The 288,358-nt window shown below is 43.5% G+C and overlaps 5 protein-coding genes across 8 annotated transcripts; all 5 read right to left on the bottom strand.

Moving 5' to 3' along the window:
• Positions 1 to 13,862: 13,862 nt before the first annotated feature.
• On the bottom strand, positions 13,863 to 45,461 carry tet3 (tet methylcytosine dioxygenase 3). Of its 3 annotated transcripts, XM_069682330.1 has the most exons (12): positions 45,033 to 45,125; positions 44,281 to 44,340; positions 35,293 to 35,316; positions 29,161 to 32,110; positions 26,849 to 26,939; positions 24,850 to 24,943; positions 23,370 to 23,578; positions 22,502 to 22,652; positions 22,290 to 22,379; positions 21,859 to 21,996; positions 21,348 to 21,702; positions 13,863 to 21,110 (listed from the first exon to the last, which is right to left on the bottom strand). In XM_069682330.1, exons 4-12 carry the CDS (start codon positions 32,060 to 32,062, stop codon positions 19,294 to 19,296), a joined length of 5,847 nt encoding a protein of 1,948 aa, XP_069538431.1. In that variant the 5' UTR covers positions 32,063 to 32,110; positions 35,293 to 35,316; positions 44,281 to 44,340; positions 45,033 to 45,125; the 3' UTR covers positions 13,863 to 19,293. The 3 variants fall into 3 exon arrangements, with proteins under 3 accessions (XP_069538431.1, XP_069538432.1, XP_069538430.1); XM_069682331.1 differs by lacking the exon at positions 35,293 to 35,316; XM_069682329.1 differs by lacking the exons at positions 35,293 to 35,316; positions 44,281 to 44,340 and having other exon boundaries at positions 45,033 to 45,461.
• A 16,085-nt stretch (positions 45,462 to 61,546) lies between these two features.
• Positions 61,547 to 70,649, bottom strand: ap3m2 (adaptor related protein complex 3 subunit mu 2). The gene is made up of 9 exons (XM_069683773.1): positions 70,574 to 70,649; positions 68,658 to 68,950; positions 68,395 to 68,566; positions 67,093 to 67,230; positions 66,601 to 66,686; positions 66,115 to 66,248; positions 65,788 to 65,995; positions 65,494 to 65,638; positions 61,547 to 62,825 (listed from the first exon to the last, which is right to left on the bottom strand). Exons 2-9 carry the CDS (start codon positions 68,928 to 68,930, stop codon positions 62,725 to 62,727), a joined length of 1,257 nt encoding a protein of 418 aa, XP_069539874.1. The 5' UTR covers positions 68,931 to 68,950; positions 70,574 to 70,649; the 3' UTR covers positions 61,547 to 62,724.
• A 2,739-nt stretch (positions 70,650 to 73,388) lies between these two features.
• kat6a (K(lysine) acetyltransferase 6A) lies at positions 73,389 to 107,238 on the bottom strand. 2 transcript variants are annotated; one of them, XM_069682564.1, is made up of 16 exons: positions 106,219 to 107,238; positions 95,771 to 95,879; positions 93,122 to 93,237; positions 92,436 to 92,517; positions 92,007 to 92,121; positions 90,452 to 90,768; positions 88,025 to 88,137; positions 85,517 to 85,632; positions 84,910 to 85,051; positions 83,767 to 83,928; positions 82,674 to 82,767; positions 82,323 to 82,554; positions 80,485 to 80,683; positions 79,677 to 80,396; positions 79,158 to 79,419; positions 73,389 to 79,049 (listed from the first exon to the last, which is right to left on the bottom strand). In XM_069682564.1, the coding sequence occupies exons 1-16, from the start codon at positions 106,969 to 106,971 to the stop codon at positions 75,679 to 75,681; spliced, it is 6,903 nt and encodes a 2,300-aa protein (XP_069538665.1). In that variant the 5' UTR covers positions 106,972 to 107,238; the 3' UTR covers positions 73,389 to 75,678. The 2 variants fall into 2 exon arrangements, with proteins under 2 accessions (XP_069538665.1, XP_069538666.1); XM_069682565.1 differs by having other exon boundaries at positions 79,158 to 79,416.
• A 20,013-nt stretch (positions 107,239 to 127,251) lies between these two features.
• On the bottom strand, positions 127,252 to 143,758 carry cdca2 (cell division cycle associated 2). Its single transcript, XM_069683550.1, has 14 exons — positions 143,566 to 143,758; positions 142,795 to 142,931; positions 139,483 to 139,648; positions 139,003 to 139,151; positions 138,416 to 138,547; positions 137,297 to 137,426; positions 135,094 to 135,422; positions 134,753 to 134,804; positions 134,573 to 134,647; positions 132,617 to 132,756; positions 132,364 to 132,429; positions 132,050 to 132,121; positions 128,384 to 128,543; positions 127,252 to 128,206 (listed from the first exon to the last, which is right to left on the bottom strand). The coding sequence occupies exons 1-14, from the start codon at positions 143,756 to 143,758 to the stop codon at positions 127,275 to 127,277; spliced, it is 2,733 nt and encodes a 910-aa protein (XP_069539651.1). The 3' UTR covers positions 127,252 to 127,274.
• A 4,283-nt stretch (positions 143,759 to 148,041) lies between these two features.
• sema4c (sema domain, immunoglobulin domain (Ig), transmembrane domain (TM) and short cytoplasmic domain, (semaphorin) 4C) lies at positions 148,042 to 255,129 on the bottom strand. The gene is made up of 17 exons (XM_069682655.1): positions 254,803 to 255,129; positions 221,664 to 221,790; positions 201,465 to 201,673; positions 182,268 to 182,422; positions 175,469 to 175,531; positions 172,208 to 172,306; positions 171,766 to 171,862; positions 171,112 to 171,231; positions 168,468 to 168,619; positions 165,126 to 165,301; positions 162,867 to 163,011; positions 162,186 to 162,399; positions 158,788 to 158,903; positions 156,335 to 156,492; positions 155,751 to 155,842; positions 151,578 to 154,128; positions 148,042 to 149,266 (listed from the first exon to the last, which is right to left on the bottom strand). The coding sequence occupies exons 3-16, from the start codon at positions 201,574 to 201,576 to the stop codon at positions 153,233 to 153,235; spliced, it is 2,595 nt and encodes an 864-aa protein (XP_069538756.1). The 5' UTR covers positions 201,577 to 201,673; positions 221,664 to 221,790; positions 254,803 to 255,129; the 3' UTR covers positions 148,042 to 149,266; positions 151,578 to 153,232.
• Positions 255,130 to 288,358: the final 33,229 nt, after the last annotated feature.

Raw genomic sequence — 288,358 nt, 5'->3', positions numbered from 1 at the left:
TCCGAATCAAACAGTGATGGACGTGCTGAAAATAGACTGGATGATTGCTGATGATCAAAAGCTCCTGAGGCAGATTGAACTTGCTGGGCCTTTTTTTCCTCATGGTGTCTGTGTGGGAGGTCAGCTTCCGGTCTCGGGTGGATTTAGGATTCCAGAAAGCTGAAGGTAAACAGTGCTGTCCAGTACAGCGATTTGTTGGGAGTGTCGGAGGGCTTCTCCTGAAGTCTACTGTCATGAGCAGTGTGGGTGGTTCTGACAGCACCAAAGGACCATCTGTTCCATCCCCAGTCTGAATGCATACGTAAGATATCGGTACATTACTGTAGAAGGTTTGCAATACATCTTGTTCAGTTAAGTTTTTATTTCCAGTGTAAGGTATTTTTGTTAGTGCTGGGTGATAAGGTAATGTTAGCTGTGTTGATGTATACTTTCTGTGGTAATATTTGAATACAGCTGACTGACGTGTGTTTGGGTTCTGTATATATCAGGGGTCTCCAACCTTTTTTCATCTGAGAGCTACTTTGAAAAAATGAAAGTGGCCAACAGCTACTTGTTTTACATCACTGTAATTGCCGGTAGCGCCCCGTGATGATTCTATTGTTGATGAAACGTTATGTATTGGAGGCAGTGGGACATCTGTGAATTTGATTGACTTGAAGGGGGAAGAGGCTTTCAAGGTGCATTTATTGTCGTCTGATTTTTTGTACAGAGTCTGTGAACCTCTTGGTGAGCTACTAAAATCCATGCTGCGTGCTACCTGTTGGAGACCCCTAGGGCTGTCAATGAATATTCTAAATTCGAATATATCACCAAATTGTAATAAAAAACGGATATTCGGATATTAAAATTAATAGTCGTTGTGACAAAAAAATCAGCACTACCGCGGCTGTTTGCGAGCTCGCAAGTTCTCGTATGTCCTCACGCGCACTCTTGGTTATGGAGCATCATTGAATGCATCACAACGTCACTATGATACATTAATAATTAACTTTAAGCTAAAACAACAATCGTGTGGCGTGCGGTAATGATGTCGGAGAATTTAAATCCCGGCACGGCCAGACAGAGAGATTCGCCAGCATAACAGACAGGTGTAAGTATGTTGAGTTTTTTTTAAAGGCTATGTTTGAATAAATATTCCTGTCACAGCACAGCTCGCTTGGAACGCTGAATGTCCGTTTCACCGTAACCTAATGACTTAATTTGTTTATTTTGCAAGCTGTAGGATCTTTTAAAAGGCACGTTTCTGTTTAAATCGATATATATTTGCAAGTAAGTTTGTCTCTCATTGTGTTGGTATGTCCTCTTGTGGACATACTGTGCAAAAATAGATATTCGATTAGTTCGAACATTTGTGGGTTTTTTTGAAGGAATAATCGAACGTCATTTTTGGCCAATTTTGACAGCACTAGAGACCCCTGGTATATATTCAGCTGGAGAATTGTTTTCTTTGTATGTAGTTAAAGTAACTAAATGACCCCTGAGAAAAGTTTCTCTGTGCATCCTTTATTCGAAAGACTCACCCTTTCACTGGTGCTATGAGAAAACATGGCATTGAGAACACATTGAAAATATCTCCAGGTTTCCCTTGGAGAATCACTTCACCATATGGAGGTGGATTATTCGACCCTGAGCCTTCTCAGCCTCATTGTGTCTTTGTTCACAATGAGGTCTTTTCAGACATGACTGACATTTACTGATAAAGGGCAACCTGAAGCCACAAACACATCATTTCACTCACATGACACGCAAATGTTTACTGTCAATGTAAGCGATGACATCATGACCTCTGGTAATGTCACCAAGAGATATAACTAGTGAGGTCGGCTGAAAAAAACGCAATGCTGTCCAATAGTACGATCAGATATGATACGCACGTTAGGAGGGTGATGAGTTATGAAATTGCAAACAAAAAAGGTAAACAGGACGATGTTTAGGATCCCAATTGTCTTCATGGCTATTTGCAGAAGGCACATAATTATAACCATTCAATGCAAAGAATAAAAATACTGGCACTTGGACTTGTACTGCTCCTCTGCCATCTCATTCATAAGTGCCAGATCTAGGGGGAGATTATTTATATTTCATGGTGTTCATCTGAAAGTCACCTGGGAAAGCTGCTCCTGTGTATCTTAACTCCTTGATCCTCCTCGATCCTTGGAGCAGAAAGAAGAGCTTTAGTTTGGCCTGCAAGATGATAGACAAGAACAACTTTCAGTTCATGCAAGGAAATATAAAATTAGAGACTTAGGATGAACATATTCATAATAAAGTTCTGTTTGCTAAAACAACATTAAGTAAGTACCTGTAACTTTTCCCAACATACTTGTTAATGAATGACAGAAAACCAAAGTTTCATGGTACGAGAGAAGGAAAGCAAATTATCTGGATGAGTATGAATATAAACTCATCAGTGGTGGCTCCGTGGTAGTGTGTCCCCTCTCAGTTGGGAGGTTGGTGGTTCACTCCCAGGCTCCTGCAGTCTACAAATCGAAGTGTCCTTGAACCCTAAATTGCTCCCCAAGGCATAGCCATTGGCAGAGATGTGGACTTGAGACTTGGTGACTTGGACTTGAGTCTACTCGAGTCACTGTTTTGATGACTTGTGACTTGACTTTACAAAAAATAAATGACTTGATACTCGACTTGGACTTGAGGCATGATGACTTGGATGAATTAAGGGGGGTTCATGAGTTCGAATGTTAGCTGTTAAATATAAAATGATTTAATTCAAAGTTTCTGTCTAACTATCAAGTATGCAGCGCAAACTGGGAATCATGTTTGGACGATTCAAAAAGCTCCCCGGTTTGTGATTATCATGAGTGGAGGACTGGCTGTCAGTCAAACGCCGGGAACACACCGGACACCGAAGCGCCGCGAATAGCCGCGAAGCGCCGGGAAGCGGAGCCAGTTTCCTTTCGGCGCCCATGTTAACCGATTGTGTCGTTCACAGTGGCCGGCTCGCGCCCTGCAGCGATCGTTTCGGCGTCTGGTCTATTTTTGGCGCGAGCCGCGTGCTTTTATATATTTGTCAGTATCTAAACAGAGCGCGAGAGAGATGAAGATACACACAGACACAGACACACAGACATAGACACAAACACACACAGACATAGACACACACACGGACACAGACACAGACACACAGGCACACACAAGAAAGAGAGAGACACAAAGTGGACTGGCTATAGGGGGTGCGGGCGGGGTGTCAAAACACACACGCAAACAGAGACAGAGAGCATGATGAAAACAGCTCCAAATGTGAGTAAACGACAGCTGAGGAGCAGAGGCGCTTGTCGACCGGCGCGGAGAAATGCGCGTCTGGTGTGAACAGAAGTGCTCCGGCTCGCGCGCGATTTTCGTTGCGCGGCGCTTCGCAGCGTTTTGGCATCCGGTGTGTTCCCGGCGAAACTCCTCGCTATGGCAACATCAAAGCCCCCAAAGAGAAGCCTCATCAGTCGTACTCGTTACTACTCAATACTGTCTCAGACCAGACCATCATGGCTGCGTCTGTGCCAAGAGAATACAGATACAATTCACTGTCATACTTTTTGAACAGTTTATATAAATTTGCTAATAATACTATTATTAGACGGGCTGCTAACACCTTGTCTTTTCTCTTTATAAAGACCGGATACTACAGGTAAGAGTGCTGGATCTTGGGTCGTAAAAAAGACTTGACTTAACTACGGACTTGACTTGACTTGACTTGCCCAAGAAAAAAATGACTCCAGACTTGCTTGAGACTTGAGCAAAGATGACTTGGTCACAACACTATTGGTGTGAGTATGTGTGAAATCCTGGTGGGCAGATTGGCAATAGCAGCATCTGCCATCAGTGTGTGTGTGTGTGTGTGTGTGTGTGTGTGTGTGACATGTAGTGTAAAAGCGCTTTGGGTTGTGGAAGACTAGAAAAGCTCTAAAGTGCACTCCTTTTTTATATAGTGCTTTTCTCCTCTTCAGACCCTTCAAAGCTTTTGCACTACATGTCACATTCACCCATTCATACACTGATAGCAGAGGCTGCTTTGCAAAGTGCCAATCAGGACCCATACATGGCCTGATTCTGAACTCCTGATTAGCAAACACAATCAGGCCTTTGATGAATGAATGTTGTTGGGTCCTGATTGGCACTTTGCATAGCAGCCTCTGCTATCAGTGTATGAATGTGTGTTTGAATGGGTGAATGTGACATGTAGTGTAAAGCGCTTTGGGTTGTCGAAGACCACTCAGAGCTTTTACACTACATGCAGGCTTGGGGAGTAACAGAATACAAGTAACGGCGTTACGTAATTAGGATACAAAAAAGGCAACCGTATTCCCCTACAGTTGCAGAAAAGAAGATGGCATCCAAGATGGCGGCAGGTGCGACAGGTGCAATCACAGCTCTCTTAATAAACGGATACTGTTTGGAGTGTGTTGCCTACCTGGAGTGTCGCAGTTGGCGTGGAGGTCTCGGTAGCCGTTGGCGGACTGCTGAGAGCTTCCCGGCTCCGGGTGGACGGACCACGTCGGACAGCTATGAGGAACGAGGGAGATTCTGTTCTGGCACTGCAGAATATTCAGACCATTGCTGACTTCAGTACCAGTAATCCACATGTAGTTGGACTATAACGCACAATGTAACCAGGAAACTGGTAAACCCGGCGATCGCAAAGAACAGGAGGTGGGATGTCTTTCGGACTGTGAATCATTCTAGAACAGTTTGGGATCCTAAAGCTCAGCCAAAGGGTCTTTTAGGTGGACATTTGAACATATTCTACATCCATCATTTTTCACTGGACTCAAATCTAGACTTCCTTTGTTTATCTGAGACGTGGCTTCACGAATCCACCCCAGCAGCCTTTAAAGTGCCTGGTTTTAATATTTACAGGAGACATGGAGTGTCATGCCATGCACCTGCGCACACACGTTACAACACTTACCAACACACAAGTCGCACAACACCACCCCTCAGAGTTAAAAATTTCACCATCATTTTGTCTTCAAAGGAGAAAATGGAAGCAACAGTAAAGTGCAAGTTCTGCCTTCTGACTGTGTAAGTGCTGTCATCATCAAAGGGCTCGACATCTAATTGGAAGAAACATTTACAGGTGAGACCGACCGCTAACGTCAGCTGCACAGAATTCCAGTTAAAAATGTTTGCTAACCTGTCATCATCTATAACTACTACTCAAACAATAGTTTGTGACTGTGGTGATGGCCGCAGCCGGGATGGTGTGGGTAAAAACACAAGACTGTAATAAGCTGATGGCAGTTTACTTCAAGTTTGAGTGTGAAGTCGTGTGAATAGCATACTTAACAAAGTACATTTAAATGCACATAATTACAGCTATAAATTTAAACAGGCATTCGCGCAGTGTTGACATTTCTTTCTTCTTGTTTTTAAGGATTAGGCCATGTCTACACACACAGGTATTTTTCAAAATGTAGCTTTTTCTCTGCGTTTTGGACTTTCTTCCAAACATAAACACCGTTTTGGGTCACTGAAACTTTTGTAAAACTCCAGCCAGGATGAAGACTTTTAGAAACCCCGTTTCCACGGAGATGTGTAGATGGGGTAAACTGCACCTTTGGCTCGTGACGTCAGGCTATGCGCCGTAATCTCCTTTGTGCCGGTTGTGACAACAACAGTGATACTTCTAAGCTTGCTAACAGGACTCTTTACATGTTTACACATTAATGTACACTTACTCCTCCACTATATATTGAGGAACAGATTGCAGCCCGCCAGGTAGTCTGCCGGCAAGAGATTTTTGCAGACTTCTGATTGGCCGCGATTTTCTTTGTCTTCTTTGCATGACTGGGTGGCATTGTTTGGACATTTTTTTTTAAAACCGTGCTTGTGTGGACGGGGTTTTTTCACACACACATTCATGCACTGATAGCAGAGGCTGCTGTGCAACGTGGCAATCATGACACAACTACATTCATACATCGAAGGCCGGGCCAATTTGGGGTTCAGTGTCTCGCCCAAGAACACTTTAACATGTAGACTGTGGCGGCCAGGGATCGAGTCACCAACCATCTAATTAGGAGACGACCAACTCCACGACCGAGCCAGCGCCACCTTATTTATATAAGTGCAGTCCATTTATCACGTCTTGTTAGAGTGTGAAAAATCATCATGTTAATAACACACTGTGTTAACACACTCAACTACAAGACAAATCTCATCTGATCCGAAGGTGTGCGGTATAAAGAGTCCAAGCCATCCACCCCCAGTAGTATAAGATAGCATGAGATTTGCCCAAGCAATGAAAGTTCTTGGGAATTGTGCAGTAGTTATTAATTTCCCAACAAACAATGGAAGCTCACCACACACATAATTCTGCTGCCTTCTTTTGAATTTCTCTTTCTTTTCGCCTGGTTCATTCATGCTGCCGTGGGGCACACTGCTTATCTTTTTGCTGCAGCTGCTTTCGACTACAAATGCTGCTATATAGCAGGGGGGGGCACTATCACTCTCTGTGGCTCCTCCTGTGCAGCACGTGGGTTTAAGATAAGGCAATATTAAGTATAAAGAGCGACAAAGTCCAGTTCATGTGAAACAACAAACAATAAGGGGCCTTCGTCAAGGAGATCATCTTCAAGTAAATAGTGAAGTCCTCCTGGAGCCCTGACCGTCTGGTAATGCACATGGACCTTAAGGAAGCCCACCTCTGACTGACTAAAGAATCCCAGATGATCCCAAATGAGGTGGACCCTGGTCTGCACACAGAAAATGATCGCATATATTTGAGATATTTGCTTGAATCTCACAGGCATAGCATACCTTCACAGGCATAGCATCACCTTCACATAGGATACCTTTACACCGAGGGACACAGCAGTATGAGAGCAATATTAATATATTCCCTTAAATCTTTCAGGCATACCGTGCCTGCACACAGAGTAACACAGGAGAATAAGAGCCCTTCAGGACTAATATATTCACATAAATGTTAGACGCATGAGAACCAGCAGTGTTTGCTGCCTGCTGCACAGGTAGAATGCAGAGGCACACTCGTAAACACCTGCCATTCTCCTTCCTTTCTGTAAGATGCATAGAGCTATTAATAAAGATTTCACAGGTAATTATTGCGATCATAAAATTAACTAATTATTATCAGAATTTAGAGTGAATTATTAACTCATTAGATTTTTAGAAAAACACTCATTTTGCCTTTTAGGAGGAGAACTAAGGGAAGCTGACTCCTGGTGTCAGAGCTGGCCCCACCAACTCCCCGCTAAGATCGTCTCTGACTGATGCCAGACCTCCCTCTTCGCTCCTCTCCCGTCCTGCATGTCTCCGTTTGTCTCCGCTTGCATCCCCAGGGTTTGGACCGCCGTATTGTCAAGGTTTGGATTTTAAACAAGAAGTTGAGGACCCAGATGCAGACTTAGATATGGTTTAATAAACAAAAGGCAAAAAATTCAAAAACAAAATCTAAAATCCAAAAAAAGGAAAACCAAAAGGCAGAGCAAAAAACTTACAACAAAACCAGGGAACAGGTAGTCCAAGGGAACACGAGGAGTCAGGGTAAGCTCAAAGAATATCCAGGGTAGAAACACAAGGAACAAAGTACGGGTCACGGACGTAGACTAAACTCCACAGGAAGGATGACAATGAACTGGCACAGAAGGGTAGGAACACAGAGACTAAATACACACAGGGTAATCAGGGACAGGTGAGACTTATTAACGCAGGTGAACACAATCTGAAAGGCGGGAAACAGAACAAAGGAGGGAAGTAAAACAAGTCATGACATACAAGGGGCAAGAACTACAAAATAAAACAGGAAACACGAGGAACCAAACTCAGGACTGACAGGACTACAAAGTAAAACAGGAAATTCTCTAAATGAAAAGCAGAACTAAACCAAGACAGGAACACAATATACAAAACTAAACAACAAGAACTCAAGACAACAAGAGACAAAGTGACCGAGGAAAACAGGAAATAATATCTAAACACCAAAATACAAATCAACAACATAATTAAACTAAAATGACTCATGACGCGTATATCTCCTTGTAATTGTAACATTGATACGGAGCCCCAAAGGTCGAGATTTTCTTCTGTGGGAACCAGTACATAAATCATGAAAATGAAACTGCATGAACATCTGCAAAACACACAATTATAAGGGCATGAGTATGATGTATAATGTAATATACAGTATGTCTTATCAATAGGATCTAAGTATCCATTTAAGTTTACTTTCACTAGTTACATAATCATTCCTATATCAGGAAACTTCATGCCTAGTTCAAAGTAAAATTCAGAGAGTTGATCCTTGCTGGTGCATTGTGTTGGGAGCAGCTGGGCGGAAATAGATTTATCGCTCAGAAGAAGAGGGAGAAGAAGAAGAACATTATTGCGAGGTGTTGAAGGAATTTTGAAAAAAAAACATTCATCTTGACTGTGAAGTAAATCATGTAACCTGAGTGAAGATTATATACTGTGTTAAAAGCATGTATTCTGGTCACAGTCACCGCCGTTAAGTATGCCCCCGCAGCCCCTGCGAGGCGGGGGGCCCCTGCAGTCCATATGGGCCCTGCCCCCGCCTGTCAGCAACAAGGCTATCGGGGCTACTATTTACAGATGTGGGACGTGGATTTCCGGGACGGCAAGTGTTCTTGTTCCTGTTTGCAGTACGCTTGTAATCCGAGTAATATTGACCAATCACGTATCAGCAGGCTGCGCTGTATGCAGTCCATGTGGAGAGCAAAAGCAGGCGGAACGTAATGCGTGGTAATGACATCCCGGCTCCCATCGGCGGCTAACGATGATTTAGCTTCTTATTAATCTCTATAAACATCTGCATGCTAACAGCTAACAATCTGTTCTAGATCTAAAATTCAACTTGAGATACATTTCCTGACGCGGTGCGACAAAGCGCCAAAGACTTCTGACTATGATTCATTACCACATCATCAGTGTGTAATAAATATTTATCTTTACTACATTCACATGTCCCTCCTCATTGAAATTCATGAAGCAGGAAGTGTGGGACTAAAGTGTTGGCTGCAGGCATTCAGTAGACTACCTAATGCATCATGCAGCTGAGAAAGTGCACCAGCAGAAACATGTTGACAACAACGTGTCAGGATTTTTCCCTGTCTACAGTGTTTGTTTCGGTACATCAGGCGGGGAGTGTGTTTCTCCAGTCCGTGATGTTTACAAGGCCATTACGCGTTTGATTCTTCTTCAGCCTTTCCCCTGTTTACTAAAAAGATTAAAGTTCGGGGGTCCACCTTACAGGTGAACTCAATACAATGTAAAGATTTCTAATAGCCTTTGTTGTTCTAGATCAGGGGTCGACAGGGAAGTATAAGTTCTTCTTGCAATTCTCTTAATTAAGAGAAAATGTTACGATTGGTGGAGAGCACTTTTACCAAGATAAGAAAAAAAACCTCTGGTTCCTACAGTCCACAAATTGATTGTAAAATCAAGACTATAAAAACCCTTGGATGCTTGTGTGCTTTCTTGTTCTGTCAGCCTTGACCAGAATAATTTCTGTCAGCTTGACACAAAGATGGAGTTAGGCACACTGCTGACGTGGACCTGCTCTCTTTGGGCTCTTTAGTTCTGCCAACAAGGAAAAATTAAACTTTAAAGTCGAGCTGAAACGGCATTTCCAGAATATCCAGCTTCCGTATCGTGACGAATTTCCGAGTGAAACAGGACGTGCAGGCCACTGTATCTAACCCTCTCTTTGTTAGTAATCAGCTCAGCTGTACACCTCCTCTTTCTCTTCTGAGTCTCTCCTCATTGAGCTTTTCACTCAGGTTTGATTCTGCATCTTTGTCCTTCAGGAGATACAGCGTCCTCTTTTGTCTGTCTCTCCTTCTTTGGCCTGACTCAGACCACAGGAGGGTCGGGCATTTGTCAGTCCGGAGAGGAGTCTGGTTTGGGCCTATGATGTCTGGCCCAGATATCTGAACAACTCACAGACTCATCCAACCGCCCGGATCATTTCGAACATGATTTAAAATTTGCATGATTGCCTCGGGGGGGCTGCACTGCGGTGCAGAGGTCAGCACTGTTGCCTCACAGCTAGATGGTTCCTAGTTGAATCCCGTTTCGGACAAAGTGAACCTTCCTGTGTGGAGTTTGTATGTTGCATGCGTGGGTTCCCTCCAGCTTCCTCCCACAGGTGACTCTGTTGGTGGTTGTCTGTCTCTGTGTGTCAGCCCTGTGACTGACTGGCAGGTGTACCCCGCCTCTCGCCCAATGACAGCTGGGATTGGCTCGACCCTGAACAGGAAAGCAGTATAGATAATGGATGATTAAGGAACTATGAAGCTGGACCACAAGAGCCAATAAGAGAGAGAGAGAGAGACAGAGAGAGAGAGAGCAATGGTAAACCATCTAGCCCCTGAGGCTAATGTTAGCTGGTTTAATTAACAGATAACTAACAGATAAAATCTCACCTCCAGGTGTTGCTGAATAATAGACAACCCATGTAAACCGTGTATCCCCAATCGTTTTCCAGACTTGTTGAGCTTTCTCACTGCAGAGAATCACTACAGTTAGACTTCATCTTGATTTTACTTGATTGATCTGTGAAGTTTCTGTAGGTGTGTTTTATTTGGCGTGTCGTCCTTGTCTCTCTCCCTCTCTGATTCTTTTTCTTGGTTCGATACCAATTAATCTAGATTATGTGCTCAGAATGGGATGCAAGTTGAGACATATCCATTTCTTGGTATTGATCCCTCTGACGCTATAGTCAAAACAAGATCATACGGCTAATATTGATCCTTTAGATATTGATCCACCAACCCTACTGACTCTAAGGGGAATCCTATCTTTCTCTGTCTCTCTTGCGTACATCAATAAGAATAGTTGAACATTTGATCTCTTCATGTGAGACTAGTGTTAGAATGTTTGCTCTGGGTTTGTCATTTTAACCCAACATTTAAAGTGATAATCTCGAAGATTTTCATTTGCGACTTTCATGAAAAAAATCCCAAGCGGCGCCCAGTTAGTGACACGTTTTCCATCAGCCAGCAGTGGTTGGTCTGCCAGAGAGGGTAGGCGGAGCTAAGAGGCTGCTTTTCCGCTCTCTGCAAGTGTTGCGAGTAAACAGTAATCTACTATGGCTGAACAAACAAAGAAAAGATGGATGACTACAGATACAACTTCAAAAATAAGTGACAATACGAAGAAAAAGAAACAAACTCGACGCTCAGATGAAGGCAAACGAAAGGAAAGGAAAGAGACTGTCAGCCAGGAAAATCAAGAGTTACACAAGCGACACTGTTTGGATATCTGGGAAGTGTGCTCCTGCAATGACCGTTTATCACCATAGGTGCCGCCAAAGAGAACGAAACTGAGATCTTCGAGATTACCACTTTAATATTACGCCATTTTGGCTTATAGGTTTTATGCCATGTGGATTTTGATTAGCTGTTTACACCATCTTCAGTATTTATGCTAATATAACTTAGCTTCATGTTAACTTCAATCTTCTCCTCTGACTCAAAGACAAGCAAGCAAATAAAAGAATGTCCCGGAATGTCTATAGGCCCATATGTGTTGAAATTATGATCCATACGCTCATCTCTGTCGTCTGCAGTATCTTGTTCAGCGCCCCTACACCAAACCAGAAAACGTGGTCACGTGTCAGAGCACTGGTTCCCTGCACATGTCAGATCTGATTTTAGACGTGTTTCACCTTTAATGTTGGCTTTCAAAGCCCTTTCAGACCACACTAAACCATTGCTGCGCATGTGCACACAGAGAAGGTCTTTGAAGCCACTTAACAGTAACAGTCACTCTGTCTCTGTTCATGTGCTCAATAAAGGATGAACATAAAAACAACTTGTTGCAGCGACTTTTGCAAAAGCCTTTCCACCTGACCAAACCTCGTCTTGTCTTCATGTATGTTGAGACACGCTGATGGGATGATGCACCTGTTGTAAATATAGAGGGAGCACTCACTTAACAGAAAGCAGGCCTATCACAGCCTTACAACCCGTGACCCCAGCACTGCCCTAAGGTCACCACAGAGAGTTTTAGAATAATCTGCTGTACAATGTTCTCTTTAAAGCAAATGGCTTCTTCTTTCTCTTTCCACCAGACCTTTCCTCGTTCGCTTACGACGATTGGTGAAAGGTCTTATCTCATGGCCCTTACATATAGAGCAGGCCGAGCTCTTTATAAAGATAACCTTCCTTTTAACAGACGGAGACCTTGAGCAGAACCAGGCTCTGGGTAACTGATCATCGTGACGAGACTACGCTGACGTTATTGATCAGGGGAGAAACAATCAGTACAAATATGGAAGTTATTGGACATGACTTTACAGCACTGTGTTTAAAGACACATGTAAGCGACATACACGCACAGGGCCATCCACATGATGTCAAAGAAAACGTGATTCATCAGACCAGGCCGCCTTCTTACATCGCTCTGTGGTCCAGTTCTGATGCTCGAGTGCCCATTGTAGGCACTTTCAGCGGTGGACAGGGGTCAGCATGGGCACCCTGACCGGTCTGTGGCTACGCAGCCACACACACAACAAACTGCGATGCACTGTGTGTTCTGACTCCTTTCTATCAGAACCAGCATTACATTTTTCAGCAGTTTGAGCAGCAGTAGCTCCACACAGGCCCAGCCTTGCACCTTTCCTTGGACCACTTTTGGTAGGTACTGACCACTGCAGACTGAGCACCCCACATGAGCTGCAGTTTTGGAGATGCTCTGACCCAGTTGCCTAGCCATCACAGTTTGGCCCTTGTCAAAGTCGCTCTCATCCTTATGCTTGCCCATTTTTCCTGCTTCCAACACATCAACTTCGAGGACATAATGTGCACTTGCTTCATAATCTTATGGCTGTATTTTGTGTCGTATATTTGTATTGTATAAATCAGTGGTTCCCAACCTTTCCTTTCCCTGGAGCCCCCCCTGCTCTAAGAAAGGCTGAGCCCCCCGAGCCCGCACACACGTACACCAAAACAATTAGGTGATTCATTCCAAATCTTTATTGGCAAAAATTAACACCCATCAACCTATAGTTTTTTGTCATTTTAGTTTATCAGTTATCATTAGCTATCATAATAAACACCCTTTTTAGTTAAATTTAAATATGTGGATGCAGCGTTCAGTTTTTATGCTCCGTATATCTGGAACAAACTCCCAGAAACATGCAGGTCTGCTGAAACACTCACTTCTTTTAAATCAAGCCTGAGGACTCACATGTTCACGGCTACTTTTTATTAAACTATTTTAATACTTTTATTTTAATAACTATTCTAATTATTTATATCTGCACTGTAGCTTTTACCCTTATTTTTTATTTTTATTTTATTTTTATATTTTCGCTTCTATTTTAGCTGTTTTTATTTTATCTTCACTTTGCTTTTTAATGTCTTGTTTTATGATGTGTTTCTTTGCTTTTGTTGTTCTGTGTAAAGCACTTTGAATTGTCTTGTTGCTGAAATGTGCTATATAAATAAACTTGCCTTGCCTTGCCTAGGCATTTCTGCATACATGTATGAATGTATGTCAGAAATATATGTGTGTGTATACATGTATGGATGAATATATTTTTCTAATAGTTGAACAGACTTTTGATTATCAAGTAAGTGCTTTTTTAATTATTTTATTTAACATCTAATCTATCAATCTAATTTTCTCAGTGCAGACAAAACCTTGCACACCCCCAGCGATCTTTGGCGCCCCCCTGAGGGGGTCCTGGACCCCAGGTTGGGAACCACTGGTATAAATAATTCACATATTTCACAATTTCTTACTTCTATTTATATTTTCTATATTTCTTTTGTGTATGTGAGCAACTACAAGGCCTGAATTTCCCCTGGGAATAAATAAAGTATTTCTGAAAAAGTCACTTCACAAACCACATTTTCACTTCAATGTTTTTATTTATCGCGCAACATAAAACAATATTGTGGGGTCTTTACCACATACACTATGTATTCACATAATACACCATACAGCTACAAAGAGAGAGAGACTGAACAAAAACACTTTTTTTACATACTGCATCCTTGACATGAAATAAAGAACCAAGAACAATCCTAAAACTTAAAAAGGAATGTAGCTGCCAGTTGTGTAGGTTCATCTGTATTTTTTTGTATGGGCCAGGGTCCAAGTCTTCATCCCTAATTTAAAGAGTGTTAATTAAATGAGGTGTTATAAAAGTGGGCCATACACGGTGAGATGCAAATGTATATTCATGTGTGTGTGTGTGTTTGTGTGAGAAAGACAAAATATACAAGGTGATAAGAGAAAGAGAGGGGTTGAGTAAAGGAAGTGCATGACAAGGGAGAGGAAGAGGGAGGCAGTACACGATTGCTATTCCTGTATTGTTCAAATATCTTAGCATTCAGTTACCATGAACATGTACAACAAACTCAAACGATAGTTTTAATAGCCTTTGGTACTTGAGTTGTACCAAACTTGAAACCCAGATAACAGTCTTCATATAATATGATTCTCTATCTCACCCTAGTTTTAATGAGTTCAAGTACAGTATGGAATGAATATTAATAGGATGTAATGAACTGTTTGAGCGCCCCCTGCCCTCAAAAAGAGATGTCGATTTGTATTTAGCGTTGTAACAAAAGACTTTTCATAAAGTCAGCACCAAGGCAGCTTCCCGTCCTGTGAAGCTGCTGAAATCAAAAGTATAGATCTCTTGACATTCGAAGAGCTCAGAAAAATATTTGTGGTAATCATTTATCCCTCACATTTTTTTTTTTTTTTTACACAGTGAATTTAAGGTGTAGCTTCATAGCACCAGCTGACCGACCCCCCATCTCAGTACGTGCTTGGGAGGTGTCACCTCTCATGAGAACCATCCACCACACTCGTGAGACATTTAGAAATTTACAAAGTTATTAAGATATCACGTACACTGTATCCTCAGCACCCATTGTTAGGCATGTGTGTGTGTGTGTGTGTGTGTGTGTGTGTGTGTGTGCAATGTGGGCCGTGTGTTATAGTTAAAAAGCACCTCTTAAACTACTGTCGGTCGTGATGTGTTTCAAATGATTTTTACAAACTAAATGTCTTGTGTCTTCCACAGGGGCTAAATGATTTTTAAACCAAGTGCATACTTACTAGTATGAGAACTAGAGGAGATAATAATGATAGATACATCTAACAAGCAGGGAGGCAGTCTCTTACCTGATAGTCTAACACAACTGACAAGGATTGCTGGGCTATTACTTGCTAAAACATCACTGATTAACCTCAGACCGGCTCTGCAACAACAAGTGTGTTTCTTGACTAAACCCCGCCCACTTTGGATTTGGATCCTACTCGTGAACCGTGGGAAAATGAACAAGGGCAAATCTACTGATATTAAAGAACTGTTGTAAATGTGAAACTGAGCCAGCGTCCAGTTAGCTTAGCCTAGCAAAATGAGGGGGGGGAAGCTAGCCTAGCTGTGACCGAAGGCACAATGGTTGCCTACCAGCACCTCCAAAGCTAGTTTGTTTAATCGTACAATTTTACAGAAGTTTATCTGTAGTAACTTTCTGTTGTCTTTGCTGCTTGCTTAGTTACATGGAAGGATCAATGTGGCCACATGACCACAATAAAACTACAATTTTATGTGTTTAGTTCGTAAACGAATTAAACAAACAAGATGTGATATGATGGTGAGCTTTAAAGGTCCTGGTATAGCAAGGCTCACTGTTTTCCCCCTGTCTGTATGCTAGGCTACGCTAACAGCTGCTGGCTCCAGCTACATATTTCTAAGCATCACTTGAGAGGTAGCCATACTATTATTTTACTCTCAGTAAGAAAGCAAGAGAGCATCTCCAAAAGGTTTAACTCCCTTTGAACAACAAACAGCACATCAGGTTTAAGGCTGCCTTTTAGATGTGTCCTTCGCTTACTGGTAGTAGATCACTGTTGTTGACTCCCACATGAAAACAATTCTGGTAAATGTCAAGCAAAAACTCTTCCGTTGTTGAAACGGCTGTTAAATGTCGTGACAGCCATCGCTTTGAAGATGGCGTGTTTTTATTGAAACTCTAAAATTAATTCTTTTCGTAGGTTTGGGGTTTTGGTCTGAGAACTCTAACATGGGGGGATACTCATGACGGTTATGATTGAGTAAGTCAGGTGTCGTTTCATGTTACCTAACTGGGCAAAAGAATCTGTTTGTAAAAAGTGACAGGTCTCTGTCAGTTACATGCTGACAAGGGCTACAGTACTTACGAAAGCAAAACAGCAGTGTTGCTAAGCACACATGAACACACAACACATTGGAACCAAGTGTTGTTTACTGTTGTTGAGGGCTGTCAAAGACTTCAAAATACCCCATTGTCATTCATGGTTACTATCCTCACCAGTTAAATAATCTTACCTAAATATTTTAATATTTACATTTTTTAACTCTCTCTTGAGAAAATAATAAAAAAAAAAAACAATAAACAAAAACCTAAGCTTCAAGTTGTCAATAATCGGCTCTTTCTTTTTGTCATTAAAATCAAGATTAAAAGTGCTTTTATAAATCTTTTCTTCTCTATGTACAATTTGTATTAGCTATATAAAAAAAGATGAAAAAAATAACATCAAAGACAATCATCATCATCACCATGTAGTAATAAATAAGAGTAAAAAAAAAAAAGCAGGTTAAAATGAGTGTGGAGATCTAGAGCACACAAAGGGACATATGCATGATTCTCTGCCCTCAGTAGCAAGTTGTGATTGTGACCAGTGTCTCTACAACGTGAGGTAGAGAGCTGGAGACCCTCGGGAGAGGTAACAGGGTCTTTCACAGATGACCAGGGCCTTGACCCAAACAACCACCCAGTGTCCAGGAGTCGGCCTGCATCGAGTTCCAGTAGTTCTCTTTTCAACCCATGTTGCATGTAAGCATGTCACCATTTTGAAAACAGTCACATAGTCACATGGTCGATGGAGAGAAAGTTATAGTGATTCACTGTACTCGAAGCAGGCTATCAAGTAGTCTCTCTCTTTGGCTTTTCTCTTCCATGCACATACAGACAAACACACACACATACGCGCGCACGCACACACACACACAAAGTGAGAGATTTATTGATTGAATGCATTTGGTGCCAACTCCCAGAAGCAGTAATTTCCCAAGGTCTCCCTTTAACTCTCAGGACTATAGTTTTCTCTGTGTTCGGGTTGAAATGTACTGTATGACTGTGCTTTCTCTGCTCTGTACAGTGTACTTTGAGACAGTACCACTTTGTCACAAAAAAAAACAGCAAAAACACCTAAAATGGAACCAGTTCTTGAGTCAAAGAGCTTTAACCATAGGGCAACCACTTAGGTTGGCTGGCTCTGTGGTGACAAGGTGCCTGCAGAAGGACACACCCCGCTCTGCTTGAAGATGACAGCACCATGCAGAGGAAGGAGTGGGCCCTTAACAGTAAATCAAGTGTAATTGAACAGCACCAGAGTGTGTGTAAAAGCACCAAACGCACTGCTGTCCCAACACTGTTTCCTTCTGCTCTATCACAGGGACATGTTTCCCAAAAGCATCTCAAGACTTCATTCACATTTGAGCCACAATGAGCCAAAGATAAACTTTGCTTTGAGCTGCTTTGGTGAGGCCCGCCCATGCTCAGCAAACAGGGTCTGAGACTACCCTCTACTGGCCATGGATGGTTAAAGCAGCAAAGCAAGGCTCTGTGGTCTTCTGAATGCAGCTCAAGTGCTTGTAGGTTTGTTGGTACACTCCTCTGAAACAGCAGCCACTGCTGCCCTCTAGAGTTGACTCTGTGGAAGTGCTCACCCCTACTTGAATGTCAAAGGAAGATAACGGAAGATGTTCCATCTCTATGTGGTATTTGAAGAGCTGAGTCTAATGATATTTGCAACCTTATTTTAACCTCAGTGAAGTACCAGACCCAGAAGTGTTTTTTCCAATTAGGAAAACATGGCAGGAGCATTTGTAAGAAAAATTAATTAGACTTTTCTTTGCATGAGAAATTTCCTGCACTTGTGCCTTTTTTAAAGCACCAAATCCCATCAGCACCATAAGGTACTTCACCTCGGTCAAAATGCAGATATATACTTGCTAATACTAGCTGAGCCAAATTTGAGTCAGAGCACCTAAGTACAGCATCAAGTGCCATGAAGAGTAGCAGAATGAGAATCATTCAGGGCTGGAAGTTGAGCACCAGTTGAAAGCTGGAGGGGTGCAGGACAGGAGGAGGAGCATCATCATACGACAAGAAAAGCAGCAATGTTTTCCACCGATATTATTTAAAGGGTTTTTACCATTCGTTTTTTTTTTTATCTGGGCATTATCTTCCTGTGTTCTTGTGACTTTAGAGTCCTACTGACTTTGAAACAGTCACAAAAGCAGAAATCCAATCACTGCTCTTCAGCTGTACTCCCGTAATATCTCGTAAAGACTCTGCCTCCATCTGGAGTCCTTCTATGTGTTCTTCTTCTTATATTATATACTGTATACTGGCTCATGGGACAGATGACGAATATAAAAAGTATGGTAACATGTTCCAGTACAGCGTGACTGCTGTATCAGACAGGGGTGCTGCTGATGAACTAAATTACTGTCCACCTCAGCGATGACCATTTTAGCACAATTTTTATGAAAGCAAAAACTAGAAAATAGAGGCCCGTGTGAAAGATACTTTCCTATCCTAAACTATCCTTTATGTATCTTAGACACGCCTGATGGAAAGGCTCTTTGTATACACTGTACGTACGTATGATTACTGATTATAATAATATTGACTTGCTGTTTTGCCTGACAGACGATGGCTCCTCCTCTAAGTACAGCTGGAAGATTGACAAGAACAAATAAAATCAAACATAAAATAGGGTACACATTTTCCAAACATGGAAAAAGCAATTGTCTGAGTCTGACTGACGCAGACTGATTGATTTAAAAAAATATATAACCAAAAAACAATCACATCATTAATAATAACATTAATGAAAACAGCAATAATAAAAAAACAAACAAGTCTTCATTATAATAATACCTGTAATAACAACATTGACAGTAACAATAGCAATCATAATAATATTGATAATAATAGCAATAATTAGAATCATTAAAATTCTATAAACAAGAAAAAGCAATGGAGTTCCTCTCCAGGGAAGAGAGAGGAAGAGCACCACAGGCAGTGGGGCTGAAGCCCAAACCACTGCCTGACATGAGGTAAAAAACAATAAAAATGTCCCCTCCTCCAAGTGGACTGCGGAGGGGGCAGGATGGAGAGATGCCAGACTGCGGGATGGCTGAGAGACATTCATCCTGCTCATTGCTCTCTCCAGCCCTCCACTGCACCACTCTGTAGCTATCAGTCTGTTTGTATCTGTCTGACCTCAGACAAAGTGGCTGTAGGGCCCAGTGAGGCGGGTGAAGGCATAGGGAGACACAGTAACCATAGAGGTGGTGTGGAAAGTGGGGGCTAATCGCGTCACGGGCCCCTCCCTCTTGTCTTTAGATTGTCCAGGTCCTGGACTGGCACCTGCCACCGTAGCCCCCCACTTGCGTTTCTTCCCGAGGGCCTTGATGTCTTCCTGGGAGAGGCCAAGGAGAGCCGCTTCCTGCTGCCTCTGCAGCGCTCGCTCCGCCAGCAGCTTCATTTTGGCCTCCCACAGAGCCAGGCCGTGCAAGGGCTGGTTGAGGTTCTTGTGCTGGTAGAAGACCAGGGAAATGCGGGTGGGGTGGGAGCGGTCAGGCTTTTTGAGTGGAGTGGTAGCATGTAGTTCCCGACGGGCACATTCAATCAGGATGGAGCCGTGGGCGGGTGCTACTGCTACACCACCAATATTAGGATCAAGGAAGTTGTGCTCGCTGTCAGACCACACCTCATCATCATCTAATTCACGGGCCTTGGCGTTCTCAACGTGACTCTCAGCTCGGCTGGGGTTCCAGCAGGCCTGATCTGACTGCTGCAGGGCATCAGGGAAGAGGCGCCCTTCAGGGGCAGGGGATAGGGTACTGCCTGCCACTGAACCCCCACAAGATTTCCATGCCTTCTCTTGGAGCCCAAGAGGAGTGGAACACCGACTTTCCCCCGTCTTGGACCAGATCTTGTCAGGATAGGCTCCTGCAGGATGGCTGTGCTTCAAACCAGGGCTATATGCCACAGGCCCCATGGCCCAAGGATTCGGTTGAGGACTGGGAGCAGGGCTGGCCCAGTGCCTCGGGGTGCCCGGGCCTGGGGTACCTGGGCCAGGGGTGCCCGGCTGTGGTGTAACTGAGCCTGAGCGGGAGCAACCAGGCTGTGGTGTACCTGGGTGAGGGGTACTTGGGCGTGAGGTGGCAGGGTGCGGGGAGCCGTGGTGTAAGTTACCTGGGAGCATTGCGCTCAGGTGAGGGGACGGAGATGGAGAGGAAGGTACCTGTAGAGATGGTGATGGGGCAGGGGAAGCCATCAGGCCATTGGAGCCAGGGTAGGATGTCCACTGCTGGGGGTAAGGAGAGGGCTGCCTCTGTTGGGGATGCTGGTGAAACTGCTGCTTGTCCGGGTTCAACAATGAGGCTTCAGGACTTGGTTTAGGGTTCAGATGGCCTTCCCAGTTAGTGGGAACGATACTTCCATTAAGCTTGTGCCCTGGCCAGGGTGCAGGCTGGGGGGTGGTGCTAGCTGCGTTGGCACCTGCCTGGCTCGGCATTGTGCCTTCATAGACTGGCAAATCCAAAGGCTCCTGTTTGATGACTGGGGTGCCTCTGTTGGAGGGTTCAGAAGAGACAGAGGAAGGACGGGACTGGTTGTAGTCCGCAGGCTGGTTGTAAGCGCTGTGGTTAAGCTGGTTGGCTTGCTCTGGGTGACTGGGGTAGGACTGGGCCAGTCTGGCATGAAGACTCTGGATATCAGGCTTCATGTCCACCTGGTCAGCCTTACTGCCCGCTTTAGGCAAAGAGCCATTTCGACCCTCGTAGGTCCTCAGCTTAGGGGGGAAAAGTGCATTGGGGGGGTAGTTGTAGTAGCCATAGTGCAGATTGTGGTGGTAACCATTTACTGGGTCTGGTGCAGAGGGCTGGCCAGTTGGGGGGAGGCCTCCCCTTGCATAGTAGGCAGGGTGTGGATAGATGTTGTTGAATGGGTCTGCTGCCTGCACAGGGTATCCATCTACCGATCCGTTGAAGGGCTCTTTCTTGATGTTGGGCTTCACTTCTTGTTTTATAATTGCTGAAAGTTTGAAAAAAAGAAAGGTTAAATTAGAAACTAACTTCAAATCCATTTCAGCTTGTTTATATTGTGTGTTTTGTGCAGATCAAACTGTTTAGGATCTTGATAAATGCATTTCAGGTAATCAGACAAGGACCCAAGTTGAGACCTCAGTTATTTTAAAATAATTTGCCTAACAATATGGACATCTGTTAACTACAATCAAAGTATATCATTAAAGGAAGAGGGGAGTAGTACCTTTATTGCCTTGGGGTTGAGGGAAACCGGTAATGCAGGCTTCTGTCTTGACCACAGCTTTCTCTGGCGTCTCCCCTGCCTGCTGCAGGAGTTTGTTTTTCTTCTTCTCCGAGGTTGCCTTCTTGGCCTCCAGTCGGCGTTGTCTGCAGGACTTGGCAGGTTCGGGCAACTTGCGCACCTCACGGCGGAAAGCTTGAAGCATTTGGATGGCTCCCGTCTGCATCTTGAGGCGCTGGGCCTCCTCACTGCCAAACTCATCAGTCAAAGACACCTTGTACAGAGGCAACACGTGGAGTTGCTCATCCTCAGGTATCTCCTTCACTGCTCGGTTATCCTCCTTAGTTAAAGTGCACACCTAACAGAGGAAGGGAGGGAGAGGACGATGAAATTTAGACTGTTCTAGGACGAAACATATCAACAACTCATTCACCAAAAAGATGATACATTAATTGTTTATTCACATCAGAATACCCAAACAACACAAATGTAAGAGTATGGTGAGTCCTCTTACCACTGTGCAACCATTGTAGAGATTGTGTTGATCCTTATGAGCATGGGCACAGAAATCCATGCAAGCAGTGACTCCAGAGAAAGGCCTCCCTTCCTTCGAGCCAAGCCTGCACTCTGGAGCTTTCGACTCTGACTGGCACTGAGGAAGAGGAGAGATATATCTTTATTACCTTGCAAACATTTGAGATAAATACAAACAGCAGTGAAGACCCTTTAAGGTGGCACTTTGCAGGTACAATATGTTATATTGTAAACATAGTTTCCTTTGAAGAGTCTTCTCTGTTTCTCAGGTTTTTTTTGCAAAGAAGCAGGTAAGGTCTCAAAGTTCAGTGAAATGTAATGTTCACTGTGCTTCTGGAAGATGACAGGTGTAGTTGGAGCTGCATTAGTTTGGTACTGTATGAAGGGTTGTACAGTAAATGTATAACAAACCTGGTTACTGTAAGCCTGTGGGGCCAGCCGCTTGTACAAAGGAGCCACCTCAGTTGCCAGATGCTGAAAGTTATCCCTGAGTTTTTCCTCCTGACAAGCAAAAACATGGATCACAGGTCAGATCAAAACATTGTTGCCTTAAAATCAAACAGGTGAAACATATTTATCATCCTGTTTAACGCTTTAATTTGTCTCTTTGATGTGATGAGTACCTCTTCAGGGTGATCTCCTTGTAGTCTGAACTTGCGTGGCAATTTACTCCGGGCGTACTTGCACCCGTTGAAGTACATACTCCAGGAGCACCCAAAGGAGAAGGAAGCACCACAAGATTCAGGGTCCTTGCCTTGACACGCGCAGGTACGACTGCAGGGGGAGAGAGTGAGCAGACTCTGAGTGTCATGTATAAATAATGTGTAACCTGCTGATGTTTCACATCATGTGAACCTTAACGTAGCTGAGCGGGATATAACAATGTAGCAGAGAGAAAATTGTGCATTTCAATTTGTGCATTGTTAGACATTTCATAGAACAAATATCCTATTATTTGATGTTGCAGTTATACATATACAGTTTGAATAAACCAGACAAGGTATTTAGAAAAAGCTATTTCTGCTATCTATTTAACAAGTGAAAGAGCAGAGAGGCTGCTAGGATTGGGGTATCACTTCCATCTAAGCCAGAGATAGTGAATGGGTATATGTCTATACAAGGTTAAACAAGAGATCATAGCTGCATGTAACAACACAGACAATGTTTACTCATCAATTTGTACGTATCTGGAGACTAAATGAATTTTGTTTGCTTTTGTGCATGCACACATTATTCAGTTTAAATTAAGCCTGACGCCTCTGGAACATATGACCTTATTATGTTTCATTCATTAAAACAACCACATATTGAGAACACTTCTGGACATTATAAAGATGGTCTGCGATATAAAAGATGAGCTCTTGCTTTGAAAATAACTCAAAACACAGGAAACACAGGTGCAGTGAAAGCACAGTAATTTCTGACAACCTGCCTGTTAAACGTTCCTTCTTAAACGTGTTCATTAGATAACCAGTGTAAAACGGTACTCACTCATCATTGAGGCCACAGCGTCGGCTGGTGGGGTTGCCATATTTGGTGAGGGTGTCACTGAGCTCGCGGTACAGCTTGTCAGCCAGGCCCCTTGGGACACCTTCCCAGGCCATAATGAGGATGATGATGACAGCGTTGGCACAGTGGTGGCCGGCACGCTGGCGCACCAGACACAGCAGCTTCTCTGTCTCACTGCCACGACGGATCACCTGACAGGAAACCGAGCACATTGTTGTTTTAGCTTTTACTCATGCAGAGGAGTTTAGGTAAACAACCTAGCTCTTAACCTCCATTAAATCTCTGATTTTAATACTGAAATACAATGTCAGTTAACCAACATAATGCTGCAAAACCATTATTGTTTCATGCTATCCATCTGTCCATCCACTATCTATACCGCTTATCCTGTTCAGGGTCGCAGGGGAGCTGGAGTCTATCACAGCTGTCACTGGGCGAGAGGCGACGTACACCCTGGACTGACTGACAATTTTAGAGTTTAGAGTCACCAATGAACCTAACAAGCATGTCTGTGGACTGTGGGAGGAAGCCGGAGTACCCGAAGGGAACCCCCACATGCACGTGGAGAACATGCAAACTCCACACAGAAAGGCCCCCTATGTCCGAACTGGGATTCAAGGCCTTCTAGCTGTGAGGTGACAGCGCTAACCACTGCAACACCCTGCAGAATGTCTCATTGTATGGTAACAAAATTTGTTATTTGTGCCTGCAAAACAGTCAACTTGAGTTCCAGCACAACGCAAATGCAAAGAAGCAGTAGGTGACACTATATTTTGGAATGGTTTTCGATACATTACAGGCACCTGTATATTTTTTCTTGAATGAGACCATTCTTATACTAAACACTGACACAAGTGAACAACGTTTCTGCATCTCATAACTAAGTATCTGATGATTCCTCCCAGAAAAGATCAGTTAAATCTGATATGTGCAAGCCTGCTCTCTTTCACTTTTATTATCTTAACACTTCTTTCTCTGTCTCCAACACACACACACACACACACACCAACACCCACGCTAACTCTCCCTGAGTAGGATGGCCGTTTTGAATCCATAAAGTCATTAGCGGGATGTGTCAGGGGTGACATGGGAGGGGAGTCTGGGAAGTTGTTAAACAATGAGACCTCCTACTGATCTGCTCACTGTGGGTGACAAACTTGGCCAGGAGTCTCCCCAGGACCCCTCATTATACACACATACACACAAGTCCTGACGACACGTACACACACACTGCATAAACCTGTTGCTTATTGGCTGTCGTTTCTGACATGTGGGACACCTCTCTCTAATTTTAAAACAATCAGGCTTTGACTGACTGGTTGACATACTTTCAAAAATGTCTTTGAAGGCACAGCCTGTTTTCTGCTTTCTGCTACCTCACTCATATTGAAAGTTATGTTTTGTAAGACTCTTAAGGAACTTAAATCACATGGCAAATATGATTTAATGTGACACTACTTACCCACTTAGCGATAGGACATCCTCGTGAGCTCTTCCCCTCTTTGCCTGTATACACCACCTTCTCAATCCGAATGGCATCCCCTTTCTCTCCATACCTACACGGGGGGAGAAACAATTTGGATCTTTTATTTCCATCCACTTGAACAGTTCATGTATGGATCTAGAATGGCTTCTCTTTAGGATTGGTATTTGATTGACTTTAAGGCTCTGTCATACACTTAAAACTAAACACAGGAAAAGGAAACATTTCTTATCTACTAAACTGAACGATCTGACAGCTTGATTAAACACGCTCCCATAGCGAAATTGTTGCTAATAAAGGTCAACTTGTGCCAATGATTCCACACTGCCAACACATGGCCATTTAAAAACAGTCCAACAGCACCTGGAGCAGCTGATGGCTGCTAGCTTGGTGCATCAGAAATCTAACTGGAGACACAATCCTGCAGCTCAGCTTTTGGTTGTGATCACCAAGAGTGTTTTTTCCTTTTTAATACCAACTATTGCCTTTGCCAGTTTAGTCCTGAAACAGTTTTAACTGTTCGAGCTGTACGAGTCAGTAGTATTTTACTGTGTGGCTCTTTGGACAAAGAGAGACCCACATCAGCAGTAGTGGCTGCTGTGGAGTGTTCACAAGGATCTGCTGAGATTCACACATGCATGGCAGAGTAAACAAGAACCCACTACCCTCAACACAATGCCAGCAAAAAGGGCCTTCTCCTGGGAATATGTGCAGGTGTTTGTGTCCCCATGTGCACGTACAGGCTTTTTTTTGAGTACACACATTTTTATTTGTTTTGGGTCTCTGTGTGTATTTCTCTGGAAACACCTTATTAAACAAATAATGGACTGTTTGGAGATCATTTAGTAGTAGCCAGAATGGTTCACGTGTGTTTTTCTGCTGGTCTGATGGTAGAGTGACAGGTTCTATAAGAGAAGGAAGGGGTCAGAGGTTGGGTCGGGCTCGGGACAGGTCAGTGGAACCTGTCAGATGTCCGCTCACATCTCATATCAAGTCTCCTGCCTGCCTGATACCTGCCATTGTGAGTAGGTCAGCTCTGAGCAGATCCCGAGTGACAGTGAATACAAGGGGCTCCGGCTGAATGGGAATCACCCTGAGGTGGCTGAGAGATTGGGAAGGGAGTAGGCTCTATCACCACAGGGGTGGCCCGCTGGGGTCGGGGGTGGGTCGAAGGTCAGCTAGGGACATTGGGGCCTTAACTCTTATGTCATCTCTCAAACAACAAAGAGTGGTGGTCCAACATCCCCCCCTCACTCAGTCTGTTCTCTCCAGGGACTAATGACTCATTGTACCTTTTGAATCCAGCTTCTCGGGAAAAAGCAGCCAAATGTGCACCTCAGTTAAATGTTCAGTACTGCTAATATGAACCACAGCACAATGAAGCACCTGTTTTAAGAAGGTTACTACACAAGCACAATGTTTTTGCATTCATTGTCAGAATGTGTAAACTAAGCTGTAGAAAATATGGGATGTTGTTTGGGATGAATACAGTATAAATGGATTCGACTAGAGTCCCGGTAGCTGTTGCTATATACAGTATAATCATTTGTTGCCTCATTTATTTGTATGTTAAACGTGATCCAACACCAAATTCTTGCTGTAATCAATGCTACAATTATAACAGAGAAATACTTCATGATATAAATGACAGATCTGGATATTATTGCACTAAAATGCACCATTTCCATCACACTGTCTTATTTGTATTTTTCCTCCCTGCCTTGATTCCTTTCATTCTCAGCTATCATCTGCTGCTACTCCTGTGTCTTTTTTGCTCTGCCTCTGATATGCTGATGATGCTCATACTTCCTGTTCCTCCTACTGGATTCTGGGTCACAGATTCCCTAAGGACAAAATGTGAGGAGGAGGGAAGCTGGAGAGAGAGAGGAGGGAGAGGCAGAGGCAGAGAAAAAAAGCAAGAGCATGTAGGAGGAAGGGAAAAGAAGAGAGAGAGAGAAGAGAAGAGGGAAAGGCTCACCTCGTCTCCATTAGGTCTCGTATGGAGGCTACAGTAGGTCCAGATCCCAGGTGATTATAGTAGGGCCCTTCATCTTTCTCCAGGATTTGTTCTAGAAAGAGAGACAGGACAGGGTGAGAAAACGGGACATAAAAGTTCCACAGTTAAATATGCACAAGGATTAAGCATATTCAACAAATTACAATTGGTGATGATTTATTTTGTAGCTAAAGCTTTTGAGTGAATCCTTATAATGCTGGTTGTTCTACTTTTTAACTAATTCTAGTATTCATTCTTCATTTAAACTACTTTTAATATTTATCCTCAAATCTCTTCTCCATTTGGAGAACAATGACACCAAACACATAAAAGTTTGCTTCCACATCAACATTTTGTTTTTCTCCTACACCTCACAGCATCACTGGAATTCCTGCTCTTCTACTACCTAGGATTTCTAAATGTTATTTTTCACATCACATATATCAAATTAATAATTTCCCTTCCCTCCATCAGCGATGAGTGAGGGTTTGATTTTTGCGGCTAATCGCATCTCAGTTTCTGTAGCGATCTGTGAAAACTTAAAAGGGTTTGTTTTGATGTATTTTTGGACAAACTCAAAGACATTCTCTTTGAAGCTGACGCCAAGTCATTTTTGGAAAAGCGTGAGTGTGTTACTCATTGCAACCTCCAGTCCACACAAACACACGTGGACTAACGTGCCCTCTGGATGCACAAACAGTGGGCCGTGACTGTTGGGTGTGGTTCTTGTGTGGGACTTTGCAAAGCAGAAGCTTTTTGAGGTAGTGATGAATGATTCCGTTTATGTCAGCATTGAGAGGAAGTGTACGTGTTTCTGTGTGAGCTCTGTCTACCTCTATGTTTATTTTTTGGCTAAGTGTGTGTGTGTATAAGTATATGAGTGCATTTGATCTTTGTACTACACGCGCCTCTGGTCTACATTTAAGTCCCATGACAACAGTGCCTATTACAATCTAATGGACTTTGCATTGCCTGGCTCTATAACAGCTTGCTATGTGTTTTGTAACAGGATTGTGTGGCAAATAATGCTGTGTTGCTACTACTACTCTCTCATAGAGTAGCATAACAAAATTAGCTAAATGCTCTAAATGTTCAGGCTCTACTCTATCAGCTGATGACCTAAAATGTAGACACACACCCTGTGGTGTGTGTATCTCTGGATCAGAGGCAATATGAGGTCACATTCCCTGTTAATGCAGGGAGGCACCGAGGCGTGGCTCAAGGCAGGAAGTGGAGGAGTCCTACTAAATACTTGGGTGGAATCTGGTTTAGTGTGCATGTGTGTCACACTATGGTTTGTGTGTGTGTGTGTGAAGCCTTGTCGTCTGCCTGTTGTTACTGTTAGTAACAGCACACAGCTAACAAGTGTTTCTCTGCAGCTGCTCTCCCCCTGCTGTGCAATCTTTTCAATGTTAAGGGACAGTAAGGGTCGATTTTCCCAGACCTTAACCCTTCATAGCCTCATAGCCTCATACAGCTAACAGTGTAGGTTGTTCCTCTTGGAAAAAAACTCCTTATTCAGTTATTGCTGCAAGTAAATAAACTGTTTCACACAGTGGCTAAGGCCTTGATTCCTGATTGACATTTATACTATAATAATGTTGGTGTAAGAAGTGGTAAAACCTCTTTAAATAATTTATGTTGCTGTTATTATTTTTCTTTATTATTTGAAAGACAAAGTGTGTGACATATGAATGTCCATGGCTTCTAATGCGGGACCACCTGCTCTGTTGTTGACATATAACCTGAGCAGCGTAAGACCCAAACCATGGGACTGAAACCTTTCAACAAAGGCTCTGTCCTGCTTGCTTGCCTGCCAGACCCAAACTTACACAAAAGGCTCCTTCTGCCACCGCAGCTATTGTTCATGTCTGCTGCCTTCAGTGCCTCACACTGTTACAGTTTGGATGATCACAGCCACACACCCTGGCACACACACACATTCTTAGATGCATTTAACAGGCTTCCAGACACAGAAGCTGAAACTGAAGGGGACTGAAAATCTAATAGTGGACCTGCCTAGTTCAATGGGTTTAGTAAATAACATACCTTAACAACATTATGGGTTTTGCTCCTTAGGTAGAGAAATGAATGAACATCTTTAGATTGAAAAAAAAAGGAATCCCCAAAAAGTCCTCCCTGAAACATTTGCAAACTCTCTTGCTGCAAGAAGGCCCATCAGTGTTGTGTATTGAATACTTGTCCTAAAATTGCTAATACAGCATGTTGATGGAAAGTCACCTCATCCCCCTGCATGCACACAAGTAAAGACAGACACCAACACACTGACTTACCCACACAGGTGCAGACGGGGAACTCTGCCTGCAGATCCTTGGATGGAGTATCCAGCAATGTCTTGGTGGGGCTGTCCAGATAGCGCAGAGGAGACTCTAGGAAGCCTCTGAGAGACGGAGAAGAAGGCAGACTGTCCTTAGTGGGTGTGTCCTCCTCAGAATAGCATGTGGTTGAAAGTACTGCTATATCTCCCGAGGTTTCGATCTTCATGCGTTTGGGTAGCGGAGAACCTGGCATGCTGAACATATCCTCTAACACACAGGGCTGCTGCTGCTTCTCCATAATGGTATCCTTATTCTGAGAAACATGTTGGGGCCCCTCATGCTGCTTCTCCATTGGGCTTTCAGTGGATGCCTGGTTCAAGGTTGCTTCGACAGGAGTCCCTAACTCATCCTTACTAACTTCCATCTCCTGATCGTTTGGCCGAGGTGTGGAGCTGGCTTGATTGGTGAAAAATAAAGAAGTCGACTGGGATTTGGATGTTGATGTAGGACTTGGGTCCTGAGGACTGGTCTGGGGTCGATCCCCAAGCTGAGGGGCTGTAGCAGTGTCCTCCACAGGCTGACTGGCATGTGCGTCTGCGGCTGAGTCCCCAAATTCAGCCTCAAACTGGCGGATCAGTTCTTCATACTTCGGGGGTATGTTAATAAGACCCGGTAATTGTGATGTGCTGGATGAAGATGTGGAGGTCAGAGGTGTGGTGGTGCTGGTGTTACTTGATGCCAGGCTGCCTGTTTCTTCAGATTTTTCATGGGCTACAGGGGCCACTGGTGGGGGCAGAGGACCCATGAGGGCTGGAGTGTTTTCTGACAAAGTGGAAACAATGGAAGAGGGAGTTGAGGAGTTGGAAATAGATACCTGAGATTGGGCTGGGGCAGGGAGGCCTGCAGCAGCAGCCTGAGTGGAGTTACTGTGGATGGGCAGAGAGGGGAAAAAACCTGGTTGCAGGCTCGTCAGGGCCGGTGCTCTGTCCATCATGAGGACTGGTGGTTTTTGTACGGAAATCTGTGTCTGAGGCAGGAAGGTTGGCGTGGAGGCTTTCTGCTTGGTCTTTTTGATGATTATCTGTTTGGGTTTGGGCATGGGAGAGACAGAAAGCATCCCACTCATAGCTTTTATGACAGGAGATCCTTGGCTGCTTTTTCTTTTCTTGGGTTCCTTAGGTTCCTGTTTGATGGCCAGATGTGGCAAACCTTCTGCCTCCATCTGTGGCCACCACTTTTTCAAGTTTTGGCAAGCCAGAGGTGCACGAGGGCCTGGTGCTCCAAAGCCAGAGGAGTGGTTAGAGAAGAGGTTTCTCTTGTAGTGAAGGTGCTGTTGCAGAGCTGCCTGAGTGGAGTGGCTGATGGCTGCTTGGCCAGGAGACAGGGGAGTGCCAGGGTAGTGCTGACCCTGCTGCTGACAATTAGCCATGCCGTAATTTTCCATGGAGGCAGTGTGATGATAGTGCTCACCAAAATCCGGCTCTTGCTTTATCCTGGCCAATGCTGGGTTGTCCTGGACCTGGATACCTCCATTCTGAATCAATCTGAGCTGCTGTGTGACTGGAAGCTTAAAAGGAGCATTGCTGAATTTGCCACTGGTGTCACCAAGCAGCTGTTTGAGCTCTGACATGGGGTCTGAGCTACTGTGAGGTGCGGCAGCATAGTGAGACTGGGGCTCAGACTTCATACACATCCACGGGTTCTTCTGTTCAGACCCTCTGCCGGAGCCCTGCTGCCACTGCTGGGGACTGGGGTTGAAGCCTGGATGTTTTCCCTGACCTGGGAAGGGAGAGGTAGAAGATGGGAGAGGGGAAGCATGGGGTGGCTGGCCCTGGGACTGGGGCCTGTGGTGCTCACAGGACACTGAGGCCGGCTGGCTGGTGTGTAGTCCTGGAGGGACGGATTGAGAGCGTGAAGAGGATGAATGAGGGCCGGGGGAGGATGAGATCAAGCTAGTGCCATTGGGGGGCTGAGATTGTAGACTCTGGGTGTGTTGGTGGTGATGGAGGTTACTGTTGTATGGGGTGTGACTTGGAGAGCCGGCAGCTTGCGGACCAGTACCAGATAACTGTGTTAGAGCTTCTATGGCGATGGCTGTCTGCAGACTGATGTTCTTTTCCTTGGCTATGGAGAGCACCTGTGGAGAGCAGGGGATTGGGGGTTTGGAGTAGGGCGCTTGGTTTGTATGAGGGCCTTGAATTCCCTGTTGCTGTTGGGGGTATGAAGTGGACAAACGGTGGCCACCATTCACTTGGGGGTAGGGCTGAGGGTGGTGTTGCAAATGTTGTTTAATCGGATGAGGCTGTGAGCGTGAAGGAGCATCAACCATCTTGCAAGCATCTTGATCCTCGTTTGTTGCCAACTTAATCTTCTTCTCCAACCACTCAAGGTAGTCAGGACAGTCAGGCCCGTCACAGTTGCAGTTAGGGGGCTTGTGCCCATGTTTGGCTTGGCTCAGTGCTGTTTGTAGGGTGTTCAGGTCTTCTGGAGGTTGGCAGCTACCCTCAGGTGCCCCTGTAGAGACTCTGGTCTGAGCCCCCTCCGCACCCATCTCCTGTGTGAACTTCTCGTAAAGCTGGGCTGTATTACGCTGCACGAGGCAGGAGGAGGAGGAAGAAGGAGGCAAGGAGCCAGCAATAGCAGAAAACGCCACCAGATTGTGAGCATCCTCCATGTTTGCATGGTGGACAGGTTCATCAGGGGTTGTACTGCTGCTTCCATTCCAACACGGTTGCTGTTGTTGGGTGTCACTGACCTTGCCGTGTCCTGACATAAACTGTCTTGGGGGCAGGCCTCCAGCCCTCTGTTGCTCTGTTTCCATAGAATTCTCTTCATCGTTAGGGTAGGGATTCACCCCATTGGCCAGTTCCAGGCTCAGCGCGCCTTCCTGGAGGCGGTCATGTGACCCAATTTCCATCTGGCCTCCACTTCTGGGGCCATCCACTGAAGTGACTTCACGTACAGTCTAAAAAACAAACAGGGAGGTAGGTTAGTGAGGTTATAAGAATCCACTGCAAAACAGCATCACACACTGTACAGAGCACAAGACAAAAATGACCGAATGATGAATAATGATCATAATAAAAATACATATAAAGCTCGTTCCCTTCTCCTATTCAGGGTTTCCATCACACCTCTCACACATTTAGAATGCACACTGTGCGGTCACTAGGGCTGAGGAAAACCGAATTAGCTATTACATCAGTGGAGGGATTTCGCAACAACTTATTTTGTAAGGCAAGTCACAGGTCATGTGACAAAGTTTCACTGTTGTTTAAATGAACAGTCTGCTCTATATCAGTTGGGTTATGCAAAGTAGGCAGTTGGAAATAAAACATGTCGTCCATGGTGCTAGGAGACTGTGTGGCAGAGGTGATGACCTGTAATACCAACTGAGGGGTAAAGAAAACAAAATAGAATATATACAATGACTGTGAGATCAAAATTACTCATGTTATTTCATACCAAAGTTTTCCCTTCAGAGCTTCAAACTGCAAGTAAAGTAATTCTCTGAATGTGTGCACTGTAACTTTCATCCACTGGAGAGATTATCACAAACCCAAGAAACATTTCATGCAAAAGATACCTTAAAAGGCAAGTGTAAAATGAGTGTCTGAAGACTAGTGTGCACAAAAATAAGATTACCTGTTATAGTAAAAAAAAAAGATCATACTGCCATTGTTGTTAAAGCACACTCAAATGAGGCAGAAAGGACTGCTGGGAGGGTAGAGCTATAGATACTGCTATTCTTTGATGAAGAGTGAAGAAAATCGTATTATTATTATTATCATTATTACTGGTGTTTGATTATTACAGTTGTTTCAGGCAGAACACTCAAGTGTTTAACTGTTAATTTCAACAGTCCGCTTTGAAGTTTGGCCGTGTGGCTCTGCACATGTGATGCTCTCAAACTGTTTGAGCAAACCCCCAGCAAAGTCTAAGACACAACATTTGATGAACAGAACAAATATTTAACATTAAACATTTAATTTCAACTAAGTGCAAATAAAGGAGGGGGGTTGGAGCAGTGAAGACGATTGAGTTGGGTTAAATTGATAGCTTGAAAGCTGCAGCTGTCTGCTATCTTGATATCTTACAAGCCCCATTTCCTCTGCCCTGTGACTGAATGTAGTTGTTGCATCTGTAAGGTTTAAAGACCTTCTCCAACATTTGGCAACATTAATCAGGAGCTGATCAAAGCAACCACATATCTGACTTCCTTTCTCTATGTCGACATTAGGACAGTTACCAGATTAGGGGTTACACTGCAAACTGCAAACACATCATCTTGTTCCATTTATGTCAAATTACATTTTCAAAGCAGTTTAATTTCATGTGCTTGAAGCAGAAGAATATGAATATAGATTATAAAAAGGTAGTTCTGCTGACTACTAATACTACCAAACAAAGCCAACTATGTTGCTACAATAGACTTCAATGCTAAATGTTTGTTTCAGTACAGTTCTAAGCCCAGGTTGGCTTCCCTTATTTCATAATCAAATGAGTTCAGCGAGGAAAAGCAAACAAAGATAATCCAAGGGCAGGTTTAGAAATCATTGACAGAGTTCATGTTGTGACTACAGAGTGTATTCTAACAAACCTAATAGTCTCCTTTGAGAAGAAAACAATGGCTTCACTAAATGGATGCGTTATTATGTCAGGTCTATGAAATAAAGCCAACACACTTTACTAATAATATTTCAAGTGTCAAAGACTTCAGCCTCTGTGTTTACACTAAACAAGATAACCGAAACAAGCACCAACTGAATACTTCACACTGTACAGTAGTTTCACCTCTATAACAATTGACTAAAAGCACTACCCTTCCTGCCAGAAGACAGAACAAAAAACCAATATTGATTGACGGAGGGATAAATATTACCTTACCCACGAACCAAACTCAAGCTTTCAAATGTTTATGATTAACTTGAAGTTTCTAAAAACAAAAAGAAAATGGCCTCTGTTCGTAGATCCATCTGTGGATGATAGTAGACGAGAGCCTGGCGTCCAGCGTCCCGATCATTTGAATATTATTGAAATAAGCCTTTGAAGTGGCTAATTACTGGACAGGCAGTATGCTCGGGTCTTTTGAATCTACCTTCTGCGCCGGGTGTCTGTTGGGGGTCCCAGGGGGTGGCAGTGGTAAGATGTGATGTGGCGTTGGAGGGAAGGGAGTTGAAGGGGGGGGTGGCAGTGAACAGCCGGCATGCAATACGTGAGAGGCCCCATGTCTGCACTATCAGTGGCATCAGACGGGGAAGAGGAAGGAGGTGGGGTAGTTGTGCGCGGCAGTTATGAGAACTGCAGTGTGTTGAAACAGAGACTGCAACACTGCACAATCTGACAACCCACAATCACGCATTATCAGTAACCCTGACGCTCTCTTTTCAAGTCAAACAGCCACAGACAAAAGTCACATGGGTTTAAAGCCCCTCATGCTCTACACTTAGAACTTCACCGGCTCTGCCACTGCAGATAACAACTAACAATATAACAGCTCTTGAAATCCTTCTATGATCGGAGCTCGTAGGGTAGTTTTAAAGCACCTGAATGCTGTTGACCTTGACTGACTTTATTTCTGAGTCCATATGCCGGTCCAGGATGGATATTCTGCGCTCACACCTGCAGCGCTTTGCACCTATCCAGCTGCCTCAGACTGCTCAGACCACGTGCTTTGACAAATATTTACACCAGGACAGAACTTACTCTCTTGTCAGGAGCCTATTTCTGTGCCACTCTATTTCAGAGCCAAACACGTACAATTTGTACAATCTTGACACACAACAAAAGCGTTAACACACCTAACCGGATCAGATTGCCGCAGAACCTGATTGACTTGACACTTGAGTCTAGGAGCCCTTTAAACAGGAGGGCAAAGGAAGGGCTTTTTAACACTGTCACTGCTAAAAGACAAAATGTGTCAGGATAATAGGGTGAGAGGGTTCAGTTGTCTGCTCACAAGTTCAGCTTCTCAGTAGACAGCTGAACCTAAATCTCAGATACAACCCCCCTCCCCATCCTGCCCGTTGTCCTCCTCCTTCATCCCCCACCCCTTCCTTTGCCGCTGTGCCGAGCAGAAACATAAAGCAGATTCCCTGACAATATGAAGCCGGCTGAGAGCCCCGAGGAGCATGGACGCATACTTACGTGGTCCTGAATGTCCAGATGCGGCTGCCGGTGAGAGAGCAGAAAGCAGAAGACGAGACAGAGAGGAGCATGAGACTTGCTTGCCGGCAGAACGGCTCAAAAGCAATCCGGTCTCGTTGGGTTGTATTCCTTTTTATTTCTTTCGGTCTGTGCGGCGCACAGATGGAGCAAGCGGCGAAATACACATGCATGCATTCACACACGCACACACAGCCAGCCACACAAACACAACACACCTCCCCCCAGCGAAGCACACACGTTTCTCATTCTCTTGCCTCTTCTTATGGCCGACGCTTTCTGTTTTCTCCTTTTTCCTTTCTCATTATCTCTGTCTGCTCCTCCCTTCCCTTTTTCAATATCCTCTTTCTTTCTCTCGGCTACACATGCAGTCGGCTTCTCTTTGCAGCCCCCACCTTCCCCCTTCTCTCTCTCTCCCTCCCTCCCTCCCTCCATTCCCCTCCCTCTCGCGCAGCCTCTCCCTCCATCTCCTCTCTCTCTTCAGTGTGTGCAGAGCGAGAGGCCATTATCTGAGCCACAGCGGGCACGTACGATGGAATGGAGGAGTGTGCAGTGAGCAGAAACAGAGAGAGCTGTGGGGGATAGTCGCTAGCAGCAGCAGCCTAGGAAACAGCACAGCGCAGCAGAGCTCTTACCAATGAGAAACCCTCTCTCTGTCTCCACGCCCTTCAACATTGCTTGCTTTATTGCATTAGATTATCTTACATATAAGGCTATGCTGTGTTTGTTTATCCACAAATGCCCAGTGTAGGCAATTCCGTCTGTGACAGTGCTTCCCTGTTTGTGTGGAGGCGAACCAGCGGCTTCCAAGCGAAAACGCAGTCTCAACGCACAACGGCATCAACAGGAAAGAGAAAAAGGAGCAAAAAGAAGCAAAGTTACGTTGCATTTGCCTTCTGTAAATGGATCTGGTCCTCCTTAAGGAGATTTTGTTCCATGTTCGCGCATCTAGATTCTGCTCAGCCATGGGCCAAAGGAGACGGCATCGATGATGGTTTTCAATCTCTATTTTCTTTCCCATCCATATTCGCATCCATTTACCATTCTTCACTTAAAACAGAAAGCCTTCAGTCTTACACCTGTGTTCGATAATAGATCCTTTAGCAAGCCTGCATGCGAAAGAAAGAGAAAGATTGGGAATTGAAGAGGGAGCTGGCTTGTTGGTGCTCTTGCTGGCCCTTCCTCCAAGATGCAAAGGATGCAGACGAGATGGAAGGCTTCTGACTGAAGGGTCACTTGATACACGCTCGTTCCATCAACACATAACTCGCCTACAAGGGGTAGGAAATTGGAACAATGAAGACTATGTGATATCAACAGAGGTAAAAGAGCAAGGCAATGAAGAGGGAACAGCGGATGACACTTCGGCATCGGCAAGCGAGAGTAGCAGAAGTCAGGAGGAAGACATCGAAAAGAGGGAAGACAACAAGAGGGAGACAACAGCTCAACGAAGGACAGTCGCTCAGTTTTTCATTTGACTAATACTGTAAAGGGCGTGAAGATGATGTAGAAGAGAGTACAGAAACAGAAAGAGGATCGGCGGGTTGCTGCCAAACGAAGACAGCAACTGCAAGTAATCAACCCATTACAGTTCGCTGAGGACAAGACTACGATCCTCTCCTGTCTGCCAGCCTACGATAACGTCCTTTTGTTGTTCTCTCCTCACCACCGTTCTTCCTTGGCATCATTGCTATTATCATCATCACTGTCTTCGTGATCGCTGGATGTTCCCTCTCGCCGACTTGCAGGCTGACTGGCCTTGTGGCATCTCCTCTCTTCTCTCCAACATTGCTGGAGTTTTGTAGCAGATTTGAACAGGAGTAGGAGGAGGAGGGGGAAAAAACATGGCCGTCTCCCCCATGCAGATCGTTGTCAGCTCCTGCGTAGTATTTTTCTGTTATATTACTGAGCGAGTGGTGGCTACACAGCGCTGTGGCTGGATCAACTTCAGTAGCCTTCCCCTGCCTCTCTTACTTTGGCTTTCTCTGTTGCTCTTGCTCTCCCTTGATCTCTCATTTTCTCTGGCTTTCTTAAACTGCCTCTGCCTCCCTCTCTCGATTTGTCTCTCTGTTTTGTTTCCTAAGCTTTTTCCTCTTCTAGCATAGCTTATTGCATTACCGTTCCAACACTTTCTGACGCAGCCGCTCTCCGGCCCTGTAAAATGAACACTGTCTGTCTCTCTGTTGCCACACATATTCGTATACACACAGATAAGCGTCAATCCCAAAGAGAAACACGGCGCAGCATAAGCTGTCTAAGGGAAGGAGAGGAGAAGTGGAGCATTAGGTCACATGACCAGGGAGTGCCAATGAGCGAGAGGGAGAGCAGTGAGCAAGAGAGGTAGGAAACATGTGGCGGTGACGTAGCTGCATCGTCACCATCAACATCCCCATCATCAGTGTTTCCCACCGGGTTGCTTGCGTTCACCGATTGTTCAGATGACACATGTGCCCACTCTCAACTATCGCCAACACCACACACCAACGGACACTCGAAAAACATGCTCTTTCATTCACCCGACTCACTTGTGCTCGCTCACTCCCCCGGCTGCAATGACACAGCATTTCAAGCTCAAGCCCCGACTTAACCCCTGAATCACATGCTCTCCCCGCACACTTCCTCATTTTGAAGAACTACTGAGCACAACGGGCTTTTCTGTATGCTTTAATGCTCCGTTTGTCTGATCATTTAATTCTTTAAGTAACACCGGCTACGACACAGTGGCAATCATTTATCAAAGCTAAGAAGCTGTAGGGCTAAAAGAGACCTCAACAGACCAGCAGTCATCACAAATCTATAAAAAAGTGCATGAATAAATGACATCACATGGCTTCCACACTTTCGCTTTTAGATGAACAAATGGAACAGAAGCGTTCGCTGTCCTCGTGATCCAGCGTAGAGAACAGTAATTCAGCGGAGGACAATAACTCAGTGTCCCACGCTGTCAAAACACAAGCTACGTGTGTGTTTGTCACGTCCATGTACACCGCTGACTGGAACAAAGAAATATGATGTGACCAGAACTTAGCAGAAGGAACTTCCACAATCAGATGCAGAAGTTTACTGACTTTACAACGTACTGTTTGTAGGTACAGAGAAATACACGATAGTATTATGATTCAAACGCACGTGCTCACTCATGACTCAGGAGTCATTTCAAGTAAAACATTACCGCTGATTACATCAATTATGTTTCACTATCCTTCACAAAGAGAGATTTATTACAGAGAACAATAGAAGTGACTATAAAGTAAAAGTTTATATTAGTAAGCTGAACACAGAGGCAACACCACAATGCTGATTTGCTGTTATGCCCGAGAGAGCTGTCCTGAAATAACCTCCCGAGCACAATGGGTTACTTTTCAACTACAAAACAACGCAACAGGTTACACTATAACTGGAAGTCATCCAGCCTCCTGATTAACGTGTTCCACTCACATGACCCCAGAACCTCCAGACACTGGAAATGACAACATCAGTGACATTTTAGTGGAAATGAAATGGAAAACATGAACCAGTATGATGGCACACTTACGGTAAACCTGCTGTAACCCGGCATCGAGGGAGAGAGAAGGTACAACAGAGGCTCCGATTCTCACATTGATCGCTTCATCTCACAATCGCGTTAAATTATCGTCCAAATGAGTTGCTTCACGCCCTCGTCTCTCTCTCTCCATCCATCCCTCTCACTTTTCTGTCTCTCGCTCACTGTTTCTCAGCAGCACGGATGAAAGGTCTCGGTTGTAGGAGGTATGACTGACAACAAAAGTCCGTCCTCAGCGGTGTGTGTTGGGTTGGCTTGCATGACTAAGCCTGAGTCATCTTTCTCTCTTCTTTTCAACTAAGTCCTGACATGAAACCCTCACACACCAGAATGAGCTTTTTAAAGTTGCACCAGAACATTAGTAGGGGGAGGTTTTTGTGTGTTTGTGACACTCCAATAAAGTGGGACATGTGCTGTTTCAAGGGAACCACGGGGGAAAGGTCTTTCTAAGAAATCATTCAACTATTGCTTCACCCTCATCACCTCTCAGAAGGGGGGTGTGAGCCATTTAGGGTTAAAAAACCTCACATGAACATCGGGGCCATGACGTGCCGGTCCTTTCCCCTCCTCCCTTCTCTTCCTGTCAGCTGACTCCACCACTGCTCCCATCCTACCTCCATTACACCCCCCCCAACCCATATTGCCCTGCAGTCGAACAGCATCAAGGTCATCTGATCTGACACACTCTGTGACTCTCTCCTTCCCCCTCTCCTTCTCTTTTCTCTCCCCTGTCCCTTTATCTTTAACTGTCTTTCACTCTTACTGCCCACCCACCCCTCCTCACACACACACACACACACACACACCGACACACACGGCTGTTTCTCATCACATGCACACACCGGCAACAAATGCAGAGGCACGCTTTAATGATTTTTTTTCCCCCCACACATGCATGCTAGTGTGCATACAGTATTGGATTGTTCTCCGGGGTCACTGGGTTTATTGGTGGGCAGGACGAGAGGCTGCAGAGCCGCGCTGAGCACATATTTTACAGAGTGGAAGCAACACAAGTGGTTCAGCCTGGTTATACAAACAGGACTAATATCTGACTGGAATGCGTTTTATTTTTGTCTCGTAACGAACAAACCAGGCGCTAAATGTGTCTTATTTTTGACGTCACTCAGTTTAATGAAAGGATGCAGAATTCAAACTGCCTAATAGCTTGTGTATAAACTTACTGAAGCTTTCTGTCGGCCTGTGTGAAACACACTGTTAACATATTGCTCAATTTCAAGGCACCACCTTGTTATTTTATGCTTGCGTCTGTCTGTTTGGCTGGTTTTCTCTCTTTGTCTTTGTTTTCATTGCCATCTGCCCCCCACCCCCCACCACCCCCCGCATACCCAACACGCTCCCGGGCAGAATGGTGTTATGTTCAGGGTGTGTTAGGGTGTAGATCGTAGTACCGAGTGTAGGGTAACCAGCCTGAGTCATACCTCCTGACTTTCGGCACGTGCAGGTCGGCACGAATAGCCCAGCTGGGGAAGGCCTCCCCCCCCCCACCCCCACCCGCCCCAACCGCTCCTCACAAAGAGAAAGGGAGGAGAGGTTTTGGAGGGAGGAGAGAGAGAAAAAAGGAAAGGTGGTGATGGGTGGGGGGCTTTTGGGCAGGGTGGAGCCGCAAAAAAATAATGAGGAGGAGGAGAAAGAGGAGGGGGGCGCTGTTTTTAAGAGGCAGCTCTTTGTGCTTAAGGTTTCAGACATGAAAAGAAGGAAGGGAATTCAATCAATATACACAATACGTCCAATTTTGGTTGTAAGACAAAGGCAGAGGACGGATGACAGAAGGGGGATGAAATCAGGAGAGTTAGAAATGGTTAAAAAATAAATTTTATATCTGTCAGACTGATGGTGACAAGTCAGGAGAACGAGCTGAGCCTTCAGATCTCATAGGGCAGTGATGTAATTATAGCACTTGTTTTGAACACTAGAGCAATATTTTCATATCAAGCCAGAAATAATTATGCAATGAGTGTTAGTGGACAATATGAGGTAGTTAGAGCAGAAACTCAGATAAAGAGAAAGAAAGAGAAACCTTCCTTAGCTCTGCAAGGTGGCTGGTTGCCAGCGTTGTCTCTCTCAGGACTCGGGCTAAGATTAGCTTCCCATATGTTCAAGTCAGGCATGGCCGGGCTTAAAGGGCCAGTGCTCGACTCTGCACTGTGAAGCCATGAAGCCACTAAATCATCAAGATTTAAAATCAAGGCCAGACTGAATTTTTAATCATCCAAATGAAAGCTCAGGAGAAGATGATGGCGGGGTGATGTTTTTACATTCAATGTATTTCTGACTACTTCTAGTTTGATGTCTTGCCTTTCATTTCTAACAGTCCAAACATCCTTTTTCAGACAACAGCTTCCACTGATACATAAAAGCAATATAGCCATCGTTTCAGAAATCAATATTTTCATGTGCCCGTTTCAATTGTGATGAAAACTCCAACAGCTGTGGCGCTGCATTACGTAAAACCTGGCAGCGTCGGGCAGCAGTGGGATTCAGGATTGTATAAACTGCGCGCCCAGTGGGAGCAGCAGAGCAGCCGCCAGAGAGGTGAGAGTTAAAGAGCTCGAGCAACAGCTGAGGGCTCCTCCCCCTTCTCACTCCATTCATTTTTTATTAACTGCGGCACCAGGCGGCTGACAACCTCCCTCCGACATCAGACACAGATACCACCAACGATGCCAACCAGCCACTAACCACAGCTCCTCGTGCCATGCAGGGTATCGATCCAGCTCAGGACTCGGTGCAGGCTGAGTCCGGGCCATTTTCACTAGTACAAGCAGGACTATGAGCAGTGCAGCAGGACAGACAGACGCCTGATAACTGCCATTAATCACAGATTAGACATGATGTTGGCTCAGGGATTATGCAGTCCATATCTATTAATGATAGCATGTAACCCAGGTGATTGTTAGCGACTGTAAACATTAAAATAGCACCTGTCAGTGTACAGGACTTCTGGTATCTCTTCTATGTATCTCTCTTTCTATCACAATCACTGAAGGAAGCCTGAGTCACACTTGCGCTTCTACACATGATTCACTGTAGATACAAGAGTTTACATGAGTTCCTGGCAGCAGCCTGTTCCTTGGTTTGCATGCAGGGTTGTCGTCAACTTTTAACGGGTACAATGCAGTGAGTCACTATTTTAATAACAGACAATGGTTTACCTTGAACCTAATTCCTATAATGATTACTTTAAGGCTCATGGGAGATTCTGTAACACTCAGTTCAGAGCACAGGATACATGAAAGCTTTTCTAGCCTTTTAAATATGTATTTAATTATACTATTAGAGTTGTTTATAGAGGCACATGGGTAACAGAGCGCTATTTCTTTACTGACTGAGTGGAAACCTCGCCGAGCGGTAAATACATCGATGAATGGAAGAGGTGATGTCAAACCCTCCACTTCCTGACTCGGTGCTATACACCAAACCTCCTACTACACATATACACACACATTATGCAGGCTAGTTGGTCACGTGACCAACCTTGGATGCCGGACCTGAGCTAAAATTAAAGCAATGATGTCATCAGACATTCAGTGTTGCCACGGAAACTGGGTCAGTGTTAACCCTTTGCAAACGAGGCTGGGGATTCCATGCGGGGCTGAACGTATGATTAACTATGTCCCATCTGCTGTCACGTACTCAGCGGTTTGAGTTTTTTCTGTTCTGCTTTTGACTCTTTTCCCCCACGAGTGCTCTGTGTGAACCTCTTCTCTTTTATTCAGAGGAAATCCTGTGTATGGGTGTGGAAAAAAGTCACACGAGTGCAGCGTGTCTCTCATGTAACCTGTTGTGGTAAACTCTAGACTCAGCTCTGTTTCCTGAACAGCTAAGAAAACTACAAACACAGTGCTGTAAAACTGAGATATATCATTAAAAGTGCTGCCTGACTCTCTTTTAACTTTGTGTCTATTGTTACACGATGTCTTTCGGTTGTTGGTTGTGTGGGTCTTGAAAATACTTAATGATACTGTATAACTGCTTATTAAAACTGGCAAATATAGTGCCCTCAGCTTGTTGGCTGTAGACTGTTTGCCTTTGTGTTACCGGGGAAATGTTTGACAAGGAAACAAGATATTCTTGTGATAAACACTCCACCAAGGACACGCACAGTAACCATTACCCTTTACAAACAGGAGCTCAGGAAAGCCACAAAGGCGGAGAAGACAAACTTGTTAGACACAACCTACAGCTCTTCTCACGAGCGGACAGTTCAATGTTTTTCTCCCTGCAAACCAGATGGTCGTGTATACCTTGCAGATAAAGAGGCTGTCTACACATGGACGGGGATTACAGCAGGCTTAGTGTTAAGATAAACTATGTCAGTGGAGCCCTTTCATGACATTTGAAACTGATTGACTAACCTATATTTCAAATCACTGTACTGACGCAAGTCTTTGTATCCGCCTGAGTCATGTCTTGTCATGAATTTCTCATGGGGAGGCTGACAACATCGTGTTTCAGTATGAGTATGACGGCAGGTGAAATCAAAGAGCTCTTGTACTTTAAGAAGACATCACACATTTCTCTCTAATAACAGCTTGCTCGGTTCTCAATAAATCTGTTCTCTATGAAGCGTCTCCGCTCAAACTTCCTTTCCACATAAACACACGAGCGTGCCCCGACGCGGCACGCTGTAGAACAGCAGCTCTCAGCGGCCACACGCCACAGGTTACTACGCCGACAATCAAACACGTACGCATGCGTGACCCACTAACTTTTACTCCCTTTACCTCATTTGACTCCAGAACCTAGGAGAAGAAGGACGGCCCCCCTCTGGCTCCTGAGCCAGTGCGTAGGGTTCCTCCTCCCTTCTCCTCCCTCCTCCTCTCCTTGGTCTCTTGTATCTACACATGCCTGGCTCTGGCACCAATCAGCGGGCAGCGTGGGACGCTTTAAACTGAGGACGCCGCCACTTCATCACAGAGGCGCACAGCTCACCGCGGCTTGGAGAAAAACTAGTAGCGATTTAAAATAATCAGCTTCCGAGCAGGGACTCGGACGGGAAGACTGATAATAAAGGTGTCTAATACACCTTTATTCCAGCCGGCGATGATATCTGGGACAATGAAACATACGCAAGTGTTTGCCAGTGAGAGCAGCAAGTAGTCAAATGACATCAGAGCAACAAAGAACACCAACCCAAAGGCTTTTCCGTGTAACAGACAGGCACACAAAATCACACGTTTACATAAAAACTAAGAGCGTTTCAACATTTGTAAATAATAAGACACACATAATAAGAATGGAGGATCTGTCGCTGTGTTGAATAGCCACCATATTTACACCTCACAAGAGCCTCACAACACTGGTGAACCAACAGCTGCAACATGGACAGAGCTTACGCCCAGATGACAGAGATGACACACATACACACAACAGCAGGCAAACACAAACCCAATGCCCTCTCTTACCTCAGCTGCCAGTTCACTGTCTCCCAAGCAGCCTCGACTGCTGTCTTCAAAATATTCCACCTTTACAGCCATTCAACAGAACAAGAGCGGGGGGAGTGAGAAGGAGACAGAGAGGTGGGAGGGGGAGAGAATAACAATCAATAGAATAATGCGACAACGGCTCGCTCAGAAACACTTGTCATTAGGGACAGTAGGACTACGAGGTGCAGCGTTCGTGCCTTTTCACACACAATCTCTTTACGGTTCACTGTCATCCTCAGAAATCATCAAAAGGCAGACAAGCAGCACAAATCTCTTTTCTTTGATTTGTGCTCTTACAGCGAGCCGGCACTTCCCTCTACTGCTGGGACGGAGAATGAGAGACGCCAAGCGAGATTCAATTTCAATTATAGAATTATGTAATGTCTGTAGCCAAACCTGAGCAGCCTATCTAATATATATGCATTAGACAAGTCTGCATAATCCAGTTTTTAAAAGGGTAATTGGTGAAATGTGCACAAGTGTCAGTGTGCTGAGGATAAGATGGATTACACTGAAATGTTTCATCAAAGCAGGCTGATTATTGTAAAACAGCATCTTCTTATTTGGCACTACATGCCCCCCTTGTCTACATGGTGTTGCCTGTCTCAATGTTAAATGGTGTGTTTTGTCTCGAGCTGTTCCCCAGTCCCGCCAACCTCATCTCCCCCCTCTCCACCCACCAACCCACCCACCTATCAATTCTAAAATAGTCTGGAGTGATGAATATTTACCCTCCAAGCCTCTGGGCTGCCTCGGTTTGTACTCCTTCGTCCACTGGCCGAATCCCCATCAGAAGACTCGGGCTCCCTCTCGTCTTCACCTCTATCCCTCTATCCCTTTCTTCTCTCTCGCTCTCTCTTTCTCTCTCTCTACCTCTCCACTCTTCTTCTTTCTCGGTCTCTCTCTCTCTCGTCTGTGATCCAGCAGCCCATTCAGGAAGCCATCTTGTGTTTTTAATCTGGTTTTACATGAGCCCTCGTACGCACGCTCTCTCTCTCTCTCTCTCTCTCTCTCTCTCTCTCTGTCGCTTGTGCTCTTGCTCTACCCCCCTCCCTCTCCCTCTCTCTCCTGCTAGTATGCCAATAGGTTTACCGCACACACGCTCACACACACACACGCACACATACACGCGCGAGAGAGATTTTTTTGTCTCTATGATCGCTATCACTCCTTCTACACACTCGCTCCGTTTTTTTTTCTCTTCTCCTTCTGCACACACGATGTGAATACCCCCTCAAACACCCCTCCCCCTCTCTCTCTCCTTTCAAACATAAACACCCATGAACAAATGTACACACGCGCACAAAAACACACACACACACACACACACACAGCTTGCCGGAGAGACGTCACGCTAGAGATAGCACACAAAGGCAGTCCGTCCACCAATCAGAAGCCGGGCTGGGCTCTGCTGCTAGGGTGAAATTGAAGGAGAGCAAGTGAGGGCGGTGTGTGTGTGTGTGTGTGTGAGATAGAGAGAGAGAGAGAGAGAGAGAGAGAGCTAGTAAAAGAGGAGGTTAAAATAAAATGAGAAAGGGTCTGTGAATGTGTGTGTGTGCAGCACCATAAAAGAGAGGCTGACATAAAGAGACAGAGTGAAGGTGGATGGGAGGTGCATGTGTGTTAAGGGGGGGATGGGTCCTCTCTATGCCTGTCAATTATCTCCTCGAACTCGCCTTCCCTAAACAATGCCTCTGGTATGTGGTATCGCTGAGCACCATCTGTGTCAGGGCTGCCTGCAATAACTGGACTGGACTGCCTGCGCGTGCACACACACACACACACACACACACACACAAACACACAGGGACCTCCTCAAGCAGCTACACAACCCCCCGTCTGACAGGCAAAATGCACAATTACACAGCAAAGCCCAACATGCTGACTCAAAGCAAGTGAAGACTCAGTGCAGCTGATGCTGTGCGATTATATAAGCGCGGTACACTCTGACACTTCATAAGCAAAATGTGTAAAGTTGTCATGTTGATGACAAACCGTCTGCTGTTATGTTTCGGCAAAAGAATCAGTAACCTGCAGAGCACACGTGCAAACACTACCTAAACTGCATACACACGGTGAGTGCGAGTATGACATACCAGGCATATTTTGGAAGCCTGCACTCATAATGTTTACACTCTGAGTGTGAAAGATCATCTCCAGCTTGCACGTTTCTACACCAGACATCAGCGCACACTCTTGCCAAAGTGCTGAACATAACCACAGGAGCCAAGGGGAAATGGTTTTGTCCAAATCAGCAGACAGGTACCGCTTCCTTCATGTGTTTCTCTTTTTTAACAAAGCCGTGTGATCAGCTTTTGAAAAACAAGAAGTTAAACAAAACAGATAATGCGACAAAGTCTGCGGCAAAGCGCTTTGTTGAGATGTCAAAAAAACAGGTCCGAGGGCTGCTAAATAAGTAACCGCCGGGAGACGAGACAAAGTCAGCGAAAGTTCAGGCAGGCTGGCGAAGACGCAGCGGATCGAGGCGAAGGGGACAGACAGCGAGAGGCAGACGGAGACACAGAAACGGAGAGAGGATCGAGAAGGGAGAGGGAGCTGTGGCGTGGTGAGGCAGCCACACAGTGACACAGCATTTGTAGTGTCGGTCTGACGCTCTCATATGGCATGGGAAATCCCCTCTACTGACGTCACACAGGCCACGTGTGTGTCTGCGTGTGTGTGTGTGTGTTTGTGTGTGTGGAGAGGCGTGTTTGTGGTAAGCTGGACAGCGAGACCGGCTGCTTAGCGTCAGGGTGGTTCGTTACAGGTGACCGAGGTAAGTGTAGTACTCAAAGCAGTAGTACTCAAAGCGTAAGCGTTTCAGTAGCTGCAGTAATCAGAAGAGCAGCTGCGCTTCTGGATGTAGAATTAATAAGGACAGTTTGAATCGAAAACTTAGAGGGAGTAGTGTAACAAGTTAGTGGTATGAAAGCAGTGGGTTTTGTCGCACTATAAATCCTCTATGCATCTCTGATTGAAATGCCAGGCACCACCTGCCACAGGAGGCTTGTTCCCTCGCTCCTCTTTCAGACTTCAATGGACACCTAGTAATCACTGACAGAGCATAATCACACACAGACGCAAATCCTGTCTACTCCTAGACAGCGTCATAATCCTTACGTACACATGCTTCCATTCACAAACATTCTGTCTGTTGCTGTTATCTGCACGCATTTATGAAGACATTCATAACACCTGCAAACTCGTAACAACCAGACAAGCGATGCAGATACAGCGGAGGAAACTCATTACAGTATGTTCTGACAAACTGTGGATGAAATGTCCATTTGTTTGCTGGAGAGGGGACAGATGAGGATTAGGGGTCTTTCGCCTGAAATAAGACTAAGTAAGCTTATTAATGGTATTCATTAAGCTAGTCTATCCTGCTTTTTGTCTTTAAGAAAAGCACTGCATAATCTTCTGTTAGCCAAACTCTTTTTATACACACATAAACTAATAAAGTCAGCTGTTTGAAAGGGTTAAACTTATTATTGATTTTGATATCGGGGACAACATCAGCATTCATCTCCATGGATGGGCCTTAAACTGCAAGGACAGGCTGAACAACACCTTTTCAGATTGGCAGGTTTATGCATATCATTATGTGTAACCTACGGCAACCACTTCTGCGATGCTCGAGCCAGCTGTAACAGTCATCGTAATACTACTACTCACTACTGACTACTAACGTTACTACTACTAATTACTACATTTCAAGCTAGCTAAGTTTCAACAAGTTGCCGCTAAACAATGGCAGAGATGTGTTTTGTTTTCGCCTGTAATTTTAATTTTACTAAAGGAGAAACGTAGCACATAGTGGGCGGGGCCTATTGGGGAATTTTTAATGAGGGAGAAGGAGGAGATGCCTTGGGAGGATTTTTACAAGGTAATTAAACGTCTGCAGAAAAAACACATCAGACACAATTTATTATTTCAGGCTGAGCATTTTGTTTGTCTTACAACATGACTGGAGCTGCACTTTGAATAAGAAAAGGTTATATGAATGTAAAGGCTTATACATAAAACACATATTTTATAGTCATATTTGAATTGTACACTCAGCAAATGTTATGAAATTGTATCGTAGTGCTCACTTTGAACAGCCAGAGGTTAACGCTACAGCCCGTATTCTTATTGTACAACAGTGAGCTGCAGAGCATTTGTCATAGGAGAAGATGGAAGATGTGGTTGCCAGGCAATAAGAGACTCAGCTGCTGCATCCATACAGAGGTCAGAGGGTGGAGATGAAAGGATGTGGGGGAGGGATATTGATCGACGGATGGACAGTTGACTAAGAGCTGTTTATGGAGAAAAGCTTCAGCCTTTGTACGTGCTCTTGTGCACCATCTCACTACACTTTGCATTGACAGTAGAGACCACTACAGACCTTTGATGGCCGATTGCTGTATGTTGGAATGAAGCTAGTTATCATTCTGTAACAATGCTGAATATCTGTTTAATCAGGATTGACATTACCTAAGGCACCACACCACCACAAGACGGCACTAGCCTGAACTCCACAGGGCAAGGCCGCGTCCTATTTCAGCCACACGAGTGAGTGCTTTTGCTTCAACAGAATTGTATAAGTGTGTCCCAGAATGATTAATATACGTGGCTGCTGTGTTTTTGACAGAGCTGCGTCAAGCAACAAATGAGCCATGCAGGAGGTCAGACACCTGAACGGCAGAGTGAATCTGGTCAAAATAATACGCCCTGTGCACACTCCTGATCCTATATCACTAAAGTACATCCACGTTTAACAGTGTAACCCACAGTTCATTCTCAAATCTCAAACAAAAAAGGTCAAATCAGCATGATTTGGGCAACATAATAATTTACACAGGCTGGCAAGATTCTCCGGACGGAGCAAAATTCCCCCCTTTGCCAATGTTACACTTACATTTAGGTTCCTTATCTGACAACACAAACAACTTATAATGAGTGAAATAGTCAGCAGGTCTTGTGTTCCTCTAAAAATGCTTATTTGCATTCAAACAAGACCAACAGCTGTGTCTGTTTGAGGCTCTGCTTGAGGCTAAGTGTCAATGTCAGCATCAACATGATAACACTGACACTGCAGACATGCTGATCTTCAGCAGGTATAGTGTCCACTGTGTTAGCAATCTTAGTTTAGTAAAGTGGCTCCCAAACTTCTCTGCAGGGCCCCTCTTTGTAGATGAAAATATTTCCCCCCACCCCTCACCATACTCATCAGAAACGTGCTGCTCCTCAATATCTTTTGACATGTCATAAATGCACCTCACAATGGTATTGCTGACAGAGGGATAGCCTTAAGTCTGCTGGCTGTTGCTTCATCAATCGTAGGTGAAACCACAATAGCTGGGGGTAGTATTACTTCCTCAGCTATAGTGTGCAGCTTTTTACATGAAGCAGCTCTGTAAGCTACTTTGTAAGAGGCGAGTTGAGCATTTGATGGCACAGATGCAAATTTAGTAAAGCCACCCTGTTTGGCACGGCAGTTGGGTAATTGCCATGTGTGCAGGTGCGATAGTCACATCGCAGGGTGTGCGCTAGAGACGATGAAGCCGAGGGACAGATATGACTCTTTGTTTTAGTAGTTGTGACATTTGGTTTAGATTCATTGTCAGCCTCATGTTCACAAAATTGGCCAAGGTTTGCTAGCAGCGCAGAACTGTGTGCATTGTTTTTATTAAGGCTTACCAAAAAGTGGTCCTTGGTGTTCCTGTCATCCAGACAAAAACAACCACAATAAAATATTGAAATCAGACACAGACGGTAAAAGAAAGTTCATGGCAGACAGTGTGGATAGATGAGGAATGATGTGCAAAAGTATAGGTTGAGTAGGGGTAAAGTTCCCTCAGAGGTCAGGAGATTTTTGAAATATGGAGGCCGTAAACTTCTATTATCCCTCAACAACAAGAGCCCCTTTGAAAAGGACAATGGTTATAATTAGGAAACCTCTTGAAGCAAGCCGGTTTCCCTCCGAGCTGCAGTGATCACATGACACAGACATGATCCTATCAATCCATGTATATTGTTTGCAAACATGTACAAGAATATGTTTGTGTGGGTTTGATTTCATTCCCCGATAGCCTAAGAAATATGTAAGTCTTTCATGTCTCTCTTTTTATGCCTTAGTAACATTAGCCCACCTTTGTCCCCTCAATTAATAAGACAGTACTAACACAATGTCTTTTTCTTATTATTCTCCTTTACAGCAGACTCACACATGTTGTTGCTACCACATTAGAAACCTCTGGTTAGACAAGACAGGACGGGACGGGACAGGTCTCAACGTTGCTGATGGAGACCTGGATTTCCTGTTTGTGGCTAAACAAACCTTGTGACCTCCTTTTGATTTTACCTCCACTCTTCAACACCAACATGTCACACCCTCGTCTACAAAGCCATCGACCCCTCTGATCTACACAGGAGGAAACACTTAGATGTTGGTGTTTTGTACTTATTTGTTTAATTATATTTGATCCAAGCAATGCACTATTTGGCAAACAACAGTAATAACAAGTTGTAATTTGGAAAATGACCACAATGGTGAATCAGGCAGAACTGGCCTTTTATTACAGAGTTGGATATCAACAAGGCCAAACACTAATGGACCAGTAGTACTTCTTTGATGTTCTTAATCTGAATTGATTCTTCAAATAAAAATTCACTGAAGAACAAAAAAAATATTTTATCATTCCAATTTTTATTACAAACTATATTTTAGTGTCTTGTGATTCATATGCTGTTTCAAATACTTTCAAAACGTCTAAATTATTTGCTAGAGAGAAAATATTTTTACCAAGGTAAAAGCTGTCCTTTGAAATAGATTCAAATGAGAGCATTTAGGTTTGATTTAAAAAATATTAGTAATTATATTTGCTTGCCAAAAATCTGGTTCACCCTAATTAGTAAGGGTTAATGTACAGCCCCTTCAGGGTCTATACAGGGTCAGGGTTCCAGTCCGTGATAACAACCTGCTCACGATATCTGATTCCACTTATTACACAGCTTTTTACTTACAAAATCAATTATCTGACACAATATATTGATTTGGAAATGATGAATTATTACTTTAAAAATGATTATATTTCCATTTTCCGTTTAAAGATAGTTACACTGACAGTCAATCAATCAATCAATCAATCAAATTTTATTTGTATAGCGCCAAATCATAACCAGGGTTATCTCGAGACACTTTACAGAAAGAGCAGGTCTAGACCGACTCTTTGTTAAGTTATTTAAAGAGAGGCCCAACATGAATCACCATGAGTAGCACTTACCAATTCGGCACATTGGCAAGGAAAAACTTCCTTTTAACAGGCAGAAACCTCGAGCAGAACCAGACTCATGTTGAACAGCCATCTGCCTCGACTGGATGGGCCTGAGAGAGCTGCGTCCACAGCAACAGTTAACTCTAGCCTTCTTAAAATGAGCTAAGCAACATTTCCACTGATGGTGAAGTGAGAACCGTGAATCAGTGCAGCACCTGATTGAGACTTTTTCTTTTACATTCACTGTCTTTAAACACCGCCGTAGTCCCTAAGCTACTGTGTTCTGTTTAATGTTTACTTCATGTGCCGTCTTCAGTTTTGCAGAGCTCTCTGTCGTAGCTTACAGTTTATGCATCGTTTACCCTTTATTTTTGCCTCATTTGTTTTTTTGTTTCTCTCTGTTAGCCGACGTCAAATTTACCGGACTTCTTTTGGCGGATTGATATGATTACAGGTAGTCCTCCAGATTGTGCGATTAGAGCCACATCCCTAGCAACGGTCTGTTCTTCAAAACAACGGTCTGTGATCCAGAAATAGTAATTAACCAATCAGAATCAAGTATTTATAATAATATTATGTAACAATTCCAGCCCTGTCTTGTTTTTCACAAGTCATACCATAAAACATAAAACATTATTAGAAAAAGTAAGTGAATGTTGTTAACAGAAACAGCGGTTATGTGTGGCTGCTGTCCTTCTGGGGAGGCAGATCCATGCGGTGGAAAACAAGTTCACTCCTTGGTCAGGCTTTAGAAGCCCTGTCTGGTTTTTCCTGCTCTCCTAGTACAATACTGCTGACCGTTTACTGCATCTTCCTTCCACCTCCTGCTTGACTTTACGGCCCTCCCCCCCTTTAAGATGCTGATGCACGTACACAGAGCCACTCACACACAAACACGCTCTTCCATTAACAGAGAAGTGCACACTTTACAAACATCCACTCTTTCTCTTTCTTCACACACCCACCCACACACACACACACACAAACACTAAATGGCATAAGGTTAACCCCCACCCTCATTCGCAGCCTCAGAGGTCAGAGGACAAAGCCCAGGCAACTGCAGGAATTCTCCATTGCTGCTGCTTGGTAGCACTTGCAGTCTCTTAGCCTTGCAAACACACACATTGTCAACCCACAGTCTGCTAAAGGGCACATACAACAAGCATTTTCTCACACCTTCTCAGACATTTAAAACTCCTGTGGGGAACTTTCGGTTTGTGTCGACTGAGGCGACCCCTGTGGGTAAAGCCGTTCCTCTTATCTCTTTGCTGATTTTGTCCTGTACATGCTTAAGTGGTGGTTTTTAACAACAAATCTCATCCTGCTTTTTTAAACAGTCATATGTATCACTCAAATTAAAGTTCTGCCGTGGGAAAATGTAAACAAAGGCAGCCCGAAGTGAATCGCTTCGTCTGACACCTACCCCCGCCAGTGGTTTCAGGCATTAAAAATAACTATACAGAAATAGTCAATCTTGTAGCTGATGGTCTGGTTTGCTTTCGTAGGTCATATAGAGTCATCAGAAAACTGTTTCTGTTTCATAACCAGCGAAAAAAAGTTTTTTTCATTTTAAAAATGTAAGATCGGCAAGTGAAATACATTAATAATATGTCTACCTTTGTGGGGACAGACTCTCTTGCTGATTTATGATACAGCTTCAGCTATGTCTGGGACATGCTCAAAGGCTGGAGTATGTTTGAAAACCTGAAGATCAGATCTACAGTTCAGAGAGCAATCACAGAAAGACAGAATAAAGCTAGATAAAAGTAAGGTGCTAGAATCTGACTGAAAACAAAAAACGTTATCAGAGGCTGCATACATGTACATTTTTTGTCTGTACTTATATTACGCTTTTCTCGTCTTCCAATCTCTCAAGGGCCTAAGCACCAATCAGCAGCTCCAATCAGATCTATGCCCATTCATACCCGACGGCTTTACCAATTCGGTGTCAGTGTCTTGCCCAAGGACATGTGACTGTAGCAGTCAGGGATGGAACCCCCAACCTTCCGATTGAGAGACGACCGACTCTACCACTGAGCCACAGCCGCCCCATTAAGAGGTGCTTATAGTGGACTTAAGAAGCAGAGAAGAAACATGCCCCTCTTAATATCAACAGGTCCTCAGTGAAGAGGGTGGACATAAGTACCCTGCTTACCACATCGCAGAGGGCGTGATCTGGGTACTGCATACTGACTCAATAGTGAGAACAGCAAGGCACAGACAGGAAATCCCAGGTGTCCTATCAAATACTGAGGAGATCCTAATTCTGTACCCAATTACCATCATTACATAGTGATCTAAAAGCCCCCACCCCCCTTCCTTTTTTTTTCTTCACTTCAGCGCAACATTTATCTCCAACAATTTCTTAATGCCTCTTAAAAACAGTGATGTGAATCCTCAGATTTCCACAGTCAGAGAAAGTAAATGTAAGCGTTGTACTCATAATCAGTTATGATACATTTTTAATTCCCAGTGCACCAAAGCAGGTTGTAACGTAACAGTCATCAGCGGAGCAGAGAGAGTTGGAGCAGCCGAAAAAAACTAGGGCTGCACTGACTCATGCTTTCGGGCTGTTGCTCCTACATTGCCTCTTTACAGCATCACAATTTTACTCAGGAGTCTGTCAAATGCCAATTTGATATTTAGAAGACATTGCCCAACTAGATCTAAATGTTGAACAACAGCTACTTTTAGTCAAACTACTGCATCACACAAAATAAGGCAAAGTAGCTTCAAGCACAGTTTTAGTGCGATGCTACAAAGCACACCAACAGATGCTGCAGATGTTGCAGAGAATGGTGGTTACATTGCTGGGTGGATGCATGTCAGGGTCCAAGGTGTTGAATAAATTGTTCCCAAATTATTGCAACATAAAAAAAAGCACTCCACACTTTTGGTATGATGAAACCAAGCATACCAATCAAGAAACGGTAGTCGACCTGCTACAGTTCCCCTTTTATACATTTTGTTGTAGTTACTGTAGTATAGGCAGTAATCACAGAATTGCATAATTGTACAAAGTGTGCCCTATAAATATATTTGAGTTTGCAGGACAATCGCTTCCATCATTTCTGGCTCTGCTGAACAGTAGTTAATGTTCACAATCAGAAGCTGGCACACATGGTCGGTTGGAATGAGGAGAGTTAAATATTAAACTGCAAGTGCAAATTCCTAAATTTCAGTTTTTGGAATGAAATTCCTCCTACAAAAGTCACATCTGTTTACATCACAGTGTGAGACATTGGCCAGTTGAGTAAATGCTTTAAAGGCTATACACTCTGCATATATGGCACGTGCAACCAACTGGCCCTCTAAACACAGCCTGAGGAGACGCATGTCAAGGCTTGACAGAAAAGGAATTCCAGTAGCAGCACCAGCAGCTACAAAGCTCAGTGCTATTGGTCTGAATGGACGTCATAAACAAGATGTCTGTAAGGAAAGGAACAAGTGGATGAATGAATATTCACTGCTCTCTTCTAGTCTTCTTCACAACCCTAAAGAAGATTAATAGACGTCTCACATAAGCGTCTGTGACTGTGCATGTATCTGTGATAATCATTCAGACCGCAAAACCCACTTTCAGACAAGAAATATATTTGAATGTCACTCACCTCCCACTCATTCTGTCTCTTCTTCAGATGTTCACATTTGCGCAGCTTACAGATCTGCTTGCCTATCTTGCGGTTCAGACAGTTTGCACAGGTCCCGCAGTTCTGTTGGCGGAGGCAGGGAGTGCAGGCGCCACACTTCTTCCTCCTTTTTTTCTGGAGGTCTTGAGCAGCGTCTAGGGAGGCATCAAGGGGGGACAGGGAGAAGAGCCCTGCTTGCTGGTGCTCGGTGTCGATATATTTGCTCAGAGGGGACATGTTCTCTAAGGCTTTCCTGTGCGAGAGGACAGACTGGTCCTCCTCGGCATCCATGGAGAATTCATAAACGTCCTCTGGTGGCGGTCCAGGCCCTGCCCTTGGCCTGGGCATGGTGACTGTCCTGCCTTATGCCTGTTCTGTCACTTAATAAATGATAAACACAGTTAGCTGCAAGTTTGTCTGGTTTTAACAACACTTTTGTCTTGGATCAGATTTTACAATTTACTTTGTAAATCTAGATATCACAGCAGCTGGAGAAAGCTTCAAAAGCCTCGAAAACTCCTCAGAAACTCTGTGGGCTGGTGCAAAAAAAGTTGGCTTGACAATCATCTTGTCTTTTAGTCTAAGCCCTCCAGGAACAAGGTAATTATTGTATCGTATTGTTTGTCGCTGCGGCGGCCCTGGACAATCCGAGTAGTGAAGTCCAGTATGGAGACCATCTTTCCCAGCTACCCTGAGGGATGGTTGGCAATCCACCTGAGTCTGGGAAATAATGCTGCCGCCTCGACGGTCATGGCAGCGTCTTAGAAGCCTGGGCACAGTCTGGAAGTTTGCAGAGACAGCAAAGACAAAGAGAGAGAAAAATATGGTGTTATAAATATGAGAATGCAAAAAAAGGATTGAAACTCAATGTCTACAGAGTATCTCTCAACCAGTTGTTGGAAGCATCTGCCTGCATTTGAAAGGAATATGCCTCAAGATTTGCCACATAAAAACATGTTGTTAAAGCTGATCATAAATCATAACAATGCTTGTAGCCACATAGTTTCATAACACAAACACATATATCTGTAAACGGTCTGATGTATTTATTAAAATTATATTTTGTCAATGGATTTGCTCACAGAGTAAAGGTACATAACGCATGATGCTTTCGTAGAGTCCTTTCCCAAGCTTGTGCTGAGTAGTCGACAGGTCATGGGCCCATATACAGCGTGTTATAATTGAAAAGTAACTTTACCACACTGGCATCTAATCACACCAAAGTGAAACTTGCAGGTACATGTATGTGCTGTTTAATGTGCTGCAGCTGAGCAGCTAGCTACCTAGCCTGCTAACTGACTTTAAATGTGTGTTTGCTCGCTTGGCCGGAGCTAAAATGCAGGAAACTTGTGTGTTATTGTTTGTAGGTAAGCTAAGAAGAACACTTTAGCAGGAATGTCAACAACAGTGTCAGTTGTTGTTTACATTCTGTGGCTTTCCTGTTGGCTGCTGTCATGCTGTTAATTCAACGTTTGCTTGGCTATATAATACTAAAATATTGTCCCCATCTATGTATGGTATCAGAAGGGTATTCGTTTTGATTAATGCACATTAGCAAGCGCCGTTTTCCTCAAAGAATCACTGGAAAAGTTTTTAAAGAGCAGATAATTACGCTGCTGCAGACATAAAAGACTACTTAATCTCAGTTTGGCTGCTATTGCCGACACCTGGCTGTCCCAAATCTAGGAAGTTTTCATATAAGCCATGTCACCCTATACAATTGTACACGTCCCTAGCCTGCCAAATGAAAAGCAAGTACAGATCTTGTTTTGCCACAAACAAATCTCGCTAAAACCAACTAAATGAACTTAAAGTAGAGGCTATGTGTGGCTAGATTTCAGCACAACTCCTCTTCAGAGGACACGCATATAAATAATTATGTGCCACTTACTGATGTATCTCTGCACCAAGACTTTTATGTGTGTTTGTGGTAAAGTTGATATATGAGTCTTCCATGATGAATTTCCAGAACATCAGCAAATAGTCATATAAATATGGCTTGTTGATAAGATATGTAAATCTTACTCAACTGCCTCAGAGCCTCAGTGTTAAGTGTTCTGGCCGTTTCCTTACACTGTGTAACTAAGAAAGAGAGATAAGATAAAGTAGGAAGCAACTATAGTTAGAACCTCCAGGATCTCTGGACACCTACGCATAAAGGCTTTCAAGTCGAGTCAATTCAAGTCAAATCTATTTAAAATGCCAAATGACAAATCATGGTTGTCTCTCTCCATGTGTTAACCCTAAATATTGTATTGTCGGATGTCATTTCACAACTCTTCATGTACTGGTATAACAGGTCGTGTAGCGTTTGATAACACTTTACCCTATAATAGAGTTCAGTCTGACACCCCTGGTTGCTGTCTGGACACTGTCTGGTTTCCAAACCCAGCTGTCAGTGCTGTGAATCCAGTTGGCTCAGCCAAACAGGCCTACGTGAGCAGTTTAAGAAGATACTGTGGTTTAATAGCAGACCCAACATAGATGGGAGGGCTGGTGAGTCCCTGAATGAAAGCTGGGGGTTGAGAAGTTGATGCCAGGGACAGTCCCCTTTGTCTTGTGGTCACACGCTCCAGTCAACCGTCAATAAAGTGAATTGTGCTGAGAAAGCCTAATGTTGCTTTGCTATTATGGATTCACAGCTTACACTGAACCTGTTTTTTTTAAGTGTGAACAGAAACGCTGTCGTGGATAAACTAAAAAATAGCTATACAGGCTACTTACATACTTCTGATGTTGTCAAGTGGTTTATGTAATAAAATATAATTTAAATTAGGGCCTTATAAGGTGGAAACTTCACAAATTAGCTGTCTATAGAGTACAAATAACTGTTGCTAGCGTTTATGGTTGTTTTGCTTTCTGGCTGTTAGCACAACACCAACTGAAGCTCCAGAAATAAACAAGAGGAACTTGTTTACTTAGAAATAATCACATTCAAATTAGTTATTAGTTTAACAAGTAAACAATTTAAAGGTATACCCAAATGCTGAATTTTAACCTGAATTTAAATACATATCGTTTAGCTTACTCGCTAGATAACTTAGCTAACCACGGCTAAACGCTTTGACTTTAACCATAAGCAGAATACCACTGTTGCTGTATGACAAATTATTTTATAACAAGTGTTATATACTATCAAACTGTTACTCATTGACAACAAAAAGCTTACCAAATGAGAGTCCATGGTGTAGCTAATTATTTGAAGTACTGACCAGTAGATTACACAAGCAGAATGGACACTGCGAATTCGTAGGGTATAGCTAGGTGAGTTATAAATATCTTCAATGGAAATACAGGACTTAAAACAACATGGCACCATTTTTTTGTGACACATATGTGTGTCACAAGAGTATATTTCCCCCCAACTGTGAAACTACTTTGATATCAGCAGCTAGCACCCACTCCGCCAACTCTGCACGTGGTTTAATTAACGCTGGATTTCGCGGCATTTGCAGCTCTCAGTCGGCGCACGCTGTCAGTCCTTTAAATGATCTCCCCTTTGCTTCTGTTGTTACTGTTACTGTATCTCCACGTGGGTACTGACAGGGAACTATAAACATCCCTACAGGCACCCCAGGCAGCCCACAGCGATCAAAGCAATCAGATAAAAAAAGTAACAGATTTACTTTAAGATAATGCTCATTATCTACAGCAGAATACATTAAACACATTAGGGTAGTGAGAGGGGGCAATGGGATAATTGCTTTGGGTGACAAAACCAGCACTTTCAACTGGTGTGAACACACATTTTGATTTGCATCCACGCGACAGTCTCAGACTTTGTTGAAGAGGAGAATGGCCTTCCTGCTGTGGTTGATTATCCTATACGTCAAAAGGCCTCGAATAAAGGTATTATAATTTAGGTAAAAGCATAAATAATATCATCCATAAACACCACAACTTTTCACAACTTCCAGCCGTCTGCCTATAACTATATCAATTATAGATAGGTTTAAATGCTGCTCGTAAATTTGTGTTACTCACGGTCATGCAAACACATTAAAATGACTTTACCGACAAAAAGTAAAGTCAAAATTGGTTTGTACGAAAATATCGCAATATTCACAGTTAAGGGCCAACATACCTCCCGCGATGAATGGTTCTTTAAATGCCTCGATATTCCGCTTCCAGTCTTTAAAAAGCGTTTGCAAAATGAAAAGAAACTCGATAAAGTCTTACAAAAGTACAAATACCGAATAATAAAAGAGCATGATAACTTAAAATACGCCTCTAAAAACTTTTCCACGTAAAACAATACTCAGGCGCAAAAAGGGAGAGGGAGGGAAAAAGTTAAAGACTGATGACATAACTCTGACTTGAAGCTGCTGTCTGGTCAGTGATGCCGGAGGTGAAATCGAGAGAGAGAGAGAGAGAGAGAGAGAGGTTGCATCTTTAGGAAGGGTTAAAGTCATCAGTAAATTATGGAGTGGAGTCCTGCCAGCTGGAGCAAGAGGGGTGGGTTGACGTCACACAATGGGGGCTGTGAGGGTTAAAACTGGCCCCTGTGATGCTGAGGTAAATGTGTTAGTGTTAAGATCATAGAGTGTAAAACTGCCCTTTAATGGAAGCTATAACGGTAGCTTGGATGTCGAAGAGTGGGTAAAATAATCAGGTTCATGCGATGTCATGAGTGGGTTTACACCAGAAGCTGTGACATCATGAGGGGAATGAGGATCAGGACCTGGACTGAAGCCCTGCATGCCTCCTGGACAAATAGTGGCCTAGTCTGGTCAGCAGGTTCCCCAGCTGCCTTTTATCACAAGCAAGGGCCAGTCTCATGATACAAACCATCCTCAGCTGCAGAAAGTTAGTTATATAGGACTGTGGTGATCAAAAAGATGGAAACGGATCATGTTTATATAATTCATTGGTTCGAATCCCCTCGTGGACATGCTCATTTAATTAATAAAAAACATGTAACTTTATACCTTAAATACATTATTTTATTAATTCTTAAAATGAAGATGATGTGAAAAGCATTCTCAAAATAAAGCATCACAGAGTCATGAGGGATTTCTTCGCTCTGTCCTTAAAAGTACTGATAAGCATTATATCATTGGACGCAGGGTCCGTTGAGAACTGCACCCACCGTAATTTATTGTTAAAGTCAAAGAGTCAGAACAAAATAGAAACAATCCCTGTGGTTGCACCCTTCCCACAGTTATGACTGCACAAAACAAACACTTTCTAAATGCTGCGCTGAATTCAACTCCTCCGATCCCTCGACCACAAGTGTATCTGACTGTGGGTTTGCAGCCCAGTGCAAATATGTTTAATGATCTTTGACATCACTTCATCACTGCACATACAAAAAGCAATACAACATATTCATAGTATCACAACATTAACTTGTGAGCCTTAAAACATTAAAGAAATACACATTAAAACGCTATGAAGGCTAATGCTCATAGACGGATTACCGCATGGGCAAAGTGGGCACATGTCCAGGGCCCTGAGCCAGTGGGCGCCTTTGGCCTTAAGAAGGAATATCTTTCTTTACTTTTGTTTTGAATGTTATTTGACAATGTTGTTTGAATTAAGCTGTTAAATGGTTGATTAGATTCCTCAGATGTAATTACACAGGTTGCAAGGTTTGCTACCTTTATATTTGGCGGTCAAAAGAACATTTTGAAAACGGAGGCTCGTATGCCCAGCAGGTCGGCAAAATGCAAACTAAATAAAGAGATGCTGAAGATGCGGCTTTGGTTCATAAAAACACCCTCCATTCCTACATTTTCCAACAAACAACAAGTGGAAGGGGATTGTGATACTTTTAGCAGGGGGCCGGTGCTACAGCGCTGCGTCCTGGGGACCTGGATGCTAATGCCACATGTTACCGTGTGACCAAACGTGGCGAGTATGTGCTCAGGGCCCAAGGTCATGATAATCGTCCATGCTAACGCTAACGCCAAATGTGTTTAAAAATTGAAAATTAAAAGAATAATTTCCAGATTAACCATGTCTGGCTACATGTTTTACTTGCAAGTATAACTCACATTCAATAATCAGTGTTAGCACTCGGTTACAACACATCAAATCTTTATTTTTACACCATTATAAGACTCCATTGGAGGCTGTTTAACAAACACACACAATGCAAACCTGCAACATTTCGTCTGAGGAACCCGGCCATGTTGGTTTTATTTTGAGCTGTTAAACAGATGTTAGGATGCCCATTATACACGTTTCTCTCACTGTAAGGATTACGATGCAGAGGAAACATGTATGTGTTATTTGAAACACCGTGTTAAGCAACAAATTGACAGGATGTAAAATCTGTTCTGATGTTGAGAACATAAAATAATGATGTTCATACTGTTTGGTCATAATATCATTAAATACAAAACTTCTGTAGAGTTAAAGCTTTAAAGAATTTAATAAACGTTTGCAGGAATGGGAAACATTGTACACAAGACATAACTTTAGCAAATTAATCATTTGTTTTGTTTAATAAATAATATTATAAGAGAAATAAACCTGACATTCTCCCGGAAATCTTCATGGTAATAAATACCTCAAACAGATTCAGCATCTCCACACCCTTCTCTCCAGCATCAAAAGGAAATGTTAGTACCAGCAGATCTGAAAGTGCATGATTGAGGACGGTTCCAGTGTCACATTCTCATATGTCAGCGTGCCGACTCCAGTGCTTCAGACGACATCATCAAAACATCGCAAAGACGGGAAAAAGAATACAAAAACAGAACAAACAGAAAAGCAAACAGAAACAAGCCGAGTGCTAGAAAAGGCTTAAAAACTAGACAGGAGAGCAAGACGTTTTCATGGGGGGGACAATCAGAAAAAGGCAACGTATGACCATGTGTTTTTAATCAAGGAGCATATTTTTTTCGGGGAAATAGATACTGCTAATGTTTACTTTAATTTAAGTTGTTGTTAAACAATAAAAGCTGAACTGTCTCACTGATTTAAAGCTAATAACTCTGCTGTTGGAGCATATCCACCTGATCAAATAACTTGTGTTTTTACTTATTTTGAAAACGCTGACAGTTCTTACAGCTCACGCTATCATGATCTATTATTAGGGAAGTTATTGGGGCACTATCTCTGTCCGCGAAGAATGAATACTGTGTGGAAAGGTGGAGGACAGATAAGTGTCAGACACGAAATCCATCGCTTGATGGAGCCTTGATTGACACAAACTTTGAGAACTTCTCATGTAACAGCTGGGTTTGGGTCTCGGGATTTAAATGATCAGTGAAAAAGGTACACATAAGGAGAAATACATGTATATTGGTATCGGTTTTGTTTGGCCCGGCTTCAGCAACGACACAGACTGAAATGTTTCATTACACTTGCTTCAAAGCTCTAACCAGTTCACTGAACATTTGATGCTTTTACTTCACAGATTTTTATGTGCAATGGTCCGTTCTTAACTGCTACAAGGAGCCCCCAATATTTTGTAGGTAAATCCTGAAATGCATATACACAGGGAATGTACCAACTCCCCTTTCCCCCCATCACATCACCCCTCAGTCTCATGGTGGTTTGGTCCGGCGGGCACAGATCAGCAGTCTTTATGTCCGCACCTGGAACTTGCCAGCCTTTGTCATGTACTTGATGCCTTTGAAAGGTTTATACTTCTCACCGTACATGTCCAGCCGGTTCACCTTCAGCCCTGTGAGAGGACAAAAAGAACATTTCTTAATATTACTTGATTGATTGATTTAAGACACAAACATTGCTGATTTATATGTGCACGTTAACAGAAATGTAACTACAGGTCGATGACGGCCCTACAGCAGTGGTAGGTCTGCTTGGTAGTTTTGCACCAACACTGTGGCAAACACTGTGCTTGAAACTAGTTTGTAGCTAGCTTACAGCATTAAAGGGGGACTGCCAGTCTCGGTAACAGCAGGCATCATGTGCGGATACTTGCAGTAATTTTAGTAAAACTCCACCTATGACACAATCTCACCAGTTGAGTCACCATTTCTTACAAGGCATGAGGAAGCCTGAAAAAGCAGTTGCATAGAAACCTCAACACCAACCAGCATTTTGCCGTGTAATTTCTGAGTGACACAGACACACAAGTATCAATGCTTGTAACAAGCTGTAGGTCCCTTACGTAGAATACTGCGTAGGATCTGAGATGTTTCAGTGCACAAGCAGACATCAGGCTTGAGTCATTTCTTAAGACCGGGCCAACAATACCTGCATTTATCAACCATGTTTGACTCATTTGTCAAGGATGGAATATTATTTTCATCCAGATAAAAACGAGTTTTTGCAGATTCTTGAAATACCTTCAGAACAGCAGCAACTGTTGTTTTATAAGATCACCAGATAAGGTTTTTAGAGAGTACTGGACTGTGACTCAAATGTGATGCTGGTACATGAGGAGCACAAGCGGGGCTGTTTACACCAGTGATTTTTTATTGACTAATCCGGCAACCAATTTGTGTGTAGCGCCATCTTGTGTAGCCGCCATTACTGCAATGGCAACTCAGTGTCTGCTGCTGACTCTGACAGCTGCATAGTTCAGTGGTTCTCAACTAGTGAGTCGGGATCCAAAAGTGGGTCGCGCAGCAGATTTCAGTAGGTCGCGGATATTTGCTGAGCTTTTATTTTGAAGGACATGAGTTTCGTATGACCTGTGTGCAGTAGAAATGTAGCTTATTCACACTCCATGTATCCACTGATTGCGTAACAGTTACATTTACATTCTTGAAAGTTGATGAGCCAGACAGTTGCTGCATTTATGAAGCACTTTTTAGTTCATTTCTGCTGAAAAAACACTTGAAATTGAATTAATTATCTTAGTGCACCCTTGCTGGTCATTTTGGCTGACCATTAAACTGTCGTGTTTTGTGATGATGACATACTGAGATGCTTCGTTCTGTCTCAGGTCCAAACTGCACCATTTTTTATCAAACACATTTGAGTGGAACGATATCTCGGTCACAAATTGCTATTAAGGAGGTGGTGGGTCCTGAGGTTGTTAGACAGCTGCCTCCAGTTACTGATGAAGGTACTTTAATCAGGTGATCATATTTAGATTTTACATATTAGACATCGGTTACAACAACAGCCTGATTACATCACGTAGAAAACAGAGAAAAAACTTGACCATCCGCCACATACGTGATGAAGTGCTGTGTGATATAAAGTTATTCCACTAGCTAGTTAGATTAATCGTTAACAGCTGCATTTAATCATCACAGACTAGTTGGGTTGGCAAATATGTTTTATATTCATTCAGCAAGTATTTTCTTTATTATTTCTAATACAGCTGGTCTGTAATGATTATAAGCAGCTCTTGATTATGCTAACTAGCAGAAGAACGTTATATACGAGCTCATTTCATTAATCACCTGGCGACAACAAAATGCATCTACTGGTCACTCAGAGAGGGCCTAAATGACTGATAATAATACCCGATCAGTAATAATAATATAATATTTGGAATATTCTTGATCCACTTCTAAAGAATATCTTAGTCCTCAGTCTCTCTTTTTTTTTCACCAAAGTTAATGTTTGTCACGACTGTTAGAGCAGCTGAGAAGTCCAAAGGTTCTCCAGGTGTCCTTTACATCGTTATCAAAAGTAAACTTACATAGAAAGTAACGGTTAAAGTAGAAAAATGTTCACTTCTGAGGACAGCTTGCATTCAAATGCGCAGATGTTGTAGAGAGACGCCAGATTAGTTTATATTATAGACTTTGAAGAACACAGAAAAACTATATACTCATGGCAATAAATGATGCAAGTCATATGTGAAATTAAGATTTTAGGAAGTTTTGCTTTGACTATAACTTTATTATATGTCTGTTAACCAAGCCCAGAACTCCACAGCTAAAGATTATGTTTAAATCAAATAGTAATGCTGCTTTAATAAACAATTAAATCGGAGAGTATCTAATGATCAGCTAATAGAGCACTTCCTGATGTCATGTGAGGAGCTGTTTTTATTGCATTTGGCACCATCTAGTGGCCGTTGTGTGACTGTGCTCAGAGATCAGTCACAGTCAGGTGATGGTCAGCTGAGCAGGGAGTGTGATCAAAGCTGCACTCGTGTGTGGGGGTTGAGTTCAAATTAACCTCTTTGAAATACAACGTGGTAATTGTATTTGTTAGTTACATCAGTCTGGTTATTTGTGAGTCTTTAGTAGTAATATAAAACAGGTTTTATTTCACAGACAATTTTCATCCTCTAGAACTATTCCTACAATAAATGAAGGAATACCATGAAGGAGCAATCATAAATGTGTAAGGATAGTTGTGATAGTGGTAAGAGTATATGTGTGTGTGTGTGTGTGTGTGTGTGTGTGTGTGTGTGCGTGTACCTGAGATGGCCATCTGTTGGATCTTGAACTGGATGTTGATGGTGGGGTTCTCGTCGGGTTTGGAGGCTCCGGCCTGCAGACTCATCGTGCCTTTCAGACTAGGAAGCTTCTGTGGGTTGATCTTTCCAACATCCCACGACAACATCTAGCCAAAACGCACAACATTGAGATAGCAATGTGAGATCACCTAAAAATAACAGGTCACACCAAAGCAAATAATGGTTTCTTTGAGAAGGGAAGATTTGGGACCTGCGTCCCTTCCTCCCTCTTTTAGGCGTTCAAATTTCTCCATACCTTTGTGACTGGGTCAAAGGTGTACGTTCCCTGGGAGGGGTTGAGGTTGGCGTTGAGGACGCCCCGGGGCAGCTGGCTGCTGACTAGCACCGACTCCACGGCTTTGCCCATGGTCTGTTTGGGTCCCAGGGTCAAGTCAAAGCGTCCCTGGGAGCTCCCCTCCCGGAAGGTGATGTTGTGTTTGACGTACACAGGGATCGCCACCAGGCTGAAGAAGAAGAAGCAGGCCAACGAACAAAGAGTTCAGAGTCATAGCAAACATTTATACAAATGTTTTATGGCTCTTTTGTTCTTTGCTTAAGTGACATCAATGACAACAACACTGACTTCTGAGAGCTGACGTGGTAGGAGAGCAACCGGAAGTTTCCATCAGGGGGGATGAAGGAGAGGATCCGCTCCGCTTCCCAGCGCTTGAACCGAACACACGGGTGGAAGCTGACATCATCCAGCAGCCGAGGATTCTGGGAGAGAGAGAGAGAGGCAGTGGGATAGGATGCTATGGAGCAATGGCCCTGTATATTTGAAGTTATACAAACAACTTTACCCCTACTGCTACTTCAAACTCTTTCAGATCCTTTTGGCCTAAATGAGCTCATAGGGAATATTACAACTTGACAGTAAGTAAATCAGTGGATCGGTCGAGTCTGCAGGTCAGTGAGAAGTTGCAGGAACATAGTGAAACATATTTTACTCTTTGAATTTGACTTGCAACCTCGTATCCATTTACAAATGCTCTATGTGAGTCTGATAGTGGGGCTCCACTAAATACATAAAGAGAGTTAGGGCGTTAAAAAAGGAAAAGAGGAAACTCACCATAAATGACAGAGTGAGGTCGGGCATGCCTGTCAGCTTGACACAGGCGTCAATAACTCCCTGAATTTCTGCTGTAATGGTGGAGCCTGAGGATGAGGGTCGGGGGTTATGTGAGACATGGACAGACAGCAAAAACCATTTAAAAAGGAGACACAAATAACTGAAGAGTGAAGCTGCTGGTAGCTCATATCTTATGCTGTCGTTCAATATTTTTTATCGTTCATAATCTTGACACGCTAACGGAAATGCAAATGTGGTGTTACTCCCAAACAGAAGTGCAAACATGCAAATTAATTAGATCAAATAACATCAAAATGTGCATTAAACTTCCACACCATACAAGAATGTATTTAACATTATAGTAAGTTTGATAGTAAGAGACATTTTTCCTTTAACTTATCAGCAGAAGCTTGACAGAAATCAGAGTGGCTAAATAATGATGCAATGCTGCAGTGTGCAAGTGTTTGACCAGCAGGCTGTTGAATGAAATACCTGATTTATCGATGATTGCATCGATCTCCTCCACCACGTCAAAGTACGCTTCATTGTTGGTGTACTTGACTCCTGTGCGTCGCCATGGCACCACTGACAGCTGGCCTGTGGGGAGCTGTTCACCAACATTGGTGCTGCCTGTAATACAGACATGAAGCTGGTTAAGCTATATCACACGAGAGGGAGTGATGTTGTACTGAATATCAGCACTGCTGTGATTTGGTCATGGGCACCAGGCCGCAGATAATGACAGTGTGCTGGTATTCAGTATAACACAACACCTCAAGTTTGATATTACATTTATACAACAGCTTACAAGCAGCAAATAGTAAAGAGTAATAAGAAACTACAGATCTTCAGATATATATATATTCAGAAAACCTGGCTGAGGCGATTCACACAGTTAGAAGTCGTAGTGCTGTTGTACTCTATATCAGCGCTCATGGAATGTCTCTTGTCCAATCAGATTACTTGGTTGGAACTAACTGGTGTATAATGTACACAGAGTCCATTTGCAACTGGAAAAAGAAATCTGCTGTTGCAATAGATGCTAAAATAATCCAAACTGATGGCTGATATTGATGCTATGCAGTGTCACCTCAGTGCCTTGTGATCTCACTCGACCTCACAACATCATTTTATGATCGCAGCTTTATGTCTATTAATGCAAAATGAAAATGTATCAATGGATTTGTTATGTTATTATTATATATATACCTCTGAAGTACATAGAGAGCACAGCACATTAATAGCAGTCCATGTTGCTAATAGATTACAAATACTTTTTTCCCTCCAAGTGACATCACCATGACCGTCATCACCATGCCGCCACTGTGATGAACGCTTAACAGTCACAGAGCGTCAGAACAATCAGTGTGGATAAACCCTGTCACCTGGAAATAAGACTGTTTATTCTTCATCTAATCGTATGGACACACTTTTTAGTCATGTAAATATCATCTGTCATCTGGCAGGAATCTATGCACACTGTTTGTTTTCCTGTAAATACTGGAAACTATCTACCTCATGTAAATTAACCCATCTGTTACATAATTACATATTTCTTCTAAATCATATTATATATTTCAGCATTGTTGCACTCCTCATATTTGCACTACTGTCTTATATAATATAATATTTAAGTGTACAAAGAGAGCAAAGCTAAACCGGAGTTAAATTCCGTGTATGTGTACATACCTGGCCAATAAAGCTGATTCCCCTCACGTACACTTTGCCACACATTAAATCAAACATCACGATCATGAATGTTACAGCCTGTGGTGAACAGGTAAATGTCTGTACCTGTGATGGTGTTGACCATTGTTCGGAGGATCGTTGGAGGCTTAATGAGCTCTTTGAGGATGTTTGACTCTGTGGCCAACGGGAAGCCGTTGTCCAGCATCTCCTCCAGCAGTTCGTAGACCACTACCACATTGTCTTTAATGGCAGCCTCTGTACACACTCCAAAATAATCCTGAGAATAAAGAAACATATTTAATATCAGAAGCATTAGTCATTAAAACTAAACTAACAAGCCTACTGAAAAACACAGGAAAGGCAAGAACCTGGAATGTGTCGACGACTCTGTGCAGAAACTCGATGACAAACAGCGGGGGCACCTCACTCTGGATGACTGCGACAAAGTAAATGCGATGCCGGAGCACACTGATAAGGTAGTGATGTGGTGTGGGGATCACTGGCGGGACGTTCTCCGGCTCAGTTGCACGCTCCTGAGCCTCAAAGAAGTAGTCACACACGGAGCGGCTGACCACGCTCTTCCAGTGCTTCTCCAGGAAAATGTCCCCCGAGGCATTTACTAGGAACAGGCTATGGATCATTTTGGCTGGAGGCTGAGAGGCTGAAAAGAGAAACCACAGCATTTCAAAGGAGAAGAGATTCAGTTTGCACTTTACACAACATTGTGCAGCTTATTGAATCATTGAAGAGTGAATTTATATATGTTGTAAGTGTTAGGATCAAAAATAGAAATGATAAATGTTTTAAAAAACTGTTGAAAAAACATTTCTTCCTCTGGAGTCTGGATAATGCCGATGGGTCTGCATATTTCATACGTATATATTTACCAAGTGGATACAATTAGGGATGCACGATATAGTTTTTTTTGACGATATCCGATATGCCGATATTTTACAACTCATTTAGCCGATTACCGATACCGATATTTTTTCCCGCACACCTAATTGCAGAGATCATCAACTCTCTTCTGTATTGGAATTAGCGTACAGTATAATGGTGATACTCTTATCACATTAGTTACAACGGTCGGGGTGACGGGTCTTGAGATGGTTAATCAAGTTTGTTGTGTTGAAAGACTTTGCCTTGGCTCCTCCTCGCATCACCGAAGCTGAGCAGTCATTGCAAACAGCAGTTTTCTATCTATTTCGGACACTTTGAAAAACTTCCACACCACGGACATTTTGGCTTCTAACTCTCTCATGCTGCAGGTAGACACACGTGACATCATCATGCTGCGCCGCGCAGGTCTTCTTCGCACCGGGGACATTGCGCCGAGGTCGGGCATTTAATCAGGTATGCAGAAGCCCATTATTTTATCGCCTAATTATATCGGCGGGTATCGGCGTGTTGGCCGATATCCGAAGCCAATAGCCAATATCGGCCGATACCGATAACGTGTCGATAATATTGTGCATCCCTAGATACAATGTAACAAAACACTATGTTATAACACCACTTGTTAATTTATTTATTATTACCATCATTATTATTATTATTATTATTATTATTATTATTATTTTACATTTTAGCCCTTAATTAAGTCTTTATCAACACTAACATGCCCATTAAATCCATAGGTATAAAAATAACAAAACAATTACAATTCATATACAATTAACATTTCTATATCTTTAGTAATACTAGGGCGTTCAAAAAAACTTGCACACAGCAAAAAATAAATGAATAGTTTGAGCGTATACACTACGGTAAGTGTAATGGGTCAGTTCAAAGGTAATATTAAATTTCCGCTTTTTTTAAATGGACTTTTGCACACACCTATATCCAAAGGCAGAAGCCAGTAGGTACACGAGATAAACTTGATACTGCCACATTGCCATTAAAGTCTTCTTTGGTTAACGTCGACTTGTGCTGGCTGGGAAACATGACACCGGAATATTCATTAAATATGCGACAAAGCTATCAAGTTCGAGCCAGGCATAACTAAGCGCTACAGGAAGCTGATTAAAATGTATCTACACATAGCTGTTACTTTGATTAAATGTAAACTATGTAGCCATCTTCTGTAATCGCATATCTGTTGGAGGCCTTGGTCTCCATACAAGATGCTACAGCAGTCCCTCCTCCAACCTCACACAGTCTCATGACAGAGGAAAAGCCCCGTCACCCGGTACAGAGGATGGAAATACATCATTAAACTGGTGCCTTTCTGACTTTAAAATAACCATACGCCATCCGAGCCGGTCGTGAACTGCAGTTGACTTACCCAAGACAAATTTGTATGTTCTCGTCTCGCCTTTCACCCCTTTTCCCAATGAAAGATTAAGCTGCCGTCGTTGCTTCCCGTTAGGTGGAGCAGATCCTGATGCGAGGGAGGATAGACCCGAACAGCGAACCAATCGGAACACGCGGAGGCTATCAAGTCCCGCCTTTTCGATAGAGTCATAGGTCAACAATACGGAAGCTAGTGACTCGTGACTTAGCTGTGATTGGACCTAAGAGGCAGGACTTCAGTAAACACCAGTAACACTACCCGCTGATTGGTTTCAAGATGTAGCTGGTCTGACATTTTGTTTCCAGTATCAGATTTCATCTTGTGGAGTTTCTCTCCATTCAAACAAACAGAAGGAGGGGCATAGCTCAACTTTACTGAGACTAATGCTGCAATGCTTAGAGTGCGTCCCCAATTAGTCTGAAGAATACAATAAAGGACTTCCAATTTTGCTAGGTAAATGGAAAATATAATTTTATGAATTCAAGCAAACAATGATTTATTTAAATAGAAAAATGAAACATGGAAATTGCACATAATACCATTGGATAGTGTTGCTGCAGCCATTCTTATTTATGCATAACAAAATAACATACATAGAACATTTTCTCGCCAGCCACTTAAAATAACTACATAATATTTAGACAACAAATAAACGCTTATATTATAATCATTTCCTTATTCTATGAAAATAATACCATAATAATATTTCAAATCAACCAACTAACTTACCAACACTGGTTTCTTTAAAATGTCTAACAAATTGCTCGCCAGTAAATAAATACGAAAGGTATCGCAAATAGGGACAAGAAAACTCGTAACTAGTAACCCCTTTACAAAAACCTGCATACTGTTTTCAGTATATTTCATGTAACTACTTAGGAGCGTCATAACCTTTAACCATGTCACAGCGAAAATACAGCTCTTTTTAACTTTTAAGAACTTTTAAGAATCCAAGGAGGAATGAACACCAGTTGTAAAATGAATACGATTTCTTGTTCTGTTGTTTTTGTATTTGTTCCACCTTCTTTCCAAATGCAGCCCACACCCTCAAGACAAAGTTTGCACTCCAATGCAAACAATAAGGTTATGAGAAAACTTACCCTCAGTGTCAACAAGTTCAATTCTCTCGGTAAATGTTTGGTGAAAAATATATATCAGAATATAATAGTAAACTATCAGGAGCAGTATTTCCAGGTCATAGCCTGATCCATCTGTGACCATCATAAAGAGCATCTGGATGCAGAAAAAGTTTTGGTGACGAGTGTTAAGTCTGAAAACATAAACAAAACACTACTGAAAGACATATTACATTCACTTTATGCATTTAATGTAGTGAATGTGTAGATGAATAGCTTCAACCAAATTACACCTTCTGATATCAACAGCTGATCAGAAAGTGAGCTTTTACATTACACACATCTGACACATAAGATTCCTTTGTGTTCGGAGATATTTCATTAAAAGTGACACCATTTCGTTCAAAGTCCAGAAAAATTAAAGGAGGCAAAGTCTCAAGTGGATAAAAGATATCACTGCTGTTCAGAGGCCTGCTTCACTACATGCCTTGCACACATCCTACAGGGACATCTAGTGGCCACAAGTGGTCCAAAGAGCTCCACAAGTGACTGAAATGATGCGTTGAAGTCCATTTCTAATGTTCACTTACTATAGGGAGTTCAAATATCCACCACTTAGAAAATAGTACTATAAAAATACCAGAGAGATCGGGTCTTATATGACGTGTTAGTTATTTAACATGAGAGCTTTCTGAATGTTGTGCTCGTCCTTTTCTCCCCAAATACTTTGATATGAGCTGTGTTTGCAAAAGCTATTGCTGCATTCAGGGACGCTGCACAAAATGCAAGGCCCACGTACACGGGCATATTCAATTGGCCTTTACCCGCAGTGATGGCATTTCATTATTTCATCCCCTCCGAGTCTAAAGGCCCTGGCTGTTTTCTTCTGAGTATCAAAAGCAAGTTTGAATCAGAGTCTGTTGACAGGTTGGGGGTGCTTTGCTTTACGTTGGCAGCACTGTCAGAAAAATGTTATCAAGAAAGAACAGCAACGTGCTAATAAAACAAATTAGTGGACTAATTGATTCTTAAACTTTAATTTACACTTCACAATGAAGGTTTTAAAAGACACTAGAATAATTGTTCATTTGTAACAAATTGCTCACCAGCTTGTTCTGCAGTACCAGTACATGGCTTTTCTGCTGTGTTCAAGGTTGTCATGATTTGTCCTGTGCACAACTTACAATTCCTCCTCAAAAGCAAGTCCAAATACAACTTATTCAAATTATTCAGACTACTTATGAACATGTGTATTTAGCATAAAATAACAATGTCAAAACTAGGAGTGGATAGAGAGTAGGGATGTAAGAAAATATTGTTTCAGTTGTGTATCATGATCGTATGTTTTGACACTGTATAAATTAAAAAACAATCAATGTTCTTTAAAGGTTTACATGCTAAGACGTTTCTTACTGATGTAGACAAACGTTCATTTCTTTGCTCAGATTTGACATAATGTAGTGCTATGATGCTTGGCGTTACACGGACTGTGATAAATAGTTAACCTTATTAACTTAGATTTTATGCAAACGGTTACAGGATCTTTATACAATGAAAGTTTCCCTAAAATTAGCTTGAGAAAGAAAATAAATGTATGTATCGTGATACGTATTGTATTACAAAGTAATGCTTTGCCAATGCACCGCCCTAATTGAGATTATGATCACAACGATTTAATAGTCGAGCTGACTTTGATCAACTTTAAAAAGCTCAAGGAAAACATGAATGGCTCAACATAATTTATTTTCATTTTATGTTAAAATGTACAGAGTTCTTTGAAAGTACTTGCTAAGAAAGAAAGAAAAAAAAAACAGAATAAATGGAAATACATACAGGGAGAGAGTAGATAGTTGAGGCCGCTGAGCGCAAATCAACCTTCACTGTGTGCCCAGCCGTCACTCCTCTCTTTATTTTGCGCTCTCTCTTAGCATACAACGCAACATGTACAATTACAAAGGATACAAAAAGGGAAGCGATATAAACAGACAGAAATATACTGAGCTCCTTTTTACATGCCTCTTAAATGTAAGGAAGTCATCCTATACACACACAAGTAAAAAAAAAGAAAAGAATGCCAAGTGACCTTTAGATATTTGTAGTCCTTTTGTTTAAAATAGCATTAATATACTACACAAAGATAGAAAAACTCTAGAGATGAGATGGAATGGAGAGGTTAAAGGCATCTTAAAGTCACTAAAAGTGAGTGGTAATTTTTTTAAATTTTGAATTTCTTAGTAATTATTACCCAAGAGGCGAGCTAAAAAATATGTATTGTTTTTTTTTTTCCTGAAACAGAAGTGAAAAAAATGACAGTACCAATATCAATGTAAGAGTTTCCTTTTATATTATAGAAAAAACATTTTCTCTACAATAGGTTTTCTAAAGTCAAAAAGAGTCAGCTTGTGTCATAAAAGAAAGCTGCCCAGTCTGATAAAATTCAGAAAGAAACACAACAGAAAATAAGTACAGAACAGAACGATACACACAAAGAAAGTATGCAATGTCAGGTCTGTAAGAAAACCAAAACTCCTCTTTTGACTCTGAATACTGGTACATGGAGCAACAAGGTCAACCGTTTCAGAACCTCCAACACGTATCACCTCTGACCCTGCTTTCATACGAGTGTGCCTCTATGTGAGGGCCGAACCACGCACTAGATCAGGCATTCGAGCACACCTTTTATAAAGGCTGACTGTGTGCTGCCATGTGTCTAGCCAATGGGAGTGCAGAATTTAGCAGAAGAGAAAAATACAACGTAAAAAAAGAAGAAGATTTGAACAGAATTCACCGTTCAGAAGCGGACTCCTCGACCTCTTTGGGTCACTAACACTTATGAGGGGAGGTCAGCTATCGTTAACTGACTTTCCTTAAAGCAGTTAAATTGAAATCCCACCGTTTGTTCTGCAATCCGTAAACTGCTAAAAAAGGCTGACATAGTACACCGTCTGTCAGTGGAGTGTGGACAAGAACAGCTGAATGTTGAACTTTCCTGAGCTAGCCACCTACTGGAAACAGCTAGCCGGTGTGTGTTTGTGTGTGTGTATGTGTGCTGGATATTGGGAAGTACCAGAATATTTACATCTAAACGTTTCAGAGTGGCAACAAACTGGAAAATAATGCTACTTGTTTTATTTATGGACATATAATAAGACAATGACCCACTCGTGTCTTCTGTTTTTGCTGTTTTTTTGGTACAACACCGTCCATCTGGGAAGACAGAGACTCTGGAAACAGCTCAACACCTCAAACACCGGAGGGCCCACTCCTCCGCTTTTCTGGAACGAGGTGAAAAGCCTTCTGACCGAGTGGCCGCAGAGATGTTTGGGTATTTCTGAGAAAGCGAGTGTGTATCTCCATTTCAGAATGCCACACATATAAAGACCAAAGCATATAAGAGGTCGGACTGCACACAAGTATTTCAAAAAACAATCAACAAAAACAACGACAACAAAAATAAGATTTAACATTTTGTTTAACAAAACAAGAGTCTGCCTACAATGTTTCATTGTCTCTTTTTTCAAGGTAAGGCTTCCTATATCAATTAAAAGATTGTGTGCATGGTCAAATATATTCAGTTTTTCACTCGCAGTCTGACAGAGTAAGGTACTCCTGTATTGTCTTTCTCTGTGCATCTTTCTCGTCATTCTTGTCCTCCCCTACTCTCCCCCCGCGTATCATGAGGAGGAGGCTCCTTGGCCTGTGTGAAACCACATTACACTGTGTAAGCCTGGCCTGGAGCAGCACAGCACGGCCGAGGTCCATATACACGCCCCAACCCTGAATCCTACCGACTTGTTCCCGTACACAGCCAGCTGGGAGGGGAGGGAAACGAGCCCAAATAAAAAGGGACGAAATGACAACATAGAAAAACAGGAAACCTAAAGACCCTCTCTGTCTCCAACACCTCCACTCACTTGTGCCTGCCGCGGCACTGGAGAGGGTGAACAGGAGTAATGGACATTTAGAGTACAGCGAGTATCAGCTCAGGCCCCATCATATCTCCTTTTTCAGTTCTGCCGCTCATCTGCTCATGTACGGTGACTGTTTGGGGACACCAGCGTAGCTGTGATGGGAGGGGCCAGTGTACATCATGTTGCCGTGATGATTGGGCTGCATAGGCTGCTGCGGGTAACCCTGCCCTCCCATCATGCCCATCTGCATTTGCATGGGGTACTGAGCTGGTTGATTCATGTAAGGGGGGTTGCCATGGTAACCACTGTTCATCATGGGTTGAGGCATTCGGTAGCCGGCCGACATGGCGTTGAGCGGCGTCATGTTCATGGAATTGTACGGTGCTGGCGTGGGCATAAGGTTTGGCATCATACCACGCTGCACTGCCAAGGTGCGCGGCGTGCCCTGCATGGCCACGGCCCCTGAGCTACGGCCATAGAGCTGCTGCTGGTGGGGGGCGGGGGCCAGCTGCTGAGTGGCTTTGGAGCGGATAGAAATGTGTCCTTTGACCGTAGCCATCTGGCCCTGTAGCCGCTGCGTGTGCGGCGGAGGTCCCAGGCCGATATTGGTGGTGGGCATATTGCATTGCAGCTGCAGGGAGCCCAGGTTCATGGAGCCAGAGCTCAGGTTCGGAGGGGGGGTCATAGTGGGCTGGCCTTGAGCGAGAGGAGTGTGGGGTGATGGGGCCAGCCCGGGGTTGGACAGAGAAACACTGGTGGCGTAAGAGGTGACGGAGGCTGAGTGAGAGTAGGGCATGGCATGGGGGTCCATGATGGTGTTTGTGAGCTGCTGGAGTTTGGCCAGGCTGAAGGTGGCCGAGGGCTGGGGGTAGCCCCCTGTGCCAAAGTCCTGACCCATGCGCTCATACAGGGTGCGGCCCCCTCCTCCGCCTCCGCTCTCGGGGATCTCCATGATCATAGGCGTCGAGGCGAAGCCGTTGCCCATGCTACACTGAGACAGGGCCTGCTGTTGTTGCTGTGGGGGTGGTGGTGGAGCTGACGGTGGAGGCTGAGGGTTGGGGGCTTGTTGCTGCTGCTGTGGAGGTTGCTGAGGAACCTTTTTTTGAGACTGCTGCTGCTGCTGCTGCTGGTTGGTGCTGGGAGGCCTCTCGATCACGCCGCAGCTCTGAGGAGACTTAATGCCACAGCTGGGGGTGTTGGACGGCGGTGGGGGTGGTGGGGGCTGGGGCTGGGGCACAGCTCCGCCTACATTACTGGACCCAGGTCCGTTGTTGGGTCCTGGTCCTGTTTGCTGGATGAGGCTACAGCTGCCCATTGCTAGTTGGGATCCTCCAGTTCCTGTGGAAGACGTGAGGCTGGGGGCCGGCACGAAGGAGCAGCTGTTGGACTGAGAGGAGGACGGGGTTGCCGAGCTCGAAGAAGAGGAGGCTGATGACGAGGAAACTGTGGAAGCTCCTGCAACTACAGCAGCTGACATTCCCCCTCCATTCCCCCCATTCCCTGTTCCATTGCCCCCTCCGCCCATGGTGGAGTCGTAGCTGCTGGGGTTGTCATAGTTCTCTGTCGTGCTCTCGATGCTGCCGAGGTCGCTGAAGCCGCTGTCCACCACCTGCTGCGAGTGGTCCGACACGGATGGCACATCCATCATTGGCGATGTCTCCATATTCTGCTGGGAGGGGGCAGACAGAGAACTGGGATGTTCTGGTGTGATCTGTGTGTAGCCCGCTCCAGGACCTCCACCAGTGCCTCCTGTTACATTGGGGCCAGGTGTCCCTCCCCTCTGGCCGGCTGGTGTTGTGTCCAAGATGCCAGAGGGCAACCCCGGACTGTTCACCGAGCGCACAGACTGACTGGGCAGGGGCGGCACTGGGGGATTTGGGAGGGGGCTGCTGTGTTGGGAGGCCCCGCACTCCTCCACTAAGGCCAGGGCCTCCTCCTCGGCCTCCCCTGTGTGGCTGTAGCTCTGCAGGGTCCGGCAGGCGGCTAGGGTCTCCTCACAGTCCTGGTAGGCCCCGTGGTGTGGCTGGGGTTCAGTCTCTTCATCCTGGGCTTCCCCCTGCGTCAGGGACTGGACCGCCTGCATCGTCTCCAGGTCCAGCTCATTGGAGTGATGATGGGGGTGATGCGTGTGATGGTGGCTCAGCTCCTCTTTGAAGTCAGAGTGCTGGTGCGGGTGGGAGTGGGTGTGTGTGTGTTGTGGTTCCATCAACAGCGTGACGTCTTTGTCGTCTGGGTGCAGCGGCTGCAGCTCCATCGGCTCAGAGGGAACAGACATGGCCGTAACCGTTTCCACTGCTGCGGCTGCTGCAGCAGACTCCTCCTGCTCTCTGCGCCTCCTCTCCTCCTGCTGTGGGTCAGTTGAGGAAGGACGACACTTGGCCTCCTGCACTTCCTCCTCAGCCTCCTCCTCCTCCTCTTCTTCCTCCTCCTGCTTGCTGACATAGTCCCGGGCCACGCTGTTCTCCATGTCTAAAAAAGCCTCTCCACCTTGGGGTTCTTCTTTGACCGGAGGAGAGCTTGCTCGGGAGGCAGGCTCCTCCTCCTCGTCTTCATCCTCATCTTCATCTTCAGAGTCCTGACTTTTTCTCTTCTTACTACCGTTGTTGCTGCCGTTGCTCTTGTCCTCCAAGTGTCCGTCACCTTCATCATCTGCATCGTGGTCTTCACTGCGCCGGCTTCCAGAACCTGGTGTGGGCACTGCCCGCCTGTTGATACCGCCACTGCTGCCCAAGCTGCCAAACTCCTCTTCCTCCCTCTCCTCATCGTCATCATCTTCTTCCCTGTCACCCATATCTGTGTCCTGAGGCCGGGACTGTGGCGCCCGGGGCCCTGAGGTGGAAGAAGAGGAAGAAGGTGAAAGCAGGGGACGGGACGGTGGACGGCTGGGTTTGTCTTCCTCCCAAGCTCCTCGAGTCTCCTCCTCCTCATCCTCTTCCTCCTCCGGCTCAGAGGTTGGAGGTGGTTTGGGGGCAGGCTGTGGCGGCTGGAGGAGGGGGCGATTCTTAGGCGGTCTCCCTCTCCTCTTGGGTATCTTCTGCTCAACAGGCTTAGGGAGATAGTCGTCCTCTTCATCAGAGTCTTTCTGTTTGTTGTCTCTGTCGGTGTTGGTTCTGCAGACCCGTTTGCTGTTACGATCATCTGTCTGGAGCAGCTGCGGATCTTTGTCGAGCTGCTGCGCCAACGGCCTTTTTCTTTCCTGCTCCTGCCTCTCTGCCTCTTCCTGGGCCCGCTGCAGGTACCAGCTCCGGGGCTTGCGGCCAGGCTTCATCTTGATTTTGGGCTGTGAGGGATCCCCACTTTGAGCCTGGCTGTCTGCGCCAGGTGGCTTTCCAGGCCCCCGTTTCTTCCAGTGAAGTGGTTTGCGGCTCTTTCCCTTAGGCCAGCCTTTCTTCTTCTTGACTGGGACTTCAGGGTTAGCTGCAAGGGTCTCTGATGCTGCAGCTTGTAGAGCAGCCACAGGCTTCAGCACAGGTGTTAACTCTGAAAAGAAGCAAGAAGATAAACATGCGTTAGAGAATGATGCACAAATACTTTTATATAGATATCACTAATGCTGCCAAGTGTGGCATTAAAAAGCTGTCTGCTCACCGTCTTCCTCTGAATCCGAGAGGTTGGAGTGCCGGCCTCTTTTGGGTGCTGGGTCAGACAACCTCAGAGCAGAGCGAGCTGGGGGGTAGCGGTGCAGTGGGTGGCCTAAAGGAGTCTCCTCCTCCAGCCTGGGCATGGGCCGCTCTGAGTCTGAGTCCACAAATGGCTCATCCAACACCTCTGTTGTCTCAGAAATGGTCTCTGTCACCACGCTGCTGTGAGGGTGGCTGCGCTGGCGAAAGCGTCGTTTCCTCAGTGGCTTCTGGGTAGAAAGGAGAAGAAATTAAGTGTGCTTTTGACTTTTTGTTTAATGTGACAATACAGACTTGAAAGACCTGTGCTGACTGAGATCAAGAAGATTATGGTCAAGTTCCTAGCATGTAACTCATTCAGCTCTCAGTAGGACTGAATGCTGATTTGTTTAGATTGCTCGATCTCTAGAAACAGACGCTGAATCCATCTACATTCAGGTGTTTTAACATCATTTCCCTATCAGTGAATCTAAAGTGTGTTTATTACCTTGCATTTGAGCCCCATGGCGGGCTTGGTGAGAATGGGAGGAGAGCATGCCCTCCTCTCCTCATCATCTTCGTCGTCGTCATCATCTTCCTCCTCTTCACTGCTTTCACTGAAACAGCTCTTCCTAATGGGCGGAGAATCATTCAACCTGGAGACCACGGGAAGCTGCGTCAGCCCCTCTCCGGGCCCCTCTACCAGTCTGGGCTTCGGACCTCTCCTTTTCCTCGGGGGCCGGCCTCGCCGCGTGGGGGTTATGGAGGGGTGCCTGGCCATGTCCAGAGAGTGAAAGGCTGTGGACTCTGCTTGTCTTTCCAGGGAGAAAATGGAGGGGGGGCTGCTCCCAGAGCCTGTGGTTTTTCCTCCCTCTTTCCTCTCCTCGTCTTCATCATCCTCGTCATCTACTGGGCGGATTTTAGGTGGCCGGCCCACCCGTGTGTTGTCTTTCACCTTGCCCCAAGGCCAGTTTTTGGGTGGGCGCCCCCGTGGTCTGCGTTCTCCGTTTGTTGGGGGAGGGGGTCGGGGTGGTTCAGGGACAGGGGGTGGACAGCGAACGGGAGTGGAACTTGGAGAGCTTTGGCTGATAGGAAACCCCAGGAAGCCCTTTCTTTCCTCCTCCTCATCTTCTTCTTCCTCCTCATCATCATCCTCGTCCTCCTCCTCCCTCTTTTTCCCCTGGCGCATGTGCCAGGATATCGGTGGGACCTTGTGACTTGGTTTTATCTATTAACAGACACAGTGAAATAAATAAGAATGTACAGAAACTTGAGATTAATTTATTACATAGAGGAAATGAGAACAGTGTAGCTACCTCCTTGTGGTTGTCTTCCTCTGGTTCTTCTTCCTCCTCTTCATCGTCCTCATCTCCTTCAGCGTCAGAGACCACAGTGTTGGTTACAATGACGGGAGTCCAGCGGAGACACTCGGGGTCCACCTCCAGCTGCCGTGGCCGGGCCTTGAGACGTGACATGTGGCTAACCACCAGCTTCTCCCTTCGCACCAGGACCATACTGTGAAAACAACAGCAAAAACAAACACCAGCATTATTATTAGCATTATTACTCTGTATGGACAGTCTTCTACATAAAGTGTATAGAAATCTAATAAAGCTTTGTAGGCACCACCCATGTGAAGATCGTTGTGAATGGGTGTAGGGATACCTGGGTGCATTAGGTAACAATAGATTCACATTTACAACCATGTAAAACTGTAGCTGTGTCCCAATCCAGGGGCTGCAGCCTTCTACGGATGATGTGCCATTCATAGCCTGTGTAGACCGCTGAAACCGAACTGAAATGAGACGGTCTGGTCTACAGAGGATTTCCTGTTTGTGTCACCAGCTGTTCCCACCCTCACCCTTGCGTCACCAAACGTCGCTCCTGGCAACAGGTAGCTAGCGGGCTAACTAGCTAGCATAACTAACGTTGCGTAAGTTAACCTGTTATTTTAAAGATAATTTGTTTCAAGGGCCCTTTCGTTTTTTAACGTGTATCTCCAGCTATTCGAGTTAAAACCAAAAACGTGTTTTTTTTTAAGATTATTTTTTGGGGCTTTTTGCCTTTAATTGATAGGACAGCTAAAGATAGACAGGAAATGTAAGGAGGAGAGAGTGGGGGACGACACGCACCAAATGATCGGCAGACCGGGAGTCGACCTTGCGATCAGTGCAACGAGGACTGTAGCCTCTGTATATGGGGCGCCTGCGCTACCAACCGAGCTAAACCAGCGCCCCAAAACGTGTACATTTAAAAGTTTATTCCTTGGCTGTGTAAGAGTTTCGTTTGAATTGGCACGCGATGAATCTCGGGATATGTCAGGCCAGGAGAAGGAGGACGCATTTGTCGGCCACATCTGAAGGAGCTTTCGAACATCCTTCAGCAGCTGGGACATCCTTCGAAGCGCTGCTGTGACGCAATCAGCCTTCAAATACGGCTTTCGAAGGCTGCAGCCGCTGGATTGGGACGCAGCTGTTGTCTCTTACGCTTCCCTTTCAATCCCACTGTTGCTGGAATTTGGCTGAATACAACTCAGCAAATGGCTTGGGTACATGTCAACGTAGCCTGCAATCTACCACAGTCACAGTGGGTCACTTAAGCAAGACGTTTTGGCTGAGAGCCAGTAAAATTAGTACATGACTGCAAACTGAGGATTCTTAAAGTGCCACCGCGGTGTCAAATTAAATAAAGCTATTAACGGCTCTTTTTAAAAAGCTTAATAATGAGGAGTCAATTAATCACGGCAGAGGCTCCTTACCATAATTGATGGTCAGTGGAATTTAAAGACATCAGAATGCATTCACGTTTTATTTATGGGAGCTCTTTAGGCTATGATCCCGCAAACGTCTACTTTAGAGGCTGGCTTTGTTTACATGCAAGGTGTAACCTGGCTGAATGCCATATTCTGTTACATAGTATTAAAGCTCTTATGTAGCCTAATCCCTGTGTGACTGGGTATTGGCTGGAAACCAGATCCTCCTCTTGTCTTCATAGTAAACGCTAATGAAGAGGAAATACTGATGTGAACAATTAAAGAAATGCATCTATCTGAAGGAATTTCAAACTATACAGGGCAGTGGGAACACCTGGACTGCATGTTTGATCCATTTAATAATATGTTGCATTCTTGAGTGTGCGCAGGTCACGCTCTGACCTTTCCCCTCGCGGCTCCAGCATGTTGAGGCTGTGCAGGGTGGTGGTGATGTCCTGCGGGCAGATCCCGGTCAGTTTGCTGAGTTGTCGTATGGTGATCTGTCGATCGCGGACCTCATGGAGACACTCCAGCACCACGCTGCGCCAGTAGGCCATGTAGGACAACCGACCTAGGTCAGACAGAGGCTTCTCCGGAGATCCCGGCTGGCCCTCGCGCTTGGACAGTAAGTAACCTGCAATAAACCAAAGAAACAGATACCATGAGGCACAAAAATTAAGGGTATCTCTAAAACAAGTAACAACGGAGATGTTTCCCTGTTGTATGTGTTGTCACTGTGCGTTTTGCCCTTACTGAAGTCAATGAGAAAGCGTCCGTAGCCCTGGCGCTGGTATTGTGGAAGAATCATGATGCATGATACGTTGTACTTCTGTTGACAGTGCTTCTCCTGGAAAAGAGAGAAAGAGACACATTTCAGCATTAGGAAACAAATGATGGAAACTACATCACATAGCAGGACTGTGTTGGTGTTGGTGTACAGCAGGGGTTTGATGGTTCTGCGTCCTCTTACTAACTGCTGCGTTTTGGCAGTGAGGAGGCATGTTAATGGGAGCACCTGTGCCTATAAAGTCCACAGAGGGAAAACGGAGCTCACAGCTCTCAGTGTTTATCTGAGACACAGCAGGAGCATTTGTATGTTTGAAGAAATGCACCAGTGGGAGGTGATGCCAATACATTTCATCTTTATTTAATTTGAATACGTCTTTCTCTCCATGTTGGTTCAAGCTGTTTTATTAACTTTGTGCACAATGATTAAAATTCACAAGATATGTATTCCTTGATAATGAAGTAGCACGGTGGTGTGGACCCTTAGAAATATAACACTGAACATTAAGTTAAAGGGCCAGTTCAGCGATTTTCAACCTCAGTCCTATCATGCTATTATGGGGAGCTAATGCCATTATGGTAGGCAAAAAAATGTGGCTCTGTGGCTTTGGAGGACGCTATCCGCCTTTCCAATGGGCCCTGTTTTACGTCATCTGGCGGAGGTCAGGGAAGCTTGCTAAACTACACTTCCTCAATCTAGGACGCCCGCCTCTGATGTCATGTCCTGTTCAAAATCGTCAGTTTGAAATGTAGACTGCAGACCCGGAGAATTCGGATTCTGTATCGCTCTGAGCCCTTGCATGCAGCGATCAGTGTCCTTGTTTGGAAAACGGTAGTATTTCAACATTCCTGTCAGATGGAGGGACGCAATGCACGCTGGGTGTTGTAGAATGGGCCAAAATAGCAAGCTGTTTGTACAATTTTCTCCACAGCTATGGCGTCAATTACAAATATTATTGCTTCTATCGATTACAGTGAACACCAGCTTTGACTGACAGAGGCTTTTCTCAGCGGCAAATTGCTCTTTCAAGGCAAAGGGAAAGGCATATCATGTCCTTACCTTGGAGAAGTAGCCGACAAGGTGGCAACCTTTGCTGTCGTTCTGGGTCAGGACGTAGAAAAGGAAGGGCTCAACGTCATAGTAGAGGGTCTTGTGGTCCAGGAACAGCTTGGCCAGCAGACACAGGTTCTGACAGTAGATTGTGCTCACATTCCCATCAACCTGTAGTGAGATAAATGAGAAAGTGCATGAGGGCTACACAATAACAAAGTTTCCTAAATGGCTGCTGTTTAGTCGCAGACACACTGCTGCTCAGCGGCATATCTTTAAGCTGCTGTTAAGGAGCTGTGGAACAAAGTGAAGGTGAATAGAGGAGTGAAGTTAATGTTGGGCAATGATCTCAGCTGTGTCCCTGGAGACCCTGACAGATAGAGAGGGTGGAGGAGAGAAACAAAGAGCTGGAAAGAGACAGAGAGGGAGGGAGGTTCAGGTTGGCAGCTCGCCAGGTATCTCTGCTCTCCTCCGAGTGAGGATGGACTGCAGAGCGGGGGGAAACAGGAGCTGCAGTGGCCTGCAGACGACAATCCACTGAATTACTCTAAAGCTGCGCTACAAGACCCAGAAGATCAGCTTAACTGTAAAGTGGTAATAATGAGTTCTTTTAATTATTACAGTTAGTTTCCCAGCAGAAATAATACAAAAAAACACTATGGTAGGCTGGGTCAATTGCTGTAAAATTTGGTGTATAAGAAAAGTGGGCTGCGTCCTATATACCTGTGTGACCAATATACTAATATAAAATGCAGTGACAGGTACGTTATTGTGTTACGGTATTGTACCCAGATGATGGAGTATCATCCTATTTAAAATATCCCACAGTGTAGTCCTCGCTGTTTTAAGCTAAAAACTAACGTGATTGTTGCCAATGCTTCGTCACGGACATGCACCGTCATGATCGCCATCGCAGCATTGTTCCTACACTGTACATGTGTTTGTAGCCTAAGACTTAGAACCCTAAGTGTCATTTGCTGTGAGAAGAAGAAGAGAGAAGAAGAAAGGTCGTGTGGTTAAGATCGCTGCTGTAGTGGGATAAACGCATGCCTGACTCTGTTACAGTGTCATCACTCGCTTGTTTTTTTGCTTCTCTTTCAGTTCATTAATTATAACCATCGTTTTCACTATCTTTCTGAACAAATCACTCACCTCAAATACAGAGACTTCATCCTTCCTGTAGATCTCATTAGCAGGGGGGTGGAACCAGCTGCACTTCTTCATGTGCTGGTAGAGGATGCTGCGACTTTTCATGTAGCGCAGACAAAACTCACACAAGTAGAGTTTGGGTAGCCTGCAAAGGGAACAGGAAAGGGAGTGAGACAAAAGAAGGAAAAGTCAGGATTCTAGTCTAGCTGAAATGAAGAGAGGATTTAATCACTTCATCAAAATCAGATATTTACATAATATTTTATTCAAATAATTAGATTATTGGTAAATATGGGTAGTTATTTCTTTAGCTTTTATTAGCTGCTTATAATATTGTTTATTTGACATCTTTTAAGCCTCCTAATGACGTTGCTTCCTACAACATTCTTTCAAAATAGTAGTGCAGAATTTATTTAACAGTTACATGCACCCTCAGAAATCTGAATCAAATTACCTCCCTTGCTCTGGCTGGTTACCTGCCAAAGTAGGTGGTACTGTAAACAGCGTTGTAATTGAGCTCCATTACGCTGGTGCTAATTTCCACACCTACTAGGAGCACTGAGAGCTGAAACATTACTCTGCTGTGATTCATTATAGTGGTATTAATTACCTGCTGTATTCCTGGGGGTACGGAGATGAATACCACGTCTGGATTTCAAACTTGCCAAATTCGATGACTGACGGACAGCGCATCTGAGGGTCCGGTGGACCCGTCACCCCGACTTTCTGTATGAGCGAGCAACAAAGATGAAGGAAGAAAGAGAGGAGAGAAAAAGGGTTTACTTCTCAAGTATTTAACAGATCGTGGGGCAAACCAGTGGAATCCAAAAGCGAGGGGGCGCTGGGTTCGAGGCCATTTGCTGCAGGTTGTCCCCACTCTCTCTTCCCTCACTTATAACTCTATCCACTGTCCATTCAATGACGGCAAAGCGCCTTAAAAAAATATAGAAAAAAATTTAAAAAACTCCAATGAGTGACCAAAAGCCAAACATTCTTATTGCCTTATATTTCTCAGAGTTTCAAGGCTACAGTTACCATTAAGTTAGTTTTTACTATTTCAACCTCATGTCTCACTGGGAATCTACACCGACACTGCAGCGTCAAACAAACGTGCGCGACACATGAGTGTCACGGCAGCATCTATTTTGCAACCTACACCGGCTGCGACTACAACAAAGATGAGTCTCAAAGTTAGCTGAGATTCCTGGTTATAAATAGGGGTGGCAGTGATGCCACAAAGTGTGCAGTCTGCCAGAAACCGTAGAAGAAGACAACTTTGCAACAGACTTGTAGACTTATTTCTTAATTGTGCATAAATTCTGTGTTTATGTCGGATGTAGAAGTAAAATGAGAATGAATAGCATTGATATACCCAGATGTTGAGGAAATGTACATTTTCATTGCTCTTTTAAATTTATCTTACCTGCTTATCTAGCCGATCAATAACTTCAATAGGTAACTGAAGTTGAAGTTGAAGAGATCACATTAAACCATGGATTCCTTGGTTGTGGGCATGCATTTACATAGCAGTCAATGGCTTTCTGCGTGCAGCTTACGCGGCTGAAGGAGATTGCAGCATTGAATAACATTGGAGTGGTTCTGTTGTGGCACACACGTGTCAAAAATACACTTCAAATACGTTGCCTGTGTAGATATCCAGTCAGAGTTAAATATATAGTTTTGTTGCAGATGTTGCAGATGTTCACCTTGTGCCGGGGTGCAGTTTGGTGCAGCTGCAAAACCTATAAAGATAGTTGGTGGCACAGAAGAACTAGAGGCTATTTTGGCTTGGTTTTCTAGTCTCCCCCTCGTTTCAACTGCGAACTAGCTTTTAAACTACAGCACATCCAGCAAACATGGCATCCCAAATCATGAGTGCAAAGGATGCTATGGAAGAGATAGATTGTACAGTTTTTTGGTTGACTGATATTTAGCCATGTTTATTCAGGTCAGAGTATACAGCTAAAGAAATGCAGTGGAGTAATGCAAGGCTGTAACTGCATGCTTGCAATGCACCCTGGTGCGTGTAGGAACTGCTGGCACAGGTCGGTGAGCAGGAGAACCTAGCTTTCGCTTTCAATACAGCACGTTCAGAGGAACTCCTTATATTGACTTCATTTTCCATCAACATTGAATCGGACCACCACATAAAATCTGACAATCTTTTGCCTCAGGATTTCACAGGACCAGTTTGGACATCCCTCCTGTAGTTTAATGACCATCATGTATTCTTCTCCACTGCTACTGAGCCTTTTTTGCACATTATTAATGCTAACTACTCTGCCTACATGGAGCACTCAAACATCCGTGTGAATACCCCAGTTGGGATCGGGGATGGTGCATTGCTACCATGCGACTCCCACCATGCTGACCAAACCAAACGCTCCCTGGTAATCTACAGCTGCGTGAACAGGGACTTTAATGTCGCTAAGTAATGTTTCCTTCCTGTACCTGCACTGAGTAAGCTAACCGGTCAGTGCAAGACATCATCGTCACAGCTGCCCTGTGTCATGTTCACTCTGTCAAACGTATGATGTTTGACACCAACACTCACTTTGTGTCATGGCAGACGACTCAGGGTACGGCTCGCTGACCAGCCCGTTTAAACAGCGATGTGGTGAAGCTGCTGTCCTTTTAACAACCCTTGTTATTTCCATCTACTGGTTATTAAACCTTTGATCCACACTCAGTCCTACAGTCATTCTTCTCTTCTTCATGCACTCTGCATATAGTAATGGATGATTTTAATATACAGGCTGAATCTGGCAGCTGTTTCATCACAAATTAATTTCCTTCAGTGCTGAAACACAAAGCCCTCTCGCAGCTCATTGACTTTCCACCCACAAACATCGCACAGACGCTGTTTAGGACTGTGACTTCATCTTTTACAACCTGGCTGTTGTTGACTCCGCTCTTTCTAACCACATTCTCATCACCACTGAAACACAACATCACATCCAATCCCTCCATCCTGTCTCAGCCTCAGTCACAGACAAGCACGTCCCTCCTGATGCTGTCTCTCTCTACACAATTTGGCCCCTCGTCAGCGCCTCCCTCTATTTTGGCTTCTCTGTTCGCACAACAAATATATAAGACATCGTATCTTTTGTCTGCGTACCTGTAGTGCCAGCTCTTGGATGTGTCTGAACAGTTCAATGTCTTTTTCCGTCAGGTTCTCGTGGCCAGGCAGTTTCTCGTCGTCTTCACGCCAGTCGCTGCCGTCCTGATTGTCTGTGGATTCAAATACAGAGTCAACATTGATGTAAATTTAGTGACAAGCTTGCTAGACTGACAGCCAACATGTCGGCTGATTGACATCTTGTATATAGTTTACAATTTGTGCTATATATACCCACATAGTTAAAGGATATTTCTAGTAGGAGGGATTTAGCTGCTTTAACACAGGAGATCAGGTGACACACCAACTTGAAGGTGTGGGGTTGTTCTATGAAATAAGCTGTTTGCCATTTAGCTTTATCTAAGTGCACTTTCTGCTCTGCTTTGTCTCAACAGTAAGCGCAACTACAGCAAGCTTTTAAACAAACAATGCATAGTGCTCAGGCAAGGAGTAGTATGTGTGCTGTATGCGTGCTTCCCACTACGGACGTTGAAGTGTATCATTGATGGCTTATTCTATGTCATATCATGACAGATGCTGGGGCTGTCACTTTTCCCCAAAATCAAGACAGAACGAATTCAACGCGATGTGGAATTTGTTCGAATTAAAACGAACACTAACGCCCCCCTCCAAAAACGACAACTACATGAGTACATGGTGGTACATTTAATGCTTCTGAGGTGCGTTGGCGTTGAGTTGATAAGTTCTGTAGCACAAACAAGCATAGGTCTGTTTTGGGAAGTGCGTGAGAGTGGGGTGGTAGAGCGAGTGAGAGACATCAGAAGTGTGTGTGCACGAGTTAGGTGAAGTCTTGAACTAATGTACAGTTTAGGCTGCGTGCTCCAATGTCTCGCTTGCTGCTGGTGTATTAAAGTGACAGGAAATAGCCCCAAAGTTAATTGCAACTTCGGCCCAGGAGCAGAACAACAGTACGTTTCCCCTGTGCTTTCTGACTACAGTCGGGACGCAGGAGAGGTTAACAACGGCTTGGCTCGTTAGTTTATTCCATTGGTTTGTAACAGGAAGCGTGTTATCGCTACCTGTTGGAATACAAAGCTCACTACTTTAAACATGAGATCATTCTGGGACTCGGGACAGCAGATTACTAATTTGTTGTGGGTAAGCATTTTCTGCTGTGCTTCATTGCTGAATTCGATCACATCATTACAGGTTCAATATTAATATTTCACCAGGTTTGTACGATGTGACAGATGCACATATATTTTCAATAACAAAAAACTATCAATGGGGTATATTGTGTTTTTTTCTATACATAAACAGTTTAAACTTGTTTTGAATAATCACTTTTCTTAAAACCTGCATAACCATTGTTCAACAAAGTCTTCTAATTGGGTCAAAACACAGAAACTGGTGCCAGTGAAACCTGACGTGAACGCTCTCCAATTCTCTGTCTCAGTTTTTCTCTTTTATTGTGCTGTACTTAAGACTCTGTGTGTGTTTTGGCTTCAGTAAGCTCAGTGGTAATAGAACTGCAGGTGGCCCCTTCAAATTTCAAAGCCATTTCTTTTGATGCAAAAGCAATTATTTTCTGAGGGAAGAAATTACAAATAAATTATTGTTATTATTATACTCCGTCTATTATTTCCAAATACACAAAATGAGGGCTGGATCATTTTTCTAATGGGACAACAACGCTGAAGCACGGCGTACTTTCAAAGGATGCATGAAGTAATTTTATGCTTTTAATGTTAACATGCTGATGGCTCATTAAAGTGGGAATTTATGCTGTGGACGTTAAATTTCATTACCCACTTGCCCTTGACCAAATATTATATAGGATGCTTGTTAAGGTGGAGCAGTATCATTTGGAATGGGGGCATAGTCAACCCTTTATTATTGGCTTTTAAAAGTGCCTCCTGCTCATTACAACAGCTGGAAATAACCCTAATGTAAAGACCTGGGGGGTTTTACAGCAATGGTTTGTCATTGGTCGTGTATTTATTATCGCTTCAATTATATTTTATGACTAAGTTAAACGTTAACATTGTGACGTGCGATTGAAATATTTACAGATGTTGTCTATTGTGAAATCAATAAACGATTCATCTTTAAAAAACAACATGGCCTACTTTTCATGTACCACATTAATAATTAAGACGCTGCACTGCCGCAAATTAGCTTCATGCCTCTTTATCTGAACACAGTAGAGTGCATTCACTTCATGTATGACACTTACCACTTGCAATCCCAAAGCTATTTCTGATATGAGAACTTTATAAACTAGAAGCTTACGCATAACAAATGATTACAATCAATTTTTGCTTAACTGCCAATCTTGTATATTTTTGTTGTAGTGCAACTATTAGGAGAAAAGGTTTGATTAATATCTTAACCAAAGCTGTTTTACATTTCTGAAGTGGTAATAGTTTTTGTCTGTATAAGCAGAAAAACAAAGCTCATCCTTACCCCCCCTGTCATCTCCTTCTCCTTTACGACTGGATTTCTTCCGGATGCGGCACTGCTGCGAGTAGTCCACCACTTCCTGCCGTGCCTTGCGGCCCTCGGGCGACGGTGTGAAGAACTTTGTGAGCGCGTCGATGAGCCCCTTCGTCTTGTTGTTGAAGCGCAGGCTGCTCTGCGACAGGTCGTCGTCGTCCCGCAGCGAAAAGAGAAGCCTGTCATCGCCGGGGTAACCCTCGCAGGAGGAGCTGGAGGAGGAGTTGGCTGAGGCCGAGCGCTTCCGCCGACCACGACCGCCAAGCTTTTTGAAAGGCCGCCCCGGCCTGCAGAGGGAGAGATTAGTCTGGTTAAGACTGGTGTCAGAAGATAATGCAGCTTGGTAGGTCCAGATACTACTTGATGACAGACCCCTCCACTATATTTTATATACAGTACTGTGCAAAAGTTTTAGGCAGGTGTGAAAAATGGAAGTGTTAACAGTTTATTTTCGTCACTTAACATAATGCAGTGAATGGACAGAAGAGAAATCTAAATCAAATCTAGTTCTTAATGACATTGGCTGTATGTTTGGGGTCGTTGTCCTGCTGCAAAATAAATTTGGGGCCAATTTTACGCCTCCCTGATGGTATTGCATGATGGATAAGTATCTGCCTGTATTTCTCAGCATTGAGGACACCATTAATCCTGATCAAATCCATTTGCAGACATGCAGCCCCAACTTACAAGGAACCTCCACCGTGCTTCACTGTTGCCTGCAGACACTCATTATTGTACCGCTCTCCAGCCCTTCAGCGAACAAACTGCCTTCTGCTACAGCCAAATATTTCACATTTTGACTCATCAGTCCAGAGCACCTGCTGCCATGTTTCAGCACCCCAGTTCCTATGTTTTGTTCCTATGTTAGTTGAGTCGCTTGGCCTTGTTTCCATGTCAGAGGTATGGCTTTTTGGCTGCAACTCTTCCATGAAGAACACTTCTGGCCAGACTTCTCTGGACAGTAGATCGGTGTACCTGGACAACTTCCAAGTTCGATGGGAAATAAGCTCGATGTGTTTTTCATCTGCTGCACTAAGGATCCTTGGCCGGCCACTGCGTCTACGCTCCTCAGCGTTGCCCGTTTCCTCGTGCTTCTTCACAAGAGCTTGAACAGCACATCTTGAAACCCCAGTCTGCTTTGAAATCTTTGTCTGGGAGAGACCTTGCTGTTGCAGTATAACTACCTTGTGTCTTGTTGCTGTGCTCAGTCTTGCGATGGTGTACGACCTGTGACATGAAACTGTCTTCCACGACCTTACATTGGCAGCAGAGTTTGTCTGTTCCTCACCCAGTTTTAAGCCTCCGACACAGCTGTTTCTGTTTCAGTTAATGACTGTGTTTCAACCTACATGTGAAACTGATGATCATTAGCACCTGTTTGGTATAATTGGTTGATCATACACCTGACTATAATCCTACAAAATCCCTGACTGCACTCTGTTGAAACAGATACATGTCATCTTACTGCGACTCTCCACTGTGCCGACACTGAAACAGACGCCATAAGCTGAAGGCATTTCCTTACCTGTTCTTGGGCCGCCCCAGCGGCGCGTTGTAGCGCCGTTTGATTTGTGCTGCCTTTTCGTGTAAAAGCTTCTTTCCCTTTTTCCTGGGTTGGCAGATTTGACAAATCCACATGCCTGGGAGAAGAGGAAAAAAAAAAAGCACAGGCTCACATACACTGAGGTGGATTAGACGAGACAGGCTTCAGCGCAGATAGCAACACTCTCTGGGACGTCTCGCATACATTAGCACTTAATGGTGAAGCATTAGGTGCTTTATTAGAGATGGAGGCAACAGCTCAAGAAATCACTTAGCATGACTTTATTACCATAGAGTGGTAATGTTTGAGTTTTGTGCAGTCTTTCAGATGTAGAACAGATACAAGTTAAATTCATGGAGGGGATATAAATAGGTAATGAAGAGGTGGGAAATGAGTCAAAGGAGCTTTTACCTTTTGGCATCCGCGTGAGGGGAGGATCACAGCACTCCATGTGGAAGCCCCGGTCGCAAGAGTCACAGAACAACATGTTGTCCTGTGCAGAGCAAACGCACAAGCAGCGATGATTAACAAAGGCTTTAGGTGTGTTACAGACGAGGTCAGTCTCGGTTAACGAAATTCAATAGTGAGCCGTTAATTATGAAATACGTGAAAGCTAGGACAATTTGTTGGTCAAATATGGGTCAGTCTGCAGCATCCGCGTCCAACGAGATGGATGTGGTGCACTGCGTTTGATGACACAGTTACTAGGAGGATACTGATGAGCTTTCCTTATAATTATGTACTGAAATACCTTTAAATACATTAAACACTTATATTTGAACAATACTTTTGAAATATCCACCAACACTACTTTAAGCCAAGACTTTCATTTCTCTCTCCTCAGATATTTTTTATCATCTTGGCAGCGATGTTTTGCATCTTGTCTCACTGTTAAACCTCCCAGCAAACATTTGAACAGCGATTCCTCACTTGTCAAGTAAGAGAACAGAGTGAGATCATGCTGATGCTGACTAAAATAGCTCAATCCCAGGACCACAGATACGTCTATCAGCAGCTCTATCTGGCACCTAAGCAGAGAAGAGACGTTCACAGACTCTGTGAGGCTGCCAGTCCGCCATATTTGCTCATCTACTCACCGCATTCTTTCCTTGATCCTGACAGCTGCTGCAAGTCTTGCATTCGATGCACTGCCACCACAGAGCCTTGACTCGCGCTGTGAGCTCTGGGGAGAACTTGAGACAGGACGGGTGGCCTGCAGGTAGACACACACGCATACACAAACAAGTGAGTCAACGTCACAGACTTTTTTTTGTCACTGCTGACTGACAGCTGTGACCCACTTGCATCATTTCAGGAGGAAAAAAAAGAGCTCCTTTTGGAATTGAAAGCCCTCACTGAATCAAACCTGGCTGCATAAAGAGTGTTTAAACATAAATGACAATCTGTCAGAGCCGTGCTTTTGCTCTGTTTGAAGAGTAGCAAACAAGAACGGCATGTCTGGGACAGAAACCCACTGAGGGAAGAGGAGGAACACAGTCTCCTCTGCTTTCAATAAGCAATGTCAGTGAGACATTACATCTCCTGGTAGACAGAAAGAGATTTTCAGGCTAAAAAATTAAACTGCAATTTCATACAGAGTCTGTTTTCAATTATTCCATTTATGTTATTTAAGATTAAGCATCCTGACCGTAAAAAAAGGGTCAGAGAAAAAAGAGAAAATAAGCAACATAATTACTAAAACGTCTTTCGAAATTGAACGAGAGGGCTCAATTTTCTGAGGAAAATGTGAGTGTGCTCACCAGTGTTAATTTCGTTAACACACATTATGACGAAAAATGTTCATCAAGGATCATTCCTCCGTGATGAAGACAAGACGTACCAAACGATGAACCAAAAATAGATCGTTGACGACCCGCACTTTTATGATTTGAATCGATTCTCATTTGAATGACCAAAATAGATTCATAAATCCCTATATTGATCTTTAAAAATATGTGTAAAAATATGTCTGATCTGCCACGTTTCTGAGCGCCCCTAAATGCAGCACATCCCCGCCGAAACACGGCAGTGAGGGAGACATGCCTGGACTTGTTTACTGCAACTACTACGGAGACATCAGTGATCGCCGACGGACTCGCATCGTTGGTTTTGCATCAGCTCAGGTATAATCACTAAGAGCCAATCAACTCAAACATAAAAAAACAGAATGACTGCAGGATATTGGATTTTTGTTTTGTTTTGTTTTGCACCCAATTTGGCTGGTTGCTGATGCCAACACAGATATATGGACATCTTTTTTCCCACCGAATGGCAGACACCAAGAAGTCCCTCTTTAAGTGGAACATTTAATAATGCCTACTCTTACTGCGATGGACCAGAGGCAGACATAAAATACAACGTATATTCACTGGGCAAAATAAGAAAAATACATGTTCTATGTAAAACATGTAATCTAAGTTGAAGTGTATAACGAGTGTGTAGTGCATGGCATTACATCATAGTATTAGTCAACAGTGTGTGGTGTGAGCAGAATTAATGATCTTATCTGCCTGTCATTCATTCGTGCTGATGCCTTTGTTTAATTTTTAAAGCCTTTATTAGCTGATACAGATGATGTGCAGATATTATTGTGCATCTAAAGACTAAAGCAGTGGAGCTGTCAGATAAAGTGTAAACGCCAGAAGCGGTTGAATTGCTAGTTAAAGCAAGAAATAAAGACAGTTGCAACTCGGGCTGCACGATATATATCGTTTAACAATCGCGATTGCGATGTGCACATGTGCAATATTCACATCGCAGGACGTGCGATATTGAAGCAAATTAAGTGAAATACGTCAAGCTGCTACTTTTTTGTTGCTCAGTGCAAAACAAAATCTCGCCAGTTTCTCGTTTTCAATGACTAATCAACAGGAAAGTCCGTCTGATATCACATGAGTGCAGCTGTTCGTAAACATTTTAGCCACAGCGTTAACCAGCACCAGGACGAGGTGCCGCTGTTAACGGGGAATAATCTCATTTATAAGCCACCCCGCGTAGCCTTGATCATCCCGCCGATATTATCTGTGACGTCAGCAGCTCCGTTACGCGAGGTGGCTTATGAGTTAATGAGGAATGAGGAAGCAGGAGACGCGATTTTCGTTTCATAAGGTGACTGTGACGGGGCTGATCATGCCGATTAAACATACATTTGATCAGAACTAGCAATGGTTGATGACATACCGTATTAATAACACAACTGCAGCCCACAAGTCTGTTAGTATTTGTTTTATAAAGAACGTGTCGCTCCAGCTGTACAGTCTACTTTTTCATGCAGGTGTCAGAGTCTGAACCAAGAGTGATAAAAGTAGGAGGGGTTTTTGTTTTATTATAAGCAAATAGACTTAAAGTCCAAAATAATAAAAAGTATGATTGTTTATTGTTTATATAATTAAAACACACTGCGTTTATCAAGTATGATTTCCTGTTGTTTTTTTTTAAATCACAATATACATAGTAGAACAAAAAGATATCATAATGTACGTTTTTTCCAATATTGTGCAGCCCCAGTGCAAAGTAAAGAGCTAAGTGTGCCGCTTCCTGAAATAACACTAACAATCTTTGGACAGCTCCAGGATGTTGACTTAGCAGTGTGTCTTTAAGTCTACATATTTGAGACCACATAACTGCTGTTATCTAAACTAATCACAACTCTACTTTGCAGACAGGTGATTGGATCTTCTTCCTCTGTGGTTGTTCTGAACCATAAAACTAGGAGCTCAGGTCTGTTCGTACAGCACCGTACTCACCACTGTTGCCACAGTCGGCGCAGGAGATGAGCTCCTCTGGCCTCTTATCGCGGTTCTGCTCCTTGGTGCCCAGGCAGAAGCTGCAGATGGGGATTGGCTCTGCCACCGGCTGGCAGACGGACAGAGCAGAAGGGAAAAGCGGGGAGGGGGTGGGGATACGAGAGAGAGGGGAGAAAGTTGAGACTGTCAGTCAACTTAACAGCCTAATTGTACAAATGAACACAACAAAGTGGCCTTGTGTGTGCTGCCACAGTGGATGACAGTAGCTGTGTGTATTAACAAGAACAAGAGCAGATTGAAAACTACAATGACACCACAGAGCATGTGAATCTGTGAGCAGACAGTTTAGGTTAATGAAGAGCATGAGAGCCACTGTGATGAGTGCGATTGCATAATTTATGTGACATGTCATGTTAGAAGCTGCCATCTTGTGCCGGGGTCTCTGCTGACTCCTGTGTTGTTTGATCAGAGGCTGTGACTCACTTCCTTTGGTTATACTGGCTGAGGAGTTAAACTCCAGCGCAGCGTGTCCCATTTTGACACTTCGACTGAAACATGCCATCAGACACTCACCTCTGGGTTCCGCATGAATCTTTTAGTGTGACAGAAAACATGTCAGCAGGCGTGTAACTCAGGCATGAAGCAAAGACATCATATGATATGCACACAAGCACAAACATGAGCCAGCGTCCGAGAAAACAAAAGGCAGGAAACTTAACATGTTGCTCGACATCAAATAGAACGGTGTGTCCAATAAAGCTGAAAAACCACATCCCTGAAGCGCTGCAGGTGCACTTCACACAGGAACAAACACAAGGGGGGCGGGGGGTAACTCTCCTTGAAAGTTTCTGGAGCCTGGAAGCCCTGAGGGGAAGTGTTGGCTTACTGCTACTTCAGAGTTTACCACAAGTTATTTTCAGCACCACTTTCTGTTTACTGCTAAGCAACAGTATCCAACAGATAGGAGCATGTCTAAATAAAACCATTAAAATATTTCTATTTTGGATATGATATTTACAACTCCTAAATGTCATGTAGACAAATGATTGTGTTGCATCAAATGCCAGGAGAATTTGTATCGCTCTGAAATTATGTTACAGCTTCGTACTGTGGATTAGTTGCATATAATCCTGCTTTTGACCTTTTCACTTGGATTTTCAGACAATGATCACATTGAAGAGCAAAACCAAATTCTTCAAATTGATGCAACACATTTAAAATGCTTAATAATCACCAGTAACGTATCCAGCCGAATATCAGCACGGATACAGCCATGCAGGCCACAGGTTTAGTAAGGAATGAATGGAGAGAATGTGGACGGTCTGCAGGATATGTTGTTTAAGCTTCTATATCGATATGTGCGCATGCACAAACAGTCACATTGCAAGATGTGCACCAAGCAAGGCTTAAAACACATAATGCTACAACTACTTTGCTTTAAGATGCAAACAAAATGTGCATGACTTGTCTACAAGTTGGTCTGATATAACAACATTTTTATTGCAGACAAAATTATATCCCAATATTTTGCAGGCCTGGTGGTAGCTTCTACACATGCAGAGTCAACTTTGTTGCAACAACCAAGTTATTAAGTTAAGTTCCACTAAATAAAGCTGAAGTCAGTTTAAATATAACTGTTGCACAGCCTGCAGAGAACAAGCTGTCCTTCTTCCTGATGGAGTCTTTCTGTGCGAGGCGTGATGGACACTCTGTGTAGCTCAGTGGCTTAAATGGGAAACACTGTGCATACAAGACTTGTTGCTCCACTGCTTGCACATTCACATGTTCATGATGGAGCAGCAAAGAGAAAGCCACTGTTAACAACTCACATGACATCTTGGCTGGTGTTTGCCAGTGGGCACATGGGAGACACAGTGGAAGAAGGTTTTATGATCTGATGAGACTGTTTGACCATAATATTTAACTCTTGTGTTTGCTGTGATTCCTACGCTGTAAGTCAGAATAAAAACTGTATGGTAACTGTGCTGTGGGGTTACTGCTCTGCAGCCAGCCAGTAAAGTTAGGGGGTGTCATGAGTGGAGCAGAAATCTACAAGAGAACCAGCACATGGGAGAAGAAACATGCCCACACACAAAGAAAACGCTCTAGACAACAACAATGTCCTGGAGCTGGAAATACAGAATTCAGACCTCAACCTGATATGACTTAAAAATTGCTGTTGCCTTCCAGTCCACCTGAAACATGTGCAGTGCGACAGCTGTAACAACTTAACTTTAAACTGCCTTGTGGATAAACAGTTTTACATCATGCATAATCTGATTTGCAGAGATTTCTTTTCCACTTTGAAGTAATCGCCCGGTGCCAACAAAATCTTTATAATCCCACAATGTTCAAAGATGTCACACCACTAAACACCAAAAAGCCTGTGGCAGATTAGTGTTCTTCTAACAGACACAATGAAGCCAAATCTTTCAGTACTGTGAAACAAGTTATACCTACAACCTTTCTGACGTCTCTTGCTAGTCTCGAGTATCTGAGTGAAAGAAGTTTTTCACAAAAGCAAGACGTGCCTACAATATTATGAAGCAATGTAACAGCACACCACGTTTACACAGCATGTGTTTTGTTGAGGCGGTGTCAGCCAGCTGTTGATTCAGTCAAGTCGTACACAAGGCTGAAGTTTGTGGTTAAAAAAAAATTGTTGTTATGAGTAACACATGAATGTTTTTCTCGGTTGGCTGCACTTAAGCTCTGCAGAATATTTGTCTGTGACCTGTGAAAATATGTGTTAATTTTAGAGGCAGATACTGTAATCATAACATGCCAAAGCTCCAATAGACAAATGAAGTGTATTTTATAGCTGCAAAGGTTAGCTGCAGAAAACTATGTTTCTCAAATATATCCCTATGGATTGATTATCATGAAAAATACACGCATGAGACAATTTAAGAGTTCGCTAAATCAATGATGAATCAAATATTTATTTAACGGGAATAACAGCACACATGAAACAATCACCGGAGCTGGTGTTACGAGGTTTTCTACAGGACAAGAGTGTAAATGTACACAGCAGCAGAGAGCTGGGGAGGCAGCCGGTCCTAGCAGGGAGGAGACAGGGACAAGAGCTTGATTTATTGGGTTCATTTCCTTCTTACTCGAGCTGTTTCAAACACCCCCCGCTACACCTCTACCCACCTGCCTAACAGCACGGAGAGAAGGAGAAACAAAAGGTGTGGAGTTAGGGAGTGAGGGAGTAAGGGGAAGAGAGAGGTAAACAGAGAGAGGAGAGTTGTAAAGAATGAATTGAGAGGAGAGGGGGGCAGATAAGCAGAGACAAGCAAGCTGCAGAGAGGAAGATAGGGAAGGGCTTTCTATTTCTTCAATCATTTTACACTCTTGCAGGTACAATTATGTGAAAAGGTGATCATGTTCTGGATTAAACTGAAGGATTTTTAACCTAATAATTCCACCATATGATCTATAGTAAATGCATGGTGAAAAAAGAGCTGCAAAACACCAACAATGTCCTTGAAGAGAAACGGAATTCAGAGACAAGAAGAAAGAAAATAAAGAAAAGCAGAGCGAGGACAAAAATAAGCATCCAGAGGGCAAGAGAGCGAAGGGAATGGAAAGTGTAAAGAAAGAGAGAAAATCTGCAGCAGTCCTCTGAGCAGCCTGCGTGCGACCAACACCTCAATCATTCCTGACGCTTAACCCTTTCCCCGCTGGAGGAGGTCAACTGCTCCCACTCGCCCTGTGAGCGCTCGAGTAAACACGAGCTGAGAGCGAGCAAGCGGGCTTCGCCTTTCACACACACAGACAGCTTGTATAGAGACACACGTTACAGTGTGGCTTCAGTTACTGGTTGCCACTGTAAATTAATCCCCTACAGATACTAAAAAATGAAAAGCTAATCCTCCCTCCATGACAGGGATATTGGGACAGCGAAACACAATCCTCAAATTCCTCCTGAGAGCCGTTTTTTCCTCCCTGTTTCAGTCTTTTCTACCTCAGCCAGAGCTGGCTGCCAGGACTGCTCTTACACTAAATCGGCGCTCTAGAAATTTCACACATCCACTGGCTGTTTGAGTTAAGTGTCATGGGCGACATTTGACTTGGGATGTTTGTGTGTGCGGAGGCGTGCGTGTCTATTTTAAGCCCGTGTGTTCATGTTTTGGCATGTGCTCGTCTTTTTCCAGTGTAAAGGAGGATCCAGGAAACAAAACCTTTTCTGAGCCAAGAAGACACGCCTTGTGGCAACTGTTAGCATCTAGCTGTATCGACTGGGTGGACTTGAAATGCCTTACAAACATGTCTTACAACTTACAGGTTCCTCCAAAAATACACGCCTACACACACACAGACTGGTGAGGGTGCCCTCGTCTGACCCGGCTGACACACCCACCCATGTTTTATGGATCACTTAAGCACAACATGTCAAACACACTCCACATCCTGTAGTGCGTTTTGTTTTCTATTGGTTGAAATTAATACTCAAGGCACCATGTAGCATTGTCTGAGACCTTGTACAGGCGGATAATAGGTTATAGAAAACATCTAGCGTTGGCCTAGTTTCCCCTTTATAAACTGGCTTCTGTTATCCAGAGACAGAGGACACGAGAGTGAGACAGGAAGGAGGGAACAATAGAGGAAGGGCGAAAGGGGAAGGAGAAATGGAGAAGGGGGAGGAAAAAGGGAGGGGAGAAAGGATAAAAGGCACCGAGTAAAAGTAAAGCGGGAAAGCGTAGCTGCTGTTGTCCTTGTCTTGTCTTAAGTCAAGGATCTCATTAACATGGGAGCCAAATCTCAGCATCCCCCCTACTGCACTTCCCCTATGGCCGCCCCCACCTTGAACACAAACTCATTGATCACCATTACAGGACATTAGGCATTAGATGCTGGTACTCATGAAACATCAAACAGTCACACTTTCATAGAAGAGCACACAAGCATGCATTCAAGCAGCTGTTGACACGTAAAAAAAAGAGTAAACTTGACATTACAAATCTTAAATTCCTGCAGCCCCTCTACCTGGAAAATGCCTTGAAATAACCTGGTCTACTTTTCCATATGACATCTACATCAGCCTGAGGAAGACCCTGTGTCGTGCCAAGATGCCCTCCCTTCAGCCAGGCATCAACCTCCATTAAAATCGGGGTTAGCCAGGGAGCACAGAGCTAAATCACTGCATCAAACGGAGCAGGGCTGGCCTCGCTCCAGCCGTCACTTCCACAGCTGCTCAACACATTGGCTCTATTTGCGGGGCGGCGAGGTTAGCCATACGCAAGGCCTCACACAGCTACACTTCCCGTGCCAAAAGCCATTCACATCACAGTCACTGGTGAGCTGGAGGTAACTGCTCCCCCCGGGCGCTGACACTACTGCTAATGCTGTTTCTATGGACTCTTGGCTAGCTGTGTCTGCTCCTGGTTGTTCTTCTGCAGCCAGCAGGGTCAAAGTGGAACACCTGCGCTAAAGAGACGCATGATGGTTAATGCTGAGGCTACACACTGGCCAAGCTTTGATACTGTTTAAACACACTGTCCTGCATGTATTTGGCTTGTGACAAACTAGGCACAAACCTCACCTAGGGTAGTTTTTATTAGTCCTTATAGTGATATGGGATTTTTGATAGTGCTACCAATAGAGTTCAATGATTTTAGAGAGAACAAAGGAAAAGATTGCCACTTCTACTGCTGATGTAGTCAATTTTGAGCTTCATAATGTTGCTTTCTTTAAAAAAAATACTGTATTTCTTAGTATATGTAAAATTGTTAAATTGTGACCTATGGGCAGGAATCGCAGGGTAACTAACATTATTATATGCGATACGTGGCCCATGTTAGCAAGAGAATCTTAAAATGATACATCACAATATCTGATAACTTCTTTTTCAGTCAATTAATTTCCATTTACGTCATTCATGTCATAAGCGCCATCACGAAGAGGAATGAAGTAGTGAGGCAATGAGGCAAAATCGCAGTCAAATCTGTTAGGAGCACCATATATTTGTAAATCAAAATATCGCTATTTGATGCCAGCCTACCGATAATTTTACTGCACGAGTCAGGAAGACAGTATATTGTGGTATCGATATTTTGTCCCACCACTATTGTCAACCAACTGTAGTGCAGACCACTGTCTGCTTAGCACATTAGCTGTAGACAGGGCTGAGGGAATAGTAAACTTTGTTATACGGAGTGCGGTCTGCTGGACAAACTACATGATAAAACCATTTATAAACCACCTCATGCATTGTTTTCTGCATTACATGATCTTTGAAAAAAATATATTTTATCAGAGCATATTGCAAAAAGTATTCACATGTACCGATATATTGGTGAGTGGCCCATCAGATGACATCGGTCGGGCTCTAATAATCAGTTTTATAAGACTGTGAGAACAGATGAGAACAGTTCACATGTCTGTGGGGTGTTTTGAGCAACTTGGGGACTGTTTCTAGAAAAACTCATTGTGTCAAGCTGTCAATTTTTTTCTCTTCTTTGAGCAGAAGTAATGAAATGTCATCCCCCACGATATCGCAGATATCACCAAAATATGCCCATAAAATACTAAATACACAAAAAAGAAAGAGCGCGAGGTAAAGGAGGAACATATCTTCATTATTATTTGAGTGAACGGACCCTCAAATAAATTAGCATTTCTTCTATTTCCCTCTTCTTGTATGTACCATTAAATGTCAAAAAAGAAGTGGTTTTGTGATGGCAGCGCAGCAGGAGGTTAAGCTGGTGACATCAGAGAGTGGAACGAGCCTTTTAAACTTTAGGAACTAATTATGTGTCAACTGAGGCCAAAGCTCAGGCTAAATGGAAACAATAGATGACTGTCAAAGACACGGACGCAGAATTTAAGAACATCTACAAGTTTCACCTACTCCTGGATCCGTCACAAATTTCATATTTAAGAAAAGTCAACAATAAAAGTCATGAGAAACCATTTCATGACTACCATCATTTTCCCAGCATTCCTGTGGTGAAATGCTAAGCCTGTGAATATTTCCATCCATGCAGCAAACACACAAAATCAGCTCCTGTGACTCCACAATGTGATGGAGCAGCGACGGGTGATGGGAGAGGAAGAGGGGGAAAAAAAGACGAAGAAGCAGGTTGCACCCACGGCATATAATCGATGTCTGAGGGCATTTTGTATTCACAGTCCTCCGAGTGGTGATACATGATGTCTTCACCTTGAGCAAACACAAGCAGAGGTGATGTGTGTGTGCGATATTAGAGGGACAGGTGGGGGGCGATCCAATAATGACTTATCGATTACAGTGGATAAATACATCTATTGTGGTTCATATTAATGTAGGAGCTCTGCAGCTAATACCAGCAAAGGAACTATTAGCTGCAGGAATCTTGTCTCTTATTGGGTCAGTAGGACGTTTTGGAGGGAAGTCAACACAATCATAACAGTGTGTGACCAGAGTGTGAGTGTGTGTGCTGTTCACGAGTCACTTTTTTCACACGTCCTCACCGTGACACTGCACGTCGACATCGAGAACTCTGGTTCACCCCGCTCCAGCTGTTGGGGGAGAGGGCAACCGCAGGGCAGGGAGATTGCTCTTCTCTATTATGACGGGACGAAGATCACACACACAAACAACTATGTACCCACACGTACACACATACAAAGGCTCAGCATCGAGCCCATCCCACCTAATGGCCGTAGCCTCATACTGCTAACGGGCGCTCAGGGAGGCAATGAGGTTTGCCATCTATATATCCATGACCCTTGGTTGACTTCCCTCCCCCATTCACCTCCCCCTTCATGACCTGGCAATGGCACCCTATTAGGGTGAGACGAGGGAGACAGAAATAGGGTCTGGGATCCCGTTTGAATGGAGCGCTCTGACACAAACATGAGCATGTTGAGTACACAAATCTCCCAGCAAATGGGGTCAAAGCCAGTGCTTAGCCATTTGTTTTGATTTTCCTCCCCCTCTCCACCCTTCACTTACACTCTCTCTCTCCCCCTTTCCTTGGGAAGTCATAACTGTTTGCAATCATGCGGGGCAATAAGGCAATGATGCATCAGTGGACGAGTCGGAGAACGGAGGAGAGCGATCGTGCATACACTAGACTCTGTCTCTCTTGTGCGCAGTTACTATCTCTTTGACGCATATGCCACTCGCACAGGCACCGACCATCATATACATCAAAAACACACCAACAGTCAGTGGCAAAACACACATGATTGAGCAGCAATATTGTTGCATCCTCTGGAGAGATATATGAAGGTAACATCACAAGAGGAGGGGTAACGAGGCTTGTGTGAATGCCAGACACAAATGTCAACCTTCTCACTGCTGCAGCAGCTTCTTGGTGCCCTATCAGGCCTGAAGATGAGGCGTACAAACAACAAAACACCCTATTAATGTCCAATGTTAAATAATACATATTTTACAGATGTATAATTTCACTTGTGGGATGAACAGGATGGCCATATTTAAACAATATTGCCTGTGCAAAAGTAAAATATTTCCGCCAATGTTAAGTTTGAATTTGCATGATTTTACACGGTTAACATCGCAATATGAAGACAAATTAATTTATATAGCAACACTGAGGTATGCATTACTGTTTCTGTCTCTTCATGTGGTTCTGTGAGGCAGAGTAGCAGGCTGATCAGTGCCTGAGTCAGAGAGAAGGAGGTGAGTGATCTCTGCTCATCTTAAGAGTTGGGCCATCTGCAGCCAAGCAGGTCACTGTGTTAGGCAGACCCCATGTGACTCCAGCCTGCTCTCTAGGCTAATCCTGCTTTGTGTGTGTGTGTGTGTGTGTGTGTGTGTGTGTGTGTACGGGCGTCTTTACCCGTAGCTTCTGTTGCTGCTCAGACTTGTACACACACACCCACACAGGGGCCAGATAAAGCTAGCAGCCAGTCAAAACAGTGTTTAGGGCCGGTCTAGTGTCCGCCAGATCTACCGGCTGTCTGATAACCTTAGTGATATACGACCCAATGATGGGCTACTATGTTGGCACAGAGAGCAGCATGTCACTCCAACGGGTTTATTTACATGCTGCTTGTTAGAACGGATGTTTGCATGTCTGCTGGCATCTGAAGAAGAGGATTCATGACATGTGAACTGATGTGGTTGTGTGTGGTCTTTCACTCTGCCTGTGTTCATGTCTGTGTGCCATTCTGTGTTTGTTTCTTTGCATGCAGTTGTAGTTTCATGTGCGTTCGTGTGTGCGTGTGTGGCCCTTAGAAGCAGAGGGCAGCAGCCGGCTGCTCTCTCTGATCAGGTTACAAAAGTGGGTGTGTTCCCTCTCTCCTCTGTCGCCTGCATGTCTGCCTCTCCCTCTCTCTCTCCTAACTCATTCTGTCTTTCTCGCTTTCTTCTCCCTCTGTGCGTCTGCCTCTCTCTCTCACTCTCTGGCTTTCTGGTTTCACAGGCCCGTAGCTTGCGTCATCTCGGCTTCTTCCTCTGGCACCACTACAGACCACTCTCTCTCTCCTGTCTGAGTTCCTTCCCATCCCTCTTTTCCTCTCTTCCTTTCTTCCTCCCATCTCCTGACAGCTCCTGACAGGGAGCAGCCCTGCAGCTGGTCCACACTCCCTGCAGGAGGCTGGGAGCCATGTGACTCTCTTCCCTGACCTCTTCCACCACCAGCTCTGCTAAAAACTTGCCCACCAGACACCAGTCTAGCATCACTCTAGCACTGCTAACCTGGACCACAGCACACACCCACCCCTAGGAATTGGTCAAATCCGATGATGAACTGATGAACTGGGTTCTGTGAGGTCTTTCTGACTTGATATCTCCGTCTTAAACACAAAGATCCACACTCCAGTTTGTGGACAGATGCTCCCTCTGCCATCTGCCTTATCTTACAAACATTGCCCAACCCTTCTTAACCACTTCTAAAAATGTGCTATCTGGTGTAAGCCACTACACAATATGCTGGATGAAAACTCCCGAATAACATTCACACAGACAGAGACCTGAAGGTGCTGTCACGAATTACAGCCCTAGGCCAGGACCAATAAAAACAAGTGGAGAAAATTCATTCTCAATGTCTCAAGTATTGCCAGCTGATAGATCTGGACCCTTCGGTGTGTGCTCACGCTATAATGCAAGGGGCTTGTGTGCTGTGTAGATTGCAAAGATACTTTTTTAAAACCGTGTTTTGTCACTTTCTCACTCACTTTCTCTTTGTTGCTCCAAAAAGTTTAAACAGAGGAAATACATTTAATTTCCCGTCTCAAATGCTGCACAAACAGTTGTTAGGATATTAGTGATCCTGTCAGTCACAAAACACACCTAAGTGCCTAACAGCCATTTGATGTTTTACATGTGTGGCATGTTTATACTGCTATCAACTGTGGTGAGCAACATCCAAATGTTGGACCACACATCTGTTTGACATGCTAATAATGCCCATAACAACAATGTGACAGGTGTTTACAATCTGATGTACAATCTGATGTATTTGTGGCAGTTGTGCATGCAGATACAATACCTTGTCTTTTTCATGAGGCAACAACCGGACAGGTGGCAGTGATTCCAAAGACACTGTCCCGGTCCCATCATCCAGGGAGCTGCTGCGGCTGATGAGCTGGAACATTGGACCTTGTTTGGCCACACGTCCATGGGCCACAGCCCTCTTCAGGGCCACCCTCAGCTGCTGGTGGAAGAGTCCAGGACCCATGGAGCCACTGCCCGACAAGTAGGCCGCCACATCAGCCTGGCATTTGAGAAAGCGCTCAATGTTCTTTAAGCTGGAGCCGCCAGGCTCGTGGAGCCCCTCCAGAGCCCGCTTGATCAACTTGTTCCAGTCAAGTCCCGGTTTCTTTCCTGAATGGGAATGGGAGTGGGAGTGGGAGTGGGAGTGGGAGTGGGAGCTACCACCACCACTGCTGCTGCCACCACCTCCACCGCCACCTCCGCCGCCGCCTCCGCCTCCTCCTCCTCCTCCACCACCACCACCACCACTTCCTCCAGAGCTGCCACTACTTTTGGGCTTGGGTAGAGCCAAGCGCCCAGGGTTGTCAGGGTCCTTGTAGGAGTTGAGACCTTTGTTGGTGACCTTAAGGATGGTGCCATCCTTGACACTAAGCTCCAACTGCTCAAGAATCGTTTTGCGGTCCAGGCCATGGGACATGGAGACTGCATTGCAAATGCGCTCCTCTGATGGTCGCTGTTTCTGCTTCTTCACTTTCTTGATGGCCTCTAAGATCCATTGCGTGTACATTGGATTTGCCAGTTTCACCATGGCGGTGGTCTGTGTGTGCGTGGGGGCCCTGGGGCCTCACCACAATGACCACACACAAAAAATAGGTACTGTTAGCCAAGGAAAGTCCTGGCCTGCGCCGTAGCGCCGCCTCTTTTTCCTCTTTGCCCTCTGCCTGCTTACTATCCCTTGTCCTGGGGTCGTACAGAGAGTCCCTCAGAAGCTGAGTATGAGCAGCACGGTAATGAGCAGCTGACCATAGCACAAACCCCCAGAGCCAACCCTTCACCTGGTAAAACGCAGTCAACCCGCCACCCACTCCCAGCCAGGAGAAGGTCCCTGGCAAGAAGCAGGGGGGGGGTTAGCAAGATAAACTCCCCAGTACACAAGGTTGAGTGAAGTAGATCCTGATGAGAGGGACTTCACAAAAATTAGGGGTTCCCCACTTGGCCAGTGGCAAAATACCTATAAATAGTTTAAAAACCTGTTAAATCAGTCCGTGGTCACGAGCCAAATTTCAATGTGGACACTGGATGATCATGGTCTCCAAATTATGAAATCAGTGCTTGAATGATGAATGTGCTTGAAGGGCAATACACTAAAGATGTTTTCTGTGGATTACAACATTCCACAAGATTTTTTCTGTCTTCACGTTTCCTCGTCTTTACTTGTCCTCTCTCCCTGTCCTTTATTCTTCCAGCAGTCTTGACTTCTCAGCACTGGGACGGAACAGATATCTCACCCCAGGGAGCAGCCAGGGCTGATTATGTTCATGCCTATTGCACTTCGGTAGATGAGGAATCCTGCACAAAAAAAGGAAAGAGAAGACAGATAAAGTTAGCAAAACCTTGCAGAAAATGGTTAAACATCTTTTGTAAAAGTAGGGAAAATGGCAACTAATTTAAATCTGTTATGAATGATGTGTTTGAGGAATATGCAGATAGGCAGGCATGGAGAAAAAGAGTAGAATTTTTTAAACAACACAGGCAACGTGCCCCCACACAGATTATAAACAAAGCCATGCATCTCCTTTCAAGGCACCATGAGGTTAAGCCATGCATTACCAACAAAACTGGAAATTACAGCAGAAGCAATAAACCTACTAGCACCTGTTACCTCTTAACGTATCATTTCTTTAAAAGAGAAAAAGTATGCAGTTTTCATGTTACATTGATATCACTGGAAAAATCAGTGTAACACAAGGACTATCAACGAACGCACATTACCATAACCTCTGATAACTTCTAGAAATTACACATAAGTGTCATATCATGATGTAAACGATTGTAAACAACATCATTCTTAAAACTGCACTAGCAAGTTGACCGTTGGGCTAGTTGGGTTGCTAACGTAAACATGATGCAGTCAAAACACAGACTGTTAGCAAACATTAGCTCAGAGGCTAGCTAAAAATCAAAGCTAAGTCAATTGCCGCATTGCCAGACTGTTTCCTGTGGTGCTGTTTACTCTCACTGATATGTTGTTAGTCAGCGAAGTATCTGACAACAAGTCTTCCCGCTAACAGCTGTTGTTTAGCACGCTAACGTTAGAGGCTAACAGAAGAGCTAACGTTCGATTCTGTTACCAACGTTACTGGAACGTAAACAGCGTGAAACCAGAGGTTAGCCAGCGCCCAGGTTCAAAGAGACAGACAATTTTTGAGACAACACAAACCTTCACCCCGCAGCAAACACAGCGATAATCTTAGTTTGAATGTCATTCAGATATTAACGTAAGACCGCGGCCTTGTAAGAGGCACAATGCAGCTTGCAGACGGCCATCTCGGCTAGCGGGCAAGTGCAACATTGAGGTATGAGAGCAGCGGATTCCGCAGTGTTATAGCTCCGTGGCCTCCCTCTCAGCCTTCGAGCCTCTGCCCGCTCAGACGCGTCCCCACCTCGCTGACTTCCTCCCTCCACCAGCCGCCCTCCCACGTAAAGCTACAGCCTGCGGTGCGGTGAAGACAAGGCCGCTGGAGTAGGCCTCGGCTCCCCCCTCCGTACCCCCCACCCACCTCCGCTAGCACCATCCCTCCGTACCCCTCTCTCCCTCTCCCTCTCGCGGTTCCCCCAGAAAGCCCGAGCGGGTCCGGTTCTGGTTTCCGAGGGAAGCTCCGGTAAAGCAGCCCGTTTAAAAAATCTCATATCTCCCTTTATCCGGCTTCCGCTGCTACTCACCGGAATTTCGTGTCGAGCCGCCGAGTAGTAGGTGCCAAAACCGTGCGAAACGGAGACAACAACAAGCCTAAAAATGCAGCCACAGACCAGGGGTTCTAGAGCCGACGCCATCTTTGAGTGAAACAGGAGCACGGCTGGTGGGGGAGGGGGGAACACTGAACCGTCAGGCAGGGCCAAGGGACCGTCTGCATGGTGCGAGGCGCAGATCCAGGGGAAGAAAAATCCACTGCAAGGCGCGGGGGGCGGCGGCGCTGTGCTGTTGCTATGAGAGGGGTGTGGATATTGCTTGAGCACATGAAATGGAAGAAAGGGACAGATGGTGGTGGTGCTGGAGGGAGAAAAAAATAAAAAGAGAGGATAGGTGTTCTCGCATTCTCTGCTGTACTACAGCTACATAGAGGGAGATTCAAGGGAGCGTCTGTATTTTGCCCGGCAGTTGTGAAAAAAAAAAAAATCAAAGCCAATGAGCGTGCCTTAACGTTAGAGGGTATTTAAAGATCAAAGTGAGACACCCCTCCACACTGCAGTCTATTGTAGCAGCTGTGTGTTTTTTAAGCAGGAGATGGGAAGCGAGCCACACATACACGGTCCCCAGAGATGATCAGATGTTGCATGTGTAGCTATCTGGAGTATTACAGTACATGATAGAGCATGTTATTATCCGTCTATGCAGAGTAGCCCACTGATGCATTGCTCCTCAGACTGTGAAACGGAGAATTATCCTTCCATCTAAGAAAATTATTATGTAAAGTGTCTGCAGCTGATCCACTTCATCGCATTTCACCAACTGACAGCTGAGTCTAACACCTTTTCCTTATAATTTGTGTTTGGATAAAGGAGTTGTTTTATTACAGCTCTCAGTGCAACATCAATTACAGCATCTGGTGACAGATGGAAGCAGCATAATGTATAGGTATCACTATCGGTGCGTTTGAATCTGCAATGTGCTCAATTTAAAGGTAATTTGCAATGAATATGCACAAGTTATGGACACTTTAGGCCCTAATAAGCCGTCTTGTGGAAAATAAAGAATACAACATTAAAAGTGAGATTAATCATGACTGAGAACACAAAGATTTCTGCACAAGGATTGATAAAAGCATCACATAATGCTATGTAATATCTAAATCTGCCTTGGGGAAGTTTGGACAACTTAAGTACAGCCTTCTGCTTATTCAGAAGAAAAACAATCAATAAAGAAAAACTGACTTTGCTGCCTCAGTTTCATGATCAAAGTGATACAGAGGCACTTGTATTGGAAATCTGGCAACAATCTCCCTTTTCTATTACAGGCTAATGCTGAGAGCTCCCTGGGTGGAAATTAAATTATCTGCAGCTTTGTGTAAAATGATGTGTACAGCAGCCCTCAGAGACAGTTATAAAGTGTCTTATAGGGAGCAATTAGATGGGAGGTTTTCCCATGTTAGAGGTGTCTTGTGAGAGGGTGAACTGCTGTAAGCACAGGGGTGATCAAATAAAACCCGGTAAGGTCACACTTTACTCGCTGTTTATCTAGCACTTCTTCAGGGACAGATAAATCACATTGCAACGACAGAGCACTAATTATAATTAACCGTAGTGTTATTACACAGATAAATAGTGTGAAGCGTTAACACATGGTCGGCTATTAGTACGCCTCCTGAGGACTCACATATTATATTAGTGTGTACAGTAGGGCGGCTAACAGATGGACAATACTCAGGAGAAGCTTGCACCACATCTATCCTTCCCGGCCATGAATTAATAATGTTGTGTGTCATAATCCACTGCAGAGGCCATGTTCACAGACACACAACAACAGAAACAAACTTTAAAGGAGTCATTTTACTGTATTTTTATAATCTAATTGATTTTCTGGCAGAAAAAATTGAGACAAAAAGACTTTTACTTATTCCTAACGAGTCCTGTAAACTTTTACAATAATTGGGGTAATAAAGGGAGAGCTGTGAAGGATGGTAAATTCACACTGTCTTTACATCTTTATAGGAGGTAATTCCACTTTTATAAGATGTTTAAATTGTTATGCTTTCATTATATCAGTATAACTTACGGCATGTATGCGGCAATATAGTCAGATAAGGAAGAGATGAAATGATGAGTCAATTAATTAATAATGTCATTAACAGAAAATTAATGCACAATATTCTATAGTTAATACATTGTTTAAAGGACTAGTTTCACATTTTAAACAATGTTTTGTTTTTTTTGCTTTCATGAGAGTTCGATGAGAATATTAAAAACCACATTCATGTTTGTACCATCAATAGGAAGCTAAAGCCAACAGCAGGTTAGCGTAGCTGAACGTAAAGACTGGAAACAGGAGACAATAGTAAGCCTGGCTCTGTGGAAAGATGGCTGAATGTTCCTGATGGTGATTCCATAGCTCACCATCTTCTTTAATCAAGTGACTACGGGAGCAGTGACTTCCTCAAGTCTCATCATAATTTGGAGACCCAAGGAATTCATGCTCCTAACCAAGAATTATAACCCAGCTTAAAGTAATAATCTTGAAGATTTTCATGTGAATAAATGTCTGTTAAGTCACTATCTATTGCCAAATGAGGTAACACAATGGTGATTGAGCCTGTGGCCCATTGATGAAAGCCTTTGCTTTTGCGGAATTACGGACTGGATGTCAGTGGCGACTTTCGTGAAAAAAATCAAAAGCGGCGCCCAGTTAGTGACGCATTTTCCATCACCCAGTAGTGGTTGGTCTGTCAGAGAGGGTAGGCGGAGCTAAGCGGCTGCTTTTCCGGTCTCTGCAAAGACAAAGCCACGCAAGCCATTCTCACCTGCTATAATTTAGTGGGAAGATATGTGAGAGTTAATAATTTTCTCATCTAACTCTGAGCAAGAGAGTATTTTTCAAAATTTCAATGATTATTAATTATTTTAGGTCAAATTATTGAGAGAATGTGAATAATTGTCAGGTTCCTGATTCTTTTTTCTCTTTGTAGGTTTGGTCAAACTAAAAAAAGCCATCATTATTGTCTCCGGGAAATTGTGACTGATAATTCTGACTAAACAGTAGACTTATTGACCTGAAATAATAACAAATTAATCTGTAACAAAAACAAATAACATTTTCAATCCTTTATTTGCATTTATATGACTAGACTCTTGCACCTTTAACGTATTAATTGCTATTTTAAAACATTGGTTTCCCAAATACAAGCAGTTTCTCATCATATAGTAGAAAGAGTGTTGCATTGGCTGATACATTTTGTCCTCACCCTGAAATGGATGTTTTGGTATGAGAGCCATGTCTTGTATTCTATCCTTGGCAGAGAAAAGGAGACAAGTAATCCTTAGCTTCCTTTCATCCCCTTAATCCCTCTTTTTCAAATTTCTATTCTCCGAGCATCCACCTGCTAGGGGCCCAGAGCCCCCAGCAAGCTGCACCAGTGTCCACCTGCCCCCTGCAACCCTCCCCTTCTGTGACACACACACACACACACACATATACACACACATCCTGCCCACCTGATGCACGGCAGCACCTCCTGCTCTCCAGGCCTGCTGTCGGGCCTGCTGGCTCTTGCTCTGCTCCACTTCTTCCTGCCCCCGGTTCAAAAGCTGGACGTTTGCCAAGCCAAATAAACTCACGGCATCCCTCTCAGTCTAAGAAAACATTTCATGCATGTACAATTACCACGCCTGTTTGCTGTTGTTGCTGTTTTATTCTACCAGTTTTTTATTTGTGAGTTGGTCCCTTTCCACATCGTCTCTAACCGTTTGTTTTTTAACTGAATCCTTTTGCATGTCAGATCCCCTGTTGTGAAATGTACTTTAAATAGGATCTGATTGATTGCCTGTTTAGGTTCAGTAAATGAGGATGTTTACATATTGAGTCCGGCTGCGGGGACATTTTCCAAGAAAACAAGTCCACCTGACACATGACTAATTTAAAATGAACCATGCTGAATCCTTGGCAGCTTTGGATCCTTCTGAACAACGCAATTGTCTATAAATGTTGAATTTATGAGACCTAAATAATTAGACATTATCAAGTGGAAGTCTGGAAGTGATTCAGATGGAAAGAAAAAGGACATGACTCTTCTCTTTCTGATGGTTTTTCAACATAAAATAAGTCAAATGAATGAGCGCAGCTGTGAGGAGGTAACAGTCAATCTGTGCCGCCACCCGTGCAGACCTCGTTTCTGAGTTCCTGTTTTTTTGGGTGACGACTGAAGTGCTGCGCTCAGATAGCCAGGCAGTGTCCAGGACTGCTTTTTTTGTCCGTGTGAAACTAGCAAGCTTCCTGCTGTGGCTGGCTGGCTGCCAAGTCCCCAAACCCCAACCCAACCACCACCACCACCCCCCCCCCCCCCCCCCAACCCAAACTCTAACTCCAACCCCTCCCATCCTGAAAAGAGCTGAAACATACAGCGGAAATTTCCAGGGCCTGTCCACCCAAGAGCGTGCCCCCACCCGTCCAGTGACCCCCACCACTATCAAAACCCCTCCTCCCTCCTCGTGGGCCCTGCTCCCTCCCCTGCCTTGAATCCAAAGGGACAGAGAGCAGCTGGAAGGTGAAGTGCAGCTTGTCGGCGCTGAGCTGAAAGTCAAGCCAGACACCTTTCACGCTCCCGCCAACTCCTCCTGTCTGAAATCCTCCTGAAACACCTCCTCCTTCACTTGAACCCAGAAGTGCTTAAGAGTGCCACAGAGTACACTTGTAGGCCAGACATAAGCGTTAGAGGGAGATGTGGAGAACTACTCTGTTTGACAAATCAATTGTCCTGCTGTGGCTAACAGTGGTTTTAAGTGTAAGTACATTTCAAGCAGGGGCCACTGACAAGGTCATTAACATGCACAAACAGCTCTGACTTTAACACTATTAAGTGCAGCAGAGGAGGAAACCAGTCAGGGAAATCGATAGCACTGGAGTGGGCAAACCTCTGACATGTGTATTTCCTTTAGTTTTAAAGTCATGGTTCATAAGGTTGCTGAATATAATCAGAGGCCTGGGAAAAGAAACAGAAAAACATGCAAACAACAAACAAGAGCATGCCTAAAGCTAGAAAGTACAGGCAACTAATTCTGATAAAAGAAATAAACAGCATTAAAAAACATCAGTTGATAAAACTTTCAAAAGTTAGCTTGAGGGCAGTTTGCAGTTTATTCCATTCAAAAGTTGCAAAGTGAAGATGTTCTATAAAAATGAGTGTGTACATGTGGAATATGTAAGGTTGCATAGACTGTTGTTTGTTGTTTGTTTCTATTGTCTTTTATTTTAAATACTACTGTGGGGGACGGCTAATTGTAAGCAGCATTCAAGTCCAAGACAAATTTCCCTACAGAGACAATAAAATCATCTCGCGTCGTTTCATATCGTTTCATATTGGATCATGTCGTCTGGTATTGTTTAACATCATGTCGTTTCATATCGTGTTGTTTCGTATCGTGTCGTTTCATATGGTGTCGTTTCATATCGTGTTGTTTCGTATCGTTACGCTTTGTTTCGTTACGCATCGTTCCTTGTCGTATCGTTTCATATTGTTTTGTATAGTTTCGTACCGTATCGTGTCATTTCGTATCGTTTCATATCATTTCAGATCGTTATGTATACTTTCATATCGTATTGTCTCGTGTCGTATTGTGTCATTTTGTATTGTTTCATATCGCATCGTTTCGTACTGCATCCTATCGTACCGTATTGTATCGTATTGAAAGGAGAGAAAGGAGAGAAGGTAGAAGGTAGTTTGAAAGAAACAGTTGAAAATTAATATCATTAGACCATTATTTCTTCCTTTGAACCAGAAAATCTGCCCAACTTTGTGATTATAAAGCTCGTGGTGATGACAAAATGGACCTGCAGGACAGAAAAAATGCCTCTGTAATCAAGTGCAGACATAAATGTTGACCAGGCAAAGTTGTATGGTGACAAAAGGCAGACAGTGTTTAAGTGACTAGTTCTCAGAAATGTAAAGAAATACACGGATTTGTTTTCTTTTGGAGAGATCGTATTCCTTCGAGTTTATACAGAAAGCCTTGTTTTATTAATGAATACTCTCGTTTGGTTTAATATTTATGTAGACTAAATAAAAGTAACCTCCAGTAAATGTTTTACCTTGATTTTTGTCACATTAAACAAGATATAAAGTGAAGATATAAAAGGACTTAAAGTGAAGATATAAAAGGACTTACTTAGCTCCAGAGGTTCTGGAAGGCAGTCCAGCTAATGCTTACCGAGAAAGCATCAATTGGCTGTAATGATGAAGGATTAGCAATAATTAGCTTAATGTTAAGCTAGGCTAACTGCGTTTTGGCTTTGGCTTCGAGCTTAACACACAGACTTGGGAATTACATCCACCCTTTGGCATGGAAAGCCAGAAAGGGTATTTCTCATAATATAATAAAAAGGTTAACATGTGATCGTTTTCATTTGGATTATAGGATTTCATTCCTTTCCTTCTAATTTTTTTCTTCTAATTTTCTAATTGATTTTTTACATGAACTGTAACAGACCTTCTCACATCGCCCCTGAAATGAATCAGCGTTTTGCTTTCGCAACCAAATTTTTCTGGTAATACTGCAAGACTTTACAAGCAGCAGCTACAAGCAAAGAACCACCAACAAACCCTTCAAGTCTTGACAGTGTAGGAGAAAGATTAGAGTACACACACATCAAAGTCATGAGCTTAATACAATGAAAGTGGAAGCAATACAGATGGGAAGGAGGATTATTTAAAAATGGGATGCCCGTGGATTTACCTTTCCAGTTTATATTAGCTGCAGAGGGTTTTTTGTGCAGCTTAAACGGAGTTAAAGTGTTTTTTAAGGAGATAAAAAGTTCATCTATAACGACACAACTGCACCACAGAGGTTTTTCTTCGCTTCCACACAACAAACAGAAACTACAGCACATGATGGCGTGTTTGACAGTTTGCTATCCAGACCTCCCACATAACTCCTTCCCAAGTCCAAGCCTCAAAGTCTCAGAGTTCTGCAGCTCTGTGGTGTTTGCAGAGCAGGATGCACCGCAGACAACAATGCAGCCTCCAGGACTCAATCACACACACATTCACACACGCATTCCTGTGGGCCTGGTGGTGGTGAGGGGGGGACTTAACCTCTGGAGCTCAGCAGGCTTTGTCTACTTCTCCCCCACCTCTATGCCTCCCGACTACCCCCACCTTTCTCACTTACACAACATGCTTTCCTCGCACCACAAACACAACACGAAAACCTTCTTAATCAATTCCATTAAGAGTCAGGGGCAAGATTTATGTCACAAAGGATATGTTGGTTAATGGATCACTGAACGCAAATAATGTGATTCCCTAATTTCTTCAATGCGAGCCATGTCATATATATTAAAAGCCATTCAGTTAGCAGTCAATTATATTAATGATAGCACTTTGAGATTACTGCGCGGTAATGGGGGCAACAAAAGTACATTCCCATGAATGATGAGCCCTCTACGGTCGTCCTCAATTGCATTACAGAGGTAGTAATGATCTGTGTTATTATGTAAACTGTGGTGAATCAGTTATTCATTCAATACGGTCCCTAATTGAATAATTAGATTCTTGTCTGTGCAAAGATGTGCATGTTTGTCTCCCCCCTGTGCTAGCAAGAGGCAACAGATGGAGCATGTTATGTAATCATATTGATGTAAATTAAAATCACAGATTACCCTGAGAGGCGTGTAGCAAAGTGATACGCATACATATCACCCGGAGGTGATAAATACCCACAGTCCTTTGGGATAACGGTATCTCGTCCAGGTGACAGTGACGGAGGCTTTGCTGTGTTTTTCATGCAGAGACAGACAACAGAAACTGCTGCAGAGAGGGATGATTTTATCACGTCTCATCCATCCAGGGTTTCCTCAGACACATTTCCTGCCTGGAAACAGGCATCTGCAGGGATGGAGTGGAGGGTGGACTCATGTTAAATTGTTTTTTCAATGTGTTTATAAGCGGGATACATTTCAAACCACTTTATTGGCGAACATAAATCTTGAGGAAGGAGATACGCCGATACATACCATTATGATCACTGACAGGTGAAGTGACTGACACTGATTATCTTGTTACAGTGGCACCTGTCAGTGAGTGGGATATGTTAGGCAGCAAGTGAACCCTTTGTCCTCAAAGTTGATGTGTTGGAAGCAGGAAAAATAGGTCAGAGCATCTCCAACCGATCCAACAGAAGAGCTACTGAAGCTCAAACTGCTGAAAAAGTTAATGCTGGTTCTGATAGAAAGGTGTCAGCGGTCAGGGTGCCCATGCTGACCCCTATTCACAGCCGAATGCACCTGCAATGGACCTGTGAGCATCAGAACTGGACCACGGAGCGATGGAAGAAGGTGGCCTGGTCTGATGAATCACGCTTTCTTTTACATCATGTGGATTACGTGTGCGTCGCGTGCCTTGGGAAGACATGGCACCAGGATGCAATATGGGAAGAAGGCAAGCCGGGGGAGGCAGTGTGATGCGTTGGGCAGTGTTCTGCTGGGAAACCTTGGGTCCTGCTATTCATGTGGATGTTACTTTGACACGTACCACCTACCTAAAGATTGTTGCAGACCAAGTACACCCCTTCATGAAAATTCATTCAGCAGGATAGCGCTCCCTGCCACACTGCAAAAATGGTTCAGGAATGGTTTGAGGAATATGATGAGTTCAAGGTGTTGACTTGGCCTCCAAATTCTTCACATCGCAATCCTATCGAGCATCTGTAGGATGTGCTGGACAAACAAGTCCACTACATGGAGGCCACACCTCACAACTTACAGGACTTAAAGGATCTGCTGCTAACATCTTGGTGTGAGATACCACAGGACACCTCATGCTGCTGCTGTTGTCCCTGTTTGTCTTGTAGCACATGAAGAACACCACATGGAGATGTTTACAAGGTTAAACACTTGATTTTCACTGGAGGAGGGTCTTTAAGTTTGGGGATGGCTGTAGTAGACAATTAGAATGAGCCCTGGCCTCACGTACTGATGTAGCCTACATATTGTTTTGGCTCACAAAAAAAAGGTCAGTAACCACAGTAAACACTAACCGAACTTTCACCTCTAGAATTTAGCTCAAGGCACTGCTGTGCTGATGTTCAGCCTCATAGCCGCTAGCTGTAGACTCAATTTATTTGTATCATTTATAGGCCTACAACCTTTTTATTTCATACTTTTATGTTGATAATCATATTAGTGCACAGTAGCCTTTTAAGGAAAGCTTCCCTGGTTGTCTTTGCACATATTGAACATGTGCAAATCTTATTTCTGTTGATTTCTCTACAAATGTGAAGTTTTGTAAAAGCATGAGTGAAACTTTCAGCTCTTTCCTCGATGGCAGGAGTAACAGCCAGCCACACAGAGGCTGCCATAGAGCTAAAGTGCCAGTGAACTTCCCTCTTTGAGGTCATCAGTCCAAGTTACTCAACTTAACCTCTCCGCAGCAGACACTCCAGCCTGGCCCCCGAGGCATCGAGTCCTTCCTCGACCCACAGAATCACAACATCCCCTTTTACTGCAGCGGGGGCCTGGAAGTCATCACTGATACTGGCTACACACAGGGAGCTCTGAGGTCATCAATAATGACTCCATTTACTTAACACCGACCCAAACACCTGCTCATTTATCACGGCTGACACATGTCAGCCTGGCCCATTTCTCACAGAGGAGCCAGCCAGCCTCTGCAGATCTCGATCAGGTCACCTCCGGCTCTGTCACGGCTTCACTGAGTGGATTAATACACAGAAAACACACAGACTGAAGTGCAAATAGTTACTCAGTCATGCTCGTGCCATGACAGGCTGTTTATTGCAAAATCATGAACGCTGCCAGATTGTGTGTATGGATGTCAGAAAATCAGAATACGTTGATTGTATTCAGTAAATAAGTGATTCTGGATGTTTTTGGCAGGTAAATTGTGCTCTGGTTATTTTAACAGTTTGTAGATTCTCAAAAAAAACAAATCTGCTCCGCAGTCTGTTTAAACTGTTTTCATTCTGCATGAAAGTTTCTGTTTTTGTTGATCAGTTTTTGATGTCTGGTTCACATTAATTTTAAATAAAGTGAAACCTAATACCTAACTCAGCACCGGTGCTATCTGGACATGGAGACACAGCACTTTACTCTTGATGATGGACAGTGCAACAGCTTTTTATAAGCTGTTTTCACCAATTGATGCCAAAATAGTCCACGTGATAAGCGCTGCCATCTTGCGTTGTCATTTGGAGCCAGAGGTGGAGCCGCCGTAGCCCCTTATGCTAACCAAAACACACACTTACTGAAAAAAACAGCAAGGATCCCGCACGCCGGCGTGTTTAACAGCAGAACAGCTTCTCTGTGTTGGTCTGAGGTTAACGTTCACAGGTATGGACACTACAATGACTGTAGTGATTGTTTTAGTTACGTCTTCTCTCGCCATTCCTCCTCCACTCGGCTAATCCAGATCTGATTGGCTGCAGGAGCCGTATTGGTCAACAGAGCTGTCTATCATCCTTTGACAGCATCAAATGGCATAAACTTCTTTTTTTTAAGAAGATTTTTATGGCCTTTAATGACTGAGTGGACAGTGGATAGTGTCAGAAACAGGGGAAGAGAGAGTGGGGATGAGGGTGGGAGTTGAGCCCGGGTCCGCCGCATCAAGGTCTGTAGCCTCTGTATATGCTCACCGATTTAACCGCTGAGCTAAACTGGCGTCCAAATAACACAAACTTCTGACAATCTCCAGACAGTCAGGTCAGGACTTGCCCTTCCACGCACGTCGCACACAGCAGGAGATTGTCTGTGTCGGAGGTCTTCTAGAAATACTCCACAAAGACTCTTCTGTAATGGAGACAGTTTTTTCATTGATGTCAAAACAACATGTATAAGGACGCTTCCACAATACAAACACAACAGTGTAAAACAACTGAAGCGAGCAGTAAGGAGTATAAAGCAGCTAAACTCTGTGCAACATGGACGGAATCATTAACACCTCATTCGCTTGCTGTGGACACAGTGGTACCTGTTCCGTGCACATCGGCTCAGCCGGACATTAGATGGACTTTGTACTTTGGGGCTGGCAGGGTTCAAAGTCCAGGTCAACGAATCAGGACATTTTATTCCCTCACTCGTCTCCCCCTGGGCTATGTCGAGACATCTTCAGCATCCAGTGCATGTGTGAAAGCAGCCAAAGATTCTATTTCTTAAAAGTTGTAGTAAGTTGTTTCAATCTGTGTGCAAAGGTGCCAAGTTTACAGCCATGCTAAGTTTAATGTTCACCATGTATTCCACCTTGTGGCTGCTAGCATGGCAAAAAGAATACCTCTGCATATTTATCAGGCTATTAGTTTGTTTTGTTTACCTCCTATTGTTGCAAATAACCAACTGCATGTGTGTTTTCAGAAAAACTGTGTGCCTTGATCTCTTGTTCATGAGAGCAACATATTTTTTTCTTGAGCAGAGCTGAGCTTCTCGCACTTCTTAAGCTAAGTCTCTGAGGCCCTTTGCAGAGCGAGTATTCGCTGCCTTCAGTGCCCTTCAGCTCGATGCTCACACAGCCGAACGCAGAGTTTAAGACGGAGCTTCTCTTAAGGGATTTCTTCAATGAGCAGCATCGGTTCTTGTCTTCCAGTTGCCATGGCAGACTGCCTCCTTCCTCGGGAGACACGACATCGATGATGTCGGCTCAGTCGACTCTTTGGCCGAGGATAGTGTGTGTTAGATGGACACGATTTTGATATCACCGGGCGGGCATGTATGATTCAGGCAAGCAGTGTTGCTCTTTCTCACCAATATCTGCTTATAGTTAATACAGGGAGGGACTGACAGCCTGTAACTTTTCCCAACATGCAACAGGCAGAGGGGAAACACCCTGGACAGGTCAAAGATCCACTACACAGTTACACAACACAAGGAGAAAAAGACAGCTCACATCTACGCCCAGAGGGAACGCATGTTTCTGGAATGTGAAGGAAACTTATGTAAAGATGAGAAACACGTGAATTTAAGGAGACCAGAGCTCGACTCAACAGAACGTTATCAACTTCCCATTATGTTTGGGCTGTTTTAACGTGTCTCTGCGGACATAAAATAATTAACTGTTCCTGATAAAATTGGTAATTAATGTTAACATGTGGCATTAAAACAAATATGGCTCTTTCTATTATGTTCGATTAATCTCAAGTGTCAGATCGCTCAAAAGTCTAATTAAGTTAATGTTTTTATTGACAATCTGGAGCTTCATTTTAATATAAGACAGTTTCGCATCATAATCTTCAGAAATCGGCAGATAAAAGTAATTTCTCATCGTGCATTCATCCAGTAAAGTCGGTGATTTGCCGTCCTGCTTTCACAGCATGTTAATAAAATCATCATCTTGCAGACACGTTCAAACCTCTTTGATAAATTCAAGGTTTCCTACAACACAGAGATACGACACTGATAACATCTCTACATGTTTTCAGTATGAGTACAAATGATGGAAGAGCTGACATTCAGACTTTCCCACAATGCATCACTAAATCGAGTGTGGACATGCCCAGACATTGTGGAGGTTTGTGCAGGTATATCACTGGGCAGCTCTCGCTCTCTCTCTGTCCATCTTTAGATGCAGCATCACATGTGTCTTCAGATAAAGGATGGGACTGCTCCTAGATTTCATTATACTCAGATTCTTCTTTTCCATGAGAAGAAGAAGAGCTCCTTCCAGACCTTACTGTTTTATTTACCCTTATAAGGATACATATATCATTGTCCAATTCCCAGGGATGCGCGATATTGGATCTTTTGTCGACATGCCGATGTTTTCCAACCCTTTTTGCAGAATTCAATACTAATAACATAGGCACAGATTCTTGAGATGGGCGACTAAATTTGTAGCGTTGAATGAATGAGATTTGGCCTCTCCTCGCATGGCTGATGCTGAGCGACCATTGCAACCTTGCTGTCCATTTCAGAAACTTTGAAAAACTGCATCTTGCATCTTGCGCCCTTCTTCATGCTTGATGGAAGAGGCGTGGTGCAGACAGTGCGCACGCTCACTCACACCGAGTTATTATCGTTGCATTACGTCAAGCTTTTTTAGGGAGTCATCGAGCATTAAAGCATAATTAAAGCGTTTATTTTATCGGTCAGGCCATTATCTGGAGATGCTGATAATATCGTGCATCTCTACAAATTATACATGTTGCATTAATTTGCACATACTTTTTTTAATGTATAATTTAGACAGCAGTGAAGATATTTGGTAGCCTCTTTCCTCTGCAGTGTTGTAAGCTCCTTTCTACCGTGAATCCTGTCATTTCCTGAGACAGGATGTTACTAGCTGTCTCCTTTTCCTCCTCTGGTCTCACCCTGCATGTGTGGACAGATAAAGCAGAAAGGTGGAGACAGTGACAGCACTTTGATAAGGCAAATTGAAACACCAAGTATAGTACAATAAATGCACGTGTAAAGAAAATGTAACAGAATCTGACCAAAACGAAGGACTGGAAGTTGGAAGTATGTTGTTCACTCCTCCTTTGGAGAATAAATGTGACAGCACTAAAGCTGTTCTGTAGGCTTAAGGTGAAACACCACCTTACTTTAAGCCTTATGCTTCAGTAACAAAAAGTTCCTCTGAGGCTGTTAGCGGACAAAAAAGTCTGCATCAAAAAACTGCCATAAAATAAACACATATCAGTTTTTTTTGAGTGCACGATTTTATGCTGTAATGGCGATAGGATCAAAAACTGGTGTTATAATGGAAGTAAGTGTCACTTTTACAAGAGTACAATAGGCATATTATAACAGATGAAGTTAAAACTCCATCATTCCATAATATATTTAAATTGCACACCTCTAGTGAGGCGTAAGGGTTATAAGACACTTGCTGCTTTTCCTTTAATCTGCGTACTTGTATTAACAACATGACTCCTGAAAGGCAAAATAAAGTGCATCTCATCCACCGACAGTTTTGGGTGTGGTACGCGTTTGTGGCTAATAAAGTCTTCAGAGGTCGAAGCTCACTTCTTTTTTTTACTCCAGACCACTTACACGTTATTTTCACTTTCATTCTTAAGCAATATCACACTCGAGGTCGCGATGTTGTACTTAACTTCATCACAGGCTATGGCCTCGTGCCGCAGATAATCACAGCCATGATGATATCCAGAACAACATCACGACCCTGAGTGTGATATTGCTTTTACTTTACACATGGCAAATAGTATTAAAAGTATTAATCGACAACAGATTGTTTTTTGTGCCACCAACTGAACTAGTTCCACAATTTAACTGAAACTGGACTGTTGTTGCCAAGCAACCCAAACATTCTCCTGCACTCTGTGTCTACAGGTTACCACTGTTTTCAGTTGTTTTTTTTCTGTAATCTGTAGGTTTTAATTTATCATCAGCCAGTGAAAAAAGAGTGTGTGACTCAGAGGTACCAGCCTGATTAATGTAGACATACACGGTCTGCTGGGATGTTAATTAACAGTATTCAGAACACCTGGCTGAGGTGGAGTGATACACAGAGTGAAAAGTCCCTGTGATGTTGTTCTCTGTATCGCCGCTCATGGAATGCCTCTTATCCAATCAGATTACTTTGTCGGAACTAACTGTTGTTGTCGTCCGACCCAGCTAACGCTGACTCGAGTGACATCACTTGAGGACATTTAACAGATTACGACAGCTCACTCTGTTACAGCAACATAACTGTTCGAGACCTGAAACCATCTTTTCTCCTTTAATGTGATTTCAGTATTGCACTGGATACAGGTTTACGTGAGGCGTCTCAGATGCAGTTTCACCTGAAGAAAAAAAAGACCATTAATAGAGGCATGGCATTTAGATTGGGGCTTTATTACGCTTGTAAACTTATCAATAAATCGCTTCTACTATCATAAATAAGCCACCCAGAGTTTGACAAACAAATTGCTTTTACTTGCTACACGGTTTCGGATTGCTTATTGATTCAAGTAAAAGTACATTGTGGTAGTGAGAGTGCTTACATCCTAATACATATTAAACAAATCTATTTCCCAGTGACCTATGTAGCCTTTTTAAAAATTAAGCACTGAAACTGAACACCGCTCTGTCTGAGACGATTGTGTGCAGAGGCAGCTGTTTGGAGCAGGTCTGAGCCAGCCACAGCTGCAGCACACAGACACACTGGGACAAGAAAACCAAACTGCGAGTAGCTCGAGGGTCTCTTGTTGTTGTCCTGCCTTTGTTTGTTGCCCTCCTCCTGCTGTCTGTAGCTCCATAGGAGAGCGGCGCAGGGCTTAGAGAGCGCGCCTCGGAGCATCAATAACAGAGGCTCACAGCATCGAGCACAGAAAGGACCCAGGCAGCGGGACAACTTAATACCATTCAGCTACTAATTAACTAATTGAAAGACCAAAGTCTCTAAATCTGGAAGTACAAATAACTGATTATGGCTCTCTGTGTGTGTACAGAAAGTGCTCATCCGTTTTAAAATGAGCCGTAAAATCAAGTGTACAGTGAGTGTGAAATCTTGTGGCTCAGCGTCGTGTTTGTCAATGAGATCAATGCTCTCTTATTACTGACAGCAACAAGGGCCCCATAAAGGCCTGATTTATTGTCTCCTAAACTCTTTTATTGGTGTGCAGGGCTGTAGGTGGTGAGTCAGGCTCATAAGGTCAATCACATGAAGCTGTAAAATGAGATGTAACCCACATTCATAAGGAGCCCTGAGAAGAGGAGGACAGGGGAAGAGGGTAAAGATATAGAGCCGGGGAGATTCAGCGCAAAGAAATGGACTCCATTTTTGTGAGTCCTCCTCTCCAGCTGTCAGCCCGCTCCCCGTCCCATGGGGGGTTGCCACGGTGACAGGAGGCCACATGTCTTGGGGGCGTCGTTTTGGTCAAAGGACCCCATTGTTCTTGTGTTAAGCCGTCTTCACTATGCCCGTCTGCCAGGGACAGGGGCTTCGGCTTCACACCCTCTCTCTCTCTTACACACACACACACACACACACACACACACACACACTCTCTCTCAGACACAGAACCCCCTCCTCCTCTTCCTCCTCCACCCACTTGTATAGAGGTGCAGCAGTTTGGCTGTGCACCCACACACAATAAAATCAACCCATTCACAAAGACGCTCCCAGTTACAAGTTTTAAAATCAGACGCCAGGTCATCATGTGAGCACATGATGAAATGGAGGAAAAAAGGAAACAAACACGAGCATTGAGTGATTCTTGCTCAGCAGTTGGACTCAACAAAAACTCCTTTGACTTGAATGAGAGTGCATCCACTTTATTATTTCCGCTACTGATGATAAAATCATAAAATCATAAAATCATTTCCTGTGATTTATTTAGACTCCTAAACAAGTTGAGAGATAAATAACTGCGGGCTGCAGCGCCTCAGGTCCACCACCAGATGGCACTGTAGTTCCACTGCAGCCAGCCTGACTTGTATTACTTGCTATATGAGTCTGTCCATTTGTCTTCCAGCGGGGATACAGAGGGGACCTTGGCACACGCTGGAAGTCAGAACCCTCTGGTGTCCTTCAGCCAAGTGACTCTGACTGGATGTAAAAGGAGGGAGTCAATTACCCCGTGATGGATAGATTACAGTCATGCATCATTCTGGGAGCCAATTCTCCTATGTGAACTGAATTTGAAACTCAATTTGTTACTGCTCTCTCCATTTCGTCGTGACAGATGGATGGAGACGGTGGAGAGGAGCTCATTTGAATCTGTGACTGCTGGAATCTGAGGTTAGAGGTCAATTTACTTCCAGAGATTTGGCTGTGTTCAAAATGAAGATCAGAATGGTAATTTATGTAGCGACGCATTCGGTTATAGCAAAGAGGTCCCGGTTTACGCGAGAGGAAAGCTGAAGTGCTCCAACTGAACTGGCCACACAGCTGGAACATCACATTTGTGGAGAGACTGGCGGTATTATTACGTGGATGAATTTACTTTCAAATGAGTCCAAATCATCTGGTAAAATGAACACAATTTGATCTAATGAAGTGTGCTTACATGCACCCAAAGCATTTAATCACAACTGCTGCCTGAGAAGGTACAATCCAACATTTCAGGAAACTCATTTAAAACATTCCAACTTAATACTTATTGATGCAATGTACAAGACAATCTTAATCGGCCTGGCTATGACTATTAATAAACAGGGTATTAAAAGCATCTATTAAAAAAGCTCAGATAAGGCAATGTTCAGTATTTTTAAACCTGGGCCCCAGTTGTACAAATTTGGGTGTCGAAATGACTCAAAGGAACAAAAACTTTCAGAATCAGTCCAGTGGGTAGCCTCCGCCGTAGCCGCGATACGGACAGGGGCAATTGCGCCCCATCAAAGTGCGTCCACTAAAAGTGCTTGTTTTTGCCACTGACAGGCGCACAAAAAGGATCTTACTCTTTAGAAAAAGGACGATCTTTGTACGGATCATTTCTGTAAACACCTGGAGTAACAATCTGAGCCCGTCAGTGGTTAAGACAAGCACTTTTAGTGGACGTACTTTGATCGGCCGCAATGGCCCTGGTGGATTCTATTCAGCCATTGCGGCCGTATTGTGGCTATGGCTGCAGGACCGATCCCAAAAGTTTTTGTTCCTATGAGTCATTTTGACACCCAAAAAAAAACCAAACTTCTGCTTTAAGGGGACGTCTTGTGGACATTCTCCTTTCAGTTTAGATCGAAGAAAAAAAACCCTGAAAACACTCCAAAAAACTCCAAATAAACAGATTTGTCGGAGCATATTAATTTGATTTCTATGAGTAAGACACGTTTTCTCCCAACGTTACCATTCCCTTATTACAGCCCCTCCCCTGTCCTGCCTGACCGATGGGGAATGCAGCACGGCAATCTTCATCTACCCACAAAGAGTAGATATTGACTCGGAGGAGCTCGATCCAGTGACTTTGGAGAGTGAGACTGAAGACGCTCTGTGATTACCAGCTGAGTGGTTGGATATTGATCAGGAGGTGGTCAGCAGAGATGATTAGGCTCTCAGCATATTGACCGGCTTGGTTAACGGAGGGAAACTGGCTACAAATTACTGGTCAGCTCTAATAATTCACAGGGAGCAAAAGCATCAATGTGTCAGCTAACATAAAACAATCAGTCTGTTCTTTGGAAAATCATTCCTTTTTAATTTGAACAAAACAAAGAAGGGATGTATGAAGGTGTCCCGCATTAAACTCAGTTCATTCAAGTGTGCTTACGGTGTCCCATGTGGTGATTTTAAAGTCTCATGAAGCGTTGTCCTGAGTCTCCTCAGGGTCTGAGGGTTGGACAGGTAGAGCAGCACTGAGCCGGCGGCCCCTGGCCCTCCTGCGGGACTCTTTAACAGAGTCAGGGGAGGTCCAGGGCTGCCAGGCAAGACCTGCACTGTTGCCGGTGTTCTGGTTCCTCAGGCTGCGGCGGACTGAACGCTGCCCCCTAGTGGCCACGGGTTTGAACACATCTTCAAAGTTAAAGTCAGCCTGCCAGGGTGCCAGGTCAAGCTTGGGTACTTCTTCCTCTTCCTGGCTGTCAGAGCTCGACCTGCTGCTGTGTTCCTGCTGGAGGGCTGCTTGGTCACCCTGTCCTGACTCCTCCACGTCACGGCTCATTTGATGCTCCTCTGCCTGGTTTCCCTGCTCTTGTAGGACTGAGCTGTATATAGAGCACCTCCTGCCCCGCTTGTATTTTCTCTGTGCTACCTCTGTTGGCAGACTCACAGTGTTGTTGGAATCGTCACCTGAAGGTGGGCTGCCTGAGGTGGGAGCATCCAGACTGCCATGAGATTCTAATTTTCCCTCCGAGTCTGTGCAGGATGTACCTGCAGAAGTCTGGGCGTTAAGTTCAGTGTCAGCTTCTTCCTGTTCAGGTTCAGCGTGGCTAACTGGGGTTTCCTCTGATGCCTCAAGGTTTGTAGTGGTTTGGTCCTCACAGTTCTCCTCTTTCCCTCCTCTTGTGTGGTTCAGAGTCTCCTCACTGAGACTAGGAACCATCTCCTCCACAGCACTGACCTTGATCTTCTTCGGTCCTCTTCCTCTGACTTTCGTCCCCGACAGCCTCCTGCCTCTCCCTTTGACGATTTCTTTACTGGAGTTTAGAGATGTGACGGTATCTTCAGAAGGATTTTCCAAGGTGTTCGACAAAGTGACCTCAGGGTTTAAATGTGTCTCATGATTTGGGGCTGTTGGGAGAAAATAGGATGAAACAGGAAATTAGAAACAAGCTTCTAAGGTTTCAAGAAACAAAAATAAATGTTGTGATTTACAACCGTAGATTAAGTATGGTATTAGTTATGGAAAAATTAGCTATAATTAACTATAACCTACAACAAGATAAGACTAGTTATTGCATGATTTACCTGTGCAGCTCGTAGAGGGAGTCTGCTGCGCTGCTGGGGACTGGCTGATGGACAGACTCTCAGTGATGGGGCTCAGGGTGGGGTCCTTTGAGGCGTATGCCCGAGAGCCGTATAGGGAGCGGTCCACGCCCCTGTTCCACCGACGTGCTGCTGTGGTCACCTGTGGAAAAACCATCTGCATTGTTACAGTTGTTTTTTACTGACATTTTAATGTCAAATTAAATTTGTGGTTGTCAGTTACCCCCTATGATTATTTCTTGTACATCTCGTCAGTTCAACACGGATTGATTTTCACAGATTCTAACTCTACAGCAAATACACAATGTGAGGGGTTGTGGATAACCGCATAAATTCATACTAATTATATTAACAAAAAGTAATGAAAACAGCACAAAGCAAACATTTTAAAAACATTTCTAATTGAAGCTTTGACTTGTTTGTAGTTGCTATGGTGATTTTACATGACAGATGAAATGGCGGTTATTCCCCTGTCCTGACTCTGTTGTATTTTCTTTATATGTTTTAAGACCCCCTCCACTGTAAATCCAGTGTTTAACCTTGTAAACGTCTCCATGTGGTGTTCTTCATGTGCTACAAGACATATCAGGGACAACATGAGCAGTCATCTCCATGGCTGGGCCTGTCTGCTTTTAAACTGCAGTGTACCGAGGACAGGCTGAACAACACGTTTTCAGATTGGCAGGTTTGAGACGACACAAACCTAAGGAGCCAATCCGGTTAATGGGCGGGGTGATCGGGAGTGTCGCTATGCATATCATTATGTGCAACCTATGGCGATGTGCGAGCCAGCTGTAACCATCATCGTAATTTTTACAAATTGTAATGTTAACACTACTAAATTTCAAGCTAGCTAAGTTTCAACAAGTGGCCACTAAATGACGGCAGAGTCACGTTTTGTTTTCGCGACAAGGGGACGGTAGGAAATTTGCATAGTGGGCGGGGCCTATGCAGATTGGGGATTTTTTTATGAGGGAGAAGGATGAGATGCCTTGTGAGGATTTTTACAAGGTAATTAAACATATTTTGCAGAAAAACATGACTGGAGCTGGTGTTTAATACTGTACATGAAGATAAACCCTTTCAGATTTCCCTTTTCCTTTTTGAGTTCCTTTCTGACCTTGTACTTTTCAAAATATTCACTCTCTACTTTAATTGAATTTCATCAGCTCAGCCCATATTGTGCAGAGTGAAATAGCTGAAATGAAACTTCATTTTCTAACCTAGTTTGGCAAAAAAAAGAAAATCACAAACCTGCCACACAAAAGGCTCAATAAATGGACTGTTGTAATATGAGCTCCAGTAAGTATAGCTGCAACTGTCTATAATTGCAGACTGTCTTTAAAGTAAGTTTAATGCATTGGGGGAAAAGTCAACTGTTCATATGGATTATCCCATTTGTTCATCAGGTCCAACTGTTTCTAAAGAATCAATCTAGTGATGTTCTCTGTTCCTCCCATCACAAAGATACAATAAGACCACAACCCAGACATATAATAACAAAGTTTGTGGGTGCATCCAAAGCCTGAATGTTGTTGTTGTTTTTGTTGTAACAAGAACATATGTAGCTTAGCAAAAGTTCAAGCAGGAAGACTGTTCTCATTCATTCATTCATCATTAACTTCATTCATACTACACTCTCTCTTTCCCCCCTCCGTTCCTGTTTCGCGATCAGCTGATTATGGGCGTTCCCATTTAAGCATTAACCAACCAGAGTTAGACACGACGTCTGTGAACCAATCATCTTACTGCTGTCAAACTTTAAATCTGCTCCTCTCTCTTCCGCAGTCTGCTCATCGTTTCAGACGATTATTGCGACCCTCCTCCACCCCAGTCACCTCCATCCTTTTCATCAGTGTCCAGTCAGCTCAGCTCATCCTGCATCCTCTCTTCACCATCATCACCACCACCAGTGTCTAGACTCCATCGGGGGGGTATCCTATCCTGCTCTCAGCCTCTACACCCCTCCAGCACACGATGACATCACGATGGAGTCTAATCGCCAAAGACTTTGCACATTTCATTTCAACTTGTAAATAAATAATTGTTCAAACGTATTAAGTCTCTCCTGATTGAAATGTTATCTGCCTGTCTCTATCCTGCATCTCCCTCTGTCCCACGTTTCAGCCCATCCAGTCGAGGACGATGGCTGTTCAACATGAGCCTGGTTCTGCTTGAGGGTTTTTTCTGGCAGTGCCAAATGTTGCTGCTTTGGTTATGATTTGTCGCTATACAAATAACAATCGATTGATACATCCCATTTCTGTTGGGATAAAACTATTGATCCTCCTGTTGTCTGAAACTATTGATACATATCAATGAGCCACACTGTAGTTACTAGGTCACATGTTCCTTCATTATGATGATCATGGGCCCTGTAGCTTTTCAGTTGATCCCACATACACCATTCTTTTTAGTGTAAAAAGTGCTGCATAAAGTGTTAGATGTTATGCTCCTTCAAACTATAATTCTCTTGAGTATAAGAAAAAACATCCTGTTTTCCAAACACTTGAAGCTATATTTTTTTACTTGTTTTTGAAGCTCAGGAGACAGGGATGGCAAGTCAGAGAGTGTTCAAAATAAAACATTGTTGGTTTGGTCTTTTCATGGGATTTGTTGACAATGTTCGACTTCTTGACTTTTAAGAATTGTATGATTATAACAACACCAAGGGTATGGAACCCTTACAGGAGAAAAGGTACTTCTGGGAATACCTTCAGGGTTTGGAACCATAGACTGTATAAAAAGATGGACGACATGACAGCTCCCTAAAAGTGAAGCCAAAACAATTTGAGCGCCCCCTGCTGACTGGCTGCAGTACAGGTCATAAAGCCCGCCAGCCCCAACCACAGGGGCTATTTTGGCATCACTTTTATACAATGGGAGCAGATGGAGATGCGTCGTCCATCTATATATACCAGGGGTGACCAACCCTGCTCCTGGAGGGCTACCTTCCTGCATGTTTTAGGTTTCTCCGCGCTCTAACACACCTGATTCTAATGTTTCGCTTGTTACCAATCCCCACTTCAGTTGGTTGATAACGAGCAGATCAAGTTTAACTGACGAGTAAAAAGGTGTTTCTAATACTTAACGTGTTAGAAAGCGTCCTTCAGGAAGTAAGCATATACTGTTGTGGTATTTGGAACAGACCTTAACTTATATTTTAATCTATATTTTGTTTTTTTAATCTATTTTTTGCTTTGTGTCACATTTCTTGCTCTGTTTTTAACTGTGTACAGCATTTTATAAATTGCTTTATGTTTGAATGGTGCTCTATAAATAAACTTGCCTTGCCTATGACAAAACAGAGTCCAACCTTCTCTATAACTATATAGGTAATAATAAACCAGTGAAAAAAACAGTGCCTTTTACCATTATTTGTGACAAGAGTGGAAGGTTTTCACTCATCCAAAACCATTCTTGAATCAATTTAAGATTTGAATTCCCATCATTTGTTCCCCTCTGGGGAGAAGACACTGGGGCGTACAAACAGACAAACACAGTTCTTTTCCCCAACTCAACCAAAGCAAATTATGGTTAGATAGTGCAGCTCTCAGCTCCACAACTGCCTCCCTGAAAGAACTGCCTGCAGATCCTTCAGTGTAGAGGTGTAAAGAGAAATCAAACGAGCAGACTCAGGCAGCTCACCTTCATCTTCCCAGAGGCCGACTTGGCAGCGGAGCGCGTCGACCTCTTCACAGGTTCGCTCTCCTCCGGCAGCTGAGGGAACACGGAGTTGGCGTGAGTGTACGTTAGATAGACTGTCTCTCTGCCACGCTCTCTCTCACAGACATTAAGTGGATACCCTCCAACGTGATTAAGTTCACATCCAGTGGAATTAAACAGTAGATTAGATGGGAGCATGTTATGACCCCTAAATTATTAAAAAGGCAATCTCATCGGGTACATGGAGATTTCTACAAGTGAGATCAAGCTGAAAGCAGCGCGTGGTAATAGCAGACCTCTCTCTTTCGACTGCTGGAGCGAGCAGGAGCTTCACTGGAAGATTCTCGCTTTGGTCCTGGTTGCTGTAGAACAGATTCAGAAGATTTAGGTGTATGAAATGGAAATTTCACAGTACGGGAATCTATATGAAAGTTATAATTAATCAGGCAATAGCAACAGAAACTCACTGAGTGCATTTGTAACACAGTGTCCAAAATGATTACCAAAGAAAGAAGATAAAAACAAAATAAAGATATAATTCTGGCGGACCTTTCTCCTTCTGCTTCTGGATTCAACAACTTCAACATCTGCTTCAAGCTGCTTCTCCTTCTCTGGCAGGGACGTGGGCTCTTCTGAGACATTCACCTGAGAGGCTTCGCTGGGCTCAGGCTCGGGCTCAGGCTCAGGCTCTGAAGAAAAAAAAACAGCAGCATTACAGATGAGATGGCAACTTTCTTATTCCAACTGTAGCCAATATATACACATCGATTAGCATTGTGAAGGGCAACCAAAAGTAACTATGTTATATTCTCTCTGAACACGCTGCCTACTTTTTAAAACTTTCTATTCTCCCAGGCGCACGAATAGTTACTCTGTGTGTTTATGTGAACACGTGTGAGGTTGGTTGTATGTGCGCCTGTTTTACTCGGTTTGTATTTGATTTTCTTCATGTTTTTGGTGCTTGATTGCTATCTGGTGTTTCTGATGATATTTCTTTATCTTATTCATGATTGTGGAAGCGATCGTTAATTATTGTATACCTAGGTTTTTAACACCAATGTCATCTCTGTTTACAGATTCTTCAGAGAAATGTAGAATCTGTAGGCAGGGACGTAGTTCTGGTTTCCGTTTGTACTACACTTGTCCGAGTAATATTGACCAATCATGAATCAGCATGCTGCGGTGTATGGGAATTTAATGCGCCGTAGTGACATCCCATTTCCCGACTTCCTCGAATGCATCAGAAATGATCTGACCTCCATTCAACAAACGAGCATTTTAAAAGTAGTTTTCTTCTCCTCGTGTGAACAGACCTGACGAAGCTTCATTTTTACTTTTTACAAATCTGCATAATGATGCAGAAATTTTGGCAAAGGTAAGACCCGTTAATTAAAGTAAATCACAAGAAAAACGGGATCTTTTTCTGTAACAATGCAGCACGCGGAAAAGTAAAGTGTTTATCACTAACTGCCGGCTACATGCCCCGGCATGTTCACCGTTGGCCCCAGAGGCTCATCGTCAGACTATAGCCAATGGGATCCGAGATTGCCACCGATTTAAAGCACACTGAGCTTATCTGTATTGAAATTTGCTTTAGAAATAAAATTGCTATTGCTATTTCACAGGACCACCCTAACCCTAAGGTCCTGTACTTTACTTTGATGCTTGAAAACATTAGTTTAATATATCATTTTGACCTTTCTCATGTTTACCCCTTTTAAGACTTGTACACTATCAAAGGGCTCAGTTTCCAAATTCGACTTAAAGGAGAAATTCGCCCCTGGAAAAAAGCCACTGTCAGTCAAAGCTGGTGTTCTATATTTGAAATTAGCGCCATAGCTGTGGAGAAAGTTGTACAAACAGCTCATGGTTTCGTCCATTCTACATGCCTACAACACCCAGCGTGCATTGCGCCCCTCCCTCTGAAAGGAGCGGCCCAGCCAGAGACGCTGGAGTGAAATAATACTGTTTCGCTGCAGGCAATGGCTCAGAGCGGTACATAATCCGAAATCCGAGAGAATATACCGGTGGATCATCTAAAATATCTTCGCGTCTGCAGTCTACGGTGTGTGGTTTTTTCCAACTTAACACTGCAGACATCAGAGGCGGCCGTTCTAGATTGAGGAAGTGTAGTTTAGCGAGCTCCCTGGCCTCTGCCAGATGACGCGTGTTACGTAGTCTAGCGGAGGTTTTCTCGGGCCCATTGGAGAAGTGGATAGCGTCCTCCAAAGGCACAGAGCGAAACTGCATTTTTTTCCTACCATAATAGCATTAGCTCCACATATTAGCATGATAGGACTGAGGTTGAAAATCAGCGAACTGGTCCTTTAAAACTGAGAATGCAGAGCAGTCTAAGAAACTAAACTTGCATTTCTGTTTACTGTTATAGCCACATACAATTCATGTGACAGGAGTCAAGGGGAAGCTCAGAGAACAGGATGAATAAAGACATTAAGTTAAGTGACAATGATGGGGGAAAAGGGGAGAAGAATGACAGCAGCTCACCTGTCACAATCTGAGGAAGACACTCCTCATGGAACGCAACGTTTAAATTCAAAGGCTGGACGTCCAACGTGCACTCTGAAAATGCAGCAAATGGAATAAGAGCTTTAAGCATTACAGAGTTTTATTCTTTTAGAGACTAAAAGCTTGAACCCTGAGACTGAATAAACTGTAATAACCAACCTGTGTCAGCTGTCACTGCAGAGTCCATCTCCTCCATTGAAGGGAAAACAAGCTGAGGCCAGAAAATAAAGAAAACTGTTCATTAAAACTATTAAAAATCATATCTTCAGAATTTTACTCGTTTATAATTTACATGTATAATATTAGGGAAAAACATTACCCGTGGCAAAATGAAAACTAAACTGAGTATCATATTTACGTGTACTGATATTAAAGAAAAAGCACGAGTTGTTTGTGGAGATCTAAGACGCTTGCAGCTGATAGCAATCTGGATGATCAAGTTATTTCACTGTAAATGTTCAATATTGTAACTATTAATTTATGACATGCATCTTGTCTACCTTTCCATTCTGGTCTTCCCTGTCCTCCCCCACAGACGGGGTTCTGCGGTTGCGAGGTATTGCGAGTGTAGGTGAGGCTCCAAACACAGTGGGACTGCTGAGGTCCGGCTGAGCCTTTGGTGTTTTGGATTCACTTCCTTGTGGTGTCTTTAGCAATGAGCGCAGCCGTAAGCTCCCGCCTGGTGTTTGTGCTCGGGCTGGCATGCCCCCCTTCTGTAACGGGGTGCTGGGGGGCAGGTTCTTATCAAAGAACTCAGGGGAGAGCGGACCTCCGAAGTGGACCCTCCTTTTCTTCTTGACCGTGGACGTTCCAGTGGCGTCACCTTCTCCTTCAAAGGCAGGAAGAAGCGTGATTTACAAATAAGCCATTTAAATTTTGTTTCACTTATTACATAATGTATGAAAAGAAGAAAAGCTGCTTTGCTATAATCTCTTAGATTAAACACATGGTTCATAGAGTCTTATTTGGTAAAACCCTCAACATCAAAAGGAAAGAAACAGCCCATTACCATATTTATAATTCAGTGTGCCTGCAAGTTAAGTCAACAGATTTAAGGTTTTCAAATGTTTTAATGCCAATCACACAAGAAAAAAGTCAAAGAAACAGAAAGCTTTTCACTTTGTCAAGGTCTGTGGTATTATTATTGGGACATTTACATTTGCTTATGGAAGCGCAGGTCTTGTTGCTGATCCCTACATCGCACATGTTTACAGCCTGATACAAAAAAAACTGTTTTGTCATAAAAAGCTACCCAGTGAGCATCAACCGGGATTTCAATGTTGATTCGTTTGAAAACAGGGTGAAATCAATTCTAAATGTCTAAGACCGAATTTCAACCTTTTTTTCCAACCGGCTAAAATACGGTTACGACATCAACATGTCAGAAACACATTTTTGTAAGTTTGTTCATGTTAACAATGAAAGGGTGACGAAAGCGATGATTGTAGCGGCATTTCTCCAAAATCCTTTTGCGCAGTTGGTGAGATCCCGTCTACACAAGGAAGTTATTTAAATGCATTTTATTTTTCATGCAAAAATAAAAAACATTGCGCTTTATGGGTTGTGTAAGTTAACAAGAAGGTTCAGAGACATCGTAAAGGGAGCCGTTTTCTCCACAGAAGAACAAAGCAGACTGCTCATGCTCAGGTACTCTGGCTGTGCAGCTCTGACAGTGAAGGCAGAACGATCCCTGGATGCTGACACAGTTCATTAATACCTAACGGACACGTGATTCACAAGAGAATTCTGTAGCCGACAGGTTTGAGTGCTTGGCTTCAATGCAGCTGTTGCGGGATCAAATCCAGGTCAACGAAAAGAGACAAGGAAAAAAATGACTGTCCAGCCATCTGTCAGTAAATAAATCCAAGGTGTGGAGAGGCAGTCAACAGGCATCCGAGGCACTCTGGTGTAGAATAAAAATCCTTTAATATAACATGGATTAAGTCAGTGCGTTTCAACTCAGCAGAGTCTTCATCTGGACATAAATTAAAAAAGCTGCCAGGTGCAGCAATTTAACCCTGATCAAGTCATGTGACACAGGTCACATGGCGTGAATTTGTTTTTTCAGAAGTAACTAAACATAAGGGATGAAAAGGCTCACTGACAAAAAGAAACTGTCCAAATGAGAGAAAACACCATATGCCAAAGAAAATAAGGTATAAAACATGAATGTCAATGTAACCAGGGCAACCCATTTTGCAAAAAAAACTCATTCACACATTGTGCCGGGCGAGCAATAAGCAAGTCAGCTACTTCTACAGTCTGAAAAATAAACAATTGCAGTAAATCAACATCCCAAATGGAATCTCATTCTGTGGGAAACACGAAGTTAAACTAGCTCATTCACCAGCTAATGAATTAGCCACAGACACAGACTGTTCAGCTTTGATAACTTGCTCCACCCCGACGTCCAAATATGGTCACTTCTGGCTCCAGAAAACCAACATGGCGGTGGCCATATTTCGGCTTCATTTACGTAGTCGAGAAAAAAATGGGTTACGTCACGGTGGCTACGTCCATTATTTATACAGTCTATGGCTAAAACACACAGTGTTCTCTTCTCTGAATTTACAACACTGACTTCTCTCCTGGTATGCAGACAGGATATACTGCATCAAGCCCAGCTCCATATACAAAGCCTCAAAGGCTGAGATAAACCGAGATAAAAGGCCAGTTTCTGTTGCATGGCCACTGCGTGTTTACCTGTTGGCTTCATCTCCAGCAGAGAAGGGAAAAAGGGGCTGTGGAGGGAGGATGCCGGCTGGGCTGGTGAAGCGGCTTCAGGATCATCAGGTGGTGTTTGGCGGGGGCTTTGGAGTTCAAACACACCGTCCTGTTGAGAGAAAATAGATGAGAGACCCCGTTCTGTTGGACTGCAGTTCAAGGAACTTCAAAGAACAGGCTGTTAAGTAAGAATGATAATATCAGTTTATCTGATATTAGTCTCCATTTTTCAACAAAAAATCAGCAAGAATTCTGAGTGTGAAATTATGAAATCAATGTTTCTAATCGGCTCACAATAACAATCCTTTATATTTCTCTCATGGCAAAATTAGAAACTATTTGTTGACAAGAAAATGATGTTGGTTTGCAAAATATAATTTTGACACTTTAAACAACAATAGCTTTGAATAACTGCTGTCGGCACAGAGCTAAGGGACAAAAACTACTTTTATCATGGCTACTTTATGACAAAAGCCTAAGTTAGAATTAGCTGTAGCATAACACAAAAGGTAGAAAAGCAGATTTGAAAAGTCAGGCAATTAAAACTAGATTGAAGTAAGAACAGGGGTGTAGGATTGGGGGGAAAAAACTGCAGGAGAGTACCTTAAATTACATTTCTAAAAATGTAGCTTTCTCTCTATTTACCTGCAGGACCAGACATGTTAAGGAATTCCTTGGTTTGTCTGTGCTCTAAAGCAGGGCAACACCATCATGAGTCTGCCTGGATGTCACCTGCTGATTGGCTGCTGTTGCATATGATAACTGCTTGGTATCATATGGAGACAAACGTGTGCTTTACTGAGCCTGTAGGTGAAACCATTACGCGTTTCATTTAGACATTTTTGCTTGACTTTTTGGCACTTCAAATAAGTCTGCTTGAAGTTTGACTGAATCTGGTCGCACTTTAAATTCCACCACAGGTCTTTTCTGGTTTTAGCTGTTTTTTTGAATAATGGAAATGTCCTACTGTTTCTCAAATGGAGTGAACACAGCGGGGAGCCATGTGTGTCAAAGCAGAATCTCTGAACGTCTGCATGAGTTGCTCTATGATTCATTTGTGTGCACACGGGTGTGTTGTCGTCTGGATTAAGACCGTACCTGCAGGTTCTTAGGAGGGGAACCGGCATAAACAAGAACTTGGGATGCACACACAGCTTCTGCCTCTTCCACTGTCTCCCTGGACGGCAGTGGTCCTTCTGTCACAACTGGTGTTACTGGTTTTTCTTCCTCCTGCGGATATGATTAAGGAATTCCCACAGCTTTAATTCTCTTGCACAGCACCACATCGGCAAAAACACAACTAGCAAAGACACAGAAGATAGAAATGTTCCAAACTGCTGTTTTTTGAGCTTACAAGGAAACAGAAAACTTTAAAGTTGATGTTACACTTTAAAGTTTACAAGTAGGAGTGCCGAGTATAAAAACCAAAGACAAAAAAGATGCAATGATAAATAAATAAAACCCAACACACAGCACTTAAATCAAATTTGGTTTGCTTGAGAGTGCTTGTTTTTCTCCTTTTGGATGCTTGTAGTTAAAACATCTTGTGTAGCACTGAGCTCCAGCATTCATAAAGGAGTTAAAAATAATCAGAAGATTCAATGGAAGCCAACTACAGAGAGGGAAAACCTTTTAGTTAAATTATTCACAGCTGTCAAGTAAGTACATGCTCTGAGTGAGTGTACCTTGCGCTCCTTCAAACTGAAGTGGAGGATAGGAGCGCTGGCCTCTCTAATCTCCACCTTGCAGCTTTCTAGGGGGCCTAGGCGCCTCCTCTTGCTGGGTGTCACCACTGGTGGGTGGTTCTCCTTCTCTCTCTCACAGCTGTTCCCATCTGAGGGGGAAAAGGGCACATTATGTAAACATGCAAAAACAAATGGGACTTGGAGACACTTCAGTAAATAAAAATAGACATGTCACATATCAAATAAACATATATTAAACAGCTAATAAAATATTTCTTAAAAAACTGTCCCACTTAAGAAGATGACCAATGTTGGAAGAAATGACTGCTGCATGACTCTGTCAGAGTCGGGCTTAAACTGCGCTATGCATTAATCCGCTGCTTTTGAACACTGCCTGCAGACATCATAAAGAAATCCTACTGGCATGGATCCTCGTAGAGAAATGAAACCATTAATCCTGTGGCAATGAGGCCGCCTCACCAGACAGATAATCTCTTGTCTTGATGCATCCTCCAGTGTTGCTGTCCTGCTTTGGCATTGGATCACAGTCCTCATTCTCCTCCACATCCATCAGGTTCTGGAAGGAGGCTATCTTCTGCCTCAGTGAGGAGGCGACCCGGGGTAGGAAGGGGCTACCTTTGACATGCTGAGAGTTGAGAGAGCAAAAACAGAAAAACATATCTGCTCAGTGATGCAGATTGACGGGTCATAGAAATTACACAAGTGGTATTACTGAGAGGTAGCACATCCATCACACAATCCAGGGATGTTATATTTAGATGACACTTAAATCACAGTAAGTCTCGTGCTTAAGAATATTCTATTATATCTATTTATAGTAAAATAATCCTTTCCTTTAAGCGAGATTATGAAATATAACCTTTCATTGTCAGACTCACCTGTGGGCTTGAACATTCTAAGTTTTCCCATCGAAAAAAGTTAGCCAAAGCCCTCAGAAACTTCTTAAACCACCCCATAATGCACCCTTCCCATAATCATTATAAAGTCACTGTTTTCAAAACATGCAGAGTTTTATCAGCACATGGCTTAATGCGTGTTGTGCTTGCAGACTCATGCTGCTGCTTTAAGCTTTTTAGTGCTCATTAACAAGCTATCTTAAGCACTGACAGAGTTAAGATAAAGTATTATGGACGTAGTGTATTTAAAAGATTAATAAATCCAATGAAAATGTATTTAAAGTGCACTTTTCAAAACATAGTCAAATAAAAAAGTGCTTTATGTTGAACCAGGATAAAAATATTTCAGGACTGAGACAAATTAAAAGACAATAAAAAATACAAAATGGAGTAAGATTCCCAAGGATATAAAACAAAGCATCAACAAAAATCACAACATACAAAATGTGTTGAAAATAATAGCTGTTAATAATTGTTTTGAGAAGCGATATCAAAGACGTCCCTGACAGCCAGCAGAGCCTGCCTGAGGGTCCGAGGCTGCGCTCTGACTGAGAGAGGAGCTCATGTTCCTGAATTGTTTTGTCGTGTGGATTTAAGAGAAATTCATATGCATAATTCAAAAGCACAGTGTATTTTTCAGCTAATCGTGATTGTGAATCTAGGCCACTGTGCTGATAAACAATGCGGAAGCAAAGAAAACATTAAGTTACACTCACATTACACTCTTTGTTGGCACAACTAAAAGACGTTAGCAAACAAACAAAGTGTTTTGGTCTGGGATATCCTGGGAATGATGATGGACTGCAGATAAGTCAATTAAAGTGTCAATAATGTTATGCTGCATATAATAAGAGACATCTTTTAAGCAGCCACCTCAGCCCTGCCCTCCAGTTTATGAGCCTTGTTAAATATTGGGTGAGGTATCAACCTCTGTGGGTTTAATAATGTTAGAAAAAGCAGCACGGTAAAATGTAAATGTATTTGACATAGGGTTAAAGCTTTATGACACTGTCACATCGTGGCTTGACCTTTGTCTCCACATTGACCTTGACAAAGGTTGTATCGTGCAGTTGATGTATTTGTGTCATCCTGTGTATTCCATCACACGAGTAATATAATAACAGAGAAGCCCTGAAGGACCCAGCTTACGTTGAAGCAACAGACGTCCTATGTATTGTTTTATTCTACTTAATCAATTGTATTGTCTTTAATATTTTTACTTCCACGATGATCCTTTGAGATAAAAAATACATCTATTTTCTTTCTGATATTTCAACATATATGATAATATATATCAGACCACGTGAATGTATTGGTTGGCCTCTACATTGTATGTTTTACACCTGGTAAGAGGCCACAAAGCTCCAATTGTTTTTCTTTTGACGTTTTTTTTTACATTCATTTTAGGGGGGACATGTCGGGTAACGGACGATACGATACGCAAGACATGGCCCCCGATAACAATAATATCACTATATAGCAATTCTGCAATAAATGATATATTGAAGGCAATCATATAATGATACATGACCATATCTGATGAACTGAGGAATACAAAATGCCCCTAAAAAGGTCAAGTGCAGGATTAATGTCTTTATTTGCTGCAATTGGCGTTAGTTTCACCGAACTTGACACAAACTGAGATAAAACAATGTATGTGTTTTTAGTTAGTCGATTAAATTCACAGAACTATAGACCTGTAAAAACAAAATAGACATTAATTATGACTTTGAATTTGGATTAATGTCTTAAGCGCCACCATGAGGATTCATGAAGTAGTGATGCGGTGGCAGGAAAATTTGTTTAGAGCTCCATTTTTTGGAAATTGAAATGTTAACTGTATACTGATATCGATAACTGTATTGCACGATATGTTGCTGTATCGATATTTCGTCCCACCCCTGTTCATTTTACATACTGGTACCTAAAGCTGTGTACATGACTGAGGTTGTGTGGAAATTCTAAGTTATCTCCTTATAATAATATACTGTACATAACATATGCTAAATAAAATGCTCATCTGGCAGAATGTGTTCTTAAATGCAGTGTTTCTGCCACATTAATTGGCATGTGGTGGGTGACCAAGCTTGAATATTCGGTGCCACAAAAATCCCCTGTACATAAAGTCGCTGCTTTGTTTAACAGCATTTGCCAGAAGTCATTCTGTCATTCAAACGGCACAGTCACAGCGGGAGCTCCATGTTTTTCTGTTCTGCTCTGTTCACTTGCTGCATTAAAATAACGTTGATGCATAAAGCCACTGTCAACACGAACGGTTTCTGACTGTGCTTCGTGGGCTGATCATCTCTGAATACAGCAGCTCAGGTCTGTGTCTGATTCTGGACACAGAACCAGTCATCCAACACAAGCAACTGTGTGTTACATGTGTTTGACAAGTCAGATGTGATAGCCTGTCAGCCATCAGGTCAGAAAATTGTAATTTTACTGAAGCACATGTCAAGTTTTACAGCATGTGCCTAGAGGGGCCTCTGTACACAAAGAACAATACTCTTTTTATCAAGTATTATTCAACATGAGCTGCAGACAGCGGGGAAGGCAGTGCACCCTTCACAGTTAATATTTAATTTACAGTTGTTAACTTAAGTAGCAACACTAATGTGTGTGGATTTGGTGATGGATCCAAAGGGGTCACCTGATCTCAACTTTTCTGCAATCACTTCTGTTGACAGCAAGTTCTGTATGAGTGCTCTCCTGTGAATTTGTACCATACTAGAGAAACACTCTATATAAAAGCCTTACAGACATGTGCAATTGTCAGACATTTGTCAGACTGTGATCTGAACATCGTCTCACACTTTGATTTGTGAGAATGGATGAACAGGTTTGCTCAACTGTGTCTTGAGAAGCATCTCACCTCTGGAGTTTTGAGCGCCGGTGGAGTTTTCATCCTCTGTTGTGCCATGAAGCGGATGAGGGAGTTTGTCTCTGGGGAACCCCGGACACCAACGCTTGACCTCCGTCTCGCCTTCATTTGTGCAAGACGAGACTTATCTAGATCAAGAAGGAGAAAAATCCCAAATGATTGGTGACATACTATACAGGAAATACAAACTGTACCTCAATGTTTTTTTGTCTCTTAATTAATGAATCAGCTGTTCCAAAGAATGCAAACCCTACAGTTAAGGCTGGACAATATGACAATATATATGATTTAAACAATATGTAAATGTCTATTGTTTGCATTTTTCTATATTGTCTCTATTGTGATGTCATAAAAAACAAGCAGCTGACTGCTTTACTGCTATTTATACATCATTTTGACAATGCTTTACATTCTAATCCTTGCATGTGGGAGTGACCTAGGAGCGAACCATAGAGTGAGGCGCGGTTTATTAACATGGACATTAATGTGCAGAAAAGGACTCAGGCTCAGCCCTAGTGAAAACGGAAACTCATTACTTTCTATTTGTAAGTATTTAATTCCACATGGTAAAGCCTATCCAAAAATAGGCTTTATCATGTGGTTATTTCATATCCCAACTCTACCTACAGTATATACAAAGTATATCTTATGGTCTCTACCAGTTGCACACAGCCAAAGAAGTACAAAGTAAACACTTGTGACAATGAAAAGCTTTGTAAATGCCACAGCATTTTAGCTTCAAATAGGAACCACGACTCTCACCTTTGCGGTTTGACAATGTTGCTGGAGTAAAACTCTGAACCGAGATGCCAAACTGACAAGGTGTGAGCTCAGAGAAATTCAGAGGGGCTGAGGTGTCATTTATGATTTGGGCAGAATCCTCTTCTGAGAGGGACAGCATTTTCTCCTTCTGATCTTCCTCAGTGCCAGCAGTGTTCACCTTCAAGGCAGCCATCTGCAGAGAAAATAACACAAGTATTAATTCAACAGCAGCTGAAGCACAAAAACACGTAGAGTGTAAACAGACGTCAACTGGGGACACTCAAGATACGTCAGAACAGACGGCTAATCAGTCACCTATTTTCCTTATTATAATATTGTTTCACATAAAGTGACGATAAAATGAATTCAACATTTTCTACTGACTAAACTCCATGCCGTTTCCATACGGTAGCTTACAGTGCACTTCTGATATGACTGTACCACATTAATGAATACGTTTATTGTTGTTAAACACTACTCTGTCACGAGCTCCTGTCCACGAGACGTTAGCAAACGTTAGCACTAGAAACTAGTACTGTGACAGCAAATATAACACTTACCATTCAAATAAGGGTAAATTATGGGGGTGTCTGCTGTTCAAAAATATATAAAAACGCATATAGACTACAAAAAAGTCCGCTAACATCTAAAATCGTGTACATATAAAAAACAAACGAATAAAAACGAGCCGTGGATAGCGATTCAAATTACCCTCCACAGCAGAAACAGCGGAAGCGCATGGATCCCTCCGCGAAAAAAGTCAGAACGCTACAAACAGTTATACAACTTTAAAAACACTCACTAAACTTATACCACACTATATTATGTGGTTTTACTGCGAAAAATAAAATGTGAATAAAAGTGGCGCACTTTTAAAAAAACGTCTATGGTAAAAACGTGTATCGTTAGGAGGAACTAACTTCCGTATTTTGAAAGGCTAAAAATGCTCCGGAACTCGTTTAATATGAATTCACCAATAGAAATGCCAGACAAGAAACCACGTGATCTCCGAAGGGCCAAACAAAATCTATGAGCAAAATAGAATGACGATAGATAGATAGATACTAGATAGATAGATAGATTATTTTTGAGTGGCTTGACGTAGAAAGAATAAACACCAAAATAAAACAAAAAACCCACCCCTTAAATAACAGCCAAACTCTGTCTTTCATTACAATTTACAGGCTTGACTGATTATTTTGGTGCACTGCAATTTTCCCCATTTAATAGAATTGAAACAGAGCAAACCTGATTCATAGCCCAGATGCACGAATAGCAAACAAAATCCATCATTTTGATGTTCGGGGGTAAAATGTAAAAAAACAAAAAAACAACCTTTTTTTTCTCAGTAATCCAGCTGGACTGGAACGTGCTCCCTTGACTGTGCGGCCCCATCTGCTGTTGGATGTTTTGAAACCAAACAGCTGGAGCTCCACTGCATCCCTCTTGCAGTCTGTTGGTTCATAGCTGACCTAATGCTCAAAGTTAAAACTCCCCCAATCTGTCTTCCAGACAGGTAGCTGTTCGTATTTCTTTTGGAGGTTATTTTAGGTGACATTGTGCTTATTCCTGTAGATACAAATAAAAGAAACACTTGAAAATGTGTCTTTTAGCTGGCTTTTCTTTTAGTTTTTAATGGTAATTTTGCAGTAGATAAATAATATGTAAATATACTTTGATGTTAATTTGGGTATAAGCCAAACAACTACCAGCATAAAATAGTATGAATGGCACTTTATGAAGCAATTAAAAGTCTATACATGAGCATATTTTCGTGTGGTTTTCAATGGTTTGATAAAAAGCACAGCATACTTTGTGTGACTAAAAATCAATAAGCCCAAACAGGTGGGTGAGCTGTGGTCTACTCCTGAAGAGCTCAGTAATACACACACACACACACACACCTACACACGCACACACAAGCCAGTCACACGCGTAAAGACGTCTCCTTCTTGTGGAGGTTTCAGTCTCTGGCACAGCTGAGTACACTGAGATCAGATGAATCTGTGAGCCTGTTTCCACAGTCGGGCCTGTCGACCACATGAAGCATGTGGCTTCTTCTGTTGACACCCGGCGAGGCTGTGCAAGGCGATGGAAGCTTCACTGTCGTTGTCTGAGGCGGGGAAATGAAACAGCTGTAGACATCCACATGTGAAATAACTCTGTGAGCTCCTGTCCAAAATTAGATGTTCACAATCTGGAAACTGAAAAGTCGTATTCTGAGAAAGCAGAATGACCAACAACATAACACATAGAGATGTTGAATACAGTGTCGTCAAGCCTTGTTCCACATGTATTGGGATGAATTTCAGCTGAATTTGAGCTTGATATCATTTAACTCTATCTTTAAAAAAACAAATATTGCTCTAATAGTTTTTTAATTGATATATGGACTGTGTGGAATTGTTCATTTTTAAACCTAGCCTCATGTTTTTCATCACACTTCAGTCGCAATTTATGCTTCTTCTACCACTGAGAGTAGCAGAAGCAGGGAGTCTCAGCCATTTAACAACATTTTTTATTTCCCATTTTCTTCCTGCTTACTGTTTTCCGCTCAGTCAATTTCAACACTTAATAGCGAACTCAGGTTGGTGGAATGTAGACTTCCGTATCTTTGTAACAATAGATCAGCCTTACACCAGGTTGTAATTCTCTGTGTGTGTTTACTTTCCTTCCTGAAATAAAATGTGGACGTAGATACAAATACTCCTGTTTGGGACTTGATTAAATCCTAGAACGGCCAAAACACGATCCAGTATTTGGCTTCCTAATATTTATGTCAAAGGACCAGTCAGTTTGTTGTTGTTGAGGGACTCCCAAGAGACGGGTTTAAAATGCATTGGTCACAACTAAAGAAGCGGAGGCCAAGATATCCTCAGGATCTATACACTATAAAAAGCAACCTATAGAATCTACTCAATAAAATTGAGGTAACAATTTGCACATCATTTGATTGAGTAAATTTTACCCTATGTTTTGAGTGAAGAGTACCCAAATTTAACAACTATGATACACTACAATAAATTAAGTAAATTCTACTAACATCTCATCAGATTACACAACTAATTACATGATAAAAAATTAGTAATAATAACTCTTGACACAGAGACAGACAACACACTCACACCTACAGGCAATTTAGAGTCACAAATGAATCTAACAAGCACGGGGAGAACATGCAAACTCCACACAGAAAGGCACACTACGTCCAAACCTAGATACTAGGAACCTTCTAGCTGTGAGGCAACAGCACTAACCACTGCACTACCGTGCAGCCTTTTGAGAATTCAAAATGCTCACATACAAATAAATTATAATCAACATTAGCTGCTGTGTTAATTTTTCAAGCGGCAACCTCCGGTGTTGAAAAAGGAAGCCAATGCGGAAATGCAAAAAACTGCAGTTCCTCGAGTGGCCACTTGAGGCCGGCTCCAGAAAACAAGAAATAACATTACAGCAGGTGGGAAAATGCCAATTTTTACAGCAGAAATAAACATGTTTACAGCCTGGTACAAAAAACAGGTTTGTTATAAATAGCTCATTTTATTGTTCAAGATACCTGTACGGGGGTGAACACACCCGTTTTAATTATATTAAGCCTTAAATTATAGGGGCCGGATCACTTGATTGACAGGTGGATCCTGCTGGCTGTCTGCTGGACGTCAACACAGACACACAGTTTGTGTTGTTGGAGACTTTTGGGGATTTTTTCATTCAAAGTTTGGACAAATAATCTCTCTGTGGGATTTATGGAACTTTATGGCTGTGCAAGAAGTCTGAGCTCCAGCTTTTCGGTGAGTTAAATGTTAGTGTTATTGTATTGAAATATTTTTAGCACTAAGTAGCAGGTACACTGTGCTCCCTTCAGCTTCTTGTCAGCCTGTGCAGTGTTAATCAAACATTTATTTAATCATCGGTCAGTAAATATGAGTCGAAAGTTGTTGGCTTTTCCCCGGAGAGATTCCAGCGGATCGTAGTGATGAAGAGACCGGTTCTTTTACGTTTCCTGTTACGTGTCGGCTCACCGCTCTCTCACCAGGCATGCGAGCAGCGACTTCTTTCCGCTACTTCTTTAGTCTGATAACTAAACACCTGCAGTCAGTCACCGACAGAATCTCTTCCTGGCAAAGTCAAACTAGCTCATTCATTATTTATACAGTCTGTGGCTAATAACCGCTAGCTACGCTGAGGAGCATATAGCCTAGCTTCATAGCCATAGCTGGCTGATTCATGCGGCCCGCCCATAGTCCTCAGCCATAGGCTTTAGCTTGGTCGCGCTCCCCCTCTTTGCCCGTCTCTGGATTCGCTGGCTCTGGCATTTCCGGTATGGCGCCCTCAAAAATCCTTTTTTACAGTGCATATTACAACTTTATCACTTGTAGTATTCAAACCCAGGCTGACATCACGATGACATCATCAGGGCTAGAGTAACTGGTGGACTTCTTTAAGAAAGAAACTCACACACAACAATTATATCTCTATTTTTATTTGTGTATATATACACATATAAAAAATAAGGACATATGTACAATGATAATAAATATCAACATGTTTGTACAAGTGAAATAAGTTACTTAACATATTTTAAAAACAAACATAAAATATCAATAACAAGACAGGCAAAAAAATGGGGCAAAGTAGAATCGGAATAATACAAATAATAATGCAGAAGAAAGCAGAACTTAAAGCCTTGTGTGTGTGTGTAGGGGGGGTATAACAAGCAAACATGTGGGACAGAACTGAAGAATGCACATAAAGTACATAACACATGCATTTTTCTCAAGCTGACCTGTATTCTGTATCTTTTTAGTTTTTGCAACATGTTATTGAACAAGAAAAGCCCGATTGTAAGAGGGAAACATATTAACATGTAACCAGTACCAGTGTAAAGAGCTAACATGTGTTAGCTATCTGCCTTGTAATAATTTAAGGGGACACATTCTATCACTAATCTGCTTTGAATCAGATCAGATACTTCTTTTGGTTTTGGGGCTCACACATTAAATAATGATTGGAGTTTTGGTACATTATCTCATACAGTGAGGGGATAAAGAAATGGAGCCGGCAGATCACGACCGACACGTAAACAGAAAGCAAAAAGGAAGTCGATCAGCCTTAAGCGATCTTTGCTTGAGGGAGAATTTTGCTGCAGATAAATTATGCAAAAAAGTTGCAGACATCAGCTCAGTGTAGCAAAGTGGACGGACTGCTGAGACTTAAATATCGATCAGGAATCAAATAAAATTAATTTAAGAATTTCAACAAAGAACAAAAGCAACTGCAGTCTACTTTGGCTTATCCAAAAGGTGAAGAGGCACAGAAAAAGTAAACATGTTGAAACGCAGCCATGAAGTCCTGTACAACCCTTGAACCAGAAAACCAGACATATTTAGTGTTTTTTTTTTTAGTGTTCCACAACATTAGTGTCTGTTAAAGTCCAAAAATGGCCGATCAAAATGATGCACTTGTACGAGGATGATCATATCAAAGATGTACAGTCCACTTGCAGAGGATCATGCAACACTAGGATGGAGCGCTGATGGCTGAGTACCTCTTCAACCTTGGGATCATTTTGATATTCTACATCTCTCTCGGCGCTCTGTACACAGTGAGGGGAAAACAAAGTATTTTTGTCCTCCCCTTCCTTCATGCTGGGCTCCTCTGGTCCCGACAGACACGTCTCACAAACAAAAAGCCGCCCCTGATGGACAAAGCACAGAGAGAGGACAGAATGATGTGACGTTAGTGAGAGCAAACACAGGTGTTTGAAAGTTTTCTTGAAATCAGATCAGAAAGTAGGTTACACTTTTTAGAACATCATTACATCACCGTGGAGCACATCACATTTTGGGCTGACTGGCCGGTTGTTGAATTGGATCATTTAGTCTCCTTACAGTTCATTATGCTTTCTGAATCATTGTGGGGGATTATAAATTAATATTAAAGTTATGTAAGGGTATGAGAGAGTTAAGAACACATATAGTTATAAGAGGCGGCTTTGAGTGGGAGATTGGTTTGAAAAGGTGCCTCATGCTGTCTGAATCTTGCAGGCAAGCACATTGTTAGTCTGACAAAGGTCTTCCTTAGTTCAACTTATTTTGATCCTTATCAAACTGAAACATTTTCTCTTTAATAAAATGTTCTGCTTGCAGGCTCCAGGCAGTGCTGTTCCTTTTCTTATCTTTTCCCAAGAAAGAAGCTTTTCTGATGCACCTGTCCCTTCAGACTTTAATACAAGTGTGCACAAGGTCAGCTTTTGATGAGAAGGAGACTCGACAAACGGTGCAGAACTCATGATGTAACAAGAGGAAGAGTCTACAGCCATGCCAATGGCTCAGTGAGGCAATACTTAGAAAAGCAGTGCCTTGAGCTGACACCAGCATGGGGAGATTGCTTTCAGCTTAAGAAATAAGTTCTGATTTAAAACAGCTCTAAAAGGAGGCGGTATTACCCATATCATAAGCATATAGGCATATATGGCTACAGTATTGTTATCTGAAGCAACAAGGAGAGCAATCAGCTGATAATTGATATTGTTTTAACATTTAAAGTGATCATCTCGAGGATTTTCATTTAAATAAATGTCTGTTAAGTCGCTATCTATCGCTGAATGAGGTAACACAATGGTGACTGAGCCTATGGCTCACTGATGAAAGCATTTATATTTGCAGTATTACAGACTGGGTGTCTGTGGCGACATTAGCGGAAAAAATCATGAGCGGCGCCCAGTTCTTCCCAGGTCTGCCAGAGAGGGTAGGCAGAGCTAAGCGGCTGCCAACAACCGTTTATCGACAGAGTTGCCGCCAAAGAGAAGGAACTGAGATCTTCGAGATTACCACTTTAAATTAAGTTAAAAGTTACTTTGGTTTATTGTCGAGAGTAAAATAACTGGACTGACTGAAGTATTACGCCTGTCTGCAAAATTTAGTAGTAAAGGTTATTTTACAAACAAACCCACCCTGCTGGCACCTTTAATGCTCACCAGTTAGCATTTAACATGAAAACGAATCATGAAAGAGTTGATGGTAGTTGTGTGCCAGAAAATTTCTTTGGTTAGGAGCAGTTACAGTCACAGTCGTGACATCGTTTGTAAGCTTTGGTCAAAAATTCAAATGAATAAGATATAGTTTGTTATTTAGTCACCATTGGAGAGAGCCAGACGCGCCCTTTTCTCCTGCATTCAGTTGTTCATTTAACTGCCTCGCAGTTAATATCAGCCCAGTTCAGATCAATGATTCGCAACCCAACAGAACAGTTTCAGAATGTTGCAGAGAAAATTGCAGCAGTGTGAACTGGTTAGTTGCAGGGCGCCTGAAGCCGTTGCGTGGAGTTGCAGAAGATTTGCAGTTTTAGAAACTGAATGATGTACCTATTTCACTTCAGCCAATCAGGAAACAGCATAAGTTGGTATAGGCACCCTGGCTCTGGCGCTGCAGATCCTCTCTTTCCAAACTCTCTGTCTTCGACGTTTATTAATCAGTGTTACAGCTAACATTGTGAGCACGTCACTGTCACTGTCATCCACTTCTTTTTATAACGATAACAGAAATCCAGCTAGATAATTAATGTAACCTCGGCCTAATTCTAATGTTATATAGGATTAATGTAGAAGCAGTGGGGTGTGTCGTTGCTATGGAGACGGTCAGCTGTGTCTGTGTGCTTTGCGTTGCTTTGATGTGAACGGAACGTTTCCGATCAGATGTCAGGGGATTCTTTTGGCAGTTGCATCCAGTCTCGTTGCGAATCATTGATCTGAACTGGCCTAAGAGTTACGAGAGGGGTATCGATCATCTGATCTGATTTTCAGTGAATAAGTTAATATCCCTATTTACCCAAATTATTTCTCATTATTTAGTGATAAGTGGAGCGCAGGGACAGCAGAGTAAGCCAGACTAATAAACTAAATAATTCTTAACACTACACTGAGCAGCCAAAAAGCTAAATTGGAAATCGTTGAAGGTTAGGACTTTGCTTAAATCTGTTTGCATAAATTTAATTAAGGGGAACAATACCTTTCACTGGTTCACTGCTGCTTCGAGCCTGGAGCCAGCAGTTAGTCAGCACGGCAGCAGCCCGTCTGTCTGTCTGTCCGTTCCTCCATCAACACTGTGTCGGCCTTCTGTTAGTGTTGGTGCGTTGTACAGTGCTCGTCCTCTGTTAAAGTCCACAGTAGACCCGGGTCATTCTCTGGGCATCGGTAAGAGGGGAGGGGTTTAAAAGAGAGGGTCACAAAGACACTGTAGTCCAGGATGGTTGGCATTGGGAGGGCTGTGAGTTTGTGTGTGTGGGAGGGGAAGTTTCCTTCTTGGCAGTGCAAGTTACCACCCTCACCAAACACGTAAGATATAAAGCACTTATTGAGACATCCACAGCGGTCGTAACAGTGAGGGTTCAACTACATTCTCCTTGCCTAATGTCTTCACGTCAGCTTCAATTTGGGATTAAGTGTGCAGTTTTTGTTCCGCTGCTAAGAGCTGAATGCAAATAGCCGTTTCTTTCTAAAGCCGTGAACAAACATCCAAAAGCGCTCGACCAAAACACATATCTGTTACACACTGTGACTGAATAAATGTCATTCCGAGTGCACTTGTAGTAGATTGGACTGGAAGGTGCGTTTGAAGGTCACCGTGCAGGGCTAAGCGGGGAATGTAAACGCTTGGCCTCACATTGTCATTCACAGAGGGGAGCAATTAGTCTCTTGATAACTGTTTGAACACTGTTGTAGTCCGTAAGACGTAGAAAAAGAACAACAAGAAATGTCTTAATTCAAACCAACCGTCACAACAAATTAAAGTGGAAGGGATCGGGGGCTTTCTCCGGGGGTAAATACAACATGGGAGGAAAAAAAACTACAAATTGAGCAGAGAAAGTCTTGAGAGATTGTCCTTCATTCAGAAACCCCCTCGCGTCTTTCACTCCAATTCACTTCATTTTCCATTTAATTTCCTCTCTCTTTGTCTCTGGCGCTCTCTCCTCTCCTCTCGGTCCCACGCAGAGCTCCTGCCACGGGGACATGATTGTCGTCTTGCTTCGAGATTAATTAGTCTTTTTTAATACCTCTCTCACACTCTTGGCTCACAAGTACAAAAAGGGAAGACTCGCTTCCAGTTTTTTTAAGTGCAGTAAGCTGAAAAAGTCTCAAAGTAACAGAAGGACAGAGAATCAGTTCAATATTTCCAGTCAGTCGCTTTTGCCGTTCGTCACCTGGTTTCAGCGCGGGGGCTAAAAGCCTCACTTGGTCCACTTAACGTAAAAAGAAATGTGCCCTTCAGGAAACATGTAACGCCATTCGTTTGATTTCCATGCTTGAGGTGTTCTCCTCTGCGTTCAGCCGTTTTAAATACAAAATTTACACGTGTGGCGATCGCACAGTGGAAGAAGAAAAAGCCACAAACATGACTGCATGTTGCTCGTAACACAATAATAATAGGAGTGCATGGTGATGAACTCCGTGTATGAGTGTGTATATCTAACATGCTGTGTGCTATAAATGTCTACAGTGAGCCAAACAGGCATTGGCAGAGCGAGAGAGAGAGAGAGAGAGAGAGCATGGGGATTTGACGGCGTGTCACTGAAACAAAGAGAGAGCAGGCGTCCTCAAAAGGAGGGAGGTAGGTTGGTTGTTTTGTTTTTCCAACTCAGGGAACGGAGACGGAGGAGGGCGGGCCTAGACGGACGACTCCTCGGGGTTGGCGTCAGGCAGCACGCTTCTCTGCTGCAGGGTGCGTCTCAGCTCCTCCTTGAAGGGGCTGGAGTAGTCGTTCCCGCTCATGCCCAGGCCCCCAAGCCCGCCGCCCCCAGCGCCAGCCCCGCTAGCCCTCTCCTCCCCTGCTGTGCTCAGGTTGAGGCGGATGTAGCCGTTGCTACCGGAGCCTCGGATGTTGGTGAGACTGAGACGGCTGGGGGAGTGGATGGGCTGGCCCGGAATGGCGCTGGGTGACGCCGTGCTGCTGACGCTGCTGGGCCCCAGGGCATGACCGGGAACGATTTTCAGCGAGCCGTCTGAGTAGTAGTAGTTGGCGCCCGTCTCCCAGAAGCGGTCCTCATCGCTGGGCATCTTGCTGGGCACAAAGGTGGGTGGCTCCTTGGGCAGGGTGATGGGGTAAACCAGGGTGCTCTCAAGAGGCTTCATGTCGGCTCCTTTACCCAGAGCCAGCTTCAGCCTCCTGCGCAGGTACAGAGCTGCTACCAGGAGCAGCAGGCAGGCCGCTCCCAGGGTGATAACCAGCACCCAGAACAGCCCCATGCTGCTGTCAGGAGCCCGAGCCTCCATGAAGACCGGCGCGCTGGCTACTACAGCCACCTGGTAGCGCTCCGTCTGAAACTTGACCCCCTGCTCCTCTGAGTAGCAGATGTAGCGGCCCGCTTGCATCTGACCCGCTTCGGGGACGACCAGGGCCTTGAGGGTGCGGTCGAAGCGAGGCCCTCCTGCCTCGGGGTCACCTAACAGGAGCTCACGGTCGTTGAGAACCCAGCAGGGCTGAGCAAGGTTGGAGACCAGCTGGCAAGGCAGCACCATATCAGACCCCACCACTACGGTTACGTTCCTCAGACGGGAGTGCTCTGCAGAGGAACAGAAGAAGAGTAGGAGAAGAGGTTGTGGATTAAAGTAGAAGGGAGAGGCGGTTAAAGCAATTCTTACCTTTCTGGCATTTTTACGCTTTTTTTTTGTAATCATAAAATGCTCCTAATAAGCGTATAGCACAATAAAATGTAAAAGAAATCAACTAGGCGTTGAAATTCATCAATATTTAATTCTCATATATTTCTGATAAATGTCTGACCAATCATTTTATTCGGTCCGAATAAATTGATTTGCCGAGCTTCCTGTCTGTCATCCGTCGCCGCGTCCCTCCCAGTTGCACCGCTGACACGGCTCGCAAGTCGCGCGCCTCTCAAGTCACGCGCCTCTCTGGTAGAGCAGTAGAGCGGTGAGAGAGAGCAAGGAACGGAGAACTGACAATGACTGACCAAGGCGAGCCGCCACTTCCATCATCAGCTGCCCCCACAGAGAAAATTATCAGGACAAAGAAGACTATTTCACAAAAAGCTGCCTTAAAGAAAGAGCTTGATGCGGCAAGAGGCAAGACTGGAGTCAACATTGGCTCTGCTTTCCAGCAATTGAGGAGGCTAATGCAGCTACATCCGGAGCTAAAAAGAGATGAGATGGTCGCAGAGTTTCTGCTGGACAGGTACTTTTAGTTTGCCTAATCCTAGAACACAACAGTACATGTGATAACATCAGTTACCAGTTACTGTCGTTCTGTAATATTATGTTATTTGTGCAGGGAAATTTAGCCTAGCGTTAGCGTTAGCACCGGTAGTGTAAACAAACTGACTCCACAGCTTGGTTTGTTTAACGTTACACTACCGGTGACGTTAGCTTCAGCGTTAGCCTCAGTGTTCATTGTGAAGTTGTCATTAACCCAGTTTTAGTATTATAACTCCGGGGTTGCGTTTGACTTGGTTGGTTGTACAGTAACCAGAGCTAGTTCAGCACATTGCTAGAAGACTTCTCCGGCTAATAGATAATCAAAGTCGTTCCTTTCGTTCACTTGGCTCCGCTCGCGGCTCCCCACTTCTTCTTTTAGGAAACCAGACTGACTGATGTTAGCACGAGCCAATTGCGTTTCAGAGGAGGGCTGTTTGTATCACATCTAATGTATCAAATCACCATCATTGGTTAGGAGAACGACTGAACGTATCGCTTGACCGATTGTCTCTCTCTCTCTCTGTCTCTCCCTCGCTCTCGTTCACTGAACGAAGACCATTCTCGTTCACTGAACGAAGCGAGCGACCCGATTAGGTGCATCTGTGTATACAGGTCAATTCACAGTTGTGAAGCGCGGCGCTACTTCTCTCACCGCACGCGTCAGGGATGCATGGAGGGGAGCGTCAGAGGTCAGGCAGGGGGAAGAGGGTGGGACTTTGAAGGGAGGCGGAGTTGTTCTTGTTCAAATTTTAACTAAGTGCTGAGGGACATGCCAGAAAGGTAAGAATTGCTTTAAGTATCGTCCAAATTAATCCAATTCATTCTAATACCGCCAGTTCTCTCCTGCTTAATTCAATTTATTCAGCTCAGTCTAAATGTATTCACCCAGTCCAGCTCGAGTCTCTTCCCTTGCCCCTGCACTGACATTCAATTCCCACAAGGGGCCACTACAGAGGTGTGGCCCAGTACTCACCAGGGCTGGGGATGGAGACAGGCTTATCGAACTTGGCTTTTCCCCGGCTGAACCTTTCCAGCATGAGGTCCTGTGACAGGGAGGAGGTGGAGCTGGGGGGGAAAGGGCAGAAAGCAGAGCGGAAGGTCAGTAATGGCCTCTTGCTGGGACTGAGGGGCATTTCCACTCCCAGAAAACAATGGACCCACTATGTGCAAGCTGTTGTGCAGTATAATAAAACCTGAATCAATAGAAAACACATCAAAACAACTGTAGACTTCTGCGGGATAGTTTCAACATTTTAGCCACAAATAACCCGTACATTTGACAGCTAGAGATATTTTATGCTTCTGTTTGTTTCAGAAGGCTGATCAGCATGTATAGCACGACGATTTACTCGATACCTTCAGGGTGAAAGTGTTTAAACCTGCAATCAAGGAGCTGCTTATATACTGCTAAAAGACTCATCAGTTGTCAGGTGTCGAGTTTAAGGGGCACATAATGTATAAATACTGTTTCAGAGGCTTTTCAAACATGGAATCAGCCGCTGATGTTTATCTAATATCAAGTATGAATGTATGGGTGCACATAGGTACTCGTCTCACCCGCGGTGGAGGTCGATGCGAACACAGGCCCGACCCTCGCTGTCCCAGGCGCAGTAGGGGTCCCGTGCGAGCAGACAGTCTGGCTGTGACTGATAGCGGCTGCAGTTGGCCAAGGGCAGCTGGAGAACCTCGGAGCGAGATCCGATGTACAAGTACTTCTACAGAGCAGCAGGGAGAGAAGAAGAGAGAGAGGGAAAGAGAAGACAAAGAACAGATCCAGCCATCAGCCAGAGACAGAAAGCAGAGAGATGAAAAAACAAGAAGAAAGATAAACAGAGAGAGAGGGAGAGCGACTCAGTTAGGGGTTAGAGGAGATAATGGGATAATCACTCTCAATTACAATAACATTCACCTCCCGACCCTCGTCAAATCCAATCTGGGGTGTGCTCTTTTCGAAAAAGCTGTTATAAAATGTCTGGTCGCGGCTAAGCCAGCATTAATGAGATAAGCAGTGGGCTTTGGGTCTGGGAACGCCCCGTCAGAACGGCATTGATCGGCGGCCGCTGTAGAGCCACGGGGACACGGCCGGCGGCGGCGCACAGGCTCAACTGACGGGTCAGGGAGAATGAGAAAACAACGGGGGCAGAGGTTCAATCCCCCGCTGTGGTGAAGGATTGTAATTACTGTTATTGTGGAGAGGGATTTGGATTCATGAGGCGACACTTGATCTGAAATAGGGCAGTGTTGGTAAAAACATCTGCTGAGAGGCACCGGGCTGATGGCACCAAGCTGTTTGTCTCTGTGTTTTCAATGGATCTATGATTGTAGGTGTCTGTCAGAGAGAGTATTAACAGATCAGCTGAAGACAAAGTCCTGCTGTTATCACTGAATACCAATGAACAAGTGATGCAAGAGCAAAGCAAGCTAATGGCACTCAGGAACTTTGATACTGAGGGACACGATCAGATGACGACCAGGCTGGGCTGGATAACATCGAGAGACGTTTCTCTGTTAGAGACATTTAAAACATTTTATATCTTAAAGACCCCCTCCAGTGAACATCAAGTGTTTAACCTTGTAAACATCTCCATGTGGTGTTCTTCATGTGCTACAAGACATATCAGGGACAACATGAGCAGTCATCTTCATGGCTGGGCCTGTCTGCTTTTAAACTGCAGTGTACCAAGGACACGCTGAACAACACGTTTTCAGATCGGCACGTTTGAGATGTCACAAACCCAAGGAGCCAATCCCGTTAATGGACGGGGTGACGCTATGCATATCATTATGTGCAACCTATGGCGACCATTTCGGCGATGCATGAGGCATCTGTAACTGTAATTTTTGCAAACTCACTAAACGATGGCAGAGACGTGTTTTGTTTTACAAGGTAATTAAAGGTATTTTGCAGAAGAAAACATACAGCAGAGCATTTTCTGTGTCTTAAAACATGACGAGAGCTGGTCTTTAAAACATATTTATGAGTCTGTGAAATGGTACTATGCACAGGGGGAGCAGCAAAGTAAAAGAAGAGCTGCTTTCTCCATTCTACCCCAGCTTGTTGTATTGGATCTGATCTGTTTATATGCTCTCAACAAAAATGTATCCAGACAGAAATGAATCAACTGAAATCCCAACAGCGGACATAATGCATTCTGAGATGTTTCCTTATGGTTTTGACAACATCAGACTCTATTGTGACTGCAAAGGTCGTGTCCTGTCCAAAAGGAGTAATGTAACCAACATTTTTCTGACATCAATCTGAAGTCTTGAGGTCTCTGACACTGACACAGCTGGACAATAGAGCTGCAAAATAAGGTAGGGTTTGAGCTTCTCTCTCAAGCACTCCTTTTTCATTCTTTACAGACGGATTATATTATTTTTTTTCAGTGAAAAAAACGAGCAAAACACAATGAATGCCCTCCCCATATTTAAATGATTATCGTGTCTGGCACCTCTCTGTGACTGCCAGCTTTTTAATTAAATTTTTGGGGCATTTTCCGCCTTTTATCAGATTGCGATATTATAAGTAATGACATAAAATGAGGAAGGGGGGAAAAGCAACAAAGCTCTCCAGCTGGGCTTGAACCAGGAACGTTGCACTTCATGGTTGGCATCTTATATTCCAAGGAAAAAGGCAGCGCGACGGCCAGCCTTTCACAACCATTTTGAGTGTGACTGTCCTTTACGCTGTATATATTACGGTTAGATATTTTTAATCTCAAAATGCTGAGGAGTGGATGAGACAGAGGCTAAAATATCCTGTTTTGTGATGTTAGTTTATGTGAAAATCCTAAAAAGATGCGTGTTTTTCTTAGACCCTCCCAGTGGGAAACACTCCCATTTCAAACTCCACGCCTCGATTCTAATGAAGCCTTTTTATAAATAATGTGTGGTCCCCAAGCCCCACTCAAGCTAGCTCTGTTGACGTCATCAGGGCATATTTTCTCAGACTTCATAAAGTGCCTAGTGCTTCAAAATAACTGAGAGACATCCCGTCCGCTGTCCCTTACCTTGGAGTGGGAGATGGTCAGGCTGTCCACTGGCTGGGTGTTCTCAAACAGCTGGATCTCCTCGATCACGTGGGCCTCCGCGCCCAGGATCACCACTCTCTGCAGCCAGCCCTCCGCTGCAGCAAACAGGAGAGGAGGATTTAGTTCACTTCACTTCTGCTCTGGAAAGTCAAACTTTCTATTCAAGTTCACTTCAGTGCGATACACTTTTCTTCACGCCCTTGGGGCAATTTTTCTCGGCATGCATAAAAACATAAATCTTCAAACAGATAGCTGCAGCACTCGACCGACTCCAGATACAAAATACCCGACAAACACACACCTGACGGCAGGAGAGCTCATTTAAATATCATTGATATGATATTAACATGTTTACACACACACACACACACACACACACACACACACACACCCACACACCTGTGTCTGCATACCCGTCACTGTTAATATTAATGATCTGTAAACAAACACCTGTGATAGCGCTGAATTTTACTTACATATTAATGATATACTAATGCATTCACAAAGACACACCTGTGTCTGTATAAAGTTCATTTAAAAGTTAGATATTAAAATATACAAACACGCTCCTTTGATGCACAAACAACTTCTTCAAGTATTAAACCACAAGCTGGAAATCAACACGTATGCTTTCAGCCGCTTTCTTTAGCTGCTTTTAAACTACTATACGAATAGATACCGAAAGGATGCAGCCTGTGCTCCTCCATTAGCAGGCTACATGAACAAAAGTTAACCTGGCGATGGCTTTTTAAAGGTTAAATGCTTCATTTTGACTCGTCACAGCAGGAAGACGCGGGTGAAACTAAAGACGGTAATTTAGTTAATAAAATAAATTAGAGGTGCTCCAGTAAAGTCAGGCCAGAGAGGCAATCTGCATATAGCAAGGCACTGGAACTGGAACACCTAAGTATGAAGCTTTAATTAATGTTACTAATTGCATCTGAGCTGTTCCTGTTACAGTGTTAAAACCTCTTCTGCGAAGAAAGTCGTGGAAGTAAGAAGTACGTTCTCGGCACAGAAGAAATGATTACAATAACACAGCAACAGTGTCATCAAGCTGTCTGCGACTTTCATCAACCTCAGTTTGTGAATCATTAATGCCAGCTTCACGATAATCTCACTGAAAGGAAGAAATAAAGAAAAGAAAGCCGCTTCTCCTGCCAGACCTCAGAGCTGCATCACAAAGCTGAGTCCAGCTTACATAGAAACTATCTAAAGGTGACTTTGAAAGAGTCGAGAAGCTGTTCCCGGCTTTTACAGACCTCCGGTAAAGGCAATATTATCAGAGACATTTGAGGACGTTTCAAGCGGTGTTTGGGGAGCTGAAGCTGGAGGAGGAAGAAGATGAGATCCTGTGCTCCTTTCATGTAGGGCATTGTGAACAAGTTTAGATCCCCTGTGATGAAAGGCGATTCAGGCACAGCTGGTGGGGTGACCTTGATGTGTGTGTGGGTGTGTGCGTGTGATGTGTGTTCTTGTGTGGTTCTCTTGATTAAGAGAAACTGTCCCAGATAAAATGCTAACCTGGTAGCTAACGGGAGGCTTGGAAGAAGGAAATACATGTAAACACACACAGACACAGACAAACGTTGGAGCCCAGCATGCAGCCTGCATATCATCACACCCTCCTGTCGCGGCGTCAGAGACCAGCGTCGGCTAATCCCTCAATCCTGCAGCCTGTTTTTTTCTGAAAAACAGTCTCGACAAGCGCGCCTTCTCTCTCTTTTCACATCAGCTGTCGCTATGCTGCAGCTAATAGCTAATCAAGCCCGCAGCCCAATTGGCACTGTGAACGCACGTCTGCCAAGGGCCCTGTTGAGTTTGTGCTGTGAAGCACGACAAGCGGGGATGACTGCGCTTGGCTCAGGGAGTGAGAGCGTGTGCTTCTCTGCGTGTGCATGAATCAATTTGTGAGCGTGTTACTCGTGTGTGTGTCCCCATGTGTGAGTCGCTGTGTCCATGTGTGTGTCCGGGGTTGGCCTCGCCGCTTGCCAGCAGAGGAGCCCTGAGTCCGCTGTTGTCACACTCAGTCACAGTTGCCACAGTCACTCTGCCGCTGCAGTGATCTGAATGGTAAGCAGTCGAATCTCTCTCCATTCATGAGCCGGGCTGCATTCAAATTCACATTCCCTGAAATCCACTGTCAGATCTGTGTTACTCAAGATTAGGGCTCCAGGAGGGCCGGCTGACTTCAGATCGGTGCCAGCACAGGACACCTGCATATGGGCCTGATGGCGACTGACTGGAGATATTAATTAAGTCGCACATACGTAGGCGTTTCCTTTGATGCATGAAGATGGATCTCAGCATGCAAATCAAGTCCTTAATTGAAACCCAGCTGAAGTGTGGCCAGATGGCAGGTTGTTTAGTGCCACCGTGCCTAATGCCAGTACCTGTCCCTGTCTGCTGCCACGGCCTGCACACTCTCATCTCTTCAACAAATCCTGCGTGCAAGTACCCTCAACACCGGCACACACACACAAACACACACACTCACCCACAGTGGGGGAATATGATGAAAGACTGTGTACCTAGGTAATATTTTCACTGCCACATTGCAGCAGGTGGACAATATAACAGCGTATACTGTATAACGCAATCCAGTTCAACAACCCTGCAAGCGCAATACTCGCCTTCACAGTAACTTGAAAGGCTTCATTTAAATGCCTCTACTTTGTATCAATAAACACTGTTGTCATGTCAAAGCTTTGTGTTCTCTAACCTGCATGTACTGGTTGTGCCAGAGACCGGAAAAGCAGCCGCTTAGCTCCGCCTACCCTCTCTGGCAGACCAACCACTGCTGGCTGATGGAAAACGCGTCACTAACCCTCAAATTCCACAGGACCCATCTCCAGCTGTTGTTTGTGTGTTCCTCTGTTTAACATTGATGTTATCGCGTGATTTCACAATTCACGCGTGATAATGTAGTTCTCCCGCGATCTTGTGATCTCGCGAATCCAGCTGCTTGGGCCAGCGCTCCGCTGCGCTGCGGATCAGACACGCTTCCTGTGGGCGAGGGCTCGCGCCGTCTGACGGACCAGAACCGCGGCGCACACAGAACGTGCCGGACACGGATCCTGTGGGATCGAGGTGTAACCGGGCGCTGCTTCTGATTTTCTTCCGCGAATGTCAACACGGACACCCAGTCCACTACGGTTAAAAATTCTACGGATTACAAACTTTTTAAAAATGTGATAAGGCCTTAAAAGAGCCCAAAACAGGTCTGCGATCAGTGAAAAACTATAAACGGTGTGAAAAGCTGAACTAATTTGGACTGGTTTGAAGTTGTGGAAGTGCAAAGAGATTAAAGATGGGAACTAAAACTACCAATGGTGTAACTTTTGCAGCAACAACATGAACCCTCATGTAGTTTGTACCTGTCCCGATGAAGAGCATGTTGTACGCCCGCTGGTCCAGGGCATTAACCCGATCCACCGCCAGCTTGGTGAAGTTGACGCCCTTGGTGAGCAGCAGGGGGCGAGCCAGAGCTTTGTCGTCCATCAGCGGGTGCTTCTTGGCGAAGTTGAGCGTGGCGTCGGGCAGCTGCAGAGAGCTGTTGTAGCCGTTCTCCCTGTCGGAGTTTGTTATACACTGCAGAGGACGGAGGATGGAGAGACACGGGAGGGAAATGATCACGGGGGAAATGAAGGAAGGAAAGTAATGTAGGAGAGGATGGAAGGAAGAGGAGAAACTTCTTAGCGTGCTCAGGTTGGCATGGATAGCTGGCTTCGAGATGACTGCCCTCCCTCCCTTTCTCTCCTTTTCTCCATCTTTCTTTCACTCTCGCTCTCACCTCCGCCTGCCATCACAGCCCTTCCTCTGCTTCCTTTCCTTTCGTCCTGGATCATTACACTCTTAGCTTTTTGTGTCGTGCCAGCTTTTGCTTTTTTCCATCGCTTCAGTAACCCACGCCTCCCATTTCTACTCCCCTCCCTCCCTCTCTCTTTCATTATACCTCCTCTGCTCTCTCATCTCTCCTTGTGATGCAGTACTTCACAAAAAAAACTCTGTGTCAGAAAAATGAAATTACCAAACATGAAATATCACGTGTGCCTTACCGATCCAGGCCGTGGGACGGGGACAGCTCCGGTGTAGCGTCCCCACCTTTGCGACGCCTCCCTGTACTCTTTGTAGGATCCTTCAAACACCTTCTTCACATCACTGATCTGGTACTGACACACCGCAGACACGTCCACGTCACCCCTGAAACATGGCAGCAAGGTGAGGAATCAGTGATGTCTGGCGGTAGAAACTGACAGACGGATTACCTGTCCTCTGCTCGAGGAAAATGTGACTTTGCAGAAGCAAGAAGTTTCTAGATGCAGCAAAAGCAAAGCCAGACTGACATACAAGACTGTGAGATGTACTTAAAGCATAGAATATGGGCAGATATAGCAGAAAGTGCACATCTGTTGCATGTTATGAACTACAGAAACATATTTAGATATATACTGTAAAGACAAATAGACGGCGGACTGAACGTCCCTTTATTGAGCTGAAAGGATTTTCTTTTTCTGTGGCAAAACGAACCGATGGACAAATTGATGCACATGTAATACACTTCCTTGATTGGCCTCTGAAATCAATCAGTTAGTGCTGCGACTGAGGAAATGTGTTCTGTTAAATGGTAAGGTCGGGGGTGTGCAATTTTTTTTCCCAACCCAATTTTAAACCCCAAGTGCGTCTGAAATTAAGTATTGACGCATGACCCAGGCACATTAAATCACACTCGTACTCCTCGTCTCACAAACATATTTGATTTCCAGGCTCGCTCACTGGAATAAAAACAGTTTTTTATTTAAACGTAGCTCTCAAAGTGAGACAAAGACATGTAGTTATAAATGAGCCAAAGACGTGAGAACCATATTCCAATTTGTGTTTTTCTGCAGGATGATCACGAAGAAGCTCAATTTCAGTCTTATTGCAGCAATTTGTGGGAACATTCATCAGTAACTTTAAACAGAGGGAACATTACCACAGTAAAATGCTTTTTCAGAGCCGCAAACGGGACAGAAGAGGACAGAGCTTGAGTCTGGATCAGCACTGTTAATGTGCAGCAGTGCCACGGGTGTAAAAAACCAAAGGACAGCACTGATGTCTTAGCAAGTTTAAAGCTAGCCCATTCAGTCAGATTATGGTTTGAACTCCCAGTCATCATTTACATAATGTCCAATTATCTTAATGTTATCTCTATCAAAGCCAGGGGGCTTTGAGGAATCCCCAGCCAGTCTCACAGAGGGAAAGGATTAAGCCTTCTTTCGGCAGCAGTAGGAACGCCGAATGAAGAAACAAAGCTTGAAGTTCAAAGCTGCTTCTCTTTGCGATATGATATCTTATTGAAGAGCACAAAAGACTCACATCAAAGAGCGGTACACAGAGACGCAGAACTTTCCTCCCAAAGAAAACCTCCTGCCCTCCCTCCTTCGGCTTTGTTGATAAGTAACTCATTAACACATTACAGTTGTGTAGTGAACCCACAAATGCCAATCTTAATTCCACTAATAATGCCACAATCACTTATCAAGACTGAGTTGCTATTGTCAGGACCTCTCTAATTACTTGATTGTAGTTTAATTATCACATTTAAAAGAAGTTTTTTTTAGTTACTTCAGACAAAAAAGTTTGTGTTATCAGAGCGGACATCAACACACACACACACACGTTTGTTTTCACTCTGCAGTCTCAGAAATGCTCGGCCTAAATAATAACCTCTGCTGTAATGAATTTCTCCTCCCGAAAATAAATATAGTCGCCGGCTCCTGACACATAAATTGGAGGATATAACAAGTAATGGGTGGTATAAATAACTTGATTTAGCCAATGACTCAAACACTGATGATGGAAAGTTTTTGGAAAGCTTTGAGACTTTTAATGAAAATTTGTCCTCTTCTTATTAACGTCTGTCGCAGAGAGCCTAATTTAATCATCCTGATTCTGTTAAGTAAATGGGTGCACTAACATCGGAAACAACATCGAGCCCATGTGACATTAAACGGCTAATAAAAGCAATAAAACATATTCAAGCACTCTTCAGTTGTATCCGCTTAAAATCACTCACATTACTGTCACTAAAGGGCCCAATTACTCTGTAAATATGTGATCACATCAAGTGCATAATTGGAGCTATCATATCAGAGTGACTGGCTGACCCATGATTTTAATAAAAAGAAGAGTATCTGACATGTTGGCAAAGTGATGGAGCGTCTCGTCCCGCCTGCAGATCACACACACTCGGTAATTAAGCGACATTAATCCGAGGATGGTACTTAAATGGAGCTATATCTGCAGTCTCTGGTAGCGGTCGCTCTCTCACTCACCACTGGGCGTGAAAGATGCCGTAGAAGGTGGTTCCCCTCCAGTCCTGCCCCGGCAGCGTGAACACGGCCCTCAGGTTGTTGAAGGAGACGTGGCGCTCGGGGAGCGAGCACACCAGCCGGGCTTTCTGGAAGGTGGTCCACTTCTTCTGCAGGGTCCTGGTACCACCCAGATCCCCCTGAGAGAGGACACATCGGGTGTTAGCAGTGGCTGGCATGGGTCGATTATGTATCATTTCTTATAGCTTATAGCTACAGATGCAACTTCAAAGGTACGTGGAAACATAAAGAAAAAGAAACAAATTGGACGCTCAGATGAAGGCAAACAGTCTAAAAAGGAAAGCGCCCGTCAGCAAGGAAAATCAAGAGTTACAACAGGAGCCAGCTGTGGACGTCACACACGCAGCACTGTCGGGATATCTGGGAAGTGTGCTCCTGCATTAGGTGTCGCAGAAGAAAAGGAAACTGAGATCTTTAAGATTACCGCTCTAACTAGAGGGCTGAAGATACATTTCTCAGCGCTCAAGTCAAGTGTAGTTTAGAAGTAAATTGTGGCTCAATATGAAACTTCAAAAAAGAGTGTTGTGGAAACCTAAAACCTCCAGTGTACATGCACTTAAAAGAGATTTTTCTGTGAAGTAGGAGACATCTTGTGTGCAGCACTTAAACTTTTGAAAAGAAAAGTAAATTCCATTTTCTGAGATGATTCAACGAGGAAAAAGACATAGATGTAAAGTTCAAGCATATTTTCTTAAATACATTGTGAAATCTGTCTGGAGGAGATCTTTCAGTTGCCCTCCTGACATAATGGAGGGAACCCCAGCCTCGCGGACTCAGGCAGAGATCTTAAACTGTGCTGCATTACTCGCACATTGCTCACACGCTGCTCTGCTCTCTGCAGCAAATATCCAACAAGTCTTTTGCAATAATGACTTCTCACCTTCCTGCAGTGATATTAAAGCTTACTATTGGTTGCGGTGAGTACACCGTGACATCACTGTTGGGTGTGGCTGCAGATGCACACTTCGGATCGCACCCGACCACACTGGTGCAGCAGACTGCAGTGAAACTCCTCAATCCGTGTCCAGTTCCCCTGTGGCTGAAAGCACTAAGCTTACTTTCCTGCTTTATTATGCTGCTGCTGCTGCTTCTGTTGCATTTCATTAGCCTCACCTTAACCTCATAGATGCTAAACAACATCTCTGTACATACTCCGTATAAACATAAAGTAAACTTGTTCCATGTGAATGGTTTGACTGATCGGTTGTCATGTTCGATAAGCCTCTTATGGAACATTGAGACCCTGAAATGTTCAAGTGTAATGCAGGATAACAATAATATTGAATAAGGCAATAAACATTGCATTATACGTTATGTATTGATGAGTGGTCCCTTTACACAGCATTCTGTGGGCTGAAAAGAGGCCTGTCTGCCAGATATGTCTCATTCCTATTATCCTCAGTAATTGCAGCAGCTGTAAAAAAGAAATTAAAAAATGCTAATTTACATATTACAGCAGTGAGATATCGTCATTTTGTTCCTGTTGCAATAGCACTATCAGCAGGATGGGCTAAATTATTCACTGCTCTGGTACACATCATGTGTTGGCATCTGTTTCTAATTTAATTCAAAGAGCTTTATTGTTCATCACAGCGCAGACAGTAAAGGGCACTTCCCGTAAAACTGTGCGTATACTGTGCACTTTATTACACACATGTCCTCTGTTTGTTAACAGTCTGTCTCTGTTTTGCGAGGTTTAAAGGTTAGTGAGATGATATGTTTGCAGATGTAACCGTCGCGTGACACTAAACCTTTGTGACGTTAACTGAAAGGTTACTGACATCACAATAAGAGGAACAGCTGTCATAAGTCCTACTGAGTGACGCTCAAGAGTACGCTCTGATGTCAGGCCATAATACACATATCAACCCAATCAGTTATCCTAACAAGGTTATTTATTATGCAAATGAATGCATTAATTACCAAATAGCTCTATGCCAATACCGTCTCATAACACATTGTTAGTAAACTGGTGTTGGGCTGAAATTAAGTCGCGCTTGTTGTTTTAGTTTAAACTAAATGACAAGAAAACCTTCTATTAATACTATAAACTATCTATAACTATCATTTACAATGTTAAAGCCCCTGTGAAGAGTTTTTCGCTGGTTATCAAACAGACTGAAATGTATTCTGATGACTCTATATGACCTACAGAAGCAAACCAGACCATCAGCGATACCATTGGTTATTTCTATATAGTTGTTTTTAATGCCTGAAACCGCTGGCGGGGGGGTAAGTGTCAGACAAAGTGATTACCTGCACGCTGCCTTTGTTTACATTTTCCAGGGGAAAAATTTAAAGTGACATATGACTGTTAAAAGAAATTAGGATGTGAGGAACAATTTAACTCAGCAAAGAGACAAGAGGTACGTCTTTGTCCACAGGGGGCGCCAAAAGCAACACAAACCGAAAGTTTCACACAGGAGGTTTAAGGAAATGTCTTTTGTTACACGTATGAGATGCATCAGAGGAAGTATCTGTCATGTTTAACAATAGATTATAAAGTCTATGTCTTAAACACAGCAGCTTGCACGCCCTATGTGAGGATAGATGCATTAGCAATGCAGATTAAGTCAAATTAGCACAGCTATTAAATTGATGCATTCAATAAGGAAGTTCAGCGATAGCAAAATGCTGTCCTCGAGTCAACCGAAAAGATGTGATCTTTAGAACCCTCTTGTGAGATTGTGCGTCAAAGTTGAAATGAAAGCACTTCCTTTGCAAGCCATCTTATTGTTTGCTCTCAGTTTTGGCAGTTTGTCTTCCCTGCTTGAAAAACCCAACAACAATAAAAGCTGAGAAGAAAAACTGTTGTTGGATCTGAAAATAAAGCGTCATTCTGCTTTCTAAATAACGCCTGGCTACTTCGAGTGTGATTTATCAGCCTTACAGGTTTGCTTAACATATATAGCTGTAAAACAACTCCGCAGATTACGTCCTTATATGGGCATCTCCTGTTGAAGTCTATAAGCCCGAAACTGTTACCAACTGCTGCCTCACATTAAGCATTAAATGTTTGGAGACAGCTGCCAAAACAGCTGGAGAAAACAGAAAACAGCCGGCTTCAAGCCAAGCATGCATGAAACTATGATTTTGCAGTTAAAACTTGCAAATGTGTCCCTGTGCACTTTAAAATAGAACTTTTAGATAGATTACGATTGGAATTAGATTTTACCAGGATTTGTCATTGATTAAATTCCACAGACACACCACCACACAGACAGTGAGTAAAAGGAAGTTTAGAGTGCTATATGAATATGTTGAGATTTTCTACTGAAGCATTACCTTGCAGACGCGGGCCACTCGGGCCACAGTGAGCTCAGTGTCACAGTCCAGCTCCACCGCTCGCTCACTGAAGAAGAAGTAGATCTTGTCGTCGTCCCCTTCTTTACTGCCGCTGCTCTCCCTCACCAGGGCTGAACCCACAAAGTCCGGCTCTGCACACACGCACACAAACAGCAAATACACAGAGGAGCAGTATCAGAAAGTGTATTTACACGCGACAGTAAAGACATACATCACAACTGAACAAATAGACAGTCGCAGCCCGTAGGTGCATTTGGGCTGAATCACACCACACGCGCATCCACACACACGAGCTTGACACCTCCATCTCATTCCCTGCCGCCCATTCTCACCTCTGTCTATTTTCTATCATCAGTCTCTCCTTGGTCTCATCTCTCCGCCAGTCATTTCTCGCGCTCTGTCTCTCCAGCGCTCCCTATTAGCGGCCCATTTTGTGTTTCTCACTTCCTCCTATCTTTCCCGTCTTTTTCTATTTCCAGTCTTCATTAGGTTGTGAATGATATATTTTTTTATGAAGGGAAATACAGATTTCTTTTTATACTCAGGCTGCTCTGGGCTTTCATTTCAACCATTTTCAAACAGAAGTGATTTTTTTTTTATCAATCACAAGAATACATTTTCCCCAGATGGACTGTTATTTTCAGCATGAAAGCCTCTGAAGCAGCATTTTAAGCCATCACAGGACACTACAACTTCACTAAAACCCAAGGCCAATTAAATACTTTCAGGCTGGTCAGAAGCTGTTCAAATTAAGGTGAGGCTTGCAGATTAATTCATCTAGCGCTAGTTTTTAATAAAAGCTCGGTGTCAGCATGAATAATAAACAGACACACGTTCCAAACCTCAGCCTCATCAGTATGTTCGCCCGTCCTCCCACTCTATTCTCCATTCCCCTCACCTCTCCCTCTATCTTTATATCGCTAATCCTCACGTCTGTGCTTTCATCACCCATTCTGTTGCTGTGACTTCATCCCCTTCTCTCCCGTTCATTTCTCTCCAAGTGGCTCGGTCTTATCCTCACCACCTCCCCAAAAAGATAACAATCCTTTCGCTGTAGCCAAGTGCTGTGCTTCATTTCCTGAAACTAATTTCTCTTTCTTTTGTTCTTCTGCATGTTTCTGGCTCTGGTTTTTAAATGAAATTAAAAAGAAGGGGGCATTATCAATCTCTAATTTGATATACTGTATTTGAATAGTTAATTTGTCAGTGTTACAGGGTCCGAGGAAACTTTTTTAACAAAGAAATTTGATCTGATGCAGCTTATTTTTTGTTTATTCAATTACAAGTATGAATATAAAAATCTATTTTCCATGAACTTCAATTTTAACTAAGCATAATTTTAGGACTGTTTTCAAGTTGACAGTTTGCTAAATCATTCCTCAGCACACTAAAAGTAGGCATTGTATTTAAGCTAATAGCGATACTTATCTTAAAACTTTAGTTGAACACACTGATTTTTTCATCTTTACGTGCTTAACCAAAACTACATTACACACCGAGTAAAGGTGTCAGGAAGTCATTAAACAGTGTTTTTTCATCCAGCTTTTACGTACCTACGACTGTTAGCATGACTCAGCAGACAACTAGCTAACATAGGTAGCAAGCCAGTAAGCTAGCAGTACAAACGCTACAGCTGTGTTCTAATCCAGGGGCTGCAGCCTTCGTAGGATGTGCCATTCATAGCCTGTGTAGACCGTTAAAGCCGAACTGAAATGAGACGGTCTGGTCTATCCTGTTTGCATCACCAGCTGTTCCCGCCCTTACCCTTGCGTCACTAAACGCTGCTCTGGTCGCCTAGCAGCAGGTAGCTAGCGGCCTAACTAGCTAGCATAACTTACGTCACGTAACTTAAGATATTATTTCAAAGATAAGAGCCCTTTTGTCTTTTTAAACATCGGCTGCGTAAGAGTGGGCCATCTTGTTTGAATTGGCGCAATGCATCTTGGGATATGTTGGGCCATGAACGATGCACCCAATGGATCCATTGTGGCCTGGGAAAAGGAGGACGCATTTGTCGTCCGCATCTGAAGGAGTCTTTGAATTGGGACAGCTCTCGACGCGCCGCTGTGACACAATTGGCCTTCAAATACGGACTTCGAAGGCTACAGCCCCTGGATTGGGACACAGCTACTACTAGCTAACACAAACAGTCTAGCTAGTCGTAAGGAGGAGATTTGATTAGCTAACTGTCATTCAAGGAAGCAATAAATTCACCTAATGCGTTGGTTAGTGTTTCCTTCCAAATCATTATTACCTAAATAAGTCAATAAAGTTAGTTAACAGAGAATATGGCAGAAATGTAAACCCTCTTTTGCATCTAAACAGGAAAACGTCAGCACAAAATAACTTTTTAATTAGCCTTTTTTTTTAATATACAATTCTGTACTATCATGCTTGGGCTAATTAGCTAATCTGCATTACAATAACTAAGCTGCCACTTATTTCCACACTCAGTTATTCTACAAGAAACAGAAACAAAAGTAATGACCAAAATTTTAAAAATAAAAGTATTGTATTTTATTCTGTCCCTTTCTCTCCACTGTTCTTTTCTTCCTGTCTTGCTCTTTCAGTTGGCATGTTCGCCATGTCTTTCTCTTTGTCTTTTCCTTTTTTTCCCACTCACCATTGAGCCAGGCAGGCAAGTATTCACTCTTCATGCTGTAGTGCTGTGGGCCCAGGTTCCTCAGAATGACTGGCTCTGTACCCAGGAAGTTGTTGAGCGTTGCTGAGTACAGCTCCTTATCTATACAAACAAAAATGCAAGCTTTAGCTCAATTCTGTTTTTCTGCCACTATTGTACAGTCTTACAAATGAGAGAAGGTCAGTGGTTCAGCTGAGGGACACAAAAGAGTCAGGAGAATGGGTGCCTATAGGTTCAGTGAAGCTGTGCATGGGGAAGTGAATGCAGCATGCGAAGTGAAATTGTTCTTCTGGACTCTCAGTGCATTCGTGTAGCTACAAAACAGATGGGAAATGCTGCAGGAGCAGTTTGTGGAGATTTGATGGACATTTTTATGCTTCTGTTTGAGCTGTAAAAACTGCTCTTCACTGTAATATAAAGACTGCTGAGATGGAACAACAGGAGCTGACTGTGTGTTTGGTGTTGATATGAATGTCAATAGATTTAAACTAAGGACTTATGCATTTTTGGTTGATCCCTAATGATCTTTACGTACGCTCAGAAGCACTTTTAAAACTTTAGTACATGAAAATATGAATACATTTACATAAAGCTTGTACAGTATGTGCTACCACCAACACACACAGTTTTACTCACCCACTATCAGGCCAGTATGCCCTTTGGCAGGGTCATATGGGCATTTACCCTTGCCATCTTCCAGGCCCGCAGTGTTGAGGGCAAAATAGTCAGCAATCTGCACACACACACACACACACAACACGGTTGTTTGTTATTCGTGTGCACAACACAGCTGCAAGCTCGGTCCGTCCATTATAAGAACCCATTGCTGTGCCCTCGCCATGTTGTCTTTTCACATCAGTGTCACATGTATTCCAACAAGAACCAGCATTCACACGTTAAGCTAACCCAGCAGGAGATGCTTTTCTCTGGCTTTTATTTTTATTTTTTCACACGGTGGTTTTAGCTTGGGGTCAGATGGAACACATCTCATGTTAACACCTGTCAGCCCTGACTCGCTCATGACTCATGATAGAGGTAAACACACTTGCATTACGCACATACAACCACGTATACGTACCACGTAGGTGCATTTCGGCTGGAAGGCGTAGGTGCCACAGGTGTAGAGGTGCGTGTGGTTGTAGCTCTGGAGGAAGCGGATGTAGTTGAAGCACTCGGTCTGTGAATAAGAAAAGGGGAATTGTTAGAATGCTGTTAGGAAGAAGTCTATTTTAACACACGGAGAGTATAAGTGGACGTAGCTTCGGGGTCTGAAATGAGAGAGAAATGCTAAGGTGCTTTAAACCTTCATTTTTTCCTCATGGCTAACAGGGGCGACTCCTCTAGTAGCAAAAATAAGTCCAACAAGTTTATGGAGTAATTCACTAATTTGAAGTCTTCAGCTTATGTTCATTTGGTGATTTGTTTTGTGTAAATAGAAGATATAGCAGGGTGTGCTTTAGGCTGTGGCTAGCTTGTGATTAGCAAGTAGCTACGACTGCAACCTCAAAAGGTCTTGTTCAGTGTTCAGTTGTACTAAAAGCCACTCCAAGGACTTGGCTGTTCATTTTTTGAACCACTTAAGGTTATTTTAAAACATGTTTTATCTCGCTAAAATTAGCATCTAATTAGTATTAAAGTTACAGGGAATTACAGATGCACCTAGCCATGCTAGCTAGCCCTAGTGTTAGCTGATAACCAAGTGTTTGCTAGTCTTCGCTTCACAACAGCTCCACCAAATATGGTCACTCCTATCTTGATAGGGGCCATGCAAAACAGTAGTCCACAAACGAATGCGTCACATTGTGGTCAACCTGTCCACGTACAGTAGCCTCCATCTATGTTTCACCAGGAAGACTTATTGTGCTCAAACATCCTCTGAAACATAAGAACAGATTATCTCTTCAGCTACAATTTGACTCTTTTAAATCCTCATTCCCCTGAAATGTCTCAATAACCTCGAAACTAACAGTTAATATCAATTTTATTAAAAATGTATGATATAAGATAGCCAGTCAGCGAATCAAGGGATCTGTTTGCTGTGCCGCTTTCCACCAACTGGTTCGTATTTGTCATGTTTTGGATCTCAGTGTGTAACTGTTATACAAGTGTTCGGTGTCCTATTTATAACATAACTTAAAAGATGATGTGTTGCCGCAACCACATTATCTCAGTAACCTTTAAACTGAATTAAAAGCGACAGATTGTTTCCATTCAAAGGATATGTGCGTAATTAACAGTATAATATATTCAGTGTTTTATGGGAAGTGGCCTTTAATGCCTGCACAGCGATGAACAATAAAGCTTTGAATGGAATTGGAAACAGATGCTCACACATCATGCTAGAGGAATGAATAATTCAGTTCATCTACTTGATGTTCCAGCCACAAAACAATGTCTGTATCTCATCTGAAAAAAGGGTGATTTTATTTTGAAATTCATTTTTACAGCTCTGGCAATCAGAGAGGATAATCAGGATGAGATATGTCTGGCAGACTGGCTTCTATCAAGCCCACGACTACAACATTACATAAAAAGACTAATCATTAAATCTAACTACAGGCAGTGTAAACAACATGTGGTTACTCTTCCACATTAAGTCAATCCCTTCCATATATATAACCCTGAGTGTGTAAGCATCCACAGATACTTAGCCACTGACTGAAGGAGCTGTGCAGAATAAGTATGCTTCCCTACACATGTTCTTCATAGCTATCCTCACAACCCATAATACTACTACTACAAGAAACCACACAAAAACATCAAGTCTCAGAATGTAAAATTTGAACATAAATTAAATCTTAAAAACTATTTCTTAAGCTCCATTAAAACTAATTTCTTTGAACGTATTTTGTAGTTAGTTTTAGTTTCAGTACGGTTACTACCGCACTCCAGGGAACTGTTTCTCTCTTGGTTTATTACCACATCAAAAGTTACTGCAGCGAAATGAGAGAAGTTTTAGCCCCATTTCCAAAAGCTCTGTGTGTTACTATAAAATATTTAAGGGGAAGTCTTGCATGCACATCATGCAGCGTTAGTCAGAGGCTCTCGCTAAGTTTGGAGATGAGGCCGACTTACTATCTATGTATACATCTTAGCATTACTGATGGTAAGAACTGGAATGTAAGCATGGACAGTGTAAGAAGAAGCAATGCTGGGTTAAAAAAAAAAGTTACTCCTTGTCTAAATGTCATCAGAAAATATTTGGATGAAGTAAAACATCATTATAAATTGCAATTTTTTAAAATCTGTTGTCATCATTGACATCGTTATAAAACACAAATGTCCTTGTTTAAGAAAAGGTTTCTTGGTCAGTCTCACATCAGTCTGTCAAACATGAAGCTACCTCCAGCTACTGCTTAGCTTAGCCTTAGAAACAGTGGTGACAGTCACATCCCATCACGTCTAAAGCTAACAAATCAATCAGTGAAATGTTTCATTGCATAAAACGATTGAAGAGGAACTTTCAGTTTCTGTTGATTTTGGCGACCCCTGTGGACAAAGTGGTACCTCTAATCTCTGCTGATCTTCTCTGCTTTCGTTCAACATAAAAACGTATAACTCGCCGTGAATCTTTGCCGTGGAAAAAATAGAAAAGAGGCTGATTTGGCAGCACAAAGTTAACCGCCTTGTTTGACACCTACCCCCCCGGCAGTGCTTACAGGTGCTTAACTATAAAGGTATAATCGATCTTGTTGCTGATGGTCTTATAGCTCATATAGAGGCAACAGTGTTAATTTCAGTCCGTTTCATAACCAGCTAAACTCTCCTCACATGAGCTTTAATGTCTGGACTATTTCTTGGCACGATGCAGTGACCTCCTTGACTCTTATAACTGTGGCACTCTCTAATGAAACAGAGCTACAAATATTTTGACAAAAGGAAATTATGTATTAGCATTAGTATTAGCATTTTTATAGTGTGTTCTGGCTGGTGTCTATTCTATTCACTTAAAAAAGTTTTACTGTATTGTATATATTTAGTATTCCCACACTGGTAAAGCCTCAGCATCAGCATCTTTACCTCATATTCGATTCTTTCCGCAGCAGGACTTAACCCAATATTAGTTACTCACGTCAAATCCCTTCCAGAATCGAACCACCTTAAAAGCTGCTGATGCTAACCTTGTCTGGGAGATGCACTCCACTGTGTGCTAATGTAATGACTGGACTGTTTCCAGTGTAAAACCAAAGACTGACTTGACAAAGTGTTATCGAGCAAAGTGAAGTGACTAATGTTTCTCTCATAAACTACAGTCTCAAAAACTATTGTCGCGAGTACCCTTGAGCAGGGCAGTTAACCCCTTCAGCTCTGACACGCTGTCAGGTAAAATCAATGTTACCTGGTTGTTCTTCCCCTTGGCAACACACTCTCTCTTCTTGTCCTGCGGAGCCGGCCAGTCGATCTGGAGAGAGGAGAGAGACAGATGAGATGAGGGCAACACTGGACGAATGATGTTGTCTGCCTTTGGCCCTTGAGTATTACGTTCTGCAAGTATATTATTTATCATTATATCACTTTCATTTGTTGGCACTGAGCGTAAAAACTAATGCATGCCGTAAATGGTGGTATAAATAACATGGCGTCTTTCCTTTAACATGCACTTTATGAAAATAAATCATCGTTATTTTGCACAACCCGACCTATAGACTCTGCAGTCTTCACAACAAGCTGCTCTTAGTAAAGCAACAACCACAGACTCAAAAATAGGTTCATTTTTAAAGTGTATTTTTGTACTGAATTATCAATAGATGCACTATAACATGCTTTGCATGCACACAAGTTTTCTGAAAGTTATAGTAGCTCAGTACAACTACTCTACAGACTGAGGTGGTGCAAAGACAAAGCACCACTACAGAGACCCGGTTCCATGGCAGCAGTGATTTCGAATTGTTCCCATCAAACACTCTTTTAGTGGTAGGTAGCAACTGTGAGGTCCTTCCTGCAGCTAAATCCCCTAATGACTGTACCATTGTTTAAAGCATCAAAGACACACTGGCAAGCAAGTGTACCATAATGCAGTTGCGAGACAAGCTTTTGTCCTCTGCAAGGAACAATTCTGCTGAAACAAGCAGGAGGGGGGGCAGCCAATAAAAAAAGAAATGTGCGTGCTCATCCACACTTTATGTCCATACTTGCTTTTACTGGTGACCTCGCCTATTTAGTATTATTTACAGTAGCTGCTTTTTTTAATGACTGTGTGACACATGGCTGAACTCTGCTCCCTGGACTGAGGTCCAAAATATGAACAGTGTTTACTAAGAGGTTTCCACACCATTAGGAATAATTACACTGGTCATTACAGGCAGATAGCTGCTGCAAATTCAGTATTACACACTGATATACATGACTGGATTCAAACCAACAGCAATCAAACAATGGGTTATCGCCATACACTGAACTGGTAGATAAACTGTGCATTAAAAACCACACCATTGATACTGACTCTAATAATAAATTACAATAACAATGGGCCTCATTCACCAATATCTTCCCAAGTGTTGTCTTAAATTTGTTCTTAGAAGGCTCCTAACAAAAGACAGATTCATGACGCTGTTCTTAAACTGCAGAACTGTTTGTGTTCTTAAATGGATAAATGCCATGTCCTCCTAAGTTGGAAGCTCATGCCAGTAGTTCCCAATTAGCAAAGTCAAACACCCCCCCAATGCCCATAAGAGGGCATGAAACTGCAGGGCCGTGTGCACACACATAAATCACACAGGATTGAAGTAAATAGAGGTAGAGAGAAGTCGGGAGTGTCCAAACTGAAATGTAAAAGTGATTGCTCAAAGGACTACTAAATAACTTTAGTAGTTCTGAACTGTTTTGTTGCTGGAAGTGGACACATGAGCTGATTTATTAAATTATATTCAGCAGGCTCAGTAGTGGATATGAAATACTACTAGCAGATACAGTGGGTGGTATCACTCGTTAATAGAATGCTGTCATCAAAAAGAAGGCCGACCTTTGACCTAAGTGAAGAAAAATTGTTAGAAACGGAAGAGAGAAGCTACCGTGTTTCATATCTTTTCAGAATTTATACGATTAATTCTAAAAGCTGCTGCTGTAAAACGATGTGTAAAGTTAGGTTATAATTGTGTGAATACGTGTTTTCTTCTCCCAATATAAAACTTGTCTAAGTGCTTCGTTGAGAGTAAAAATGTTATGCAGTTTAGACCAAAAATTGCAAAATTGAAAAGAAAAGTACAATACCTTTAAATCATGTGTTTTATTTAACCTTATAACCTTGTAAACATCTCCATGTGGTGTTCTTCATGTGCTACAAGACATATCAGGGACAACATGAGCAGTCATCTCCATGGCTGGGCCTGTCTGCTTTTAAACTGCAGTGTACCAAGGACAGGCTGAACAACACGTTTTCAGATCGGCAGGTTTGAGACGTCACAAACCTAAGGAGCCAATCCCATTAATGGGCGGGGTGATCAGGAGTGTCGCTATGCATATCCTTATGTGTAACCTATGGCAACCACTTCGGCGATGTGTGAGCGAGCTATAACCGTCATCGTCATTTTTGCTGACCCACTACTGACTGCATACGTTAACGTTACTACTGCTAATTACTAAATTTCAAGCTAGCGAAGTTTCAACAAGTTGCCACTAAACGGTGGCAGAGACGTGTTTTGTTTTCGGCTGTCACTTTTACGAAAGGAGAACTGTGCATAGTGGGGATTTCTAATGAGGGAGAAGGAGGAGATGCCTCAGGAGGATTTGTACAAGGTAATTAAATGTATTTTGCAGAAAAAACATATCAGACACAGTTTATTATTACAAGCAGAGCATTTTATGTCTTAAAACATGACTGGAGCTGCTCTTTAAATGCGTGTAAGTATGCTCATATACTCTTAAGAACAAATCCGAGATAAGAAAACAAACATGACACAACATGTCAGAATTTTTAAGGTTTTAAGAAGAAATGTATTTATAAGAACGGTGAGTGAAAGAGCTTAAATAATGCATGGCATACATATTTTTCCAAGTGCATTACATGTCTTTTCTAGCTAAGATAGAATCTATATCTCATATTATTTACCTTACCCCCTCCGGCACAATCCATTAAATGTCCATGTTTGATTCTCATATTATTCCCATGGTCACCGTAAAGATGATGGAGTTAGATTGGTTCAGATTTAATTACTGAATTGATCAATTGGATCTGGTCTGCAGGGTATCGCCTGTGCAATCTCTGCTTTTATCAGATACGCAACTGTGTTTTAAGTAAAGTTAAAATGAGGCATAGCAACACCTGCAGTTTATTTGTTCCCGAGGGATCCTCACTCGTCACTGTCTGCTTTTATTATCTCATCCGAGAAATTCCCTCCTCATTTGCAGCACGCAGATCAGGTACTTTACAAACACAAATCAGGCAGCACTAAGAGGACAGGTAGTAGCTCTTAGTGTTACTGACTAATGGCCTACAAAGACACGTCTGCATAATTAATGTCCTCTGCCTCTCATTAGCGCATGGTACTAACAATAAGACCCAGCTCTAAGGCAAATATTTCCAGTCTATTCACATTAGTGTCTTTGGATACACCTTAGTCTTTCCGTGAGTTAGATTGTAGGAAGTAATTTTGGTTAATGAGTTCGTTTATCAGCGAAAAGGTCTCAATCCTTGAACATGAAGTAAGAACTTTTATTTTGGGAAGGACCTCCTTAGCGCTATTACACGGCTACTTGGTTTCGACATTTTGAAAAAGCCGGTGCTTATGTGTTCTCTCATGCATGCAGGAAATACAGTCTATGCTTCTGGCTACCAGCAAATGAGTTAAAAAAGGCCTTAAATTGAACACTGGTTCTAAAAAGTGCTGGTTGAATTTTAACACAGAGTACACTGATGGTCTTAAAGAAAATTAAAGCAAGGACGGCAAGGAAAAATTAAAGCAAGGATTTGTACTCTTTAAAAAGCAGGCGGAAGGTGAAATATTGCTTTTACTGTAGCAAATATAGCTTCAATTGTATCACTGGTGGAAGAAGCAGAGCTAAATAATGCAAAAGGAAGCACTTCAGATCAGAATGAGAGCTCTGCGTCTCAAAAAAAAGTCCAAAATATCCCCAGAAAAAATCTGTGCAGGAAGAAAAGACATGAAAGTAATGAAGAGAGGCAGCGAGTATGACAGCAGCAAAGAAATAAAGAGAGGTGCTGTTAAAGGAAGGAAGGGGGAGGAGGGGTGAGGGAGTGATGGGCAGATGGTGACAGAGGGGACGGACGATTCCCTCGTCTTCATGCTGTCATTTTTCTGCGCTGGCTTCTTCCCTCCACATTGCACACCGGGGGCCGACAACAGGTGGTCTTATCATTACTGTAAGACTCATAACCCTCACTCAAACAGCCGGGGCCTGTGTGCCGTGTGTGCGTGTGTGTGTACGTGTGTGTGCATCTAATAACTGCTCATTAAGGCGGTAAATCAGATAACAATCCCCAAACCGCTGCAGGCTGCTCACTACACCTTCACCGCACTGCTGTAATTGTATTGATTGCAATATGGACCAATTATTGAGGACGCAAAGCAAAACCAGACTGAGTCTCTGAGGCTCCAGCGTCAGTGTATGTTTAAGTGTTTCAGGTGAAGTCAGAGGTATTTACGGAGCGCTTTAAACAAACAAGTTTCCCGCAGAGTGATCACAGAAAACAAGTTACACAAATTAAAACGAGGACAATAAAAACCGGTTTGAGTAAGTGCATCATAAAGTCGGAGAAGCAGGGCCAAAGTGAAGAGCAAGAGTGTGTTTGTGTGTAATTGCCTATGTACACCCACACACTCACAGTGGATATGTTTGTGCTGATGGAAGTGAAATATTGAGCCAACAGTCACACACATTACGGTCTTAATGTTGGCAGCTCGCTCACACTTTTACTGCGGGAAGCTTTCAGCAACAGATGACATAAAAACTGTCCAAGTTAAGTTATAACTGCAAAAGTTTTACCGAGTCCAATATACATTACATGTCATAATGGAAAAAAATAATAAATTATGATTTTATAAGACGTATAAGTCTTTCATCCTGTCATCATTCAGACAATGTTATTACCTCGTTTTTGCATCATTTTGAGGGATTTTAATGGTTTAAGTCAGTTGAAAGATTTCATGTCTGGACAACTTTAAAAATACTGCAAAAGACTATTAGAAAAATCATAACCACATAAATCACATAAATACATAAAGACACATTAATAATCACGATTGTATGTTGCACAATTTTAGACAGTGTAAAAAAAAACCATTTGTACTTTTTATTTTCCAATCAGTTAGTTATTTTTGTGTGGCTATGGCTAGCGGATGGCTAAACCATAGTCTGCCAAAACCTCTCTATCGCCCCCTGCTGACTGGCTGCAGTATAGGTCATAAAGCCCGCCTCCTCCGTGTTAACAGATGGGACATGAGTCAAACTATAAATTCAAAATACTCTCAAACATGGTTTCTGTCATTATAGTTCTTACCATGCTGATTTACGTCCAAGTGTTCATTTTTCGGACAAATTTATTTTTACTTATTTATTTGATGCTGTCAAAAGGATGATTGACAGCTCTGTTGACAAATACGGCTCCTGCAACAATCACTTCAGTCATTGTAGTTTCAATATCTGTGAACGTCTTCTTCAGACCAACACAAAGAAGCTGTTCTGCTGTTAAACACGCTGACGTGCAGGATCCGTGCAGTTTTTTTCCTGGTAATGTGAGTGTGTGTTTTCGTTAGCGGAAGTGGCTACGGCGGCTCCACCTGCCGATCTCTACTGCGCGACTCTGGCTCCAAATGACGTCACCAGTGCAAGATGGCGGCGCACGTTACGGGGGATAGTTTAGCTTCAATTTTTTACAATGACAGCAGATGGAGACGAGTCGTCCATATAGAAACAGTCAGTGGGCTAAACACACAACGTGCTAGCATTTGCGTTTTCAACTAGCTACCCTAATGAACCCGCTAACTTTCATCCTAAAACTAAACCTCAAATGTAATATTGATAGTGCTGCTGTGTCATTGCTGTGTAAAACCTTGTAACAGTAGGAAAACTTTAGATGCTAATGCTAGCAAATGCTAACAACGTTAGCTAGCTAGCTTGAAACCATGCTCTAATAACATTGTGCACATCTGTTGTCTTCAGTGAGGACTACGCTGTATGTTTCTCCGGACATTCCGTTAAACTAACAGAATTATTAAATTGCTGTCGTCAGTATTTGACCTAACTTTTTTAATCCTTTATGTCAGTGTCAGGGCTCCATGTGGTTTAACGTGGTTAATACAACATGTGTTTTCTCTTGTTTCTGGTTCAGCCTTTCAAAAAGCTATAAAACTGAAAAAAAATTCTGGTTAAACCAGAGTCAAAGCTTTCTTCTGCAGCCATTCATGTCATTTATTATGTTTTTGACCCTTCAAGAAGGACACTTTAATACATTTTGAGAAGATTATAAATTGCATGACAGCACTTATATTAATAGTTTCAATAAGCCTGAAGATTTAATAAAAGAATTATAGGCCAGACCAATAAAATACATAACAACTATGACTCAGTGGACTTCATTATGGTATTATTTGGTGCTTTGATTATCTGCCAGAGGTTTTTTTGGGGGGTTTCTTAAACGTCCTTGAGTCCATAAATGAGTTAAAGAAAGAAACAAGGTCAGTCTGCAAGTTAACAGGCTGCAAAGACGTGTCAGAAGCAGAGATGATGCTTTATTTTTCATTCTTTTCCTGCTAATCCAAGCAGAACCTCTGTAATATTTCATGCTTTCCTTTAATAATTATATCACACTTAATATCATAATTGAATTTGGTGCATTTAAATTGAGTATTTGAAATGTGTGTTTATCTCTGCAGCACTCGGTAACGGGGCCGTGTGGATGAGATGGAGCTTTTTGTTCCTGAACTGTCCGTCATGAAGCTGTGCGATATTAAATCTTACGTGTTATCATTTAATTTCTTGCATTTCTACAAAAGCCTCTCAGAGTGTGTGGGCGTTTGCACTGACAGTCAGTCAGGCGGTAATGTAGGCAATTATTTTTCTTGAAATCCTTCCTCGTCCATATTGAACTTTTGTAAATTTTAATCCCCTTAAGTGGCGGAAATAAAGCCTTTAAAGTGTGAGGGTGTGTGTTTCTGTGTGTGTGCCTCTGTGTGTGTTACCTGTGGTCGTAGCTGTCTGCTGATGTCGTTGGGGTCCAGGGCGAACAACGCCTCCCTTGCTCCGACGTACAGAACCCTCTCGTGGTCGGACAGGGTCAGCATGCTGTAGTTGCACACCCCCTGAACGCTGAACCTCGCCATGCTGTCCAACACATCTGCATAAAAAAACACACAGATGCATCGTTACGTAACTGATAATACATAACTGCAAAACAACTCATGTTTCCTTCTGACTGATCTGTTGACAGAATAAAAGCCGAGAAGAACATTTCACACTTCCCTTTTTCAAATGAGTTTATGTCTCAGATAATTCACACCACAAGGCCTCACCCACTCCAACACCTGTGGCTTAATGTCACCCCTTCTGCTGCTCTGTGCACGGTACGTCTCACCCACATCTTTGCTTTTCATGAAGCTGTGTGTTGTCTGACTCAACTCTCAGAAAGTCTAACTACATGTTGTCATTAACAGATAAACTTCTTCGCACTTCCTGTCTTTGTTTACATTTAGTTTTTTTGTTTAAACTTTATTGAATACGACTTCAAAATACAAACATTTGTTTACATTTTGTGGGGGGGCTGGGCAATCATGTTTATGTCACCAAGTTGGCAATGAACTCTGGGTAATGCTGCGTTCCAGACAACTGGAACTCGAGAACTTCACGGTAGAAATTTCTGACTTCCGAAAATTGTGAAGCCGGGGGAAATGAATCTGCTCCACCTTCACAAGTAGGAACTTTGAATGGCGTTCTGTAGCAATTTTTCTCGTCGGAAAAACTCGACTTTGGAGTCGTCTGGAACGCAGCATTAGTCCTACAGGAAAGTCTGCAGATATCAAGGAAAGTCTGCATCAGAGCCCACACTTGATGATTTGATAGTGGGACAGCACTGAGCACTGACTTAGTGGGGACGAGCCTCAAAGTCTTTGGCTGTGTCCGAAACCGCATACTAACGTACTGCCTACTACATACTCAAACAGTATGTACTGCATACTGCCTACTAACCTGACTATTAGGATGCCGTTCGCATCATACTCAGAGCCGTCTTCTCCGTATCACGTGACTTAATCGTTTACGTATGTCCGGTCTGATCTCCGGTCCATCTCCGCCATAGTAGAAGCTGAATAGCCGCAATGCATTTTGGTGCGGTTGAGTACAACCAGTGAGCTCCCGTCTCATACTCAAACATCTGGGTCCGATCTAATATACATCCGGGCATTTCTCACATACACAAAATTGGATACTATGAGATGGGAACGCATGACATACTCAATTTTACGTCACGGTTAGTATGATTAGTGTGATAGTATGCGGTTTTGGATGCACCCTGTGTGAGTCGCTGAGTGTGGAGATTGGGATTGGGCCATTGGCTGTTGTTTGTCCCCCCTCGTTAGCCTGATTTAGTTCACCTGCTCTCTCTTGCACTCACTCTTTCTCCTTCACACGAGGTGTCAGTTATGGTAAGAAGAGTTTCTTTTCAGTTCTTATTCACTCAATATTAGTTTACTTGGAGCACTATTATCCTTATTTCTTTTATTTCTTAAAGTTTCCTGGCTGATGTATGACTTCTTTTCACTCTGAACCTCCTACTTAACACTCTTTTAAATTCCATATGAGGGCTCCAAGATTCAATTTGTCCTCCTATAAACTGGTGTTGATGTCTTCAACTGCCTGAGTAAAATAACATTACAAACGATCCACACACACTTAGAAACAAGAGTCCTCTATTCAAAGATAAAACTAAACTAAACACGGTTAAAGTGAAGGAATATCAACACAACATAATGCTGAAGCAATGAAGAGAGTTTTTACTCATCGGGTCCTAATGAGTCTTGCTGAAACCACCCACAGTATCAAGCTCACAGATCTGTTGTGAACTTTTCCTGCAGGATGGACCGCTGCACCGAAAGCTTCACAATCTCTGTTTACTCTGAGAACCCGGAGCCGAGGCCGCGCTCGGGGCAAGTCTGATAAGTTCCAGATCTGCACGTCAGAAGTGAGATAAGGTGGTCGACTATTTAGGAATAGCTGTGCAAATAAACAAGACGCAGCGATGCTCTTACCCCAGCAGGCCTTGTTTTGATGAAGAGTGGAGTGGCGTGGTCCATTAGAGATATCAGTTAGGAATCTAACAGAGTGAAGGCAGCATGGAGAGCTTTTAAAGTAATAATATATTGATGAATACAGATGATGTCTCCATATAAGACTGAGAGAAATGTTTAAAGTCAGCACAATCTCCTCATCTATAAGAGAACCTCCAACAGCTTCAATCAGCCAGAGCTTTAATGTGACTTTATTGAGCTGCATGCAGACATTTCTATTCATAGTTCCTTCATTGTTCAATAAAAATTCCATTACGAATGGTGGTTATTAAATTGAGAAAATCGCCTCAGCTTGTTTTGGACAACAAACTAAATTGTGTTTTGCTTCAGTTCAGCACAGCTTTTATACCAAATATTGTTAAAGGACTCATCCAATCAGCACTGCAGCTTTAAGAAGGAGCAGCTTAATCTGTCCAGACGGAGCATCTGCATGCAACAAAACAGGGATTTAGAGATGGACTAAGGTGCATTATTGCAAAATGAAAGTGGGATCTGTGCGACAACGTGGACAGAATGCAGACGGAGCTCAAGATTGCTTCTAAATGCGCTCTAATAATGGGAGTAAATCTGCAGAGGTGATGAGATTGTTCATTATCTGTGGTGCACATTCAGATGCAGATTGCATTTTAATACGAGCCCTAAATGAGGCCTTTTACTCTGATTAGGCTATCGCTCAGGCTATTAACAGATATATGAGCCTCCTTGTAAGCCCCCTTATTGATTCTTTAACATCAAATAGGTGAACTGATGTGATTTATCTCAGGACTGTGGAATTTATTCATCGTCGCTCCGATTTTTGGGTTGCTTCTCATTTTCCTGCTCGCACGCCGACACAAACAATCTCCGAAAGATTATGACAAAATCACGAAATGTTCTCTCTAAGGTCCCATCTGCAGGCTGTGTTGAAAAACCACAGCGGCCGTTTTTTTCATCAACATTTTAAAAACATGCACCCCCTGTTTCGCTGTTCACTCAGACTCCCACATTCACACACACGCCCGAATACACACACACACACCGTTCAAATCCCCTGACTAGCATACAGACAAACTAGTGGTGCAGAGCAGATGAGAAAGGAAGACAGAGACAGGAGGAGCGAGAGAAAGGATGGTGTTTAGTTTTCATTATCCACACTCTTGTTGCTTGTAGTGTCACCTTGTTCTCCCTCTCCTCCCCGCTCGCACTTTATCTGGGCTGATAGAATGTGTGCGAAACGCGAAGCGACGACAGCCGTCTGCACGTAATGCGATCTCATAAATTGAATATTTCTCTTTCTGTTTCCTGCAGCATGAATATTTTCACTCCTTGCGACGTTTTTTCCCCGACTGAAAATAGCAGCCGAAATCCAGGGAGGCAACAGCAGGAAGTGGTGTGATTTATGGCGAGACTAAATGCTCATGTGACGCTGTGGCCTAGTTGGGACTAAAGAGACTTGCATACATGCAGCAGGCACGGTATGCGCGCGCGTGTGTGTGACGAGAGACAGGAAGGTTAGAAAAGTGATGCTGAAAGTTTGATGGTGCAACAATTTAAATATTTAGTAGCCCTTGATGTCACAGAAATCAAGGTCAGTTTTAGATCTTGTTTTGCTCCTTCAAATAAAAGCGGATCTCTTTCTATATCTGCTGCAGGAAGTGATGCTTGTTTATTTATGCAGAAAATTGCAGTGCAATCACACAGCGCGCAAGCATTTATACCAAAGTGAAGCAAGAATGAAGAAAAACAAACTCCACATTTCCATGAGTTTACAAGTCCTGAAAGAGCTCAAAGTGATGGAAAGTATGACCATGTACAAAATGTCCACAGATGCATGTATCAAATCGATCTGATGGTAAAGACCATGTGAAGTGGTCAAAAGCTCAAGAGCAAGCCTATAAGTGAAACTTTAGTGGAAATGTACCCTTTGCTAAGCCCCTCCCTTGAACGTCCACTGTCCAATCCTGCGTTAGCAACCGTAACTAGGCGCGGGAGGCGTGTCAAGCTTTCAGAACAAGGAGAAATGCTGAAACCGAGTGCATGTGGAATCTGCAAGTTTAGAGGGGGGTGTCACATCTTTTGCTTTCCCAAAGCTAAAAACTCGAGAGGAGAGACGTCGACATGGATTAAAGATTGTGGGAGACAGTCAGCTGGTCTACGCTTGTGATTCTGTCTGGCCTTTGCTACCACCGCCGATGATACCTTTAAAGCCCTTGGTTCATGGAACTGTTGTGGCAAACTTGTGCAGGACTTTGTTGGGCTTTCCTGTTGTGCCTTCAGGAGATCCAGTGTTTGGATCAAGCCCACGATATGCGCTTTAAACAAAATGAAAAAGTGGGATCATTTAGTTTAGCTAGCAACGGGCTATAACATATTAGATAATGAGAGTTATAGGGAGTCATAAGGAAACATTAGCTTCAATAAAACAACATATTGATTTGCCCTGCTGTGCAAGAACATTGTTATTCCTGTATATGATTGTCCTTAACATGAATTGTGAAGGCGGGGGCTGCCTGACACTTGCTTTGGGACCGGTGAGCTTTTATGTCCTCTTCATTCTCAACACTCCGCTGACACATTATATTCTGAATGTAGTTTTTAAATGCGTCTTGTCGTCCTTTCTGTCGACTTCTCTCTGATATTTGGGAACTATTATTTCTCCCACTGTTATAGTTGAAAACGCCATAATATTTACATGCCGGTGTGAACAGTAACCAAGGAGGGCGGGACTTAGCCACGGGTCAATTGTCAGCTGCTGTTTTAAAGACAAAGGATGACATGTCAATCAACCTATGATACATTTTAAAAAGGCCTCCGACTAGTTTAATAGTTCAGTGTGAAAACAAGCTTTTACCTCACACGCTCGTCTAGTTCGAATGTCCTGTCATGTGTCACCAAAATGTATCTATCTAAAAACGATGCTGCTATTTGGTTTGCTTCAGCAAACTGATACAACAGATATATATAAACTTCAAATGAACCGCTCGATGGTCGTTCCAGTTAAATGCGTTTCATGGACGCTCCTTTCTTTTTTTGAAGGGCGATTTCTTTTGACTTTTGCTTCTTGATTTTATTCTGAGAGAAAAACAACTTTCAGCCGAGTGCAAAACATCCACAAACTGACCGAATGTTGCATCAGAATCAAAATAATCTAGAATCCCAAATGAATTTTTTCCAGTTGCACATTAACCAACCAGATTCTGCTTTTATAGTCTACTTTTTTGGAGCATCTTTGAAGAGTTAAGGCAACCAGCTAAGACTTATTGGTATTATACAGCGATGTTTATGTACTTTAAATTGGATTTTTGTGTTTAAAAATACTAAATATTTCAAGTTTTAAATGTTTACTGCAGACATAAAAAAAAAACATCTCCAAAAACACATTTGGACCTTTCACAATAAAAGCCCCCACTTAAACCCTGCAGTTAACCAGCTTCCATGTGTGCGAGTATCTGTCAAACACACAGCAAACATTACACACAACACGGTCAGTAAAAGCTTGTTATATTATGGTCAAGGAACTTAAGAGGCGCTACATTGTGAGAGGTACAGAAGGATGGACGGGGAGAGATAAAGGAGATGAGGGAATAAGTAAGCAAAGGAAGGAAGAGGGATAAGTACTGAAGTCAGCTTATTATCTGAAGAGCAGCCGTGTATAAACATTAGAGAGGATGTGTGGACGAGGGAGCCTGAGAGTGAGTGAAGAGAGAGAGAGAGAGAGAGAGAGAGAGAGAGAGGCAAGTGAGTGAGTGAGTGAAAGGGAGAGAAAGGAAGAGAGAGAAGAGAGAGAGGGAGAGGGAGGGATCCTCAGGGGAGAACCGAGCACATCTGCTGTGTTCCACACAGCCGGGCAAAAAACTCCAGCTCGAGCTGACACACTTTTTACAGACGTACACACACACACACACACACACACACACACACACAAACACACACTAACACACACGGTGGCTCTACATGCAACTCTGTGCACGTCTGAACACATGAACACACCGAATATACAAAGTGTATGTGTAAGCTAAAAGACACATTGCATTTGTCCAAACACACACACACACACACACACACGCGCACACACACACACACACACACACACACACACACACACACACACTCCTGCAGGCAGAGGCCTGAGCAGTTCTCCAGGGTACCTGCTCAGTGACTTGAACGTCTCCACCAACAGAGGGAGAGTGTTTTGCTCCGAGACGCTTGTTTGAAGTGATCAGCGGCTCCGTCATTAAGAGGTGATCCGGGCAGATGCACTTACCATCTGCCACCACACTGTGGCAGCCATGAGACCACCTGCTGTGTGTGTGTGTGTGTGTGCTGTGTAACTGTCCACACCTGGGGTCTAACGATGTTTACGAGCAAGTGTGTGTGTTGTTTGGAAAGACAGTGTGTGAGTGCAAATATACGGAATGTAAACAGTTTCTGTAGGCTGAGGAAAAATCTGACTTTTTTTATGCTTTTATGTCTAAAAAAATGTATATGAATAAAGCGAAGGTGCATAAAGAAGCACAACTAACCTTGAACTGCACACACTTATACAGCAACGCACAACATGTTCCTTCCACTGTTCTACCGAAAAGATTATTTCAGCTGTATGTTAGACGTTTAAAGGCTTTAAACGAGGACTGCTTTGGGACTTTTCCATCGTTTTAAAGAGCTTGCAAGTGGTGTGTGTGTGTGTTTGTGCATGTGCGTGTGTTTGTGAAGGCGGCTTGGGTTAAATTACAAGGCCTTTGATGCTCAGAGACAACAGTTAGCAGAGAGAAGACGAAGAAGGAGCACATAAATAAAAGATTGCAAATAAAAAACAGAGGGCTGAGATGAGGCGGTTTAATGAATCCAACACGAGACGGCAGAAATACAAACAACAGGACGAAAAAAGAACGCTGCAATAGAAGAGACGGAGAGCTCAGAGGGCCTGACCGAGGTCAGCGCCATTGGAAACAGACATGATCAGCGATCACGGCACGACAAGACCTCTGAGCTGGCGGTGTGGGTGTGTTTGTCTTTGGATGGGTGCGAGACTGTGATAAAGCGGGTAATAAAAAGAGACAAAGAGAGTGAGACAGGCTTTTGGATGTGTCGGGGTGTGGGTGGATTATATTTTGTTGATGAAAACACATTCGAATACAGAGATGTTGTTGCTAAAAGAAAACTTTTCTTTATCGCATTTCGCAGACATGGAGAGCGTCATAGTAAGTATATATATATTGTATTATGCTGTGCTTCTTAAAGAGCCATATCACAGCTGCACATTTTAGCTCATTAACATTTACTCACACTATTCTTGACATTTCCTCTTGTCATTTTGCAAACCTTATTATATCACTTTTCCTCCTGTGAGGCCGCAATTATATTCCATTTATTTTATTTTAAACCTTTCATCCTGTAAGCCCCAGTCTGTCAAAAAAACTGCGCTAAAATAAGCACTCAGATCCTTCATTAGCAGCCAGATAGCTTAGCTTAACATATATGCTGGAAGCAGGTGGGCACAGCGAGCCTGACTCGTTTCAAAGGTACCAAAATCTGCATCTTTAAAGTGATAATCTTGAAGATTTTCATTTATAGAAAATGTCTGTTAAGTCACTATCTATCACCGAATGAGGTAACACAGTGGTGATTGAGCCTATGGCCCACTGATGAAAGCCTTTGCATCTGCAGTATTACAGACTGGGTGTCTGGTTCAAGCAGCGCACAGTTAGTGACCCGTTTTCCATCAGCCAGCAGTGGTTGGTCTGCCACAGAGGGTAGGCGGAGCTAAGCGGCTGCTTTTCCGGTCTCTGCAAGTGTTGCGAGTAAACAGTAATCTACTTTGGCTGAACAAACAAAGAAAAGATGGATGACTACAGATACAACTTCAACAATAAGTGAAAAAATGAAAGAACTCATTTGCCGCTCAGATGAAGACAAACAGTCTAAAAAGGAAAGCGACCGTCAGCGAGGAAAATCAAGAGTTACAACCGGAGCCAACCGTGGACGTCACACATGCAACACTGTCTGGAGTTCTGGGAAGTGTGCTCCAGCAATTACCGTTTATCGCACTAGGTGCTGCCACAGAGAACAAAACTGAGATCTTCGAGATTACCACTTTAAAAACACATCTTATGAATGTAGAGGACAAGATCAGCAAAGAGATATGAGGTACCACTATGAGGGGCGCCAAAATCAACACAAACAAACAAAAGCGAGGAAAATTAGTTATGAGTTAGAACCATAAGTGTTAACAGTAAATAAACTTTCCGAACATAAGTTAACAGCTTTATTAGTATATTATAGTACTATATTATTATCATTATTATTGATGCAACAATGATGATGGTGTGTGTACACAACTTTTTACTGTTCCAGCTAGGCTAATGCTAAGGCTAAGTCCTCTGTAGACTGTTGGATAGTGTATTCTTACAATACCTCAAAGCCTTTAAGATTTTAATATCCAATCTTAATCCTCAAGCTAAATAGTAATAATGGCTGTTGGATTAATGTACTGGAATACAAACTACAATATTACTGTTTTAAATGTAGCATGAGGTGTTCAGGTACGTTCAAACCACACTGCAGTTCCACCACTTGTTGTCATTGTGCTGTTATACAATTGTGAGCTAGACTATCAGGAATTACTTCCTATTTGAATCATGACAGGAAGTTACAACATCTGAGACTTGGGACGTGAAGCCACCGCCTCAAACCACCGATTTCCCTCCAGATTTTCTCTCACTGATTTGTTAGTTTTCTTGTTGTGCGTCCTGTGAATTTGCTGTTTGAGTGTTTGAGTGTTGGACGCCGGCGTGTCCTTGAGTGCACCACGAGGGAGAGCTTTCACTCAGTCCCTGTACGATAATGCAACCTCAGACAAAACATGAAGCGGATAATACACTGTAGCAAAGCATAATACAAGAAAATCATAATGCGAGTGTGCTGGTGTCTGACAGTTAAAGGCAGCAGCTAACGCTAATGGATTCAGTGTGTCTAGCTTATTGGAAAGAAGCGACAAGGACAGAAAATGTATTAAAATGAACCGAACGAAAGGCTTTTTGAAGGAAGCTGCAACAGGATGTGATTCATCTGAAAGGGGTCAACAGAACCAGCCATATAAATGTCCTCTATCAGGGTTTGTGTCGTGCATAATGTGCGTGTATGTTTGGACATTTGTGTGCACATCATTGAAGGCCACCTCAGGGTCAGCCTCGCCATCCAGCCCTGCCTAAATCGAGCCAGACCAAACACAACTCCCATGTGGGCTGGAGGAGGAGAAGGAGGAGGAAGCGGGGACGAGGGGGGAGCGCCTGTTGCTCCAGGGCCATCTGAGAAGGTCTCGATCGGGGCCTGGCCTCTGTAATCTGCCTCCTTCAGCCTTCCAGCGGAGCTCCAGCCTCTCCCTCTGCCTGTCTGCTATAAATACGCCCAGCCTCTGCTTATAGCTCCAAACCGCTGCGCCACTCACACACCAAACTATGATTAAAGGCCTATTTTAGGGAGAGCTTTGAAGCAGCGACAAACGCAGAGCGGGAGGCAGAGACACAGACAGACAGAGGAGGGAGAGACGTCGCGCGGCGCCCACACATACATGCAGATGTACCAGAGCGTGCGCACGGAGCGGCGTCAGACCTTCATCTGAGCAGGTACCCTCTTTGTAGGGGAAAGAAGACACACAACGCGGCACACACAAAGGCGCACACTCCCACGTGGATGCTTGAGCTTTGTCTGCTGAACAGATGACAAGTTCACAGGAGAGGCAGGTGTACGACAGAATGAGAGCAGGGAGATAAGAAAGGGAAAGACATGCATCCCTTTACTGGATGCATCTGCAAAAATGACTTTTGGGTTATTAAAATCGATAACTTCTGGGAGATTTCTGGGATCATTCAGGCGGCAACACAAGGAAATGATGTGCTTAAAACGCTTGTGACTGAATCATAATGATATAAAAGATGAAAACACAATAAAAGTGCATGTTTTTATGCTGAATAATTACTTGTTTCTGCATGGCTTAAATGTGTAAGCCCTTGTTTGTTGATTTTGTAGCGTTTGTATTTCCTATACAGCTTCACCATTATTACAGTCACGGCAATAGAGTCATTGAATGCAACAGAATATAAAGAGCAGGATGAATGATGGGGGAGTGGGAGGAGAGGAAGTGGTTAAAGTGGATTAACGGCATCAGAGGGGAGGGCTTTCAGGGGGGTGAAGGCTGGAGATGAAAGAGGGAGGGTGGGTGGCTGACGGAGGGGGGTTGAGACAGCCTGGCTTGGTGGGGGGGACCACCATCGCAATCCACAACAAGCAGAACAAATCAAGAGCTGGTTGATGCCACAAGTGAGCTTTTTCCATTCCAGCGTCATGCTCCAGCGTGTTTGACTGGTACAGCAGCCGACAGCAGCTGGGGAGAGTTAGGCCTTTATGTAGGACGATGTGGTGATGACACACACACACACCGACACGCACACACACAAAGAGAGATAGAGGGGATTCTGTGGGGCTCGACGGGGGGAGCATTGTACAGCTATAGTTTTGAAGCTGACTCACTGAATGAATTACATCCCAAAAATGACAAGTATTTGATGATTCACAGGAAGTGGAAATCTTCAAGTAAGAGGCCCCTCAAGACGAGGGAACAAAAGCCATCATGATCACGATAAAACGTCCTCATCTTTCACAATCAAAGTGTTTAAAACAGTGACAGAGGAATCAGTAATCAAGCTGTCGTTCCAGTGGGACTTCGTCTAACAAGTCTTTGGTTACTTTCGCGCAGGTATAACATCCATTCAGCGAGTTTGTAAAAGCAATCTTTGTTTCACCACACACATGTAGCAGAGCTATTTGCAGAGCGGCGTTTTACTCAAGGACACTTCAAAATGCAGGCGGGAGCCTTGAAGGCTGACGCTCTCTTGTTAAAATAACGTAGTTCATTAAATGCCTAAAAACGAGTCTAAAACGGGATAAATAAACTCCTTATATTGCTTGATTTTCCCCCGACCAATAGTCTAAAATCCAAATATATTCCATTACAAAAGAAAGAGGAGTAAGAAAAAGTGCAAATTCTCGCATTTCAGATTCACAAACCACATAATAAATGGTTGTTGCCTGACCTAAGTCAGCCTTGAAGGCAAGCTGCAGCCGAATCTTGGCAGAGAAACATTTTACACAAGTACTGAAAGACTGCATTTGGAAATAAAATTGTAATTAACATATAAATAAAGCAATACATTAAGGAATATAGAGAGATGTTATAGAGTTGCTGTTGAAACTGAACTAAGAAGTTCAATTTAATCTTCACTGTCAAGTAAAAGTTCAGCCAACTGCTGAAGGCTGCGTGACATCTACAAGACTTTTGGTTTTGTCTGAATGTGTTAAAAAAGCAAAAGTATTATTGCTGCATTTGGGGGTTTTAACGTGAAACATCAACATAACCAGACATTAGAATCTATTACATGTAATATTGCTGTTTTCACATGTGTTTTAATATCCAACATGTGGTCACTCCCAACTCATCAAATACACCAGCTCGGTCAGAGGTCCTCCATTTCTAATGGGCACAATCCGGAGCCGTGTCCCAATCCAGGGGCTGCAGCCTTCGAAGGCCAATTGCGTCGCAGCAGCACATCGAAGGCTGTCCCAATTCGAAGGCTCCTTCTGATGCGGCCAACAAATGCGTCCTCCGTTTCCCGGGCCATCCTTCACGGCCCAACGTATCCCGAGATGCATTGCATGCCAATTCAAACGAGATAGCGGACTCCGGGGAATAAACTTTAAAATGTAAAAGTTGATGGTTTCAACTCAATCAAATAGCTAGCGTTACACGTTTAAAAAAACGAAAGGGATTTTGAAACAAATTATAAGGTGATGTTATGCTAGCTAGTTAGCCCGCAAGCTACCTGTTGCTAGGTGAAGGCTGGGGGCGTGTGCTGACGCATGGGTAAGGGCGGGAACAGCTGGTGAGGCGTCAAGCCAAATAAAGCTTGGCAAGAAACAGTGCAGGACTTGTGGGTGTGAGACAACAATGAAAATGTGGTCAATGTCAATAAACTGTGGTTTAGGCACCAAAAGTCTTGGTTTGTTTTCAGGAAAAAATCGTGCTTACTAACTTACAGTTACAGTTTGCTGTACAGTTAGTAAGCACGACTAACTTACAGTTAGGAAGTATATATAGTAATACTTACTAAGATGCTGTATTTGACATTATAAGTTTAAAAGAACTTTATATTTTTTAAATTTTCAGGGGGGAACCTAACACCAGCTTTCTGGAAAGAAGTCCGATGTTTAAAACTTCCATGCCCCCCTGACCTCCACCCAAAGCTGACTTTTTGCACTCTTTATACTGCGTCAAATCAAATGACACTACAGGTGAGCCTAAAGCTTCATATTTTGAAGCAGTGGGCTGCAGATTAAGCTGCCATATTTGATGAGCTGAGAGAGCTGGAGATATATCTAAAATGTTTGAAATGAAATGTAAGATAATCACGTGTTTATTCAATAGGGACTTGAATGCACGGCAGTGTTTTCATTTATAATGCCAATAGTGGTTAACCAGTGCACGAGTTCAACTCTGGCACTGCTGCCACAGAAAGGTGCTCTGGATAAGAGCAGCACTCGGGCTGCATTTTTATTTGAATCCACATCTTGCCCACACATCAGCGCGCACACGCAGAGTCAGTATGACAACACAGAGCACTGCAGGTCCCGACATCTGGTCCCAGCTGTTAATCTTCACTGACCAATCAGCGCAGGGTCAGGGGATGAGTGACACTCATAGCAGATAAAAAGCAGTGATGAATCTCTTTCTTCAATCCCTCCCTCCCTCCCCCCCCCCCCCCCCCAATCTATCCTCCCAGTCACGCACAGCCTCTCTCTGCCTTGCTCTCAACCACTCATTACTGTAATTGGAGGGTTTGGAGAGATACGGCAGGGAGAAAGAAAGCAAGGGAAAAAAGAGGGAAAGGTTGAGAGAGAGGTTTTTGGAGGTCAGAAGCCTGGCCCTTTTCCACTCTCCTTCTGTTCTGTTTTTTTCTCCTCCCGGCATCTCTCATTTTATCTTCTTTTTTCTAAATCAGGGGCGTACATTTGCTTTGGCTTTTCTTTAAAAATGCAGGGCTCGTTTGCAGCATCAAAGCGAGCTACATTTTCAAGTTACATATCAAGTTTCTAAAGGCTCAATTCTCCTGCTCTCTTCACCTCCCTCGTTCTCTTCTTTCTCTCCTTCCTCCTTTCTTTGTTTAACCACAGCTGCTGCAGTCGGTCATAGTTTTGGCTTACTGGCCTCTGTCATTGGGCCGGATTAAGGAGTGTATGTGTGTGTGTGAACCTGCCATGAGAAAACAGAGAGAGAGAAACATGCGTGTTTGAAAAGACGACGGTGTTATCAGCTGAAGTATTTTCTGTGGCCAATGGAGAGGTCGAATTAAGGTTGTGAAAAGAGCTTAAAACAACATAATAGATGTTCCAATCATCTGAGGCCAATTCAGAAATAAGAGGATGAAGGAGGCAGCAGGGCGTTTCACAGAGACAGAGTGAAAGAGGCAAAGGTGAACGACGGAAAACAAGTCAACATGTATTGATCCCTCTGAAGGTGTAGACTTGATTTATACAACTTTACAAAACGTTCCTGCAGCTCCTGTTTTACCTTGACCTTTGAAAGGAGAAAGAAGATGCTTTTTCTCTTACAAAAGTATTGAAAGGAACTCTTGCTCCATTCTTATGGGTTTTATACAACCTTACATGTGCTGTGTTCGCAATGCCATACTACACTAGCAGTACGTACTGGCCAAAATGTAGTATGCAGTATGCAAACAAAAGCAAAATGTGCAGTATGCCATAAATACCCTGATTCGGAAAAAATCTCCAGTATGCATGTATCCCACAATGCAAAGCGCTGGACTGTCACAGTGGCAGTTAAAATGATGCGCTTTAGCTTTAGCTAAAGAAGCGGCGGTTATTGTTTACTTCCGCCTGGCGTAGCATACTCCAAAATGAAGCTCCTCCACACTAAATACTACCGCCGAACGCAGTATGCATTATATAGTATTTAGTATATAGTATGTAATATATAGTACGCAATTCGAACACAGCCATGGTTTAACTGTTAGCTTATGCTAGCTAATTTAAGCTAGTGTTAGCATACATATATCTTGCTGTGTAACTGACATTACTTTGAGACTGTTCTCTACTGGTCTCATAGTATTACACTTTTCAGCTTAAGTTACATAGAAAACTCTGGAAGAAGATTAAAATATATTTTAAAATCTCCTCACAGATGTTCTTTCAATCAACCAACAGCAGCAAAACATGTTGTTCAAAAGCAGAAGGGGAAAGTGGATTTGTGCGCCACAGATAGAAAAACAATTGGATTATTGTATTCTGGTATTACAGCAATATTAGTAAAATATGTGGGACAAATGGAAAGAGCTTGTTCTATATTTTGATGCTACAAAAACAGCTAGCGACTTTAGCCAAGTTAGCTTAGAGCTAGCAACAAGTATCATTACCTTTGCTTATATTAATGAGCCTTTGACACGGCCATAGCAGCAAACAACATTTTTTAATTCAAGATTTGGTTGCCTAAATGTCTCCATATCTATAAAACAATGGCTTTTGTATAATATTAGCTGTTTATCTTTGATGAGTGGCCGGTCCATAATGTCTCACTCTAGGCCTATTTTGGACTTGTAAGACTTGGACTTGACTTTAGACTTGTTGGTCTTAACTTGAGACACAGAACTTCTACATCTTGATGCTTGCTAATGACATGCAAAACAATGACTTTATAATTAAGTTCATACAGTATGTCAGTACCACAGACCTCTGTCAAAAGACTCCTAAAACCTCCAACAAACTTTCGGTCTGTGTTGATTTTGGTGACCCTCATAGTGGTACCTCATATCTCTGATGATCGTGTCCTGTACATTGATAAGAAGTGTTTTTTAATGTGGTAATCTCGAAGATCTCAGTTTCGTTCTCTGTGGAAGCACCTAAGGTGATAAACGGTAACTGCAGGAGCACACTTCCCAGAACTCCAGACAGTGATGCATGTGTAACGTCTACGGCCGGCTCCCTTTGTCACGGTTGTAACTCTTGATTTTCCTCGCTGACGGTCGCTTTCCTTTTTAGACTGTTTGCCTTCATCTGAGCTCATTTTTGAAGGTGTATCTGTAGTCATCCATCTTTTCTTTGAGACAAAATCATCCTGCTTTCTTTAAACATTCAAACTTAAAATTCGCTGAGAATCGTTGCCGTGGAAAATGTAAAAGTGAATCGCCTCGTCTGACACCTCGCTGATGGTGTTGTTTGCTTTCATTTAGCTCATATAGAGGCATCCGTATTCATTTCAGTCTGTTTCATATCCCACTAAACACTCCTCACAGAAGCTTTAAATTCGATCAAAGAAGTATAGCATAAAGCATGGGTAATGTAGTCTATGTAGAGTTAAACAAATGAACACAATCCAGTGGCCGAAGATACTACAAATGTGTAATGATCTGAATCTCTGAATAGCACCTTGCTAAATTATAAAAGGAAGCAAAGTACTGCATAAATATACGGACGAGAACACCTCCAGCAAAAAATGACGAATGAGAAATTTGTACAGTATGGACATAAATATGATATGAAATATAACCAGACTAAAAGGGACATGATATATCAAGATACGTGCACTGTGTCAGAGACTACAAAAGAAAAGTACTTTACAGCGCTCATTAGCGGCTCTGCAAAGGCCATACATAATGTGGGTATATAAGACTTCTCATTAGAAGCCAAGGGGATTTTTTTTCCCTCCATAAGCGTGACGAGTGGCTGTGAGGAACAACAACGAAATGACAAAATGACAACATGTGACTTTAAGAAATAAAAGAAGAAGAAGAGGTGGGAAGATAGAGAGATAATAGAGAGAGAGAGAGAGAGAGAGAGAGAGGATGTTAGTGTTTCTTCTTCTGCGACCTCATGTAAGCCTCATGTAATTGCCGGGTGGGGGTGGTGGAGTTTGGTGGGAGGGGGAGGAGGAGGGGGTAAATATTATCTCGTCAACCATCTCTGCCCTACCACCCAACTCCATCACACACACACACACACACACACACACACACACACACACACACACACACACACACACCCCTCCTACACTGCCCGGACTTCCAAATCCCTCAGACTGCCAGCCTAAGCAGTACACACACTCACACACACATTTATAAACAAAGGGGGATTAGATAGACAGACTCACAGCTACACACACACACACACACACACACACACACACACACACACTCTCTCTACACAAATAGGTATAAACACACACGCCCTCTGTGCCCCCACATTTTCTCTCACTCTTGTTTTTCATTGCTTGTCTTGTCTCTGTCTTGCAAACTCTTTCTCTCACCATCACACGCACACCACACACACACATGCACGCACTCACACACACGTTAATATAGATGCTGTGTGTCTGTGCAGGGAGATGCCTCCATGCAAAATGCAACACTTGCTGAATGGCCTGCAGAGAGTGTGTGTGTGTGTGTGTGTGTTTTCCTCTCTGTCGTTCCTCTGCAGACACTCTCTGTCCTTTTAAGGCAGTTAGTGACTGGCCTCTCTCGCCCACTCTTTCTCTCTGTCTCTTGTTCTCTCTTGCTTTCTTTCCATTTTATATCCCCCTCTCTCTCTCTCTTCTCGCCTCTCCCCCCCACCCCTCGCTCCATCTTTCTGCAGCTTTGTTTTTCCATTTCGTCCCTCTCCTATCTCCTCCCCAGCACTGTAGCGAGAACCCATCCATATAAGTCATTTAACCCAGTATTGAGCCTGAAAATCTCATTTTTCTTCAACCGAGTGGAGAAATCTGTCAACGGGTACAATAATCCCACTTGTTTCCAATGCAAATCAATTTGCGTCGAGAATCTTCCTGCGCTCAAGTGCCACACTCGAATCAAGTGTGATAGAAGTGACGAGATCTGCTTTCTTCTTGTTTCATGACAGGGCTTTTATTTCCAAGACATCCGTGACACAAAGAGAGAGGCTGCCCTGGAAGGGGGGAGTTATCTTGTCTCTACAGGCCGCTTTACTCGCCTGTTTTTCACAAAAATACTGAAAATTAAAGTGCTGGTGCAATTTTCCGGGCTTCTTCCATATAAGACCATGTGTGTGCAGCTGCCCCAGTTTGCCCCGTCTGGTTTGACTTTCCCAAAAGTGCAGCAGCGATCTGACCCACTCTCTGCCAGCATTAGCTCTGCTGTGTCACACTGGAGTATCGACGCCCTGTCGATGTTTTTAACCCCATACTGTGTCCTCACATCCCACCTTAACAACGGTGCAACTTTAGCACGGATGGATGAGAGGAAGGAGATGGGCTGTGAATGTAAAAAAAGAGCTGTGGAGGGGTGGGGATGCGCGATAGCGCCATGAGAAAGCAGCTTTTGAAATATCCCCACACCCCTCAACGGCCACTGAGCGGCATTCTCCTCGAGAGCGGCTGAAATCGGAGCTCTTTGTGAAAACGCTATAAGAGCATTTCGGCTTATACATTGAGCTACTGCATACAAAGCAAAAAAGGGGGAGGGAGGGGGGATAAAGGCAGAAAGAAAGAGGAGAGAGAGAAGGGAAAGAGAGAGAGATAAGGCATGAAAGGTGGGATAGGTAGTACAGAGAGGTGAGATAGCTTTTTTACTATATTTTCTACCTCTCTTTATAGTATTTCCCTAATCCCCAAGAGAGAGAAAGCAGCACTTCCCCTTTGAGGGATTAAAATAAAACAGACTATTTCTCGGCTTGCAACAATTGGGATTGTTCGGTGAAGAAAGCTGCTGCTGGCTGCAGAGGAGGGCCCAGATAAAGAGTGCAAATACAGTTGAGCGCAAGGATTAGACTGATGTATTGTCTTACTGACAGCCGAACACAGCCTCTTAACCAAATCTGAAATCATCCATCTATGATATAATGGAAAATCCTGCCTGATTGTTGTACTGGAGTTTGCAGAGTTTTTGGTAACCAGATAAATCATCCAGGGCCAGCCTGAAGGTTTCTACCAACAGTTGTCAGTCCATTAAATCTGTCTTAGCGCCTCGTCTCAGCGGATTGGGCTGCAGGGGGAAAGTAAATCTCTCACAAGAAAGTTTGGCAAACGGATATGAATAGTTTGCGTTACAGCATCTTCATAATGCCGATATTGAGACAACAGAGAGCTAAAGAGCCTCAGATGTAAGAAGCTATTTATGCCAGTTGTTGTGCTGCACAATTACCTTCAATCTAAACAATAAACGGCTACACAAAAAAAGATACGTTTGAGACAGTCGGAAGATGATGATGTAAATACGTATGTATATAAAAAACGTGTAAACATATTGTCTTCTTAGCAGCCCAGCTGACAGTTGGAAAGCACAGCAACAGTTCAGTGCAGAGAGTTACGAGGCCTGCTGTATCCCTGCGCTGCTGGCATGTCACCCGTTGACACATCAGCTACTGTAGTTCAACAGCTACTCCTGCAGGTTGTCACTACATCGCCAAACTTTGAGAAGAACTGCATATTTCAGTGTGCCATTTTTCACTAACCCCAGTGAAACAAAAATAATTCAACATCTAATGTCTCTGTGCTAAAAACATCTCTCTTCTCTTCCTTTAAAACATCGAAATATGACTTGTGTACAGATAAATGCAAATCAGATGTAACTGTTAGCACCTTGCTAACTCCGCTTATCAAATCAACCACATTTGACCGTTAGCCGCAGGTAGCTAGCAGAGAACAGGAGGCAGAAAACCGTGCAAGCAACCCAAGCTAACGGTCAAGTGTGTGTTTTATGTGGTGCGTGGGCTTAGCTAGCCTCTCTAAATCACATTTTGAAAAACGGATATAACTCCCCTCTTGTTTAGGATTATTGCCAAACATTTGTCCATTTCACAGGGAAAGAAATGAGGTGAATTTCGACCCACATTAACTCTCATAAAATGCTGTTTTAGCATGAAGCTATTTTGAGCATGTAAGCTAATAGATGACAGGATTAGCACTTGGACTTGGACAATGTATTTTACACTGGGAATGTAAAGAGATGCTACCTTAAGAAAGAATTTAAGCCTGGCTTTTAGTGGAAAGCCCCCTGAGGTGTACCTTCTCTATCAGCTGGTATTAACATGCTCACTCACCGTGGTATCGAACAGTCTTGCGCGGGACCGGGTTCCAGTTGAGACCCAGCGACTTCTCCCATCCCACCAGAAACACCAGGAGCAAGACCTTGGTCCCGCCCATGGCTCCCATGTCAGCCCCCTTTTGTCGGAACTGTTGTTGAGTGATGGATCGAGGGATCAATCAGCCGATCGGAGGGACTTTGGAGAGCAGCTCGGCTCCTGGCGGCCTGCCGAGAGGGAGAGGAAAAACCCACACATCAGCATGAAGCAGCGATTCCACTTCTTTTATTGGCTCGGTTGTTTATCAGAAACTATTTTGTCGGAACAGAAGTTACAACTTGCACATATTTGAAAAAGCCACACACTCAAGCTGCGCGGGGAGATAAATTTCTCGCTTTGGAAACATGTATTATAAAATTGAACACGGTCATCAAAATCCACAATAATGTAAAACAAAAATGAGTTATGCAAATCATTAAAGCCACCCAGGACTAGCTGTAATCAGAATATGTGCCTCTGTGAGCGCGTGTGTGTGTATGAGTGTGTGTTAGTCTGCCAACAAAAACAAACCAAACATTTTAATGACTTCTGGCCAGGGGGGGGATGGCGGGGGGGGGGGTGTGTGCAGGAAAGTTTTCCCTGTCCCTCCCTCACTCGGAGTGATAATCCAGCTATCGCCACTCAAAAAGCTCCGAAATAGCTTATCTCCGCGCTCTTGTCAAGCCCATTCAGCGGCAGTATATTAAACCGGGGCTGAGTTATCAAAGTTAATTGGCGCTGGCAACGCATCAAACGCCAATGTGTTGGGAAATGAATGTCAAGCAAGGACAATCCCATAGCTCTGTGTTGTAAATGAATTGGTTTATACCTAATGAACATGTCAAGTGTGGGGCTACAGAGCGACATTACAGTCCAATAACAGAGCGGGATGATTGACTTGTTACGCTGCTGCAGGTGAGACTGATGCACAGACGACTTAACACAATGACACACGCAGGTTTGCTTTTGTATGCTTGTGAGGACCGGCCTTATGTCATTAAATCAATCTGTATGAACTTAGTGACATCACTTGGTGGCATAAATCTGTTAAGTGCACTCACACTCAAGATGAAATGTATTTACAAAGAACTGCCAAATCAAGCAGGAGCGGCCTTATATGAATACATTTCTTATTCATTAAAAGTGTCTTTTTTTTATAAGAGTTGGAACGTGTGAAAGTAACTTTTTTTTAAAATTTATGTTGGACTTCTGTCTTCTGTGGATTTGTTGCAGCCACCTGTGCTGGCAAACCGACATGCTCAATGATGTCAAGCTATAGGAAAGAACATAAATCGCTCTGTTCGTCCACAAATACATGAACGGTTGGTCATATTTTTAATGTCTTATTTATCGGTTTAAGAGTTCACGCCGTTAGATGTGTCTGAAATTTCAAATTTCGAGCTGCTATTCAATGGAGGGTTATTTTTTTTGTGGCTACCATCAGTAAAATGCAGCAGCAACATCCAGCAGCTGTCCCTGTGACTAAAGAGTGTGCCCTAAATAGGTAGTACAATGCCTCGTTGACTGTGTTTTAAGCGTTGCAAACAGAAAAGCCTGCAGCCTCCTCCTCCTGGTTGCATCCCTGATCTCTCTGTGTGTTTTGCATGTCTTTGTAGTCTCAAAGTAATTTGTAGTACAAATACGGAGCACACGCTCTCCTCCAAGGCATTCATGGTGCTCAACTTTGTTGTACACGAGAACTTTCCCAATATGTGCATATAAAGGGGATGTTTATCAGATTTGTTGTATTAAAAAGGTTATAAAATAGCCTCTCCTGATTACGCCACTGGGTTTCAGACACTGTTATCTGATAAGCTTTTTTCAAAGCATGCTGAGGTCTTTGGGCTAATCGACGAAACATTCTTTTCGCACTTTTTTATACTTTTTCAGGAAGAAAGTAGTTCCAGTGAAACCTTTTCACACTATCTTTTTGGATTATCTATAATAACTGGGCCACTGTCTGGATCGTGACAGTGCTGTTATATTTAAATGTCATTTTTAAATGCTGTGACTACCCGCAGCAGCATGTTGTCGTCTATTTTATATAAACGGCAGCAGAGACGGATATGTCAACAACTCAGCACTTACAAAACAGAACTATCTGCACGTCCAGAAACAACTGGGGGAGGTTAAATGTACAAGTTGTTCGTTTTGCGACGGTATTTGGCTGAAATAATAAATTTACACTTTAAAAAAAACTTGTTTGAACTAAAAAAAAGTGTTCAATAAACTTTCCTTGTCAAGTTCACTTGTACTTCTTGTAATCATAAGTTTACTTTGACTTTTAATTACAACTTGCCAACTCAGTCTTTCGATTTCATTCACAGCCAAACCGGGACGCAAACCGGGGACCTTCTAACCGTGAAGTGACAGCACTAACGACTGCACCGTACACCCATTCATTCATGTTTGGGACAGCTTTTATACCGTGTAGCATCCCAGGCTCGAGCAACGGTCAGACTCTTGTTTAATGATGGTTGGTGAAACATTTATTTTCCCTTAACCGTGCCTCAATTCCACAAAACACACCGTAAGAGCTTGCACACCTCACGGCTGGTCTGCTAAATCGTTCGGTAAGAGGATGATCTTCAACGAGCACTTCCACGGCCGCACACACACTGCAACTGTTTTCGACCAATGTTGTGTTTCCGGTTTTGTGGCGGGTAAGCGAATACCTACTTTCAGAATAAAAGTTTCACAAATAACAGAAAAATAATAAAACTTTAAACCACACACAGTGAAAATCAACGATTATTGATAAGTTTGAAGTCACTTTTTTTTGGTCTTTTAGATAATAGTACACGGACTGTAAAGCTGCCTTTCACACACATTCACACAATGATGGCGGAGGCTGCTACATAAAGTGCCCAACTATCATCACACTCACACACGGATGACTTTGCAGCTTGGGGTTCGGTGTCTTGTCCAAGGACACTTAGACATGTAGACTGAGGGAGCTGGGGTTCGAACCACCAACCTTGTGACTGAAGGATGACCGCTTGACCACTGAGCCACAGCCCAAATATATACCATTTTGAATCAAATTTTTTATTTCAAGTGTATCATTTTTTGTAAGTTGGAAAACTTTACATTCATCGAGATGACATTGACTTCAGCTTACTAAACCAGGCTTCATTACTCCAACACAAAGCCTGTTACTGGACTTTAATGTAGCCATTGCAGCCACAAGTAACGATTGATCTTTCTCTCTGTTTGAATTATAGAATCAAGAATTAAAACACACATAGAAGTGCTCACACACCATCTGTTGACTTTCCCCTCTGCACCTGCTGCCGCGAATCAGTGAGTGAAAGTGCACCTTTGATGATGCTCATCGAGAAGGGAATCCATTGACTTTTAAACAGGCTCAAAATGTCAAACTGCATTTACTTTACCCCAGCTCAAAGACAGAAAATACTTGTGTAAACGAAGCACTTTTCATGTCTCCTACGCCCTCCCCCTCATCTATTCCCACACGTGAATATTAAACTCCAGCGCTGGCAAACAAACATTCGCTGTGTTCGGCGGATTGGCAGGGGAGGTAATTGAGATTTGAAGATGTATTCGTGCATGCGTGTGTGTTTGTGTGCCCACGTCTCACCAATGTGACTGTTATTGATTACACTTTTGAGAGGAAAATAAGAAGAGCCCGAAAGGAGAAAAAAATCAAACACACACACACACACACACACACACACACACACACACACCCGCCTCCCTGCAGCTCCTGATCAGATCATGGCGACGTGCTGTTAAATGAGCGTGCTTTAAGCGCTGGGTTTTTGCTGGGAGCTCTTCAGGCTTCACATTGCTGACTATACCAGCTTTATTGGATCGATGCTGGAGGCCACGCTGGCCAACGCTTGAGTGAGCCCAGATTGAGATTGAGATGGAGGGAGGGAGGGAGGGAGGGATGAAGGGCTGAGAGAAATGGAAGAAGAGTTATGGAGAAAGAAAAGACTTGTTTTGAGATGTTGCAGGAGGCTTGCAATTTCTCTTTTCGTTCCTCCCCCAACATGCACTCTTATACGTCTGTGCAGAAAGGTAACGAAGTGAAGTGGGCATCCTGAAGGCCGGATTAACAAGAGAGGCAGCATGTAAACACGAGGAGGAAGAGGATGGTGGAGGAGAGATTCAAGGCTTCTGCCTGAGAAAAAGCTTTAACGTCTTCAGTTTGCAACTCATTTTCATTTCCACTCTCATTTCGTGTTTGTCGCCTCCTCCTGATTCATTCCATCACTTTCCTCTTCCCTGCTAACAACATAACAGTTGGTCACTAACAATATTGCCTGACTGTTAAGAAAAATGTTGATGCTTTTGTGTTGTAAAGCTGGATTTCTAAGAGGTTAACAGTGGTGCCTGTGGTGCAGGCTTCAGTGTTAGATTTCACCTGCTGATTGCCGCACAGGATGGATGCTTGACACAGGATCGGGCTGTTTTGCAATCACAAGGACAGCTTCGATATAAATGACTTTCCAATTTCTGTATCGCTGCATAACAGAGGCAGAGAAGAAATATCTGGCACGACTAACAGTGCAAGGAGAGAGGAATAGGTCTGAAGGCCTTTCCCGTCCTTTTTTCACTGTTGTATTATTACATAGTTATTTAATCTCTGCTTCTCTCACACAATAAAACCCCAACTTTGGTCTTGCTGGCAAAATGTTAGATAAAAAATGAAAAGCAGCTCCGAGTCATTGTGCTCCAACGAGACCAAAAATAATTTCCCATAATCACTTCTTCTGAAATGTGGCAACATTTTAAAAAATATTAAAAAGTAGCTTATAAAAGAGAAACGAAACCAAGATAGAGACAAGAGAAACTCAAGGAAAGAAAGACTGCATATATAGATGGAGGACGCGTCTCCATCTGCTCTCATTGTACAAAATTGAAGCCAAAGTAGCCCCTGTGACGGGCGCTGCCATCTTGCGATGTTTACGAAACAAAAGCACACACTTAAATTACTGGAAATCCCGCACACCGCCGTGTTTGACAGCAGAACAGCTTCTTTGTGTTGGTCTGAATCAGATGTTCACAGGTATGGAAACTTCTCTGACTGTAGTGATTGTTTTAGTTACGTCTCCTCTCACCGTTCCTCCTCTACTCTGCAATTCAGAACTGATCGGCTGCAGGAGCCGTATTGGTCAACAGAGCTGTCAATCATCCTTTTTACAGCATCAAATATCTACTTTAAACTACTTGTCAGAAAAATGAACACTTGGACGTGAATCAGCACGATAATAACTAGCTATATTGACAGAAACCATGTTTGAGAAAAATGAATCTGACGTGTTTTTTGATTTTATAGTTTGACTCATGTCCCATCTGTTTACATGGAGGAGGCGGGCTTTATCACCTATACTGCAGCCAGTCAGCAGGGGGCGCTTAAAGTGTTTTGGCTTCACTTTTAAGGAGCTGTCACGTCGTCCATCTTTTATACAGTCTGTGAGTGTAAACATGCTAGCAAGTGCACCGCAAAGCTAGCGGTGATGCTAGCTTAGAGAGGATATCTGTAAAAAGCAAAGGCACAACCTTCATTTCAGTTCAGCTGCATTCATTTAGCTGCTTAAATATAATTTAGCAGAGGCATTTCATACAGTGCCTGTATACAAAACTGAGGCATTCACTAGAGACCTAACAATCAGCTCAGAACATTTCAGCTAGCTGCAGTGCTGTTTTCTTTGCAGTGTTGTTGACTACTTCTCCTCTCTTCACTGACACCACTCTGCTGCTGAAATTGCACACTGAATCTTCGAGTCACATCTGCTGGGAACTTTATGAATGCCGAGGGAGACGGCTGAAGCCTGTCTATGATGTATTTTTCTTTTTCTTTCTATCAAACCGGCTCTTATGATCCCCTCGCTGTGTCATAAGAAGCGAGATTGAACCGCGCTCTCCCCTGGTGACCAAATTAACTCTCTGGCTCCATCTCTCACCACGGCCTCTTTAAGGTCCTGCAGTGTCGCATAACTCTGCAGGCGGTATCAAATCATCTCTTAGCTGCTGGTGTTGTTGTTGAGCCCGGTTTAGCTAATGAGCTGAGACACGGCAGCCTAATAATATCAGTCAGCACTCCACAATGGAGAGCTCATTAAAACATAGAGAGAAATAGGCCACATGTTCTGATTAGGTTGCCGCGCTCCTGTGTGCGTTTTGGCTGTGCTTGTCGATTTGAATGTGTACCTGTGTGTGTGTGTTTCTTGTCTGACTGATCATTTGCGTGTGTGTTTCTTGTTGGTGTATTTCTTGGTACTGTAAGACGAGTCCCTGTAGGGAGAAGCAAGCAGTGTCGTTTCTTCGAAAAGAGCGGATGTCGGGGGGAGGAGGAGAAGATGAACGTGTTCAACCCCCCGTCTGTCGTCTTTTCTTCTGCGCTGTATGTCTGTGTTTTCCGTTGTCCTCTTCCTGCCCTTCATTTTCCCAACCTCTCCTTTCCTGGCAGCCTTTTCCTACCCTACACACACACACACACTGACCTCTGGTGCAGTCCCAGCTGATTGCCAGTCCTCCCAGGCATTGAGTGACTTTTAACCCCGACCTCTGACCCTTTTGTAGGTTACACAGAGCTAAAGCGCATCACCCTGAGCCCTCCACTCAGACTATCACACTAGGACAGACTTAATGTCCATTAACCCGTAACATCCCCTACACACACACACAAGTGCAGACGGATGGACTAAAGGACAGCTCCCACCCTCCACCCTCCATCCTTCCCCTCTCGCCTCCCTGCAAAACAAACACAGCGGTTACCGTCAGCTCTCTTCCTTCCTTCCTTCCTGCAACCCCTCCCCTATGCCTCCACCTTTTAGTGCGCCGGGAACATTCAAAACACACTCACACACACGCACAGACACAAAAGCTGTTTCACCTAAATAGAACAAAGTGGATCAAACGATTTCACACCTCCTGGATGGAGGGCCGAGAGCTGCTCCAGGAGTTTTATGCCACGTTCCGCTCACTTTGAAACCATTATGGTGGAGAGCTGGAGCGGCACTGGTGCACAAAGTGTCGGACATGTTTCTATGTTTTCAGCATCGGGCTGTTTGAAAAATAAAAATAGAGGCTTGCGCTGACAACTTTATAAAGCAGTTAAGGAGGGAAAGCCACTGTAGCATTACAAGAGCATCATGGGACATTACCATGCAGTCCTGTATTGACACCAAAACTGACTGTGCTCTGGGATGTTTTCTATAAAATGATAATTACTAGTCAAATAAAAAAAAGCCCAAACATCTCGTGGTTTGAATACAATGATAGCTTTGATTCATGTTCCCCAAAGGATCAATCCTCTTGTCTTTGGTGATCCTTTGAATAGACAATCTTTGAGTGAAATATCTTGAGTGAATAGATTGATATAAGTTACACATTTTCATTGTCCCAACAGGACAGACTGTGAATATTTGATGATCCCTCTCTATCTACAGATCTGTAGGCAGGGACGTGGATGGCAAGTGTTCAGGTTTCCGCTTGTACTACAGTTGTAGTCTGAGTAATATTGACCAATCACGTATCAGCAGGCTGCAGCGTATGCAGGAAAACCAGTCTGTGAGGAGAGCGAAAGCAGTCTTGTCTCGTCTTGAGGACAGACCTGACAAAGCTTCAGTTTGACTTTTTACGAATCTGCTTCATGATGTTGAATTTCGGCAAACTTAAGACCCGTTAATTAAAGTCAATCACAAGAAAAACAGTTTATTTTTCTGTAAACAATGCAGCACAAGGAAAAGGAAGTCTTGACTGGAAGTCGTTTATCGCTAACCGATGGCTACAGCCCCGGCATGCGTAGCGTCCCCAGAGGCTGTATCGTCGTCAGACTATAGCCGATGTGATCCGAGATTGGTGATCCCTTGACTTTTCTTTAAGTCTTCATCATGTCACCCACGTTTTAATTTGTCAAATACTTTTGCTCATGACCAAATACCTGCAAAATTAATGACATTTCCAACAGCTGCAGTTTACTTTGTGTTCATGCATATTAGCAAATATTAGCATTGTCATTTTGATTGAAGCTCAGCCTCCTAGAGCTCGTTGTTCGAACTCACACAAATGAAATTCTCAACAAAAGAACTTTCTGGAAATGAGTGTCAGTGTCTTAAAAAACACAATAGAAAGGGATAACTTGATAGGGTGATGGTATGAGCTGTTACTACCTTTGAACATGGCGGAAACTCCATCACACCAGCGGTGTGTCAGTGAGAAAGAGAAATGTGGGTGGTTAAAGAGGAACGGTATGATTGGTGGCATGGTTCAGCTCTTGAACTTTTCTCTCAGAGAGAGCTGTTAAAGATGAATAGTTCAAAACATGATCTTTTCCGCACAGAAGGATTCATTGCCAAATGATAATTTGCGACCCTGGCTCACCTACTTTTCATTTTTGTGATTCAAATGAATTCAGGGGGTTCAAAATGTTATCTAGGAGTCTTTGAACCCACCAGAGAGCCTTGGGAGAAGATGTATCATATGATAATTCCTCCAATTTAGATGAATATTTACAGCAGAAACGTTTTGATCAGAGATCAGCCCTTTAAAGCACCAAGGTCTTTTAAAAACAGTTTTGGTGATTTAAACCCGAGCTTACGCGCTTGTTAGTAGCTTTGTAGGACCGCTTAAGCTAAATGTCTGGAATATAAATGCAATAATATACAATAGGTCGAGTTGTCGGGTAACTTCAAAGAGGAGATTTCAGGGCTCTGGGTTCAAGTCCGGAGCAAACGGCTATGAAATCAGAGTGAAAAAATATCATGTAACAGTGCTCGCTGCAAAATTGATGACTTGTGGGATGTGAGGGAAGTCAACGTGGACTTTTTTGCTATTTCTTCTCACTTATTCATACAGTGCTGCAGAGCCATGTGTGCAACCAGGCAGAACAAACACAGCTCTACACTGAACCTAGAGGCTATAGGCTACAGCTATACAGCGACAACAAAGGTGGAGGCAGGAGAGCTGATGCACTGTCTTTACCCAGTGTGGAGCTAATGGAGCAGACATGGACCTGCCATTAATATGGAAACATGCAGCCTCCTACATCATGACAGCCTCTGCACAAAGACGCAGGTGGACACTTAGAGCAGCTGTGTGTTTGTTTACGAGGCTGCACGGTTTAAAGCAATATCACGCACGAGTGAGTCTGCATTTTAGCGATAGCATTAACTATCTTATCTGTGAATATAGGTGTGAACGCATTATGCTGACCGGCTCACATTAAAGAGGCGTGCGTTCGCGGCTGTGTGTGGGGGCGACGTGCTGTCAGATGATGCAGCGAGTTGAGCTGGCGCGGATGAAAGGCTGATAATCAAAGAGGGGTTTGAACAGCTGCATGAAGTGTGTGAATGCAGAAGATGAATGTGAAAGGAGTGTGGGATCGTGCTCGCTGCGGCGTCCGTCTGAAACATCCAAAAGCTTGTGAACATATTCCGAACAGTGTTTGAAATCCTCCTTTAAAAACTGCTCCCATCAGTAAGTGAGCCTCCCATCAATTTTCATGCTCCTGAGCGCATGATTTCCCATATTTGCACACAATTAATAATTTCCTAACTAGCGGCGAGGCATTAAGTAATGTCATTGACTCTCCTTTCACATTGTGATTGGAATTCACTTCCCATACTAATTACCTAAAATTGAGGCGGAACAGAGCGCCGCGTTTGACTTTAAACAACCTATTTCCACTTGATGGAAACGTCAGAACAAAAAAAAAAAAAAAAAAACCTCCCACGAGAGCTGGCAGTGTAACATCTTAGCCTCCCCGCTGCCTCCCTCCAGCACCCTGCTCTTTCATGTCCCTCCCCTGGGAGACTCTCCAGGCCCTCAAATCTCCATCTTCTCTCCTTTCATCCCTTGTAACTCTTGCTCGCTCGCCCACACTCTACCCATCCACCCCCCTCCTTTGCCGCCTTGTCCGTGACATGGTCGGCCGGGCCAGGCGTGGCCGGCTTATAATTCTTTGATCGGCGCTCTGATCCCCTCCATCAGTGCCAGGGGCTCCAGCTGATTACAGATGAAATGGATCTGATTTGGACTCTGACTGCGGGCCAAACACCTGCTCAGACCAGAAGAAGTGATAGAAGAGGAGGTGCAGGCGAGATGAAACCTAGGAGACTGATGTCCAGCTAATCATAGAATGAGACCATCTGTGCTTTTGGTCTGTGCTGGTAAATGCACGCCTGATGGAAGCAGATATGACCCCGGTATTTCGTGGAGATGTTATAATTCACTGTATTAACCCCTCAATACAAACCTTTAACAACAGCTGATCCCTTATTTCACCGATACAACCATTTTTGACTCACTAAACAGCAGTAGTGTTTTTGGTGTGAAAGCTGTTTGTATTTCAGGATAACATCAGTAAAGCTTCTGCTCTCATATTAAAGCTGCACCAATACTTCAAACAGCTACATGTGTTTTAAAACGGGCCCATCGTAGTGCTGAGTTGACGGAGAATAACAAGTTAATTATCTCCGCAGTTGCCTTCAGCTTCAAAGGATTAGCGTCTTTCGGCATATTGTTTTGGTTTTGTCGTCAGCCTCAGAGCTGTCCGCAGCTGCTTTTAATGAAAAAGCTCTTATAGAACAACCGTAAAAACAGCTGCCAGATCGCAGAGGAACAAAGAAAGCAACTACATGGTAAACAAAGTGAAGGATTGAGCAGCTTTAAGCTGTTATTCAGGAAGGTGGAGACCAAAGCAGAGCAAAAAAGAGAAGGAATATTTGACTTAAAGCTCCTGTGAGGAGTTTTTCGCTGGTTATGAAACAGTACTCTATCTGACCTGCAAAAGCAAACGAGACCATCAGTCACAAGATTGATTATTCCTATATAGTTATTTTTAATGCCTGAAACTGCTGCCACAGGGGGGTAGGTGTCAGACCAAGCGATTAACTGCATGCTGCCTTTGTTTACATTTTCCAGGGCAAAAATGTAAAAAAAACTAATGTAAATGATAAGACAACAGGATGAGGTTTTTTTTTTGTTAAAAACCACCACTGAAGCATGTACAGGACAAAATCAGCAAAGAGATAAGTACGGCTTTGTCCACAGGGGGCGCCAAAACTAACACAAACCGAAAGTTCCTCACAGGAGCTTTAAAACAAGCGCAAGGAGCTAAAAAACAACGTCAAAGAAATTCACCATGAGTGCAGAGTGTTTAGTGCTCATAGATATTTCTAGTAATTGATTTGGATTTTACTTTCAGCTAATCTCGTTATCAGCTAATTTCACTCCAGTGCATCAGCCTCAGGGGGTGTAGTTCTTGTTTTGGAAGTAGAACATATTTCCAACCAAGCTTAATTGTATAATTTAGAATCAATATATTTTATTATCAGGTAAAGAATCTATAGGCTAGGGGCGCTGGTTTGGCTCAGTTGGTAGAGCAGGTGCCCCATATACAGAGGCTACAGTCCTCGACGCATTGACCGCATGTTCGACTCCCGGGTCTGCCGATCATTTGGTGCATGTCTTCCCCCACTCTCTGCTCCTAACACTTCCTGTCTCACCTCAGCTGTCCTATCAAATAAAGGCAAAAAAAATCTATAGGCTATATCTTGATATACACTTATCTTTATAAAGGCGACAATAAGGTATTAAAGCAACTGAGCCTATTAACGTTTTGTAGGGGGGGTGAAAAACAGATTTCTAGGAGCACTAAAGACAGCATGTATGATAGGAATTGACTAACAAAAATACCTTTGGTCAATATAATCATCTGAATATGACGTTGAGGGAAACCGCCCTCCAACTAGTAAACATGAACATGAACACAAAAATGGGTATGCAGCCGGATTATGAAGCTAAATCATCATGTATCTGTCAGGATTTATCACAGTATGACTTTTAAAGATGATGGACTTCCTGACTGGACGTCGGGCTCAGTGGTTGGTTGAACATTGACTTAGAAGTCGCTGGGTTTTGTTGTAGGATATGGACGACTGAAAAGAAGACTTCATTATAAGAGATGCACCATCTAGCTACATTAAGCACACTCCAAACTTAATTTGGAAACCAGGTTTATTGTGTTCCTGAAATTTAACAAGAACACTTAGCCAGCAATAACTGGGCTACTTATGTGAGAACATTGTGTTTCCTCTCGCTCAGGCTCTATCTAGGGCTCGCTCTCCTTCATTTCTCTGGTCGACCTTGTGCTGTCAGCCCGACGTATGTTGTTCCTGATGGGAACACACGAGCGCAGTGAGAAATGGTAAAAAAAAAATCACGTGCACTCTGCCCTGTCTCGACCTCGCTGCCCCGTGTGCAGGCCGGAGGGGATGCTGGGATAGCGCTTTGACCCGTCCACATAAGTGTGTGCACGGCAACCCATGATCACCATGTAGTCACAGGTCGATCAGCATTGCTTAAGGCAATGGCCTGGCTTATGAGCAACACACACACACAAGTAGACACAAATTAGAATGCAAATAAATTAGGACAAACACCGATTTTGGATGCATACTGAACTGAATATAAATGCTGCACACATACAGTACATGGTGTGCAAGTGCATTTATGGGGATCATACATGCACATACACTGCACAGACATACAAAAGGAATGCTTTGTCATGTGTCATTTGCACACCTGCAGATGTACACACACGCACACACACTCTCACACCCTGCTCCTCACACACCAGCGCACTAATCAAATCACTCCGGCAAATATGCTCTTCCCCCCCCCCCAGCCACATCCAGACAAACAAAAAGCTGACAAACTTTCTCTGTTGTATTTCAAAGCTCATTAAAAAGTATTCACTGCTGTACGATTTAGCGCCGTAATCAGCTCTGAATAATAGAAATGGTCGTATTGACGCCTGCGGGCAGCCGACGTACTGTCTCATTTCGGAACAACAACCGCTGGGCGTGTGAATGCAAAACGCTATGACACACACACGCCCACGCACACACTATCTCCCTCTCGACTTGGCTCCTCTCGCTGGCTGTCAGTCTCTCAAACACTCACAGTGAATCTGGCTTGGGGAGGCCGCCTACTATGCACCTAGGGGGGCTAATTGTCCGGTACGGCTCGTTCCCTCCCACTCGCTCCGTCCTCTTTCGTCTCCTAAGCGCTGTTCTTTCAGCAATTCTTTCGGACGGAGTTCAAGAGTTCATGCTGAGCACAGAGTCCTGAATCCCAGTGAGTGCCAGAGGGCAGAAAGGTTACACCTAGCTGGACTCCTATAGAGGCAGCCTACACACCTCAACGGGGAGGGAGGGAAGGTTACACTGACAGAGAGATGAATAGAATGACAGTCGATGGAGGAAAAACACGAGCGATTGTAGTGTAAATGTTGAGGGTTAGAGTGAGTTCATGGGGCTTCTGAGGCTTTCAAGGTAAAGTTTCTCATTCAGGGACATTTTTATTTTTACAGCTTTCAAAGGAGCCTTGCAGAAGTTGGAAGCTGTTTTAAAGCCACATGTTCCAAAAGCCATCCAAACCATGTGGCTATATGCTTTCTGTAAAGCCCCTTTCACACGTGCACTGCACTCTTGAAACTTTCCCGACAACGTCCTGGTGGGCTGCATGTGTGCACCGAGAGCCGAACTTTCAACCCCGACTTTATGCAGACTTTTTCCTTTTTGCCAATGTGTGAACGCAGGAGGTAATAGTCAGGAACATTCACCGCGAGCGAGTGGTCAGAGTGGTGACGTTTATACGACCGGTGTGAAACCAGAAGAGCGACACATAACGGGATGATTAAAAACATCCGAGGTTGAAGAAGAAGGATCATTTACAAATTGGAGAGATGAAGAGAGTCAGGAGCTTCTGGCTGTGAGGGCCGACGCCGATCATCCGCCATCTTTGATATGTTGTAAACGTTACACTGTGACTTCTGCAGTGTACTTTTTACGTCGTGCCCTGCCCCGTGCGACCCTCCCTGCCTCCCATGTCTGGAAGGGAAAATCCCCCACTGTGAGGGACACTCACACGGAAAATGTCAGGTCTTGAGACTTCCTGGAAATTGTCAGGAGTGCATGTGTGAAAGGGGGCTCATCACTAGACGGTCCGTTAGTCGCTGCATACATATACACTTATTACAGCTGCTTCACTACTACCTGCATTTTAGCACATTTATCTCCTTCCAATTCCCCAGCGTCTCCTATATTAGCATTTAGATTTATCTGACTTTACGATGTTTCTCTTTCTCTTTCAATATGTGACCATATTTGTCCTGCTGTGGGATTTGTCAGCTCAGGGACAGTCTGCGTCAAGCTTAGTCAGATTTTTCCAGACCTGCATGAGACGCGCCACATCCACAAACTAAATGGGTATTTTTGTTGAAGTAAACTGTTGGAAGTCACTAGAAAAATACAGCTGAGGAAAGAAACACCCGTCAGACAATCAGACTGGTTCCAAACAAACCTCAGGTTAGCCGAGTTTATTTGGAAGAAAAACAAGTTCTGCCATGTGCGCAGGAGTCTATTTTTATAAGGTTAGGACTGGACCCAAGATATGAGCAAGCCTGTGACAGCTTACATGCACAAACTTAATACAATTGCTAATGTTTGTGTAGATACAGGTTTCCTGTGCGAGGAGGAATCATACCAGCCGTTAAAATGAAGTTCACTTTCTGACTTAGCTCTAAATAAAATGTTTTAGACAGTTTCTTCCTTTAGCTTCTTTAAAATAAGCTAGCCAAACATTTCATCTGCTCCTTTAAACCCAAAAGGCCAGAATGATCTATAGAGATGAAATCTTTCTTCTGTTGTCTTTGTGAAACATCTCACAGACCCAGTGCAACCCCACTGAGGGAGCATGAACACCAGGTTATGAACCACTCCTTTAAACAGTCCTGCTAATCTTGTGTACGACCTGTCTGACAGTCTTACTGCTTCTATCCTATCAGACTTTGTTGCAGCTGTGTTAAAGTTCTGAGATCTCAACTTTAGCAAGTGCAAAGTTAACACATCACTTTTAGAAATAGGACAAACAGTCTGACAAGAAGACCGAAGTTAACTGGAATTATTTTGATAAGCTAGCAAAGTTTTAGCTGCTGAAATATTGCTACCTTAAACGCTAAACTCCTTTTTAGCCACACTTCTGTCTCGCATTAAGATAGGCAGCAGGGAAGAGAATTAATGTCAGTGAACTGGCTCAATAAAGAGTTTAATACAACATTTTATAGCATAAGCTATAAGCCATCCTACAGTGGTAATCTAGAAGATCTCAGTTTAATTCTCTTTGGCGGCACCTATGGTGATAAACGGTAATTGCGGGAGCACACTTCCCAGATATCCAGACATTATCAGTAGACTGTTTGCTTCATCTGAGCGTCCAATTTGTTTCTTTTTCTTTGGATTTTCACTTCTTGTTGAAGTTGTATCTGTAGTCATCCATCTTTTCTTTGTTTGTTCAGCCATAGTAGATTACTGTTTACTTGCAACACTTGCAGAGAGCGGAAAAGCAGCCGCTTAGCTCCGCCTACCCTCTCTGGCAGACCAACCACTGCTGGCTGATGGAAAACGCGCCGCAAACTGGGCGCCGCTTGTGATTTTTTCCGCGAAAGTCGCACCGATATCCAGTCCATAATTCTGGAAATGCAAAGGCTTTCATCAGTGGGCCATAAGCTCAATCACCATTGTGTTACCTCATTCAGCGATAGATGGTGACTTAACAGACATTTATTTACATGAAAATCTTCGACACTTTAAGATAATTAGCTGGGAAAAGACTTAATGTCAGTGAACTGGATCAAGAGCGTATTTTTTCTAGCTTAAGCTAGCATTAGCCATGTCAAATTACGGGTCATCAAGACCAAGAAAGGCTGCAGCAGCAAATAGGAAATCCCTTTTTAAACATGCGGGACATGGACCTCTTTGCCTTGTGGCGATTACACATGCCCACTTTCTATTCTTCTACTTTGCTGCTTTACTTCAAAAAGCCATTCAAATCTCTGGAAGGCTCGCAGAAGCTGTAAGGTCAAATAGTGCGAGACACTTCTCCCTGACTCAACTACTACTTACAATAAAAGTGCCCCTGAGCAAGGCACTTAGCCCAGCTAGAATCACTGTGCTCACTGACTGAGAGAAGTCTGGAGACAATGAGAGACTCGAGCTTCTGGGCAGCTCCCAGCGGCCAAAATTAGCAGACTGTGGTTTCACCAGGGCAGCTCAGAGGGACGAACGCGCATTACTATAAAAAAATAAAATGCAAAGCAGGTTCTGAAGCATGTGCAGGCGTGTGCGCACTCAGCAGAGGCAAATCCTTCCCTGGATGAATAAACGTATAAAAAATGTGCCGACGACAGCTCAGATCAGATCAGTTAGCGAAATCAACGTCCATCAGCTAAAAATGCAGCAGGCAGACATGGAGTGCAGACAGATATTTGTTGAGGAGAAGACAGGAGGAGTGAAAGGTGAGACGATTGAGAAGAGAACGACGGGCCTTGAAGCTCTAACGCAGGGTCTATTAGGGCCTGATTGGACCCATTAGGAGCGAAAGACGATATGCGTACCGCGAGGAGCGCTCCTCCAGCTCGGCTCTACATTAACCACTGACTGCTCTCTATTTTGTTGAACACACGGGCTGATCGATAGCAATGAGGAGCGAGGAGAAGAGGGGATGAGGCGGGAGGTGAGGAGGAGAGAAAAGAGGTCCAGGTTTACGGGAAGATAAGCTGGGATCGATAGATAGACAAGGACTGCTGCTGCGTGCAGGGAGAGGACGGAGGAATGCCAGATGCAGCAGATTCACACTCGCTCACCTCATCAAAAGTGATGGAGGGGAACCAGTGTGTGTGTGTGTGTGTGTGTGTGTGTGTGTGTGTGCGTGTGTGTGTGTTCCAGGAAACTTGAGCAAGCATCATCCCTTCTCCGTATACCTCTTGCATGTTTACGTCAACAAAGGTAATGTAATACTCAAAGACAGGCCATTACTCAATCAATGGATGATGCGATAAACCATCCTTCAGTCCCTTCAGAATAATGTACATTATCACTAACTCTCAATAAAATGCTCATCAGTCTACGTGTCTTGGATGTTTCACAATAACAACTTGCTTTTAACCTTGCGTTCGCGTACACAACCGGCTGCGTTGTGAGCGTACTTGTTCACATACTTGTCTTTGCACTACGCGTGTTACTGGAGGATACAGTTAGAGGGCACACCAGAGAGCTGAGGTCATGCAACCACCGTATGTGCGGGATGTAAAGCACAGACATGGAGACACTCCAGGAGGTTACTATGATATTAATTCTGAGATCACGGCAGAAACAACGACTGCTTTTGTGTGTTCGGACAGAACACACCGTCTGCACCGTCCCCACTCTGTTTCTCCAACATGTTCCTCCGTGAACGGACTTAACGGACCGGCACTTGTTTCCATTTACTTTTCCAGGTTTCCACCTCGACTTCTAAAATGAAACTTACCTGTCGCCAGCTGCGGGTCCGGCTGTTTTTCACAGACATGTTTGTTATTGTGCAGAATGGCACGTCGTACAGATGTGGATACGGTTTTTCAGCTCTTCTTCAAAGCTTTTTCCTGCTGCTGTGTGGACCCTGTCACATCCCCTCTGCCTCTACACTGCCCCTACAGGTCATGTGCATACTGCTTTCATTTTGGAGGATGTGCACAGCCGACGCTCCAAACACAGTGTGGCAGCCATCATGCGTATGCGAACAGGTAGCTAAAAGCAGCGGCTTAAGAGTCTACCTGGAAAGAGCAGAATTATTCCCTTTCATTCGCTGGAAGTAGATGCAACAGGAAATGTAGAAAATGTCTAGTTTGCATTGCTAATTGAGGGGAGCAGAAGGAGTTTGTCGCTTCAATATGATAAAATATATTTAAGATTAGAAGGAAGGCCTGTCCCGAAGATAAGCTCGTTACAATAAAGGCCTGCGAGCTTCCGTATGCAAAGGTTTGGCTGCTGTTTGAGAATTTACAGCCGCAGCTTGTGTTGTTTTACATCCGCCTCACTACGCAGGATGGTGTTAGTAAGCAATAAACACAGCGGCTCCTGCACTGTGATTGGCTGCGTGTCAGGCTGTGGATATAAGTGCAGAACATTTATTTGTGCATGCCTGACACCTGCCACACGGCCTTGATGTACATAACCTCTGCCACCATCTTTCTCGCACTTTCCCTCTCCTTCCCCCTCCCCTCCTGTCTCTCTCCTCTTACTGTCATCTCCCCCCTTATACTTCCCCCGTTCCGCCCTCCTCCCCCTTTTGCTTCACCAAGATCTGGTTGTCTGTGATGGCACCCTGTCAGAGGAAAGCTATTTATGATCGGCAACCAATGTCCTCACAGAGATAAACACACACACACACTGTGAAAGACACAGACAGAGAGAGAGAGAGAGAGAGAGAGAGTTATTAGAGAGAAGAAGGGATAACTGCATGCTGACAGTGTGAGAGAAACGCAGAAAAATATGGATTGAGGAATAGAGCAATGTTGCCTCAGGCTGTTTTTTTCACACCTCTGTGCTTATGTGCGTAAATGTGTGCGTGTGTGTGTGTCTGTGTGTGTGCCGTGTCCTTGTTGTCGTCATGATATATGTGTGTGCACTTCTGTATTTTGTGTTTGGAAGTTACAAATGACTTTTATCAGAGGACATTCCCAAAGTCTGCTGGAGCTACCGGTGGCTACATCCAGCAGACCCCTGATTGCACCGAGAGACCCCTTTTAAACTAACGATGGCCACAACTTACACACACAGGTCACACACAGTGTGCATGCTGGTCTTCTATGACAGGGGTTTGGGAGTGGGTTCACAATTAGGTCGGTTCTGGATTGAAACCATCACTTCTGTAAGTATTATCCAAAAGCTTGGGCTCTAACTTGGTCCTTAATAAATGTACACTTAACTGTGGCGAACGTAATTAAAGTGAGTTATTTTGGATTAAAATCATGGTAATCCAAAAAATGCTATTTGAATTGTTAAGCTAGTGTCTTTGACACAGACAACAAATCTTCTATTTACATCTTTACTTGGACACGCTGCACGGCGGTGCAGTGGTTAGCGCTGTTGCCTCACAGCTGGAACCTTCACAGTCCAAAGACATGCTCGTTAGGTTCATTGGCGACTCTAAAATTGGTCAGAGGTGTGAATGTGGGCGTGGAAGGTTGTCTGTCTCTATGTGTCAGCCCTGTGATTGACAGGCGATCAGTCCAGGGTGTATCGCCCAATGACAGCAGGGATTGGCTCCAGCCCCCTGCAACCCTGAACAGGATAAGCGGTATAGTAATTGGATGGATCTTTACTTTGAAGAGTAGAGTCCTTCATGGACTTATCTTTTGTTCTAGCGATGTTTGTTGTCAGAAATCTAAATCAAAATGAAGCATAAAAGCTTGTTGTTTCGAGTGTCTAGCTTCCTTCTTCACGCTGAGCTGAAATTGGTTTTAATCTTTTTGTCTAAATCATGAGAGCAGTTAGGCTTATTTCCTAACATGTGAACCATTCCCATTGTAAATGTCTCGTCAAGGGGCTCCGTGTCAAAACTAACATGGAGCGTCTTTCTAAATGAATTAACTTCTCCCATCAGAACTAAGCTGGCCGGACATTTGGGAACTGTTTAGTTAGTAAATCAAACTGAAGGTGTGAAATAATAAACAGGCATGTAGACCAAAACTTATGATTCTGCAGAGCAATAAAAACAAACAACTAAATTCGTTTTCGAATCTTACATTTAAATTTCGTGCTTGGTCAGTGAGTTTCACTTTCCTAACAGTGCTTTCTTCTCTTCTGCTTCAGGCAAACTCACTTTCACTCACGATCAGGATAAGGCGTGAGCACTCACATTCACTCATTTCACACCTATAACCTACACCCGCTCTCTTAACAAAATGCTCTGAAATCCAATATCCTTCCCAAATTCAACTTTTTCCGTCTGCTTTTTGTTTGCTTCCTTCTTATCTCGCAGCTCTTACATCTCTCTGCTCGTTCTCTTTGTCTCCCCTCAGAATAATTTCACCCTGGTGGTACCTGAAAACGTCTGTAATTTCCACATCCTGTTTTGACAACTGCCGCCTCCCTCCTCCTGCATGTTTTTCCTTTTCCTCCTCATATTCACTTTCTTATTTCTTTTGATTCCTCGCTCATCTTACATGCATCCCCCTCCTCCATTCCTCCTCCTATCTTTCCATTGTTTTCCTCTCCCATACACCACCAGTCGTGGTGTTTGCTGAGGAAGGTTTTCGGGCAGGCATAGAAATTCTGCTGTGTTTTTCTTCTCCACCCTTTGTTCTGTTTTTACTCTTACTTGCTTTTCTTCTCCTCCCTCGCGCGTCTGTGTGATTTCGCCTTAATCTCCCGTTCACTTGTTTTGCCTCGGTCTTCCCCGTGAATGTTGAATAGAGACACTCGACTCAGATGAAGGTCACATTGGGCTAAAGGAGAGAAAGAGAAGAAGAGAGGGGTAATGAGAGGCGGGGGAGGAACTTTGTGTGTTTGTGTGTGCACATGTATATCCATGTGAGAGGCTGCTTTAATTGTTTTAATGTCTCTTTAAGAGGAAACACACACAACAACAACTGTGCTACTCCCATAAACAATAACAGATACACATACATGCAAACATTCCCATACAAGAAATGCATACAAAAAAAACCCACATCAACCCGTAGAAACAGTAGAGGCATGATCACATCAGAATGTAGCACAGGGAAATCCATCAGTGCAAAGTGACGGCAATGCTAAGGTGCCTAATACATGCACTCTTTTAAATCGTCAGCAGGGGGCGACTCCCCTGGTGTTCAGAAGTGTATGAGAACATGACAAACTCCAGCTCGATTTATGATCCATGTCGGCTTCAAAAAGATACTTTTTTAGTTAATTATGGTCCCAGTTAAAGCAAAAAAGAGGATAAAGTTGGTTAAGGGTGAGGGTGTGACTATCTTGAGATTGACAAGCTGCTACCACAGCAGACTCTCACCAGGATAGAGGCGTAATGATGTGTTTTCTTCCCCAGCTCAACCCTCTTGTCCGGTGATGTCACTTCTTGCTCAAAACACCCAAAAATTGTGAAAGCCAAACTCTCAACTTTTCTACACTGTATGGCTCCAGACACTAGTCACATGGCTAGTCTGTAGCTAGCAAAATCAACTAACCAATAGCTACTTTAAAACATGTTAGCCCTATTCAGTCACAATAGCAAAGTACAGTGGAAAGTGGATTTTCATTGGAGTAGGGAAGCAAACCACTAATGTGCTAGCTAGCTAGAAAAAATAGCGACAGTGAGTTAAGAGCTAACCAAGGTGGATTTTGAAGGGAGCTAATTCAATGCTAACAAATGAACTTCTTTTCAAGTTTTAGTAGCAATTGCTGGAGTAAAGGCCAAGTTCTCTCAGTAAAGTCCACAAACATGCCTCATTTTTTTGAGACAGACTGATACAAGAAATGCTGAAAATGAAGATGCATTGGTTTCAGAAGCTAGGCTAGCCCAGTCGCTACGTCATGACTTAATTTATCTGTAGCGCTCAGATATTTTTACTTTGTATAAACTTACTTCCCCCAGCATTTTGTTCTCACGGTTGTTACAATGAAGAGACACTGAAGAGGGACAAAGCACTCTGACATAGCCTCAAAAGTTAGCTTGCTAGCTAGCGGTGCAATAAGTTAACACAGTTTTTACAAATTACGTATTTGTACCATCGCCTCCTGTCTGATAACTGCCACAAAATCGTTACTCATATGTGGAGCAAATTATGTAAAACACAGTTATTTATTCGTTATATATAAAAGTGAATGATGCAACACAACACTGTCAGGACAGTAGTTGGTCAAGGGCGTTATTTCATGCACCAAAGTTAAACCTTCCTTGAAATATCATCAACATGAAACACACTCCAACTGAACAAAGCCACACACACACAAAAACACACCTGAACCCTTAAGGCACACTTTCATTGGGTCCCAGGTTTCACACTGCAGATCACCTAAATGCCAAGTCTCAGACAGTGTGTGTGTGTGTGTGTGTGGGGAGAGATTCATGTCAACATCAATGGCTCACTAATCACAATGAGAGCGCCGAGGGCCAAGCAGACACTGTCAGTAACGTATGGGCCGGCTAATGTTACACAGAGCGAGCACACAAAGGCGACAGCAGAACCTCTGACACCATCATAGTTCATCCTCTGCCGTCAATAAAGCAGACACTGGAAACTCAGCTCCACTCTGTGAACACCGCACGGCACTCCATCGACTGGGAAAGCTTTGATGTTCATCATGTTCACTTTATTGATCGAACAAATAGCGTGACCCTTGACATAAGTCCCAAACAGGAAATCAGAAATCTCTCATTTGGACAAATGTACGTGAATAGCACGATGATTTTCAAAGTAAAATAATCTGAACGATGCCTTTTTTTAAACAACACACAAGCTTTTAAACGGTTCATTTATCCAAAGAAGTAGAAGCACTTTCTCAACCCATAAAAGAGCATTTAATCCGTTATGCGCCTTACTAGCCAGCGACAGTGTGAATCCTGCTATTGACCTGCTTTTCTAAAGGAAGAGAACATCCAAGGAAAGGATAAGTCCTCTTCTGATACGTGCAAGAAAATAAAAAGCCGATTACGTCAAATTTGAAACCCTATTTGACAGCAGGTCCTCCAAAATCAAGTTGGTTTAATTAAATGTGCTGTAAAGTGAATTTAGACTTAATGAGGAACCTCACGGCTATGAGTAACACACCGTGTAAGCACCGAGTGTGTGTGTCTGCGTCTGGTGGAGCGTTTAACCCTTCAGTGCGCGTCTCCACCTGGGACTGAACCGGCGGCGAGTCTGCTGAAGTTTTAACAGCAGCAGAATAACTTTAAAGGCTGTGAGGGAAAAAGTCTCCGAAATGAAAAATACTGCTGCTACTGAGGCCGCTGGCTGGGTTACCTATAGGGCTGGATGAACTCACACACACACTTTTACACACAGGACTATGTGACAGCGCAGCAGCATACGGGCCATCTCTGGTGGATTTTTCCTAAATAAGTAAGTCATCCAGACCTCAGCTTTCCACTGGCTTCATCCAGGAGAACACAGCAGCCAAAACCCTGCAAGGCTCCACACAAACACACGCGCAGGCACTCAATATGCTTGCACGTCTGCACACAAACCAATGAACGCATATACTTCCAAAACACACACAGAGACACACACTCAAGGCCAAAAAGGAGGGAGAAGGGTTGAGTGAAGGGGGAGTAGAAGGGTTTGGTTAAAAAGCAAGGTTTCAAGAACACCTGCACGCACGCACACACCTCCAGCTGCTGGCTGCCTGTGTGTTTGACAGGCAGCACAGTGAGTAGCTGTGTGGAAGCTAGCCAGCCGCTTGTGAATCAGCAATGACTAACAGTTTAGACCTGCACTTCTTGAGCTAATCGCCTGCGTGCTTATTGTAAATGTGTGTGTGAGTGTGTGTGGGTGGATGTGTTGTGCGCCCACGTGTTTGAGCATGGCAGAGTGTGAATCCCGTCCTGTGTTGATGCGTTAGCCTGCGTGCTGCCACGATGCGAGCCTTCCCCATCAGGCCCGATTGTGACAGGCCGTCCTTTAATTGCTCCGCTGCAGATTTGACATTGTCTCAGCTGACAGCGCCCTGAGGAGCAGAATAAAAGCGGAGTGACGATGTACCCGTCACTTCCTCCAATCTGCCTCGACAAGAGCACAACTTAGTGCTCCGTTTGATCGTCTCACAAGACAACACGATGGGATGCTAATCGCATGCAAAAGGGCCGAGCTTTGAGCGCGCGCCAGAGCGTGTGGGTCTGCCTCGTAAGAGTGCGCGAGCGTGTGTGTGCGCCAGTAATGGCAGCTCTAATCAGCGGCAGGATTGGAAGAGGCATGTGGCAATAAAGCCCAACAAAATGCCTGCCAGTCCCTATTAGAGCCGAGCAATCTCCCAAAACCAGGCTGAGGACACACACACACACGCACACACACTCACACATCTTGCTGGACATCTGGCCAAGGTCGGCGCGAGATCTGAGCAATGAAGGCCAACTTTCCACCCCCTCACAACCCCACCCACACCTCCAACACCACCACTGCTTTAAAAACAAAGAGGATCGAGCTGCAGCTCGGCTCTGAAGTCTTTGACGTCCAGAGTGATTTAGCTGTAAACTCTGACCCCTCTAAGTGCGTCCCATTACTCGCTGCTTGTGATTTACAGGCTAAAATTAGAGGGGGCTGTTATTTGCTGGGAGCATTATCAGCGCGGAGGGACGACGGAGTCAGTTCCCCCTGAGATCCCTCATGAGAGTCGTCAATCCATATTCAACTGAAGGATCGATTATTCAGTGTACCATAGAAATGACTGATATACAGCTGAGGGTTTAGCATTCGTCTTCCTCATGCTTTGCCCTGTTCCTGAAATAGTGTCTCCTTCCTGTCTCCTACTCCTGTTAAATATGTAGCTCTGAAGATGAATACTGACTTTTACACTGAGATGTTATTCTATATTCAACACAGCACGTTTTATAATTTGGAGTTGGAACTAAAAGCTTTAATTGCCTAAGTCTTATACATAGTTAATAAGGGCATGTTTCTGGTTGCCAGACTGTGAAGAATCTCATTGAGACAAGTTACACTTTTCAGCAGGGCGGCAGAGTATTTGGACTAATGATGCATTTTTTGTTACCAGCAGTCCTAAAAGTATGTTTTGATATTATTGCCAAAAAAAAACGTGCAACTAAAATGATTTATCACAACTTCATATTACAAAATGAGTCCTTAAAGGGCCAGTTTGCCCATTTTACACCTTAAAATCTATTTACAGGTGTATATGTGAAAAGTGTGGTTTTTGGCTCCAGTACCAGCTGTTTGAAATCTAATAAATGGCCTCGAGTGATGTCATTTGAGTCCGTATTGGTTGGGCCTGAGTTTGAAAAGAGAAACCTGAGAACTCCGAGGGCGTGGAGTCAGGACGACGTGAGCTCGTGAGACCTCTGCAACGCACTTCTCACCTCTGCAGCTCGAGCTAGAATAGCAGCTACGAGCATTACGTGAATTTCCAACTGAAATGTTGGCTGTCATTGGGGAGATGATAGACAGAGAGAAAGATGTTTTATTGATCCCAAGAGAAATTCAAGATGTTATGAAAAGGAATAAAAAAAGATGTCTCTGGTTCGTTGCAAGTCTGTAGGTGTGCAGAGCTAAATTAGAGGGGTCTTCGATCAGTCAATGCTCAGCACCAGTAAATGATTTACTCCTCATAGATAAGAATTATAGGCTGCCTTTTTAATGAATTTACTTTTTTACTTCTACTTTCAATTATTAAAAATGTACTTTCGCTACATTGCTGATCTCGGCGTGTGTGAAGTCGAGGCACTGAAACTCTCAGAATAAAATTATTGCAAAACGATGAAGAATGGTTGCACCCGTTGTTTTCTATTTGTACTTTACGACTCGGCCATCACCGCTACTACTACCAGAAGAAAAAACCCACTCTGCCAGCTGTGAACTCTGTCGCTGCAGCCCACAGCACAGATGCTATCAAAGCCCCTGGCTCTGCAGTCGGTCAGAACGCATCGACCAAGTTCCTGGCAGTGTGGACAAACGGGTCTGAAGTCCTATTGTCTCTGCAGCATGACAAGAAAACCCCCCTCTGAATGTCTCCGTGTCGCAGATGAAGTGATTGTGATTTTGAGTGGGACCCTTCCACTATCATCCACTCATTTCCTGTGTGAGGCGCACAGCCTTCGTTGGGTGCTTTTGGCAGCAGATATTGGTTTGAGCTGAGAAGCTGTGATTATTATTCTCGCTGTGCCAGAACACACAGAAACAACGGCGGACACAAAATACTGAGCAGCACCTGGTGTGTGAGCTAAACTGAGGGAGAAACACAATAGCACACATTTGTCAACAGATCCACAACACACACACAAGCGCTTTATTTCACAGGCTCATAGTCCTCGAGGTTTTATCTGCTTTGAAAGTTAAAAGGAAGAAAATCTCCCCCGTGAGGGCAGCGAGTTCACTCAGCTGATGAGTATAAGTCTGTTTTTGAGCTTTAAGGTGTATTAGAGGAGGAAAGCCCTGTGAGTGAATGGGCTGGGAGATCTGTACGTGCGTGTACTGTATGTGTGTGTTGTACCAAAAATCTGTTTATGTAAGTGGGAGAATGTGACGGTAAAGCGCTGGCAGGGGCCCTGGCCTTTTGCAGGGCCCAGTCCCAATATTTGTCTCATAAAGAAATAAGCCAAACAAATCCCTCCTGCGTATGTGCACTCTGATCAAATCTGCAGCCTTTCATGCAGGGCTTTACACTCCACCACTTTGACTCCTGGTTTCTGCTTTTCTCACCACACGCTCTCTGTGGGCGTCGACTTTCCCATCTCGTGTATTAAGATAATGATCGTAATGGTGAAAAAGTGCTGCAGGATAAATACAGGGCAGAAAGTACACGGGTCTTTTTGATGACAGTGACTTTCCAGAAGCAATCAGTGATGAATACTATATGTGTCACTCTGCATGTTTTACCATTACCTCACTTTAAAGTCTTTTAAAGCTGCGGCAATAAATACTTTTGTATTTTAAGGACTGCATGTGCTAATTTATTATTATCAGCCAATCATCATGACGATGCTGTTCTTGATCATTTTTACACTTTTGTACCATTGTAACCATATGTATTGTCTGTTGTTGTTGATGATGTAGCAAGAACATATGCTCTCTTTGCCTGTCTCTATCCTGCATCTCCTTCTATCCCACTTTTCAGCCCGTCCAGTCGAGGCAGATGTCTGTTCAATACGAGTCTGCTCGAGGTTTCTGCCTGTTAAAGGAAGTTTCCCTCGTCAATGTGTCAAATGTTAAGTGCTCCTCATGGTGATTCATGTTGGGTCTCTCTTTAAATAACATAACAAAGAGTACGGTCTGGACCTGCTGTTTTTGTGCCTTGGTTATGATTTGGTGCTACACAAATACAATTTGATTGATTGATTGAAGTGACGAATCCACAAAGAATAGAAATGTGTTTGTGTAGTTGCCCTTAGATGCAACACTGTGTATTGGCTACTTTCGGCTCATTGTCTTGGATTGACCGCCCGTAACTTTCAATCTCGCATGTCTCATTAAGTCTGATTTTAGCAGCAAACAGCAAATAGGAAAACAAATAGGAACTAGCTTGCGCAGAAAGTGGAGCATTCAGTAGCTAAAGATATTTGGCCCAACTTTTTGGGGGTGGTGACCAAAACTGAGAGCAAAACGTGATTAATGAACTATTTTAAGTTGTCGAGTAACACAACTCAGCATGTATGCTTATGCTGAGTCGGCTAAATGGGTGGAAGTGTGGAAAAAAGATTGGTTGCCATGACAACTTTATACAGCATGGTACACAACGTGTCACTCAGCCTCTTGTGGGGAATGTATTTAGACTTATTTTTTATCAATACTGCTTTAAAATATAGCGAGAAGTGAAGATACTGTTTCTTTTCACTTAAACGTTAATTTCAATCGTAAGTTCAGCTACAAATTGTAATATTATTTACTGTGATAAGTGAATAATGTTTTTTGCAAAAGCTTCAGATGCACCCTGATGAAAGCCAGAGAGCTGGAAATAAAGGGATTAAGGTGTACACATATACAGTTGTGCAAACTTTGATGACTTTGATAGACTTAGAGACACATATATTTTTGCTCCTTCTTTTAGCCTCAGTCTCATCGTTTCCATATTCACACCTTCAGTATATTCGTACATGCTGTGCATATGAGCTAAAGAAATGACACATCATTTTCTTTGTCCCTTTAGCTGCAGGCTGACACACACATTTATGTGACAGCTAAGTTCCATGACCTTCTGTGCTGTTGCAGAAAAGCGTCTATATTTAATAGATGCATTGGTGGCCAATGAGAAATGAAGCTTCCATTAAATTTGTGCTCGAATTTCACAGCATTAGTTCTGACATTATATGTGATTAAAGTCTCCAGAGAAGAATAACTGATGTGACTCAGTGTCTCCCTGAAGGAGACCCTGAACCATTACGGGGGAGTACGCAGCATTTTAAGTCCTGCGTGGGCCCTGAAAAACAATGGCGCCGCCGGTGAATAAGTATACCAGGTAAACATTTAGCCGTGCTTTTATTTTATAGACTCATTCAAGGTCAGAGCCAGTGTGATTTTTTTCCTCTTCTTCTACCAGAGGCAGGGATATCCTGTTTCATTAGCTTTCCTCTCACTGCTGCTGCCGTCTGTACGACAGAATGTAGCGGCTGAGGGTCGGAGCCGCAGCTGAAATAGCAAATAACCAGGGAGCCCTACACGGGTGGAGGATTATTGACAGAGAGGAAGGTTAAAGAGTTATATATGTGAGTGTGGATCAATGCATGATTCAGCTCCTGAGCGTGTGTGTGTGTGTGTGTGTGTGTGTTCATGCACGCACCACATCCATATTCCCACTGGGATTCATGTTTGTGAAGAGTAACTTGGGCACATGTGTACATTTGCATCCACCCCTACACGTGCACGCATGTGTAAGATGGTGTGTGTGTGTGAGACAGTAACAGCGTGAGCTTCATGCATTATCTCATTATGTGGCTCTCCCAGGCTGCAGGAGGACCCTGTCCCTAATGGCCCCTGTGCTCCTCATGATGAGGCAGTGAAAGGGCAAAACGAGGAACGCCCTCCTCTTCCATGGTAACTGCCGGACCCCTGGGGGCCCATTGTTTGGCTGGCTGTCCCACTCAGGCTCCAGCTCCAGCCCTGGGGGACGGATACAGAGGGGAGCTTGACAGCTAAACAAATGAGATCACCTCCCACTGACCATGTCTACCCCGAACTCACCTGACTCCACACACAGTTTATGAACTCTCCCGTTCTGATTCTATCTTTAAAGGGCCAGTTCACCTAAATAACGCACATATTTTTCAGCCTAACATGCAGATAATGTTGGTTTGATTTTGCTCAGATATGCCACAGTTGATTGGAAACTGCACATGAACTTCAGTACCTGCTGGAGAAGCTGTTTGCATCCTGTTCAAACCAAACACCTGAAACACTAATGGGCATGATACAAAATATCAGTGGTGAGTAAGGCCTGTGCTGCTCCTTATGTCTAAATTAGAAGAAGGAAAATAGAAAGACGACAGCGGGGGGAAAATAGCCTACCGGATTTATACTAAAACCTTTTAAAAGGACAGGAAGTGTTGTACACGTTGCATCGACCTTGGTTTGGTTCTTTATGCACTTCACATGTCACGCAAAATAACACGCAACCACTCATCAACCAAAACCAAATCTTTTACACGACCAGAAAAATATTTGGCGACAGAGAGCCTTAATGACAAGAGGCAGGTTCACCTTGCACTTTGAAGGAAATTATTCATCTTTTTATTCTTGTGAGGACATCTGTTCTTCCTGACTCACAGCAGGTGACTGACGTCTGTGCACACGCAGGCACGCACTGGACTCACCCAACGTAATGAAGCACATAATCACATCGACGGACGCTGAGACACAAAGGAGTTATATCGAGAAGGATTATCCCTGTTGTATCCACACACACACACAGACACACAGACATAAACAGATGAGTCTGCAGGCACGCAAAGGCGCTTTATGAGTGCATGAAAACATAGTGCAACCACTTCAGACTGTTGCCACAAAGTGACCGAAAAGAAAGAGAGAAGACAGACTGCATTGAAATGTATGCTTGAATACATAAAAATGGAATTCATCTTCTCTCAATGATAATATTTCACTTGATCAAGGAGTCATGAAGGCAGAAGAAAGAAGAAACACACACACTGATACACACACCATCTGAGCAGCTCTGGCTGAGGTCATCTTTATTAATAAACCCCCTGACAACAAACACACTCACATCAAGGCCCTCGCCCTCTCTCCATACTTACCCCACCCTCCCTCCCTTCTTTACCTCCTTGAGAATGGCATTTGCCAGACAGACACAGTAGGGGTTTGTCTGTAACCACACACACAGTAGCCTGCCTCATACACACGGTGCAGGATGGCCTAGAGACACTGTGTCAGTGATCTGTCAGAGGGTAACAGTGCAGAACAGGTGTGTGTGAGGCCGTGTGTGTGTTTGTGTGTTTTGGGTGGAAGTAAAGGAGAGGAAGGCCAGGCAGACAGGAAGTTAGCCCTGCACACACACACGCATACACACAGGCAGACACACACTAAGATACATGCCCCGGCTCATTTGTTCCCACTGACAGGAGAGGAGAGGGATGGATTTCTACGAGACGTGCCTAAGGGAGGAGGACAGGTGTGCGTGTGTGTGTGTGAGAGAGACTCAGAGGAAGAGAGGCAAAGGAAAAGAGCTTAAAATTGCGTCAAAGCCTCAAAAGCATTTGTGACTTTGCTTGTGTGTGTGTGTTTGTTTTGATTCTCTGATTGGAAGCATAAGGACAGGTGGATTTTCATTTTTGTTTGGAAGCACGCCTAGAGAAGGGAAAAGGCGCTTTGTTAAAACAATACAGGTGGTGTTTTTTTGTGCTGCTACAGGTGCTACAAACAGATGAAATATGATCAAAAAAGGTTTGATCACACCTCAAAACAATGCACAATGGTGTAACATACAATGAAGCAGCATTCTCATGCAGTTATTGCTTCGAGTCGTCCAACTATCCAATTCCCGTTGCTTATCCAGACCTGCGTCTCGTGGCAGAAGGCTTAGCGTTGCAGCCAGGATGTCCTCCTTCACCCTAAAGCTCTTTTTTGGTGTTTCCAGGCCATATGGGAAATATTATAACTGCAGTATGTTCTGGTTTTGTACTGTGGTTTCACCAGCTGGATGTGCCAAAAACGCCTTCTGCAAGAGGCAACCAGGAGGTTCTCATCAGAACTACATCAACTGGATCATTTAAATCCAAAGAGGTCATGGTTCTACTGCAAGCTCTTTCTACTGCTCTAAGCTCTACACCCCCACAGCCGACATGTCTGCACCTGGGCTGAGCAAGATACCCAACAATGGAGGCCCCAAATGGGTTAGCTGAGATGGGTCAATGGAGGGCCTTTGTTGGGCTTCGCACATGGCACCATACTGGTAGACTGAGCCCACTTAGTCCATCCAGTATCCATAGATTCTTTTGGCTGCCCATGTGGGCCCCAATATCAGCCCTTTTAAAAGCCAATACTCAGTTGAAGCCCACTTAATCCAGGTGTCCTCATATGGGCCCCTGTTGGAGGTGTTGGACCCCTAAATTCTGATTAGAATCCCCCAGTGTACCCACCCATCCTACACCCCTGCCAGTCCCTAAAGCCTATTTCATACTTTACTTGTCCCTATTGATGTAGGATCATATGATGTAAATTCTGTTACCTGGCCATGTCTGTGGAGGTCCATAAGGATCATTAAAGCCTTTGTATACAGACACCGAATGCAGTCAGAACATGGGTGATGTGACAGCTATATCTTGCCCTTACGGGTGATCCCAGACAAGAAAGAGGTAAGAGCTAAGCAAGCTAATCGCGGGAGCTTAAACTGAACAATTTTGTGTTTCTGTATAAACATAGCCTACGAGCAAAGTCTGGGGCAGCCCTCTGCATGTCGCCCCCTGTTGTTCCAATGCAGTATCCTCATCTAAGTTAATTAGGGGGCTTTGTTTTTCCAGGCAGTGTTAATGCTGGTGTGAATACAGAATAGATTGGATCCGTTCAGGAAAATCCTCAGCTCATATGGTGCTTTTTTACTTCAGTGTTCTGTTGATGAAGTTTGGGCTTCTGGAGGTGGCGCTATTTTCCTTCCCGAGACCCAGAAGCTGTCGCTATCATGCTAAACAACATCCTTCTTGTTTTTCCAAACAAACTTATGTTTCAACTCCCAAATACAAGACACGTTGCTTCCCATGATGCTACTCGTTCCAGAGGATCCTCGAGGGAAGGAATTACATAACACTGAGTGTTTACTACAGCAGTCCTCGTGCAAAACAAACAAATAAAAGCTTTAAGAACTGAATATATGTTTAATCACAGTGTGTTCCTTTTGAAATAGCGAGAGGAATAAAAGGTGTGGGTGATCTGATTGATGAATCCCACCAGGAAACAGGTTTTTCTTGTGTTTTGCAGCAGGTTACATGATGTACATCCTGTCACAAGATAAATTGAAAGTCATGCCAGATCTTCAAGGGAGCTCAGGAACAGAGCATGTGACACATTTCAACCTCAGCGGATCGTCTTGCTCAGTAAATGCAGAACAGCTGGTGAATTTCAGCATTCGCTCTGGATAGGCTGCATTTAACTTTTGGTTAAAATGCAATTTCTTTTTCCACCTCAGTAAAGCTGTTTCATGGTATTTGTGCTTCTTTTCGATGCCGCTGAGTGGAGAGATGGCAAAGACAGCGAGGGTACAAACATACAAACCCAGCTGGGTTTGAGTATAATGTGTTGTTAGAGTGAGCTTCCACCTCTGAAGCCTTGGGACATCACAGATAAGTATTTTTTTTAATAGTTTGGGCCCACTTTGTTGTGTATCCTGAAAGGAAGAAAAGAACCGCAGTGTCCTTGTGCTGGTGGAGGAGAATATATCTAACATTAAACATCACGTTGGCTTGTCTTCCTGCATGTGTTTATGGATGCAAATTCTTCAGAAATAGAAGTGAAGAGATGCCAGACATTTACATTCATCTCACACTCTGTGACTCACTAAATGGTAAACAACTGGCAGCCCAGACACCATGACCAACAAGGATTATATCACCTCGTCATGAGATCACAGCAGGCCTGGAGCCAATCTCGCGATGTGCTTTAAACTGTCAGGACCGCTGGAGATGAAACTCTCCAGTCAAAGCCTCGGCTCACTTACATTTTATCCATTTTCAATGTGAGCCTAACTGGAATCAATGGGGCGGTAATGGACAGAGAGAAAGCGTGTTAAAGTGTAATGCTACCTGTTAAATGCAGTTGCCGGCCGCTCGATTCGGGCAGAATGCTCGCCTTGAAATGTAAGAATACACTCTCTCTTTCAATAAGGAGTGAGTAGAGGAGAGGTTAGAGGTGGGTGATGGAGCCTGATTTGGTGTTTGAAAGATTGATGTGTGCAGATTGTCGGCGCTCCTGCGAGATATTCAGGATGGTCAGAAATTTGACAGTTAAATTGCAAAAGAACAACTGGGACTCAGCGCTGTGTTTATTCTCGTCAGGATGGAGAACCCTCTGAAGCTGCTTTTACACCGTCATGTGACATCCAGTTAAAACAGTACAAACAAACTCTTTAAGGAGGGTTAGCAGCTCCTTAAGGCGAGTCTCGCTGCCGGGTTTTACAGGCTGACAGCCCAGATGCTGCGAAGAGAAAAACATTACTTCAGCTACATCCCAATCACAGATGGAGACTCAATAAAAATCCGCCTGATATTATTCCAACCAACACATAAAGATCAGCTTTTAGAACCTGTTATTTATTCATACAAACTGTCATCACATGCGGCTTTGTCACTGGGACGCTTTTTCAACTTTCCATCAGCCGTCGCTAATTGCAGGCCATTTTGAATAATATCAACATAAACAAACCTGCCTCCGAATAAATGCGGAGCCCACGGTAGCTGACACATGCTGTCAGCCCTCGAATCAAAAGCTCAGCAGTATACTTCAGATGGAAAAATGTCTTCAGTCTGGTAAATTGAAGCCACATCTGCACATAACCAAAACCAGTGGTGGGCTGACTGTTTCAACAGACCGGCAGCATGCAAATAGAAATTTGTATGCTTGAAAACGATGTGTCAAATTCAAGACACATCTATCATTCTTTTCTATTGCATTACATTGAAATTAGGACATACTGAGGCATTCAGAGGAAAGCATGTTCCGCAGTCCACTTATTTAGTTAAGCTTAAGACGCCGAGGTAAACAGTTGCAAAAGTAAAACCTTTTAAACAAACCGCAGCTCTTCAATCAAAAACCAGGATTTAAAAAAGCCTCTCCGTGAAGCACAAGGACGGGTGAAAGAGCGTTCCAAGTCTGTCCCTTTAAGTCAAGGTTGGGGGAAAAGAACTAGGCCATTTTCCTGCTGCAATGGAAAAACAAAAGTAGCAGGGTGTCTGGGTGGCAAACAGGGAGGGGGAAAATGACAGCGGTACAAGGAAATCAAATAAAGACTGACAATAAATGAAGTGCAGAGGAGGTCTGTGGTCACGGAGCAGAAGTCAGAGAGCTGCTGACGACAACAATCACACATTCTGCTTCTCTCGTCTTTATCAGACACATTGGCTGCTTTCCTATTCTTGTCTGCGTCGCTCTATCTCTCTGTTTTCAATTTTTTGTCATTATTGCAGACTATTCTCCGGCTTCCATTCACTCCGTATGAGTTTTCTCCGTTCTTTCACTGATTTCAGACTCCAGTTTCTCTCTTTCTCGGCTCCTTCTGGCACTTTATGGCTTTCTCACTTTTAAATGTGTCTACTGGATTGTCTCTTTGCCCCCGGTTTTCTGTGTATTTAGTTGCCTGACACTGTCTCTGTGTCTCGATTCAGCTCTGTGACATTTTGGCAAATACACTTTTAAACTTTCATCCCGAGTGAAAAGGTCGATACAACTCTTATTTCTGTATGCTCAATATGAAGCTCCCAGAGGATGCTTAGCATATCTTAGCATAGCTTAGCATAATGACTGAAAGCGGGAGGACACAGGTAGTCCCACTTTTTTTTAAGGTAATCATGTTTTAATACAAAAATAATGTTAAACGACTATTTGCGGTTTTGTTAAAGATAATCGATGGAACTATTTCTTGTGAGCAGTAACTACCAAGAAGACAACACTCCAGGTATTTCTTCGCCTAAACAAGACGTTTGAAAGTATTTATCAAGTGGCGATGTGTTTAGCCTAGCTTAGCATCAAGACTTGAAACCAGTGAAACACGGCAACTCTGGCTTTTTCAGGATTGAAAAAAAAACACCCGCCCTATATTACAAACTATAATCTTGTTTCAATCCCTACAGTAATTTTTTAAATTTAAGATACTTAAAGTAATAATCTCAAAGATCTAAGTTTCGTACTATTTGGCGCCACCTTATGGTGATATATTGTAATTGCAGGAGTACACTTCCCAGATTGGCTCCCTTTGTTATGGCTGTAACTCTTGATTTTCCTCGCTGACGGTCGCTTTCCTTTTTAAACTGTTTGCCTTCACCCGAGCTTCCAATTTGTTTCTTTTTCTTTGGATTTTCACTTATTCTTGAAGTTGTATCTGTAGTCATCCATCTTTTCTTTGTTTGTTCAGCCATAGTAGGTTACTGTTTACTTGCAACACTCGCAGAGACTGGAAAAGCAGCCGCTTAGCTCCGCCTACCCTCTCTGGCAGACCAACCACTGCTGGCTGATGGAAAACGCGTCACTAACTGGGCACCGCTTGTGTTTTTTTTTCGAGGGATGTCGCCACAGACACCCAGTCTGTAATACTGTAAATGCAAAGGCTTTCATCAGTGGGCCACAGGCTCAATCACAATTGTGTTACCTCATTCGGCGATAGATAGTGACTTAACAGACATTTATTTAAATGAAAATCTTTGAGATTATATCTTTAAATTATTTCGTTGTTTAGACATACACCAAATATCGTTGGCCAGAGACTCTGGATATAATGCGGATTGCCAGATATCAATGGTCAACACATGCGATGACTGTGTGACAGAATGCCTTCAGTTCCAGGTTTTATAGAGATCTAAACAAATGAGAGTCAATATTTTAGGCATATTTCTTTTATTTTGGACACAGTCTTTATGCTAAGCTAGGCTAACAATATCCAGATTCTAACTCCGTACTTAATACACAAACATGAGAATGAGGTCAATATTCCCTTTTCACACTTATACACAATATTTTTTTTTTATCAGGAGTTTGAACAAGTTCCTTTAACTTTTTTTTGTTTTTTCTGTCCCTCAGGGCTGAATGGGGTCTACCTGTGCAGTCCCTCCATCTAAATAAATGATGAGGAATTGACCAATCCCACATTCCCTCTACAAGCAATAAGTCAATAGAGCCACTACAGTTGCTGCTGCAGCAAGGAGCAAACACACACACACACTGAAAGTGTCAGAGATACACACAGACGTCTTTATAGTTAGGAAGAAGCATCCTGGGGCACTTTCTCAGGTGTTTGAGGGTTTGTGAGGATGTGTGCGTACGTATCGCACTGACTGCTACAAATCAGGTGAAAGACACTCAATTAAATCTTAACAGCAAACACTGAATGAGTTCATATTAATTACAAACTGTGTGTGTGTGTGTGTGTGTGTGTGTGTGTGTGTGTGTGTATAAGATTTTTAAAAAGTGTCTGTGCGTGTGGGAGGTGTGACGCAGTATGTATGAACATGTGAGAGCGCAGTGTGTATGAATGTGTTGAATGCTACAGCGCATGTGTTTGTTGATTTTGCAAAGCTCGCCCCCTCTCACACACACAGACACACACACACAGACACACACAAACACACACACATACTCTGTCTCTCTTTCCCAAACCCCTCGTCCTTTGTGAGTCAGTCTCGTCTGTGTACGTGTGTGTGTGCACATCTTAATCTCCCAGTTTAGACAAACCCAGTGGAGGTTCTAGTAAATTTAGTTAATAAAGTCTAGTGGGAGTTCTGTCTGTCCTACAACACGCAAACATACAGACGCACTCACACACACACACACGCGCATGGAGGGATACACACACAACCAAAATGCAGATATATATAATTAATAAGACTGAAGGAGGTGCAGACATAAAGCACTCAGACAAAGGCACACCCCCCCACACACAAAGTCAAGGGCAGAAATACACAAACACACACTGAAGCAGGTAGAATACTCACACTCACACACACACACTCTCTTTAACACACACACACACACACACACACACACACACACATTCAGACACAAAGAGAAAAAGCTGCTCACAGGTTAACACACATTCAGATGGATGCAGACACAAAGAAACAGCCACACAGGCTCAGAAAACAAAGGCAGAGGCACACAGACACAAAGAAACACACGCAACTAAACACAAAATAGACACACACACACACACACACACACACACTGCGACAGACGGCGTGGGCCTGACAGCGTGCAGCAGATCCACCACAAGCGACGTGACGCACTCAGCGGCAGCCGGCTGATGAGCAACGCGATCTTCATACACTACGAGCGCTGAGGCAGCACGCTGCGATGGCTAACGCAGCTCTAGAGAGGACGGTTTTGTGTTTAACATAATACAGGAGACGTTCGGCAGCACAGCAGCTCTGTGGAAACAAAGCATGTGTCCGTGCAGCTGCGAAAGAGAGAAATCACAAACACGGGGACACAAAGAGCACCACTGAGCGCTCACGCCCTCACACAGAGACGCAGGTTGATAATTGTGAAGGAGTGTGAACAACAGTAAGTCTACACACTGAGTTACCTGACATAACCCTCAGTTTACAGCGACTGTAACTGGCTCGCCATAGATTTGAGAGTTCTAACAAGAATACCTGCGATTTATCCAGCTGCTAGCTGCCTCATGCTGAAGCCCCCCTCCACTTTAGCTCATGCCTGTTATAATAGAAGTGAAATCTCTTGAGTTACAACAGATTCCTGCTAAATTTAACATTTTTGGTGGTTGCAAACCTTATTAAAGGAATTAGGTATCAACCAATCATTCCCAGTCCACTTTAAATACAGTTTCCTGCTCCTACACACTTTATCTAACATTTATAAAGCTACAAACGTTAGCATATTCAAACATGAGCTGCACATTAACTCAACACATTTTAATATGAAGGCAATGGTACACATTTTAAGTCAGCGTGTTGACAATGACTTAGCAGTAAGCTAACGCTAGCTGTTGTTTTTTAAGTTTTACATTTAGACGTTTTCTGCACTATTTAAGGAGGCTGTTGTTATACTTTGGGCAATGTACGTTTTACCGCATGTTACCAGTGGAGACTAACAACTTACATCTGACTATCGCCCAACATTTAGCAGCAGTTACACAAAAAAAAAAAAAAAAAAATCAGCAGGAGCTCAGCAGCTTGGTTTTGATCTTGGGGGGGAAAAAAGGATGGAGGCACACAGGTGAAGTGGTTTGGTGGAGGGATGAAGAAGCATGTAATTACGCTGCGAGAAGCCTTTCTCTTGTAAGCTCTGATTACCATTCATCACAGCGGCTCAGCGCTGTTTGTCAAGTCTGTATCTGTTCTCAAGACCAGCGAACCTCCAGCTCTCACTGTGACTGTAGGAAGTACGTGAAATGTGTTTGCCATGATGGGGTGCATGTAAAATGAATGTTTGAATATAAATGCTACCACTTATCTCCCACTGTACAGCAGTTATTGGTTACAGCGTCATGTTAGCTTACACATAAGAGCTGAGGCTGATCTCAACTAACTAACTTTGTATCAGGCAAAAAAGTGTGGACCTCAAGCAGTCGGAAAGCTTTCCTCTTACTTTCAATAACTCTGCGTTTTTAAACCTTTTTGATGTCTCAATATGGACATCAGAAAACTCTTCGAATTTCCAAACAGCTGAGTCCAACAGCAGGTGATGCGGTTGTCATGAGACCTTTACGTTTCCAGGCCTGACCTTAAATCCAGGATGTATGAGGTCATGACCTTATTATTAGTTCACCCTTTGATATGGAGCACTGACCTAACAGGATGCTTTGCTTTTAAGTCTCCTTGATGCTTTTACTCACCAGTGCACTCTTTCTGCTTTTTACACAGATTTCTTAAGGAAAATGTGACATTATGGGTTTTTTTTTTTTTTTGCATGCTAGCTTGAGAGTAATATAAGATCAATGCTATCTAATGTCTGGTATCTGTTAAATGTGAATAAATTCCTACAGCCAAAGGTTGATTAGCTTAGCTTAGCACAAAGGCAGGAGACCAGGAAACAACTGGGAAACACAATCTCCCTACCAGCACCTCTGAATCTTACAAATTAGCATTGTTTTTTTGTTCCATGCAAAAGCCAAAGTGGGAAGAAATTAAAACAGGCTGAGAAATTACCTCCCCGCAAAACCACAACAATCGTTTTTAGACTTCTGATTTAGATTTAGCTTCTCCGGCTAATCACAAAAGTGGATCTGAACACAGGCGCACGCTCGGCAAGACCCACAACCACACCCCTCTGTTAGCCAGCTAAGCGCCGGGGAAAGAAAGACACACTCACAACCACACACACGCTGAGTTAACCACGTTGACACACACACACACACACCCCTGCTCGCACTCACACACTCAGCAGCTAACTTAATTTCAAAATCAATTAATTAAAAAGCACGGTCCTCTCCCACAGGGAGTGAAAGACAAATTTGAGGAATTTAATCCTGGTACACAAATCAGAGCTGTTGAGCTGCAGAGATATGAGAGGACAGGCTGGATGGAGGGATGGAGGGATGGAGGGATGGACGGTCAATGAATTTTAAAAAGGGAAGGTGATTTAACTCAGTCGTTTCAATTTGACACGGCTTCTCTTACTGTAACGCTTCACCCATATCTATCTATCTATCTATCTATCTATCTATCTATCTATCTATCTATCTATCTTCTGAGGAGTCGAATGGAAAAAAGCAAAATCAGCAGAGAGAATGAATGATCAAGATGGAAAGAGATTAAGTGTGTGCGAGTGTGTCTGTGTGATGTGTGTGTGTGTGTGTGCTACTGGGTTCATCAGCATCCCTCTCTCACTCCCTCTCTGTCTCTTTCTATTAGTTTTCAGGCTTTTTTTAAAGAGACGTGTTATTGATTTTTTGAAGCGTATAGAGGCAGAGGGGGGCTCAGGGGTTTTTGTGTGTGCGCGTGTGCTTTTGCGTGTGCGCGTATGTGTGTGTGTGTGTGTTTGTTCTCCACGGCTGGTCTAACCTCAGGCGAAAAAATCATAATAAAGAGTTTGCCTTTCTCTCCTCCCCGGTGCTCCGAAAAAAGACTTTGCCTAATAGGTACGAGAAAAAAAATAACACTGCGAGATAAACTGTTCCATATGCCACGGGCCTGAGTGTGTGTGTGTGTGTGTGAGAGAGAGAGAGAGAGGGGAAGATAGAGACAATGTGTCAGTGTTTGTGTGAGCATATGAAACGGCGTGTGGGGTTGAGTACATGTGTGAATGTGTTAGTAAAGGTGAGTGTGTGTGAGAAGCTGCACATGGCCGTTGTTATTCGCCTGATGTTGTGTTTGAGAGTGTTTGTGAAAGTAGCGAGCGAGCATTACTTCGGCTCAAAGACTTCTAATAGGGTATTTTGAATTTATTAACTCGACTAAAGAATTAAACGTGTATCTTTATAATGTGTACTTTGAACCAGTTGGTTATTAGTCAGGCCTCTCTGATCTTGTTCGGTCAATGCTAATACGAGCTTTCAGTAAATGTATTTTTGTTGTAGTATTGTGTGTATAATGTATTGTGTTTGTTGCTGGTGTTTTGTCGCGCTGAAAACATCTGACTCCGCATGTATCCCTCCGCCTTTGCAGAGCGAGAGCACATCATTAGGTGAAACAAAACACCAAAAGTTTTGATGCAGGAGGAAACTGCTCTCTGATTGGTCGGAATTTCAAAGTGGGAAAACTCGACTGTAATGGTTTCATGTTGGAGCTTTTTTACTTTTGAGCGACATTGTTCACAGATCGATCAGTTCCACTCTCCTTCAGTTCTTCACTGAGCAGCTTGAAAACCTCTGTATTCTTGTGCGTTTCAACAACCATTTGTGAAATTGTTTGGTTTCTATTAGAGCCCTCACCACGTCGCTCATCCACATTTTTTCCTCCACTCATCTTGCTGCCTGGCTGCGTGTCTGTCTCTGCAAGTGTCGGCACCCGTTACAACCCACAATGCACGGTTCTTTGGTTTGCTTCCTGTATTTGGTCCTACTTTAAGTCTGTTTATGTTCTCACCTGAATCGTTAGGAATCAGGTCTTTTCTAGCGGACGGTGGTTCGGTGGTTCGGTCCGCACAAGAGTTCGAATGCGTGTCCAAATGAATCAGACTTTTGGAGCAAAGTCCGGAAAGTCCAGATTGAAGCTGTCAGGTCTGAATGCTCCCTAAGAATCACTGGAACAACTGTTTTGTGCCATCCCTCCTTTATGGAGCCTATCCCAGCTGTCATTGGGCGAGGAACGGGGTAGCAATGTAACGTAAAAATACTCCTTTAAAAGTCCTGCAAAACTCCACTTAAGTAAGAGTACATAAGTATCTTAACAAATATACTCAAGCATCATAAATAGAACCACTCATGATGCAGAAATAACACCTTTCCAAAAGTATTATAACTGTAATCCACCAGTTTTCCTTGGCTCTATTTAACCTGCAGGCTGTATTTTAGTGGACTAACATTAGTATAATAATATCCCTCTTAAAAGCAGCTGAGTAGTATAAAATGATTATACTCAATGAAGAATAAGTACCTCATAACGTTACTGAAGTACAATGCTTGAGCAAGTGATGGTCGTGCCTGAAAAGTATAAATGTTTGAGTAACACAGCGTTCGTGTGACTTTGTGTGTCTCTGTGCGTGCGCGTGTGCGAAGCCGCACATGGAGAGCTCTATTACAAAACTACACAGGGCGCCCAGCAGTGGAGGTGAAGGCAGAAAAAAAGAATAACACGAAGCAGAAGATGAGAAAGATTGAAAGAGAGAGTGAGAGACGAAGGTGAAAGCCAGGTTGGAAATTGATGGTGTAATTGTTGACTGCTGGTCCGCTCTTATCTTGCTTTCTCAGGGCTGTTGTCTGGGCATGCAGGCTTCTTTCTCGCTTTCCAATCTCCATCTCTCTCTAGGTGTGGACCAAACCTGGCAACCTGTACACCCTTTTCTCTTTTTTCCCTTTTGCCAGGCCTTGTATTCTCCCTTAACAGTCTCTCTCTCTTTTTATCCCGTGCCCTCATCCCATTGAGTATAATTCTCCCTTTCCCCCCTCTTTCCATCCCTCTCTTCAGACAGTAAGACATCCTGCAGAGAGCAGTGGACTGGAAAAGAGCAGCAGGGGAGGGGAGAGTGCAGCCAGTTGTGGGTCAAAGGTGAGTTTGCAGCAGGATAGAGGTGGGTGAAGGGGCAAACACACGCCCTGTCTCTCTCTCTCGCCCCCTCCTCGGCGCGCAAGTCCGACCAACACCTCAACAACAGGATTATTGTGGCTGCAGCTGCTGATACAGCTGGGCTCAAAGCAGATCCTGGAGCTGGACTCGAGGTGAGGCCAATAAGGTGCTGACCAGCGCTAGCACCAATAAACAAGCCCCGTGCTAAGCTAGCAGTGTGTAGGAACAGACCTGGAGAGGGTGAATCAATAAAGCTGGATTTGCTTGATGCAAGAGGTTAACAGGAGTCCCGCTGCAGACAGCACAGATATTTATAGTCCAGTGTTGCATTGCATCGATTCACATCACTGAAACAACACCAGAATAAGGTGTTTCTCATAATCAGGCTTTAAATTGTAAACACTGAAACTACAGCGTTTGTATTATTTAATGATCTTCTGACGCTGAGCTGTGGTGGACTACACAGGTAATAAATAAAACACTGGGGTAACATCCAGAGAATCAATTGCAGTATGTGAATACAGAATCTGATACAACTCTATAACCTTAAACATGCCTCATGTTTACATCACTGCAAACAGTCTCCACTGGCATCACAAAGTGGTGAAACTACTGCTGCGTGGCTATATGGGCAGACTCGCTAGCGATCGTGTGACTCCTCAAAGTATAGAACTATAAATCTAGTTTAGTCTTAACATTAAAGGAAAACTTTTGTCCAAACGAGACCCCTAATATGTGACTTCGGAGGCCGATAATGTAGATATTTTCTATGTTAATAGTTCACAGATTTTGCACCAACATGATGATGTCACTTAAAAGGCTGCTTTCTTTATTAAAGAATATGTAACATGACTATACACCACTGTCGACTAAGTAGTGATGCTCTGCTACAAACAGTGCTGAGAGTAAACAAAAGAGTGGGAGCAAATCCAGCTGGACAAACTATGTGTTGGCACCATTTCTAAATCCAAACATTGTTTTCTGTAGTCTGTATGCTCTGAAAAAAACCATATTTTGATGGGCCCATATCTTCCCTTTAATATTGGCCTAAAGTTATATCGGTCAGCTTTAGTCCAAATTCATTGTAAAGGTCAAACGATGAAAAACATTCAGTTAGCTAAAGTGAAGAAGACCACCAAGAGATAATTTGCCACTTAAGGGTTAACCCTTGACCAATCTTGGATCCCATCGGCTACAGTCTGAAGACGATATAGCCTGAGAACATGTCGGGCGCGTCCGGTTTAGCCAGCAGTTAGCGCTAAATGACTTCCAGTCGGTTTGTTGAACGAGGTCGGATGATTTCTGAAGCATCTGAGGAAGTCGGGAAATCGAAACGCTTCATGGCTTTCGTGACACAGCCACAAGGGAATTTGTCTCAAGTTGAATTTTTGATCTATAATAATGTTTATAGAGATTAATAAGAAGCTAAATCGTTGAGCTGTGATGTCATTCCGACGCATTACGTTCCGCCTGCTTTTGCTCTCCACACGGACTGTTTTTCCTGCATACGCCGCAGCCTGCTGATACGTGATCAATATACTCAGACTGCAAGCGTTGTAAAAACACAAACCAGAACACTTGCCGTCCCTAAAATCCACATCCCTGCATTTCTATGTAGAATCTGTAAATAGAGATTAACCCTTGGCTGCTTCAGTGGATCCGCTCAGTGGCCAAACAGTAGAGGGATCCCACTATAAAGATAGTCTACATGTGAAAGATTATGTGAAGGAAATCAGCCAGCATGCTAATAAGATGCTCAGGTTTAAGCATTCAGCTTTATGTCAGATCTCACTTACATTAATGCCTGTGGTATTCTCGGGATCTCTTCATATTCATTTTGGGCAATATGCAAACGACGAGCAGGTGAGGAGGTGACGCCATCAGCAAAAACAAACAGCCGCTTCAGGATTTCTCTGCACAGAACTGTAGTCTGTTAATATCACCGAACGGTTGTTTAGCAAATCTTTCACACGAGGCGACAGTATCAGTGACAGGTTAACTCGCTGCAGTAGAGTTAGCAGCTGCTGTGGACACTGCATCAGTTCCCGCATCACTATAGATGAAGGAGAGGAGCAGTGACGCATGGGCTCACAGCACACTGGAGTCATCTTACCAAGATCTATGAGGCAAAATCTGATTAGTCAGTCACTTCATCTCACTTTCAGTCATATTCTGCACATCCTGCTGGCTTTTTTATTCGAGACATCTCGAATGAAAGAAAAGAAATACACTTTAGCTGTGGAGATATTTAAGCAGTATTTCACACATTGACCGCCATCCTCTTCACACCTGCCAGGAGGGCCCCTTGGTACTAGAAAGAAGTACTTTCTGAGGAGAAAAGCCACACTGATCTATCATTGATTTCTCGACAATAAAGAGTCGCACTGACTTCCCAGTAACACTTGACAGGCTGCGTTTCCTTTAGGACGTGCTAAGTTAACTTTTAATTTCCAATTAGAGGTGCTACACTGGGTAAACATCCCTGTTTCCCTTAGGGAGGGGCTAACTTTGATTTTCCTGTACAGCCAAGATAACTCAAATACAACAGGAAATAAGCATGTGTAGCTCTCAATCTCCCAGCAGCTACGAAAGCTAAGCTACTCCCACACACTAGCTCTGCTGAGCTCAAATAGAGTAGCCATGTAGGGGCCCTCCTGCTGCTGATAAGCCTGTATGGGCCCCTCTGTAGTCCCTACCCCGGAGAGAGGCCATTAGCCCGGCTGCAGCTCCTTCCTGGATAAGCTGCAGCTTACCAGCCTGCGAGCCGCAGGGCAACTTTTTATTGTCCTTTCAAAACTTTATGTGTGAGTGTGGGGCGATAGCTAGGGAGGGGCTGTGTGTGATGGAGATCGGGATACAGTATGTGCTCATGAGAGTGTGTGTGTGTGTGTGCTCAAGCTGCGCGCTCCCGGCACTTCCTGCCCACTAACGGCCAGTCCCACGGTAGGGAGGGCGAGCTCTACCGGACCAGAACAATGCCAAAAAAAGGCTGTCATAAAAACAAACTAACATGCTCTGGTTAGCACGGAGAGGAGGGGGGAGGGGGCCTACTTTCCTCTACACATCCCCCTCCTGCACGCTGCATCTGCATCATTATTCACACATACAGACTCTGAGATATCCAGTCCACAAGCTTGCATTTTTTTACTGTATTTTTTTTGCTGGTAGCTCATGCATATGTGTATGCACTATCCAGGAAACAATGCATGAAAAGAGCAAGACGCGGAAGCTGAATATGCATATATTCTATTCAAAGTACATTCACCCACTCACACTCACATAAAGACGCAAACAAATGCTGCTACACAATGGGATCCTCTGCATTCATTCTGGCTCCAAATAGCTTTGACGTGTCACCAAAACCAGAATAACAAAAAAGAGAACAATTCCGGCAGTCCTCTGTACACAAAACACAGTGTGGACAACTGAGCCAGAAAACATCTGCTGAGTCGGAACAAACAAAACAACAAGCAGCCGGCAAACAGGCGCTTCAGGGGCCCCAGAAAACATACTAAATACCTCGCACGATGCCCCCGAAACACAGTTGGCTCGCTTACAAGGTTTCTGGCCGAGCATGTTACTATCTCTCCCCAATCCAGCTTTATAATTTCAACCACAGCCAAGAGCGGGCAGACCCAGGAAACAGGATGAAACAGGAAAGATGAGTCCAGCTGTTATCTGAAGAGGAAATTACTGGACAAGTATCAAATATGATGAAGATTTCTCTCCCTGAGCTTTTCTTTGACTGAAAAACAGATTGCATGGCCAGAGACAGTGAATGGAAGGATGCTGCTGTATTCAGGCAGATGCTTTCACATGAAGCTTTCATGATTTACCAGGAAATGATCAGCTAGCTGCTTCCCTGTTTACCGTTTCCCTCTAAACAAATTGCTATCAGCTGCGAGCTCTCGTCTCGTATTGCACAAAATAAAAGTGGTATTGATCTTTTCATCTATTTCCAGGCCAGGAAGCAAAATGTCAACTTTTCCTTAAATCTATACAAAAACCAAAGTTTAAAAGTTACAGTGTTGCAATCTGGCAACCATGAGGTTATCAAGCAGCCAATCAAAACCACGGCTGGCAGACAGCTCTTTCCATCTGCTTCTAGTCTTTATGCTAAGCTAAGCTAAGTGTTTCCTCACTGTAGCTTCATAGCATTTTGATTATTCCTCTATGGTTTTGAAAACACATTTGTTTTAAAAGCAGCTTCACAGTTGCTCACTGTCCAACCTACTGTATGTTTAGTTTACCAGGAGGAAACGATAAGCTAGCTGCCTACCTGTTTGTATTTTTTTGTCTATAAGCCAAGCAGCTGCCAACACAACACCTATAACAAAATGATTATTACAATATTATTATCTTACTGTATAATTTAAAACCCAAGTGTAAAGTTACCAAAGTGTAAAGGTTTAAATATGCCATCTTGCCCTTACAATGAGATTTTCAAGCAGCTAGCTAACCGCTAGCAGCAAGTTGTTTTGCCCCTACTTCTTTAAATTAACTTTCGAAAGCAGAAAGAGACGAGCACCGTCACAGTAGTTCACTGTCAAACCAACTGTATGTTTAATGGATGGATACGTCGGTAAATATGTAGATGCTTCAACATTATTTTAATTATTTAATAGGAAGAAATGATGAGCTAACTGCTCTTCTATTTACAGTTTTTCTCTAAAGAAAGTGCCAAGTCGCCGCTAGCTTTAGCCTCGTATTTGACAAAATGAGAGAGGTTTCCATCTTCTTATCTAACTCTAGGAAAAAACTACCCCTGCAATATGCACAAAAACTAAAGTGTAGCTACATGATTAAGGTGGAAGTAATGTGGGGGAGGCTCTTACCATCATCATAACGAGGTTTTCCAGCAGCTAGCCAAAGGTCAAGCTAGCGCCAGCTGTTGTCCCCCTCTGTTTCTAGCATTTAAGCTAAGTCAACCTTACAATAGTCATGTTCCAGCTCTTAGACTTTAATTTATACTCACTGAAGAAAGAAGACATAAATCAGAGCAACCTCAAACCTTCTGTATGTTTATATTACTTGATGTATTGTGCTGTCATCACTTTTTAAAGTTCTTTTTACTAAACCCTTCTCAGCTAAAAAATCAATTTAACCTTTCTTACTCTGTGTCCTGTTTTACATAAAATCTTGGATAGGAACCCAGTTATTGATAAATAAACAGATGCAAGCACAGAGAGCAGAGCATTATAGAGAGAGAGGGAGAGAGAGAGAGGTAATGACAGACAGACAGAGCGAGGCTGGCCGACAGCAGATGGCCAATAGTGGTCAGCTGGTAACAAACAAGCAGGTCAGGCCTCTCCTCGTCTTCTATTCTAACACACATTAATAATGCAGAGGACGCGAGCCTCCCCGAGCAGCTCCACCAGGCGTCTTCTAAAGGCCTCCAGAACCTCTCAGAGCGAGTCACATAAAGGCAGAGACACAGAGTTTGTTGTTTAGATGAAAAGCACAAATCTGCACGTCATGGCAGGGGAGCTATGGATTACTCTCCATCTGTTCGTTCATTTGTTTCAGACAGCAGCGATTAGATTAGGGTGATGTCTCTCGGCACCGCATTCTGACATTTTTTAGAATTACATTGATCAGCCCGACAGGGGGGGAAATTACAGGTCAGAGTGAAAAGCTCTGATAAACAAAACTTCCACCATGCAAGAGGGAAAAGATTTGGTGCATTCAGCTATGCTTGCTGTACAGATTTGCCTCCAGGAGAGTGAGTGTGCACCATATTGAATTTTCCACCAGTCTGACTTTCCTGGAAACACTTCTCCTCCCTCAGGGCTTATTTATTTATTGATTGGCCCAAAGGGAGGTTGCATCATTCATAGAGAGTGACTAATATTTATCACCTCCTCGTGTTCTATATTCTGAGACGATTGCGTTTTTGGGTAATGATGTTAATTTTTGACAACAATGCCGATAAGACTTTATTAAGCGTGCCTCGACTGATCTGAGAGAAAGATCTATTACGGCTGCTCCCGAGGCTTTCAGGGTGCTGGCACTACTATGATACCCACCGCAAGGATGATACAATTCCCCTCTATAAAAGCAGAGTTTTCATTCACAATGGGCTGAATATGCACTTGTCTGTTCAATTAAAGCTGAGCTATATAAGTGGTAAGTGCTTACACTTTGGCAATGCAAAAATGACCTCATTATGCTACTCGAATTGAGCCGAAACAAGTGAGAGGGAAGCAGAGGGAGAAAAAAAATGTGTATGTGTAAGTGGGTGAGAGACACAGAGGATAAGAGAGAGAGAGAGAGAGAACGCTCAAAGGCAACGGCTACGTAGCAGAAGAGCAAAAGCTTCTCGTCTCGGAACAACTGCAATCACAGCCGCTGCCAAAACCCTCTGGATCCATCTTCAGTGCCTGATGGAAACTTCTCAACAGGCCTTAAAGCCACTGAGAGGGGGCTGGAGGCTGTGCAGTGTAAGGCACGCGCATGTGTGTGTGTGTGTGCATCAGTGTGTGTGCACAGTTTGACTTCAATACTACTAGCGCTTTCTGGCATTTTAACTACAATGAAATATAACTGCACCACATTTGGGAATAGAAAATATTTCTGTAAACAAATGAGAAAGGGCGAGCTTAACGCAGTGCGGGTCATAAAGGAAATGCATGAAAATCATCGAGACAAACGTCACATTTTGAAAAGATACTACACATGCTTATTGGGGAACAATTTCACAACACAGACGCACAATAAAGACAAGCGGTGGCACACTATGTCATGCAACTCTGAGCAGCTTTTTCACACTAGAATTGAAACATACTTAAGAGTGGTTGTACTTTCAATCTACACTTTTTTCCCAAAGAAAATGTAGTTTTTACTTGCAGCTAAAAACAGCTTCAGGAAGATATAAAAAGCAAATATTTAAACATTAAAAAGATGCTCTTCAGGGTGCCAGTTTGGCGGTTAAAACGGCGACCATATACAGAGGCTATCGTCCTCAATGCGGCGGCCCCAGGTTCAACTCCAGCCCTCGGCCCTTTGCCACGTGTTATCCCTGCTCTCTCTTCCCTTGTTTCCGGCTCTATCCACAAAAAAAATCTGATGCCCTTCAGTGCACATATTTCCAAAGCTCAAATCTATAAGTGAAATATTTTGTTTTCTACCTGCAAAAGCTGTTTATTCAGACAACAATCTCTCTAAACAGGCTCTGCATATGAAGGCAGACTCTGGAGGGAGGGACAAGACAGTTGGTGAGGTAAGAGTTCTGGCTTCCATTTATAGTCCTGGATAATTGACCAACCACTTTCGAGGAGGGTTTGGTTGTAAGCAGGAAGACTGTCCGTGCTGAGAGCAAAAGAGGTCGAACGCATTAGCAGAACTCCAAACCAGAAACCCACAATGATCGCATTTTGACACTGACGAGGACTTAGTGTTTTACTCATGTCTATAAACAGATATCTGCATTTGAGTGCATATAACAATCAGACAGTAGATGTCTTCCTCAACTCCTTTCAAGCGCCCCAAGCGGCCCGTGGGTAAAGGAAGTCTTTGCCAGGCCTTGCAGTGTTTCTCTGATGGTGTATGTTTTCCAATAGACAGGCCACTTCTTTAAGTCCTGCATGTGCTCGATGTGTTTTGTCCTGCAGTTTGCTGAGCTGTCTTGGCCACCGCTATCTCCTTCCTTCAAGATTGATTTTCAGCGCTTTAGGGCAGAGAAGAAGTAGAGGGTGCTGTTCGTCTACTGGAGTAAAACTTTTTCAACAGAGCGGAAGGAGGTGGAAAAGAGAGGAGGTCAATGAAACAACCAAAAAAAAAGAAACGGCCTTCCGACGCATGCATCCTCCTCAGGAAGGCAAAGAGAAAAAGGACACACAGGCTGGTCGTCAGACAGGAAGGACAGGAAGCTGCACACTGGTTAGAATAGCAACAAGATATGTGTCGTTTGGTCTTATTTTGGACTAAATTAAAATAACAAAAATGACGCCATGAGTCATCTTCTATCATGGTAATCACACAAGCTAAGCCGATGACATGCTAATCATGCTAAAATCCTTTATGTGAGTGTGATTGAGTGATCCAGACTTCCTGTTTGGTACCACTGTGTCATTCTGAGTCTGCAGCTGTGCACACATCGCACCTTCTTTCAACACACACATGCATTACCTTGTCTGTATAGCTAATAGACTCCTTGAAAATGAACTTAAAGTCAAATTAATGCAGGATTTTACACAATAAAAGCTTCATATCACTTTGACCCTGCACCGTTTACCATGACGGTTCCGTAATCAAGCCCCTTTCCTTCCTTCTTCTCTAAACATCATCCTCCGGCCTCGCCCTGCCTCCAGCTGTTACCCCCCCTTCCAGCACAAACACACACACGACCCATCTCCTTCTGCTCCTCAGACCCTGCATCTGGCCTGCCATGAACCATATCTCTGTTCAGCACAAACACACATTTTAACACAAAGTTTGAAGCATAAAAAAAAAAGCGATGTCGGGGTGGATCTGCTCATGCAGCATCGGAGCACGGAGGGCATGGCCGGGGCCCAGCAGGAAACACAGACCGGCTTGGAACAGCAAAAAACAAAAGCAAATGTGCTTCTGAAAGAAAGTTTTGAGAGAAAAGAAAGGCCGATAGAGCAGGAAATAAAGCAGGTTTTTTTAATAAAGATGAGCCTCCTGTGGGAAGCTGGCATCAACTGTTGCTCAGCAGAAGATGATCTACCACCATCACTAATACATTATCACCAGTGAATCCCACAACACGGCGGCGTGAACGCAGACTGAATGATCCGTGTGTGTGTATACAAAGCTCCCGTTCCATTATCAGAAATCATCCGGTTATCACGCAGGGTTAGCCGCGCATTCAGCTGCTCTCCATGTGGGATGCAGTATTGACGTGATGCACATGACACAGGGGTGACAATTAAACACACACACAGAGCGGACAGGAGACATCTGGTGCAGCGATGGTGTAACGGCTGTGATGATGCAATGTTGGCCTTTTAGTGTGAAAACACACAGGTTATATCACATATGTGCACACTTGCGCAAAGATGGACAAACGCTGTTACAGAAAGTGAAGTGGAGCTGATTAACTGAGCAAACAGAACATTAAAGCAGCTCTTTTCTGACACTTTTTAAATAATAAATCCTCAACTGTTTCTTTCACCAGCTTTGCATACAGGATGTGCAGCTTTTTATGATGGTTTGTGGCATAAATTTTGATGGTATTAACTCACAATTTTGGTTTTAAGACTGCAAGCTGGAGGAAAGAAAGCATTTGAAGAAATCGTGGAAACTTTGATGGCGTTTGTCTTGTTTTTCTGACATTTTATGGACTCAATAATTAATCTGGAGAAGAAAATAACATCGCAGCCCTTCTGTAAAGTGGACGACAGCGTGAACACAGGAGAAACGCAACATCCAGAGGGGACACGGGAACACAAACATACACACACACACTGTAAATAATAGATACAATTTTAAAGAGATGCCGCATCGGTCCAACTTGTACTCAAACGCTACAACAAATGAAGTGATCCTGTGTATACACATGTGTATGCAGGATCCGACTGCAAAAGCATGCATGTATGTATGATGCGTGTGCTCCTTTGTCTGCATGACTGCGTGCTGTGTGTGTGTGTGTGAGGAGCATGAGGAGTGTGTGAGGGAGGACGGGAAGGAGGCAGGCCATCGGGATGTGGAGTCCATTGTCTGTCCGACAATGAAGAGATCAAGTCGACAGGAGTCCTGTGGCCCTCTCAATGGAGGCATTAACATCTGGGGCCAGAGGGCTGCAGTGTGTGTGTGTGTGTGTGTGTGTCTTTGTTGCAACTGCTCTGGATAAAACTGGATTTTCAGGGCTTTTTCTCAGACTGGAATAATGCAGATGTCAGGAGGAAGGCTTCAACAATCAAGCTGGTTTTTAATCACATCTTCTTGTAACCTGCTTCACGCTTATATAATCTAACCTGCATGTCTGTAATGTATTGATAATAAGGGTTATATGTATTCTTAAAGGTCACTGAACTTGATCGAACAAATTAAAAAGCAAGTAAAGTGAATTATCTTCTCCTGCACCCTCCCTACTCCGCAAATGTCAGTGCTGAAGTTGAAATGTACCTCTATATTACTTTCATTAATCTTTGCAACTGACACGCTGACACACACACAGGCGCCGGGAACAACCCGCGCACCAACTTATGAAAAATAAATCCTTTGACAAACTTTGAGAGAGAGTTACACACACACACACACACCAGCGCAGAAAATAGTTCCTCCTGCACAACAGCGCTCACACTCAGTCATCCTCCTTCCAGCCTCCTCCATCCCACATGGCTATAACACGACTGCACTAACTTCTCCCCCAACACTTACTGTCTTTATTCTCTAACCCCCCCCCTCCCCAAGACTGTCTGTTAGTTAACTGGCAGTGGCACCATCCAGCTTGTAAACCAGGCAGACCCCCACTCCTCCTCCTCCTAAAACCAACCACCTTTTTACACAAATCCTTCCTCACTGTCCAGCGTGGACGCCTGGCCCCCCTCCCTCAGTAATTACAATAATCACTCAACTGAAGCTAATACTTACTTCATTAAGGGAAAGAAAAAATCAGAAGGGGAACAAGGGAAGAAAGCACTCCAGAGTAATATCTCAAGGCGGTGGATTATTGTCACCATAAGGGCTTCATTTCTGAGTGTCAGCTGAGCAAGCGGGAAACAGAAGCAGCAACAGAAGGGACTCATTGCTTTGATGGTAATGGAAGTGGATGAGAGCTGTCATATATGACATCTATAACCACTGTGTAAAAATAACTAGGCTATTGAAATCTCTCTTTATGTTTCCAGCAGGATGCTGTAGAACTTTCAGCATCCACGTGAAGGAGGGATACTGTGTTATTTCTCTTTAAAGCCCTGTTCAGGCAGCTTTTAGAAGTCACAAAGTAAGTTAGGTGTATTATTCTAATATTATTTTGATGCAATGGAAGATGCAAAACATTATGAAGCAATGAAAGGTTCCCTAAAGTTAATTTGGGAGCAACAGAGACTTACAAATAAGAGTGGAAAACGATAGGACCTATTTTTCCTCAAAGGATTCTGCCACACACAGCACACAAGGTAATCACAAGCATGGTATCAAAGCGTATAACTCTGTGATTGTGGAGCAGTATATACAGTAGATGTACAGACTACACTAAGAGCCGTGAGTTGATCCCCTTCCAGCTGCTCCTGCCCGCACTGCGCTGTGTTTACTCTGCGCGAAATGGAGATAAAGTTGCATCGCGCTGAGAGCCAAAAGCAAACCCAACAGCACCAAAACGATGCGTTCAGACCGCGCGTCGTATCCGAAGGCGTCCTATTTCGAAGAAAAGGGGGCTTCATGGCAACAGTTGGAGCTCCGGAGACTCCCGATCAAGACGTTCTCTCCCGCTGCTTCCCTTCGTTCACTTTTAATCCAGCTGCTTCACATCTGCACACATCATTACGACAAATAAGGGCTCCAAACTTACCTTATTATCACGCAGATGTTTGTGATGATCGCGGGCGTCCTGCGCTTTCCTCACGGTGCCTTTCTCTGACGACAGATCCAGTATCCTGTCCACCCTCTCCCTCTCCTCTCTCCGTTATCTCGGGTTTGTTTTTGAATTGGAGTTATAAATTATTCCACATCCTCACCAGTTTCTGATGAATCCTCCCGCGGCGTCTCTCTCCTCGTTTCTTAAATCCTCTGATATTTTTTTCCCCTAATGTGTGGACTTCACGTCAAATCGAGCAATATGATCCTGTCATTCAGTTTCTAAACGAGGAACTGGCTCTCCGCGCAACTTCCTCCCAAGGCTTTGTAACGCGAAACCAGAGGAGGAGGAGGAGGAGGAGGAGGAGAAAAAGGGAGGAAAAAAAGGAAAGAGAGCGTGGATTTAATCCGCTATCTGGGACGAGCTGGATGGATCTATCCGCCTCTCTGCGCAGAAGTTTCAGCAGTCCGTACCAAACAGACACAGCGGAGTGGTCGTGGCGCTGCGTCTCTGTGTGCCAATCTCCACTGGAAATGATGCGTGTGTGTGTGTGAATGTGTGCGTGTGCTGCTGCAGCGTGTGTGCGCCCCCAGCTTACTCCTGCAGTACGCATCACAGCAGGGACCTGGGAGGATTTCAAAAAAGGCACACAAGCAGGTCTCCGCCCATTATCCGCTCCGAACACGGGCCCTGGCGCGGGCGAGGGGCCCCCAGCAGCCATTACAGCGCGTTATTAAGACCTTTTCATTGTGAGAGAAGTGAAGGCCTGTTTTTTGGCGAAGTGCCGACGAACCTGGGGTCTGACCTGAGACACCCAGAGGTCCTTTTTAACGGGCTCGCCCAGACAAATGAGCGCGTGGTTGCAGAGCAGGGTGGCCTGGTTCTTAAAGGGGCTATTGTTAGGCTGCAGGGTCTGGTTCTTCACCACTTCCTGCCCCGCGGGAGAGCCACTGAGCAAGGCACCTGCTCCAAACATATCGGTTATTTCCTATGGCAGAGAAATCTTCCACATGAGATCAATACATCATAAATAGAGCAACATTATTACTATTGTGTTGTTTTTGAGTGTTTGAAGGGGCCTTTAACCATGTATGTAATGTTCATAGTTTCTGGTTCTGTATCCTCTTTCTTTTTGTTTCCTGAAAGGATCAATAATGAGATTTTATAACTGGATGTTTTGTGGGCTAAAGCCTCCTCTCAGCAGCCTTTAAGATCTGTGTGTTGTTTTTAATGAGCGTGTTTATCGATTGTTCTCAAATCATGAATTTCTGCTCAACTGCTGCTATTACTATAAAAGCTCAGCCGCCTGAAAGAAGATGTCAACATGAATAATGTTTTTCTTAAAGCTCCCCTCCTCTCAGGAATGTGTTTGGATTATTGTTGCTTCGCTTTGATGTTTGAGTTTCACTGTGCAGAGTTGACAGGAGGAGGCTGTTTTCACAATCGTGCTACCAAGCACATCATATGACATCACAATCAAGTGTCACGGGGTGCAATCATTGTGAAACTCCTGGTGAAGTAATAAACAAAGCAGATGTGAGACGTTATTATTAAGTTATTATACTGACGTGAAGAAGGGAGACAACGTTGTGATCAGCAGTTAATATTGGTCATTTACGGCAGCTTGGTCAGTGACCCAGCACGTCAAAATGTGACACTGCAGGAACGTCTCGATTCATTTCTGCCACTGTTTCCTTACCTTGTTGTTTTGATGTGGCGTTTAAGTCAGGTGACATAGTATGAAGAGCACAAACATGAAACTTTGAGCAAGAAACTAGATAATCAAACAGTTAGTTACGAAACATGTTAGCAATGTGACTAGTGTGCGAATGTTAGCACTCCCAAACCAGGATCTTTTCCTCAACATAACCAAGTAATTTAGTAGCTAAATCGAACTAAACAGCAATCGCTTCCATGTCTCAATGATTGTTACTGTTCCAAAATGTTAAGCGCAAGCTTTATTTTGAAAATCTAACTGTATGTTGCTTATTTAATATCCCTACCCCGACCCCTCTGCTATGTTGGACTATCCTTGCGCTCCCACTCCCAACTGCTCAAACACAAGTGCTTGGTCAGCAGCCGGACGCTTCGAAATGTGACCTCTTTAGCATCAGTTTGGCACGTCGGGAAAAATATGAAACATTCGGTAACACTATCAAGATGAGATTTTTTTCTGTGGGACAAATTATTAATCCATCCAGAGTATTCTCATGCGTCCTAAAACATAAAAAAGGGGGCACCCACTGTATGCCATGGGGGACTAAAGCATGCTGAAAGTGATGCGAAACAACAACGTTAGCTACAGAGGCGTACCATGAGGGCACATTGTTTCACACGTAGGAGTGTGCAGAGGCCAACTCATTTCCCGACATGTATCATTTATCCACTGGAAGGACACCCAGAGGGCCCTTCATCATCTTTTTATCGGCGACAGGGGCATTCATGAGGGCACTTTCACAGCGTTTTGTCAGACATGGGGGCACCAAGGGGGGCGATTGCACCGCCTGACCCCCCCTTGAGTACACCACTGCTGTGGCGTGTAAGTCGAGGGCATGTTGAAGTTCGTGTCCTGACTATGGACAACAGCCAGAAAGTTTCTGTCATTAACTCTGAGGTTAATATTCACTATTGTTCAACCAAAGTCAACAAATGTGCAATCACAGTGGGGAAAAGTCACAAATCATGTACATAACATGGCTCATATTGTGTAGTCCTCTTAAAGGGGTACTACATTTAGAAAGGACTGAAGTCTAAATAAAAGCGGCAGAAGCAGAAATACAAGATAACTTCTTGTCTCTGTTATGGTTAAAACTCCCACGTTACTGTATCCTACATCTCCCATAATGCAGTTGTAAAGTCTTTAATTAAACGCCCTTATTTCCCTCAAGCGAGTTTTGTTCCAGTTTTCTAAGTTCACTTTGTATCTTTCTCTCTCGACCCAGGCCGAGAAAATGTCGTGTCATGATGATGTCATCGGGGTTGTTTTTCCGAAGCTCCTGCAGAACGACAGAAGATGTTAGATAACTGTGATCACATGCTGAGCGCTGCTCCTTGTGACCAGAGCTACGCGTGTAAAATTGAATATCTAACTGCATAACAACATCAGAGGTGTGAAAAAACATTAAGCACATGCAGTCTCACCACTGACAATACAGGAACACATGTATGACACTGTTGTCCATTGTTCTCCCGGTGCATGCTGGGATGTTTCCGCTCTCAAAGTCATTTAAGGTTGACTGTTAACAAACACAGTCGTACTCAGAGCATGATTACCACTGATGTGCTGCTATTGTTACAGATGTGCACTCTCTAAATATATGACAGTAATCCAGCAGAGAGGACAACAACATGAAATATTACACAAGATACGGGATCCTCAGATTAAGTTTGCAGATTAAAAGGAAAATATAGAATGATAATCTCTATAGATTAACACAGAAATTATTAATGTTTCTGTAGCTGCAGACTCCATCGGGCCTTTAAACCTCAGCACAAATCAATAAACCAATTCAGACCATTTCCCTCCGAGGAGCCAAAACATCTTTAACTATGTATCTGTTGTAATTTATTTTACTGCAGACGCTTACTGCTCTATGTGAGCGCGTGTCTCGCACCTCTGAGCCCCCGCCTGACGCTAAACTGTCAGCACCGCTATGAATTTGCACCCTGCTCGATAGAAAACACCAGAAGATAGTTGCCTAAATCCTCACACAGACAGATTAAAAATAAACAAGGCTGAATTATAATGCCGGTAATCTCCAACAGACATCAGGACGGAGACGCCCGGCACAGATTTGTTTGGTTTGACAGTTAATGAGTTTGGATTTAGGACACTAATTTGGAGTCGGACTCGTTCAGTGCGCAGCGTGTTAAAAACAGCTCAGTGATGAGAAGGAGAAGTAGCACGGCCTCGGGCCACATCAAGAGACACTGTTGAGAAACTGTGGGTTTGGTGCTGCAGAGCGGCGCTTAGTATGGCCAGCACGGCCTTTCCAGGAATTTAAATGAAAAGAAAGCTTTTATAAACAAGAAATAAGCAGACCTTGACCTTCCCGCTATGTTTTTCAGTGTCTATCCCCGTCGAGAACACTTCAAAATGAAAGACCAGGATGGAAATTAATTTGCAGGGATTATTTGCACCCAAGGTTGGATAAAATAGACTTCAGCTGTATTATGTGGAGAAGCAGTCGTGTGTGAAGCTCCATGCCTGACCTCAAGTTCAATTTGTTATTGATGCACCGTGGTGCCGATTCAGCAGCCGGCTCGGAATAAATAAGACTTTCAGCATACAGAACAACTTTATATGGGGGTTTAACTTGTTCTCTTACTCAATTTCCTATATGCTGAGCCAGTTTCGTGGCCCCCAGGACTGTGAAACCCACTCACATCTTATTTTAGAAATCCATGATGCTGATCGGACAGTACTGCAGTCCCTCTGCTCTACTTGAACTCTCTAAATTTGTCCAAGCAGCAACTCCAGCTTCTGCGTCTTGATGATGCGTCACCATTAAACTCATTGTGAAGCTTGGTCAGAGTTCTGTGTTTGAACTGTCTATCATTAGAGCACATTCACAGTCTGTCTGGCTGTCTGTCTCTCCTCCCCTGAAGCTTTAATAATGTATCACGTTTCATGCCCGAGTGCTCTGCAGCTTAATTCGCACCTCCACTCCAATGGGAGCTTTTTTTACTCCCCTTTTTTATTTTTTGTTCGAACACCTGCAGTGGGCGTGAGGAGCACTCAATTTTATCAGCGTTTCTGTTTATCAGTCAATGTTCAGCCGTCGACGGGCTGAAAGGGAAACTTTCTCGCGCGCTGCATCGGCGTAGCTTTGAGCAGAAGGCCTTGAGAGTGTGAAAGCATAAATTATAGGCTAATGGCTGACAGAGCGGCACGGAAAGATAGCGTCTGATAGCGAGTCAGCAGCTCCGAGCTCTCTGTTTTTCACGGCATCTGATAAACAATAACAAGGATACGCGAGTAATTACAGCATTCGAGTGGCATGTATTTCCCAGAATCTAATACGGATGGTAAAAAGATGCAGATTTAAATTTTACTTTAAAGCTTTCAGAGATCATCTTAAGATTATAGTCCTCGTATAAATCACAGGTTTCTTTTGTCTGTGCGCATCAGAGTGCAGCGAGTTAACCTTCTGTATGGATGAATGGTTCCTCACCAGCAGACCTCAGTATGTAAGACTACGATGCTACAGTATGAGTCAGACATGATGGGGTGTAGCACAGGGGGCCGTCCTTGCCGCATTTCTTCCAGTCGTCTACCCATCAGACTGCAGCTAAAACTACAGGTGGCAAAGCACACACATTCTTTAGTAGAGATGCTTGTGGGGAAAAAAAAGGCTGGTAAAAGTAGAAGTACTGATTCGACCGCTTCACTGAAGTAAAAGTAAAGGCTCTTAAATGCAACCTCCAGGGCGTGACGCCGTCTGCGACCCGTGACCTGTGATTTTATCGTATTTTTTAATGTCCTGATGTCACAATAGTCGAGCAACATGACTCAACATCCTCTGGCTCGCATGGCTCTGTCGGGCACCGTGGCTGGTGACAGGAAAGGTACAGAGTCCCCTGTGCAAAGACGAATATGAATAAAAAAATCGTTTGTCCCAGTCGCCATTAAATATCTTGATCACTAAGGGCACTTTAAAGTCATCCTGCTACCTCACACTGCACATAGCACCTCATATTATTATCAAACACCCCTCTATATTCACTATGAAAAACCTGGTGGCCTCCTTTAATGTAGCTCTATGGAATCTGTTTCTTATTACACGTATAGAAGAAGAACAAGAAGAAGAAGACATACTTTATTAATCACCGAGCAATTTCTTCACATGCCACACACACAAAGGCCTGAATACACACATGCACAAACAGGACCCTATGGACATGCATTAATAGAGAGATATCAGAGTGAGGGGGCTGTGCACGGACATGCGCCCCGAGCGGCAGGGGAAGTCGGCGCCTTGCTCAACAAGACCTCGACAGTGCCCAGGAACGGAACTGGCAGCAGATAAGTTGTGTTTTAAGCGTGTTTAATGCTTTTAAATGTGCAATGAACAAAGTAGACAGAAAAGTATTTTGGATTTCTACTCAAAGTATAAAAGTTAAAATAAATGATTTAACCGGCTGCTAACTGAACCTCATGTCATGTCTGTCATGCCTGATATGAACTAATGGATTCCAAGAGATCGTCTCATCGGTTCAGGTTGAAGTTGGTCTTGAAGTTTGGAAAGCAGCATGTAATGCTCAGACACATTTAAGCTAACATGACTAGCCGGTATTGACAATGTAAGGAGTAGAAAGTACAGATATTGGTGCTTAAATGTGGGGGGTAAAAGTTTAAAGTTATATAAGTTCAAAACCTGAAAACTCAACTTAATTACAGAAACAAAGTAGCTGTGCTTCGTTACGTCTGACCTCTGGCTACAACAGAGTAGCCCTTTTCACGCTGTGGTTCTGCCTCAGCGCCGTATCGAAGCTCCGGTGTAATGCAGCCTTTGCCATTTTACACCGGACTAAGCAACGCCAGCGTCAAGCCACCCCAGTGTGAGTTTCTACACAGCACTCCGGCATTGTAGAAGCAAAACGTGGTGCAAGGTGTAAACAAACAAGTACACACACACTCGCTGTTCCGTCCTGCCGTCTCCGCTGTTCACACAGACGTCGTTTCTTCTCTGTTGCGCCTCTGTTACTACCTCGGATGCCGGCTCAGAGGCAGAACAACTTCGCCCCACCATTCTGCCTCCGTGAATTTTACATGGAAGACGAAACGTAACAGAGGTGTTATAATCCCGCCTTGAACTGGCAGTGTAGACGGGGCCTTAGAAAGAATTCTGATGACTCAGATATTGTCAGCTGCATCAGTGATGGAGATCAGGGTGGCTACAGGAGGCTGGTATAAGACATTATGTCAGTGTTGCTTCCAGCTTGATGCAAACATAATAAAGGTGGTTACCTTTCACTTTTTATCTCCTCTTCGTGTCGTTTATGTTGTATCTAAAGTGCATAGTGTTAGCATGCTTATGATGTATAAATACAGCCTGCCCATCCTTTACACAGATGGGAGGATCTCTGTCTTCAGTCAGTTCACCATCAGCAGATGGATTTAATATTTGCTCAGTTTATTAATCATATCTGCTCCCACATGACGCATTGATTTGTCCGCTTTGCTTTCACAGCACAGCCATTGTGCGCTTGCTATAGAAAGTAGTCGTACTTCTATTTTCCTGCTTCATTCCCACGCAGTAGGTTTCATTATTGATTATACTGTATTGCTGATTTCTATTTTTCAAGTTACTCATCTTTCACATGATTTTTTCTGTTGCATGCTACAGTTTGATTTTGCGACAGGACTGACTCAAACTCAAGAGAATAAAGCGTCTGCAGCGTGCGAGCAGACGTCAACCTGATGCAGATTGCTGCTTAATCCACACTGTTAGCTTTCAGGACGGACGGCATGAGGCCGGCTCAGGATATCCGGCTCCTCATATAGTAAACGTAGGAGGGATTAACTTTAGTGATTCACAATTCAGGTCAATCTTCCCCGGCAACAACAGAGAAAGAGATTTCGCTTGTATTGATGGGAACTAAACCCCAAAGAGCTTCAGCTTCAAGGCAGGACAAAGAAAATCCCTCCTTTCTTATACCCTCAACCGCTGGACTAAAAAATGCAAAATCATTGTTTTGCTCCACTTTCAGGAGTTACGCTTCACAGAAATTGTAATACCCTGGTTGTGTGAGTGACAAGCAGTAACAGGAACATTATTTAGCACATGCAGAAAGCAGGCCAGGCGGTGAGAAAGTGGGCTAAAGTCTCATTACGAGGCAGAGCACAGGTCGCCTCCCGCGGGCCTCCCGCTCTTTCTGCAACGCTCCTCTTCGCCCGCGCTGCTCGGACCGCTTTATCACGAGCAGACTTTGGGTTTACTTTGGTTGAGATTCATTCTGGAGAGCGGTTACAGTTGGGAAACACTTATTACCTCTTTTACCTCGTGTTGCCTCTCATTGCATGCTGGAGTTTTAAATAGCACAGAGCAATTCACGGCTTTGTCGGCATCAGAAGCGGGTGCCCCTAATGTGTTCTGTGGGCAAGTCACCTGTGGAAGATACCTGGGACGTTTGGAGCCTTTTGTGGCTAAATATTTACCATCTCCTTAATGGATATGTATCCTTCTCTAAAGTTGGCAGGCATCTGTCCAATCAAGCGAGCAGAATTGACCTTATAACTGAATTAGGAAACAAAGCATCAGCTGGATGGTAAAGAGATTGAAATGAAAAGTAATGAATGGTTTTAACAGCGTGCAGTGGCAGTTTGATTCTAAACGGCGGAGAACCAAAGTTGTCATAATCAATCTAAAGGTCTTTTCGCAACGTTAGCTTTCTGACAGAAAACCGCTTCCCGCCGCTGCTGATCTGTCACATTTCATCTCATTGCAATTTCATGGGTAAACATTTGTGGAACGAAGTGGAGAAATCTCCCGTCTTCATCTGAAATGAATGGCCCAAATGTTTCATTGCCTCTGCAATCGCCTGCTGGTTAATATCTATTGAGATGAGTGTATTAAAGCATGCCCCGTATGATGAGCAACTCCCTCCTTTCCCCTCCGATGGATGACGGAAATTACAGCTCAACAGAACATCACTTCATTCAGCTCGTCTGTTCATTAGAGGCCGATGGAAAGCGACAAGCAAAGTTTTAATCAGAGAAATTTCAGACAGGAAAAAAAGAATTCCTTTTCATTATCGCTTCATTAACGCGCTTCATCTTCTGGATCTGACCTGCGGTTGAAATGTTGGTGTTTGATTGGAAGAGAAAAAGAATATAATCTGCTTTCTTCAAAGTAAGGTAGTTCAGTTCAGGAGTGCGTTTTTTCCTTCGCTAGAAAGGAGCCTAATTTTCTTAAAAGTGGGGGTGATAGATCAGCCGCATGACAGAGATAAAACACTGGTTCAGCCTTAACTTTCTTTCACTTAATTTCACAGTGGCCAAGCCTATAAATCAGTGTTGGATCTCTGCTGAATTTGGATATCCGCATAGAGTGCCTCGCTGCTGTACTTTCTCTCTGGACGGGATAACAGCATGCTAATTGACCCTCTTATGTAAAAAGGAAGAGTTTCACGAGGTTATTTAAAATATCTGGAAACTGTGAAAGAGGGGTTTCACCAGTCCCCGAGCGAGAGTGTGCTGCCTGTCAGCGCAGAGGGAAGAACTGCCGAGGGAGGCAGGGTTAGGGCCTCTGGGATCCCGGTTCCTCCCGCCCATTCTCCGTCTTTTGCTTCACCCCCTGGCCCTAGCTAGACTACCATAATAAACAGCAACAAGCGACCTCACTTCCCCCCCAGCTCCATCAGTCTCCCTAATGCAGCCTGTCTAATGAATCTTCTTCAAAGATACAAGCTGTGCATGGACAGCTTAACTCCGACTCTATATTGTTCTTTTGGATCGACAGGAAAACAGCCCCAGTTATGTCTGCATTTTGATTCTGTCACTCGGCATGCCAGAAGTTCAGCATGTGTCTAAATAAAACAATACTCGATTCAACAAATGGAGCCCATTCTTAAAAAGGCCACTTTCTGCCTCGGGCTTGTTGGTGGTTGGCGATGAATGCATGAATCACTCTCTTCCACTTGTTTTCTTGGGGAACGCTGGCGGGAATGTTGAGCACAGCGACCCAACTCTTGCATTGAGAATGTCTTTATGTGACTGAGCGTTTTTTATTCACGGCTGGATTTACCGCATGGTCAGATATAACAAGACTAAAGCTGTTTCCTAAATTCAGACAGCAGAGAGAAAGTAGAGAAATGATACAGGAAAAAAATTAATAATTCTAAAATCAGTCAGACTAAAAAACCCCGGACGTTTTTGTGTCTGTGAACTGTTGATGGCCACTTTTCTCCCAAAATGCATTGCACAAAGGAAATGGAACAGCAACGCATAAATATGATAAAAGAGTGGTGTGAATAAAAATGTTACTTTCAAATGCATTGACAGTCATTATGGTGGAATTGTGGTAGGTAGGTAGGAAGGTAGGTAGTTAGGGAGGAAAGTAGGTAGGTAGGTAGGTACGTTGGTACGTAGATAGGTAGGTAGGTAGGTAGGAAGGAAAGTATGTAGGTTGGCAGACAGGTAGGAAGGTAGGTAGGTGGGAAGGTATGTAGTCAGGTAGGAAAGTGTGTAGGTAGGCAGGTAGGTAGATAGGAAGGAAGGTAGGTGGGTAGGTAGATAGGAAGGAAGGTAGGTGGAAAGGTACGTAGTTAGGTAGGAAAGTGTGTACGTAGGTGGGAAGGTATGTAGTCAGGTAGGAAAGTGTGTAGGTAGACAGGTAGGTAGGTAGATAGGAAGGTAGGTCAGAAGGTACGTAGTAAGGTAGGAAAGTGTGTAGGTAGGTGGGAAGGTATGTAGTCAGGTAGGAAAGTGTGTAGGTAGACAGGTAGGTAGGTAGGTAGGTAGGAAGGTAGGTCGGAAGGTACGTAGTTAGGTAGGAAAGTGTGTAGGTAGGCAGGCAGGTAGGTAGGTAGGTGGGAAGGTAGGTAGGTGGGAAGGTATGTAGTCAGGTAGGAAAGTGTGTTGGTAGGCAGGTAGGTAGGTAGATAGGAAGGAAGGTAGGTGGGAATGTACGTAGTTAGGTAGGAAGGAAGGTAGGTAGGTAGGTTGATTGATTGATTGGTAGATAGATGCACATCTAACACTGAACATAAAAACATGCAGGCACATAAAGCAGCCTTAAAGTTATAACTGAGACAGTAAAAGCAACTGTTTCCTGTTTACTGTTGATATAAAATTAGAATGTTGATTTTATTAAACGATAACTGCAAAAACAGCATAACAACATAATTAGTAAAGTAAGGCAAACAATTAAAGTTTTAAGTTGGTAAACAATTTATAGACTTTAGCCCTACATACGGCTCTGTTAGGTGCTACTTAAGGTGAAAGCTAACATTACCATGCTAACATGCTCATAATAACAAACTTAACATACTAACAATTAGCAGGTAATGTTAAATAGTTCACCAAAGTATAGTGTTGCTACATAGTACAGTATGCTACATTTCCTGTGTATTGCGTAACATGAAGTAAAACAGAGGCTGATGGGAATTTCATTATTTTCACAACTTTCATGACAGTGCAGACAAAAGTTTTCTGAACAATTTGAAATTTCAAAAGCAATCTCGGGGGAGATTTTTTGCTGAGGTGATCATCAAAGTCATTAGGAGGCATTGTCTCAGAACAGCAAATGGCTGTCCTACTTAGTTTAATCCTTCAAGTTGATGTTGAAACATTTTATGGGCACTTACTGGCGTCGCTACAGAGGAGAAGTCACTACAATTCATCCTGTGGACACCTTGGATATCTGAACCAAATTGTATGCCATTACATTTATTTGTTGAGCTCATTCCCATAAAAAAAACGTAGGCCCCAGAGAGAAGACAGGGGATAAACAAAGCAGACTTTTGAAGAAAAGCGGTGACCCAAGCTAGAGAAGCAGTTATATCACCTGACTGTTACATCGCATACGGATTCGTATAATCCATATAATCCAATCATATATGGATGGAATAAAATGTCGACGTCCCTCAGGCGGCATTAATTTGTATTCTTGCTCACTGAGGACAACGGCCTGGCAAAGACGTCCAGGTGACCCGTGGTGCAGAGAGGATTACGGTCCTGCCCCATCGCTAAAATCGAGCTTGTTTTTGTTGCTTATTTTTCCGCCTCAGTGTCACATAATGCAATCATCCTTCAATCAGTGTTCGACGGGGAAAATCTAATCACACTGGTTTGAGGTTTCAGAAAGCCATCTGCTTTAATCCAATTCCTGACAAATATCCCTGTCACGGAGCTCAGTCTGCCACCGTAACTACCACCCATTTCAGCAGGCTAATTTTACAGGTTCATCTTGTTAGGGAGGAGACAGATGAAGGCTTGACGCTGTTTGAATTCTGAGGACAGCCGCTGCCACCTCCCACACCCTCGCCCATCCCTGGCAGGGCATTTTCCGCTGCTGTGACCCCGGGGCGTCCCCTCAGACGTCTGGACAATGCCGGACAAACACACAGGGATTCTTTCTGCCTGCCAAAGGCCCTCCTGCCTTACGCCGTGTCTTGCATTCTCCCGAGCCGGGGCGTAGGAATGCCTTTCCGAGGCATCTTTGCAATCCTAAAGGGCAACTTGCTCAGCCGTGAAAAACAGTCGAAATACTTACACTTCCCATAAATGCCTATAAGCTAGGTAATCTTTCATGCTTTATAATGTTGTCCCGGACAACACAGCAACACTGAAAGCCTCTGATAGGGAAAACAAAAGACAAATGACTGACCGTGCCCTTTTCTAATCTATCAATTTCTTCTCGAGCCCTTTGTCCTTCAAGCCGAGTGCCGCATGTGGGCCTGCCTGTGTGCAGCTGTGATTGTATCGCCCTGAAAATGCCTCAGACAGTGTTGAACTTGCTGAGACACATTTATTCGATGACCTTTAGCCAAAACCAACTTGACTGAGATGTTCCCATAGTTCAACCTGACATATCTGCCTCCCTGGTGCAAATGGGGCTTGTCAGGTTCACTGAAATCTCCATTAGACCTTCTTGCACTAGTAAATGAGATGTTTACAGGCAGATGCGGTGTTTATACAGGCCTCCATAGGATCATTTAGTGATGTTTAGCATTTCCTGGCACTCTGCAGAGCCATTGGAGTGTCTCCATCCTGCTGGGTTAGTGAGTGGACTGGTACCATTAACAAACAGACTGTGGGCACTGGCTACAGACTGAAGACCCATTGTTAGAGGAGCAGTCTAAATACCAGCATGTCGTTAATACCCCCACACGCTGATTCACACATACTGCCTCCCCACGTGCACATGGAAACACATACACACACACACACACCAACACTCTGTGCTCTATCTCCCTGAAATCGCCGAATTTATTTCCAATGACTCCTCAGACTCGGTGAGTGTGTGTGTGCAGTCAGTACAGTATATAACAGCGCTCTTCTTTCTGGGAAGAGAGGTGAATTGTGCTGTACAACCACTTAACCCTCACCCCCCCCTTTGCCACCCTCTCATAGCCATCCCAATAAAACCTGGATTATTTTTATAACACAACATATGCTGCTGACTTTACAAGCGCCCCTCCAGCTCCTGGGTGAGAGCGAGGTGGAAGGAAGGAGCGGAAAAAGAGAAGAAAGGCCAGGTCGAAACCGCCTCATGTCTTGAAAAGGCCAGCATATCCAAAACCATCAATGGAGGCCTTTTCTGCTGGGAGGAAAAATAAACACCCTGACTGATCCCTTTTATTTTGCTTTGCTTCAGTCTGCTTCTACTGAAGGCCCTACTGTAGCTACAGCTCCAGACTAAGGCTGGACAGGCTTTCCTCTCCTGTCCACTGTTATCTTTATCTCAGGAAAAAGTTGAGTAAATGTGTTTGTACAGTTCAAATCGTTTGAGCGTCTGGAGGCGACAGACGGTGACTAACTCATTTGGAACCTAAACTACAAACGAACCTTTGTCTTTTGTAACTAGTCTAAGTGAAATTCAGACACATGAGTCCAATAAGCGTTAATAAAGTCCTTTTTTAAATGCTTAGCAGGTGTTCATAAGTTAATAACATTATAAATATGTTATAAGAGACATAAAAACTCATAGAATCTTTATTTTGTTCTTAAGAACGATAGCTTGTGCCAGAAAAAAGTATCGATAAGTGCATGATGGATTTATTGTCTTCAAGAAGTATAGCACACTGTTAATAAGTGCTTATAACTAATATATTAACTTTAAGAAAGCATAAAAAACAGCTTATAAGAAATTCATGAGGCTTTTTCTTTAAGTGTCTATACATAAATGTTAATGAATGTTTTAAAATCTAGAAATTAATCCTTATAATTACTTATAGGGGGTTTATTAGCTATTAACTAACACTTATTACAAGGACCTTCAAGACCAGCTCCAGTCATGTTTCATATAAAATACTCAGCTTGAAATAACAAATTGTGTCTGATATGTTTATTCTGCAAAATACGTTTAATTACCTTGTAAAAATCAAGAATCTGCATTAGCCCCGCCCACTATGCAAATTTCCAACCGCTCTCTCAGTCGCGAAAACAAAACACGTCTCTGCCATCGTTTAGTGGCAACTTGGTGAAACTTAGCTAGCTTGAAATTTAACATAAAAAAATTACAATGGCGGTTACAGCTGGCTCGCGCATCGCCGAAGTGGTTGCCGTAGTTTACACATAATGATATGCATAGCGTCACCCCGTCCATTAACGGGATTGGCTCCTTAGGTTTGTGACGTCTCAAACCTGCCAATCTGAAAACGTGTTGTTCAGCCTGTCCTTGGTACACTGTAGTTTAAAAGCAGACAGGCCCAGCCATGGAGATGACTGCTGATGTTGTCCCTGATATGTCTTGTAGCACATGAAGAACACCACATGGAGATGTTTACAAGGTTAAACACTTGATTTTCACTGGAGGGGGTCTTTAATGTACCTCTGTTAGATTTCAGCATTTTCTCTAGCCTACTCACACATCGCAACACAAACACACTACACTACAGCTATCAGTGTAGAGAGATGAAACATGATGACTGCTGCTGTTTTACATGTTCAAACATGACTAATAAGATTAGTTTAATACAGGGGTCTCGAACTCAATCAGAGAGGGGCCCGAAATTAAAAATTGGGTCTAAGACGAGGGCCGAACGGGGTCAACATTATTTGGACAACAGACATAAATAAACCATGTTTTCATCAGAGGTACATTAACAAATCAGTCATACAGGAATATGAACCTTACTGCTTCAAAGACATCTTATAGAAATTCAGAACAAGCCAAGGGTAGCGAAAAATGAGGGATCAAATTTAAAAAAGACACATCAGCATCATTCATTTCTCTCATTTCCAAGTCATTTCTTAAGAGGTTTTATCACAGGCATCAAAAACTATTTTATTAATAAAATATTCTGTTTTTTTATGCACAACACCATCAAGAAAATAAGAATATATGTGAAATTATTTCAACCATTAGCAGTCTACATAACCTGTGATTACAGGAAAAGGTGCAAAAAGAAAACATATATTTAAGTGCACTCTGCTCTTACGCCTGTTTGCCGGAGCCAGCTGTTTTGAAAAGTCATACTAAGGCAGAGTTTAGGTGCATTGGAACCAAGCGGCAACCACCTGTGTTGAAACATCACAGGTTTAATCCACAGTCAAACATCCTGTGTTAGGGAGCGGCTGTGGCTCAGTGGTAGAGTTGGTCGTCTCTCATTCGGAAGGTTGGGGGTTCGATCCCTGACTGCTACATGTCGAAGTGTCCTTAGTTTAGACAATCAATCCCTGAAGGCATAGCCATCGGGTATGAATGGGCATAGATCGCATTGGAAATTGGCACTTAGGCCTTTACCATCAGTGTGTGAATGTGAATGGGAGAATGTAACATGTTGTGTTGCAAAAAATTGCAGTTTTACAAGTGTCCACTTGAGGCTTGCTCCAGAAGCCAAGTTTCCCTGTACATGTAGTTCTCTCATTTGGCAACTTGCTCACTGTTTAGCTAACTTGACATTTGCCAAACCTTCACTCCTCTCTAGCTCTACCCGCTCATCCAAATATGGTCACTTCTGGCTCCAGGAAACCAACATGGTGTAAGCGAACTCAAGCTTCATGTACGCAGTTGAGAAACCAATGGGTGACGTCGCTGTGTCCACATCCAATATTTATAGTCTATGGTTGTAACAAGGATTCAAAGCTGTCTGACGAGTTGCTCTGATAAAGAATATTGACTGCTTAATATTCAGTGACAGTCCCCACCCTCGTACTTTTTGTACAGTCCCTACTTTTATTGATTGAGCGTACTGTAAGGACATTGTGTGCTTTCTGTGAACACTGAGAAAAGAGGCAGATGAATTATTGGAGATTCTAACTCAAAGATAGCAAAGGGGAGGCTGATTAATACGCCAGGTAATGTAACTCACAATTTCTTGGACTCCTTTCAGAAAAAGTAATGTATTAATTTGCTTATTACTCCCTTATGAAAAATATTTTCACACCACTATATCACCTCGCTGCTACAGCCGTAAACTTGTCAGACGCACGGTCTTATCCTCTAAAACTGGGACTTAATTTCCCTTCCTCTCCGCGCTCCTCGATAAAATCAAAGTTGAGAGAATATTTCCTCCAGGCAAAGACAACTTCTCTGTCATTTCTCATCTGAGCTCAGCGCAGCGTGCGAAGGGACGATGACTAATTCTGTGAAAATTAATCAGGGCGACTGAGGGGGGGCGGGATGTGTTTCCTGGATAATTCAACTTTAATCTCACGTTTAGAAGTGGTGATAACAGAAGTAACGACTTATGTCTGTGATTGCAGACTGTAATGTGATATTACTTAAATTGAAATAGTAATTTGTTTCACTCCACTGTAGGCCGGTGTGTCGAAAAAAGGCTGGGGCAGGGTTGGTGGGGTTGTTAGGGGGGGTGGGGGCTGCTGCATCAGCATGTGTGCAGTAATGTGATAGCGAGGCCTGGCCGCACAAAGAAAACACAACCAGCTCCAAAACAATCCTCCCAGTAAGACCCCGAGAGCGGTGGGTGCGGGGCCGGGCAGAACCACTTCAATGATTGTGCTGCCTTCAAATGCTGCTGGAAATATTGTTTTTCTAAGTTAAAAGCATATGAACTACATTAAACGCAGAGATGTGACCTTTAGGGGGTAATAAAGCAGGAGAGCTGAGGCAACACCTGCTGACAAAAAGAACCAAGCTGATTTATTTTTTAATCTCTTTTAGTGCCGCATGTCCCCACGTTTTATTACAAATCATCAATTGTATTTTTGGTGGATATTATATTACACAGAGTCTGCTGTTTGAAGCTTACTTTCGTGTCAGTTTTTCCTCAAGCAACGGCTGTTTAAAGTCACATTCATGAAGGCCTTATGCGGCGGGTAGAACTATTGAAGGCCACCGCGTCCCACTTTCAACAGAGGTGCATGAATAATTTTCAAAGTAAGAGTTGGTTAGATCGTGGCAAGGCTCTACAAGAGTTGCCTTCAGTGGCTCTGCATGATCGCGTAGGCAGTGCCAGAGATTTTTTCTGTCTGGGACTAGTCAGAGGTTTAATTATTTATTGGCGGGGTTGTAGAATCTGTTATGAATACATGAAGAAACAAGGCTGAAACATGTTGAAAGCCAATTTCAAGTATCATACGTTTAATATAAACATTTGTAATAGCTGAAGAGAAGGCTACTTCACACTAATAGTGGGGTACAGTTGCAGAGGATGCATGAGGATGCAAGACTCCTTTACCTGCAAAAGTCAAAACATTCCCACCAGTCTCAGCTGTCCTTTGTAGGACTATGTTATGACTTTTAGCATTTATTATTTAGTTTAAGCACTGCTGGCTCTGGCGCAGCCTCACAGAGCTGCAGAATAGTTGTAGTCTTGTCTTGTTGCAGCTAAAATACCAAAAACCAATTTATTTCAAGCAACTGTGAAACTTTAATTATGTGATACGTCTTATCTCTATGTTGATCCTGTCCTGTATGTGCGTCTTATTCTGCGTATTATTTACTAACCCTGTTTCTGGCGTGTTTGTGACGTCAGTTTGTGACGCAGCATAAAAGAGACCGAAAGGTGTATACTCCACCGGCAATGGGAAAAGAGACAATCCGCATTTACAAGCGGGTCTGAAAAACCTGCGGCAACGTGCTAATTTTGGTAGGAAAGGGGTATAAGGTATCACTCACTGTGAAAATTTGTGGATGAAAGAGTAAATTAAGGGCCTGTGTCCACTCACAGCGTTTTTGTGCTGGCAGCGCCCACAACCTCAATTTGAGAGCGTTTCTCACTGGCGCTTACTGTTGCTAGGTTATGAAAGTTGTCTGGCAGCACTTCCCTTGATAGTGACGATTAAGTCTGTTTTAAATTGCCTCGTTTGGTTTATATTTGCTTATATTCAAGGACATTTTACAAAGCACAAACAATGTAAAGGAATCGTGTCCTGGCATTAGCAGCAGCTCTACACCTGGAAATTGTACCCTCGAAAAAACTGAAGGATTAGCTTCTCCTCCGCCATTGTTGTTGGCAAAGTTGATATCGGATGTCCCGCCTCCTCTTGATATTGATTGGTTGATGAGTGAAAACACTGAACTGCGAGGTTTTTGTTCAGAAAATAGACGCTGCCAGCGCCAAAAACAAAAAACTCTGTCAGTGGACACAGGTTCTGAGGCTCTTTTGGTCTGTGTGCTGTAAATTGCTTCACTGGAATCCAACCTGTTGCAACGCTAAGAGGTATTAAAAATAGCTGTATAGAAATAGTCAATCTACTAGCTGATGTTCTGGTTTGCTTTGGTAGGCTACATAGAGGCGTGAGAATTAAAGTCTCCTAATTCACCAGTTAGAAACATCTTCTCATGTAGATATATCTTGTGTAACAGGAACTTTTTTCCAAGAAGTGGGTGCAGAAAGAAAACAGAATTCTGTTTTTCTATCATCAAGTAATTACATTGCGGTGCTACGTTGGGTTAATTGCCCTTGGTGGGACTTTAGTTACATATCTTACCGCTCCCTATTAGTTTCAGTTTATTAGTTTATGTGACGGGGGGCTGTGCACAACACTGTTGGGCTACAGTTAGCTATACAGCTAATTTACATCTGTGGTCCCTGGGCAGGAAGATCTAATGAACACACATTACAATACAAACAAATTACACAAACAGTATATGAAGTCAAAACAACATACATTGCAACAGTGGTGTATATTTAGTCTGAGGGAAAGTTAACAAGAAGGAAAACATTGAAATCACTTCACTAAGAGCTGCTTTAATGTGGAGCCTATAGAATCACAAACCACCATCGTCTTTATACGACTTAAATCTAACGCACTCTCCTAATTAAATAATTTATTTTGCTCTCAGTAGCTTTCCATGCTTTGTATGTACGTTACATACCAGCAGGCTCTGGCTTTAGAGTTTAACCCTCTTTACAATGTTCATATCCAATCTGTCTAATGTTTTCTAATCGTATGTACCGCTGTTTTGTTTTTAAAACCTATTCCATCAAATCAAATGTCAGTTTTTCTGTGTTGAAGGGGGCATTGTCTGGAGACTCCAGCTGTAGGGATGGGGGTGGGAGTGGGCTGGGTGGTCAGGCCGGGACAGATGTGTTTAAGCTGGCAGGGAAAGTCAAATGGGTGGAGGAGGGGTGGAGAAACTTCCCCCAAGGCCCCGCTGCTTTCATCGAAACACTTCCTGGTTCTGAACTTAAATCCCCCCTCCGACACTCCCTGGGGTGGTATCCCCTGACCGGGGCTCGGTTACACCACGTGACTGTCACATATTGTGCTGGTGTTTATAAAAAGCGGGCTGCTGATGGAGCTCAGCGTGTACAGACCTCGATAACACGGCACATACGGGACGAATCGAGTCTTTGACTGTGACATAACGACTCCATGTGACTTTTTTCCTCTCTCATATACACATTTTATACTTTGTACACACAAGCACGTGTTCAGACACAGTTCTCTGCTGTGGTGTCACACAGACTCTGGTGGGATCAGGTGGTGATTAGAACAGAGCATGCGACTCTCTGCTGCCGACCTGGATATGCACAGCACACAGACACACAGGCCGCTTTGTGAGCAGTCAAACTTCTGGTCCAAATGCTATAACAAACACACAGTGCAGAGACGCACACACACATCCCCTGTGTTGTGTTTGTATTTGCCCTCATCCAGTTGGGTAGAAAAGGGAGGAAAAAAAGTCCTTTTGAAACATGAAACTCTTCAGAAGCGTCTGTGCTCCGCTCCACCAGGCCAGCAGCAGAGCGGCAGCAGCAGCAGGAGAACACGGGGGTCTGTTGTCTCAGCCGGGGCCCTTTGGATACATTATGAACCTCTTCTCCCAACAGACCTCGCAGCATAGAGGCCTTGTTGTACTGAGGAGCATGTGAACGCACTGCTGACTTTAGTGTGGTGAGCAATGTGACTCGTTACTGTAACAAGGTCGGTCTGAGCTGACAGACTTACGGTTGTCTATGGGGGTCTGAGCATATTTTTCCTTAAGAGTCTGCTGACGTTTTGCTTTTACATCAGTGACGTCTGTTAAAGCAGGCCTTTAATTCAAGTGTGATTAGTTGAGCACAAAGTTTGATTTCAAGTGATGCCAGCATCATAGCTGTATGGAGATGGTTAATGTAGTCTGTTATTCTGTCCGTCAGTCTCTCTGTCTCTGGCCCAGAGTGAAATCTTAAGCAGGAACTGGAAGATTTTATTCTGGCACACTGACTCTGACTTAACATTTAGCACCCCGTAGAGCTCATTTCAACTTTACAAACACATACATTCACAAAAAAGAATTAAAAGAGGCCAAGTGATCGATCCCTGTCAGCTCTTAGATTAGCATATGCTACATTTCCTCTACCTTAAGTGAGGCTAACACAAGGGGTTGGCAATGAGCACAATTTTCCACTGGCGCTCCAGGCCAGTAACTTTCCAATTTCACTGGCCCTGAAATAATTAATTTCAGTATTATTCTAACTTCAACCTCACACTGTGTGTGCGCTGCAGGCATAGCCGTTAGAAGTAAACAGTTCGCGGCACGTCCGCTCCGTAGCCGCAGCGTTCACGTGCACCGGGATGAGGTGCCGCTGATAACGGGAATACACACACTTATAGCCACCTCGCGTAACTGCCTCCATCGTCCTGCAGGCACATCAGTGCCAGGCGTCTGTATCAGGAGCGTTGCGCGCATGTTTCCAGTTTACAGGCAGGTGACACAGACTCTGCATGCACAGCGGGGGAAGTCAATCTCCCTCGTGTGCGTACGAAAACTAAAATGTGTGTGTTTATCCCGGTAATGAAGGTATTTTAAAATCCATGTTGTGGAAAAACGTGACATAGGTGACAGAATTGAATCCGGTATACCACCCACCCCTATCTTTTCCTCTTTTTTTCATAGTCCAGTGCACTCTGCTTTTTTTCCAACTGTTGCCCTTGTTCCTGGCATTCGACCGCGGTAGCTGTTGCTAATGTCAGTTAACATGTTCTAGAATGACAGTTGCTCTGTCACGTGTGCAGCGACTAGCGTGTAACATGTTTTTGTTTTTTTTAGATACTTTTTTGGGGGGCTTTTTATGCCTTAATTTTAGAGAGAGGACAGTGGATGGTGACGGAGATGGGGGAAGGAAGAGTGGGGATGACGCGCGGCAAAGGGCCAAGGGCGGGAGTTGAACCTGGGGTTGCTGCAACGAGGACTATAGCCTCTGTATATGGTCGCTGATTTAACCGCTGAGCTAAACCGGTCCCCATATGTCGGCTTGTGGATCCTACGCACCGGCCAGTTAAATGCTTAATCTCCTGGCGTACCATCGGGCCACTTATGTCGAGCCCTGCTGACATGCCAAAAAAGTAGGTTGGTGCTAGACCTTCCAGACGATGCCGTCATCTTGGAATGGTTCTACAATTCAAAGTGGTTTGGTGTTGTTCCTTTTGACATTTATCAGAGAACTGCAGGCAAACAGCGATGTTATCCTCTGTCATAGCTAGCTACCTACGCTACACTACACAATGTAGTGACAAATGGGGACAAGGGTTAGGGTTTTTTCTTTTTCCGCATCGACACACAGAAAAAAACATCCTTACATTAACGCTCATGTTTGATCTGTTTGGGGAAAAAAAAGCTAAAAGCTCCTAGCGACCAATATCGTAGCTTCTAAAAATGATGTTAGCAAGATGGAAACGTCGCTGGGATCTGATTGGTTTGGGCAAAACAAAATCGCTCCTTTAAAATTCACAATATTGAACAAAACCACAAAACAAAATGACTTTGCAGTCTGTGTTTTGCGATGCTAATACATCTAAAGCTGATGAAGCAGAGCTTAAAATGACAACAACACCTGAAGCTGACAAAGTACGGCGTAGATTAAAGGAAGTTGCAGATGAAAGTCTGACAAACTGAGACTAATGTGTCCTAAAATATTATTTGTTTGAAACAAACATGACCTCTGCTCTGACATCACCCTGAGGCCAACCATTAGATTTACCTCGCTAATTTGTGTGAACTTAAAGTCGTCAATTTGTCAGTAAAGTTTCTTTTATTTGTTGCCTCTTGCCCTGCTTCCAACTTGACCTTTTTAATCCTCACATCAAACTGCCTTTCACTGTCTTAATAGTTTAACATATTTATGGTTAAACAATTGAATATTGGGCCTTTGAAATATGTTAATTCCCAATGTTATCTCTCCTTGTATGTCTCTGTTCTGTCCTTGTCTGTGCATGTATTTACACACAATCTGCATGTCCGCATGTGTCTGCACGTCTACCACCGCCTAAATTTGTGAATATCTCCAATATGTTTTGTGCACTTTGAGCATCTGTCGCATGCAGATGTCCTCGGGGGCCCTCTGGAGCTGCAGAGATCTGCTTAATGCACGGCAGCTACTGGAATCTCACTCATCTGCTCTGTAGTGAGCGGGCATATAAACAGGAACCCCAGGGAGGCAGTAATGTGTTAAACGATCTGACTCCAGTCCTGCTCAACCCGATGCAGTCGAGGCAGTACGAGATATGAGAGTGTGATGTGTGTGCTTGTGCATGTGTGGGTATTATGAGCAGTGCCATGAGATGAATGACACTAAGCTGAAAAGAGGGAAAAAAAGAGCAGCTGAGAAAAAAGGATGCAAATTACCAAGACAGGACTGGAAGAAATCGACTGGAATTGCTCCTTTGGTGTGGTGGGCGAGGCGGAGCTGCCTTTGTGTGAACAGTTCAAAGGCGATGGACATATCTCCCCCGGCTATAATGGAGCCACATATATATATAGATACGGTGTGATCCACGTATATATGCGCGGATAACAGGAAAGGTGTGTTTCAAGTAACACAGGATCAGAGAGCAAATGATGGCTGCTGCTGAGAAAGTGTCAGACTGAGACTTATCAGCTTGTCCTCCACCTGTTCTGCTGCACCGGAGGGAGCAGAGCGAACAGAGATATATAGACAGAGGAAAAGGAGAGAATAGTAGATAAAAAAAAAGTGAGGGGGAGATAAAGAGGAAGAGAGAGAATAAAACAGAAAAAGAGGAAAGGGAAAAATGTGAGGTCTAAAAAAGTGAGATGAGAAAGAGAAGTGAGCCACGGGGAGGGAAGGAAGCGGCAAACACAGATAATGGCTGCAGAGAGTTGGGAGGGAGAGGGAGATGGAAAGTGAATGAGGAAGCTATCGTAGAAAAGGAAAAGAAGGCTAGAGGAGGAGATAGAGGGGGAAATAAAGCTCAAGAGGCAGAGAAAGAGAAAAAGGTCGAATGAGCAGGAAAGATAGGAGTAGCGTGAGGGATAGAGAGCGAGCGGAGTGTGGGTGGCAGAGAGACACAGAAGTGGATGTCTCAGGCCATTTCCTGTGATGATAGCCAGAGGCTTATTTTTTCACCTCCTCCCAATCTCCACACCAACCCCCCCCACCAACTCCACCACACTCCCGTCTAACTGCTGCCACCCACCCCCTCCCGGAAACACACTCGCACTCTGACTCACGCGCTGGCGCACAATTTGATTGCGAAGCGTTAACCTCTGTCTGGTTACTGTAAAACGCACGGCGGCATAACAATAATGGAGTCCCGGAGCAACACATGTTTCTCAGCCCATTCAGCCCTGCTCAACAAGTGACTGCTTGAAAATAATTACATCTCATTTTATTCATTGTCACTGAATTACCTGCTTGAGTGGCCGCGTACAATGGCACCCCGAGATGTGGATACATGGGCAGGGCTGGAGCTGTTAGTGTGTGTGCGCGTTAGCATGTGTAATGCATGTTTGTGTGAATGGCTGCACACAGAATCACTTGTTTGAGTCTAATTTTCCTTCAGGACACGACTTTAAATATGTCTGTGTATAAGTATGCTGTTGGATGCTAGCGCTGTTAGCATGCATTGACAAAGACTCATGCTGCTTTGAGGTTTATTGTTAATGTGTTTACAGATCATCGCCTTCTCAGATGGATTTTTTTCAAGAAACACTTAAACATGTTTGGGAATAAAGCTTAATGACATTCTCACAAAAAGTTAGATGAGAAGAAGAAGAAGAAGTTAGATGTCTGTATGCTAAAGATTACGCTAAAGCCAGGAGACAGTTAGCTTATCTTAGCATTAACACTGAAAGCAGCTAGTCTGTTTGCCCGGGATTGTTCTCGTTTCAAGCTAGGTGTCTTGAGTCCTGACAAATATCTGTATAACACCAAATGTCCCAGTTTTTACCAAAACAAAAACAATATTTGTGATATTATTCTGGAGTTAGCGCTAACATAGATATTCATCCCGTTCTGTCTCACTCATTTTTACCTAACCAAATATAAAACCTAAACAATTCACCTCATGCCTGAATTTCAAAACCATTCTGTCTGTATGTGTGTCAATCAATCAGCGTGTCGCTGTCAAGCCAAGCCTCTTGCTAGCTATGAGTCATAGGCAAGCGTCACAGCTATGAAGCTTGATGTTTTTTCTGACACAACCTGTCAGTATGCAAAGTTTGGTTAGCTGTCAGGCTGAAGAGAAAGTCGGCCTTTTCTGAAGAGCTGCAGGAGGCTCGGTCCTTCCTTCTTTGGGTACCCGGTGATAGAAAATGCAGCATACATGATGTTAAAAGCTGTGCTTGGTAGGTGTGATGAGCACTTTATGATGAGATCAATGAAAACACCCAATGTGCATTCATGTGTGTGTTCATGACTGTGCAGAACATTTAAGGGTCCTGCTTCTGGAAGTGAACTTTTGGGCTAGCCAAGTAATGCAAGCTACTTGATGTTTACAAGCTAATTCTTCATATATATCAGTAATTTGCTCTCTCAAGTTCCTGTCAAGCTCTTTGGATTGGTTACAATTATTTTTTTCTTGGGGATTATTTGAGCTCCTGATTGAAGCATCCTCTGAGAGCAGTAATTCTCAGTAGCTTAAAGGAGCAGTTCGCCCCTGGAGAAAGCCACTGTCAGTTAAAGCTGGTGTTCTCTGTAATCGATGTAAGCGATATTTGAAATTGGAGCCATAGCTGTGGAGAAAGTTGTACAAACAGCTCGTGGTTTCGCCAATTCTACATTCCTACAACACCCAGCGTGCAATGCGCCCCTCCCTCTGAAAGGAACGGCCCAGCCAGAGACGCTGGAGTGAAATACTACTGTTTCGCTGCAGGCAATGGCTCAGAGCGGTACAGAATCCGAAATCCGACGAGAATATAGCGGTGGATCGTATAAAAACACTTGGGGTCTGCAGTCTACATTTCAAACCTGATGATTTTGAACGAGACATGGCTCAGTTATAAATGTGGAATGTCTGGGAGGGAAAACAGGAGCAGCGTTTGAAGGCGCCTCACGGAACAAATGATTCCATTTTACGGTGTGTGTTTTCTTCAATTAAACAGTGCAGACATCGGAGACGGGCGTCCTTTATTGTAGTTTAGCAAGCTCCCTGGCAATTTCGTAAAATGCGTCATCTGGCGGAGGCTTTCCAGAGTGAAATTGCATGTTTACCTACCTTAATGTTATTAGCTCCTCATAATAGCAGTGAGGTGGAAAGTCAGCAAACTGGCTCTTTTAAACACATTTAGCTTAATTTCAGGAACACTGAATGTAACTTGGAAGTGAAACAGGTTAAATTGTCTGTGGAAAATCCCTCTAACTTCAGCTGGACTGTATGCAGTTTGGTTAAAAACACAGTCTTAAAGATAATGAAAACAATCGCTAGCTTTGCAACATTCAGCCATGTCTCAAAATGTAACAGGCGCACTGTTTAACGCGTGGTTCTCCTAAATGTTGTTCATAACACTGACTGTTAATCTAATCCTCAAAGTTAAGACAACCAGCCCCTTTTTCAAAAGAAAGGTCGAAGAGTGACAGTTCCTGGAGGTACTGGACGTACCTTTTTTCTTTTACTTTTGGAAGGATCCCAGTTAGACGTTACCCGATCTTTATAATAAGCTAGCTTTAACAGAAACAAACAACCTTTTTCACATCGATTTTATTCCCTCTGAATTTGTTGTGATCCCTGTTGCAAGGAGTCCCTCCCACCAAAGATGCTTTTACGATGCATGCAGCTCAGAAAATGTCTCTGCTGACGGAAAAGGTCAGATTTTATGGCCATCAGATTTGCACCTTTTGTTTTAAAAAATAAAAATCAGCTTTCCAAGATCTCTTCTTCTAATAAAAACTGAAATTACTGAGCCCTTTTGTGTATCCTCTCTTTTGTGCACAAATAAACTATAATCCCAAAGCTTGGATAAAGCAGATGAGTGTCATTCCTAGTCATCCTTTCCCTTCTATGTGTGTCTGTGTGTGAAGTATGTGTGTGCTATTGAGCTGTTTGTCCAGACTATTGGAGAGCAGATGAGTGGAGCGAGGGTGAAGATGTAGTTGTAAATATTTAATATCACCATGCGCTATCGTTGCCCTGCATTAGACCCGAGGCAGAGATGAACACCTGACCGTTAGGACCAGGGCAGCGTTGGACAGCATCGACAAGCAGGCAGCGAGAGAGAGAGAGAGAGAGACAGAAAAGTACAGGAGAGGATAAATCTGGAAAATTACTCTCTCTCTCTCTCTCTGGATTTATTTTGTTGGTGGGGCAGAGGCATAATGGCTCAATAAAGTGTGCAATAAAATGCCAGGAAGAGCCGCAGGAAGAGCAGTAGGTTGAGTAAAGCTGTGGGGAAGTTTTTGCATGAATGTAGAGATTATAAGCAAGCAGCTTTCAGGAAAGTAGTTTGTGACCTTATACAACAGTAATGAGAGTGGGGGGTGGCCTACAGCGAAGGCCCGAGGGTATGAACCCCATGCCTCTATACATGTGGCACAGCTTTAACCACCGAGCTAAACCGGCACCCCAACTTGTTTTGGGAAAAGCAAGCATGTTGAAGCATTTTTCAGCTTATTGTTTTGGTTTTTACAGCCTGCTGCTTTAATGTTTTGCTACAGTCTGACTGCTTTCAACATAACATGTACGTTTGCTTGCACTTTTCCACGTCATAACAATACAGTTGACAGACTAAACAGAAAGCTCATCTTAATCATTTCTGTAATGTTGTGGCTTTTGAAAAGCGCACTTTTTTGTTGGTTAAGTTTGAGGCAAAATTAAAAGTAGTCCATACCCAAGACAACAAGCTCAGAATATGGGACAATATCACCTTATTTCTCGTCTTTCTCGATTGGACAGCTGAAGAGAGACAGAATAGAGGGTAAGGGATGACATGCACCAAATGATCGGCAGCCCGGGAGTTGAACCTGCGGTCGGTGCGTCGAGGACTGCAGCTTCTGTACATGGGTCACCTGCTCTACCAACTGAGCTAAACCAGCACCTCAATATCTCTGTATGAAGTCAAAATGACATCTTACCTCGCAACATTAGAATTTATTTTAACTCACGGTTACATTTTTACTCTCCTTTTTGCTCTGTTTTGGTCTCCACCAGCTGAGGAAGGGAAATATCTGTTGTACAACCGAAGCAATGAGCTAAGAGACCCAAACCCTTTTATAGCCCAGATGGGAAGTCCAACAGGGATATGATGCCTTTACAAGCAACACCTTTTACATTACATATCATATTTGGCAGATTGTACGTATAGAAACATCGATTAGTGCACATTTTAGAAGCTTGCCTGAGATTTGAATGTCCTTGCATGTTCGGTTGTGCATGCGTATGAGCTTTTTTCCCCCAGACGACAGAGCTTAAAAGCATTAGCAACATCTCTCAACACTATCAATTCCACTTTATAAATTCTGTGAAAGCGACACACTGACTGAGCTTCTACCCCATTAAAAACCGCCGTCAGTTTTCTTTTAATTGTGTGCTACTGGTCAGAAATGGGAAGAGCTTTTGTCTGCACAGCTGATTTTGGAATCATCCGTCACTTTTTCCCCTCAGGAGACGCCTGCTTGTGTCATTCTCCATCTCTCCAGACCTCTGCTGCATCGATACGGGCCCTGCTGGCTCTCTCTTCTCTCCGTTGGCTGCAGCAGCGAGCCGTTTGGAAAAGTTGTTTCTACGCTTGGGTTTCTACCAGCATCAACAGCAATATTATCACTCCTCGTCCTTCTCCTCCTCCTCTCCTGTCTTGCCCTTTCTCTCCAGATGCCCTGCTTTCTGTTTTGGGGGAAAATTGATATTGCTGATGTGATGTGAATGTCATGAATTTTTCCCTTCGCCTTTGGGGTTTCTTGCCTGACCTAGCACTTTTTTTTTTTCTGTGTCCTATATCAAGTTGTCAGCCTTGGCTGTCCACCATCCAGTATGCTCGCCCTTGCTTGTCCATCTGTCTCTGTCTCTCTCTCTCAGTTAATCCTGCCTTCTTTCTACGTTTTCATCAGTTTTGAGCAGGCTGTTATTAATCTACTTCTACAGCTGCCAGCCATGAAAATAGCTGCTCTGAAACCTTATTCGACCGGCTAATCACACTAATGAAACAACCAAAATAGCACCTTATATATAGACGAGAAAAATCTTCCTTTCTTCTATGAATAGCTCTGAAGGTTTTTGTTTTTTTTACCGCTTTAAATTCAAATTTAACAACAAAACTTTTCAAATTTGACCTTCAATATTGATTATACAACAAAACACATCTGCTGTGTCAACTTCCTGTCACGAGTAGTATTGAACATGGCTGTGAGAAACACATTTAATGCGTTATTATCAATAGAATGAAGGGTTTTTAATATTTTTGAAGTGCCTCAATCCATTACTTTTTATGATTCTTGTGTCCAGAGAGCAGCCAGTAACTCCACACAATGCCTGTTTTCTTCTCTTTTCTTCCCTCACTCGTTCTCCCATTTTCCTCTCCGCTCCCTCTCTTCATTCTGCCATAAGTTCAATCACATTATTGGCATTTCTGCCAAGGCGCTGCACAAAATGCAGTTTCGAACGGCAGTAATCAACAATTCTCTCACTCTTTTCTCCTTCCTTCTTTCTTTTTTTTCGCCCTTCTCCATTCCAGACAATGGCTGGCGTGCACAGACAATGTACAGCTGTCATCTTACGGCCCCCTCGGTCCCTTGACTCCACCTCCACTAACATCTGCTGTGTCCAGTCAGGCTTTGGGCAGGGTGGCGAGGGGGTGGACATTTAGGTCAAACCAATCTCTATGCAGATTGTAACGACTTCCTGTGCCCCTCCTCCCTTCCTCGTCGTCTTCTTCTTCTTCTCTGTCTTGGTGGAGCTCCCACGGGGCTGCTGGGAAGGATGTCTGAGCTCTGAATGGGTCTCTGTTACCAACAGGCTGTTGACCAGCCAGATTCCCACCATCATTACCACAGAGCCTGAGAGTAATGTGCAGAGGCGAGCATTCACATACGCAGCACAGATACATATAGAGTATAGAGATGCATGCACGATTGGCTCGCACGTGCACCGTCCTGTTTATCGACTCCTCGCTGCTGCTGACAAACAGCCATATGGCCAGCACCAACAACACAACGTGCAACTCTGAAGTACACACAGCTTTTGTTGCTTCCTGATGGTCAAGACAAGCAATTAAAGCCACTTTCAACATGGATCAATCGGTAGCAAACAGATTGAGTTTCCAGCTCCTTAAAAAAACCTCCTGGGATTCTAACAGGATGTTCAATGTGTCATCGAAACGCTGCGAAATCCCAGCGGAACATTTGCAAATACGTGACTCAAAGATAAGCTGTCATGGGTTTTGGCTCTTTCCTAACTGCCAAAACAGCTAAATGCTTTATTTGTCCAGTCCATCATGCTCGGATGATAACGGTAAGAAATTGCCATTTGGGCCATTTTTCCTTCGTGCAACATCTCAGTGAAAGAGGTGACGAGAATATACATATGCAGGAAAATGCAGGAAGTGACTTGACGTAAATGTGGTCAAAGGTTTTAAGGCCAAATAGTTTCAGCATTGGAGGGGACCGAGAGTGAGTGGAATGGAGCATTAATTGACAAACGGAGGATGCACATTCGGTAGTGGACCAACTGTGGATGAAGTTAAACGATTGGTGATCATTGTGCACATTACAATAACACCAAATCTTAACTTGGCTTTGTCTACTTGAGGGATGGCAATGTCGGCCACTTTGTAGGTCCATCATGGTCACTCAGACTGAAATATCTCTGCCTGCAGGAAGTCATCCGCACCAGCTGTAATCAGCTGACAGCCTGCTGATTGATTCGTCATTACTAATCAGTAACACACCAATCACAGCCGCTTCTCACAACAAGGCGGTCCATTAAAATATAACTTCTTTCTCTCTCATCCCTGCTACACTGATGCTGCACACACACCGCTGCTGCTGCTGCTGGCAATGCTTCGCCTCCACCACCCCAGCCTCCTCCTTTTAGTCCGAAGCCTTTTGCTATACCCAGGGGAGGTGTGCATGTGCTCCCTGGAAAGCCGTAGCATGCTGCTCGGCTAACCCAGGGAGCAACGTAAGAGAGGAGCCAACAGCACACAAACATAACTCTATTTCCTTTTGGCAATAAATGGTTGAATCTATGACGAGAGCGTTCCTGACTGAACTGTGGGATAGCTTGCTCAAGTTTGGTACATATAGTCAAGACTGTTTAAGTGATGCCCTCTATCAAAAAATGAATCAAACATTTGCAAAAGTGTGCCAAGCTACAAATGTCTTTGGTCGACTAAGGGCCCGATCAGACAGGACGTGCCACACTGCCTTTTTTGTAGAAGCCTATGGTTAAAAAAAAAGAGCAGTTCGCTGCGCCTTTTTTAAAAAACTGTTGTTAGGGCAACCACCAAATCATTAGCTGTCATTAACCTAAATGTTACATTGTAAACTGACAGAAGGCCCGCCTCTCCTTTCATCCGATTGGACAATGAGACGTCGCCCATGACATAGGGTGCTTTTCTGCTTTGAGTTGAAGTTTTTCAACTCGAGGTGCACAGAACGGAAAAACGCGAGGCGCTCTGCAACGCAAAAGCAGCGTGCAAAAATCTGTCTCATTGAAAACAGTGACAAAAAAGGAAACCTGTTCTGTCTGATCGGGCCCTAAGTCTTCCTCTATCACCATCACAGCACCAAGTTTCCTAAAATGTTTCTCTATTTTGTCAAATGAGTTTATGAAAGTGAGTCCAAAGAAATATCTCTAACAACCTTCATTAAATCCAATCGTCTAGTTTTTACATACGAAAAATTAAAATCAAATCTGTTCAGCTGAATGTTTCATGAATGCGTCCCAACAAACACACAAACTGCCTTTCCGACAAATCCAAGATCAACACCTTCCCAATCTGCTCCCATGGCATTCCCTCAGTCACAGAGCGTGTGTTTTAGCACAAACTGCCATCTAATTAAGGAGAAATGAGTGCGCCACAGGGTTCTGGCTCGACTTTGAACATTATCATCTCTCTTGCAGATACCCGCGGTCGCCTGTTCTCCTCGAGGAGCCTCGTTTTTGGTTCTAGCGATGCATGATCCTCCCCATTTGTCTGTCTGGTTAATCAGACAGGCCATTCACACGGAGATGGCAGCTATCCACCAAAGCGACCCAGGAAGGGTGGCCCGCTCATTACCACAGCTCTTTCTTAATCAATCCCTCCTCCTCTTCCCTTTAATTTGCAGTTTTTCACTCTTTCTCGCTCCCTTTATTGGGGTTCTTTCTCTTTATTTTCAATCTTCCTTTGGCTGCGTTTCTCTGTTTGGCTGAAAAACACAGAAGACCTGCCAGTTCTCGAAGCTACTCGGCTGCATCTTCTGTGTCTGCCTCCGAGTCCCAGCTTGGTGGGGTTGAAGCGGAGGACACCGTGCTACATTTGAGTTAACAGGCAGCGCTGGCGGGATGTATCGCCACGGGCCCTTTCAGCTGAGCGGCCATGATTGCTTAAGCAGAGCTCAGACAATGAATGACTGGTGACAACATGGAAATGATACCACTGTGGATACTGGTTAGCCAGCTGTGAGGGCGGGCTTAAAGTGGAGTTACTGTCTCATGTCTGCCACTGCGGCAAGCGGCTATTAGCATGTCAGGAAATATGCTGCTGCTGCTGCTAATGGTGGGTGGGGGGCGGTACGCATGTGAAGCCTGCTGAGTCAGATGTGATGGTATGATGCTGTGCAGGGGTTTAAAGGGTCAGAGGTCAAACAGACATATTTATACATACAAGCATGCAGCTTTGTAACCACATGTGCGACAACCACATTGCATGTGTGTCTGCCTTCGTGGTATTGGCAGAGGCTTAAAGCAGACATGGCTGTCTGGTGTCACCTGAGGACAGCAGCCTGTCAGAGAAGGCGAGTTTGTCAGTCAGTGCACTCATGTGTAAGCACACATATAATTATGTGTGAGGAAGGTAAAAATAAACCTCATATTCCCATAATAAAGCAGGCTTATTCGAGCAATCAGAGTAGCAATCAAAATCCAAGAGAAAGTTTGTTAACTCAAATAAATTGAGCTTTTCTCAGATAAACAGTGTAAAAAAAGTACAAATGGTAAATACAAATACACAATCACAAGAGGATGAAATATAGAAATAGTAACATTCTTATAAAAGGACAGAAACCAATGTGTTTAAACATTATACGACTTTTACAGAAGAATTGAATGAGTGTAAACTGACCAAATGTCGAGGAAACCGGCGCAGCACACACACATCCTGTTCTGTGACTCTGTAGACACCGACAGAGGATAAAAGCAGCTCCACTCCTCTCATGCGCTGCTTTCTCCACCTGATCCCTCCAACGTTTCAAAAATACATTTACACCTCTTAAGCTCACTAATTACAAAACATATGTTGTTATTTTCATCTCTGCACGAGTTACATAACTAGTCGACCGAGGCCGCGCAGAGTTTGCACTGGTCGCCTGGCAACATTAAGGCGATGAGAAGACTCCAGGAAGATTTGCACCTGAGACATTTTGTACAGTTTAATCAAAGAGGATAAAATGTGTTACAGTGGCAGGTGGATTTTTTTAGCTTTAGCTTAGCTTACCACCTCCAACTCAAGTTTTAATCACAGCGAGTGGTATCGATGTTCGCATCTAACACTTGGCACTTTCAGGATAGACTGGTGACCAACAGAGTGCTTCAGTCTAACCCTATTTAAACCATAGCAGCCTTTGTCTCCAGTTTGATGGTAATAGTTCATGCTGTTCATAGTGTGGTTTGGGTCACACACAATGCTGTTTGCCAATCTAACCATGTTTTTATTGTAGGCTGATTCATTAAGTGTCTCGAGTTATTGGCCTGCAATCTTTGATCAGATTTTCATTTGGTGGAGCAGTTTAGACTTTAACACAGTGGACAGACACTTGTACCATGTGGTGTTACAGTACTGCAGGATATGATGGAGTGTTAGGGCTATATCTCGGATCCAATCAGCTATAGAAGACGATATAGCCTAACCATGAACATGCCGGGGCATGTAGCCAGCGGTTAGCGATAAACAACTTCCTTTTCCGAGTGCTGCATTGTTGCAGAAAAAGAAACCGTATTTCTTGTGACTGACTTTAATTAACGGGTCTTTCCTTTGCAGAAATTTCAACATCATGATGCACTTTTGTAAAAATTAATCTTTGTCAGGTCTGCCCTCAAGAGCAGAAGAAACTAATTTGA

This window comes from Semicossyphus pulcher, unplaced genomic scaffold (genome assembly GCF_022749685.1).
Source record: "Semicossyphus pulcher isolate SPU_LCO1_2020_fin unplaced genomic scaffold, fSemPul1.0.p SCAF_6, whole genome shotgun sequence".
NCBI classification, from domain to species: Eukaryota; Metazoa; Chordata; class Actinopteri; order Labriformes; family Labridae; genus Semicossyphus; species Semicossyphus pulcher.
This window is presented reverse-complemented; position numbering and strand designations above follow the sequence as displayed.

Coding starts and splice junctions, on each gene's coding strand:
- tet3 (XM_069682329.1), bottom strand. CDS start 32,062: ATGGAAATTGGGTCACATGACCGCCTCCAGGAAGGCGCGCTGAGCCTG. Junction 24,944..26,848: donor CGAGACCTAATGGAGACGAG/GTGAGCCTTTCC, acceptor CCCCCCGTGTAG/GTATGGAGAGAAAGGGGATG. Junction 22,653..23,369: donor CGCTGTGGCCTCAATGATGA/GTGAGTACCGTT, acceptor CTCCCCCTGCAG/TCGTACCTGCGCGTGTCAAG.
- ap3m2 (XM_069683773.1), bottom strand. CDS start 68,930: ATGATCCATAGCCTGTTCCTAGTAAATGCCTCGGGGGACATTTTCCTG. Junction 66,249..66,600: donor ACCTCACTCTGTCATTTATG/GTGAGTTTCCTC, acceptor TCTCTCTCCCAG/AATCCTCGGCTGCTGGATGA. Junction 65,639..65,787: donor CCTTTGACCCAGTCACAAAG/GTATGGAGAAAT, acceptor CGTTTTGGCTAG/ATGTTGTCGTGGGATGTTGG.
- kat6a (XM_069682564.1), bottom strand. CDS start 106,971: ATGGTGAAACTGGCAAATCCAATGTACACGCAATGGATCTTAGAGGCC. Junction 93,238..95,770: donor CGCCGACTGTGGCAACAGTG/GTGAGTACGGTG, acceptor GTCTACCTGCAG/GCCACCCGTCCTGTCTCAAG. Junction 92,518..93,121: donor AGGATCAAGGAAAGAATGCG/GTGAGTAGATGA, acceptor TGCTCTGCACAG/GACAACATGTTGTTCTGTGA.
- cdca2 (XM_069683550.1), bottom strand. CDS start 143,758: ATGGCTGCCTTGAAGGTGAACACTGCTGGCACTGAGGAAGATCAGAAG. Junction 137,427..138,415: donor CCCCTCCTAAGAACCTGCAG/GTACGGTCTTAA, acceptor TTCTCTCAACAG/GACGGTGTGTTTGAACTCCA. Junction 132,757..134,572: donor TCTTCCTCAGATTGTGACAG/GTGAGCTGCTGT, acceptor TTTTTTCTTCAG/AGCCTGAGCCTGAGCCCGAG.
- sema4c (XM_069682655.1), bottom strand. CDS start 201,576: ATGGGAGCCATGGGCGGGACCAAGGTCTTGCTCCTGGTGTTTCTGGTG. Junction 175,532..182,267: donor GCAGACAGCTACGACCACAG/GTAACACACACA, acceptor TCCTCTCTCCAG/ATCGACTGGCCGGCTCCGCA. Junction 171,232..171,765: donor GCATACTGGCCTGATAGTGG/GTGAGTAAAACT, acceptor TTGTTTGTATAG/ATAAGGAGCTGTACTCAGCA.